The 288,358-nt window shown below is 43.9% G+C and overlaps 1 protein-coding gene across 1 annotated transcript; it reads left to right on the top strand.

Annotated features, from left to right (window-relative positions):
* Positions 1-151,447: 151,447 nt before the first annotated feature.
* On the top strand, positions 151,448-286,774 carry LOC137377861 (short transient receptor potential channel 5-like). Its single transcript, XM_068047932.1, has 11 exons — positions 151,448-151,511; positions 187,728-188,127; positions 216,812-217,333; positions 233,048-233,384; positions 237,176-237,315; positions 249,930-250,252; positions 263,419-263,614; positions 266,992-267,195; positions 274,696-274,737; positions 278,701-278,790; positions 286,015-286,774. The coding sequence occupies exons 2-11, from the start codon at positions 187,750-187,752 to the stop codon at positions 286,762-286,764; spliced, it is 2,982 nt and encodes a 993-aa protein (XP_067904033.1). The 5' UTR covers positions 151,448-151,511; positions 187,728-187,749; the 3' UTR covers positions 286,765-286,774.
* Positions 286,775-288,358: the final 1,584 nt, after the last annotated feature.

Genomic DNA, 288,358 nt, shown 5'->3' with positions numbered 1-288,358 from the left:
TATCAAAAATAGGGGTCTGCTGGATGAAAACACACACTCCAAGTTAGTAATAATTTCTCCTCAAATCATATTGGAAACTAGAAAGCTTGGAAAGCAAGAGACCAATAATCATATTGAATAAAAGCAAAATACTGCGGATGCTGGAAATCTGAAATAAAAACAAGAAATGCTGGAACCACTCAGCAGGTCTGGCAGCATCTGTGGAAAGAGAAGCAGAGTTAACGTTTCGGGTCAGTGACCCTTCATCGGAACATATTGAATATGTGTCCCAGGAACTATAAAAATGGGAAAACGTGATACAAAGAGCTTATTTAATGTGCAATAAAAATGTTACATTATTAAATCCTTCTCGACTTTGTATTACAAATTAAGGCCCTAACAAATTTCCAAAATAGTGGAATGGTTTTTCACAACATTTCAGCGATTATCCTCAGGAAAAAGGAGAGTAAATTTAGATTTAATCAGTTACGTTGTTTAATGTGTTAAGAACTCCAGCTCTCCAAACATAAACATTTTCCCTTTCATATGTCATCTAACTTGACGTATGATCAGAATTGTGCAGTACAATTAGGTGAATGTACAGGGCCACAGGACATTTTGCAAATTGATAACATTATATAAATAAACTATAAAATTGCAACCTTGTTGTATGTTGGTAATTTCGATGTAGAAATGTCACAGCAATGATGAGAGAAAAGTTGAATTGCTTTACAGTGTTTCAAAATTAAATTCATTAACGCTTTGTTGTTCCCCATTTGAAATAATGTTCTTCCCTTTCAGGTTCTTCTGCACTATGTTGACAAAGGGCAACCAAAGAACCTGCTCCTTGGCCCCATCAATGCAATTCTGAAACTAAGTGCTAAGAGGTGCAAAACATTGTTGCAACCTGACTTACTTTCAGATTTTTACATTAATCTGTTCTTAATCCCAATTTAGTGCTATCCTGTAGATAGCCAGTCGAAAGGTGACAGAGGGAAACCAGGGAATTATAGCCCCGTTAGCCCAACATCTGTTATCAGGAAATTGCTAGAGTCGATAATTAAGGATAGGTGACTGAACACCTCAAAACTTTTCAGCTATCAGAGAGAGCCAGCATGGATTTGTAAAGCCTGACGAATTTGATTGAATTTTTTGAAAAGATGACAGGGGATTGCCTATGGTTGTTATTTATATGGACTTCAAGAAATCAGTTGATAAAGTCCCTCATAAGAGACTGTGAGCTAAAGTTGAAGCTCTTGGACTTTAAGGCAAATTATTGACTTAGTTAGGAAATTGGCTGAATGGAAGGAGACAGAGGACAGAGAGTAGGGATAATGGGCAGGTACTCTAATTGGCAGGATGTGATTCGTGGTGTCCGGCAAGAATCTGTATTGGGGCCTTATCTATTCACCGTATTCATTAACAACTTAGATGATGGGATTAAAAAGCTATGTATCCAAATTTGCTAATGACACAAAGATAGGTGGTATTATAAGCAATGTAAAATTACAAAGAGATATTGATATTTTAAGTGAATGGACAAAACTGTGGCAAATGGATTTCAATTTAGGTAGATATGCGGTCAGCCACATTGAATCAAAAAGGATAGAACAAGATACTGTCTAAATAGTGAAAAGCTAGAAACAGTGGCAATCCAAAGCGACCAAGTGGTCCAGGTGCACAGATCATAAAAATGTCATGAACAAGTACAGAAAATATTCATAAATGTTAGTGGATACTGGTCGTTATATCTACAGGACTAGAATACAAGGGGATAGAAATCATGCTGGACGGGAAAGTGAAGGTATGTGAGTGCCACTCGTCACGCAGAGGATTGGGAATTGATCGCTGTGGTTTATATTCTAATTCATGCAAATATGTTATTTAAATATGGTAACTCAGGTGCTGTCGCACAGCTCCCCCACCACCGCCGCTCCGATTTTCTGACCCGCACCCCACCCATCCCTCGCTCTCCACCACAGAATCTGACATCGGGCTTGAAACAAAATCCAGTCCAAGATTTAGCTGTGATACCCCAATGGTAGAAGTGCTTGCTGATAGTCACTGTCTAGAATTGAGCTTGGGGTTAGATACTAAAGTGCTGACACTGTCCAGGGAAGTGTAGCCCTGCATAGTTACCATCTTGAGGTAGAAATTGTGTGTGGAGGAAAATAAATTCCGTATTAAATTGGAATACTCTAGCCTTGCATGAGTTGCTATATTAGGGTTACAGCTGATTGCACCAGTGCTTCAATTGACAACTGCAATGCTCAGAGTGAGGTGGCAGAGGTGTGGGGGGGAGGGGGTGGGGGAGGGGGGCGATGTTGTTAGTAGGTAGGAGGTCATTCAGAATCAGTAACTAATAGCAAATCGCATTTGGACATGGAATATATCTCAAAGTGTAAACAAAGCAGCGTGCAACATTCAGTGATGAAAGGACTATAAAAATAATTTATATTTCATTAAACAGATCTAGGAATCTAGGTACTGAAAATGGAAAAGATGATTAACTCAAGATTGAAGATTTGATGCCTTGCCTCAATAATTTGCAGCACAAATTCAGTCTACTCTTATTAAGGGCAGTCAATAAGCTGTAATGGTAGCTAAACTGTCCTTTGTTTGTTGATCTTCAGCTGGCTTCTGTATATATTTTAGAAGCAGGCTTCTGCTCTGCTCTTCCTGAATAAATAGTAGTTGTTCATTTCTCCCAGCTGCACCATTACAGATTGTTCAACTTGATGAGGTATTCATGCAATTCGCTGCAACACAGTTACAACCTAAAGCAATGTATTCAACTTTATTCAAGGTGCAAATTATGGCAACCTTCCTTCTTCGTTATGGGGACAGGTCAATAAATTGTGAAACAAAAGACTTGAACAATAATAGCAAAATTATGCATTTGCGAATTCAGCTCATACGTTGTACCAAAGTGATTAAACAAAATAGTGCCCTAGTGGAAAGAATAGAAGCAGAATAGAGCTGTCAAAAGGGCTTTAAACTAGTATGATGGGGGGAGGGGGATCTGGTGAAAATAAACATAAGTCTGAGGACAAAAGAATAGGAGATGAGTGTAAAGGTAAGACCAAAATAAGGAACAAGGGTAACATAAAATGTCAGGGAACAAATGCAGTCATAAAACAGAAGCATAAAAGGATTGTTAAAAATAAAGTGAAAGGAACAACTATTACAGACAAATTAAACTTGTACAGCAATGTACACAGCATCCAACATAAAACTGGGGAATTGGAGCTAATAATCTATAGCAAGAAACCAGATATAGAAGGAATAATTGAAACATAGCTACATAGGACTGGCAACTAAATGTTGCAGGTTATAACATTGTCAGAAAGGCAGGGGGTGGGCAGTGACACTACTTAGGGACAACATAATGGCAGTAGAAAAGAAAGACGCTAATAATAAAAAGGTTAGAAACAGAATCCATATGGATTGAAATTAAAAGGTAAAAAGGATTGATCATGTTAATAGGAGTATACTACAGACCATGCAATAGTGGAAAGGAGGCAGAGGAAGAAATACATAGCATTACGGAGCTGGAGCTGCGGGTGGATTCATTGTGGAGCATCTGCAATGCTGAGATCGTCGTGGATAGCACGTTTAGCGAGGTGGTCACACCGCAGGCAAATGCTGCAAAGGCAGAAAGGGATTGGGTGACCACCAGGCAGAGTAGAGGAAGGCAGGTAGTGCAGGAGTCCCTGTGGCCATCCCCCTCTCTAACAGATATACCGCTTTGAATATTGTTGGGGGAGATGGCTCAGGGGAAAGCAGCAACAGCCAATTTCATGACACCATGGGTGACTCTGCTGCACAGGAGGGAAGAAAGAAGAGTGGCAGGGCTATAGTGATAGGGGATTCTGTTGTAAGGGGAACAGACAGGTGTTTCTGCGGCTGCAAAAGAGACTCGAGGATGGTATGTTGCCTCCCTGGTGCTAGGGTCAAGGATGTCTCTGAGCGGCTGCAGGGCATTCTGAGGGGGGAGGGTGAGCAGCCAGTTGTCGTGGTACATATTGGTACCAACAACATAGGTAAAAAAAGGGATGAGGTCCTACAAACTGAATATAGGGAGTTAGGACGTAAATTAAAAGGTAGGACCTCAAAGGTAGTAATCTCAGGATTACTACCAATTCCACGTGCTATCGAGAGCAGAAATAGCAGGATATATCAGATGAATATGTGGCTGGAGAAATGGTGTGGGGGGGAGGAATTCAGATTCCTGGGACATTGGGACTGGTTCTGGGGAAGGTGGGACCTGTACAAGCTGGACGGATTGCACCTGGGCAGGACTGGGACCAATTTCCTCGTGGGGGTGTTTGCTAGTGCTGCTGGGAAGGGTTTAATCTAGAATGGCAGGGGGATGGGAATCTGAGCAGGGCAACAGAGGAGGGGGAAACAAGGATAGAAATGAAAGACAGAAAGATAAGAAGTAAAAATGGAAGGCAGAGGGAACAAAGGCGAGAAACAAATGGGGCCATAGAGCAAAATAAAGCTATGATGACTAACAATGTTAAAAAGACAGGTCGAAAGGCATTGTGTCTTAATGCACGGAGAATTTACAATAAGGTAGATGAATTAACAGCGCAAATAGATATAAACGGTTATGATATAGTTGCGATTACAGAGACATGACTGCAGGGTGACCAAGGATGGGAACTGAACATCCAGGGCTATTCAATATTTAGGAAGGACAGGCAAAAAGGGAAAGGCGGTGGGGTAGTGTTGTTAGTAAAGGAGGAAATCAATGCAATAGTGAGGAAGGATATTGGCTCGGAAAATTATGATGTAGAATCTGTATGGGTGGAGCTAAGAAATACCAAGGGGCAGAAAACGTTGGTGGGGTTTGTCTGTAGGCCCCCAAACAGTAGTGGAGTTGTAAGGGAAGGTATTAAACAGGAAATTAGAGACACATTCAATAAGGTACAACTGTAATCATGGGTGACTTTAATCTACATATACATTGGTCAAACCAAATTAGCAATAATACTGTGGAGGAGGATTCCCTGGAGTGTGTACATGAAGGCTTTTGAGACCAATGCGTTGAGGAACCAACTAGAGAACAGGCTATTCTAGACTGGTTATTGTGCAATGAGAAAGGATTAATTAACAATCTTGTTGTGCGGGGTCCCTTGGAGAGGATCAACCATAACATGATAGAATTCTTCATTATGATGGAGAGTGAAGTAGTTGAATCTGAAACTAGGGTCCTGAATCTAAATAAAGGAAACTACGAAAGTATGAGGCGCGAATTGGCTATGTTAGATTGGGGAACTTTACTAAAAGGGTTGACAGTGGATAGGCAATGGATAATATTTAAAGAACGTGTGCATGAATTACAACAATTATTCATTCCTGTCTGGCGCAAAAATAAAACGGGAAAGGTGGCTCAACCGTGGCTTACAAAAGAAATTAGGGATAGTATTAGATCCAAAGAGGAGGCATATAAAATTGCCAGAAAAAGCAGCAAGTCTGAGGATTGGTAGCAGTTCAGAATTCAGCAAAGGAGGACAAAGAGGTTGATTAAGCAGGGGGAAATAGAGTATGAGAGTAAACTTGTGGGGAACATAAAAACTGACTGTAAAAGCTTCTATAAATATGTGAAGAGAAAAAGATTAGCGAAGACAAACGCAGGTCCCTTACAGTCAGAAACGGGGGATATTATAATGGGAAACAAAGAAATGGCAGAACAATTAAACACATACTTTGGTTCTGTCTTCACAAAGGACGACACAAATAATCTCCCAGAAATGTTAGGGAACCAAGGGCCTAATGAGAGGGAGGAACTGAAGGAAATCAGTATTAGTAAAAAATAGTGCTCAGGAAATTATTGGGGTTAAAGGCTGACAAATCCCCAGGGCCTGATAATCTACATCCCAGAGTACTAACGGAAGTGGCCCTAGAAATAGTGGTCATCTTCCAAAATTCGAGAGACTCTGGAGCAGTTCCTACAGATTGGAGGGTGGCAGATGTAACCCCGCTATTTAAAAAAGGAGGGAGGGAAAAATGGAATTACAGACCAGTTAGCCTTACATCAGTAGTGGGGAAAATGCGAGACTCTATTATAAAGGATGTGATAGCAGAACACCTGGAAAGCATAAACGGGATTGGACAAAGTCTGCATGGGTTTACGAAAGGGAAACCATGCTTAACAAATCTACTAGAGTTTTTAGAGGATGTAACTAGTAGAATAGATAAGGGAGAACCAGCGGATGTGGTGTATTTGGATTTTCAGAAGTCTTTTGACAAGGTCCCACATAAGAGGTTAGTGTGCAAAACTAAAGCACATGGGATTGGGGATAATATACTGACATGGATTGAGAATTGGTTGACAGACAAGAAACGGAGAGTAGGAATAAACGGGTCTTTTTCTGGGTGGCAGGCAGTGACCAGTGGGGTACTACAGGGATCAGCGCTTGGGCCCCAGCTATTCACAATATATATTAGTGACTTGGGTGAGGGAACTAAATGTAACATTTCCAAGTTTACAGACGACACAATGTTGGGGAGGAAAGTAAGCTGTGAGGATATTGCAAAGAGGCTCCAATGTGATTTGGACAAGTTGGGTGAGTGGGTAAATGCATGGCAGATGCAGTATAATGTGAATAAATGTGAGGTTATCCACTTTGGTTGAAAAAACAGAAAGGCAGATTATTATCTGAATGGTGATAGATTGGGAAAGGGGTAGGTGCAACGAGACCTGGGTGTCCTTGTACACCAGTCGCTGAAAGCAAGCATTTAGGTGCAGCAAGCAGTTAGGAAGGCAAATGGTATGTTGGCCTTCATTGAAAGAGGATTTGAGTACAGGAGCAAGGATGTCTGACTGCAGGTATACAGGGCCCTGGTAAGATCACATCTGGAATACTGTGTGCAGTTTGTTCTCCTTATCTGAGGAAGGATGTTCTTGCCATGGAGGGAGTGCAAGGAAGATTTACTAGGCTGATTCCTGGGATGGCAGAATTGGCGTATGAGGAGAGATTGGGTTGACTAGGCCCATATTCACTAGAATTTAGAAGAATGAGAGGGAATCTCCTAGAAATCTATAAAATTCTAACAGGACTAGACAGGCTAGATGCAGGATGTTCCCGGTGGCTGGGGAGTCCAGAACCAGGGATCATACTCTCAGGATACGGGATATGCCATTTAGAACCAAGATGAAGAGAAATTTCTTCACTCAGAAGGTGGTGGACCTGTGGAATTCTCTACCACAGAAGGCAGTGGAGGCCAAGTCATTAAATATATTCAAGAAGGAGATCGATATATTTTTTAATGCCAAAGGGATCAAGGGAACAGGGTACTGAATTAGACAATCAGCCATGATCTTTTTGGAATGGCGGAGCAGGCCTGAAGGGACGAATGGCCTACCCCTGCGCTTATTTTCTATGTTTCTATGTGAAATGGACATAGAATAATAATCATGTGAGATTTTAGCTACCCCCCAATAAACTGGCAAGAAAAGGTAACAAAAAGGGGTATATGGAATGGAGTTTTTACAATGTGTTCAAGAGGTCTTTGTCACACAGTATGTACAACGTTCAAAACAAAAGAGGGAGTACCATAGGATCTAGTAATGCAAAAATAAAACAAATCAAATAGGAGAAGCAAATGTTGGTGAACATCTAGTCAATAGTGATCACAACTTAATAAGGTTTAAGATAAAGACTAAAATAATAAATTGGAAAGAACCTGATTTGAAGTGGATAAGAATAGAACAAGGAAAATTTACTGACGAAGAAATAGAACAGGACTGGAAACATTTAAAGCAGTGATCAGTAGAGTCCTACAGAAATATATCCCACTAAAAAGCACCAACAAACTAGCCGGTAATGACACACCATAGATGAATAAGAAATAAAGGCAAAATTGAAATTAAAGAAAAAGGCATGCACTACGTGCATGGGCAATAATAGAGAGGATGACAAAAGGGAATATGGAAAGATCTAGAAAGAAGTAATAAAAACAGTGAGGAAGGCAAAGAGAAACTACAAAATTAAATTATCAAGGAATATAAAAAGAAATAGTAAAGCATTCTACAAATGCATAAATAACATAAGAAAACCCAAGATAGAAATTGGGCCACTAAGGAATACACATGATAAACTCAGATAATGAGAGGAAAATGGCAGAAATATTAAATCATTATCTTACTTCTGGATTTATCAGGGAGACTAACATAGTGAGCAAGAAACTAGAAGATATCAAAAAAGTTAATTTGATATTTAAGATAGAAAAGGGGGAAATAGTTGATAAACTAATCAAACTTAGACAGGATAAAACCCCTGGTCCAGATGGATTGCATCCATTCATATTAAAATAAGTTAGGTACGTGACAGCAAAGGCACTATTATAAATCCATAAGAATTCATTAGAAAAGGAGATAGTGCCACAGAACAGGTAAGGTGAATCCTTTATATAAAAGTAAAGATAGAATACGTCTAGGAAGCTATAAACCAATTAGCTTAATGTCGGTGGTAGGAAAGGTAATGGAATCCTTACTCAAATATATAATAGAAAAACATCTAGAAGCTAAAAATATAATAAAGAATAGCCAGCATGGATTCCAAAAGGGTAGGTCATAATTGTCAAAATTTACTGCATTCTTTGAAAAATTAACTGAAAAGGTAGATAAGAGAAATGCAGTAGACATAATGGGCCAGATTTTATTCTGACGATGGGGGCCCTGGTGGCGGGAGACTCCGCCTTAGACCTCCATTTGACTTCTGCTACTATTTAATGGCTGGCAGCCAATTAATGGCCCACCGTCAGGTCACTGTCCCTTTAAGGGACAAGATCCCGCCTCCAGAGCTGCAAGCCAATCAGAAGGCTGGTAGCTCTGCAGTACCAGCCGCGCAACAAGGAGCGGTGGCCACTGCCGGTGCTTCAGGAGGCTCTGCAGAGCCGAACACTGGAGGAGACCCCAGGAGAGGTGAGTGGGATTGGGGTCCCTGGGGCCATTCAAGCAGGCTCCAGCGGTGCGGTGGGGGGTTGCGGGTTGGTGAGGGTAGGTCTTTCCGGGGGGCCCTCCAGGGGCCGTAGTTTGCCCCCAAAAGGAGGAAACCCCTCCCCCCACCCCAGGAGGCTACCAGTTTCTACCTAGCAGCGCCTGTTTGTGGCGGTGGGAAGTGGAGGCGGGAAGAGGTCCTTAAGTGGCAATTAATTGGCCTGGGGTGGGAAGACCTTCCTCAGCCTTCCACGCCCGGGACAAAATGGAAGGGGGCCCAGGCAACTTCTGGTACGATGCCGCCTGCCATTTTGTTTGCCTGCCACCCCTGCCCCCCCACCCACTCCTCAGCCTCTGTGGCTGTCTCCAAGGACAGAATAAAATCCTGCCTAATATATTTGGATTTCCAAGATGCTTTCAGTAAGGTTCCATTATGCTTTCATAATGGACTCATTACTAAGATCAGAATATGTGGAGTAAGCAGGCGAGTAGCAGAATGGATAGAAAGCTGGCTACAAAACAGAAAACAGAGAGTAGGGATTAAAGGTAGTAACTCACATTGGCAGAAGATGGGAAATGGTGTTCTACAAACATCCAGACTTGGAACAAGTGTCGTTCACCATTTACATGATTTAGTTTTTTGTAATGATACATAATTTGGACTCAGAAATTAGAAGTACAATTTCAAAATTTGTGGATGACACCAAATTGAGGGGTATAGCTTGCATAGAGGAAGACTGCAACAAAATAAAGGAAGATATTAATAAATTTGCAGAATGGACATGTAATTGGCAAATGAACTTCAATATGGGTAATTATAAGGTAATACATTTTAGTAGGAGAATAGGGGGACTACATACCCATTGGAAAATAAGTGTCTAAATGGAGCAGAGGAATAAAAGGATCTGCAGGTACAGAGACACAATCACTAAACGTAGCAACAGAGGCCATAAAAATGGAAACAAAGCCTGAGGGTTCACTTATAGAGAGAGAGCATTGAAAAGCAGAGAAGTCTTGTTAAACTTGTGTAGGACCTTGGTTAGATCACATTTATAGCACGAACAGTTCTGGTTTCCATATTATAAAAATGATATAAAGGCACTGGAGAAGGTGAAAAAAATTACTAAAATGATACCAGAATGGAGAGATTATAGGTATCAGGCAAGATTGAACAGGATGGGGCTCTTTTCTCCAGAAAAAGAGAACACTGTGGGGTGGCCTGATAGAGGTCTTTAAGATTATGAAAGGGTTTCATACGGTAGATGTAGCAAAGATTTTTCGACTTGCAGGTGAGACCAGAACGAAGGGCCATAAATATAAGATAATCAGTAATAAATCAAAAAGGGAAATTAGGAGTAACTTCTTTATACAGAGTGGTTAGAATGTGGAATTTGCTACCATAAAGAATTTTCTTTCTTCTGGGTCTCCTTATCTCGAGAGACAATGGATACGCGCCTGGAGGTGGTCAGTGGTTTGTGAAGAATAGCTGAGGCAAATAGCATAGGTGCATTTAAGGGCAAGCTAGATAATCACAACAGAGAGATAGGAATATGTTGATGGGGATGAAGGATAGAAGGAGGCTCATGTGGAGCATAAACATCATCATGGATCTGTTGGGCCAAAGGTCTATTTTAATGCTGTAAATGTTATGTAATTTGTAAAAATGCTTTTTATATATGAGCAGTGGCTTGTATTAATTTCTGCTGTTTTCAGTGACAATTAAATAGTAAAATTGTGACTTGTGTCATGGTTTTTGATACTTGCAGCAGGCTTGCATTAGAAAAGTGCAAGAGTTCCTGATGAGGACTATTAAGTTTACTCCTTGCAAAGTACCCTATATTAGCAGTATTGTCAGTGTGGAGGTAAGTAACAGGGGTAAAGATGTTTGTCGCTCTTCCCTGACCTCAATAAATCACCATAACACTCTCGGACACCAACCTAGAATCACAATGGGTCTGTAATCTCACTTACATCTATACCTTGTTTTGTTTTTGCAGCTGTCAAGTAATGCACTGGGAGAACATCCAAATTCAAACTTCTTCCTACTCTGGATCTTGCATTTGTTGGAAGCAACACAGACCTGAGCAGCCAAGAATACACAGCTGCTATTAGGCATTTAATCCCTGAACAAGCATCTAGTCTAACAGTTTATGTCAGCACTGTAAATATGTGAAGAAAGCTGTGCTACAAAGGGAAATTGTCAAGCATGGAAAGAGGGAAGAAATTCAAAAAAAGCTGTGCTTTGAAGACAATGCCCTCTAGACATTAATTCATGAAGTATAACAATGCTGAGATGTAATATTGGATTGACGATAAACTTTAAGGAGTAGCCCTTGTTCCACCATCCACTGACTTAGCAGTTGAGAAACATCCTGTGTCTGGCACCAAATGCAGTTGAGAGGATGTATGGAAGTGTTTTTAGAGTCATGGCGTCATTTACGGCACAGAAGGAGGCCATTTGGCCCATCGGGTCCATGCCTTTTCTCCATGGAGCTATTCAGTCTGTCCCACTCCCCACTGATCCCCATAGCCCTGCAAGTCTATTTCCTTCAAGTGGCCATCCAATTTTCTTTTGAAGTCATTTATTGTATCCGCTTCCACCACTCCTGTGGGCAGCAAGTTCCAGGTCATTACCACCCACTGCGTAAGAAAGTTATTCCTCATATTCCCCCTGCACCTCTTGCCCAAAATCTTCAATCTGTGTCCTCTAGTCCTTGTACTATTAGTTAATGGGAACTGTAATGAGAAGCTTTTTATGTTGTCTGAAGCAACATCAATGAGATGTGTGGAGTTCAGGTTGTTTGAAGATCTCAAACAGGTTTACTAACAGCTAACAAGTATACACAGTGCCGAGTTAACTATTTCAAGGACTTCCCTCTAGGTGTAACAGTTACAGAGTGAGTCTGGCAAGTAGTCACATGACTGCGTCCTGGCACTTAGCTCATAAGCATACTAAGCTCTTTAAGGGGCATCACTCTTAAAGGCAGTCACATAACAGGATCAGTTTTTCTCTATCTTATCTAAGCCTGTAATAATCTTGTACAGTTCTATTAAATCTCCCCTCAATCTCCTTTGCTCTAAGGAGAACAAACCCAGCTTTTCCAACCTAACCTTGTAAATAACATCCTCCATTCCTGGAACCATTCTAGTAAATCTCCTCTGCACCTTCTCAAGGACCCTCACATCTTTCCTAAAGTGTGGTGACCAGAATGGGATGCAATACTCCAGTTGGGGCCTAACCAGAGCTTTATAAAGGTTCTACATACCTTCCCTCCTTTTGTACTCAATGCCTCTTTTTATGAAGCCCCCAGATCCTACATGCTTTGCTGACCACTCTCTCAATATGTCCTGCCACCTTCAAAGATCGCTACACATGCATCCTCAGGTCCCTCTGTTCCTGCACACTTTTTAAAACTGTGCTATTACGTATATATTCCCTCTTCCTATTCCTTCTGCCAAAATGCATCACCTCACACTTGTCAGTATTAAATTCCACCTGCCACCTGTCTGCCCATTCTGCTAGTCTATGTCCTCTTGTAGGTGGTTGTCATGCAGGCCCCACCTGCCAAGAATGAGGCATATTAATTTTGCCACATGGACATTAAATTTTAAATTGCTGCTGGGAAGAAGAGAAGACATGTGACAAGGGGTTGCCAGGCCCCTGGCTGGAAAGACATTTTTGCATATTAACAGACAGTGTTTGGAACAAATGAGCTATCTCCTGCTCCAATACAATCCACAAACAGAGGTGGTCAAACCAGTTAGTCACATGACTAACCTGCCTGGCAGTCTGGGTCTTTTTCAGAATTGTACAGTTTGAACTGAGAGCCTGCAGAAACCTACTTGCTCCTGGACTGAAGCAGACCTCCTCTCCTCTCCTGTCTCCTCCCATCTCTTTCTCATGGAACTCCAAAACCCACAAAAGACACATGAATCCCAAGAGAGAAAAATCTTCTACAGTGAACAAGGTTTAAGAAGAATACGAGGCCCCAATGAAAATCAAGATCTACCTACAATTAAGGACTCTACAGTAAGCTCGAAGAACCATAACAACAACTCTTCAGATATTGCCTCAGACCTTTCCACTTTATTTTTCTTCTACTCTTTTCTGTCTCTATTTGCATGTGTGTATCGCATACACATGCTAGCATGGGCACGTTGTGTATCCGTAGGCGTCAACTTAATTAGAGTTTAAGTTTAAGAAATTTCAACTTTTCTTCTTTAAACCTAAGAAAACCTGTTTGTGCTGGTTTCTTTGCCTTATAATCGGAAAGCAGTGAACAAGGACTCACCAAGGGGGAGCTAAAAACACAGTGTGCTTGAAATTAAACTCTGCTCCAGTAAGACCAGGTGAAGGCTGAAAGGGAACCCTACACCTCTTTCTCACCTGGTCGTAACAGTGGTTCATATCATCCTCACTGTTTGCCACACATCCAAGTTTGGTGTCATCGGCAAATTTTAAGATTCTACTTAGTATTTTGAGATCCAAGTCATTTATATAGAGCAAAAAAAAAACGCAGTGGTCCCAGCACTGACTCTTGGGGACCACCACTGTCTACCATCTTCAAGTCTGAAAAACAACCATTTACTACAACTTGCTGTTTTTTTGTCCTTAAGCCAATTTTTTTATCCAATTGGACACTGACCCTCCTATTCCATGAGCCTCAGTTTTGTTAACCAGCCTTTTATGTGGCACCTTATCAAACGCTTTCCTAAAATCCATATAAATAACATCCACTGCATTCCCTTCATCAAACTTCTCTGTTACTTCGTCGAAATTCAATTAGATTAGTCAAGCATGATCTGCCTTTTACAAATCCATGCTGGTTATCCTTAATTAACTCGAACCTCTCCAAGTTTGTGTTGATTTTTTGAATGAAGGAAAGGATTAAGATAAGGAATCACAACAATGGCATCTTGATAATTCAATCAGAAATGGGCAAAAAGGCAGTTCAAATTTCTCAGACATTTAGTAATGGAGTAAAATAAATTATTGCAAATGATTTTAAAGCTACTGGATCACAGCACATATACAATAATTACATCTTTACATGATATGTTATAGAAAATACATACTTATGAAATATTTGTTGATGTGTCTGCTGACAGCTAGAAGCTGCTATTATATAACAAATTGTAAGAAATAGCTAAAAGCGTAGGATCGTAAAAGTTATGAGTGAATAGGTGATTGGGTTAGAGCTTGACTGTGTGTCACAGTGTAAAATGGGTGTGAGAGAGTCAATAGCCCGTGTTATATCTCTGTTGTGAAAATAAAAATCAGGAAAGATGCTCAACAGGCTGCTGACTCAGTATGCACTATTGCACAAAGTTAAGATCTACTCCATTGTGTCGGAAGCTGCACACTTGCCAAGTTAATGAAGGGAAACATGAAGAGTTGAGCATAGCTGGTTCTAACTGAGGTGCAGGGTGGTCCAGAAAACTTGACAAAAACTAAGCCACACACATGAAAACTGAATATTTCATGCCTGGTTTATTGTGCTGCCCAGGTTACACATTTAAAAATAAACAGGCATCCCAAGGGAAAAGGAGACTGTCCACCGGCAGGTGGCAACTGTGGAAGCAGTTTGTGTGATATTCTGTAACAACATATATACAAATACGGTGACCAAGTTAACATGGTGACCAAGACTGCTTCAGTATGAGCTGTCTCCACCCATCTCCTATCAATTTAAAGTATTTATCAGATACAAGTTAGTGCCTATGATTATGTGAGTCTTTCTGTTTCTATGGAAACTAGCCATAGCAACCGGCCTACAAAATCCCAGATATTAAACAGGCCTTGTACCTCACGTACTGTAGAAAAACATTATTTAGTTGGTCAGGTTCCAATGATCTAAATCTTGCTTTTGTTTCAGCTGAGGTCGACAAAATAACCATAACCACAATATTGGAGTTGTCAAGACCTTTCGATGCTCCACGTGAAAATTGAAACATTACTCCAGGATTCTCAGTTAAAGCCAACAATTTCTCAACAATTCCACAGCAACCATATAGCAAAGTGGGGTGGTAGGAAAAATAAAAATTGGAAAATAAATCGCCCTGCCCAGTTTCTGTCCAAGATCCGTCCTGGGTGGCCTGTGCTTCCGGCCAGAAAATAGGCAAAAGCCTTCTTGAAATATTTAAATTGGGGTACCAAGCCCATTGTAGGATCCCAACATATTTTTTGGGTACCAATGTGGGATGGGGTGTGCTTGATTTCAGCATATGTTTGCAAAACAGTCTCCGGCATAAAGCAGAGCAACATAACCAGCGCTTCTCTTGGCCCCATAGAATTAGACTGACCCACTATTGGTCCTTGTATGACAGTGGTTCTCCCGAGGGTCCTCCAGGTGGTCCATGGGCTGGCTCAAAATGCAAGTCACTGATGCATAATGCCAAGACCATATGAGAGAACAGGTCCGAACCCTCATCCCCATTATTCGCATGACGTCACACAACCAGACTGGCTTCCACGTGCACGGCACGAGTTGTCACAAGTGTGAGCAAAAACAATGTAGTTTTATAAGCAACATTTATTTTACTGTTGATTCAAAGGAGGAGGTAATGGAAATCATTGAGCAGATTGACAGCTGTAGAAATATGTTTGGGTGTTTGGGAGTCCAAAGGATAGTCAGTTGGCAGTTAGAAAGCACAGCTGTAAGTGACTTGGAGAAGCATTTTTTCCAAGCACCAACGCAAATGGATGTGGGCTCGGAAGGAGGTCAGGAGATATGGGTGGTGAGGAGTACAGGGAAGTGGTTGGAGATGGCCTTGTCTGTCCTGAGACCATGGGGGTAGAGAGTTCACATGAGATGACAAGGTCAGGAGATGACGTGAATACGGATAGATGGGTTTATATGGAGGGAGAGCTTTAGGCAGGACAGGCAGGCAGCTTTAGACAACAGTGAAACCAGAGAAGGGAGGGAAAGGGGAGCTGAGATGGAGATTGAAATTACCTGGAGTTGCTAAGTGCAAAGACTGAGGGAGAAAAGGAGGTAGAATAGTTTCTCAGTGAGAAACTCAAGGCTTGGGGATTGGTAGCCAACAAGGATTTTTAAAGGAGGGCTGAGGGGTAGTATAAGGCGAGGGGCTAAAGGAGGAGATGGTACCATAAGAGTAGGGGTAGAGACCAAGTTGATACTTGGTGATAAAGGCAGGGCAGGTGGTGGAAAGTATAGCCAGCCAGAGTAGCTTCTGTAAAGAGCAAGATGTCACCACCAAGGAAACAAGTTTTAAGAAAAGCCAGGATGTCAATGCAATTATCCACAATAAGATCATGGATGGTCAGGGTATTGTTCAAGAGCAAACAGACATTCTGGAGCAAAATGCAGAGAAGACTGTTTATCCCGCTAGCAGAGTCAAATTAGTATTTAAATCCTACTTTACAGATTCAATTGATAAATTTTAGTGAGAAAGGATTGGCCATATATGTAGGCTCAATAGTTTAAAAACATTTTGGCAATTGAAAGCTTTTTTGTAGTAAAATAACTGGACTAAGTTAGCCCATGTAAATAGTACCCAAAGATGCAGAGAAACATATAAGCAGGAAGAATTTTTAATTTTTCACATGATAGATTGTTGCAAATTCCCCAAAAAGCTATAATTGCATTGCAGTTAATGGTTATGAATTCCTAAACTATAAGTTAACACAGATTTAGATCTGTCTGACAAATAGTATGGGCATGAAATTTGGACAAATAGCACTTATTTTTTTGGGTACTATGAGTGACCTTAGAGGTCCAAGATGGCATCTACAGAGTGCTTGTAAACATCTGGTAAGAGTCACGCTGGACCCCATATTGCTTAGGGAATTAGCGTGCGCCAAAAATATGCCCAGCAGACAGACATGCAAGGCTGATTTGATGTCAACAATGCCATTTTGGAGTTCAATGTTCCATTTAATCACGCATGGCTGAAGACACATTCAGTTTTAGTTTTTAGTTTAGTTTTAGAGATTCAGCAGCAGAAAGGAACCCCCTCCCCCAAACCCCCACCAGAACTATTTAAAGGATTCATCAAACACGTTCAGATTGGTGGCTGATTTCTATTGGCTGTTGCTACAATTGTCCAAGTGTTTGGTGCTTTCTAGAGTTCTTTAAAGTTGCTGAAGTCTACAGGGAGAGGTGTGACACATGCTGAATGATTTTGTCCTGACTTCAAGGAACCTGCACAAACCAGTTGCTTCCAGACATGGGTGGAGTGCCCACCTAGGAATACAGCATACGAACATACATACAAACATATGAATTAGGAGCAGGAGTAGGCCACTCGGCCCCTCGAACCTGCTCCGCCATTCAATATGTTCATGGCTGAACTGATTACTCCACATTCTTGCCTACCCTCAATAACCTTTCACCCCTTGCTTATCAAGAATCTATCTACCTCTGCCTTAAAAATATTCAAAGACTCTGCTTCCACCACCTTTTGAGGAAGAGAATTCCAAAGACTCATGACCCCCTGTGAGAAAAAAATTTCTCCTCATCTCTGTGATCTCAGGATTACTACCAGTGCCACGTGCTAGTCAGAGTAGAAATAGCAGGATATATCGGATGAATATGTGGCTGAAGAGATGGTGTGAGGGGGAGGGTTTTAGATTCCTGGGACATTGGGACCGGTTCTGGGGGAGGTGGGACCAGTACAAATTGGACGGGTTACACATGGGCAGGACCGGGACTGATGTCCTAGGGGGAGTATTTGCTAGAGTGGTTGGGGAGGATTTAAACTAAAATGGCAGGGGGATGGGAACCTTTGCAAGGAGTCAGAGGAGGGGGGATCAAAGACAAGAACAAAAGACAGTAAGGGGAATATGAAAAGTGATAGGCAGAGAAATCAAGGGCCAGAATCAAACAGGGACACAGTGAAATATTGTGGGAAGAGGACAAGTAATGTTAAAAAGACAAGCCTTAAGGCTTTGTGCTTTAACACGTGGAGCATTCACAATAAAGTGGATGAATTAATCGTGCAAATAGATGTAAACAGGTAAGATATAATCGGGATTATGGAGACATGGCTGCAAGGTGACCAAGAATGGTAAATGAATATCCAGGGGTATTCAGTATTTAGGAAGGACAGACAAAAAGCAAAAGGCAGTGGAGTTGCATTGCTGGTTAAAGAGGAAATTAACGCAATAATGAGGAAAGATATTAGCTCTGATGATGTGGAATTTGTATGGGTAGAGCTGAGAAACACTAAGGGGCAAAAAACGTTAGTGGTGTTGTATATAGACCCCCAAACTGTAGTGATGATGTTGGGAATGGCATTAAACAGGAAATTAGAGATGCATGCGATAAAGGAAGATCTGTAATTATGGGTGATTTTAATTTGCATATAGATCGGGCAAATCAAATTAGTCACAATACTGTAGAGGAGGACTTCTTGAAGTGTATATGGGATGGTTTTCTGGACCAATACGTTGAGGAACCAACCAGAGAACAGGCCATCATAGACTGGGTATTGTGTAATGAGAGAGGAATAATTGATAATCCAGTGGTGCGAGACCCCTTGGGGATGAGCGACCATAATATGATAGAATTCTTCATCAAGATGGAGACTGATGTAGTTGATTCTGGGACAAGTGTCCTGAATCTTAGTAAAGGAAACTACGAAGGTATGAGGCGTGAGTTGGCCATGACGGATTGGGAAACGTTACTTAAAGGGATGATGGTGGATAGGCAATGGCAAACATTTAAAGAGCACATGGATGAACTGCAACAATTGTTTATCCCTGTCTGGTGCAAAGGTAAAACCGGAAAGGTAGCCAAACCATGGCTTACAAGGGAAATTAGAGATAGCATTAGATCCAAGGAAGAGGCATATAAATTTGCCAGAAAAAACAACAGACCTGAGGATTGGAGGCAGTTTAGAATTCAGCAAAGGAGGACCAAGGGATTGATTAAGAAGGGGAAAATAGAGTACAAGAGCAAGCTTGCAGGGAACATAAAAACTGACTGTAAAAGTTTCTATAGGTATGTGAAGAGAAAAAGATTGGTGAAGACAAATGTAGGTCCCTTACAGTCAGAAACAGGGGAATTTATTATGGGGAACAAAGAAATGGCTGACCAACTAAATGCATACTTTGGTTCTGTCTTCACAAAGGAGGACACAAATATCATACCAGAAATGCTGGGGAACACAGGGTTTAGTGAGAGAGAGGAACTGAAAGAAATCAGTATTAGTAAAGAAATGGTGTTGGGGAAATTGATGGGATTGAAGGCCGATAAACCCCCAGGGCCTGATGGTCTGCATCCCAGAGTACTTAAGGAAGTGGCCCTAGAAATAGTGGAAGCATTGGTGTTCATCTTCCAAGATTCTATAAACTCTAGAGTCTATAGACTCAAGATTCTAGAGTCCATTATCAAAGATTTTATAGCAGAGCACTTAGAGAACAGTGGTAGAATCTTGCAGAGTCAGCATAGATTTACGAAAGGGAAATCATGCCTGACAAATCTACTAGAATTCTTCGAGGATGTAACTAGTAGAGTTGATGAGCGGATACGGAGCCAGTGGATGTGGTTTATTTGGATTTTCAGAAGGCTTTCGATAAAGTCCCACGTAAGAGATTAGCATGTAAAATTAAAGCGCATGGGATTGGGGGTAGTGTATTGCGATGGATAGAAAATTGGTTGGTGGCCAGGAAACAAAGAGTAGGGATAAATGGGTCTTTCTCCGAATGGCAGGCAGTGAGTAATGGAGTACCTCAGGGATCGGTGCTAGGACCCTAGCTATTCACAATATACATTAATGATTTAGATGAGGGAACTAAATGTAATATCTCCAAATTTGCAGATGACACAAAACTGGGTGGGAGGGTAAGTTGTGAGGAGGATGCAGGGAGGCTTCAGGGTGATTTGGACAAGTTGAGTGAATGGGCTAATGCATGGCAGATGCAGTATAATGTGGATAAGTGTGAGGTTATTCACACTTAAACAGGAAGGCAGATTATTATCTGAACGGCTATAAACTGAGAGAGGGGAATATGCAGCGAGACCTGGGTGTTCTTGTACACCAGTCGCTGAAGGTAAGCATGCAGGTGCAACAGGCAGTAAAAAAGGCAAATGGTATGTTGGCCTTCATAGCAAGAGATGCAGGGATGTCTTGCTGCAATTATACAGGGCCTTGGTGAGGCCACACCTGGAATATTGTGTGCAGTTTTGGTCTCCTTATCTGAGGAAGGATGTTCTTGCTTGAGGGAGTGCAGCGAAGGTTTACCAGACTGATTCCTGGGATGGCGGGACTGACGTATGAGGAGAGATTGATTCAGTTAGGATTATATTCGCTGGAGTTCAGAAGAGTGAGGGGGGATCTCATAGAAACCTATAACATTCTAACAGGACTTGACAGGGTAGATGCAGGAAGGATGTTCCCGATGGTGGGGGAGTCCAGAACCAGGGGTCATAGTCTAAGGATACGGGGTAAACCTTTCAGGACTGAGATGAGGAGAAATGTCTTCACCCAGAGTGGTGAGCCTGTGGAATTCGCTACCACAGAAAGCAGTTGAGGCCAAAACATTGTATGTTTTCAAAAAGGAGTTAGATATAGCTCTTGGGTCTAAAGGGATCAAAGGGTATGGGGAGAAAGCGGGAACAGGTTACTGAGTTGGATGATCAGCCATGATCATAATGAATGGCGGAGCAGGCTCGAAGGGCTGAATGGCTCCTGCTCCTATTTTCTATGTTTCTATGTTCCTATGTCTTAAATGGGTGACCCCTTATTTTTAAATAGTGACCCCTAGCTCTTAAATAGTTTCCCCCACAAGGGGAAACATCCTTTCTACATCTACCCTGCCAAGACCCCTTAGGATTTTATGTTTCTATCAAGTAGCCTCTTACTTTTCTGAACTCCAGCTGCCACCTGACGGCACAACGGCAACCTCAGAGCACAGTGAGGATAGCATTGCCAGTAGCTGCGAAGGTGACTGTGCTAATGACCTTTTATGCATTGGACTCCTTACAGGCTGGAGCTTGAGATATTTACATCTTGCAGTTGTTGTTGACTGCTGTGTAAGGGAAGTCACTAAGGCTCTCTATTCAAAGAGAGCTGACTACATTTCATTTTCTCTTGCCAGAGAGCAGCAGGAGGAATGAGCATGTGGCTTCACCAGGATTGCAAGCCTTCCCATGGTGATAGGTGCCATTGCAGACACCAAATGTCAACTCTGAGTTGTACCACAACCAAAGGGAATTCCATTCCCTCAACATCCAACTGCTATCCAACCTTACACAGCAAACTATACAGGTCAATTCCCAGTATCCTGGCAGCAGTCAGGATGCCTTCATTCTGCTGCAGTCGGCTGTGCCATCTGCATTTGAGCCACCGTGACAAACAAAAGGGTGGCTGCTGGGCGACAAGGGCTCTCCGCTGATGACATGGCTGATGGCTCCAGCACGCAACCCATGCACATGTGGCCATCATGCATACAATGGAATGCCACACAAACTGTGATAGAGCAGACCACTGGTGTGCTGAAACAACACTTCCACTGCCTGGACCGCTCCAGAGGAGCCCTGCAGTACTCAACAGAGCAGGTGTCATGATTTCTGGTAGTCTGCTGCATGCTGCGCAAACTCACCAACATGAGGGCACAGTCCTTATCGCCAGCTATACTGTGAGCAGTTGAAGAGCTGCAGACAGAGCGGTAGGAGGAGAAGGAAACAGTGGAGGAGGAAGAGGAAGAAGAGAATGGGAGGAGGCAACCTAGATGGCCCCTCCCTGGCAGGGCTGTCCATGAATAACTCATCTGACTGCGATACCAGTAAACATAACCTAAAGTCCTCATACATTAACAGTCCCACATCCTACTACCTTCCATCTGTCACTGATCATCACAGTATATCGTTTGGCCACAGTGCATCAATAAAAGCCACTATAAAATAAACATTCCAAACCACATTTGTAAATTAAATCATGCCATATTGCATACAAAAGTCAACTCAGTCTGTGCATTCTCTTAGTGCCTGTCTTCCGTGTGTCTTTGTCTGCCCTCGGCAGTGCTAATTTTTGCAACATGGCTAATGGAAAGCTGTTGACTTTCAGTGAAGGAGACTACAGATGATCTTGGAGAATGACATCGAGCAGCTCAGAGCCTTTTGCAAACTGTACCGTCTCGGCATGGGCAGAGGTAGTCTGTGCTGGCTGTTGACAGGCAACAGCAAGGGCACTGGCGTGTGGCAGAGGTGGGCAGACAAATGTTATCTTCATGTGAGAGGACAGAAGGCTCATGCTCCATGGAGCCACTGCCACCCCCCACCCCCCAACCCTCCAGGGTGGTGCCTCAGCAATCCTCATAATCTGTTGGAGGACAGATTGCGAGACAGCTGTGACATCTTGCAAGCTGCTTTAAACACTGGCACCTACAGCAATGATGGCAGAAGTCTGAGCTTCCTCTGCAGCACCCAGACATTGGTAATGGAAGCTGAGGCATTGGCCATCAGATGCTACATCACTGTTGGGCCAACAAGGGTGCTAATGGAGTTGGCCACCAATTCCACTTTGGAAAGAATGGGCTTCAAGCTCTGTGCAAAGCCCTTATCAAAGCTGGAACCAAACTCCTCCATCCACCTTGATATTCCACATCTTCTTGTTCTTCTACCTGTTGCTTTTGCACTACTGCCTGGCCTGGTATCTGAAAGGAGAAAGGCACAAAGGTTGGATTGTGATGAAGAAAGGGAGGGGAAAAGCAAGAGGTGCACGCTTACACCATCTGAATATTCTAAAGCAGAAGAGATTGTGGGAGGAGAGGGATGTGGGATGTGCGAAGGAGGATTAGGTATGAGTGTACCATCATCTTCAATGGTTTCAGCCCCGCTGCTGGCACAGCCTCAGCAATGGCTGCTCCAATGATGGCGAGCATCATCTCCTCCATGGGGGTAAGGACATGCAGGGACGTCTGTCCCCTTCCTGTTAGCACCTGCTGCCTGCAGTTGTGCGCCACCTTCCCCTGCAAGTGAGAGGGAAGTGTGTCTGTGAGTGTGATGCAATCTGTTTGGGTGATGTGACTGTCATGGTTGAATAGCTGGCAGTGTGTACAAGCTGTGAGACGTGGGTGTGAGGCTTGAAGCAGTGCTAAATGTGTAAGGGTGAGGTGAAGCTATGAATGTCAGGTAGGAGCCCTAATTGTTAGAGATTATTGGTAGGTGAATGATGGGGGTATGACACATTGAGCAGTGTGTGAAGCTAGTGGTACAGTTGGTGGGATATGGCATTTGAGGACGCACTCATTGACCTTGGTCACTGTGTGAGCTCATTGAACTCTTTATGGCACTGCATCCAGGTCCCTGGGATTTGACTCCAGGCATTCACCATCATGGCTATCTGCTCCTATTGCCTCCTCACAGTTTGTCTGGAGAACCTCCTGGCCCCTACAGATGGAACATATTGCTCGTCCTCTGCACCTCCTCAACCAATGTCTCCAGTGCAGCATCATAAAATCTTGCAGCTCTCTTTCTCCATTGGTATGCCAGCCTTGTGCCTTTCCCAGTTCAGACTTCCAGTGCCTGCTGCAGCCACAATACACACTTTCTGTAAGAGGTGAAGGCTGACTTTAACTGGTGCTAGCCTCTCATTATTTTGAGTCCCCTGATGAGGCATGCAGCTGCTCCAGAGCACAGTTAGTGTTGGCTGCAATCTTGGTAATGAGCTGGCAGCACAAAGTTGGCGTGTTACCCGCAATGGAAGCATCACGATCCTCATGCCCATTTTAGGGAATTATTGAATTTCACAACCAGATATCCAACTTTTCGATGAGCACTCTAAAATATTATTTGGCTGATTATAAATATTATGAATGTTATGGTTATCAGGATGAATGGGGTTACCAACCCTGGTATTCCTGGAGATTTGATCAGGTGACATTTGTTCAGATGGCATTGATCAGGTGACAGATAATTTGGTCAGGTGACTTTTGTCCACTGTTTGCAAATGTTATAGTATTTACCTTCATTAAGCGCTTTTCTTATACGTTTGTGGGATGTAGGCGTCATTGGCTAGGCCAGCATTTATTGCTCATCCCTAATTGCCCTTGAGAAGGTGGTGGTGAGCTGCCTGCTTGGACCACTGCAGTCCAAGTGGCGTAATCTCAGTATCATTAAGCCCCAAATAAAATATTTGACTTTTATAGCTGGATGAATATTATAATATATCATTTATAATTCATAAATCAAGGAATGAATACAAAGTCCATCCTTCATTTGTGTTACTCTCTCTCTCTCTCCCTGTTTGTATTCTCTTTCTCTCCTTCCCTCAGTTTGTGTTTCTCTCTCTGTGATGTCCTCGGGACTTGAGTGAGGTGTAGCCAAGTTTAGTATAAGGGATTTGGCAAAGAATGAGTGACAAAGACTACAGCAGCTGAACATATAGGCTTCTCCTTTTATTCTGTCTGTTTTAGTGTCACTTTCACTTTGCTGGCATGTGTATTCTGAAGCAGCCTCTAGAGTACACAGTGCAATTACAATTGCAAAACATTACAACACTACATGCTCTCCCTCCCTAGCTTGTGTTTCTCTCTCTCTGCCTCCCCCAGTTCGTGTTTTTCTCTCTCTGCCTCCTCCAGTTTGTGTTTCTCTCTCTCTCCCTCCCCCAGTTTGTGTTGCTCTCTCAGGACTCATGGAGTTTCCGAGTGAGTTTTATTGGCCCCAATGTCATCATCCCCACAACTGGAAATGAAACAATATGTTGCTGAACAGCAAGGAGACCAGTGTATTTGGTTGTAAGCCACAACAGTCTGGATGCTGTGCATGCATGAACCACGCAAACAAGGACCATTCCTCATGAGTTGCCAGCAGCAGCGCTTGGGAGACCAATCACCCAATCCTTACGAGTCCTGCCCAAAGCAGGAGAGTTGGGACCCTAAGGGTGAGGATCTGCTAACAAAAGAAAATTAAATATTTTCAATTTCAAACACTCAGATCGTGAAATTTATTTTAAACAGGTTAATTCCCTCACTAAAAATTTTGAGAGAGAAATTTGAAACCAGCACATTAAACATTAATACATTAATCCCATGGCATAATCTCGAGGGCTCAGTGTTAACTTCATGCACTTTCAGGTCAGATGTAGTATTGTTAGATATCAAGTAAAACTCTTCTAACCATCTTCCCCAGCTGCACAAGCATCCAATACTGCACCAGCATAACAGTTTTACAATTCAACCATCAGCCACTCTGTGGATTCTCTTAAGGAGAGTGGAATTTCTAAATTAACATGAAATTAGAGAGGCTTTTAACTGTAGGCCCAGGCCTGCATGGAACTGGATTGGGTTGCCCACACTCACTTCCCATTGGACCCTAGAACTAGCAGATTGATCGATTTGCATCAATTGTTTTAAAAACCCATCTGATTCACTAATGTCCTTTAGGGAGGGAAATCTGCCCTCCTTACCTGGTCTGGCCTACATTTGACTCCAGACCCACAGCAATGTGGTTGACTCTTAACTGGCCTCTGAAATGGCCTAGCAAGCCAAGTTCAAGGACAACCAGGGATGAGCAAGAAATGCTGGCCTGCCAGCAACACCCACATCCCATGAAAGAATAATAAAAAGATCATCGCATCTGACTCTACTGAATTTGCACCCAAGCCCCATAGATGCAAGATCTGTGCTCAACTCACTGCATACCCAATCTGGCTAATTCAAATTAAATTGACTTCTAATAACAATTGGCTTAATTTATGTTTTTAATTAAAACATCTTAATTTATCAGCCACTCATTATTCCTGTCCAGATAATGCTGTTAAGAGTAGCAATACTGTGAAAGTAACAGCTATCAGTAGTAAATAGAAATATTAACACGAATCTGAAAATTCCCTCCCATTTAGTTCTATTTAAGCAGTGCAGCAGTTGTCAAACCAAGATATATACTGCTCCCCTAAAGGCACATTGTCAATTTGGCACAGATTTCGCTCAGTGAATGATATCAGTATGATCATTTTGAACTAAAAGAAACAAGTTGACATTCTAAGCGCTTTAAGCCGTATCCATCAGAGAGGCAATGCTTGTTTTAATGTGGGGTTTCTTTATCTTGTGATGCAGGGAGTATGCCTGAAGCTTTTGGGCAGCACAGTCATTGATCTCTTTCAGACTGTACCTTGCTTCTTACACATAAATGATAGGGTTTGAAGTCTTCCTGATTGTACTGCAGTTTTCTTGCAATGAACAATATCTATTTTAACTTACAATTTAGATGGGTGCTGCAGGGAGGAAAAATAATCTTGAAGGATTTGAGTACAATTGGATTGCACTGGACTATATCCATCAGAAGTGTTCAGCTGCACAAATTGCAGTGGGAATAATACTAAGTACAAAATGAGTCATATGTCTCTATTTTCAGTGACATTCTTTTAGATTTTCTTATTTTTTTAATTTGTTCTCGGGATCTGGGCAAGGCTGGCAAAGCTGCACTTTTATCACCATCTTTAGTTGTCTTGAGAAGATGGTGGTGAGTTGCCAATTTGAACCACTGCAGATAGTTAAGGAACTGTATAATATTGACCCAATCATAATAAAGACTTGTTTTGATGCCTGGGTCGGTGCTGATAAATGCATTCAATGTTTATTTTGTCGAGGTTTTTACAACTGATTGGCTTTCCAGGACACTTCAGAGGATATTAAGAGACTAGAGTCACATGTAGGCTGGACCAGGTAGGTTCCCTTCCCTGAAAAACAATAATGAAATAATTGGGATTTTAAAAGATTCTGCCAGCTTTCTTAAATAAAAGCAAAATACTGCGGATGCTGGAAATCTGAGATAAAACCAGAAAGTGTTGGAAATATTCAGCAGGTCTGGCTGCTGTGGAGAAAGAAGCAGAGTTAATGTTTCAGGTCAGTGACGAAAGGTGATGAAAGGTCAGTGACCTGAAACGTTAACTCTGCTTCTCTCTCCACAGATGCTGCCAAACCTGCTGAGTATTTCCAGCACTTCCTGTTTTTATTTCTGCCAGTTTTCTTGGTTGGTTTATCTGGTACTAGCCTATAATTTACCAGAACTGTTGAGTTCACAAGTTGCCTCTAGCTCACCAATCAAATACTACAGCCTTTAGACTACCATACCCATACAAACTCTTTAGTTCCAAATATCTCATCCTACACCTTCTAAGGTCTTCAATATGTTGGAATCAAGACTTATCACATTGGTTTGTTGAAATATGCTCATTGAGTGATAGCTCAAAGCAGAGGTGAAACTATGTTTAAAGAGTTGGGGTACAGCAAGAAATTGAAGCCCACTCCAATACTCAAACTTACTAACAAAGTGGAAATGACGCAAAGCCTGTACCTGCAACTTGAGAAGGCATTATTATACCTAGTTATTCCTCCACTGGTATGAATTAGGTGGGAGGTTTAAGTACCCATAGTATCAGTTAGTTGTGAAAAACTCATGTAGTAGTAGGCAATTCTATCTAATCTTTGGCAGGAGAAATTTGACAAAAATATTATGGGCAATACACAGATGATGATAATATAGATTATCAGGCTGCAAAATTCAGTTCCGTAGAGCCCATGTTTTTGGTGCCTACAGATACCATTTGATGGCAAAATGGCATACACGCCATGTGCCATACACTTCTGGTGTTGGCCCCGCTGGGTGCCATTTTAGTGAGGTCGTTATCATGGCTGTAAGGAGCATGTGCTGGAGGAGTACAGAGTAGGTAGATCGTGATATCAGTCAGCGTGTAACACTAATTTGGCTCTAGGGGTGCCATTTTCAACCTCAAACCTCCAGCTAATGCTCTTTCTTAACTTCACATAGCCGAACCTGCATTCAGCAGCAGGAAGGATGCCCCACCTGCTTTATATAAAGGGATATCAACTACTTTCAGGTTAGTTGCTGATTGATTTCTACTGGCTGTTTCTGATGTAGCAGCAATGTTTGGTGGTTAGTACTGTCATTTAAAGTTGCTGAAGTCTACAGGGAGTGGTGTGACATGTGGTGAAGGCCTTGGTTCTCACTTCAAGGGTTCTGTTCAGACCACTTGCTCCCAGTCATGGGTGCTGTAGTTAACTCTTAACCTATATTCCTGGCCTGCAGCATGATAGGGAGATTGAGGAGTAGCAACACAGCAGGCGGACAAACTGCTTGAAGAGGGAGGGAGAGGAGGAGGGGGAGGAGGGGTCGCAGCAGGTGACCATATCCATACAGGGTCTTCAGGGAGCAATTCTTGTACCGCAAGCTCAGCCATGAACAGTTTTTGTGACTTCTCCATTTTACGAAGAAGGCTGCCACCTGTTGCAGGCAAAAGTGCAGGTCAGAGCAGGGTGAGGCTGGCACTGCCAATGGCTGTAAAGATGACCGTGGCCATGAACTTCTTTGTACTGGATCCTTCTAGGCTGGAGCTGGCTAACATCTCACAGTTTGCCATCTACTGTTGCATAGGGAAGGTCAATGATGCTTTTTATGCCAGGAGAGGGGAATTAATTGCATTCTCTCATTCCAGAGAGAAGCAGGTGGAGCATACATGTGACTTTGCCAGGATAATGGACTTCTCCATCGTACAGGGTGCCACTGACTGCCCACATGTTGCTTTGCGGGTGCTGCATCTAAATGCAGAGATGTAAAGCAACCGCAAAGGGTTACACTCCCTGAATGTGCATTTGGTGTGTGACCTTGCACAGCACATCATGCAGGTGAATGCCTGGTATCCTGGAAGCAGTCATGATGCCTTTATTCTGTGGCAGTCTGCAGTGCCATCGGTATTTGAGTTACCACATCAAACCAGAGGGTGGTTACTAGGCAACATGGCTTATTCACTGACCACCTGTCTCATGAATCCAGTGCGCAACCCAAGCACACATGGGCAGCATGCATATAATGACAGCCATGCTGCCACACAGAACGTCATCAAGCAGACCACTGGGGTGCTTAAGAAATGCTTCCGCTGCCTGGACAGCTCTGGAACAGCCCTGCACTACTCGCCAGAGTATGTGTCATGATTTGTCATGGTCTGCTGCATCCTGCACAACCTCACCATCATGAGGGCACAGCGCTTACCACCAGGTACATGGCAAGCAACTGAGGAGGAAGAGTAGGAGGAGGAAGAGAGAAAACAATCAACACATCCCGTATACGGCCAGGCTATCCATGATCTGCTCATCTGACTATGGTACCAGTGAACACAACCCCAATTCACCATCCAACAACAGTCCCACAGTTTACTATCCCTCTTTTGTTGATCATTACGGCATCCTCTTGGCCCACAATGCTGAAGTAAGAGCCACCACAAAACAAGCATTCCAAAGCAAATCAAACAAACCATTCAATATTACATACAAAAGTCAACTAATCACCCTTGCATATTCCCTTTAGTGCCTGTCTTCCATGAGCTGGGCCGGGTGTTCCTATGCTGTACCACACTAGTAGCTGGTGGAAGGTGTGAGTAGGTGAGACAGCAGATGGCATTGCAGGATGGCCTCAAGCAGCTCAGGCCCGGCTTCGGTCTGCATCACCTCAGAATGGGTGGCAGCAGTCTGGGCTGGTTGGCTGATGGGCAACAGCAAGGACACTGGCAGAGTGGCAGTTGTGGAAGCTTGAACAGTGTAATGGTGATGGTAGCATAGTGGCAATGTTACTAGATTGATAACCTAGAGGCCTATACTAATGTTCTGCAGACATGTGTTCAAATCCCACCACAGCAACTGGGGGAATTTTAATTCAATTAATAATTTTAGAATAAAATGCTAGTCTTATTGATAATGAAACTACTGGATTGTTGTTAAAATCCCATCTGGTTCACTAATGTCCTTCAGGGGAGAAAATCTGCAATCATTACCTGGGTTGACCTATAGTTGATTCCAGACCCACACTTCGTGGGTTGTGGCCTTAAGACTGGACTGCAAGTGAAGGTCAGCAGAGAAAGTGATTTTCAGTCACATGTGACCAGTCAGTTGTGGGTAGATGGTTAGATGTGTCTGTATAGTTACAATTTATATATGTTCCGTGTAGTCCTGTATCTCTTATGAACAGATCACACACCAAGGGACAAGTAATATATAGTGGATGCGCGGGATCTAATTATTTTTTCTGAAGACCACCAAGCATCACACTGTGGCAACTTTTGATTTTTCCTGAAGAGTACATCAAAAGAGAGAACAAGGTACAGCAAGCTGCCTACCTGAGAGGCCGAAGATCCAGCAGGAGAGCAGCTACGAAGAGAACACACAACACTGCAGCAAGCCATGAGTACATCCAGGACCTGGGGAGGTTGGAACTCTGTGAGTGTAGCAGGCACTGAGCTAAGAGATCAGAGCTCTCACCTATTTAGCAGTGGGCTGAAAAATGTTAAAAACAGTAGCTGAAGCCATTGATGTTTTGGCTTTCCTGGGTTTTTTGCTTCACGGACAGGGCTTAAGCCCAAAACAGCAGTAAGAGCTAGACAGCGCTATAAGACGATCAGCACAGTGAGAAAGGCTGACTGTGGAAGCTGCACATACTGCAAGTTCCCAGCCCTCTTAGAAAAAATCTCTGTTAAAAAAAAACGGTTGTTCACCAAGCTAATAAAAAAATGAATAGCTGTGTCAACGAACAGCCTGTCTGTGCAAACATTAAGAGCTATAGCCTTTCACTCTTAAAAGGGACAGGTACCAAATCTGTCTTAAAAGGAAAAATAAAAGAACTATTCCTGTGATAAATACAGCATATAAAAGGCATATATATTTACTTAAAAAATCAGGATTATTATGACAATGGCTTTCAGATATCCACTAATGGACTGGAAGGTGTCAGACATAGCTTCTGCATTTAAACTATTCCCACAGCAAATGCAGCTATGTTTCCTAGACTTGGAAATCACTGAACGAGTGAAACAAGTTACCAAAATTATGATTGAACTGGGCAACGAAGATCTGAAACGACTCAGTATCTCAGGATTGTCAGATGAGGATCTGAAGAACCCTAGAAAGTTCTGGACATTCCTGGAGCAGCAACTGAAAGTACAGCTACATTTCCGAGTACATAGGCTTGAGCTTATGACCTACCAGCAAAGGCAAGATGAGTCCATTGACCAGTTTGTTGCAAGGTGCTGAGACAAAGCTCAATATTGTGGTTTTGCAGATACCAAATTGTCAGAGCGAGTTATAGAGCTGGTAATTGCATCTGCCCCAACAGAGGCCTTTCAAAAATACCTACTGGAAAAGAAGAAAGTGCACACCATAGATGCACAACTCAATGATGGAAGGAAAGTTGAAGCCATTATGTCTGGGCACCAATGGTTACAAGTGTTGGGGGCGGTTACAACAAAGGGGTATGGTAACCAAGGCTCAGAAGTCTGCTAAGCCTTGTAGCATGACTCACACAATTCACAGTTGTCCAGCGTACCAGGACCAGTGCAAAGCTTGTGACATGCAAGGACATTGGACAAGGCAGTGCAGAAGGCCGAGCTCAGATGCTGCTCACAAGAATGGTGGCAGATCCCATGCAGAGGGAACGTCTGCAAGAAAGGATGGCAAATGCAACAAAAGGTATGCTAACACACAACAGAAGCCCAAACAGGTACCTCATGTCAACAGAGAAACAGATTGTCAGGAGGACACAGGAGAAGAATGCACTTGTTTAAATAGCGAGCAAGCATTCCACGTAGTCAATTTGGAACAACATGTCAACGCTATTACGCAAAATGAAGCATTCACAATGATTGGGATTATATGTCCACTGAAGAGTGGCAAGCATCAGCTCAGAATAAAAAGCAACACTGGAGCATGTGCAAATATTCTGCCCATTTGTTTCATGAAGGACATATACTCCAAGAAATGGGAAATTATGGTGCAATCCACCACAGCTAGACCGACTGCCTACAATGGTTTTCCAGTCACGTGCATTGGAATGATAACCTTACAGTGCAGCTATGGGAGCTCAGAATGGCTTCCACAAATGTTTTACATTGTAGTTACAACTGGACCAGCTGTCGCAGGACTTCCAGCATACCAAAGTCTACGAACTGTCACAATACATGAAGTCAGTAACGCAGCAAAGATGGCACAACGCATCCAGCTTGAGTATATTGGGTCGGTCCATGTAAAGGATGTCACAGAGCCTGGCAGTCATGGCACCAAGATGTGATACATCTGGGAGTACCCGGAGGCCAAAGGGATTGCCAATGCTTGGCCATGTTGCCAGTTATCATTTTTCAGAGCTTTCCATACAAGGGAATGGACCCAGAACAACCAGATACAGATGAATAAGCAAACTTCCTCTACTTTTTAGAGACTGTGAAATTTGCTTATCTGTAAATAACATTTTGTTCAATCATGTTTAGTTAGTCCAAACCACAACATCGTTGTTTATTGTACATATTTTTTTAACTTTGGAAAAAGGGGGATGTTGTGGAAATCCTTAAGACTGGACCACCTTAAGGACTGCAAGTGAAGACCATCAGAGGAAGTGATGTCGTGTCACATGTGACCAGTTAGTTGTGGGTGGAGCAAAGATAATAAGACGTGTTTAGATGCGCTTGTGCAGTTACTATCTATATACATGTTTCAGTTTAATTATAATAAAACCCAAGTTTATTTTGGATATTGCATGTAGTCCTGTGACTCTTAACAACAGATCACACATCAAGAGACAAATATTACAGTTGACTTTTAACTGACCTCTGAAATGGCCTAGCAAGGCACTCAGTTGTAGGTGGCTCACTGCCACCTGCTCAAGGGAAATTAGAGATGGGCAATAAATACTGGCCTTGCCAGTGACGCTCAGATCCCATGGTGCCACCACCACTCACCTGTAATCTGTTGGAGTACACATTGCTGGACTGCTGTGAGACCCTGCAAGTCCCTTTGAACACTGCTATCCATAGCCATGATGGCAGCAGTTCGAGCTTGCATGACTTCAGCTGAACTTTAATTGCATATCTCAAACATTCAATGGCTTCTGCTTGTGCTGCAGTGGAAGCTGAGCCATTGGCATCAAGCACTGCATCAAGGCTGGGGCCACAAGTGTTCTCATGGAATTGGCCATCTCTTCCATGATGGAAAGGATGAGCTCTAAGTTCTGCACAAATCCCTGTGTCGAGTTGGTGCTATACTCTTCTATCCTCCTTGACAGTGACTGCAGGCTTTCTGGCAGGCCTGTCAATGCACAAGCATCTCTATGTGCATCAGGCTTTTTGTGTATACAGCTCCATTGAAATCCTCATCTGTGTTCCCTGCAGTAAATGCGTGTGTGACCTCGCCCTCCGGGGAGCTGTCCCCTTGCCCTGGCTGCAGGCTACTTGTGTCTAGTGACTCACCACGTGCTGATCCCACTTCTAAGATACCCTCTAAAGTATGTGCAGTGCCAGTATCTGAGCATGTGGCTGTGAGTGTGAGATCAAGTGACAGTGTTTCTGCATCATCAGTCTCTTCTTCTTTCACTACATGCTCCTTCACCAAAGCCTGGCCAGGTTCTTGGGTATTTGAAAGGTGAAAGGCACAAGGCACAAAGATAGGGTTGCAGTGAGGGGAGAGAGGAAAGCAAGAGGAGCATTCTTACATCATCTGCAGCTTGTAAATTAGTAGGGATTTTGAGATGAGATTTTACTGTGATATGAGAAAGAGGATTAGGTAGAAGCATACTATCATCTTCGATCCTTTCAGTCCCACCATTTGCCATGGCCTCAGTCGTGGCTGCTGTAATGATGGCAAGCACCATCTCCTCCATCAGTGTGAGGACATGCAGCTGTGCCTGTCCGCTGCCAATTACATGTTGCCTTCAGTTATGCACCACTTTGCCCTGCAAAAGAGAGGGAAGTGTGTCAGTGAGTGTGATACAACATGTCTAGGTGATATAACTGTCATGGTTGAATATCTGGCAGTGTGTACAAACTGTGGGATGTGAATGTGAAGCTTGCAGCAGCATTAAGTGTGTGAGGGTGAGATGAAGCTATGAATGTTAGGTATGAATGGTGATTGTTGGAGACTCTTGGTGGGTGCTATGGACAAGTGGGTGATGGCGTGTCTGATTTCCACTTTTCACCTCCCAGCCACAGACAGTGTTTTTGTATTACTAGTGTTTCAGTCCCTGTTTTGTTTGCCAAATATGACAGGTTTTCTTGTAGGTTTAAACAGAAAATTAAATATTTATTGAACACTATTCATCACCTGAAATGTTCGCAACATCACCCACACATGTATTCACTCACACATGCTCACACAAGAGAAGTTAGATAAAAGGGAAGGGGACAGAGGTGTCAAGGTGTAAAAGTCTGCTGTTTCAGGAAAAACCTGTGGGATCCTCTTGGAAGGTGAGTTTTAAAGTTGCAAGCCTGCTTGCTGGTCATCTATTTGCTGGTGGTTTATTTCAGTTTGAAGATGGTACTGATTTCTTTGTTCAGTTTTCACAGGTGGAGGAATCATTTAAAAAGCACTCTATTTTCTCTGCTGCAGCTGGCTTTTAAGTTGTCTCAGCAGGATTCAACAGTGTCAGCTGGCACTGGTCTCTCTCTCTCTCTCTTTCTCTTTCTCAACCTTGTGCTGGAATTCGAGATGGCTTTCGATGTTGACCATATGGCTGGAGAGCCGAAACTAATGTTGATGACAGATGTTCTGAACTAGGAAGACCCCTTTGTTCTTCAAAATGATTACCTTTAAAGGTGAACTCATAAGTGTTAGTTTTGCCCATGTGACTTTAGGTTTCAGTTCTTGATGGACTGGTACAATAGCTTTTGATGGCCCCATTTTGATAATATGAGGATTGTTCACACACTATTGTGGTGAAGGGTAGCTGGAGACATAGAGTCTAGGGAGTGCCTTAGTATTAGTTCATTTTGTATATAACTCACATCCATATGTGATAAGCTGTCTCATTTCCATACAGATGGGGTTGATTGGTTTCAGTTCTAGTAGACATGGATGTGGATTTTAATGTGGGAGTTGGTATGGGTTATGTGACTTGTCCTCAATTTTGTTGACAGCAAACATACCAGTCTTTTAAAATTGTTTTAATTTTTTATAACTCCAGTTTGTTTCTCTATTTTCATCACTGCACTTCTTGTGAGCATGATAGTAGGTGAGAGATGGGGGGTGCGGTGTGGTGGTGGAAAGCATTGAACAGTTTGTGAGGCTAGTCTTGCAGTTGGTGGGATGTGGTAATTGAAGGTGTACTCACTGACCTTGACCACTTGTATGAGCTCATTGAACTGCTTTCAGCACAGCATCCAGGTCCTCAGGGCATTGAATACCATGACTTCTCTGTTCCCATTGACTTCTCAGAGTTTGTCTGTAGGGCCTCCTGGTTGCCTACGGATAGAGGACCTTTTTCCTCCTGTCAACCTCCTGCAGCAGGCCTCCATGTTGCTTTGGAGAACCTTGGAGCCCGTTCACTGCCATGCTGTGCCATTTCTTTGTCTTTCACAGGTCAAAGTCACTTTGACCTGCCAACCAGTTCCACATCTGTTCCAGCCAAAAGACACCTCCTCTTTAAGAGATGCAAGCTTTCTTTAGGTAGTGCAGGCTAGCTCAAACTCACGTTAGCCTCTCATGATTTTGTGTCCCCTTCCCAGATGTCCAGCCACTCAGCAGCATGCTTAGTGCTGGCTGGATGCTGCAATCATTATAATGAGCAATCATTATAATGAGCAGGCAGTATGAAGTTTGGGTGCTGCCTGCAACGGAAAGAATGGGTACAGGTTAATCATCCATCACAATCCCTGCGCCCACTTTCAGGCCTTATCCAATTTTTCCCTTTTAATCTTTTCATACAATTTTAAATAGAGTAAATCCGTATTAAAAATGATCATGATCTATGTGTCTGGGATGACTATATGAAATTGCCTTTGTCCTGTGGCTAAATTAATCATATGACTGCCAGATTGTAATTAGCCCTTGCCAACTTAATGAATATAATTGTCCTTAATGAGTTTTTGTTGCTTTGTATGCAAGTCTAGCTGGCCAAAATAAAGACTACTGTTTGTTTCCAAGGGATCAGAGGTTTAGGGAGGGAATTACAGAGTTTAGGGTCTAGGCAGCTGAAAGCAACTTCAGGTCTCTTCATATCAATTTTCATTGGTGAAATCTTTCTAAATATGTTATTTACAATTATATTGGATCTTAAATCCTGACTCATTGAGTGGAGACATGATTCCTAGGCAATTAACTCATTCTTACTGTGGTATTAGTCTTCTGAGATCTTGTTGAAGACAATCTTCAAACAGACTGTTTCTAGCAACATGAAAAGGATCCAAAATATAAATGTTAGGCCATGTAGTTATTCTTTTCTATTCATCATGCCTCCACCATGGATGAAGGGGTCTGATTACAGCAGTGGATTGGAGCTGATTAAACATGCAGGGCAGACTTATAGGTATCGCAAATCCAACTCGCAAATCTCTGCATCAGACTCTTCAATCTGTGCAAGAGTTCGTGCCAGGAAGAGAGCCTCACAGCATTTGCCCTTTAATTCTAGGAAGTATTCACATTCCATGCTAATGAGCAGTGACATGCAGTATCAACAATACCCAGGAAATGGTGGTGCTAACACAATATGCACCCGACCCTTATTGCAAACACAGCCTCCCCTTATCCGATTAATTTCTACATCAAACCATCTGGCTGCCATCTCACAAACAGCATGATTCTGTCCCTAGCTTGTCTTGAGAGGAAAGACAGCTTTCAGTTCAGAAAAATTGTTCAGCTCTTTCTATGTGTAATTCAGAAGAAAACAAAAATACATAATAGCAAAATCTGGTAAAACAAAACAGGACAGGTCTTATTCTATCACAATTGTACTGCATAGCATCTTGTCTGTGTTTCTGTTTCTTTGTATTATCTTAACGATAGATACATTCAACCAACGTCCTAGCCAGGTGGCTGAGGTCTTGCAGTGTGATATTTTCTGCCTTCTGAGGCAACAGGAGAATGTACTGGACACCTTATCAAATGTACAAAAAGCATCTTACTGCTTATTTGTTAGACCAACTAATTGCTACCCTATACACAACAGAAAATAAAGATGCAGGTTTTGGCCTTTATAGAATCAGTCTACTTATTTAAATGCATTAACACAATAAAAAGGTTTTTGGAACAACTCAAACTAAATTCGTGAGAGGTACAATCCCCTTCATCCCTCTCCCATGCACCAGAGCAATGAAGAGAAATCATAGAATCATAGAAAGTTTAAGGCACAGAAAGCGGCCACTCCATCTATTCTAATTCCACCTTCCAGCATTTCGTCCGCAGCCCTGTAGATTATGGGACTTGAGGTGCATATCCAGACTCCTGTTAAATGAGTTGAGGGTTTCTGCCTCAACCACACTTTCAGGCAGTGAGTTCCAGACCCCCACCACCCTCTGGGTGAAGAGGTTTTTCCTCATCTCCCCTCTAATCTTTTTACCAATCACTTTAAATCTATGCCCCCCAGTCCCTGACCTCTCTGCTAAGGTGAATAGACCTTTCACCTCCATTCTATCCAGGCCCCTCAAAATTTTTTACATTTCAATCAGATTTTCCCTCAGCCTTCTCTGTTCCAAGGAGAACCGCCCCAGCCTATCCAATCTTTCCTCATAGCTGCATTTTTCCAGTCCTGGCAACATTCTCGTAAATCTCCTCTGTACCCTCTCTAATGCAATTACATCCTTTCTGCAATGAGGTGACCAGAACTGCACACAGTACTCATGTTGTGGCCTAACCAATGATTTATACAGTTCCAGCAAAACCTCCCGGCTCTTATATTCTATACCTCAGCTAATAAAGGAAAGGATTTCATGTGCCTTCTTAACCACCTTATCGACATGTCCTGCTACCTTCAGGGATCTGTGGACATTTACTGCAAGGTCCCTCACTTCCTCTATACTTCTCAGTATTTTCCCATTAATCATTTATTCCTTTGCCGTGTTTGACCTCCCCAAATGCATCACCTCACACTTCTCCAGGTTGAATTCCATTTGCTACTTTTCTACTCATCTAACCAGACCGTCAATATCTTCCTGCAGCCTACAGCTATCCTCCTCGCTATCTACCACGTGGTCAATCTTTGTGTCATCTGCAAACTTCTTGGTCATGCCCCCTACATTTATGTTCAAATCGTTAATATATACCACAAAATGCAGGGAACCCAGTACAGTACTATGTCCAGCATTCCATCTTCCCTACATAAACTTCAACTCATCCAAAACTCTGCTACCCGTATCCTAACTCACATCAAGTTCCATTCACCCATCACCGCTGTGCTTGCTACACTGGCTCCCAGTACGGCACTGCCTTGACTTTAAAGTTTTCATCTTAGTTTTCAAAACCCTCCATGGCTTCACCCTTTCTCTATCACCTTCTTTGGGGCGACAAGCCTCCAAGATCTCTGCTTTCCTCCAATTCTGACCTCTTGCGTGTCCACTATTTTAATCGCTTCACCATGCTTTCAGCTGCCTAGACCCTAAACCCTGTAATTTCCTCCCTAAACCTCGCTGCCTTTCTACCTCTCTTTTTACCTTTAAGACACTCATTAAAACTTGCCTCACCTGTCCTAATATCTCCTTATGTGGCTCAGTGTCAAACTTGGCTAGATAACACTCCTGTGAAACATCCCGGGATGTTTCACTATGTTAAAGGTGCGATATAAATGCTTGTTGTTGTTGTTAAAGGCAGTATATAAATGCAAGTAGTTGTTAACTGCAGTACCTTGATATGAGTCGTCTCATGGAGAACTGTTTAAATACAGGGGCAAGCAAGATAAAATACAAAATGAGATGCACGATCCTCAGTATAAGTGGCCTGTACGTATGAGAATGCAATAGACTTTTTATTACATCATTGCAAGTCACACAAGAAGTGCCAAAATATTAAAGAAAATATTTGAACCAAACCTAATTAAACGATCAATTGTTAAACAGTGAATATTATACCAAGAGCAATAGCATATCAGAGTATTACAGAGAATTGGCTATTATAATGTATTCTGCATATGGTTTATTAATGAGAGACAAACCATAATCAGTGTTCAGTGGATGATACAATGCTAATTTATTCTGATGTAACCATGCTGATTTCGATAGAGTAGAGCACCCTGGAGCACAGCACTAACTCCTAGCTCCACTTCATGAATTTTTATCAAGATTTTCCAATTCTTATGTTCGGCTCTTTATTTCTAAGGAGAGCTTCACCTTCTTCAAATCCACTTTAACCATCGCCTGATTTCCTGAGAGCTGCAAGGCATACTCACAAAGAATACATTTTCCATTATTCATTGGAGGTTTAGCAAATGTTCCAGTCAACATGGGGAACAAATCTAGAATTTGCTTACTGCTGATACTCCATGGGATAAAAAGAAATGAAAATTAATTTTCCATTTTCAAAGTAGGCAGAACATGCTGTCCCACAGCTGCAATGATTTATTGATCCAGGGATTCAGGCAGAAAACCTTAGTACTTTGCTTGTGGTGGCTATTTATCCAATCTTCTTATTTCTTTGGAGTTGAGCATTTTTAAATGAAGTCTCAAAAAGCAGTTCTGTGATGTTAGCAGAGACATAATGAATAGCGTTGAATCAAATTAAATTTATTTGAATTCTCTATAGTAACATATTGTGGATAATCACAGTTTTGTTTATTTTTTGCAACATGTAAAATTAAAATTTACTAGAAAGCATTTCAATGGTGGAACTGGGTCGTGCAGATTACAAAAAAAAACCTTATGATATCATTACTGGTACAAAGAACAAAGAACAGTACCGCACAGGAACAGGCCATTCGGCCCTCCAAGCCTGCGCCGATCTTGGATGCCTGCCGAAACTAACACCTTCTGCATTTCCGGGGCCCATATCCCTCTATTCCCTTCCTATTCATATATTTGTCAAGATGTCTCTTAAACGTCGCTATCGTATCTGCTTCCACCACCTCCCCTGGCAGCAAGTTCCAGGCACTCACCACCCTCTGTGTAAAAAACGTGCCTGGCACATCCCCTCTAAACTTTGCCCCTCGCACCTTAAACCTATGTCCCCTAGTAACTGACTCTTCCACCCTGGGAAAAAGATTCTGACTATCCACTCTGTCCATGCCGCTCATAACTTTGTAAACCTCTATCATGTCGCCCCTCCACCTACCTTAGTTCAAATGCAGTCAAGACTGAAGGTTGGAAATCTCCACACTCTTATAGGGATCTGTTGCAAAATGAGTTTAAGCAGTCTCGGTTATTTCATTTAGTTCACAGTTCCTTTACAGTATCATTTCAATGCAGTCCTCACAGCATCTCACAATACAGATCCTCAGTAAACCAAATAAAAAAAAAATAACTGCATAACTGATCCCAATTCTGTTCTTGTCCAATGCTTACTTATGTGTATTTTCCAGCGGTGATCACGAGATAGTGATCAGCAGCAGGAATCACTACTAATTAACCTCTGGTCTGCAGCCTTGGCATGTTTAAGCCAATGATAGGAACCCTAATGCAGTCCCATCTGAGATGAGGGGGAATAATTTTAAACAGGTAGTTTTGGGTCGTGTGAGAAGCTAAAATGTTTTAAATTTCAAATCCGCCTCAAACCTGCCCTCTTCTAGCTTTAATGGAGGGGGTGAGGGGTTTGCCAACCTATCCGCTCTCAAAGGGCAAATCGCTCAGTCACATCTTTTAAGAAGGTTCATTACCACCTTTTCAAAGGTAGCGAGGGATGGACAATCAATGCTGACCTTGCTAACAACACCCATATCCTGCGAATATAAACAATATGATTAGTATATGTGACTTTTACCAGCTGAGCAAGCTGATGTGAAGTCAAGTGGGCTCTTCTCTGTAACATTAACACTATCAACTGCCAACCCTAGAGGTATTAAAAGTTCTATGTCATGTAATTATTGACTCTGGCAACAGGTGATCCCAGTTTATGGCCTCAAACTGCTTCAGATTATCATGAATAGTGTTTGGGTCATTGACCAGCAAAATAATGTACCATCGTGTCTAGTGACGATATTAAGTATTATTGCTGCAATAAAATATGGGGACTTCTTTCATTAAAATATATTAAACTGATATGTAACTCATCTTTAGAATTGGTCTATATTTCATTCATATACACGTGATTCGAAACAGTGATCAACATGGAAGCAGACTGTAATGGATAAATGGCTAGCAGTCTCAATGAAACTATTTTTCCCAAACTGGCAGGGCTACTAACTGCTTCACATTTGGTAGAAATATCACACAGGAGATCTCCTGAGGATTGCAATATATATTTTTTTTATTCATTCATGGGATGTGGGCGACGCTGGCTAAGCCAGCATTTATTGCCCATCCCTAATTGCCCTTGGGAAGGTGGTGGCGAGCTGCCTTCTTGAACCGCCGCTGTCCATTTGGTGTAGGTACACCCACAGTGCTGTTAGGAAGGGTGTTCCAGGATTTTGACCCAGCGACAGTGAAGGAACTGCGATTTTGCCGTTGTCATTTCCGGTGCCTAGGTCGATGCCGGGTGCTCCATCCGGTTTCATTCCTTTTTATTGGCTTCGTAGCGATTAGGTACAACTAAGTGGCTTGTTAGGCCATTTCAGAGGGCATGTAAGAGTTAACCACATTGCTGTGGGTCTGGAGTCACATGTTGGCCAGACCAGGTAAGGACAGCAGATTTCCTTCCCTAAAGGACATTAGTGAACCAGATGGGTTTTTACAACAATCGACAATGGTTTCATGGACATCATTACACTAGCTTTTTAATTCCAGATTTATTAATTAAATTCAAATTCCACCTTCTGCTGTGGTGGGATTCGAACCCATGTCCCCAGGGAAATACCCTGGGTCTCTGGGTTACTAGTCCAGTGATAATACCACTACGCCACCGCCACCTGGTTAATATTCCCCCTGTATGGACTGTGCTGGTAATGCCTGCCATTGTTTCTTCACTGGAGAAATTGCTTTGGAGGCAGGGCTAGCCCCGAATCCAAAGCATTCAGAGCAGCAGTGAAAGTGTGCTATGAAAACCATAGGCTTCTGCCATCATTATGAGTCATAGAGTCATTACGGCACAGAAGGAGGCCATTTGACCCATCGAGTCCATACCAGCTCTCTGTACAGCAATCCAGTCAGTCCCATTCCCCCTGTCTGTCCCCATAGCCTGCAAGTTTATTTCCCTCAAGTGCCCTTCCAATTTCCTTTTGAAATCGCCAATTGTCTCCACTTCCACCACCCTTGTAGGCAACAAGTCCCAGGTTATTACCAATAGCTGCATAAAAAAGTTCTTCCTCACTTTCCCTCTGTATCTCTTGCCCAAACCTTAAACCTATGTCCCCTAGTCCTGTATCATCAGCTAATGGGAACAGCTTATCTTTGTCTACCTTATCTAAACATGTCATAATCTTGAACACCTCTATCAGATCTCCCTTCAATCTCCTTTACTCCAAGGAGAACAAACCCATTTTCTCCAGCCTAATCTTGTAGCGAAAATCCCTCAACCCTGGAACCATTCCGGTAAATCTCCTCAGCACATTCTCAAGGATCCTCACATCCTTCCTAAAGTGTGGTGACCAAAACTGCAATACTCTAGTTATGGCCTAACCAGAGCTTTATAAAGTTCAGCTTTTGTATTCAATACCACTATTTATGAAGCCCAAGATCCCATATGCTCTTTCAATATGTCCTGCCACCTTCAAAGATCTATATACATGAACCCCCAGGTCCCTCTGTCCGGGCACACTCTTTAGAACAGAACTATTAAATCTATATTGCCTCTCCCTATCCCTTCCACCAAAATGCATCAACTCACACTTCTGTGTATTAAATTCCACCTGCTACTTGTCTGTCCATTCTGCTAGTCTATCTATGTCCTGTTGCAGTCAACTGGCATCATTCTCACTGTTTGTCACACCTCCAAGTTTGGAATCATCAGCAAATTTTGAATTTTTTCTCTGTATTCAAATCAAAGTCAGTTCTATATATCAGAAAAGGCAGTGATCCCAGCAGTGACCCTTGGGAAACACCACTGTTTACCATCCTCCAGTCTGAAAACAGCCATTTACCATGACTTGCTGTTTTCTGTCCTTGGGCTGGATTTTTGTTCTAGGGTCAGGAACCCGATGCCTGGAGCATTTCTGGGTCCCAACCCAGCTGATGTGACCCTAATTTCAAATGTAAAGGGCCTAATTATCCTGGGGGCATGACCGGCACCCAATTAGAGACGCCAGAAGCATCCTGGAGGTGGGACCAGGTTACAGAGGGCAATTTTAAAAGGCAAGCGGTAGCCATGACTGGGGGTGCTGTTGCTTCAGGGATGGAGCAGCAGGAAGATAAGAGGACAGTGCTGGCAAGTGCAAGCATCCTGGGGTGGCACCACGATTTTCTGATGCCTCCCTGGAAGCATTGACAGATTCAGTGGCGGAGAGGAGCGATGTGTTCTCCCCAGCATCCGGAAGGAGAAATCAACCCAGAGAGAGCAAGAGAGCTTGGATGGAGGTCAGCAGCCGGGACTCACCAGAAGAATGTGGGTCCAGTGTAGGAAGAGGTTCAATGACCACTTACGGTCTGGTAAAGTCAGTGGCCAGTGGCACCCAGATGATTGGTCACCAACTCTGTAAGCACCAGTATGCAAGTGAGCTGACCTTACAGGATGTCCGTAGTTCTCCCTAACATTGTCAGATCGTGTCCATTTGCAACACTGAGACGGCAGCTACCCTCACATTTGGGGCACCATTCTGATGGGGACATCACTGTTGTTCTGGAAGAGATGAGGAAGGGCAACTCACTAATGTTTCATTCTTCTCTCATTCCTGCAGAAAGAGAGCTCAGAACACTTGTGAAATGACCAAGACAGGTGGTGGTATGGCCCAACTGTACACTTTGACCCCGATGAAGAGGTGGCACTGGAAATCGCCAGGGTGACCCCGAGACAGTCAGTGACAGATGGCGAGATGGAAGGCCATGAACAGCAGGGTCATTGGATAACTCTATCTTGAGGTAAAAGGCATGGAGGAGAATCCTGCCCGATGCGCGCTGTGGAACTTTGGCAGCTGTCATCTGAGAGGTGGTTTAACTGGGGACTTGTTGAGAAGGACGAGTCCCCATTTCCACTTTCTTGTGTTTCCCACAGGGCCTGTTGCAGAGGGGGAGCTGAGTGCACCTGTCCAATCGGCGCTACCATCCTTGGTGTGGGGGAGACTTCACAGAACCAGTATGGTCACATCATACCTCAGCACCTTCCACCAGCACAGACGCACCTCACCTTGGTTAGGCCCCAGAGTAGAAAGGGGAGGATTTGAGTGAACCTCACATCGCACATGAGCAGGAGGAGGAGGGTAAGGCAGAATCAACTGTGGGCAGTCCGCCTCAGAGGACAGACACAGCAATGCTTATGTGGGCAAAGTTACTGCTCCTCGAGTGTCACAAACGAGGGTTTTCCTCGAGAACCAAAGGCAGGTAAGTTCCCGTTTGTCAGAGTTCCCTGAGGCCTTGATGAGTCATGGGCAGGTAATGGAGGAGTCCATGCAGCATATATGCTCTGACATGACCAGGGATTCAATCACATGAGCTCCTCCATTGAGAGACAGGGATCCCTCTTTGAGAGCCATATACAGCACCACTCTGAGTGGATGCAGGAGCAGTATGCTGATATGGACCGAAAGAGTGAGACTCTCTGTAGCATAGACTGCTCACTGGCGCTGATGGTGCAGAGATGCTCGGAGTGGATGCCAGCTGCATCCAGTGGCAGATGAAGTGGCCACCTCTTGGGGGGACATGGGCATCAGCCTGATCCCCTCGACTCATTAACCAACTATGTGCCAAGGCCCAGTGTCATACGAACATGCAAATTAGGAGCAGGAGTAGATCACTCGGCCCCTCAAGCCTGCTCCGCTATTCAATATGTTAATTGCTGAACTGATTACTGCACATACCCATTTACCCCCGATAACCTTCCACCCCCTTGCTTATCAAGAATCTATCTACCTCTGCCTTAAAAATATTCAAAGACTCTGCTTCCACCGCCTTTTGAGGAAAAGAATTCCAATGACTCATGACCTTCTGAGAGAAAAAAATTCTCCTCATCTCTGTCTTAAATGGGCGACCCCCTGTTAAACAGTGACCCCTAGTTCTAGATTCTCCCACAAGGGGAAACATCCTTTCCACATCCACCGAGTCAAGACCCCCCAGGATCTTATATGTTTCAATCAAGTCACCTCTTAGTCTTCTAAATTCCAGCGGTTACAAGCCTACAAACCTAGCCTGTCCAATCTTTCCCCGTAAGACAGCCCGCCCATTCCAGGTATTAGTCTAGTAAACCCTCTCTGTACTGCCTCCTTCCTTAAAATCAACAACGAAACTATATATTAGATCAATTAAAATAAGAGCTGATCGCTCAACACTTCTCTCCCCCTGCCAAAAAAATAAGAGACTTAAAAAATGCAATATACAAGTCTGCCTCCAAACAACAAAACTGTTCCAGCACCAAAGACAAAAGCTAGCGAGTCCAACTCAAAGTGTCGCTATGCCGCTTCTTTGGTTTAAGCGCCCCAGATGTGGTCTCATCAATGCCCTGTATAGCTGAAGCATAACCTCCCTACTTTTGTATTCAATTCCCCTTGAGATAAACACTAACATTCTATTAGCTTTCCTAATTACAGGTTGTACCTGCATATTAACCTTTTGCGATTCACGCACTAGGACACCCAGATACCTCTGCATGTCAGAGCTCTGCAATCTCTCACCATTTAGATAATATGCTTCTTTTTTATTCTTCCTGCCAAAGTGCACAATTTCACACCTTCCCACATTATACTCCATTTGCCAGGACTTTGCCTACTCACTTACCTATCTATATCCCTTTGTAGCCTCCTATGTCCTCTTCACAAGTTACTTTCCTACCTATCTTTGTGTCATCAGTAAATTTAGCAACCATACCTTCAGACCCTTCATCTCAGTCATTTATATAAATTGTAAAAAGTTGAGTCCCAGCACAGATCCCTGTGGCACACCACTTGTTACATCTTGCCAACCAGAAAATGACCCATTTATGCCTACTCTCTGATTCCTGTTAGCTAGCCAATCTTCTATCCATGCCAATATGTTACTGTCTACACCATGAGATTTTATTTTCTGCAATAACCTTTGATGTGGCACTTATCAAATGTAACTGTCTCAAAGAACTCCAATAAATTGGTTAAACATGACTTCCCTTTCACAAAACCATGTTGACTCCGCCTGATTACCTTCAATGTTTCTAAATGCCCTGCTATAACATCTTTAATAATAGCTTCTAACATTTTCCCTTAGACAGATATTAAGCTAACTGGCCTGTAGTTTCCTGCCTTCTGTCTCTCTCCCTTTTTGAATAAAGGAGTTACATTCACTTTTTTCCAATCTAACGGAACCTTCCTCGAATCTAGGGAATTTTGGAAAATTAAAACTAACGCATCAATTATCTCACTAGCCACTTCTTTTAACACCCTAGGATGAAGTCCATCAGGACCCGGGGATTTGTCAGCCGGCAGCTCCAACAATTTGTTCAGTACCTCTTCCACAGTGATTCTAATTTTCTTGAGTTCCTCCCTCCCTTCCATATCCTGACTTACAGCTAATACTGGGATGTTACTTGTATATTCAATAGTGAAGACCGATGCAAAATACCTGTTCAGTTCATCTGCCATCTCCTTATTATCCATTATTAATTCCCCAGACTTTTTATAGCACCAACACTCATTTTGTTAACTCTTTTCTTTTTTAATTATCGAGAGAAACTCTTACTATATATCCTCCACAGCAGCCTGTGGAGGAGCCCCTATGGGCACCCCCAAGATGAGGACAGAGGCCATGGGCATCTCAGTCAAAGGTAGAGACTCGGGAACAGGCTGCCTCCACCTCATCCTCTGCCACAGGGAAGTACCCCATAGAAGTGTTAGAGAAAGAACAGCGACATGCTGTTGATTTCTTAATGGGTCACATTTGTTTCTTCTTTTGTTATCCTCGCAATATAACTTGTTAATGTTATCAATCTGATATGCATGTTATTGATGTTTCATGTCAGTAGGAGGGATGCAAAAGGGGGGATGTGGCATTAATTGGAGGCATCCGTACTTCCCATTCCCTCCCTCCTGGCATCCCTTTAAAAATTGCTTCACGTTCCAGAGGCTGCGGGACCCAGTGACTACCTTCAAGAATGCAATCGTCAAATCATGTACGCATTGACTCCCGCTCCTACCGGGCATTCAAAATCCAGCCAATTTTTTTTATCCAAGCTGACACTGACCCTTCTATTCCAGGAGCCTCAATTTTGATAACCAGCCTTTTATGTGGTACTTTGTCAAACGCTTTCTTCAAACCCATTTAGACAATATCCACCACATTCCCTTCATCAATCTTTTCTGTTACTTCATCAAAAAATTAATTAAATTTGGCAAACACAATCTGCCTTTTACAAATCTGTGCTGACTCTCCTCAATTAACTCAAACCTCTCCAAGTGCCTGTTGATTTTTTCCCCTGATTATTGTTTTTAAAAAGTTTACCCACCACTGATGTTAAACTAACTCGCCTGCAGGTGCTAGGAATATCCTTAACCCTTTCTTAAATAAGGATGTCACATTTGCCACTCTCCAACCCTCCGGCACCTCCCCTGATCTAGGGAAAATTGGAAGATTATGGCCAGCCCTTCCGTTATCTCCACTCCCACCTCCCTTAGCAATCTGAGATGCAAGCTATCCGGACCAGGCGACTTATCCACTCTAAGCATAGCCAGTCTTTCCAGTGCATCCTGCCTATCAATTTTCACCCCAGCCATTACCTCTCCCATCACCTCTTTTACTGATATTTTGTCAGCATCCTCTTCCTTGGTAAACACTGATACAAAGCGCTCATTAATTATTCTCGCCTTGTCCTGCGCCTCTAAGCATTAGTCACCCACTTTGTCCCACCTCCCACCTCTTACTGCCCACTTTTTTTTTATTCATTCATGCGATGTGGGTGTCGCTGGCTAGGCTAGCATTTATTGCCCATCCCTAATTGCCCTTGAGAAGGTGGTGGTGAGCTGCCTTCTTGAACCACTGCAGTCCATGTGAGGTAGGTATACCCACAATGCTGTTAGGAAGCGAGTTCCAGGATTTTGACTGAATGATAGTGAAGGAATGGCGATATAGTTCCAAGTCAGGATGGTGTGTGACTTGGAGGGGAACTTGCAGGTGGTGGCGTTCCCATGCATCTGCTGCCCTCGTCCTTCTAGTTGGTAGAGGTCACGGGTTAGGAAGGTGCTGTCTAAGGAGCCTTGGTGCATTGCTGCTGTGCATCTTTTAGATGGTGCACACTGCTGCCACTGTGTATCAGTGGTGGAGGGAGTGAATGTTTGTGGATGGGGTGCCAATCAAGTGGGTTGCTTTGTCCTGGATGCTGTCGAGCTTTTTGAGTGTTGTTTGACCTGCACCCATCCAGGCAAGTGTAGAGTATTCCATCACACTCCTGACTTGTGCCTTATAGATGGTGGACAGGCTTTGGGGAGTCAGGAGGTGAGCTACTCGCCTCAGGATTCCTAGCCTCTGACCTGCTCTTGTAGCCATGGTATTTATATGGCTATTCCAGATTTGTTTCTTGTCAATGGTAACCCCCAGGATGTTGATAGTGGGGGATTCAGCAATCGTAATGCCATTGAATGTCAAGGGGACATGATTAGATTCTCTCTTGTTGGAGATGGTCATTGCCTGGCACTTATGTGGCACGAATGTTATTTGCCACTTATCAGCCCAAGCCTGGATATTGTCCAGGTCTTGCTGCATTTCTACACAGAATGCTTCAGTATCTGAGGAGTTGCGAATGGTGCTGAACATTGTGCAATCATCAATGAACATCCCCACTTCTGACCTTATGATTGAAGGAAGGTCATTGATGAAGCAGCTGAAGATGGTTGAGCCTAGAACACTACCCTGAGGAACTCCTGCAGTGATGTCCTGGAGCTGAGACGATTGACCTCCAAGAACCACAACCATCTTTCTTTGCACTAGGTATGACTCCAACCAGCGGAGAGTTTTCCCCGATTCCCATTGACTTCAGTTTTGCTAGGGCACTTTGATGCCATACTCATTCAAATGCTGCCTTGATGTCAAGGGCAGTCACTCTCATCTCACTTCTTGAGTTCAGTTCTTTTGTCCATGTTTGAACCAAGGCTGTAATGAGGTCAGGAGCTGAGTGCCCTAGCGGAACCCAAAGTGAGCTTCACTTAGCAGGTTATTGCTAAGCAAGTTTCGCTTGATAACACTGTCAATGACACCTTCCATCTCTTTACTGAAGATTGGGAGCAGACTGATGGTGCGGTAATTGGCCAGGTTGGACTTGTCCTGCTTTTTGTGTATGGGACATACCTGGCAATTTTCCAGATTGCCGGGTAGATGCCAGTATTGTAACTACACTGGAACAGCTTGGCTAAGGGCGTGGCAAGTTCTGGAGCACAGGTCTTCAGTACTATTGACGGAATATTGTCACGGCCCATAGCCTTTGCAGTATCCAGTGCCTTCAGTTGTTTCTTGATATCACACGGAGTGAATCGAATTGGCTATTTATATACCTGTAGAAGATTTTTGGGTTCCGTTTTATGTTAACTGCCATTTTATTCTTATGTTCTCCCTTTGCCAGTTTTATTTTCCTTTTTACTTCCCCTCTCAACATTTTGTATTTGGCCTGGTTCTCACTTGAAGAATTCACCTGACATGCATCATTCACCCTCTTTTATTCTTTCATCATATTCTCAATCTCCCTCATCATCCACAAAGCACTGACTTTGGTTCCCCTACCTTTCACTTTTGTTGGGATGTACCAAGCCTGATTTCCAACAAATGGAATAACCTAATTTTCCTAATTATCCCTTGCCTTCTTTCGCTCTCTAGCAGAAGAAAGCAACAAAAAATGCCTGGAAGTTCCACAGCCACTTATAGTCATATTTATGTTTTGGACATGTATGTGCTTCAGGTATACAGCTCATGACTGTATCCTGGGTGGTTGGCCAACAGAAATACAGATGGAGGTGTATTGGCAGGATTAATCCATTTTCACAACCAAGCCTCATTTAAATAGCACTGGAGAGCTGCCCACCCCAAACGTGTGTCCATAGACAGCTCACCTGCTACAGGTGGTGCTATATCGAGCAGCCACAGAAGCTGCCTGACCATCAGCAAGATAACGTTGTCAGGGGGTGCCGTGTGTGGGATGGTTTCAGAAACGTGCAAGTGGGGAGACGGAGCACCCTGAGGCGGCAGCTGCCCAAACTATTTTCATGGGGTTGAGAAGAGCACTCCTGCTCCCACAAAAGGTAGGCTGTTAAGGTGGCTTCAGGGTCCCATTTAAGTAAATTGACTCCAATATGCACAAATACATGAGGCTTCTGCCTGCATCAGGTGAATCTTCAAGACAGTTATAGGGTGGAAACAGAGCAATAAGTCTGGTGCTTGGATATGAACTCTCATTCATCTGATCTTGTACCTAGGTTGTGCGAAATATTTAGAGCTCTTCAAATGCATAGCAGACCATCAAAAAAGGGAAGTAGCACAATGTGACTTCAGATTCCTTCATACGGAGTCTTAAATATTCATGCTCACCTTTGTAAACTTGATTGTGAAATGCTTCATGAAAAGCCAAATGAGATCTGTTAATCAACTGTGACAGAGAACAATGGCATCTAAAGATCTGTAAGCATCTGCAAAGAGAACCATAGGATCCTAATGAGATTAAGAAGCTGCAAAATGACTAAAACTTTGCAGAAGAATTAATTGGTTGAAGATGCTGAACACATACTCCCAAATTGTGTACTGGAATCCAGGAGGTTGAACTCAGTCGTCTGTTGGGCACTGTGCTACTTCATAGAGATCTTTTATTACCAGCATGCTGCCTTACTTAAAATTGAAATATGGAACAAGAAAGGGGCATTTGGCTCATTATGGTCTACGACAATATTGATGGACTCTATAAATTTGGTTATTCCTTGAGGGTTCACTATACCACAGGATAAACAAGAAGTGGAAACTGTATTAATTTCTTGCTGACCTTAGAGATCTTAATCTACAAAAGGTAGATTAAGCAAAACTTCAAGTTGTCCATCAAGCATTGTAATCTTTTCAGTCCCGATCAGTTTAACTCCAAATTCCAATGACCCGAAAAAGGAGAGTATGAAATGAGCATATCAATTGCACTAAAACTTTAAGCTCATGTCGTTGTCATTTTCCACAGTGCACATGAACACAGGGAATGTCGTCTAATTAAAAAATTAATAGATGTGATTTTTCACAATATTTAATCTGCCACATTTGTCAGAGCAAATATGTTTGTTTTGTTCTGTCAGAAAATTACCACAATATCTTGGCACACGGGCGTTGACAAAATGTTTTAATGAGGATCTGTATTATGGCAGTGGATCTATTTAAATGGAATTAGTCTTGAAGTATTGAAGAATGTATTATAACGGAAGGTGGTGAAGGATGAAGCTAGCACCAAAAAAATGAGACTACTGAAGCAATCTGGTCAACTGTAATATGACCGAATGGGGTGTGACGATTTGGGAACATCTGTGAGTTGCACAGAAGGAAGTTACAGAGGTTAACGAGTTGTTGCGTGATTGGAACTTTGGACAGTGGAGTAGGAACAACTGGTAAAAAGTATCACACACATACTTCTACCTGGTGCATGAAAACCAGAGGTCAGAATTCAGCAATAAAAGCATAGTGGGGATGGTGGGGAATGCAGGGTAAGGGGGTGTAATACCGTGTAGAGTGCATGTTGGGCTGGAAGTGGGTGAGACTTCCGGTCTGCCTGCCCAATAACATTGGTGGGAAACCTGACCAACTTTCATGGTCAAGCCTCAAAATAAATACAACAGACAACCCACCAGCACTAATCGCGCTTCTTCTCGGGGCCTTGCAAATTGGGAACGAGGGGATTTAAGGTAGACTGCAGCCTTAAAAGAGATACATGCCTTTCAAAGGAGAGTGGAAAGAAAGCTATTGAAGCAATAGGCAATATGGCATCATCCACAGTCTCCTAATTCTTTAGTGCAACCATACAGTGCTTGTGGAGCAGGTGAGGAATAGGAAAAGGGTCTTCTTTCCATTCACAGGGCATCAGGTGTCATGTCAAATTAACCAGCCAGCCATAGAGTCATAGCGTTATACAGCACAGAAACAGGCTCTTTGGCCCATCGTGTCTGTGCCGGCCATCAAGCACCTAACTATTCTAATCCCATTTTCCAGCACTTGGACTGTAGTCTTGTATGCTAAGGTGTTTCAAGTGCTCATCTAAATACTTCTTAAATGCTGTGAGGGTTCCTGCCTCTACCACCTCTTCAGGCAGTGTGTTCCAGATTCCAACCACCCTCTGGATGAAATTTTTTTTCCTCAAATCCCATCTAATCTTCCTGGCCCTTACCTTAAATCTATGCCCCCTGGTTATTGACCCCTCCACTAAAGGAAAAAGTTTCTTCCTATCTAACCTATCAATGCCCCTCATAATGGCTACAGTGCAGAAGAAATTTATCAACCTCACCAGGACTGAAAGCTAAGATTCCCGTTCACTCTCTGACTCACTGCATAGCCCTGCACCATCCTAATTTAACCTTAGCATGTCCCTCCTCCACTTCCCATGCTTGTCCTCCAAACAGGGCACTTCATAACACTTCCTTCTGCTTGGGAGAACACACTGAATGCCTGCAACAGTTTGCACCCTTCTTAGCTTCTTCATCTTATCCTGCAGATTACTTGTAAAATGCCTCATACATCTTCAAAACCCTTCAAAAGGGCAAATGCTGACCAGTGTCATTCTTGCAGCACAATCTGGCCTACACCGCTGGAAGACTCCAAGTCATGTTAAACTACGAGAAGGCAGCCATTGACATAGTGACAGAATGAACACACACAACATTGGAGATGACAAGGCTGGAGGCCATGGCAAGAGGAGAGGCATTGCACAGCAGGGAGTTTGGGCATCTTCCCTTTCTTTTCCCTTTCTACTTAACTCCCTTGCTCATAGACACACATATACACACACACATCATTTCAACCTGGTGCTGCTATTGCTTATCCTTGCCATTACTGTAGTATGATGTAATATAGTTGACATTGGGTTGTTACTGGGCAGATTATATAAATAGACTATGCATCATCACAGGTAGTGATGTAATGTAATCTGTACAGACCTCGTGGAGAATTGTAGATGAAACCTTAGATGCAAGACGGACAGAATAAACTCCCATTATTTCTTTCGATACAAGTTCTTCAGTATACGGATGGGCAGAATATTTGCACTTGCTCCAGTGACAATTTGTACTCTGAGTTTATGCTTTCCACTCTTCTTCATATAATCCCGATCATGGTGAATGCCTCAGATAGCGTAATAGCATTGACACATTGATCCAAGTTAACTATGTGAAATGCTTGCTTGCTGTTCATATGAGTGCATTCTTCACCCGAGTCCTCCTGACAATCTGTCTCTCTGCAGACCTGATATACTTGCTTGGGCTTTTGTTGTGTGTTGCCTTACCTCTTGTTGCTTTTGCCATCTTTTCTTGCAGAAATTCTCTCTGCATGTGATCTGCCACTATTCCTGTGTGCAGTATCTAATCTCGGCCTACTGCACTACCTGGTCCAATGTCCTCACATGCCACAAGCTTTACACTGGTCCTGGTATGCTGGACAAATGTGAATTGGGTGAATCAGGCCACAGTTGCCACAAGGCCTAGCAGATTTTAGAACCTTGGTAACCATACCAATTGTTGTAGCTGCCCCTAACGCTCGTAACTGTTGGTGCCCGGCCATGATGGCTTCAAATTTCCTTCCACCATTGAGTAGTGCATCTATGGGATGCCTTTTCTTCTTTTCAAGCAGGTCTTTTTGAAAGGCCTCTTGAGTGGTAGATGCAATTACTAGCTCTAGAACCCGTTCTGACAGTTTGATATCTGTGAAGTCACAATATTGAGCTTTGTCATGGCACCTTGCAACAAACTGGTCAATGGACTCATCTTGCCTTGGCAGGTAGGTCATAAGCTCAAGCCTATTTACTCAGAAACTTATCTTCACTTTGAGTTGCTGCTCCAGGAATGCCCATATGTTGCGAGGGTCCTCAGCTGACAATCCTGACATATTGATCCATTTCAGGCCCTCTTTTCCCAGTGCAACCTTAATTTTGGTAGCTTGTTTCTCTGGTTCACCCACCTCTTGATCCAGGAAACACAGCTCCATTTGCTGTCAGAACAGTTTAAATTCAGACGCTATGTTCGACACCTTCCAATCTATAACCTAGTCTAATGGTGACCATGAAACGATTGTCAATTGTTGTAAAAACCCATCTGGTTCACGAATGTTCTTTAGGGAAGGAAATCTGCCGTCTTTACCTGGTTTGGCCTGCATGTGACTCCAGACCCACAGCAATGTGGTTGACTCTTAAATGCTCTCTGAAATGGCCTAGCAAGCCACTCAGTTCAAGGACAATTAGGGATGGGCAATAAAAGCTGGCCTAGTCAGCGACGCCCACATCCAACAAACAAATGAAAAAAAACTGGATATCTGAAAGTTTTTGTCTTACTGATCCTGACTTCTAATAAATACAGGCTTTTTTGCAGGTTTTTTTTTTCACAGGCATAGGTGCTTCTGTTTACCTTTTAAGACAGATCATTTTTTGCAGCCCTGCCCCTTTTAAGAGTGAGAGATCCCATCATTTATTTTTAACTGTGAGACAGCTTGTTTACACAGCTTGTCCATTTTTTTTTAAATTGAGAGAGATTAGCTTTTGGTTGACACAACTGTGTTTTTCTAAACTCAGAGCATTTTTTTTCAAACTGAGTAAGTTTGTTTTAGCGGACTGGAGCTTGCAGTACCAGCAGCTGCCACAAACAGCCTTTTGCACTGTGCTGGGCCTCCAGTGGTGCTGTTGGGTTTTTCCTGCTCTTTTTGACTTAGGCACTGCCCACGAAGCAAAACAAAATGGGGAAAGCTAAAACAGTAATGGCTTCAGCTACTGATTTTCAAATTTTGCAACCCACTGCCAGATAGGTGAAATCTCCAATCTTGTGGCAAATTGCCTGCCGTACTCACAGTTCCAACACCTCCCAGAGTTCTGCCTGTAGTCTAGCTCGCTGCAGTGTTGTGGGGTCTTCTGCTGACTGCTGTCCAGTCTCTTCAGCCACTCCAGATAGGCAGCCTGCTGTTATTTGTTTGCTCTTTGTTGGTGTGTTCTTCAGAAAAAAAAAATCAAACATTGCCACGGTGTAATCTTTGGTGGTCTTCAGGAAAAATATATCCCAAACATTGCCACCATATAATACTACTTGTTCCTTTGGTGTGCAATTTATTGCAAGATTCACAGAACTGCAAGTAATATCCAAAGTAAATGTGGGTTTTATTATACTTTAACTGGAACATATATATATATATATATAAAACCAGTTACTGCATGCACTACTCTTTAGGCTGCACCCACAACTCCCTGGTCATGTGTGACATGACATCACTTCCACTGGTGATCTTCGCTTACAGCTCCTTAAGGTGGTCCGCTCCTAATGTTGTCCCACAACACCTATGTCATAGGTTCGAATATGGACCATGACTTCTGCTTGTTCTGATTTCCCTCACAGAATATCCAGCATCCACATGATGGTATCCTTTACCCTGGCACCAGGGAGGCAACATACCATTTGGGAATCTTGTTTGTGGTGCAGAAACATCTAACTATCAAATCCCCTATGACCAACTCACCACCTAATTCTTTTTTTGGAGTGTGCAGGTGATTTGTTTATGTGCACAGTCCCTTTAATTTTTTTTTGCATGCGTGGTAACTTAAAGAGACCAACTTGTACATGGCATGCATGAGGACTTCAGGTTCCACATGGCTTAGGGGAAATCTTGCCTATGACTGCACCATTTCTATTCTTTCTTTTTCCCCTGCGTGCATTAAAATCTACCATGGTGCTGGGGGTTTGATTCTTCTTGCATTCCTCAAAGGAGTCATCATCCTCCCCTGAAAACTGGTTAAGGAGTGCCACTGGCTTGGGGGACACATACACTATCTGTGTCTTCCTCTTCCCTGTCTGGTGGTCACCCTTTTCCTCACCTCTGCATCTCCTGTAGCTGTGGTGTGACCACATCCTAGAATGTATCTTTGAGGAAACTCTCAGGGGCAGAACTGGATAGCCCCCGAAAACTGCACAGCGATCACGATGCGCAATTAACCCATGCCCATTCCTTCCGATGCAGGCAGCAAGCAAGCTTAGTGCTGCTTCCTTATTACCATGATTACAGCATGTAGCAACATCACGCTGTTGAATGACTGCACATCTCAGCAGGGGGCCCAAGTTTGTATGAGACTTAAAGCGGGTCTTCATTACATAAAGCCAGCCTTCACCTCTTCAATGGGAGTTGCATTCTGGCTGCAACAGATGCTGGAAGTGGCTGGCGAAGAGTGTCTGACCTGCACAACAGGTTCTGCGACATATCATGGAAGGCCTTGGTGCAAGAGGTGGACAGGGGGAGAGATGTCCTCTATCCACATGGGCCCAGGGGTCTACAGACTGACATTGCAAAGGCAGTGGGAGCAGATAACTGTCATGACCAATGATAGTAGTGTAGCTCGGAGGACCTGGCTGCAGTGCTGCAAGAAGTTCAATGACCTCACACAAGTGGTCAAGGTCAGTGAATGCATCTTCAGATTCCATATTCTTTCAAGTGAACCACTAGCTTGACACACTGCACAATTCAGCACACCCCCTTCATTCACCCACCAACAATCTCTGTCAACCATGACTAATATTTCACATTCATAGCTTCACCTCAACCTCATCCACTTAACACTGCTGTAAACCTCATATCTCACTGCTTGCACACATTGCCAAGTGTTCATGACAGGCACATCACCCAAATACATTGTACCATACTCACTGATACACTCGTCTCTCTCTTGCAGGACAAGGTGGCACATAACCAGAGGCAGTAGCACCTAACTGGCGGGGCACAGGCCTGGCTGCATGACCTGACCCCGATGGCGGCGACAGCACTCACCATCATTGGAGTGGCCACGACTGAGGTGGTGACCAGCAGCAGGATTGGAACCTTCTCACATCCCATTTCCCCCTCATCCCACAATCTGTTCTGATTTACAAGCTGCAGATGATTTAAAGATGCACCTCTTACTTTGCCCCCATCTCCTCATCACAACCCTACCCTTGTGCCTTTCTCTTCTCAGATACCCAAGAGCTACAATCTGGCAAGACAGTAGCGCAGAAACAAGAAATGGTAGGGGAAGAAAAGACTGCTGATGAAGAAACACTGTCACTCGCTCTGATACATACAGTCACCAGCTCAGTTACTGACACAATACTTAAGAGGGTAGATTAGAGATGGGATCTTCACATGGTGGGTGGAATCTTAATCAGCTCTGCAAAGGTGGAACTGGGAACTAAATTTGAAAATAGTGCGTTGATTCGGCTCCCTGATGTTTTCCCACCTCCCAGTGATCTTGCCAGTGGCGGGGTCAATGTAACAGCGGCGGGTAGCTAATTCGGCCCATTACGGGACCAGTTGACAGCATCTTCCCGATGTCGAAAGGGCATCCTGCTGAGGCCGGAGCCTGGCTGGTACCTGGAGGAAGCCTCACGGAGGCAGGCTGCGGAGGTGGGGGGTGGGGAGGGGCACCATTGATGCCTCCTCTCAATCACGCCATCACGGAGTCACTGGGATGAGAAGGCCCCTTCTGCGGCCACAAGCAATCCTGTGGAGGAAGTCACCCTCCACACTGATGGCCTGACAGCTGCGGCAATTTTTATATTTAAATTTTCACGGTCTCCTACCTGCCTCAGGTGGGGCTGCTAGACATCAAGTGCTTTGAGCCCTGTGATGGGACCTACCACCTCACACGCCCATCGTGCTTAATTGGACGGCGAATATGGAGGCGGCCTCCCGTAAGTTCACAACAATGTGCAGCCAGTTGACACCAGCAGAGCTGGAACCTGCATTTGGTCCCGATGGCAGAAACATTTCTAAGCTGGTAAGATTCCGCCTGGTGAGTCACCAGGCATGAGTGGCCTGCAGACTGGGCAGGGGGCAAGGATAATGCAGGTGCCAGCTTTCTGGAGGGTGAGATTGCATACAGGTTCTGCTGCAGAGAACTCAGATGAGGACTTCGATGGGGCAGCCTACAGAAAAAGGCTGATGGGTACACACACAGAAATGCTTGGTACATTAGCAGGCCTACATGGAGAAATCTGCCACGAGCTTTTGCATAGGAGTTTGCGAGAGCTTGTAGCCCAGCATTTCCAGCATGGAAGTTTCAGCCAGCTCTATTAGCACGCTTGTGGACCCAAACATCGTGCAACATCTGATAGCCGATGTCTCAGCTTCCATTGTAGAACAAGCAGAGGCCACCCAACATCTGAATGCTGCAGCGAAGCTCAGACTGAAGTCTTGCAAGGAGAGCTGGTTGCCATGCAAATGCAGCATGTTGCCATGCAGGCTCAGACTGCTGCCATCAAGGCTGCAGATACCAGTGTTCAAAGGGACTTGCAGGCTCCCACAGCATCCAGCAAATTGCCAGGATTGCTGAGGCACCACCCGCGGGAATGGCAGTGGCTCCCTGGACCACGAACCTGCTGTCCACCCTCAGGATGACAGCATTTGTCATCCTACCATTGCCAGTCTGACAGTGCCCTAGCTGTTGCCTGTCAGCCAGCCCGCCCAGACTGCTGCAGCCCATGCTGAGGTGGCACAGTCTGAAATCAGCCCTCCTAGTGCCAGAGCTACTCAAGGTCATCCTACAAGGCCATCTGCAGTTTCTCCCACTGACGGTTGGCAATCTTCCCCCAGCCATACTGCAACCACTGGGGTAACACAGCATAGGAGCAATAGGACAGGTAAAGGCCAATGGAAGACAGGCACTAAGGAAATGAACAGGGGTGATTAGTTGACTTTTGTATGCAATATGGCATGGTTTGATTTATAAATTTGGTCTGGAATGTTTGTTTTTTGGTGACTTTTATTGTAACATTGCGGCCAAGATGACAATGTGGTGGTCAGGAGCAGAGACAAGGTAAGGCGTGGGTCGGTTAGCGATGGGGAATTGACGGCCTCCTGGTTGCGGTACATCTCCGAATTTACATGCGGCGCCTGCAAAGCAAAGTCCATGCAGTCAATGGCATCCTGCACAATGGAGAAGCCTGGAATCCTGGTGATGCCACGTGCTCGCTTCGCCTTCTTCTTTCTGACGTACAGAGCCTCAGTGACCTTCCTCATGCAACAGTGGACGGTGAACTGGAAGAGGTTGGAAATATCGCCCGCTCCAGTCTGGTAAGAGCCCGAATCAAAAAAATTCAAGGCCATAGTCACCTTCACAGTCACTGACAATGCTATCCTCTGAGGCTGCAGTTCAGGCTGCAACAGGTGGCAGATTTCAGTGAGTACCTCCTTAGCAAAGAAGAGCACACACTGGGGGAAATTTTATGCTCTCCCCCATGGCATCTTTGGAGGTGGGGACAGCACATAATCGGGTGGGATGACCCCGCCATCTTCCTGCTGGGCCGCCTTTCTGCCCCGCCACCAACTAAGACCCTTAAGTGGGTAATTAATTCCCAATTAAGGGCCTCATCCCTCCACCACCTGTATTAGCCCAGCAGTAGGCGGGCCTGTCGCCACACGGGGAGCACACCAAGCAATCCCTTGCAGGTTGCTTGCTGGCTCCGGGTGGGTGTGGGGTGCCCCACGTTAAAAGGCACTTAGTGCCTGATCGAGGGACCCAGCAGCAGGAAGGGGTGGGCACACTAACAGCCAACCCCTGCCCTTGTTGCCAACCCCCCTACACCCACCACCACCATGACTCACATCCCAAGAAACCCATCCCGCCCTGACTCACCTGTGGCCTGGGTCTAGTGCCTCTGGTGAGTCGAGTAGCGGCTGCTCAGTTAAAGAGCTGCCAGTCTCTGATTGGCCCGCAGCTGTCAGCAGGCGGGACTTCCATCACCGGGGTCCTTCCTCCTGGGGAAGACCCCCCAGTTAATTGTCTAATTGGCATATGATGCGGTGGACCTTCCCAGAGGAGGCAACATGTGGCTCTCAGCCGGTGCTTTAGCCAGTGGCCAAGACCCTCGTCACCTACATAAAATCCCGGTCACTGTTCCTCATTGAGGTTGAGATAGGGGAAATGGTCCCTGGGAAATGGCTTCTTACTGAGAGCCCTTCCCCCTCTCCTCCTCCTCCCTCTTTGAGCAGCTTGTTCTCCTCTATGTCGTCTCTGTTCATTCTCCCTGTCATGCTGCAGGCCAAAGAGGTTAGACACTACAGTAACCCTGAGTAAGAGCAAGTGGTCTGAGCAGAATGCTTGGTGTCCAAACCAAGGCCTTCACCATATGCCACACAACTCATTGTAAGCTTCGCAAACTTTGTTATAATACAACCTACCAAACACTTCGACTAGCTCAACAACAGTCAATAGAAATCTGTCAGCAACTAACCTGAAAGTAGTTGATGATCCTTTTAAAAAAATCTGGTTGGTGGAGTGGAGGGGCTTTCCTGCTACTGAATGTATGTTTAGCTGTGTGAGGTTAAGAGAGGGCATGAGCTGGAGCGTTCAGGTTGAAAATGACACCGCTGACGTCAAATCAGCATTACATGCTGACTGACATCACAATCTACCTACTCTGCACTCTTCCAGTGCATGCTCCCAGCACCCACATTAATGACCTACCCAATATGGCATCCGGTGAGGCCCGAATCAAAACTGTGTGTGTATAGCATGGACGCCATTTTGGTACTGAATACAGGTGCTACACAATGAAAGTTTGTAGCATCAGACTCTCGGATGCACAGCAACGATTTCAGCCACTCTTCAAGCTTCAAACCTGGCAGCATTTCCTGCATACATGGTTACCTAGGATGCACAAGTTGTCCTGGAGTTCCCACATAGAACAGGATGTGCATGCAGCAGGTTCCGGCTGGCCTGCCATGGTAGTCAATTCACTGACCTCTAAAACACTGAGATGTTCAGTACTAGAACAATTGACACTGAACTCTAAAAATCTAAATGTAAACTAATATGACACCTGAGCAAAATATTACATAATTGTCTCAGCTTTTACATTTGGCTGTAATTACCAATTAATAAACAAATCAATTCCTGGGCCTTTGAACATACCAGTAGTAATTTAGTACTGAATATTATAAAGGCATTTTATTTTTTCTGGTATTAATAACCATGGAAATTCAATCATGCAAAAATAGATTAATGTGAATTTGAGTTTGGAGATTTATCAAGCGAGCTGTGTAAATCATGTTCTTCCTCTATGTAGTGTCATTGCATTAATGTTATTTTCTCAGCATGATCAATGAAATGAGGTTGAAGCTGTGTCAGCTCTCTTAAAAACAGGAACTGGAGACCTTTGGACAGAACTTCTCTCTCCTAACTCTCCTGCTTAGCAGAAAATACCAGCACTCGTGATGATGTAACAGTTAAAGTATAAATGGTAAAATAATTTGTTACTGCCGTGAAGGTGATTGGCATGGGGTGTTTGGGAAGATAGCCAATCAGGACAGGAGACAATTGGGAAGAAAGGTAATTCGGAGGTGGGCCGGTGCACAGTGGAATGACTGAGTGCCAGCAACAGTTTGTGCGACTGCAGTGGAGCTGGGAGAAGCACACCTTCAGCTCCAGGCACTACATTCAAGTAAATTTTTTTTAAAATCTTATCTTTTTGATGACGGCCTGCCGTGATCCCTTTAAGTTTAGGCCGCATGTAGATCTCGTTACTTTGAATGTAGCCAACCCAATTTTGCACAGCCCATTTCAGGAGTGGCCCTGGATGCCTTTTTTTGTCTATATCAATATGGCGGGAGGGCACTTGCAGCTTGTAATGAGTGCAACCTTCTGCCTATCATATTGGAGGCTCAGGTACCTACTTAGCTTCTGAAAATAAACACGGCATCAAAATCCTAGACTAGTGTCAAAAACTTACAAGGGATATTAATTGAGCCACTCCGATTGAACCACTAACTGTACACCACAGTCTCAATGACCCTCCATGCATCATGCGATTGTAGTTGATAGTAAATTGTAAATGCGACAGAGAGGGAGAAAGCTGCAATTAAACTTGGAATTCATAAGACATCCATGAATAACTTGAACTTTGCTCCATGATTTATGATGTTGTTTGAACTCCACCATTCATAACTCTCGATTTATTGATGTCTAGACACTTCTATCAGTGCAACTGTATGCATTCCAGTAATAAAATTCTACTGCTTATATTGATGTTGGGACCATGGGAATGCCATCTCTCAAATTAAACTGGTCAGTGTTGAATAATGCAGATTGTTACTCAATTCCATCATTTTATAAATAGACAAAAAGTAACTTCTAATAGGATGTTCATCATACATTAACTCTCAAAAACCATACTGTCATTTATATTTAAGAACGTACAGAGCAAAGAATTTTGACACTTTAATAATAAAGCATAGAAACAGTTTGTGACAGTGTTGTACGTGCACAGACTTTTGTGAACAGCACACTTAGCAGGCCAATTACTCTAAAGGCCCTTCCATACTTTACAGTTCTCTGCGTATGCAACAGTTTGGTAATAAAGCATCACAACACTGTAAATTGACATGGTACTTTACACAATACCAAGGGACGCACATTGAATAATTAAAATCTGCGAGGAAGAAGAGAAGTCAGCAGAACTTTCATTAAAAATGTAATAGACTTTTGAAGTAAGTCTACTATACGAGGCCATTCAGAAAAATAGAGCAACTGACTTGAAACGTTAACTCTGTTTCTCTCTCCACAGGTGCTGCCAGACCTGCTGAGTATTTCCCGCATTCTCTGTTTTCATTTCAGATTTCCAACATCCACAGTATTTTGCTTTTGGCTTAGAGTAAATATGTTCACGAGGCAACAAGATATCTTTCTGGAAAGACAAGGAATGGAGGGACATGTTGATAATATGGGTTAAGGCTGTTTGTAAAGATTGGTCGTCGCAGGCCAAAATGTGTATTTACTGTTCCTAAAATTTCTTGAGCGTGATTCTCATCTCGCTACTACCGAAACACAGGAACAAAATTGAATAGGGGATTGATTCCATGACTTACTGCTGGAGGTAAGATGGTCTTAATTTTGGGGTAGTCCTTGATTTAGGCAGCCTGAGCATGTGCCAGAAATGCGGTGCTGGGTGGGGGCTAATGAATATATGAAGATAAGAATCAAATGACATTTTCAAGATCCCAATGCCATTTTATTCCATCCGCATTGATACTTCTGCTGCTTCCAAACCATGTCAGTATAAGTCAGAAAGCAGCCATTTCCATGATGTTTAAAGAAATCCGTAACTACTTTTAGCTGAAACACCCTAAGTATTTAGAGGCATTTTGCTTCATCAGATAGTAACTTTTTGCTTTTTAGATAATTTCAAAGTGCTTGTCACGGACATGCAACCATCTGACTTTTAAAGGGCTTCTAGTAACATATTTTTCTTCATGGAAGTCTTTCTGCCAATTCTTGTGTGGCTAGAGGACGAGATGGAGGAGGAATAGTAGCAACAGGATGAAAGGAACAAGCAGTTCTACACCTGTTGGGAGTCTAGGAGTCCTTTCCCTCCCCACTGAGTGTATAGACCCAGGGCAACTTTCCAATAGTTCTCTGAGGGACAATGTATAGAAGGCTGTGCGTCTCTAGTGAGACATCACAAAGTTGAGTTGCCTCCTGTGCTAAGATTGGCACCCAAGTGCCATATTAAGCAAGTCATTGCCTGTTGCACTCAAGGTCACTGCAGCCCTGACCTTCTTAGCCTCCAGATGTTCCCAGGCTGCCATAGGGGAATTAGTAACATCAGTCAGTCTGCAGTTCATGCTTGCATTAAGCAAGTGACTGGTGCCAGGAGCAAACACTTACATTACTTTCTCACAGTAAACCAGAAGCAGCAAGATAGGCTTTGGTGTTTGCATAGATTGCAGGCTTTCTCCAAGTCCGGGATCTCATTTGCTGCACCCGTTTCACCTTATGGACTCCTTCAGAAATCCAACTGCTTTCATGAATCACAATGGCTCCCACTCCTTTAATATACAACTGTGGTGTGATCAGCAGCAACACATTATGCAGGACTCTGCCCTCTCCCTCTCCTCTGGAAAATGCTACAATCAGATCCAAGCCTTAACCAGAGTCCTCATCGAGCAGACCAGTGAGGCAACAGTTTTGATTCCTGGGCAGGTTTGGGAGCCTCCTGCAATATATCGCCCACTAACAGTGTTCCATAGGATAATGGTGTGCATTATTTTGTCTGGCAAATTGAGCCTTCAGTGTGATAAAAGAAACAGCACTGATGACATAGCAGGTGGTGAGAAAGCAGAAGGACTCTAACACCTACCTGCAACCAGAGCTGTTCAGCAGCAATTCATTAAAGAGCATCTCAATGGAGTAATCCCCACCCCGTGTATTAACAGTTTTGTTCAACACTTCTTCTACCTTTGAATAAACTGCAGGCACTCAAAAACTAACACTGATATCATGTCAAAAAAATTCATAATTTTTCTTAATTACACATATGCAAATTCATTAATTATTGCTTGTCTTAAGTGCTCTTTTACTTGCTCCCGTGGTGCTCCCTCAGCATAAGAGGAGGAAGGCAACATCGGTTTAGTTGCAGACTCTTAGAGTCTTAGAGTTATAGAGTTATTGATGGCACAGAAGGGGGCCATTCGGCCCATCGAGTCCATGCCGGTTCTTAACAGAGCTATGCAGTTAGTCCCAGTCCCTGGGGAAGTTAGACAAGTCCGCGAGGGATAAAAGAATATCAGGTTATGCCAATAAGGTTATATAAAGTAATATGGGAGGTGTCTTGTGTGGAGCATAAACACGCTTCTGTTCGGTGACCTTGAGGAGGACGGGTCTGAAAGGACTTGGCTGCAGACTGCAGCAGCTTCTGGGTCAGTCCAGCCAAGCTGGCCTCCTGGTACCATGGGAAGGCATTGGTTGAGAGATGTGAGGATCCAGACATGCTATCATCCTAAGAGAGGGCGACATGTTCTATTCCCATTACATGACTGCCATAATACCAGTCAGAATGTCAGTTCTGACACAAGATCCTGACCTGAAACATTGGTCAGAATTTTACAATGGGTGGGAGGCCCGTCCACAGACCGAAAAGTCAGTGGCGAGCCTGCCTCTGCCTGGCCTGGGGATCCAAACCAACAGGCCCTTAATTGGTCTTGGGCAGGATGTCCACCTTATTGAGGTAGGAAATCCCACCTAATGGAACCGCCAGCCAATCAGCGGGCCACTGCTGGACTACACTCAGCTTCAGGATGAAGATGAAGGACGGTCCCAGAAAAAAGGTAAATTTTTACAGCCTCGCCGGGAGCAATTGGTCGGGCCCCGGCGAGGCAAGGGGGGGTTGGTTAGGGGGACGGGGGGCACATTGTGCATTGCGGTCAGTTGGGGCTTCAGGGGCGGCCCTCCATGGGGCATGGGGTGCCTGATCAGGAGGGCCCCCCCAGCCCGCAAGAAAGCTGCCTAGTTTTATCAGGCAGGCTTTCTGAGGCCTCAGCCGCCTGTCTGCCAAGCGTAAAATACCTGTGGCAGTGGGCGGAGGCCCTTAAGTGACAGTTAATTAGACACCTAAGGGCCTTGATTGGCTTGGGGCGGGCAGGCCATTTATCAGTGCCACCGCCGCACGTAAATTAGCAGGGGGCAGGAGCAAGTCGGGAACAGCCCCCAGCCTCCCACTCCATTTTACGCACCCTTCACCCCCACCCCCCTCCCCTTCCCACCACCAGACCACTCTTTGGGGGGCATAAAACTCCAGCCATTAACTCTGTTTCTCTCTCCACAAATGCTGCCTGACCTGCTGAGTATTTCTAGCACTTTCTGCTTTTAGTCCATAAAAATTCACGACATGTTGTTTAATTTGGCATGTAAAATATCAAAGAGATCCCTGCCTGCGTGTGCATGTGGCTGTAGCACAAGGCAAAGCATCTGCCAGATGGCACTCGATGCTTCCTGTGGTCTGAATGTACATCAGGCCTCCGCTGGCCAGCAATAACAATTTGTATTTATAAAGCACCTTTAATGTAGTAAAACGCCCCAGGATAACACAGGAGTGTTATCAAACAAAACTTGATGCAGAGACACATTAGGAGACATTAGGGCCGATGCCCAAAAGCTTGGTTAAAGAGATAGGTTTTAAGGAATGGCTTAAAGGAGAGGTGGAAAGGTTAGGCAGGGAATTCTACAGCCCGGGGCCATGGCAACTGAAAGCATGGTTGCCAACGGTGGAGCGATTAAAATCGAGGATGTGCAAAAGGCCAGAATTGGATGAGCTCAGATATCTCAGAGGTTTGTTGAGCTGGAGGGGATTACAGAGGCAGGAAGGGATGAGGCCATGGAGGAATTTGACAACAAGGTTGAGAATTTTAAAATTGAGGTGTTACTTAACCTGGAGCCAATGTAGGTCAGCGAGTACAGGATTGATAGGTGAACAGGACCTGGTGTTTCAGGACATGAGCAGCAGAGTTTTGGATGACTCCAAGTTTATGGAGGATAGAAAATGGGAGGCCAACCTGGAGTGTGTTGGACTAGTTAAGGTAACCGTAATGAGTTCTTTATGTTGTCTGATGCAACATAAATGAGATGAGCGGAGTCCAGTTATGTTGAAGATCTCGAACAGGTTTATTAACAGCTAAACTAGTATGTACAACACAGAGCAAACTACTTACAGAATTTTCCTTTTGGTGTTACTATTGCAGAGTGACTCTGGCTTCGGGTCACATTTCTACATCTTGGTACTTATCTTATTAGCATACTGAGATCTAAAAGGGATATCAATCTTAAGGTGATCATACAACTGTAACAAAGGCCTGGATGAGTGTTTCAGCAGCAGATGAGCTGAGGCAGGGGTGGAGTTGGGTGATCTTATGAAGGTAGAAATAGGCAGTCTTGGTGATCATGCAGATATGCGGTCAGAAGCTCATCTCGGGATCAAATATGACACCAGGAGTACAAACCGTCTTTTTCAGCCTCATGCAATTCACTGGCAGAGTGATGGAGTAATTGGATAGGGAACAGAATTTGTGGCGGGGACCAAAGACCGCTCTGGAGATGCTGATATTGTTAATGATAAATTGTTAGTTTGTCACAACAACTTGTATTTATATAGTGCTTTTAAGATAATAAAATGTCCCAAAGCACTTCACAAGGGCATTATAAAACAAAATATGATGACATTTTGCATTTATTTAGTGCGCACATATTCTTCAACCGATTAATGTGGATCATAACATGGAATGAGCTAATAAAAAGGGCTCTGGCTTTTGGTAAACTAACAGATTATCCTTATGGGTGGGGGAGGGAGATTTGCTCTGGGCTGCAGATGTAATGAGGTTGTAAATGCATTGTAAAGGGCAGTTTTATGATCTTGTTACACCTGCCTGAGGGAAAATCTTCACCTATGGTGAGTCTGGTCTGGGTGCGGGAGTGGAGCTGAGGGGTTATGAGTGCTGATTTGCATCAAAATTGTTTTAAAATTGGTTAATTTATCAATGTAGAATTTCTTTCCATTATAATTTTTCTAATTCTCAGATAATGCTGCAATTAATTATGTAGCTTTCTTGATTATACTATGCATTTCATTTTCTACTGACAATCTAATTCCAAAAGCTTGCTTTGGAGTAACATTGAAAGGTTAAAATTCTATTTCAGGGCAGTGTCTATCAAAATCACTGCTTTTCACATCACCCGAGTCAAAATCCTCTTTGATGCACTGTGACAAAGTTGTCTTATTCAAAGGGTTGTTAACAGGATCAAGTGAAAGAAATTATGGTAACCCCAAAGCTTAATCACTTTTAGCAATTTCCTCAATCATGAACTCCTTCAGTACTTTTCAGACTCAACTCAACTAGAAGGGAAGGAAAATAAGACAAATCACCCTGGAGAGATATCCTGCACGTAATAATGCAGGACAGACCAACTTTCAAAGTTAAAGATCTGGAGACAGTCATCATATAAAAAAAAACAATTATAATGTGCACTGGTATGTTAACTATTAGACTTACTGGAAATATAGTGCAAGTAAACCACATGAGAAATTTTGAAACCTGTTATCAATGTGACTTTTCACAATCCTTTTTCTCTCTAGTTTCTTGAAATCTGGATTATACCATCTCATCTCCTTAATCCTCTCATATTCCCATTCTCTCACAAACCTTTCTTTCATTAACTCTGTTAGTTCCTATCTCTCTATCCTTCCTCTTCTCTTAAACTACTCTCTGCTGTTCTTGAATTCTTCTTTCCTTCTCTCCTTCTCCCTTTCCCCTCACTACCCCTTTCAATTCTCTCATTCCCTTTCTTTTCTGTTGTATCATCAGGACACCTTTATGAATGTAAAAGAGAGAGAAAAAATTAGGATCAAATGTGGTGAAAGGTTTGGAAGCAAAGCACATTGATGTGTGTAAGAGCAGATTGAAGATTCTTGGGTGGTTGGGGAACAGAAACTAATGCCAAGGTCATTACTGAACATTAAAGTCCTCACTTTCCACCCCACCAGCCTCCAGATCCAAAGGATCATCCTCCACCACTTCCGCCACATCCAATGTGATGCCACTACCAAATGCATCTTTCCCTCCCTTCCCGTCAGCATTCCAAAGGGATCCCTCCCTCTGTGACACCCTCGTCCACTCCTCCACTACCCCCACCACTTCGTCCCCTTCCGACAGTACCTTCCCCTGCAATCGCAGGAGGTGTAATACCTGCCCATTTACCTCCTCTCTCCTCACTATCTAAGGCCCCAAACACTCCTTTCAGGTGAATCAGTGATTTACTTGTACTTCTTTCAATTTAATATACTTAATTGCTGCTCACAACGTGGTCTCCTCTACATTGGAGAGACCAAAGGCAGACTGGGTGACCGCTTTGCGGAACACCTCTACTCAGTCTGTAAGCATGACCCTGAGCTTCCGGTTGCTGGCCATTTCATCACCCCCCCCCCCCCCCACCCACTGCTCTCATGCTCAAGTCTTAGTCCTGGGATTGCTGCAATGTTCCAGTGAACATCAACGCAAACTCGAGGAACAGCATCTCATTTACTGATTAGGCACACTACAGCCTGCCGGACTGAACATTGAATTCAATAATTTCAGAGCATGATGGGCCCCCTTTTTATGTTTAGTTATTTTTTCTTTTTTCTTTGGTTATTTTATTTTAGTTTTTTTTTAGTTTGGTTAGTTTGTTTCTACTGTGCCTGCTCACTGTTTCTGTTTTTTAAAAAAAAATTTTAATGTTTGTGCTTGGAGTGCTTTGTGCTTTACAGTCAATTCACACCCTCTCTGCACTAACGCTTTGTCTTTCAGCACAGCATTAACATACTGTTTGCCTTTGTTCCATTACCTTCTGGTCAGATATTCTCTGTGACCTTGTCCTATCAACACCTTCTCTCTTGTTATGTCTTGCCCCACCCACCGCTTTACTTGCTTAAAACCTTTTACATTTCTAATATTTGTCAGTTCTGAAGAAGGGTCACTGACCTGAAACGTTAACTCTGCTTCTCTCTCCACAGATGCTGCCAGACCTGCTGAGTATTTCCAGCATTTCTTGTTTTTATTAAAGAAGCAAGTTTGCTTGCTCTTGTGCAGAAAGAAGAAAATTGGCTGGGAGGGGCTCAGTGGTGAGGATGTGGAAGCAATCGTCCACCTGTGAGAAAGAATTTCTGATCTTCCTTCTTTTCATTTATATGAAAGGAATATCAGATGGATTGCTTTACAGACACTCAGACCCCGCCTCCACCTGATTTTCCACTATTCACTGTGTCCAGACATGAGAACAGGAAAATCTCTCCGAACATTCAATAATGGTAATTTGGATGCAATGGAAATATCATTCTCCCCCATGAAAAAAATCAATTTGAGAGAAATATTTGACAATGATTTTACTTTTCTACAGTTTACAAGCAGTTCACACACTTGCTCAGACTTGAGATAAAAATACTGGAATAAACCTCTTTAAAAAAAATCTTTTTAATCCACCTATGTGTAGGATGGGGTGAAACTTAGTTAAGAAGTGCAGAAAGTCTATTTCCTAAGAAATATATTCACTTGAAAAAGAAGAGTGGCTTTATTTTTCAGGTTGGTGAAGACCGGGTTTAGGATTCGCATGTTCATTTTTAAAATTCATTCATGGCAAGTGGGCATCGCTGGCAAGGACAGCATTTATTGCCCATCCCTAATTGCCCATGAGAAGGTGGTGCTGAGCTGCTTTCTTGGACCACTGCAGTCCATGTGTAGTAGGTACACCCACAGTGTTACTTGGAAGGGAGTTTCAGGGTTTTGACCCAGAGACAGTGAAGAAACGTTCCAATTCAGGATAGTTTGTGGCTCAGAGGGAAACTTGCAAGTGGTGGTGTTCCCATGTATTTGCTGCTCTTGTCTTTCCAGGTGGTAGAGGTCACGGGTTTGAAAGGTACTGTCTAAGGAGCCTAGGTGCGTTCATGAATGAACCCAATGTCACATTCATTAATGAAGGAATGTTTTGTGATTCCTGATAAAACTGTGCTAAAACTGAGCTGCTGGAGAAGATACTGAGGGATAGGATCTATTCCCATTTGGAAGAAAATGGGCTTATCAGTGATAGGCAACATGGTTTTGTGCAGGGAAGATCATGTCTTACCAACTTAATAGAATTCTTTGAGGAAGTAACAAAGTTGATTGATGAGGGAAGGGCTGTAGATATCGTATACATGGACTTCAGTAAGGCATTTGATAAGGTTCCCCATGGTAGGCTGATGGAGAAAGTGAAGGCGCATGGGGTCCAAGGTGTACTAGCTAGATGGATAAAGAACTGGCTGGGTAACAGGAGACAGAGAGTAGCAGTGGAAGGGAGTTTCTCAAAATGGAGACGTGTGACCAGTGGTGTTCCACAGGGATCCGTGCTGGGACCACTGTTGTTTGTGATATACATAAATGATTTGGAGGAAAGTATAGGGGGTCTGATTAGCAAGTTTGCAGACGACACTAAGATTGGTGGAGTAGCAGATAGTGAAGGGGACTTTCAGAGAATATAGCAGAATATAGATAGACTGGAGAGTTGGGCAGAGAAATGGCAGATGGAGTTCAATCAGGGCAAATGCGAGGTGATGCATTTTGGAAGATCCAATTCAAGAGTGAACTATACAGTAAATGGAAAAGTCCTGGGGAAAATTGATGTGCAGAGAGATTTGGGTGTTCAGGTCCATTGTTCCCTGAAGGTGGCAACGCAGGTCAATAGAGTGGTCAAGAAGGCATACGGCATGCTTTCCTTCATCGGACAGGGTATTGAGTACAAGAGTTGGCAGGTCATGTTACAGTTGTATAGGACTTTGGTTCGGCCACATTTAGAATACTGCGTGCAGTTCTGGTCGCCACATTACCAAAAGGATGTGGATGCTTTGGAGAGGGTGCAGAGGAGGTTCACCAGGATGTTGCCTGGGATGGAGGGTGCTAGCTATGAAGAGAGGTTGAGTAGATTAGGATTATTTTCATTAGAAAGACGGAGGTTGAGGGGGGACCTGACTGAGGTGTACAAAATCATGAGAGGTATAGACAGGGTGGATAGCAAGAAGCTTTTTCCCAGAGTGGGGGATTCAATTACAAGGGGACACAAGTTCAAAGTGAAAGGGGAAAAGTTTAGGGGGGATATGCGTGGAAAGTTCTTTACACAGAGGGTGGTGGGTGCCTGGAACGCATTGCCAGCGGAGGTGGTAGACGCGGGCACGATGGAGTCTTTTAAGATGTATCACGACAGATACATGAATGGGCAGGAAGTAAAGAGATACAGACCCTTAGAAAATAGGCGACAGGTTTAGATAGAGGATTTGGATCGGCGTAGGCTTGGAGGGCCGAAGGGCCTGTTCCTGTGCTGCAATTTTCTTTGTTCTTTGTTCTTTGTATTCTGCAGCCCTTACATAGGGACTCAGCACAGCTAAATAAAACATTCCAAGAGCCACATTTCAGTCACAGAAAAGTCACCTGTAGCTTGCAAGACACCCCTGAGCCCCCAGCCGTAATGAGTTCTTAGAGAGCAGTTTGGTCGGGTCTGAGGAGCAGAATCTCTGAATGGAGACCTGCTTGAAATAGCTGGAGGAAACTAACTAAAGCAACATGCCCTTCAAAACTATGTCAATTGACATTAGAGGTTGAATTATACATGTGTTCTTTTCCATATATTAATTTGTGTTCATTCAATTTATTTATGATACATTTCATTTAAAAATTAAATACAGTATTATCTCTATAATTTTTGGGTGAATTTTGGCTTATCAAGGTAAAGAATGTGAAGAATAACACTGGGAAATAGAACATTATCCTATTTTAGAAATTCAGAGTTAATTGGAAGCACTCCAATGTCAGGCATAGCAGGGTCAGCTGCAGATTAAAACTCTCTGTATATTATTCCAGTGGGTTGTCTTAGCCCCCACCAGAAAACAGTGTGATTTTTTCTATTTCAGCCATCTTATAACTTCTGTACTTTTGTCTATTTTAGTGTTAAAAATAATTAAGGACAATTTTGTGTTGTGGGTAATGATCACTTGGAACTGGGTAGGAGCCGATCAACCTCCTTTCACATAGGGCCCACACCCAATTCCGACCAATGAACATACAAAGGAATTTTTAATCCTGTCAGTAAAACATGAATCCACATCTTATTAGTATAAGACCAACGCAGTGACAGCACTCTCACCTCTGAGTTAGAAGACTGTGAGTTCAAGTGCCACTCCAGAGGCTTGAGCACGTAGGACGGAATTTTACGTTGGGTGGGAGGCCCCATACACTGGCCAAAAAGTTGGGGGCGAGCCCGCCTCCACCAGGTCTGGCGAGCCACACTGGGTTTTTTCGCTCCCCAGGGCCTTAATTGGCCTTGGGCAGGACTTCCACCTTCATGAGGTAAGAAGTCCCACCTAATGGAGCTGCCGGGCAATCAGCGGACGGGCAGTTCTTAGTCCCAGCAGCACCATTGGGAGTGTTAGCCACTGCTGGGACTACACCCAGCAATCGGAAGATAGAAGAAGGATGGCTCTGGGACTACAGTAAGCTATTCAGGTACAGCTACAACACTGGCATCTACCTGGAAATGTGGACAATTGCCCAAGTATGTTCTGTACACAAAAAGCAGGACAAATATAACCCGGCCAATTACACCCACCCACCCCTACACCCACCCCCATCAGTCTACTCATGATCATCAGCATAGTGATGGAAGGTGTCGTCGACAGTGCTATCAAGCGGCACTTGCATACCAATAACCTGCTCAGTGACATTAGGTTTGGGTTCCGTCAAAGCCACTCAGCTCCTGACCTTATTACAGCCTTGGTTCAAACATGGACAAAGGAGCTGAACTCAAGAGGTGAGGTGAGAGTGACTGCCGTTGACATCAAGATAACATTTGACCAAGTATGGCATTAAGAAGCCCGAGCAAAACTGGAGTCAATGGGAATCAGGGGGAAACCATTCCACTGGTTAGAGTCGTACCTAGCATTAAGGTAGTTGGTCGTGATTGTTGGAATTCAACCATCTCAGCTCCAGGACATCACTGCAGGAGTTCCTCAGGGTTGTGTGCTCGGCCTAACCATCTTCAGCTGCTTCACCAATGACCTTCTTTCAATCATACGGTTAGAAGTGGGGGTGTTCGCTGATGATTGCACAATGTTCCGCACCATTCGCAACTCCTCAGATACTGAAGCAGCCCGTGTAGAAATGCAGAAAGACCTGGACAATATCCCAGGCTTGGGCTGATAAGTGCCAAGTAACATTCGTGCCACACAAGTGCCAGGCAATGACCATCTCCAGCAAGAGAGAATCTAACCATCTCCCCTTGACAGTCAATGGCATCATGATTGCTGAATCACCCACTATCAACATCCTGGGGGTTACCATTGACCAGAAACTGAACTGGCATAGCCATATAAATACCATGGCTACGAGAGCAGGTCAGAGGCTTGGAATCCTGCGGTGAATAACTCACCTCCTGACTACCCAAAGCCTATCCATCATCTACAAGGCACAAGTCAGGAGTGTGATGGAATACTCTTCACTTGCCTGGATGGGTGCAGCTCCAACAACACTCAAGAAGCTCGACATCATCCAGGACAAAGCAGCCCACTTGATTGGCACCCTATCTACTAACATTCACTCCCTCCACCACCGACACACAGTGGCAGTTGTGTGTACCATCCACTAGATGCACTGCAGCAATGCATCAAGGCTTCTTAGACAGCACCTTCCAAACCCGCGGCCTCTACCAACTAGAAGGACAAGGGCAGCAAATGCATGTGAATGCCACAATCTGCAAGTTCCCCTCCAAGCCACACACCATCCTGACTTGGAACTATATCGCCGTTCCTTCACTGTCCCTGGGTCAAAATCCTGGAACTCCCTTCCTAACAGCACTGTTGGTTTACCTACCTCACATGGACTGCAGCGGTTCAAGAAGGCATTTCACCACCACCTTCTCATGGGCAATTAGGGATGGGTAATAAATGCTGGCCTGGCCAGCGATGCCCACATCCCCATAAAATGAATAATTAAAAAAATGTTTTGGGTCTTGGCTGGGGACAAATGGCTGGGCCAATTGTGAGAGGGGAGTGTTGTGCAGTGGGGGCAGTTGGGGCTTCAGTGTGGCCCTCTGTGGGGCACAGGGTGCCCAATCAGGAGGACTCCCCCCACAGCTCGCAAGAAGGCCACCAGGTTTTATCTGGCAGTATTCTCAGGGCCTTTGCCGTCTGCGCGCTGCGGGTAAAATGCCAGCAGCGGTGGGAGGAGGCCCTTAACTGGCAGTTAATTGGCCACTTAAGAGCCTTGATTGGCCTGGGGCAGGCGAGCCATTTCCTGCTGCTGTTGCCGGGTAAAATTGCAGCAGGGACGGGAAGGCCTCGGGAATGCCCACCCCCCACCCCACCCCCCTACTGCCTCCCACTCAATTTATTGCACAATGCCAACTCCTCCCCCCCCCACCCCCGCTACCAGCCCGCTCGTTAGGTTGCCATAAAAGTTCTGCCATAATCTCCACTGGCACCTTAGTGCAGTGCTAAGGGGGTGTCACAGTGTCAGAGATGCTGTTTTTCAGATGAGATGTTAAACTGAATCCCTGTCTTCCTTCCTGGGTAGACAAAAGATCCTCTGACACAATTCGAAGAAGAGCAGGGCAATTCTCCCCTGAATCCTGGCCAATATTTATCCCTTAACCAATATCACTAAAACAGATTATCTGGCCATTATCTCATTGCTGTTTGTGGGACTTAGATGTTATGTTTCCTGCATTATACTGTAGTGACTTCATTACACTGAGTAACTACAACTCAACAGTACTCCATTGTTGGAAAGCATCTTGGGATGTCCTGCCATCATGAAAGGCACTATATAAATATAGGTCTTCCTATTCCTCTAAACATCTGCAGGACCTAATCTCCTGTATTTTTCTTTATAAGCCTAAATTATTCTGAAAGTTTTGTGAAGCAAATAGATTGTGAAGTCCTCTGTCCTCTAACCTTTGTAGGCTGTAACCTAGACTGGACCACAGGAAAGAGAAACAACAGTGTCCCCCAGATGCAATGTTACAAATTAGAATTCAGAGAAATGCATTTGAGTAAAACTTTTTAATTTACTATTTCTTAGATGCCATTGAATCAGGAAACATCTGATTTTCTATACCAATTCCAAACTGAATCAAAATATCTTCTGAAATCTCTAATAGTTATTTGAACTATACACAATCTCATCAAAAATGAACTACATAAACATAATTATAGTCAGCAAATTTTCTATTTAATGACCAATAGGGTAAATCAATAATATTTAATCACATTCTTCATGGTATGGTTTAACCTGTGACGAGCAATGTAATTATGGTACAATAAGTAAGCCATTACTGCTTCCAATGATCGAACATTCTGCTAATGAATGTTTTCTAATGTGTTAATAAGGTTTGTAAAGAGGCATCACCATTTCTCTAGGGACTGTGAATATTCTGAAGTACAGCTGCCATCAACACAGGCACAGTGAAATCTTAGGTTCAATAAGATAGATGCCCTTGAAAATACTGCAAATGAACACACTAGTTAAAGAAAAATTCCCTTTGACCACTGCCCAAGCATATCTGCAGCAAAATAGTTAGCTAAATCCAACTGATAACACACCTGATATATGCACAAGTCTTTTGGTATATAATTTTCTTAAAACACAAGTCATAACCTTTATAAAATTAAGCTTATTTTAGGTGTAAAAGCATCAGTCGGCACATTTTAAACGTTTGAAAATATTAAATGTACTAAGAAACTGACTATTGTACACCAATGAAACTAGTAAATGGTTCAGTACAGTTTTTAAAAGTCATTTTCAATTATATAAAACCAGGCTGGTCACTTATAAACACTTATCAAAATGCTTTTATTGATGGGATAAACCCATTTTCAGTTCTATTAATAAAACTGTCACAGGTTACCACTCTTAAATATATCAAGGAATAATTTTAATGCAAGGAAAAAGAAAGAAATAATTATGTTCTATTACTCTGCCAGATTGCACTGGTTCATGGAAGATTTTATGTTTGTAATTATGCAAATGAGTTTGAGCAGAAATTTGAATCATAACTTCACTGCAGAAAACTCGTACAATTTGAGTCCAGATTGCTGATTGTGCCTAAAGCAGAAACTCCACCCCATGTTGTTTAAGGGGTGAGGGTTAACAATAGTACTGAGTGAACTGACTGGCAGGATTTACTAACAGTGCTATAAAACTGAAATAACAGTAGTAATAGAACAAAGAACAAAGAACAGTACAGCACAGGAACAGGCCATTCGGCCCTCCAAGCCTGCGCCGATCTTGATGCCTGCCTAAACTAACACCTTCTGCACTTCCGGGGTCTGTATCCCTCTATTCCCATCCTATTCATGTATTTGTCAAGTTGCCTCTTAAACGTCGCTATCCTACCTGCTTCCACCACCTCCCCCGGCAACAAGTTCCAGGCACTCACCACCCTCTGTGTAAAGAACTTGCCTCGCACATCCCCTCTAAACTTTGCCCCTCTCACCTTAAACCTATGTCCTCTAGTAACTGACTCTTCCACCCTGGGAAAAAGCTTCTGACTATCCACTCTGTCCATGCCGCTCATAACTTTGTAAACCTCTATCATGTCGCCCCTCCACCTCCGTCGTTCCAGTGAAAACAATCCGAGTTTATCCAACCTCTCCTCATAGCTAATGCCCTCCAGACCAGGCAACAACCTAGTAAACCTCTTCTGTACCCTCTCCAAAGCCTCCACGTCCTTCTGGTAGTGTGGCGACCAGAATTGCACGCAATATTCTAAGTGTGGCTTAACTAAAGTTCTGTACAGCTGCAGCATGACTTGCCTATTTTTATACTCTATGCCCCGACTGATGAAGGCAAGCATGACGTATGCCTTCTTGACTACCTTATCCACCTGCGTTGCCACTTTCAGTGACCTGTGGACCTGTACACCCAGATCTCTCTGCCTGTCAATACTCCAAAGGGTTCTGCCATTTACTGTATACTTCCCACCTGCATTAGACCTTCCAAAATGCATTACCTCACATTTGTCCGAATTAAACTCCATCTGCCATTTCTCCGCCCAAGTCTCCAACTGATTTATATCCTGTTGTATCCTCTGACAATCCTCAATGATACAAGATGAACAACCTGTCTGCCAGAAAGGCTTTACTATTAACAACCAACAACCAACAACAGAAACATACATTTATTTAGCACCATTAATGTAGGAAAATGTCCTCCAAGCACTTCACAGAAGCATAATCAAACTGAAATTGACATCGAGCCAAAGAAGGAGATATTAGAATTCACTAATGTGAACTATTACATCAAAACTACAAAGCCAAAGTACAAAATTGTTCCAGAAGGGAATCATAATGGCATCTGTACCTGGTTGGACATTAAAAAGATAAAAAGAGAATTAAGCAGTAAGATCCATCAGGTGCAAAGACAGTACCACTAACGGTAAAGCACGCTTTCAGTACTGCACTGGAGGGTCAGCCTAGGTTTTGTGGTTCAAGTTCCTGGATCAGAGCTTGAACCCACACCGACTGAGGTGAGAGCACTGCCAACCGAGCCTGAGCTGACACAGATTTAGACCAAGAATGTCAATGCATATGTAAGTGTAAAAAGATTGAAAGTATCTGGGTTCACAAGAAAAATTCAATACATATTAAACCAATGTTCAGAGAAATCCATGATTTTAAAATGATAACTCACTGACATCATTTCAGTAAATATGCGCACTTATATTCCAATCAATAAAACTATTGTTTTTTCTGTTACATCTTTATTCATTTTAATATATAATTTTAATACACTGTACATTTGGAAATTGTTTATAAATATGAAAAAACAGTTTTTGAAATGGGAAGACAAAATCCATATTTATTTCAGGTTGACTTCTGTTCAACATCTCTTTGGAACAGTGATACAATTAGAGCAATTGGCACTGGAATTAGATTAAAATTAGATTCATTAATATTTATTCAACAATACCAAGTGGCACTCTAATGCCATGCAATGAAATTTTTAAAAATGTGCTTTGGGTCATAGAATATCAGTGCACATGCTAATGTACAACCAAAATCAAGTGAATTTCTGATCACTTTATGAGGCTTACTGGATCATTTCAATTAAGAAAGAATACTGTATCAACCATAAAGAGATAATTGCCTTGAATGTGTTATTCTCTTTATTTCAAACTGTAAGTCATCATTCAAATGGGCAGTGAAAATATAGCTCACTGTGTTGAAATAAATTATTCTGATTTGACTTCCTCCCACTATCAATTGTAATTCCAGTGAGCAAGACTGACATGCATTTTCCATTGGTTCAAAATGAAGGAAACTAGCTATTAAAGTTATTATTCTAGTGTAACTCCCCCGACAACCATTAACCATCATTGGCAGTACAGTCACGTTACATGTGAAGACGTTACATGGTAGACTCAGAGCAAGTTGGATATCAGTAATTGACAAAGAGACGAACGTAGGTGAGGACCTGGGAACAATCATTATTACGGAAGAGGTAGTGTTGGGCAAGCTAATGGAGCTAAGGATTGATAAGTCTCCTGGCCCTGATGGAATGCATCCTAGGGTACTAAAAGAGATGGCGGGAGAAATAGCAGGTGCACTGACGGTAATTTTCCAAAATTCGCTGGACTCTGGGGTAGTCCCAGTTGATTGGAAAACAGCAGATGTGACGCCACTGTTTAAAAAGGGAGGTAGACAAAAGATGGGGAATTATAGACCGGTTAGCTTAACCTCTGTAGTGGGGAAGATGCTTGAGTCTATTATCAAGGAAGAAATAGCAGGGCATCTCGATAGAAATTGTCCCGTTGGGCAGACGCAGCATGGGTTCATGAAGGGCAGGTCATGCTTGGCAAATCTTTTAGAATTCTATGATGACATTACGAGCAAGGTGGACAATGGGGACCCAGTGGATGTGGTGTACCTAGATTTCCAAAAGGCCTTCGACAAGTTGCCACAAAAGAGGCTGCTGCATAAGATAAGGATGCATGGCATCAGGGGTAAAGTATTAGCATGGATGACTGACAGGAAGCAGAGAGTGGGGATAAATGAGTGCTATTCTGGTTGGCAATCAGTCACTAGTGGTGTGCCTCAGGGATCGGTGTTGGGGCCGCAATTATTTACAATTTATATAGATGATTTGGAGTTGGGGACCACGTGTAGTGTGTCAAAGTTTGCAGATGACACTAAGATGAGTGGCAGAGCAAAGTGTGCAGATGACTGTGAAACTTTGCAGAGGAACATAAATACATTGAGTGAGTGGGCAAAGGTCTGGCAGATGGAATACAATGTTAATAAATGTGAAGTCATTCATTTTGGTAGGAGTAACAATAAAAAGGATTATTACTTGAATGGTAAGAAGTTGCAGCATGCTGCTATGCAGAGGGACCTAGGTGTCCTTGTGCATGAATCGCAGAAGGTTGGTCTGCAGGTACAGCAAGTAATTAGGAAGGCAAATGAAATTTTGTCCTTCATTGCTAAAGGGATTGAGTTTAAAAGCAGAGAGGTTATGTTGCAGCTGTATAAGGTACTGGTGAGGCCGCACCTAGAGTACTGTGTGCAGTTTTGGTCTCCTTACTTGAGAAAGGATATACTGGCACTGGAGAGGGTGCAGAGGAGGTTCACTAGGTTGATTCCGGAGTTGAGGGGGTTGGTTTATGAGGAGAGACTGAGTAGATTGGGATTATATTCATTGGAGTTCAGAAGAATGAGGGGGGATCTTATAGAAACATATAAAATCATGAAGGGAATAGATAAGATACAAGTAGAGAGGATGTTTCCACTGGCAGGTGAAGCTAGGACAAGAGGGCATAGCCTCAAGATTAGAGGGAGCAGATTTAGGACTGAATTAAGAAGGAACTTCTTCACCCAGAGGGTTGTTAATCTATGGAATTCCTTGCCCAGTGAAGTAGTTGACGCTTCTTCAGTAAACGTCTTTAAAGCTAAGGTAGCTATCTTTTTGAACAATAAAGGAATTAAGGGATACGGTGGGAGCGCGGGTAAGTGGATCTGAGTCCACGAAAAGATCAGCCATGATCTTATTGAATGGCGGAGCAGGCTCGAGGGGCCGGACGGCCTACTCCTGCTCCTAGTTCTTATGATCTTATGATCTTATGATCAAAGTTCACTTTGTGCCATGGACTGGGGAGAAGCACAGATTACATGCCTTGATTTTTACACTTCATTAAATAGTACACTTGCAGTATATGGCATTGAGCATTATTAGTTGACTTTAACTTACGCCATCAATGAAACCTGAATAAGCCACATCTCCTTCCTCAGCGACTGTCTCCAGCTGACTTATTCCACTGAAGTTCTATCCTTCATGTTTTGAATCCAACCAGGATTACAGGTTATGAAACGTTAACTCTGCTTCTCTCTCCACAGATGCTGCCAGACCTGCTAAGTATTTCTAGCATTTCTTGTTTTTATACCCGAATAAGAAGTTTGACTTAAATGTGTTGCTTGACCACCTCTTTCCCATGTCTGTATCAGTGAGTACTGGATGCTAATGCCAAAACTGAGGAGAATATGACTTAGAGTGTCAAAAGCTCATAGTCGATCACCAGCCCTAACTCCCAGAGATCTCTAACTCTCCCTGATCTCCGACTCCCCCCACGCCTCCCCATCTCTAATTCGCTCTGATCTCCGACTCCCCCCACCCCTCCCCATCTCTAACTCTCCCTGATCTCCGACTCCCCCCACCCCTCCCCATTTCCAACTCTCACTGACTGCCGACTCCCCCCACCCCTCCCCATCTCTAACTCTCCCTGATCTCCGACTCCCCCCACCCCTCCCCATTTCCAACTCTCACTGACTGCCGACTCCCCCCACCCCTCCCCATCTCTAACTCGCCCTGATCTCTAACTTCCTCCCACCCCACCCCATCTCCGACTCTTCCTGATTTCCGACATCCCCCACCCCCCCATCTCTAACTCCTACCCCTGACTCTAACCAATCTCCAACTCCCACTAACAGTTGATTCTGACTCCCACCAATTCCCAATCCCTGACTCCCATCACAACCCCCTTTTCTGTCCACACCTCCACTCCTGACTCCCACACCCTTGCCCCTGATCTTCGATTCTTCCCACCCCATCTCCAATGCTCCCACCCTAACTCCCCCTGCATTCTACAAATTCCCCAACCCTGATCTTCACACCCCCGCCCCGATCTCTGACGTACCCACTCCATCTTCAACATGCCCGCACCCTGACTTCTCCCTTCAATCTTCGGCTTCACCCACTGTGCTTTCGCGATTGCCCTTACCCCAGGGACACCTATTTACCTGGCATCTGCTCCCCAGCTGCTTTCCTGCGTAACAGGCATTTAGCCTGTTAATTTGCCTGTCTGTCAGCTGGGAAACCTGATGACAATTTATTTTAAAGCGGTCCTGCAGTTAAATTTTGCAGAATATCCGGAAACTCTTACCTCCACCTGGACCCCTCCCTCTGGCCTCTTACCCACTCTTGATCTTTTCATTGAAAACTGTCGGTGAGACATCGGCCATCTCAATCTCTCTGACCCCCTCACTCACTCTAACCTGTCCCCCCTGAACTTGCTGCATTCCGTTCTCTCAGGTCTAACCCCGACATTGTCATCAAACCTGAAGACAAAGGTGGTGCTGTTGTTGTCTGGCATACTGACCTCTACTTTGCAGAGGCTCAGCGCCAACTCACAGACACTTCCATCTACCTCCCCCTGGACCATGACCCCACCACCGAACATCAAGCGACTGTCCACAGAACTGTGACTGACCTCATCTCCTATGGAGATCTTCCCTCTACAGCTTCCAATCTCATAGTCCCCCAACCCCGGACAGCCCGCATCTACCTCCTTCCCATAATTCACAAATAGAACTGTCCCGGCAGACCCATTGTTTCAGCCTGTTCCTGTCCCACTGAACTTATTTCTTCCTATCTTGATTCTATCTTTTCTCCCCTGGTCCAGTCTCTTCCCACCTACATCCGTGACTCTTCTGACACCCTGCGTCATTTTGACAATTTCCAGTTTTCTGGCCCTAACTGCCTCCTCTTCACTATGGACGTCCACCCCCACCAGGACGGTTTGAGGACTCTCCACTTCTTCCTTGAATAGAGGCCCAACCAGTCCCCATTCACCACCACTCTCCTCCGCCTGGCTGATCTTGTTCTTCTCCTTCAACTCCACTCACTTCCTTCAAGTAAAAGGTGTTTCTATGGGTACCCACATGGGTCCTAGTTATGCCTGTCTTTTTGTGGGATATGTCAAACATTCCTTGTTCCAGTCCTACTCAGGCCCCCTCCCCCAACTCTTTTTCCGGTACATTGATGACTGTATTGGTGCCGTTCCCTGCTCCCACCCGGAACTAGAAAACTTAATCAACTTTGCTTTTAATTTCCACCCTTGTCTCACCTTTACATGGTCCATCTCCGACACTTCCCTTCCCCTCCTTGACTTCTCTATCTCCATCTCTGGGGATAGGCTATCTACTAATATTCATTATAAGCCCACCAACTCCCACAGCTACCTCGACTACACTTTTTCACACCCTGCCTCCTGTAAGTATTCTATTCCATTCTCCCAGTTTCTCCGTCTCCAACGCATCTGCTCTGATGAATATCCCTTCCATGACAGCACTTCTGATATGTTTTCCTTTTTCCTCAACCGAGGATTCCCCCCACTGTGATTGACAGGGCCCTCAAACCTGTCCGACCCATTTCCCGCATCTCTACCCTCACCTCTTCCCCTCCTTCCCAGAACCGTGACAGGGTTCCCCTTGTCCTCACTTTCCACCCCACAAGCCTCCACATCCAAAGGATCATCCTCCGCCATTTTGGCCACATCCAGCGTGATGCCACTACCAAACGCATCTTCCCCTCCCTTCCCCTGTCAGCATTCTAAAGGGATCGCTCCCTCTGCGACACTCTTGTCCACTCCTCCATTACCCCCACCACCTCGTCCCCTTCCCACAGCACCTTCCCCTGCAATGGCAGGACGTGTAATACCTGCCCATTTACCTCCTCTCTCCTCACTATCCAAGGCCCCAAACATTCTTTTCAGGTGAAGCAGCGATTTACTTGTACTTCTTTCAATTTAGTATTCTGTATTCGCTGCTCACAATGTGGTCTCCTCTACACTGGGGAGACCAAACGCAGATTGGGTGACTGCTTTGCGGAACACCTCCGCTCAGTCCGTAAGCATGACCCCGAACTTCCGGTTGCTGGCCATTTCAACACGCCCCCCTGCTCTCATGCTCACATCTCTGTCCTGGGTTTGCTGCAGTGTTCCAACGAACATCAGTGCAAGCTCGAGGAACAGCACTTCATTTACCGATTAGGCACACTACAGCCTGCCAGACTGAACATTGAGTTCAATCATTTCAGAGTATGACGGACCCCCTTTTTATTTTTATTTTTAGTTTTTTTTTCTTTTTTCTTTTTTATGTTTATTTTATTTTAGTTCGTTTCGTTTGTTTCTATTGTGCCTACCCACTGTTTTTTTCATGTTTGTGCTTGGGGCCAGGCTGTTCAGTTTTCTGTCAATTAACACCCTCTCTGTACTAACGCTTTGTCTTTCACCGTTAACATACCATTTGCCTTTGTTCCATGACCTTCTGGTCAGTTATTCTCTGTGACCTTGTCTTATCAACACCTTATCTTTTGTTATCTCTTGCCCCACCCCCACTTTACTTGTTTAAAACCTATTACATTTCAGTGCAGCAGCTTTTTCGGGAGCAGCGTGTGAGCGAGTGAGCAGCTGGGAAAGTCAGTTTGAAAGTAAATTTAATTTCCTTTTGTTTTTCGGCGGAGGCCAGGGGGCTGCTGGGTAAGTAAAACACTATATATTTGGGCGGTTTAAAATAACTTTCCTTTCAGTGCAGCAGCTTTTTCGGGAGCAGAGTGTGAGCGAGTGAGCAGCTGGGAAGGTCAGTTTGAAAGTAAATTTAATTTCCTTTTGTTTTTCGGCGGAGGCCAGGGGGCTGCTGGGTGAGTAAAACACTATATATTTGGGCGGTTTAAAATAACTTTCCTTTCAGTGCAGCAGCTTTTTCGGGAGCAGAGTGTGAGCGAGTGAGCAGCTGGGAAGGTCAGTTTGAAAGTAAATTTAATTTCCTTTTGTTTTTCGGCGGAGGCCAGGGGGCTGCTGGGTAAGTAAAACACTATATATTTGGGCGGTTTCTGAACCCGAGACACCACACATGTAGTGTCTCCCACCCGCCCTCCTCCTCTAACCAAAAAAAAAAAGGACTCGGTGGGGTGTTTATAAGGTAAGGCATTTTCGATTTCTCTGGTTTTATTGTGATTGGTAAAAACTTTTCGTTCCTTTTTCATTTAACTAAGTTTAAACTTAAGATTAAAAATGACAGGAGATCTCAGACCCGTGTCATGCTCCTCTTGCTCAATGTGGGAGCTCAGGGACATGGCTGATGACCCTGACTCCTTCACGTGCAGGAAGTGTGTCCAGCTGCAGCTCTTGTTAGACCGCATGACGGCTCTCGAGCTGCGGATGGACTCACTTTGGAGCATGCGCGATGCTGAGGAGGTCGTGGATAGCACGTTTAGTGAATTGGTCACACCGCAGATTAGGATTGCTGAGGGAGAAAGGGAATGGGTGACCAAAAGGCAGAGAAAGAGCAGGAAGGCAGCGCAGGAGTCCCCTGCGGTCATCTCCCTCCAAAACAAGTATACCGTTTTGGATACTGTTGAGGGAGATGGCTCACCAGGGGAAGGCAGCAGTAGCCAGGTCCATGGCACCGTGGCTGGCTCTGCTGCTCAGAAGGGCGGGAAAAAGAGTGTAAGGGCTATAGTCATAGGGGATTCGATTGTAAGGGGAGTAGATAGGCGGTTCTGTGGTCGAAAACGAGGCTCCCGAATGGTATGTTGCCTCCCAGGTGCACGGGTCAGGGACGTCTCAGATCGGCTGCAGAACATTCTAAAGGGGGAGGGTGAACAGCCAGTTGTCATTGTGCACATAGGCACTAATGATATAGGTAAAAAACGGGATGAGGTCCTACATGCAGAGTTTAGGGAGTTAGGAGCCAAGTTAAAAAGTAGGACCTCAAAGGTAGTAATCTCAGGATTACTACCAGTGCCACGTGATAGTCAGAGTAAAAATGAAAGAATAGTCAGGATGAATGCGTGGCTTGAGAGATGGTGCAGGAAGGAGGGGTTCAGATTTTTGGGACATTGGGACCGGTTCTGGGGGAGGTGGGACTATTACAAATTGGACGGTCTACACCTGGGCCGGACTGGAACCAATGTCCTTGGAGGTGCTTTTGCTAACGCTGTTGGGGAGGGTTTAAACTAATGTGGCAGGGGGATGGGAACCAATTGAGGTCAGTTGACAGTAAGGAGGTAGTAACAAAAGCCTGTAAGGAACTAGATAATGAAGTCAGTGTGACTAAGGGGAAGAGCAGGCAGGGAGCAGATGATGAATATAAAGGGACTGGTGGTCTGAGGTGCATTTGTTTTAATGCAAGAAGTGTAGTAGGTAAGGCAGATGAACTTAGGGCTTGGATTAGTACCTGGGAGTATGATGTTATTGCTATTACTGAGACTTGGTTGAGGGAAGGGCATGATTGGCAACTAAATATCCCAGGATATCGATGCTTCAGGCGGGATAGAGAGGGAGGTAAAAGGGGTGGAGGAGTTGCATTACTGGTCAAAGAGGATATCACAGCTGTGCTGAAGGAGGGCACTATGGAGGACTCGAGCAGTGAGGCAATATGGACAGAACTCAGAAATAGGAAGGGTGCGGTAACAATGTTGGGGCTGTACTACAGGCCTCCCAACAGCGAGCGTGAGATAGAGGTACAAATATGTAAACAGATTATGGAAAGATGTAGGAGCAACAGGGTGGTGGTGATAGGAGATTTTAATTTTCCCAACATTGACTGGGATTCGCTTAATGTTAGAGGTCCAGATGGAGCAGAATTTGTAAGGAGCATCCAGGAGGGTTTTCTAGAGCAGTATGTAAATAGTCCAACTCGGGAAGGGGCCATACTGGACCTGGTGTTGGGGAATGAGCCCGGCAGGGTTGTTGAAGTTTCAGTAGGGGACTACTTTGGGAATAGTGATCACAATTCCGTAAGCTTTAAAATACTCATGGACAAAGACGAGAGTGGTCCTAAAGGAAGAGTGCTAAATTGGGGGAAGGCCAACTATACCAAAATTCGGCAGGAGCTGGGAAATGTAGATTGGGAGCAGCTGTTTGAAGGTAAATCCACATGTGATATGTGGGAGGCTTTTAAAGAGAGGTTGATTAGCGTGCAGGAGAGACATGTTCCTGTGAAAATGAGGGATAGAAATGGCAAGATTAGGGAACCATGGATGACAGGTGAAATTGTGAGACTAGCTAAGAGGAAAAAGGAAGCATACATAAGGTCTAGGCGGCTGATGAAAGACGAAGCTTTGAAAGAATATCGGGAATGTAGGACCAATCTGAAACGAGGAATTAAGAGGGCTAAAAGGGGTCATGAAATATCTTTAGCAAACAGGGTTAAGGAAAATCCCAAAGCCTTTTATTCATATATAAGGAGAAAGAGGGTAACTAGAGAAAGGATTGGCCCACTAAAGGACAAAGGAGGAATGTTATGCTTGGACTCAGAGAAAATGGGTGAGATTCTAAACGAGTACTTTGCATCGGTATTCACCGAGGAGAGGGACATGACGGATGTTGAGGTTAGGAACAGATGTTTGATTACTCTAGGTCAAGTCGGCATAAGGAGGGAGGAAGTGTTGGGTATTCTAAAGGGCATTAAGGTGGACAAGTCCCCAGGTCCGGATGGGATCTATCCCAGGTTACTGAGGGAAGCGAGAGAGGAAATAGCTGGGGCCTTAACAGATATCTTTGCAGCATCCTTAAACACGGGTGAGGTCCCGGAGGACTGGAGAATTGCTAATGTTGTCCCCTTGTTTAAGAAGGGTAGCAGGGATAATCCAGGAAATTATAGACCGGTGAGTCTGACGTCAGTGGTAGGGAAGCTGCTGGAGAAGATACTGAGGGATAGGATCTATTCCCATTTGGAAGAAAATGGGCTCATCAGTGATAGGCAACATGGTTTTGTGCAGGGAAGGTCATGTCTAACCAACTTAATAGAATTCTTTGAGGAAGTGACAAAGTTGATTGATGACGGAAGGGCTGTCGATGTCATATACATGGACTTCAGTAAGGCGTTTGATAAGGTTCCCCATGGCAGGCTGATGGAGAAAGTGAAGGCGCTTGGGGTCCAAGGTGTACTAGCTAGATGGATAAAGAACTGGCTGGGCAACAGGAGACAGAGAGTAGCAGTAGAAGGGAGTTTCTCAAAATGGAGACGTGTGACCAGTGGTGTTCCACAGGGATCCGTGCTGGGACCACTGTTGTTTGTGATATACATTAATGATTTGGAGGAAAGTATAGGTGGACTGATTAGCAAATTTGCAGACGACACTAAGATTGGTGGAGTAGCAGATAGTGAAGGGGACTGTCAGAGAATACAGCAGAATATAGATAGATTGGAGAGTTGGGCAGAGAAATGGCAGATGGAGTTCAATCAGGGCAAATGCGAGGTGATGCATTTTGGAAGATCCAATTCAAGAGTGAACTATACAGTAAATGGAAAAGTCCTGGGGAAAATTGATGTCCAGAGAGATTTGGGTGTTCAGGTCCACTGTTCCCTGAAGGTGGCAACGCAGGTAAATAGAGTGGTCAAGAAGGCATACGGCATGCTTTCCTTCATCGGACGGGGCATTGAGTACAAGAGTTGGCAGGTCATGTTACAGTTGTATAGGACTTTGGTTCGGCCACATTTGGAATACTGCGTACAGTTCTGGTCGCCACATTATCAAAAGGATGTGGATGCTTTGGAAAGGGTGCAGAGGAGGTTCACCAGGATGTTGCCTGGTATGGAGGGCGCTAGCTATGAAGAGAGGTTGAGTAGATTAGGATTATTTTCATTAGAAAGACGGAGGTTGAGGGGGGACCTGATTGAGGTGTACAAAATCATGAGAGGTATAGACAGGGTGGATAGCAAGAAGCTTTTTCCCAGAGTGGGGGTTTCAATTACTAGAGGACACAAGTTCAAAGTGAAAGGGGAAAAGTTTAGGGGGGATATGCGTGGAAAGTTCTTTACGCAGAGGGTGGTGGGCACCTGGAACGCATTGCCAGCGGAGGTGGTAGACGCGGGCACGGTAGAGTCTTTTAAGATGTATCTAGACAGATACATGAATGGGCAGGAAGAAAAGAGATACAGAAGCTTAGAAAATAGGCGACATGTTTAGAGAGAGGATCTGGATCGGCGCAGGCTTGGAGGGCCGAAGGGCCTGTTCCTGTGCTGTAATTATCTTTGTTCTTTGTCTTTGTATTTCTAGCCTCTGCCAGTTCTGATGAAGGGTCACTGACCTGAAACGTTAACTCTGCTTCTCTCTCCGCAGATGCTGCCGGACCTGCTGAGTATTGCCAGCATTTCTTGCTTTTATTTCTTACCTCAGATTTCCTGTCTGAAAATTCTCCCCCTCCCCCACTCTCTTGGTAGCCCTGAGTAAATATCAGGAACCAAATGTTTTTCACTTCAGACTGTTTAATGTAACATAAATGTCTGGTAGAATATATTTCTTTATGTCTCTTTTATCCAAAATCCTCTCTGATCTATGATCCTTATCTTATTTATTTATTTAGAGATACAGGACTGAAACATGCCCTTCGGCCCACCGAGGCTGTGCCGACCAGCAACCACCCATTTATACTAATCCTACACTAATCCCATATTCCTATCACATCCCCACCTGTCCCTATATTCTCCTACCACCTACCTATACTAGGGGCAATTTACCTATCAACCTGCAAGTCTTTTGGTGGTGGGAGGAAACCGGAGTACCCGGCAAAAACCCACGCAGACACAGGGCGAACTTTCAAACTCCGCACAGGCAGTACCCAGAACTGAACCCGGGTCGCTGGAGCTGTGAGGCTGCAGTGCTAACCACTGCGCCACTGTGCCGCCCATATCATATAGAACATATGAGTTCCGAAGAAGGGTCACTGACCCGAAACGTTAACTCTGCTTCTCTTTCCACAGATGCTGCCAGACCTGCTGAGTGAATCCAGCATTTCTTGTTTTTGTTTCATATAGAACATACATTTTTTGTGCTCTCTCCAATCATTAATTCAATCTCCATGTCTTGTAGCCCACAGTATGACACTGATTGATCTCTTTCAGAACTTCAGTGGTAGAATTTCTGCAGGCGTTCCCTGAACTCCTGCTTTTTCTGTTGAACATCCACCAAAGTTATGGTGGACAATCAGAAGAACTCCTTTTGGAAATTTTAGGCAACACTGTTTATAGTTCCCCATTAAAACTCCTTCTCTGTACTTCATTGTAACACTCACTGATGCACAACTGTCTCTGGCAGTATACCCAGGCCTAGCACGGCTATTAGGCCAACAAAAAATGAGCTGAGCTTGTCAATGGTCTCGAGAGGTATTTGCACCAGAATTTGCTGGGTCAGCAAATCTGCACATCCAATGGAGCAGTAATTGGCATAAGACCTGTGTAAAATGGGAGAATTAGAGTCATAGAATCATAGAGTTATACAGCACAGAAACAGGCCCTTTGGCCCATCATGTCTGTGCTGACCATCAAACACCTAACTATTCTAATCCCATTTTCCAGCACTTGGCCCGTAGCCTTGTATGCTATGGCATTTCAAGTGCTCTTCTAAATACTTCTTAAATGTTGTGAGGGTTCCTGCCTCTACCACCTCTTCAGGCAGTGCGTTCCAGATTCCAACCACCCTCTGGGTGAAAAAGTTTTTCCTCAACTCCCCTCTAAACCTCCTGCCCTTACCTTAAATCTATTCCCCCTGGTTATTGACCCCTCCGCTAAGGAAAAAAGTTTTTTCCTATCTAACCTATCAATGCCGCTCATAATTTTGTATACTAAAGTGTGTAAAGATCACTGCCCACCATGATGATGTAAGAGATCATGTGGGAGAGACTTGAGAACAGTTACAGTGTGGCTTTTGAAGGAGACACACAGGTTAGTGTGGAGTGTATATAGTTGTTATGAAATAAATATTAATGTTTAAAACTACAGTCTAAGAACCTCTCTGGTGGATGCAATAAAGTGGCAAAATACAGAACCAAACTTATAACAGTTGGTACCTCATTTTTAGGTATGCCCGGTGCTGCTCCTGGCATGCTCTCCTGCACTCCTCCTTGAACCACGGTTCTTCCCTGATTTGATGGTAATGGTAGATTGAGGGATATGCAGGGGCCATGAGGTTACAGATTGTGGTTGAATACAATTCTGCTCCTGCTGATGGCCCACAGTGCCTCATGGATGCCCAGTTTGGAGCTGCTAGATTTGTTCTGAATCTTGTGGGTGATGAGTGCCAACCCATGCACTTCAGGGTCAGAAATTCCTAACTTCCACCTGTATCAACTGATCCTGTCATGAACTTTATAATAACTTCATATACTTTATAATACTAATTTATCCTGAGTGCTTTTTGATTGTAAAAGTAGGAAACTCAGAGCTGCAGTACCACGAGACCTCATTGTAGTATATGTAAATCGGTTCACCGGAGACTCCACAAGCAGATCACAGAAAGCACGAGGGAATCCGACGGGGTCAATTTTGGTGTAGGAACCCAACATAAATAGCTTCTGTCCCATTTTACTGCCTAAAAAGTTACACACTGCACATGCTGTAATTATGCTGAAAACTGTTTGGTGTTGTATGCTGCCACCTTATTGAGCCTACCAGAGAGGTTTTTAGACTGTCTTATTTAAATATTGATATTTCATAACAACTATATACACTCCACACTAGCCTGTGCGTCTCTTCAAAGCTCACTGTATCTGTTCTCAAGTCTCTCCCACATGATTTCTTACATCATGGTGAGTGGTAATCTTTACACTCTCTCAAGATTAACCCTTTCATATCCTTATATTACATCTCCCCCCAAGTCTTTTTTAGTTACATATTACTCCATCTCCCCCAAGGTCTCTGACTCCATAGATTCAACCTATCAGGAAGCTTCCCAACTCTCCCTGGTCTTGTTGTCGTCAGATGTGGAAGATTGGTAATCTTTCCCCAATCTCCTGTGTCTTGACTTGGACGGCCTTCATTGAGGTTTGTAGTATTTGGTGCTTTCTGAATTTCCTGTTCAACATCTGAGTCGTCTAAACGTATGACCGGTTAACGTCTTTGCTGTAAAGGATTAAGATTCCTTCTATTTCTCTGTATAGTACCTTCTTGAGATCGTAGTATATAAGATTGCTGTTGATTCTTGTCTTTCTGGAGATTTACTCCTCTATTTTGGTCTCGTACCTATACCTTTTGCCCTTCAGACAACTGTGGTAGGTTTCTGGTACGGTATCTCCTGTTATAATGATGGGTTTGTTTCTTTCGACACGACTTTTCTTTGTCTTGTACTCTCTGATAATCCTTGCTTTGTAAGCCTGGAAGTAATTTCTTGGGTAGAATTGGAAGTTGTATTCAAAATTTTCTTCCCATTAAGAGTTCTGATGGTACTAATCTGCGTAATAATGGAGTAGTCTTGTAGGTCAGTAGTGCTGATTAGAAATCTTGATTTTTCTTTAACATAGCTTTAATGGTTCTGACTGCTCACTCTGCTTCTCCATTTCATTGTGAATACTTAGGAGAACTTGTTCAATGAACAAATCCCCATTTTTCCACAAAATGCATGAAGTAATTGTTTGCAAATTTTTTTATTCTTTCATGATATCTGGACGTCGCTGGCTAGGCCAGCACTTGTTGCCCATCCCTAATTGCCCTTGAACTGAGTGCCTTGCAAGGCCACTTCAAAGGGTAGTTAAGAGTCAACCACATTGCTTTGGGTCTGGAGTCACATATAGGCCAGACCAGGTAAGGACGGCAGATTTCCTTCCCTATCGGATATTGGTGAACCTGATGGGTTTTTACAACAATTGACAATGGTTTCATGGTCACCATTAGACGAGCTTTTAATTCCATATTTTTTTATTAATTGAATTCAAATTTCATCATCTGCTGTGGTGGGATTCGAACCCATGTCCCCAGAGTACTAGCCTGGGCCTTGGAATAAAGACCTGCAACCCAACCCGAACCTGACAGGACCCGACGGCATGCGCCGGGTTTGGGTCAGGTTGGGCCACTCTTCCAAGTCCGGCTTTCGGGCTCAGGTCAGGTCGGGCCGAGTCCGGGTCGTGTTTGGATCGGGTTGGACACACACGGTAAGTGCTCTGCCGGTAAGTATTGAAATTACAAAACTTACCTGAGCTGGGAGTCCGGGACAAAACTGAGTCTGCGCAATGAGTAAGTGACGTCACTATGACGACCTCATGTATGTGCTGCAGCTTCGTGGAGCTTCCCATTTGGAAGGTTAGTAAAGGGATGGTTGGGTCGGGCTCGGCTCGGGTCGGGCTCGGGGCGAAATTGGAGGGACTCGGGCTCGGCTCGGGTCCGCTGGGGATCGGTCGGGTTTGGGTCAGTTTCTTTTTCCCGACCTGAGCAGGCCTTTACCTTGGAATACTAGTCCACTACTGAGTCAGCGGCGCTTGAGATGGCTTGGCCATGTGAGCCGCATGGAAGATGGCAGGATCCCCAAAGACACATTGTACAGCGAGCTCGCCACTGGTATCAGACCCACCGGCCGTCCATGTCTCCGTTATAAAGACGTCTGCAAACGCGACATGAAATCATGTGACATTGATCACAAGTCGTGGGAGTCAGTTGCCAGCATTCGCCAGAGCTGGCGGGCAGCCATAAAGACAGGGCTAAATTGTGGCGAGTCGAAGAGACTTAGTAGTTGGCAGGAAAAAAGACAGAGGCGCAAGGGGAGAGCCAACTGTGCAACAGCCCCAACAAACAAATTTCTCTGCAGCACCTGTGGAAGAGCCTGTCACTCCAGAATTGGCCTTTATAGCCACTCCAGGCGCTGCTTCACAAACCACTGACCACCTCCAGGCGCGTATCCATTGTCTCTCGAGATAAGGAGGCCCAAAAGAAAGAAACTAGTCCAGTGACATTACCACTACGCCATCGCCTCCCCAGTGATCCAAGATTGGATACTATTCAGATCAGGTATACCATGTGTTGCAAAAACTTCTTGCAAAACTCAGATGACTGCTTCAGTTGTTGTTGTGTATATCCATTTAACTTCGATCCATCTTGAGAAGTAATCAACTACAATTAGATAGGATCTCCCCTCAAAGATGAATAAATCCATCGCCAACCCCGTTCCCATGGTCTAGTTGAGAATAGGCTCGAAATTAGAGGTTCTCTTTGATTTTGTCTGTGAACTGCACCTACGTCACAATTCAAAATCAGTTCTTCGAAATTGCTGGCCACCACACAGACGCCTGAGTCCGTGCTCGACATTTAGTTATGCCCATATGACCCTGGTGGATTTTATCCAAAATATCTAGTCTCGGTGACTCTGGAATCAACAGTCTCTTGTCATATACCAATAAATCATCCATTATGGTAAAGTACCTTCTGTTGTTCAAAGAAGATTTTCATCCTTGGGCCTCTGTTGTGGCCAACCTTGTTCACAATTTTGGTGGATATAGATGTATTCTTCCTCTCACCTCTATGCCTGATGAATTTGTTGGACTTGATTCCTCCCTCGTTCTCAGTCTGTGCAGAAGTCCTGCCGGAACTTGCTGCCTTTCTCTTTCACACTCTGGTAGACATTGAGTGGCATGGTGGGCTGTGTTGTCTTGTGAGGGTTCTCGCTCCGTTGTGGGGGCTCTCTGCTGGAGTCCGGACTCTCTGCAGTGCTCAGGCCAGGATGGGGGGCTTTAGGGGGGCTGCTGAAGATGGCCCCGAATGAGGCCATGGACTTCGATGCCGGCAGGGCCCAGCCCAATCCTCCAGGTGGCAGTGGGGCACCGTGACAGCCCCCCCGTCGCTTGGCGACAGGAGCACAATCACCAGATGCAGATAAAGGAAAAGGGTTTGCGTGTACTTACCATTAATCCTGATTTCCCGCTTCAATTTTCGGCCCGGCGTCAGGCACTTCAGCGCCTTCGGATCCCCATCGAGGGGAGGAGGTAAGTTTATCGGTGGGGGGGGTAGGGGAATGGGGTCAAATAAACGTCATGCTTGTAGGGGATGGTGGGAAGTGTTGAAGTTTAAAGTTTGTGCAGTTTGGGGGGAAGGTCTGATGGTAAAGGTAAGTGTTTTGTGGGGGGGGAAGGGAAAATAATTAATTTAATTGTTATTGTGGGGGTGGGGGAGGGGCAAAAGCGATGTACTTATTTAATTTCATTGCATCTTTCTTTAAATATTCGAAATTTACCAGTAGGGCTGACATCCCTTTATAAAGGGTGTCAGCGGCCTGTGCCGGGGACGGACAGCCCACCGTGATTGGTGTGGGGGGGGAGGGGGGCCAGTGCAGCCCGCTCCGGCTATTTAAATGAGTGGCCATGCTGCAGCCCGCATGGGCAGGCAGCCATTTTTGAAGATCGCCTGCTGCCGGAATCAGCGGCAGGCTTTTAAAATTCACCATTTTCTGATTTTGTTTCAAATTTGCAGCATCTGTGGTACTTTGCGTTTCATGGAAATTCTGACCCTCATTTCTGTCATTGAAACACTGACTCTGTAATGTTGTCTCACTGTAATACTGTCTGTTTCATTCACAGGGCTCAATTTTACCAAGCCCACAACGTCAAGCTCCGTGGCGGGGGTGTCTGGAAGATGATTGCAGCAGAGGCCCGCCATGGAGCTCGACACCGGGAGGGCCCGTCCCGATTCTCCCGGCAGTGGCAAGAATCCATGGTGGCATCCCCGCTGCTGGGTGACTGGACCTGCAGCTACATAATTAAATCAATGAAACGGATACATTTAAATGAATTTACCCACAATCCTCCAGGCCCGCTGCGATCCTCAGTGTGGCTGTCGGCACTCTTGCGCCTTCAATTCCCCGTCTGGGGAAAGCCAGCGTGACACTGGCGGGGAGGGGGGAGGATTTTCAGGGTGGGGGAGGGGCGGAGAAACGGGGTAAAATATACGTAATGAGTGTAGGGGATGGTGGGAAGGGATGAACTTTAAACTTTTTGAAGCCTTGGGGGGACAGGGGAAGGTCAGATTTAAAAGATAAGTGTTTTGTTGGGGGGGGAGGGCAAATAGTTAACGTAATTGTTATTGGGGGGTGGGAAAGAGTCGTTAGAATTTTATTTGATAAATTTTGGGGGGGTGTATCTTTAAAAATTTAAATATGCTGGCAGGGCCGGCTGCCCTTTAAAAATGGTGCCAGCCCCTGCGCACTGGTCACCATTTTCTGAGCTCACCATCGGGCCCGGCCCAAGCCTCATTCTCAAAACGTGAATGCATAATCTAAGATGGCACTACGGAATGAGTGCTGTGCTGTTTTTGAGATGAGACGTTAAACTGAGATCCTATTTGCCTGCTCAGGTGGATGTAAAATAACCTGTTGCACTATTCAAGAAGAGATATGGAATCCTCCTAGTCAACATCCCTCCTTCAATCAACAGCACCTAAAACAAACTATCTGGTCATTTATCTCATTGCTATTTGTGGGACTTTGACTACATTTCAAAAGAACTTCATTGGCTGCAAAATGCTCTTGAATGTCAACGCGCTCTGCCTATTTGTACTTGAAATTTGTGATCGGGACCTGTAACTGGTTTAGAGTCTTCACTTATAGAATTAAGCAACTGCCTGCTTTAGGCAAGTGGGCAGTTCTCCATTTACAGGCTAGCTTGAACATTGCATCATATGGGTCTCAGGCATCATTGGGCTGGCCATGGTGCCCCTCTGTTTTTCAATTAGCAACCAATTTTTTTTTTTGGTGCAAAATAGATGGCCTTGAGGTGAATTTCCCCTCCTAACCCTCTCACTATGTCATCTAATTATATTTTGCACAACCACAATGTTTTGGTTCTATTAGTTTGCTAGGTAAATTATCCCAAACTTCATCTCTTGGATAATGACATTTGTCCTGCTGCCCCAATTGTAATTTTCACTCTTTTCCATTTATGTCCTTTGATCTGTCTCGGCTTACTTTGAAGTAATAATCAAGCTTTACCATATATCCTATTTTATATTACATTATATATACCTATAAATAGAAAGAAGGAAAAAAGAAAGGCTTGTATTTATACCGCGATTTTCATGGCGTCAGGACGTCCCAAAGCACTTTACAGCTAATGAAGTACTGTTGAAGTGTAGTCACCTGAAATGTAATGAATGCTGCAGACAATTTATGCAAAACAAGGTCCCACAAGCAGCAATACAATAATGACCGGATAACCTGTATTCTATATATTGTATTTTAATATGTTCCTTGTTCAAATGCCTTCCTTCTAAACTGTAAGGCATAAATGTATCTAATCCTTCTGAATAGCTCATCCATATTATAATCTGAAGCAGTCCGATTGGTCTTTTCCATACCCCTTCCAATGCATGGCTTTTTTCTTGTCATGAGGGCCAAAAATAAACGTAGTATTCTCAGCCTGGCTTTCCTCAAGTAATGCTAAGGATCACTAAAGCCATTTTCTGTCAATTTATACATGTAAAGTTTTCAGATATTTGTCAACAGCAGCAGCTTGTATTTATATAGTGGCTTTGATACAGTTAAACGTCTCAAGGTGCTTTACAGGATCTTTATCAAACAAAATTTGATCCCAAGCCATTTAAGGAGAGATTAGTGTAGGTGAGCAAAAGCTTGTTCAACGATGTAAGTGTTAAAGAGTGTTTTAAACAACAAAAGCAACTTACATTTATAAAGCACATTTATGTAGCAAAAATGTCCCAAGGCACTTAACAGCGATACCAATAAAAACATTTTAAACATTTTTGACAGCACGACATAGAAGAAATCAGGAAAGATGGGCAAAAGCTTCATCAAAGAGATAGGATTTTAGTGTATCTTAAAAGAGGAGAGAGAGGTAGAGAGGAATTCCAGAGCTTAGGGCTAAGGCAGCTGAAAGAACAGCTGCCAATGATGGAACGATTAAAATCAAGAATGCTCTGGAAACCAGAATTGGAGGAACGCAGAGATCGCGAAGGCTTGTAGGGCTGGAGGAGGCACAGAAATAGAGAGTGGCGAGGCTATAGAGGGATTTGAAAATGCAGATTTTAAAATTGAGGCACTGTTGGACTGAGAGCCAGTGAAGGTCAGCAAACACATACAGGTGATGGGGGAATGAGATTTGGAGCGAGTTAAGATACCAGCAGCAGAGTTTTAGATGTGCACAAGTTTATGTATGATGAAAGATGGGAGGCCAGCCAGGAGAGCATTAAAGGAGGATAGATGGCATTGGACTAGTCAAGTCCAGAGGTAACAAAGGCATGGATGATGGTTTCAGCTGCAAATGAGCTGAGGCAGTGACAGAGTCGGACTATATTAGAGAGGTGAAAATAGGTGGTCTTAGTGAAGGCATGAATGAGTAGTTGGAAGTTTATCTCAGGATCAAGTACCACACCAATATTGTAAACAGTCTGGTTCAGCCTCAGACAGTTGTTAGGGAGCGGAATTGAGTTGGCGGCTAAAGAATGAAGTTTGTGGCGGGGCCTAAAGATAATGGCTTCTTCTTCCCAATATTTAATTGGAGGAAATTTCTTCTCTGGCGGTACTGGATGTTGGAGAAACAGTCTGACAATTTAGAGACAAAGGAGGAGTCAAGAGAGGAGGTGGTGAGTTAGAGCTGGGTGTCGTCAATGTACAAATGGAAACTAATGCTGTGCTTTTGGATGATGTCGCCAAGGGGCAGCATGTAGATGAAAAATAGGAGGCAGACATGGTTAGGTTAGACTCTATTTTAAGCATCAAAAACTGGAAGAAAGTGAGGAGGAAAACCTGAACCCCAAATAATGTTTAGAAAAAAATTGGTACAGATAGGCTTTTATTTGGAGCATAACTACAAGTCAGGAAAGAACTAAAAAAGGCAAAAGTAAGCTAAATAATGATCCACAGTTATTTACATAGTGCATGACATTTTGATAGGCTGCAGTGGAAGTTCTAAGAAGTAGATGCTGTAGCAGTGCACTAAATTATCTTTGTCAGAATACAAGTTTTGGAAAGAAAATCATGCTGGGGACCAATAGCTGTTTTTCTTTTACCTCTACAACTGCCATTGAGGCCCATAAAATGTTGAACTATGAAAATAACTGTGGATCATTATTTAGCTTTAAATACTTAGAAAGTATTAAAACATTAACTCCCAGCACATTTCAGAAACACAAAATGCTGACAAACTTTATTGGCAAATGAACCCTGGGCAATCAGCCAACTATATCCCCACACATGGGCAAAGACAACTTTACTGCCTCCTTAGAGTGGGTTTCCAAACCTTACTCAAATTAGGAATATTATCAGTGGTGAAAAAAATGTTTTAATAAATGGCAATGGGCCATTGAAAGCTCAATAGGCTCACATTGTCAAAACATTGGCTGAAATAATAGAACAACACATAATCTTGGCAGCTCAGTTCTTATATTGTACCAAATCATTCGGGATTAAAAAATTATATTTGTGTGATTTTAATTGTGATGTTATCCAGTTTTGGCAGTAGTATGATCAGTGAAATGTTTGAAATGTTCTCTTCTGGGCGTTAGATTGCCGGGGCATTGGGACTGGTTCTGGGAGAAGTGGGACCTGTACACCTGAACAGACCGGGACCAGTGTCCCTGCGGGGTGATTTGCTAGTGCTATTAGAGAAGGTTTAAACTAACTTGGTAGGGGTGTGGGGCCCAGGAGGTAATATTAGAAAGGAAAAATAAAGTGCATGTTGGATCCCATTAGTTACACATAGAGAGACGAAGTCCGACTGTAGCTTTAAGAAACTTTATTGCAGTACTTCTTGGTTACATCATCAGCAAAGCAAACAACAACAACACCTGGGCTCTTCTCTCCTCTCATGCCTGAGCAGGGAAATCAAGCCTTTCTTATAGTTCTTCATACAAATCAGTGACACCCCTTTATATTCCCAATTGGTTTACAAACTTTGCAGTTTCTTGGTGCCATGGCCTGATTGGGGTACTGCCTTGTCACCTTCTCCTCTAGCAGTTTCTCATCCCCCCCTATCTCCTTGGACCATTAGGCTGATTGCTATACAATAGGCTACTATTAAACAGCCTGCAGCTGTCCTGTTAGTTTCTGCTTGCTAGTCTACTTCTACTGATAAGCTGTCTGTGCAGCCCTGAAACTATGAAGTCAATTCTGATAAGCTGTCTCTGCAGTTCCGAGGTTAGTTTGTTAGTAGTACATGATTAATTAATTATTTCACCTTAAGTGTCCCCACATTATTCTGTCCCCACAGTGCACAAAGAATTGGGAGAGACAGATAACACAAGAGTAGGAAATAGTAAGGTATTAGGTGGGGTCAGAGTCAGAGGGAATGCGATGAGGTCTAAATTAGGTTTACTGTGCATGTATGTGAATGCGTAGAGTGTGCTAAATAAGTTTGGGGTGCTGCAGGCACAAATAGCCACATGGGAATATGATATTATTGTGATAATGGAAACCTGGGTCAAAAAGAGCAGGATTAGGTACTAAATATTCCTGGATAGAAGGTGTTCAGGAGAGATAGGGAAGGAAGGAAAGGAGGAGGGGTTGCAGTATTAATTAAGGAGAACATTAGGGGCTGGAGAGAGAGGATGTCCTAGAGGGGTCAAGGGCAGAATCTAATTGGTTCAAGCTACGAAACAATAGAGGTGCCATTATACTATTGGCTGTATTCTATAGGCCACCAACTAGTGGGAAAGATATATAGAGGAACAAATGGCCAGGAAATTACAGAGAGGTTCAAGAATTATACAGTAGTTATAATGGGGGACTTTAATTATCCTAATATAGACTGGGATAGTAATGGTGTGAAGGGCAGAGAGGGGGAAAACTTTATGAAGTGTGACCAGGAGAATTTTCTAGATCAGTATGTTTCTGGCTCAACAAGGAAGGAGGCATTGCTGGTTCTGGTTCTAGAGAATGAGGTGGGTCAAGTGGATCAAGTCTCAATAGGGGAACATTCAGGTGACAGTGATCATTGGTATCGTAAGGTTTAGGTCGGCCATGGAAAAGAACAAGGAGTAATCCAGCGGAAAAATAATTAATTGGGGGAGGGCCAACTTCAATGGGATCTGGCTCAGGTAAACTGGAGTCAAAGATTATCTGGCAAAACTAACAGAACAATGGGCTGCCTTTAAAGAGGAGAGAGTTCAGGTACAGTTGAGGTACATTCCCATGAGGGGGAAAAGTAGGACAAACAAAGCCAGAGCTCCATGGATGATGAAATAAATAAAGAGTAAGATGAAGCAGAAAAAGTGTGCATATGGCAGATGTCAGGTGGGTAGTACAATTGAGAACCAGGATGAATATACAAAGTTTGTCCGGGAAGTGAAAAAAGAAATAAGAGAAACAAAGAGAGAGTATGAGAAGAGACTGGCAGCTAAAATAAGAGAGAACCCTAAAGTCTTCTATTGACATATAAAAAGTAAAAGGGTTGTAAAAGCAGGAATAGGGGTGATTAGGGACCACAAAGGGGATTTACTCATGGAGACAGAGGACATGGTTGAGGTACTAACTGAGTACTTTGCATCTGCCTTTACCATGGAAGAAGGTGCTACCCAAATCATAGTGAAAGAGAAGGTAATTGAGACCCTGGATGGGCTACAATTTAATAAAGAGGAGGTAGATCTACATAAAGTTGATAGGTTGGATGAGATGCTGAGGGAGGTAAGAGTGGAAATTCCAGACGCACTGGCCATAATTTTCCAATCCTTCTTAGATACAGGTTGTTGCCAGTGGACTGGAGAATTGCAAATGTTACACCCTTGTTCAAAAAAAGAGTGTAAGGATAAGCCCAGAAAATACAAGCCAATCAGTTTAGCCTCGGTGGTGGGAAAGCATTTCGAAACAATGATTCGGGACAAAATTAACAGTCACTTGGACAAATGTGGATTAATTAAGGAAAGCCAGCATGGATTTGTTAAGGGAAAATCATGTTTAACTAACTTGATTGAGTTTTTTATGAAGTAACAGAGAGGGTTGATGAGGGTAATGCGGATGATGTGGTGTACACGGACTTCCAAAAAGCATTTGATGAAGTGCCACATGTCAGCAAAGTTAAAGCCCATGGAATAAAAGGGTCAGTGGAAGCATGGATACGAAGCTGACTGAGTGACAGGAAACATAAAGTAGTGGTGAGCGGTTAGAGTCATAGAGTCGTACAGCATAGAAACAGGCCCTTCGGCCCACCGCGTCCATGCCGACCATAATGCCTATCTATACTAATGCCAACTGCCTGCATTAATTCCATATCCCTCTATGCCTTGCTCATTCAAGTACCTATCCAGATGCCTCTTAAATGTCGCTACTGTTCCTGCCTCCACCACCTCCTCAGGCAGCTCATTCCAGATACCCACTATTCTTTGTGTGAAAAATTTACCCCTTTGATCCCCTTTAAACCTCCTCCCTCTCACCTTAAATTTAGGCACTCTAGGTTTAGTCACCCCTACCATGGGAAACAGACTCTGGCTATCTACCTATCTATGCCTCTCATAATTTTATATACCTCTATCATGTCCCCTCTCAGCCTCCTTCTCTCCAGGGAAAACAGACCCAGCCTATCCAAACTCTCTTTATAACTCAAGCCCTCCAAACCAAGCAACATCCTTGTGAATCTTGTCTGCACCCTCTCTATCTCAGTCACATCTTTCCTGTAGTGTGGCGACCAGAACTGCACACAATACTCCCAATGCGGCCTTACTAACGTTATGTACAACTGTAACATGACGTCCCAACTCTTGTACTCAATGCCTCGGCTGATGAAGGCAAGCATGCCATACGCCTTCTTCACCACCCTGTCTACCTGTGTTGCCACTTTCAGGGAACTATGTACTTGCACGCCAAGGTCTCTCTGCTCAAGAACACTCCCCAGGGCCCTGCCATTCACTGTATATGCCCTGCCCTGGTTTAACTTCCCAAAATGCATCACTTCACACTTGTCTGCATTAAATTCCATTTGCCAATCCCTTGCCCACTTCCCCAGTTGATCTATATCCTGTTGTAACCTTAGACAACCTTCTTCACTGTTCACCGTACCACCAATTTTGGTATCATCTGTAAACTTACTCATCATGCCCTGACATTCACATCCAAGTCATTAATATATATGACAAACAACAGAGGGCCCCGCACCGATCCTTGCAGCACACCACTGGTCACCGGCCTCCAATCTGAAAAACAACCCTCCACTACCACCCTCTGCCTCCTGTCACCAAGCCAATTTTGTATCCAATTGGCTAGCTCACCCTGGATCCCATGTGTTCGAACCTTCTGGACCAGCCTACCATGCAGGACCTTGTCAAAGGCCTTGCTAAAATCCATGTAGACAATGTCCATCGCCCTATCCTCGTCAATCCTCTTGGTCACCTCCTCAAAAAACTCAATCAAATTCGAGAGACATGATTTCCCACGCACAAAGCCATGCTGACTATCCCCAATCAGACCATGCCTTTCCAAATGCATATAAATCCTGTCTCTCAGAATCCCTTCCAATAACTTTCACACCACTGATGTAAGGGTCACCGGCCTGTAGTTCCCTGGTTTATCCCTGCTGCCCTTCTGAAATCCTCCAGTCTTCCCGTACTTCACCCGTGGCTAACGATGATGCAAAAATCACGGCCAGGGCTCCAGCAATCTCCTCCCTTGCTTCCCATAGCATCCTAGGATACACCTGGTCAGGCCCTGGGGATTTATCCACTTTAATGCACTTCAAAACCTCCAACACCTCCTCCTTTGTAATGTTGATATGCTCCAGGATATCGCTGTTTCCTCCCTTAAACTCACCAGCTTCCATGACCTTCTCCACGGTAAATACAGATGAGAAATATTCATTTAAGACCTCGCCATATCCCGTGGCTCTACACATAGATTACCACACTGATCCTTAAGGGGACCTACTCTCTCCCTAGCTACCCTTTTCTCTTAATATACTTATAGAATCTTTTAGGATTCTCCTTTATCTTATCTGCCAGGGAAATCTCATGGCCCATTTTCCCCCTCCTCATTTCCTTCTTAAGTGTACTCCTACATCCCCTACACTCCTCAAGGGGCTCGCTTGATCTCAGCTGCCTGTACCCGACATATGCCTCCTTCTTTGTCCTGACCAGACCTTCAATATCCTCGTCAACCAAGGTTCCCTAAACTTGCCAACCTTGCCCTTCCATCTAACAGGAACATGCCAGCCCTGAACTCTTCCTATCTCATTTTTAAAAGCCTCCCACTTGCCAGACGTCCCTTTACCTGTAAACAACCTCTCCCATTCAACTTTTGAAGAGTTCCTGTCTGATGCCATCAAAATTAGCCTTCCCCCAATTTAGGACTTCAACCTGAGGACTGGTCCTATCCTTTTCCATAACTATCTTGAAGCTAATAGAGTTATGGTCACTGGTCCCAAAGTGCTCCCCCACTGACACATCAACCACATGCCCATCCTCCTTTCCTAAGAGGAGGTCTAGTGTAGCCCCTTCTCTAGTAGGGCCATCCACATACCGCTTCAGAAAACTATCCTGGACACACTTAACAAATTCTTCCCCATCTGATCCCTTAGCACGAAGGCAGTCCCAGTCAATATTAGGGAATTTAAATCACCTACTATTACAACCTTATAATTCCTACACCTATCTGTGATTTCCCTACATAGGGCGGCACAGTGGCGCAGTGGTTAGCACCGCAGCCTCACAGCCCCAGGGACCCGGGTTCGATTCCGGGAACTGCCTGTGTGGAGTTTGCAAGTTCTCCCTGTGTCTGCGTGGATTTTCTCCGGGTGCTCCGGTTTCCTCCCACAAGCCAAAAGACTTGCAGGTTGATAGGTAAATTGGCCATTATAAATTGTCACTAGTATAGGTAGGTGGTAGGGAAATATAGGGACAGGTGGGGATGTTTGGTAGGAATATGGGATTAGTGTAGGATTAGTATAAGTGGGTGGTTGATGTTCGGCACAAACTCGGTGGACCGAAGGGCCTGTGTCAGTGCTGTATCTCTAATCAAAAAAAATATATATGTTCCTCCACTTCCCTCTGACTATTGGGGGGCCTATAGTATAATCCCATCAAAGTGATTTCTAAGTTCTACCCATATGGCCTCGCTGGACATTCCCCCCGGGATATCCTCTCTAAGTACTGCTGTGATTTCCTCCCTAATCAATAGTGCAACTCCCCCTCCTCTCTTACCTCCACCTCTGTCACACCAGAAGGAATCGTACCCCTGAACATTGAGTGGCCAGTCCTGCCCATCCCTCAACCACGTTTCCGTAATAGCTATAATATCACAATCCCATGTGCCAATCCATGCTCTGCGTTCATCTGCCTTACCTGTAAGGCTTCTTGCATTAAAGTAAATGCAGTTTAGCCTACCAGACCTCCCACGCTTTCTGTCCTGCCCCTGCAAGGCCTGCCTACTGGACTTGCTTGCTTTAACCTCTACATTTGCCTCAACTATCTCATCTGAGGTTGTTTTTCGGACTGGAGGAAGGTGTATAGTGGGGTTCCCCCAGGGGTCAGTGTTCGGACCATTGCATTTCTTGATCTATATTAATGACCTACATTTGGGTGTACAGGGCACAATTTCAAAATTTGCCAATGACACAAAAGTTGGAAGTATTGTGAACTGTGAGGAGGATAGTGACAGACTTCAGGAGGAAATCGACAGGCTGGTGGAATGGACAGACAAGTGGCAAATGAAATTTAACAAAGAGAAGTGTGAAGTGATTCATTTTGATAGGAAGAATGAGTAGAGGCAATATAAAATAAAGGTAAATTCTAAATGGGGTGAAGGAGCAGTGGGATGTGGGGGCATATGTGCACAATTCAGTGAAGGTGGCAGGGCAGGTTGAGAAAGTGGTTAATAAAGCATAAGGGAACCTGGGCTTTATAAATAGGGGCATAGAGTCTAAAAGCCAGGAAGTTATGATCAAGTTATGAACTTGTATAAAACACTGGTTCGGCCTCAACTGGATTATTGTGTCCGATTCTGGGCACCATTCTTTAGGGAGGATGTGAGGGCATTAGAGAAGGTGCAGAAAAGATTTACAAGAATGGTTCCATGTGGAACTTCAGTTATGTTGATCGACTGGAGAAGCTGGGGCTATTCTCACAAGAACACAAGAAATAGGAGCAGAAGTAGACCGTATGGCCCATCGAGCCTGCTCCGCCATTCAATACGATCATGGATGATCTTGGGCTTCAATTCCACTTCCCTGCCCGCTCCCCATATCCCTTGGTTCCCTGTGAGACCAAAAATCTATCTATCCCAGACTTAAATGTATGGAGCAATGATGCTCCAATGATGGAGCATCCACAACCCTCTGGGGTAGAGAATTCCAAAGATTCACAATCCTTTAAGTGTAGTAACTTCTCCTCATCTCAGTCCTGAATGATTGGACCCTTATCCTGAGACTGTGTCCCCATGTTCTAGATTCCCTGGCTAGCAGGAACAATATCTCAGCTTCTACCCTGTCAAGTCTTTTCAGAATCTTGTATGTCTCAATGAGATCGTCTCTCATTCTTCTAAACTCCAGAGAATATAGGCCCGATTTACTCAGCCTTTCATCATCGGACAACCCCCTCATGCCAAGGACCTGTTTAGTAAATCTTTGCTGCACTGCCTCCAGTGCAAGTATCTATTTTTTTAAATGTGGAGACCAAAACTGCACACAGTATTCCAGGTGCAGTCTCACCAAAGCCCTGTACAATTTTAGTAAGACTTCTTTTTTCCTGTACTCCAATCTCCTTGCAATAAAGGCCAACATGCATTTGCCTTCCTAATAGCCTGCTGCACCAGCATGTTAACTTTGTGCATTCCTTGTACGAGTACCCCCAAATGTCTCTGAACATCAACAACTACTAGTTTCACACATTTAAAAAAATATTCTGCTTTTCTATTTTTACAACCAAAGTGAACAACTTCACACTTCTCTACATTATACTCCATTTGCCATCTTGTTGCCCACTCACTTAACCTGTCTATATCTCTTTGCAGCCCCTCTACGTCCTCCCTGCAGCTTACCTTTCCACTGAGCTTTGTATCATCAGCAAACTTAGATACACTACTCTCTGTCTCTTCATCCAAGTCATTAATATAGAGTGTGAATAGCTGAGGCCCCAGCACTGATCCTTGCAGCACTCCACTATTCACTGCCTGCCAACTTGAAAATGCCCCATTTATGCTTCCTGTCTGTTAACCAACCCTCTATCCATGCTAATATATTACCCCCAACACCATGAGCCTTATCTTGCCTATTAATCTTTTATGTGCCACCTTATCGAATGCCTTTTGGAAATCCAGGTATACTACATCTACTGGTTCCCCTTTATCTACGCTACTAGTTACATCCTCAAAAAACTCTAATAAATTTGGCAAACAAGATCTCCCTTTAGTAAAACTATGTTGACATGTTCTAATCATTCTGTGCTTTTCCAAGTGCAATGTTAAGACTTCTTTAAGAATAGTTTCCAGCATCTTCCCAATGACTGATGTTAGGCTCACTGGCCTGTAGTTCCCTGTTTTCCCTCAACCTTCTTTCTTGAAATGCAGTGTAACTTTTGCCAACTTCCAATCTGATGAGACCGTATGAATCTAAGGAATTCTGGAAAATCATAGCCAGTGCATCCATTATTTCTGCAGCTATCTCTTTTAGAATCCTAGGATATAGGCCATCTGGTCCCAGGGACTTGTCAGATTTTAGTCCCTCAAGTTTCTCCAATACTTTTTCTTGACTGATATTAATATCCTTAATTTCCTCACTCTTTTTAGCCCCTAGGTTACTGCCTATTTCTAGTATGGAACTTGTGTCTTCTACTGTGTAGACAGACACAAAATATTTGTTCAATGCCTCTGCTATTTCTTCATTCTCCATGATGATTTCTCCTATCTCTGCCTTTAAGGGACCAACATCTACTTTAGCTACTCTCTTCCTTTTTATGTACTTATAAAAGCTCTTACAATCTGTTTTTATATTGCTGGCTAGTTTACTCTCATATTCTATTTTTTCCCTTTTTATCAACATTTTGGTGGCCCTTTGCTGGTTTCTAAAACACTCCCAATTCTCAGACTTGCTATTATTTCTTGCTACATTGTAAGCCTCTTCTTTTAGTCTAATACTCTCCTTAACTTCCTAAGTGAGCCACGGATGGGTCTTTCTTGACGAGTTTTTGTTTTTGAATGGAATGTACTTTTGTCGAAACCTTTGAATTGTTTCTTTAACTGTTTCCCACTATTCATTTACTGCCAAATCTTCCAGTCTATTTACCCAATTAACCTTCGCCAGTTTGCCCCTCATACCTTCGTAATTGGCTTTGTTTAAGTTTAAGATTCTTGTTTGCGATTGAAATGTGTCACTTTCAAACTTAACATGAAATTCAATGGTATTATGATCACTATTTCCCAGTGGATCTTTTACTATAACATTGCTTATTAACCCTGCTTCAATACACAATACAAGATCTAAGAAAGCTTTATTCCTAATCGGTTCTGCAACGTATTGCTCCAAGAAACTGTCACAAAAGCATTCTACAAATTTATCTTCTAGACCACTGTTGCCAATTTGATTGTCCCAGTCTATATGCAGATTAAAATCCCCCATAATTAATACATTACCTTTTTTACATGCTCCAATGAATTCCTGTTTAATGTTCTGTCCAATAATATAACTACTGTTCGGGGGCCTGTAAACTACTCTCACCAGTGTTTTCTGACTCCTGCTATTCCTAATTTCCATCCAATCTGATTCTACTTCATGATCTTCTGAAGCCATATCCCTTCTTATTAATATCCTTATGTCATCCTTTCTATCAGGACTACCCCTCCTCCTTTGCCATCGTGTCTGTCTCTCCAAAATATTGTGTATCCTGGAATATTCATTTCCCAACCTTGATCTCCTTGTAACCATGTCTCAGTAATTGTAATTAGATCTAGATCATTTACTTCTATTTGTGCCACTAGTTCATCTATATTATGACAAATGCTTTGTGCATTCAGATAAAGGAACTTTAATTTTATTTTTTTTCCCTCTGTTCCCTGCAATGATCTTATTTGCCAATGTACAAATTTTGTTAAACTCTCTGTGCCTTCCTGTCCCATTCTGTTGGGAGTTACCCACATTACTACCTCTCTCTTTGGATTTCTAAATTTCCCTTTACCTAAATCCTCTCCCAACCTCTGTTAGTTTAAAGCCCTGTCCACAGCCTTAGTTATGTGATTGGCCAGGACACTGGTTTCAGTTTGGTTCAAGTGAAGCCGATTCAACGGAATAGCTCCCTCTTCCCTAAGTACTGATACCAGTGCCCTAAGAATCAAAACCCCTTCTTCCCACACCACCCTTTGAGCCACACGTTTAGTTCTCTAATCTGCTTGACCCTGTGTGGAAAAGAAAAGATTTGATAGAGGTGTTCAAAATCATGAGAGGGCTGGACAGAGTAGATAGGGAGAACTGTTTCTGTTGACGGAATAGTCGAGAACCAGAGGAGACCAATTTAAGGTGATTGGAAAAAGGAGCAAGAGTGACATAAGGAAAACGTTTTCATGCAGCAAATGGTTAGGATCTGGAATGCACTGCTTGAGAGTGTGGTGGAGGCAGGTTCAATCAAGGCTTTCAAAAGAGAACTGGATAACTATCTGAAAAGAAAAAATTTGCAGGGCTACGGGAAAGGGCGGGAAAGTGGGACTAGGTGAGTTGCTCTTGGAGAGGGCTGGCACAAACGTGACAGGCCGAATGGCTTCTTTCCATGCTGTGACTGTTCTACGATTCAATGGGTTGAATTTTCCCAGCCTATTGGAGATGGGCTTGGAAGCGGAAGGGCTGGAAATTTGGCGGGGAAGGCATCAGGAGAGGAGCCCAATGTCTTCTTGCCACCATAGCATATTGACAGCAGCAGGAACTTTAGTGGCGTGGTCACTCACCGGGCAGCCAATTGAGCCACTTAATGGCCCAATTAAGGGCTACTTCCTGCCCCTGCGGTATTTTGTCCGCATCAGGAGGGCCTGCCACTCCGTGAGGAAACTGCCAGGTAAAGCCTAGCTGCATCCCAGCTGGTTCCCTGGGGTGGTGGGTGAGGGGGGTTAGGTCTCTTTAATGGTGCTCCATGGCTCATGGAGGCATCCCCGGTGGCAATGATCACCCCCACAACCAAGGCCCCGCCACCATAACTACCCATCACCCCGCTGCACCCCACCAATAACCGGGACCTGCCTGCATGGCTCTGTTTTCCCCAAAGACTCTTTGGAGGCATGCTTAAACATGCTCTTCGAGGGCACTTCGCCATTGATGCGCGCTCATCGCTAGCAGCAGCACTGCTGAGGCTGCTGAGCTGCCGGCCCTCTGGTTGGGAGCCTGTTAATTGGCTGCCACCGGCAAATTGCCACCCCAGAGTCCCACCACCTACTGGAGCAGGGTTGACTCCCACTTTCGCCCCGGGACTTCAGCTTCCCCAGAAAAATTCTGCCCTATGATTCTATAAATTTTTCAGTTCTCGGTCTTAGTTTTTTTGTTTTCTTCATTTAGGTCCCTCTAAAGCACCCATTTTTCCCCAAATGAGAGAGGGGGCAGGCAAGTAACCTGTCCTTTTGTCTCTGTCAATACTGCTCTAGATCCAAATGTTGGCAGGTCCTCGAGAGTGGTCTACCAAGAGTTATTATTCTCATTTCCCATCCTCTCTGTGGTGAAGTGGCTGCCTTTAATTTGGTGCCTCTCCCTGATATTGTGAAATCTACTGGAGACTAAATGTACATGGATATCTCAAGCATGGGTCTGTGTCCTTTGAGTCAGTGACACGCCAAATATTAGAACAGACCCACAAGTCACCTTATCATTGTCCAGCACACAAAGAAATTTAGTTAAAGAAGAATTTCACATGCTGAACAATGAACTACCACTCTTTGGATCATTTCTGGGATACTGAACTACACACAGTTGTTTGAAATGTAGAGGTGGTTGTTCCATTCTCACTCCCTACTGAATCTATTGGGAATGAATGAAACCATGTGAAGGAGTGCTTCGCCATAAAATGGACTCAAAGTGGGGAACATTTGTACCTGTATCAAACTAAAACAAGGATGTCCTGAGCTCTATATTTGGCTTTATTCTGGTCAATCATTTCAGGAGTGACCATCACATTTTCTGACAATTTCATAGTCCTCCAGAATTTCTTAAGATGAATGTATATTAGAATCTCCATGTTCTGTCTGTGGTCTGCGTATACCAGCGGGTTTCCATGGAAACAACTGCAATGAGTTTGACACTGCATGTAGATGTCATGACACCACACTGCTTGTCAAGGTTTATCTTCCTGCTTGCTAGCAAAAAACAAATATGAACGGAGTTTTAAAGCCAGTAAGACATGAGGTAATCAGATTGAGTCTGAGTTTGAATTTAATCTACTGCCCAATACAAATGATTTACAAGTGTTTGATTCTATTCAGCAAGGGCAGCCTGAACACTCCAACTCAAAGCTGAATAACGATCACGTCGTCAAGCTTGACAAAAGGGCAAATGCATCATGGCATAATGGCTTCCTTTAATCTGGACATTATAATTTCCTTTACTAGCATCCGTTTTACCAGTGGACATAGATCTGGAATCATTAGTGGTAAGGAATCTAAATTGATACCTAGCATGACAGTCCAAACATCTTCAAATAGATCCCAAAGCAATCCCAAATGTCATTGTGATCATTTGCAGGAGTCAGTTCAAAGTAAACATTTGTCTAGAAGCTAACACCAATCAATGTTACAACTTTGTGTAAATTTAAAACGATAAATGTTGGATATTCCATATACTGCAGTTAATAAATGTCTCCAATTTCATGTATCACTCATACTTCAGCTACATAATAATGAATATACTTCAAAAGTAATTCATTGATTGCAAACAATTTGGAACATGTTGAGGATTTGAAAGACGCTATATAAATACAAATTCCTTCTATGTGTGTGTGCTGAATACATGCAGAAACTGCAAGCTGGGTACTATATCCTCACTGTTACCTTTAGTGTTTTTTTGCCTTTTCCATCTGTAAGTTCACACAGGAAATTATCCCTCTAACATGTTAGAAGGTCTTTACTTTCCTTACAATGTTGTAGAAGATCTTCATTTCCCTCACTATCAGAAAAACGAAGTAATTTTTCTAAACTGTGTGAAAATATTTGCTATATAAAGGTCTCATGCTTGAATATTCTGAATACATTGAATGCAATAAAAATGTTACTTTGCAAGATGATATTAAGCACAGGTGGAACATATGAAATTAAAACGTCAGGATCAGATGTTTTCAGAAAATAAACCAAGGGTAGTGATTGCCGTATATTCTGTTACACTATTTGAAGTTTTTGTGAAGTATTTTAATTTTGTTTTGTTAGTTTAATGCTACTTTTAAGCTCTCTATTGGTAAGTGGCAATGTGTAACAGCCATTCACATCAATACTTCTGACATGTTTGTCATGTTAGTATATCAGAAAAATATTCTGGTAGTCAGTCATAGGAAGTACTAAACGCTGGCATAGTTCGATCGAAGAACAAGGATCCTACCTACAAGTGGTCCTGTTAGATCAGTTCACTATTCTTGGATAAATATAGTCAAGTTGCTCTTTCTGGCTTATTTCCCGTGGACTTGTGCTGGATGGGCCCACAGGTCAAGAAGAAACAAATTGTTTAAAGTTGTAACCTACATTATTTCCAGTGCAAGCACAGGAGTACAAAAAAACTTCAATGTAAAAATTTTGAGGGGCCTGGATAGAGTGGAGGTGAAGGGTCTATTCACCTTATCAGAGACGTCAGTGATGAGGGGGCATAGATTTAAAGTGATTGGTAGAAAAATTAGAGGGAAGATGAGGAAAAACGTGTTCACCCAGAGGGTGGTGGGGGTCTGGAACTCACTGCCTGAAAGGGTAGTTGAGGCAGAAACCCTCATCTCATTCAAAAGGAGTCTGGATACGTATCTCAAGTGCCGTAATCTACAGGGCTATGGACCAAATGCTGGAAGGTGGGATTAGAATAGGTGGATCATTTTTCGGCTGGCACAGACACAATGGGCCAAGTGGCCTCTTTCTGTGCCTTAAACTTTCTATGATTCTATGAATCACTCAGCAATTTGCCTACATTTCTGTTCTTCTATCTCCCTCTGACTGTTTGGGGTCTATAGTTCACAGCCAGCAGTGTGCTTGCCCCTTTTTTGTTCCTTAGCTCAATCCATACGGCCTCATTGGGTGAACATTCTAAAATATCATCCCTCCTCACAACTGTAATAGTTTTCTTGACCAAAATTGCCACTTTCCCTCTTTTCTTATCCCCCTTTCTATCACGTCGGAAAACCCTGTAACCAGGAACGCTGAGCTGTCATTCCTGTACCTCCTTCAGCCATGTTTCTGCAATAGCTATGATATCATACCGCCACATGTCTATCTGTGCCCTCAGCTCATCTGCTTTATTTGCTATACTCCTTGCATTGAAATAGATACCCTTGAGCACTGCCAAACTCTTTCTTTTATTTTCTAACCTCTGTTTTCTCTCTCTTCCAGTCTCATCCACTAATTTTCTGCCTTTCATTTTCATTTCCTATTTGGTCCCTGCTGAGTCTCCTCTCAGGTCCCCATCCACCTGCCAAACTAATTTAAACCCTCCCCAACAGCACTTGCAAAACGTCCCGCAAGGAGCTCTGTTCAGGTGCAACCCATCCAGCCTGTGCAGGTGCCATTTCCCCCAGAGCCAATCCCAATGTCCCAAGAATCTAAAGCCCTCCCTTCTGCACCTCTTTCCAGCCACACATTCATCTGTCTTATCCTTCTATTTCTATACTCACTTGCGCATAGCACTGGGAGTAATCTGGAGATTAGTACTTTTGAGGTCTTGCTTGCTAATTTCTTACCTAGCTCCCTAAATTCTGACTGCAGGACCACATCCCTCTTTCTACCTATGTCATTGGTTCTGGTTTAATCAAGACTGCTGGCTGTTCACCCTCCCCCTTCAGGATGCTCTGCAGTCGCTCAGTGACATCTTTGACCCTGGCACCCAGGAGGCAACACACCATCCTGGATTCACCTCTGCAGCCACAGAAATGCCTGTCTTTTTTCCTGACTATTGAATCACCTATCACTATGGCTCTTCCAGTCTTCCCTGTACCCCACTGTGCAGCTGAACCACCCGTGGTGCCATGGACTTGGCTCTGGCTGCACTCCCCAGGTGAAGCAACACTGTCCTCAATATTCAGAACTGAGTACCTGTTGGAGAGAGAGATGCACTCAGGGGTCCCCTGCACTAACTGCCTGATTCTTTTTGATTGCCTGGTGGTCACCCATTCCCTCTCTCCCTGCATACTCTTAAGCTATGGGGTGACCACACCTATAAACCTGCTATCCACGTAGCTCTCATCTTCATGAATGCACCACAGTGTCATCAGCTCCCATTCAAGTTCCAAAACCCAGAGCTCAAGCTGCCACAATTGACAACACTTCCTGCACAAATGGTTCTCCAGGATACGGGAAGTATCCTGGAGCTCCCACATAAGCACAGGAGGTGCACTGTCAAGGTTAAAGCACCCCTGCCATTCCTTTATTTATTAGTCAACCCTTTGTTACTGCTAAAAAAAACCCTTACCAATACTATAACACCATAGATTTATTAATAAAACCTTACTAGTATTGATAAATCCTACTAAAATCAATATAGTTCACTAGTTTAAATAAACCTTATTCAAAAAAAATACTCACCAGCTACTCACTTGTTCCTTATTATTAATACGTACCTTGGAAAGGATATTATTGCCATAGAGGGAGTGCAACGACAGTTCACCAGACTTGTTCTCGGGTTGGCGGGACAGTTCTATGAAGAGGGATTTGGGAAACTGGGCCTGTATTCTCTAGAGTTTCAAAGAATGAGAGGTGATCTCATTGAAACCTACAAAATACTAAAGAGATAGACAAGGTAGATGCAACTAAGATGTTTCCCCTGGTTGGGGAGTCTAGAACCAGGGGACACCATTCCAAAATAAGGGGGAAGCCACTTAGAACCAAGACGAGAAGAGATTTCTTTACTCAGAGGGCTGTGAATCTTTGGAGTTCTCTACCACAGAGGCTGTGGAAGCTCAGTCATTGAGTGTGTTCAAGACAGAGATTGACAGATTTCTAAATACCAATGACATTAACAGATATAGGGATAGTGTGGGAAAAAGGCATCGAAGTGGATGATCAGCCATGATCATATTGAATGACGGAGAAGGCTCGATGGGCTGAATGGCCTACTCCTGCTCCTATGTTCCTATGTCCTGTGATGTGTAACACTACACTGCTGTAAACAGTGCTTACCAGGCATTATAGCAGGTTATATGGAATAAACAAATAGCCCCAGCTTTTCCAAGTCTAAAATGTGATTATTTCCCACTTATGGTAACCAGAAGACAACCAGGAGACATAACAGTTGGAAACACAGACAGTGCTGCAGATCTCTTAAGCCTGCACAAGTGGTACTGACCCTCTAGTTGCTCTCTGCCTTCCTCTGGTCCTCTGATCTATGGTGAGCCAGGCACTACTTGATCTTGTGCCCTTCTACAAACTTAGAGGAAAATGAGGCACAGAGAACTGGAAATACTCCCTTGCACCACTTTACTATGTCTGCATTTTGTCTCTGCTTATTAGATACAAGGGGGGGGGGGGCATTTTATTCTGGCAGCGGGGGTCTTGACGTCCGGAAAAAGCAATGCTGAGATTCCTGTGCCCCCTCTTCTCCGGAAGGCCCGCTGAATCTAGTGGATTAGAGGGGATATGAGGAAAAGAAATTTCACCCAGAGGGTGGTGGATATCTGGAATTCACTGCCAGGAATGGTGGTGAAGGCAGAAACCCTCAACTCATTTAAAAGGAGTCTGGACATACACCTGAAGTGCTGTAACCTGCGAGGCTATGGACCAGGTGCTGGAAAGTGGCATTAGATTGGGCGGCTAGTTTTCTCGGCCAGCATGGACACGATGGGCTGAATGGCCTCCTTCTGTGCAGCAATTTTTCTATGGTTCTATGGTTCCAATCAGGCATTTAAGTGGACAGCAGTGGGCATTCCATAAGATCAAGGACTCCGTCGGCAGAAGTGTCGCCCTTGGAGAGCTGCCAGCCAATCAGAGGCCAGCAGCAGCAATGCCACCGCGGAGGCTGAAGGAGAACCTACCAGAAGCCGCGGAGCGTCGCTGGACCCAGGCCACAGGTATGTTAGGGTGGAGTGTTCTCGCCGTGAGGTCATGTGGGGGTGTGGAGTTGGCAGCAAGGGCAGGGGGGTGGCTCTCACCGGCCCCCCTTCCTGATGCCGAGTCCCTCATTCAGGCACCCCCCCTCCTCCCCCAGTGCCAGGAAGCAGCCCACACGGTTCTCCTAGTCATGCTTCCCAAGCGGCGACAGGACTGCCCGCCGCATTTCTAATTGCGGCTACAGCGGGAAGAGGCCCTTAATTGAGGGTTAATTGCCCATTCACAGGCCGTCCCGCCCCAGACTAAATTTCGGCGGAGTCGGAAAGGTGGCAGGAACCCACACCATCCCCCCCAATCTTATGCCCTCCCCTCCACCAAACCCGCCGCAGGGGAAAGCATAAAATTCCCCCCAAAGCACTCTATCAACCCTATCTTGGAAGAAGCCTCAGTAAGAGACCCAGAAAGTCTCCATCCCCTTTATCTTCCTTTTGAGCTTGGGAATAGTCACTCCACAGGCAATTTGGACTGAAGACTAGTTGTCATACCTGAATCTCCACAAGACAAAGAACATTTTATGGAAATGGATGTCATCACGTGTAAGAATAAACACTACCCTAGAGAGTTTAAATGCAGTTTTTAAATTTTATTCTCCATTAGCCTAAAGTGCAAATCTCTTAAAAGCGATTGCCTGACATTTATTACACATCTGGCGTTATTTTCCGCTCATGATAAATAAATCCAGTTACATTGTAAAAAGTAGCAGCAAATTTCACTTCACACTTTAAGGTTGTCTGCCCATTTTTCCAATAAATTTGCTGGATGACTGATCCCAAACTCAAACTAATTGCCAGGGGGCAAATACGAAACACTTTTAAAGATTTTGCTTATTATTAACTGGAAGGGATTTTTGATTAATTTCTATTATGTTGCTCTGTTTATCCACCTTCCAGAACATAGTTGAAATTCACATGGTATATATGAGATCACTGAATCCAGTTTGCACAGTGAACAATATTATTGTTATGTCCCTGGGTCACGATCATGTAACTAGTTATCGGGCAGTAAAAGTACTCTTCAGATTGTGAAAACTGCTTATGATAAAGATTGGTGATACAAACCTAAAATTTGTAACTGGAGTCTTTGAACTTCCTCCTTTTCCATTTTGCCATCTATGATTTGTTATAATTTGTAATAATTTGATTTGTCTCTGAAGACACCATCCTGTTTTGAGCAAGTAGTTCAGTCGGCTGGGTACTGAGCTCAAAGTCAAAAGGTTTTATAGTTGAATGTAAGCAGGATTTAGTCAGTCTTTCATCCTTCCAAACAGAACATTCAGTGAAATGAAACAGTTAATAGTAAATTTTGAGGACAGGACTTCACAAACAAAGGTGGTAAAATCAGACAAGCATCCCACATGTTTGATGCATTGTATGTCAAATTTTACAAGATGCAACTTAGGATAGATCAAGGACACTGGCTACTGAGATATGCTTGCCTGCTATGTATATTTAAGTACCAATTTCTCTCCCACTCTAAATTACATGAGTTCGTCAAGGCTCTTTTTATATTCCAATCCTTCTCTGTAAAAACTGGGCCTCAAGACTTCAACTTTTAAAAATTGTCTTACAGGGAGATGGCAAATTTATAAAAATAACTGAGCTGTTTGTTGCACTGTGGTGTACCGTTAGCCATCATTTTCTCCATCCATTAATTGATTTTGTTGTGTCGTCCTCTGTTTTTGCAAAGTTTTTCTTCATTTCTCTTTCTTACTGCTGGCTTTGATGTCACACCTTACAAAGAGATGAGGGTGTGTATTGCTTTATGGATTCTAAATGCACTGCATAATTGCGATGTGAAAGTGGAGTTTGTAGGGTGCTGACAAATGCAGGTGCAATGACACTGAAGTAACACATTAATACTCTGAGAGCTGCACATACCAGTGGAGACTTGACCTTGTTGTCTCTGTTTCACAAGACAGGCTTCCACAGAGTTGTGCCACTTGTTGCACAATGACCTGCAAAGAAGATCTGGGTCTGGGACAGTAGAAGTAAAGTTTACTACAGCATTAAGCTTTTATGCTACTGGATCCATTCAAACCACTTCAGAAGGTAATCTGCCAAATCAGGCAGTCTGCAACGCACAGATGTATCAAGGAAATGACAACCACCATGTTTCTAAGCGGCAACACTTCACTTTTCTTGTGGAAAGGAGACATCAATTGGATAAGATGCCCAGCTTTCATTAGGTGACAGGGTTCCCTCAAGTGCAATGTGCATGGTTCATGGTACACATATGGGCATCTGAGCTCTTTAGATCAACTCCATGTATTTAGAGTCATAGAGTCATTACAGCACAGGAGGAGGCTATTTGGCCCATCGAATCCATGCCTGCTCTTTGTAGAGAAATCTAGTCAGTCCCATTCCCCCGCTCTATCGCTGTAGCCCTGCAAATTTATTTCCTTCAAGTGCCCACCAATTTTCTTTTGAAATCATTGATCATCTCCACTTCCACCACCCTCATAGGCAATGTGATCCAGGTCATTACACCGACTGCATAAAAATGTTCTTCCTCACATTCCCCTGCATCTTTTGCCCAAATCCTTAAGTCTGTGTCCCCTGGTCCTTGTATGATCAGCTAATGGAAACAGCTTTTCTTTGTCTACCTTATATAAACCTGTCATAATCTTGAACGCCGCTATCAAATCTTCCCTCAACTTCCTTTGTTCCAAGGAGAACTGCCCCAGCTTCTCCAACCTAACATTGTAGCTAAAATCCCTCATTCCTGCAACCATTCTGGTAAATCTCCTCTGCACTCGCTCAGGGACCCTCACATCCTTCCTAAAGTGTGGTGACCAGAACTGAATACAATACTCTAGTTGTAGCCTAACCACAGCTTTATAAAGGTTCAGCATAACCTCCCTGCTTTTGTACTCTACCTCTAGTTATGAAGCCCAAGATCACATATGCTTTGCTCATTACTCTCTCAATATGTTCGGCCGCATTCACAGATCTAGGTCCCTGTCTCCTGGGTGGTGAATCTTTGGAATTCTCTACCCCAGAGAGCTGTGGAGGCTCAGTTATTGAATATATTCAAGACAGAGATTGATAAGATTTCTAGATATTAAAGATATCAAGAGATATAGGGATAGTGCAGGAAAATGGCACAGAGATAGCAGATTAGCCATGATCTGGTTGAATGGCAGAGCAGGCTCGATGGGCCAAATGATCTACTCCTGCTCCTATTTCCTATGTTCCTAAGTCACTGTCGAGGAGCATGGAGCAGTCCAGTTCCAAGTTGGCTCAAGGCTTTACACAGAGCTTGAATCCCATCCTCTCCAGCATGGAAGTGATGGCCAACTCCATGAGAACACTTGCGGACCAAAACATGATGCAGCATTTGATGGCCGATGTCTCAGATTCCATTGTTGCACAAGCAGAAGCTACCCAATATCTGAATACTGCAGTGGTAGCTCAGACTGAGACCATGAAATCTCAGCTTGCTGCCATGCATGCTCAGATTGCTGCCATCACAGCTGTGGATACTAGTGCTCAAAGAGACTTGCAAGCTCCCCACAGCAGTCCAGCAATCTGTGTTCCAAAGGTTATTAGGTTAACTGAGGCACTGTCCCGGGGGAATGACAGTGTTTCCATGGAGCACGAACCTGCAGTCCTCTCTCAGGTAGATAGCATTCATACTCCCACCACTGTCACTCTACCAGTGCCCTTGATATTGCCTCTCAGCCAGCCAGCCCAGACTGCTACTGACCATACTGAGATGGTATAACACCAGGAAGTGCTGCAAATACTCAGCAGGTCTGGCAGCATCTATGGAGAGAGAAACAGAGTAAATATTTCTGGTCTGTGACCTTTCATCAGAACTTTATGTTGAAATGGTGCTGTCCAAAGCTAGCCTTCAAGGCCTAGAGATGCTCGAGGTCATCCTGCAAGATGGCCGGATTCTGGCCCGCAGGCCGTATGGTGGACAACCATGCTATAGACTTTGAAAGAAGCTGGAAATTGAAAGCTTTGATTTCAGGCAATTGATGAATCCAAACACCCAAGTAACCCACAAAGTGACATTACCGAAAAGGTGGCCTCTGCTAAAGGCCTCTCCTATGAGGTGCTCCCCCTATGGCTGAGGATGATGTGGAGACAGAATGTTTGCTACTACCTGTCTGGGACTGAGGTGCCCTTGGCGGTTGGCTTCAGCACAGAGCTGGTGGGGCTGGGGACGCGTACCTCCAAAGCCTGCTGCACTGGCATTACTGCAGGGGCATCGTCTGTCACAGGGCATAACTCTACAGATACTTCATTCGCTGGAGGGACCATGGAGGTGGATGATGATGATGGAGCCCCATGAGGTGTGGCCCCCTCATCACCATCTGTCGCCACCTCAGTCCTTTCATTGCACCCTTGATTGCTGGAAGAAAGCACCAGCTGGAGTGACGCTGGCATCCACTTCATGCTTTGTGGTGCCATTTACACCACTGACCAGTCAATGCTCCACACTGCAGCATGCATTCCGTGCATGTCAGTGGCTTTCCTACATCCACTCACAGTGATGCTGCATATGGCTCTTCATAAGGTTGCCCACTGTCTCAATGGAGGAGCTCATGAGCTCAAGGCACTTGACATTGTGGATCACATGATATGAATGGACTCATCCATTCTCATCCCAATACTCTGCAATGCCTCTGGTAACTCCGACACGTGGGCACACATCTCACGCTGGTTCTCCAGATAGAGCCACCTGCTTCGTGACTGCCTAGACTCTGCATCTCTGCCCTGCTGTTCAGGGCTGCGCCTATCCTCCATTCTTCGAGGGGAACTGCCCACAGCTGACTCTGCCTCCACCAGATCCTCCTGCTCTGAGGTGATGTGCACATCATCCTGTGTCACCATCTCTAATAACGTGCAACCTGCGCTGCTGAAGGCTGTGCAAGAAAGATGTGATGGTGCAGGCTCCAAGGTGTCTCCCTCCTCTGATTCCTCCAAAACAGGTTGGCGGTGTCTTAACTCCTCCTCCACTGCAGCTAGCCCTGTGGTAGACAGAAGGTAGTCATGAGAAATCAGTACAATCAACAAATGCTTCTGTTGCTTGAAATAATGACATGTCAGCTTATGCATTGACAGCTGATGCATCTCCTGAACCTGGGGATGTTGAGATCTTTTCACCCTGTCTATGCTGGACTCCCATTTCACCTGCAACATCCTGATGGCTGCTTGTGGTCAAATCAAGGGCCAGCCCCTCGAAATGCATCAGTGATGCAAGCTGGGGGACCCTCCTGTCCAGGCATGCCCTCTTGCTCTCCCTGCCATTGTTCTCCCATTTGGCATGTGAGGTGAAGAAAGATGCCATTAGGACAATGCCTCTCTCCCTCACCACTTACAGCTTTTCATTCATATAGGATGTTGCAGACTTCTCCATAGCCAACTGTCCAACAGTGCACCAATAATGAACTAAGCTTATGGGTCATCAATGATTACATACACACCTCACTCCTATGGTCAGGAGAACCCTATGTGCCCTCAGGCTGCCCCTATCTTCTGCATTCTGGTGACTGCTGACTGGGAGGCATGCCATCTGAGTCTATTTTTGGACTTACCTTGCCTGACCTAAGCTGGTCATTGAAATGTTTCCTGCTCTGGACCCAGTTCCTCCTCAACACTTCTCTGCTGTTGACCTCATGAGCCACCTCCAGCCATATCTTCTTATTCAGCCTTGCAGACTTTCTTGTGCCGCTGGCAGGGAACAGGATGCTTCTCCATGCTGTCACCGCCTGCAGTTGCACCTCCAGTGAGGCTTCAGGAAAACAGGGGGCTGCCCTGGCACAGGGGCCCTCCCTACCCACTGCCCTCTGCTCAGCTTCACCTTCCATCGTGGAGACAAACAGTAACCACAGTAATAGTTGCTACTTGTCCTTTAAATCAGGCCTGCAGCTCCCTGTGTCTCGCCTCCTTCCAGTGTCCACCGCTGCTAATTGAGCAGTGACCGTGACTCTCGGCCAGTTAGCTGGTTTTCCAATTAAAATTGCAGTGACTATGCGTTGCTGCACAGTGCAGGGTCGGTAGCCGGAAATGAACATTAATGTCGGTGTCCCGACCCCAGAATTGAAATCCTGCCTTGTGTGTTTGAGGTCTGTGTTGCTAGTGAAAACATTTTTTTCTGGAAGACACAGTTCTGCTGAAGGGTCATGTTAATGTGTCTTTCCTCTCCCAGATGCTGACTGACTCAATGTGCATTTCCAGAATTTTATATTTTTATTTCACATTTTCAGTTTCCCAGTCGTTTTTTCAATCTATACAAAATATTACAGCTGTTTCATTTTTAAACTCTTTACCATAGTACACTACTTTAGTCTGATAAGAGAAGCCTATTATGCTTTTTTAACTAAATTGCAGAACTCCCATCTGCATTAATCTTCATTTTAGAAGTAAGTGGTATCCTTTGAGCTCTGTGCCAGCCATGATAGGCTGATGGTTTTTGTTCGGGTTATATGTGCTACAACCACAGACACAAGTCTTTCAAACCTCAACGGTTTCTTCCTCAAAGAGCAAAAGCAACATTAAAGACTTAACTTACAATTGTAAATCAACAAAAAAGCCTATAGTGTATTTGAGAAGCACACCAGTAAATCTAACAATGCCCTCAGTTATCAGTTTATGCTGAGAGTACAATTTTGCTACAACTCTGGAGGAATTAGACATGTAGTTTGGAAAAACTAAAAGCTACAAAAAGTTCAACCCTACACCCTCTTCCCCAATATTCTTTTCCTGAAGAGGCTGATGCAAGCGACCAGAGGAATTTGTAATCCAAATAGTTTTATAATATTTAAACAATACAATCAATAAAGATTATAATTATAATTAGGGCGGCACAGTGGCGCAGTGGTTAGCACCGCAGCCTCACAGCTCCAGGGACCCGGGTTCGATTCCGGGTACTGCCTGTGTGGAGTTTGCAAGTTCTCCCTGTGTCTGCGTGGGTTTTCTCCGGGTGCTCCGGTTTCCTCCCACAAGCCAAAAGACTTGCAAGTTGATAGGTAAATTGGCCATTATAAATTGTCACTAGTATAGGTAGGTGGTAGGGAAATATAGGGACAGGTGGGGATGTTTGGTAGGAATATGGGATTAGTGTAGGATTAGTATAAATGGGTGGTTGATGTTCGGCACAGACTCGGTGGGCCGAAGGGCCTGTTTCAGTGCTGTATCTCTAATCTAATCTAATCATATTGGGGGACACAGCTTCAAGCTGTGCGTAAATTAAGAAAGTGAGTTGCCAAGCTAATCTATCTGGAAGGCATCACCGCTGAATTCAGTGTTTACTGTCGTCACTCAATGTCCAAATACCTGGACTTCTCAGCAGGAATAGCCATCAAGTACAAGAACCCTGACTCATTATCCCCTCCGAGGGCTACTGAGACCAGTAATATTCCTCTTGCACTGACTGAGATCAGCTAACTGTTTAATAAGGTGGCACATCTGAAATGTGATAACTAAAGGGCTGAATTTTCTCAGCCTTTGGAGATGGGGTTGGAAGTGAGGAGTACCAGGAAAATATAGGGGAGCAGTGTCAGGATGGCTCCCTGATACATTCCCACCTCCGGGGGAACTTTCCCATGGCAGACTGGGAACTGGATCGGCTGCCCATTCCACAGACTTGGGCAGCCAATTAGGATAATTAAGGCCCCACTTAGGGACCATTTTGCAACAATGGTGGTATTTTTCTGCCATTGGAGCGGGCCCCCTCCCCAACGGTGTACGGAAGCTGCCAGCTCAATTGAGGTCACCTCCTAGCGGCAGTCCAGGGGCCATTGGAGCCAGAGGCTACATGCCCCAATGACAGGGCTGTGCAGATGAAAGGCCACAATGCTGTCCATCACTACTCCTGGGGAGGGTTTTTCCCCTCCACCCAATGGCCCAATCAGCTTTGGGCCTCTTTATTTTATTACTTCTATGCAGGCAACTGTTAATGGTGTGTTGGGGATTTTTTTTCATGTTTGCACTTGCTGCTGTTCATCTTCAGTCCGTTAATACCTTATCTGTACTAATGCTTTGTCTTTCAACACACCATTAACATATTGTTTGCCTTTGCTCCATGACCTTTTGGTCAGCTATGTGGCCTTGTCCAATCTATACCTCCTTTGTTATCACTTGCCCCACCCCCACCTCACTTGCTTATAACCTGTGACATTTCTTATATTTGTCAGTTCCGAAGAAGGGTCACTGACCCGAAACATTAACTCTGCTTCTCTTTCCACAGATGCTGCCAGACCTGCTGAGTGGTTCCAGCATTTCTTGTTTTTATTTCCAGATCATTAGTCCAGGCCTTGGGATTACTAGTCCAGTAACATAACCACAATGCGACCATACTGTACTCTGTCCTTATAAAATGACATATTATCCAATATGCTGTGAGAAATGTTATGGAGATCCAACAGTATTACAAATAATGTCAAATAGCTGACAGTGTGTGAAAGGAATTCATTTAATTTGTGAGTTCTGCTGTCATTTATAAACTGCTCAAGTTTGTCTTTCTCAGGTAATGTCATCTGAAGGCACCTCTGATTGACTCACTGGCTGCCATATTTTATCATATAATCATCCAACACTGATCTCAACTCCTACCTGTGTCCTTTCCTTCCAGATAGAATCTAAAGGATTTTAAAAGCCAAGTTCAATATAATTTATCTACAACTCCTTAATTCACTTCATCTTCAGTCCTTCACCATGGTCGTTGACATTTCTCCAGGGATTCATTAAATTAAGAAAGTTATTAAAATATGAGATCAACAAGTGAGGAAAAAATCTGGTTTGCCCATTTTGTTGAGCTTTCATTTTAGGTCCAAGCAAAGACCTGCTTGGATCATTTTTGTCACATGCCTGCTGTGAGAGCATGCTTATATCCCCATTTCCTTCTTTTTAAATATTCCAATTTAATACAAACTCTTTGTGCTTGGATTACTTCGTAATGATCCAACAAGTATCCTTATCACTTGCTATGTGCTTATCTCAGTTATCATTTATGTTATAAGATCACAGACCTTCCCTCTTGTTCTTTTTCCACCCTCTCTCTTTTCACTTGCTTAAAACCTATCACATTTCTAACATTTCCCAGCTCTGTTGCTCTCTCCACAGATGCTGTCTGACTTGTTGAGTATTTCCAGCATTTTCTGTTTTTAGGCAAAAGATACAGTTGGGTGGAGGATGGTTGGGGTTGGAAATAGAGGAACAAGTGAATCACAGTTAAAGGCCAGACGTAGGCTAGAGGGAAAGGAGGGCAAGGAGCCAGAGGCAGGAAGGGAACAGAACCAGAGATTGGTGGAAGACAGGTATAAAGGACATAACAGAGCCAGAAGCAGAGAGGGTTGAGAGTCATAGAGTCATAGAATTATACAGCACAGAAACAGGTCCTTCGGCCCATCGTGTCTGTGCCAGCCATCAAGCACCTATCTATTCTAATCCCGTTTTCCAGCACTTGGCCCGTAGCTTGTATTCTATGGCATTTCAAGTGCACATCTAAATACTTCTTAAATGTTGTGAGGGTTCCTGCCTCTACCACCCCTTCAGGTAGTGTGTTCCATATTCTAACCACCCTCTGAGTGAAAAAATGTTTCCTCACATCCCCTCTAAACCTCCTGCCCCTTACTTCAAATCTATGCCCCCTGGTTATTGATCTCTCCACTATGGGAAAAAATTTCTTCCTATCTATCCTATCAATTCCCTCATAATTTTGTATACCTTAATCAGGTCCCCCCTCAGCCTTCTCTGCTCTAAGGAAAACAACCCTAGCCTATCCAGTCTCTCTTCATAGCTGAAATGCTCCAGCCCAGGCAACATCCTGGTGAATCTCCTCTGCACCCTCTCCAGTGCAATCACATCCTTCCTACAGTGTGGTGACCAGAACTGTATACAATACTCCAGCTGTGTCCTAACTAGTGTTTTAGACAGCTCCATCATAACCTCCCTACTCTTACATTCTATGCCATGGCTAATAAAGGCAAGTATCCCATATGCCTTCCTAACCACCTTATTTACCTGTGCTGCTGCCTTCAGTGATCTATGGACAAGTACACCAAGGTCCCTCTGACCCTCTGTACTTCCTCGGGTCCTACCATCCATTGTATATTCCCTTGCCTTGTTAGTCCTCCCAAAATGCATCACCTCACACTTCTCAGGATTAAATTCCATTTGCCACTGCTCTGCCCATCTTACCAGCCCATCTACATTGTCCTGTAATCCAAAACTTTCCTCCTCACTATTTACGACACCACCAATTTTCATGTCATCTGCGAACTTACTGATAAAGGCATAGAGATAAAGGCAAAAAAGGCAAATGAAAACCAGTCGGGGGAGGGGGTGAGGGTGAAATCAGATCCAAGGGAATTTTAACAAGATGTTAGGAAGAAATAATGAAATATATAGTTTTAAAAAACAAAGAGGAACAAATAGAGAAGCAGTGGCAGAAATGGAGAGAGAAAGAGGAAACAAGATATAATGGGATCTCTGGAAGCTCCATTGTCTATTATAACGGAAGGATCCTGATGGCGGCTGACTTTGACAAAGAACTGAATTTAGCAGTTAACAAGAGGCCCCAAACCTTGATGTAGTACTACTCATGATATATATTAGTAAAAACTGATACAATACAAATACCATAACCTGGATTTAATATTTGCTGGACAATGAACTTGATGAAAGCCAGGAAGGAGAATATTGGCATTAGTGGCTCCTCATTCAAGCAATATCTTACACAAACATTTTGACAGATAATTGGGAAGGCAAATAATAGGAACCTGGATAGTGTAGGTTCTACGTAGTAGACCTGTAGTATTTTCCAACATAGGGTTGTGCCTGTCTAATAGCAGGATACAGCTGGGCAGTATATATATTTACATAGTCAAAAGCATTTACTTAACAGATCCATCGTCACTTTCAGACAGTTTTCAGCAATTGACTTTAGTTTCTGTCAAAATACAATTTGCATCATCATCCTTTATGACAGTAACAGAGTCCATCAATGGCTCTTTATATCATCTATTGGATCCAAACTACATTAGTCACAATGATGGAGTCACACATGCAATGTAACAATCAAATCAAGACTTTCCAGTACCAAATATTGGGAGTGATAATTGAACAATAATGATTTTAAAATGTGGCTTATTTTGATGGACATCACTCTGAAACTGGCTTGCAATCTGTGTAAAGCTTACTGATCAGGAATGTCACTCAACAGTTCCTTGATATAGACATCTCTGAATCACAGGTATAACTATCAGAATACAATCAAAGTTAAAGATTTAATAGGAAATAAATATTTTGTTGGCATCTATGTTGTGATAGTAGAATTAAGACTCCTATCTAAGGAGGACCATCAGCGAACATAAGAACTAAAATTTTGACTTGTTGACACTGAGGAAATGAGTCAGCCATTGGATCTTAGAAATCTATACAGAAGACACCAAGAGCATTATTTAGAGCTGTAGAAATTCAGGTCTACTTTTTAATGAGTTCTAAATAATTTGCATGGTAAGGTATGTATTAACCTTAAATTAGTTTGTTAGAATATAAATGCTTTTGAATGCTTGCAGTAGGCAACTCATCAATGGGAAAGAACTTAGAGGGGGCATCATCATTATAGTAAGAAGCTTTCAGACAAGCACAGTCCTCAAAATAATCAGGAACAACCTGCTACAAAAATGCTGCCTTATTGGTGGCCAGGGATAGTTTGCACTGCAACATCAACACTATCCATTTTCTGATCTTTAACATTTTTATTCAGAGCATTATAGAAAGATAAATAACTTCTTCCAGGTGAATTTGAAAAATAAGCTACAGTAGTAACCATTCAAAAAAATTTTTTTTATTTATTCATGGGGATGTGGGCATTGCAGGCTAGGCCAGCATCTATTGCCCATCCCTAATTGCCCTGAAGAAGGTAATGGTGAGCTGCCTTCTTGAACTGCTGCAGTCCATGTGGGTAGGTACACCCACAGTGCTGTTAGGAAGGGAGTTCCAGGATTTTGACCCAGCGACAGTGAAGGAACGGCGATATAGTTCCAAGTCAGGATGGTGTGTGGCTTGGAAGGGGAACTTGAAGGTGGTGGTGTTCCCATGCATTTGCTGCACTTGTCCTCCTACGTGGTAGAGGTCGCTGGTTTGGAAGCTGCTGTCTAAGGAGATTTGGTGCATTGCTGCAGTGCATCTTGTAGATGGTACACACTGTTGCCACTGTGCATTGGTGGTGAAGGGAGTGAATGTTTATGGATGGGGTGTCAATCAAGTGGGCTGCTTTGTCCTGGATGGCGTTGCGCTTCTTGATGTTGTTAGGGCTGCACCCATCCAGGCAAGTGGAAAGTGTTCCATCACACTCTGGACTTTTGTGCCTTGTAGATGGTGGACAGGTTTTGGGGAGTCAGGAGGTGAGTTACTCGCCGCAGGATTCCTAGCCTCTGACCTGCACTTGTAGCCACGGTATTTATATGACTACACCAGTTCAGTTTCTGATCAATGGTAACTCCCAGGATGTTGATAGTGGGGGATTCAGTGATCGTAATGCCATTGAATGTCAAGGGGAAATGGTTAGATTCTCTTTTGTTGGAGATGGTCATTGCCTGTCACTTGTGTGGCACGCATGTTACTTGCCACGTATCAGCACAAGCCTGGATATTGTCCAGGTCTTGCTACACAGAATGCTTCAGTATCTGAGGAGTTGCGAATGGTGCTGAACATTGTGCAATCGTCAGCGAACATCCCCACTTCTGACCTTATGATTGAAGGAAGGTCATTGATGAAGCAGCTGAAGATGGTTGGGCCTAGGACACTACCCTGAGGAACTCCTGCAGTGATGTCTTGGAGCTGAGATAATTGGTCTTCAACAACCGCAACCATCTTCCTTTGTGCTAGGTATGACTCCAACCAGCGGAGAGCTTCCCCCCTGATTCCCATTGACTCTAGTTTTTCTAGGGCGCCTTGATGCCATACTCGGTCAAATGCTGCCTTGATGTCAAGGGCAATCACTTTCACCTCACCTCTTGAGTTCAGCTATTTTGTCCATGTTTGAACCAAAGCTGTAATGAGGTCAGGAACTGAGTGGCCCTGGCGGAACCCAAACTGAGCATCACTGAGCAAGTTATTGCTGAGCAAGTGCCGCTTGATAGCACTGTCGACAACATCTTTCATCACTTTACTGATGATTGAGAGTAGACTGATGGGACGGTAATTGGCCGGGTTGGATTTGTCCTGTCTTTTGTGTACAGGACATACCTGGGCAATTTTCCACATTTTCAGGTAGATGCCAGTGTTGTAACTGTACTGGAACAGCTTAGCTAGGGGCGCGGCAAGTTCTGGAGCACAGGTCTTCAGTACTATTGCCGAAATGTTGACAGGGCCCATAGCCTTTGCAGTATCCTGTGCCTTCAGTCGTTTCTTGATATCACCCGGAGTGAATCGAATTGACTGAAGTCTGGCATCTCTGATGCTGGGGATTTCAGGAGGAGGCCGAATTGGATCATCATCCTGGCACTTCTGGCTGAAGATTGTTGCAAATGCTTCAGCCTTATCTTTTGCACTGATGTGCTGGACTCCCCCATCATTGAGGATGAGGATATTTGTGGACCAACCTCCTCCAGTTCATTGTTGCATTGTCCAGCACCATTGACGGGCCGGATGTGGCAGGACTGCAGAGCTTAGATCTGATCCGTTGGTTATGGGATCACTTAGCTCTGTATATTGCGTGCTGCTTACACAGTTTGGAATGCAAGTAGTCCTGGGTTGTAGCTTCACCAGGTTGACACCTCATTTTGAGGTATGTCTGGTGCTGCTCCTGGCATGCCATCCTGCACTCTTCATTGAACCAGGGCTGGTCTCCCAGCTTGATGGTAATGGTAGAGTGGGGGATATGCTGGGCCATGAGAGTACAGATACATTAGACATGTGTATCTTTTATAGGTTAGATTGGTAAAGAAACAACAAAGGAGTGCAAGTTGTTAATGTGAGATCTTTCACTCCCTTATTTGCGTTCAGAAAGAACTGGCTCTAACCTGCTCTCCCTGGTGTTGTTTTTAAGCAAAGCATGTAGAATGCCTGTGTGAAAACTATCCAGGAAATAATAACCCTCAAACCCTCTTAAATACAAAATTACCAAAGCAATGGATTTAACAATTAAAGATATCAATCATTACCGTCATCAAATTTGGCAGGAGGTATGTTTGATGCAGTAGATACTTTTGCAGTGCAATTTCTGTTTCTATTGAGCAAGACCTGTTTGCAGACCTTCAATTGTTCAACCCTGGCACTTTATGGTGTCAAACAGAGGTCACAGCAATTTGTGATCAGATCTGAGCACCTTTTTGTTGTTGTTCAACATCATTGAAACCATTTGCTGGGTACTTTCTTTCCACATTGGAATGAACTTTGATTGTCATGCAGCGCAAACAAAAGCCAGAAACTGAGGTTTTTGTTAATATCCAAGTGGCTAATGTAACCCTGCTGCCAGCCTCGGGCAATGTTACTGTATGCCCAGCCATTAGGAGATAGTGAAGGGTGGCCTCAGATCTTTCTCTTGTTTTCCTCTGTTCCTCTACCTCCCTTTGGCTGGCGATCAGCACTTCCGTACAATGATACAGACGAGACAATTAACTCACCTGACGAGAGATTTCTGCGTCCCACTATTTTATTGCTTTGAGAGATCTTGTCTGATGGTGACTATGAAACCATTGTCGATTGTTGCAAAAACCCATCTGGTTCACTAATGTTCTTTAGGGAAAGAAATCTGCCATCCTTACCTGATCTGGCCGACATGTGACCCCAGACCCACAGCAATGTGGTTGACTCTTGAATGCCCTCTGAAATGGCCTAGCAAGCCACTCAGTTGTATCAAACCGCTACAAAGTCTGCAAAGGCCAATTAACACCCCATCAGTCTACTCTCGATCATCAGTAAAATGATGGAAGGTGTCATTGACAGTGCTATCAAGCGGCACTTGCTTAACAATAACCTGCTCAGTGATGCTCAGTTTGGTTCTGTCAGGGCCACTCAGCTCTTGACCTCATTACAGCATTGGTACAAACATGGACAAAAGAGCTGAACTCAAGAGGTGAGGTGACGTCAAGGTAGCATTTGACCGAGTATGGCATCAAGGAGCTGCAGCAAAACTGGAGACAATGGGAATCAAGGGGAAAACTTTCTGCTAGTTGGAATTATACCAAGCTCAAAGAAAGTGGTTGTGGTTGTTGGAGGTCAATCATCTCAGCTCCAGGACATCACTGCAGGAGTTCCTCAGGGTAGTGTCCTAGGCCCAACCATCTTCAGCTGCTTCATCAATGACCTTCCTTCAATCATAAGGTCAGAAGTGGGGATGTTCGCTGATCATTGCACAATGTTCAGCACCATTTGCGACTCCTCAGATACTGAAACAGTCCGTGTCCATATGCAGCAAGACCTGGACAATATCCAGACTTGGGCTGATAAGTAACATTTACGTCACACAAGTGGCAGGCAATGACCATCTCCAACAAGAGAGAATCTAACCATCTCCCCTTGACATTCAATGGCATTATGATCGCTGAATTCCCCACTATCAACATCCTGGGGGTTACCATTGATCAGAAACTGGAGTAGCCATATAAACACTGTGGTTACAAGAGCAGGTCAGAGGCTAAGAATCCTGCAGTGAGTAACTCACCTCCTGACTTCCCAAAGTCTGTCCACCATCTACAAGGCACAAAAGTCCAGAGTGTGATGGAATATTCTCCACTTGCCTGGATGGGTGCAGATCCAACAACACTCAAGAGGCCCGACACCATCCAAGACAAAGCAACCCACTTGATTGGCACCCCGTTCACTCCCTCCACCACTGAGACACAGTGGCAGCAGTGTGTACCATCTGCAAGATCCACTGCAGCAATGCACCAAGGTTACTCGGCAGCACCTTCCAAACCGGCGACCTCTACCATCGAAAATGACAAGGGAAGCAAATGCATGGGAACACCACCACCTACAAGTTCCCCTCCAGGCCACACACCATCCTTATCTGGAACTATATTGCTGTTCCTTCACTGTCGCTGGGTCAAAATCCTGGAACTCCCTTCCTAGCAGCACTGTGGGTATACGTACAGCCCAAGGACTGCAGCGGTTCAAGAAGGTGGCTCACCACCAACTTCTCAAGGGTAATCAGGGATGGGCAATAAATGCTGGCCTAGTCAGCGACGCTCACATCCCGTGAATGAATAAAAAAAAATTTGCAATCACCTACCTCATGGTGGCAAAGCATTCTTATACCTAGTAATCCATATTTCCTAAATATTTAAACTAGTCCCATGTGTATCTACAGCCTCAAAATGGCCACATTACTTAATGATGCCTTGCACCTGATCTTCAAATCATGTTTGAATGACACTGTAGAATTGTACCAAAAATCCAGCCTGAGGGGATGGAGATCTCTTTCTCCCTAATTCTCTTTCTCTCCCTTTCTCCCCCAGCTGTAAGGATTTGAAGTGATTTGAGGTTAGGTAATCTCAATTATGTTCACAGCATACATTAATCCATAGCATTAATTGTCCTGAAATAAAAACATGAAATGCTGGAAATACTCAGCAGGTCTGGCAGCATCTGTGGAGAGAGAAGCAGAGTTAACGTTTCAGGTCAGTGACCCTTCTTCAGAACTGGAATTATTATTATTATTTGTCCTGAAATTGACCATTTCTCTCAGATAGCACGTAAGGATTACTGGTGTGAGAAATGGAAATATCACTACACAAGTTTCTGTTCTGGGACTGAAATATTGTTGGGAAAGCATACTCTGAATTTAACCCAAGACATAGTTGATTGGGTGGTGATTAATGGTAATATTGGGCTTGAAATGAGAAGCATTCTAGTTTCTAGAAATAATATCCTCACCTTGACAAATACATTAAAAAAAAACTGTACCAGACCCACTTTTATGTAAATTATGTTGCACTTAAATCATGCAGATAGAAATCTTGAACCTATTTTTTACAATTATGCTGCAGCTAGTGCACAAAGGAAAAGTCTGTCACCCGACAAAAAATATTCAAGAGGCTGGAGGTATTTTGTGAGGAAAAAGGATATGGGAATTGTAACATGATTGTAAACAAAAGAAACCACAAATAAAACCTAAAAGAGAAGGTAAGTGTATTTCTCTTTCAATCTGGTAAAGTAAAATAATTACTTTGCAGCAGATATTTAACTTTAAACTGAATTTCTCCTTTCCCCACAGAGACAAAAGAACAAGATAAATAGGGGCAGGAGTAACCCTATGATCCCTTGAGCCTGCTCTGCCATTCAATAACATTATTGCTGAACCTCTATTCTTTGATTCCCTTAGCGCCTAAGAATTTATCTTGAATATACTTAACAATTGAGCATCCACAAAGCTCTGGGGTAGAGAATTCCAAAAATTGTCACATGAACAAATGTGGGTATATTTAAGAAAGCCAGCATGGATTTCTTAAGGGAAAATCATGTTTAGCTAACCTGCTGGAGTTTTTTGAAGAGGTAACAGAGAGGGTTGGTGAGGGCAATGCTGTTGATGTGGTGTACCTGGACTTCCAAAAGGAGTTTGATACAGTGCCACACAACAGACTTGTGAGCAAACTTGTAGCTCATGGAATAAACGGGACAGTAGCAAAATGGATATGGAATTGGCTGAGTGACAGAAAACAAAGAGTAGTGATGAATGGATGGTTTTCAAGCTGGAGGAAGGTTTGTAGTGGAGTTCCCCAGGGGTCAGTGTTAGAACCCTTGCTTTTCCTGATATATATTAATGACCTAGACTTTGGTGTACAGGGCACAATTTCAACGTTTGCGGATGATATGAAACTTGGAAGCATTGTGAACTGTGAGGAAGATAGTGTAGAACTGCAAAAGGACATAGACAAGTCGGTGGAATGGGCAGACAGGTAATAGATGAAGTTCAATGTGGAGAAATGTTAAGTGATACATTTTGGTAGGAAGAACATAGAAAGACAATATAAAATAAAGGGTACAATTCTAAACAGGGTGCAGGAGCAGAGGGACCTGAGTGTAAATGTGCATAAGTCATTGAAGTGGCAGGACAGGTTGAGAGAGAGGTTAATAAAGCATACAGTATCCTGGCGTCGCACTTTAGGAAGGACGTGAAGGCGTTAGAGAGGGTGCAGAAAACATTCACAAGAATGATTCCAGGGATTAGGAACTACAGTTATGAAGATAGATTGGAGAAGTTGGGACTGTTTTCCTTGGAGAAGAGAAGGCTGAGAGGTGAATTAATAGACGTATTCAAAATCATGAGGGGTCTGAACGGAGTAGATAGGGAGACATTGTTCCCACACGTGAAAGAATCGAGAACAAGAGAGCACAGACTTAAAGTAATTGCTAAAAGAAGTAAAAGCAACATGAAGAAAAACTTTTTCACGCAGCGAGTGGTTAAGGTCTAGAATGCACTGCCTGAGAGTGTGGTGGAGGCAGGTTCAATTGAAGCATTCAAAAGGGAATTAGACAGTTATATGAAAAGGAAAAATGTGCAGGATTGCAGGGAGAAGGCGGAGTTTAGCACTAGGTGAATTGCCCATTCGGAGAGCCGGTGCAGACACGATGGGCCAAATGGCCACCTTCTGCACTGCAAAAATTCTGTGATTCATAACCCTCTGAGTGAAGAAATTTCTCTTTGTCCTAAATAACTGACCCCTTATCTTGAGGCTGTGACTCTTAGTTCTAAACTCTCCAGCCAGGAGAAACAACCTCTCAATGTCTATCCTGTCAAGCCCTCAAAGAATTTTATCTATTTCAATGAGATCACCTCTCATTTTTCTAAACTCCAAAGAATATAGGCGCATTCTGCTCAAAGGACAGTTCTCTCACCTCAGGAATCAATCTTGCAAACCTTCATTGCACCCTGCCATCTGCTTTTAACACATAATTACTTTATACTTAAGAATAGGTGAATTATGGCACAGACCAATACACAACACAAGGAGTGCTGAATTAGCTGAAGCATTCAACATTGAAATTGGATTCTTCATTCAGCAAAGAGCAGAAAAGCCCAATTCTGGCACGAAGGTGTTTGTGTTTGTCCTATATCCGTATTTTCTTGATTTACCTAAGTACAATCTGTCCTATTGTGCGCTCTATCCCACCTATTTAATTTCTTAATGGAAAGTTCTGTTTTATGACTCTCTTTTCTAGTTCCACTTCTCCATAGATCATAACATATATTTAAATGTTTACCCAGTTACCTATGCGATCAATCATATACTCTACTCTTTATCCCAGAATAAAATACACCAACCAGCTTTCTTTAATGACAACAAAATTATCAGTTTATTATAAAACAAGATTTAACCAGTAATAAAGCAAAGCTTCAATCACACAGATTGAAATAAGAAAGTTCTCTTTTACCTTACACACACACACACACACTAACCCAAAAATATGCCTCTTAAATGTTGCTACTGTTCCTGCCTCCACCACCTCCTCAAGCAGCTCATTCCAGATACCCACTATTTTTTGTGTGAAAATTTTACGCCTTTGATCCGCTTTAAACCTCCTCCCTCTCACCTTAAATCTATGCCCTACCATGGGAAACAGACTCTGGCTATCTAACCTATCTATGCCTCTCATAATTTTATATACCTCTATCATGTCCCCTCTCAGCCTCCTTCACTCCAGGGAAAACAGACCCAGCCTATCCAATCTCTCTTTATAACTCAAGCCCTCCAAACCAGGCAACATCCTTGTGAATCTTTTCTGCACCCTCTCTAGCTTAATCACATCTTTCCTGTAGTGCGGCGACCAGAACTGCACACAGTACTCCAAGTGTGGCCTAACCAACCTTATGTACAACAGTAACATGACGTCCCAACTCTTGTACTCAATGCCTCGGCCGATGAAGGCAAGCATGCCATACGCCTTCTTCCCACCCTGTCTACCTGTGTTGCTACTTTCAGGGAACTATGTACTTGCACCCCAAGGTCTCTGCTCAACAACACTCCCCAGAGCCCTGCCATTCACTGTATATGTCCTGCCCCGGTTTAACTTCCCAAAATGCACTTGTCTGCGTTAAATTCCATTTGCCAATCCCTTGCCCATTTTCCCAGTTTCTCTATATCCTGTTGTAACCTTAGACAACCTTCTTCACCGTCCACTATACCACCAATTTTGGTGTCAACTGCAAACTTACTAATCATGCCCCCTACATTCACATCCAAGTCATTAATATATATAACAAACAACAGAGGGCCCAGCACCGATCCCTGCGGCACACCACTGGTCACCGGCCTCCAATCTGAAAAACAACCCTCCACTACCACTCTCTGCCTCCTGTCACCAAGCCAATTTTATATCTAATTTGCTAGCTCACCCTGGATCCCATGTGCTCGAACCTTCTGGACCAACCTATCATGCGGGACCTTGTCAAAGGCTTTGCTAAAGTCCATGCAGACAACGTCCATCACCCTGCCCTCGTCAATCCTCTTGGTCACCTCCTCAAAAAACTCAATCAAATTTGTGAGACATGATTTCCCACGCACAAAGCCATGCTGACTATCCCTAATCAGACCTTGCCTTTCCAAATGCATATAAATCCTGTCTCTCAGAATCCCTTCCAAATACTTTCCCACCACTGATGTAAGGCTCACTGGCCTGTAGTTCCCTGGCTTATCCCTGCTGCCCTTTTTAAATAAAGGCACAACATTAGCTATCCTCCAGTCTTCCCGTACCTCACCCGTGGCTAACGATGATAGAAAAATCTCTGCCAGGGCCCCAGCAATCTCCTCCCTTGCTTCCCATAGCATCCTAGGATACACCTGGTCAGGCCCTGGGGATTTATCCCCCTTAATGCGCTTCAAAACTTCCAAAATCTCCTCCATTATAATGTTGATATGCTCCAGGATATCGCTGTTCCCTCCCTTGAACTCACTAGCTTCCATGACCTTCTCCACGGTAAATACGGACAAGAAATATTCATTTAAGATCTCGCCAATTTTCCATGGCACCACACATAGATTACCACACTGATCCTTAAGGGGACCTACTCTCTCCCTAGCTACCCTTTTACTCTTAATATACTTATAGAATCTTTTAGGATTCTCCTTTATCTTATCTGCCAGGGAAATATCATGGCCCCTTTTCGCCCTCCTAATTTCCTTCTTAAGTGTACTCCTGCATTCCCTATACTCCTCGAGGGACTCGCTTGATCCAGCTGCCTATACCTGACATATGCCTCCTTCTTTGTCCTGACCAGACCTTCAATATCCTCGTCAACCAAGGTTCCCTAAACTTGCCAACCTTGCCCTTCCATCGAACAGGAACATGCCGGCCCTGAACTCTTCCGATCTAACTTTTAAAAGCCTCCCACTTGCCAGACGTCCCTTTACCTATAAACAGCCTCTCCCATTCAACCTTTGAGAGTTCCTGTCTAATGCCATCGAAATTAGCCTTCCCCCAATTTAGGACTTCAACCTGAGGACTAGTCCTATCCTTTTCCATAACTATCTTGAAGCTAATAGAGTTATGGTCACTGGTCCCAAAGTGCTCCCCCACTGACACGTCCCTTTACCTGTCCAGCCTCATTTCCCAAGAGGAGGTCGCGTGTAGCCCCTTCTCTAGTAGGGCCATCCACATACTGCTTCAGAAAACTATCCTAGACACACTTAACAAATTCTTCCCCATCTGATCCCTTAGCACTAAGGCAGTCCCAGTCAATATTAGGGAAGTTAAAATCACCTACTATCACAACCGTATAATTCCTACACCTATCTGTGATTTCCCTACATATATGCTCCTCCACTTCCCTCTATTGGGGGGCCTATAGTATAATCCCATCAAAGTGATCACCCCTTTCTTATTTCTATGTTCTACCCATATGGCTTCGCTGGACGTTCCTCCCGGGATATCCTCTCTAAGTACTGCCGTGATGTCCTCCCTAATCAATAGTGCAAGTCCTCCTCCTCCCTTACTCCACCTCTGTCATGCCGGAAGCATCGGTACCCCGGAACATTGAGCTGCCAGTCCGGCCCATCCCTCAACCACGTTTCCGTAATAGCAATAATATCACAATCCCATGTACCGATCCATGCTCTGAGTTCATCTGCCTTACCTGTAAGGCTTCTTGCATTAAAGTAAATGTAGTTTAGCCTACCAGACCTTCCACGCTCCCTGTCCAGCCCCTGCCAGGCCTGCCTGCTGGACTTGCTTGCTTTAACCTCTGCATTTGCCTCAACTATCTCATCGGAGAGACTACTACTTTGGGTCCCACCCCTCTGCAAGACTAGTTTAAACCCTCCCAAGTATTACTAGCAAAGCTCCCTGCAAGGATATTGGTCCCCTGCCAGTTCAGATGCAACCCGTCCCTCTTGTACAGGTCACCTCTGCACCAAAAGAGATCCCAATGATTCAAGTAGCTGAAGCCCTCCTGCCTACACCAGCTCTTCAGTCACACGTTCATTTGCCTTATTCTCCTATTCCTACCCTCACTAGCACGTGGCACAGGGAGTAATCCTAGATTACAACCCTCGAGGTCCTGCTTTTTAACCTTCTGCCTAACTCCCTATATTCACTTTGCAGGACCTCATCTCTCTTCTTGCCTATGTTGTTAGTACTAATATGGACCACAGCCTCTGGTTGCTCACCCTCCCCTTTCAGAATGTCCTGCAGCCGCTCCGAGACATCCTTGTCCCTAGCACCAGGGAGGCAACATACCATCCTGGAGTCTCGTTTGTGGCCACAGAAACGCCTATCTGCACCCCTTACGATAGAATCCCCTATCACCTCTATTCCTCCCCTGCTGTGCAGCTGAGCCCTCTGTGGTGCCACGGACCTGGCTGTTGTTGCTTTCCCCTGGGAGGTCATCCCCCCAACAGTATCCAAAGCGGTATATCTGTTTGAGAGGGGGATGACCACAGGGGACTCCTGCACTACCTGCCTGCGCCTACGACTCCGTCTGGTGGTCACCCATCTCTTTTTTGCCGGTGCAGCCATTACCTGCAGTGTGACCACCTCACTAAATGTGCTATCCATGATGTCCTCAGCATTGCGGATGCTCCACAGTGAATCCACCCTCAGCTCCAGCTCCGTAATGCGGGTAGCCAGTAGCTGCAGATGGATACACTTCCTGCACACATGATTGTCAGGGACACTGGAAGCATCCCTGATTTCCCACATCACGCAGAAAGAGCATATCATGTCCCTTTTTGGTTTTGCATCCCAAATACAGGTAGACGACTATCATTGGGATCTTTCAAGAACAGTTATTTTCAGATGACGTTGAGAATCAGTTTGGCATTTTTTAACCAGTCTTCCATGTGGGATCTTGTCAAAAGCCTTGCTAAAATCCATGTAGACCACATCTACTGCACTACCCTCATCAATCTTCCTTGCTACTTCTTCAAAAAATTCGATCAAGATTTTGTTTGTTAGACTGACTGTCCTGTAATGTAATTATTTGGTTTATTCCTTTGCTCCCTTTTTAAACAGAGATACAACGTTAGCAGTCCTCCAATCCTTCAGCACCACACCTGTATCCAGTGAAGTCTGAAAAATCATGGTCAGACGTTCCGCTATTTCCTCTTTTGCTGCTTTTAACAGCCTGGGATACATTTCATCCTGCCCTGGTGATTTATCAACTTTCAAGGCTGCTAATCCCATTAATTCTTCCTTTCTCCCTATATTTATCACATCCAATACTTCACACTTCTCTTCCTTAACTACAATATCTGCATCGTCCCCCTCTTTTATGAAGACAGACGCAAGGTAGTCATTAAGAACAATACCAACAGCTTCCGCCCCTACACATAGGTTACCTTTTTGGTCTTTTATGGGCCCTATTCTTTCCTTTGTTATCTATCCTCCTACTCTTAATGTACTGATAAAACATCTCTGGGTTCACCTTGATTTTGCTTTCAAATATTCTTTCATGCCCTCATTTAGCTTTCCGAATTTCCTTTTTGATTTCACCTCTCCACTTTCTAAACTCCTCTCGGCTTTCTGTAGTATAGAGTTCTCGGTGTCAGACATAAGCTTTCATTTTCTGCCTTATCTTACCCTGTAAGCTCCTTGACATCCCTGGGGCTGTAGATTTGGACGTCCAATCCTTTTTCTTTGTGGGAACATGCTTATTCTGAACCCCTTGAATCTCCCCTTTGAATGCCTCTCACTGCTCTGACACTGATTTACCTTCAAGTAGCTGTTTCCAGTCCACTTTTCCTAAATCATTCCTTAGCTTAGTAAAATTGCCCTTGCCCCAATCCTGTTCTATCCTTGTCCTTTTCCATAATTATGTTAAAACTAATTGAATTATGATCACTACCACCAAAATGCTCTCTCACTGCCACTCCTTCCACCTGCCCATCTTAATTTCCTAAAACCTAAGTCTAAAACTGTGCTCTCACTTGTTGGACTTGCTACATACTGGCCAAAACTCTTCTCCTGAATGCACCTCAAGAATTCTGCTCCCTCAATTCCTTTCACACTAAAACTATCCCAGTTAATTTTGGGGAAGATAAAATCCCTATTGTTTTTGCACTTCTCAGAGATTCGCCTACATATCTGCTCTGCTATCTCCCTCTGACTGGTTGGGGGTCTATAGTACACTCCCAGCAGTGTGATTGCCCCTTTTTTGTTCCTTATCTCAATCCATATGGCCTCATTTGATGAATCTTCCAATATATGATCCCTCCTCACAGCTGTAATTGTTTCTTTGACCAAAATTGCCACCTCACCTCCTTTCTTATCCCATCTATCGTGTCTGAAAACCCTGTAACCAGGAACGTTGAGCTGCCATTCCTGTCCCTCCTTAAGCCATGTTTCTGCAATAGCTATGATATCATACTGCCACATGTCTATCTGTGCCCTCAGCTCATCTGCTTTATTTGTTATACTCCTTGCATTGAAGTAGATACCCTTTAGCACTGCCAAACTCTTCTTTTTTATTTTCCAGCCTTTGTTTCCTCTGTCTTCCAGACTCATCCATTAATTTTCTGCCTTCCATTTTCATTTCTGATTTGGTTCCAACTGAGCCTACCCTCAAGTCCCCATCCCCCGCCAAACTAGTTTAAACCCTCCCTAACAGCACTAACAAAATGTTCCGCAAGGAACTCAGACCCAGCTCTGTTCAGATGCAACGTATCCAGCCTGTACAGGTCCCATCTCCCCCAGAGCCAGTCCCAAAGTCCCAGGAATCTAAAGCTCTCCCTACAGCACCATCTTTCCAGCCACGCATTCATCTGTCTTATCCTCCTATTCCTGTACACACTTGCACGTGGCACTGGGAGTAATCCGGAGATTACTAATTTTGAGGTCCTGCTTGCTAATTCCTTACCTAGCTCCCTAAATTCTGACAGCAGGATCACATCCCTCTTTCTACCTATATCATTGGTTCCGATGTGGACCACAGCTACTGGTTGTTCACCCTCGCCCTTCAGGATGCTCTGCAGCTGCTCAGTGACATCCTTAACCCTGGCACCAGGGAGGCAGCACACCATCCTGGATTCACGCCTGTGGCCACAGAAAAGCCTGTCTGTTCCCCTGACTATTGAATCACCTATCTCTATGGCTCTTCCAGTCTTTCCTGTACTCCACTGTGCAGCTGAGCCACCTGTGGGGTGCCATGGACTTGGCTCTGGCTGCACTCCCCAGATGAACCATCACTCTCATCAGCATTCAGAACTGAATACCTGTTGAAGAGTGAGATGCACTCAGGGGTCTCCTGCACTACCTGCCTGTTTCCTTTTGACTGCCTGGCAGTCACCCATTCCATCTCTCCCTGCATACTCTTAAGGTGTGGGGTGATCACATCTATAAATGTGCTATCCACATAGCTCTCATCCTCACGAATCCTCTGTGTTGCCAGCTGCTGCTCAACTTATAAAAACCGGAGCTCAAGCTGCTGCAATTGATGACACTTACTGCACAAATAGTTCTCCAGGATACGGGAAGCATCCTGGAGCTCCCACATAGCACAGGAGATGCATTCTCAGGGTTGAAACAACCCTGCCATTCTTTTATTTATTAGCTGACCCTTTGCTACTGCTAAAAATAGAAATGTTACCAATACTAAAACACCTTGGAACTATTAAGAAAACCTTACTAATACTGATAAATCCTACTACTAATCAATATAGTTCACTAGTTAAAATAAGGCTACATTTGCTGACAACACAACCACTAGGTGGTGCAGTACTTGCACATACGCAAATACAGCTTCATGCACTGAAACGTCACTGTCTGCGACGTTTTTGTCGGCTGCCAGTAGCAAAGATGGCACTGCTCAATTTATCACAAAAATGAAAACAAATGAAACCAAAAAGGCTATCGGGGCCATGCCACTTCCTCCCCTCTGCTCTACCTCTGCTCCCCGCTCCCTCCCACTTCTGGTCTCTGCTCCTGTCTCTGCAACGGGTTATTTAATGAATTTTATTGATGATTATTTCTGGACACAAACCCGAATTTTAAACCAGTGAGCATTTTAAAAAGAGATTTCTAACATTTTGGAAGTTGGAACAGATAAATCCTGGGAGCTCATATTCAGCATGACTGTGTGCAATTCAACAGAATCCGTGGCGTCGCCACTTCTTCCCCCTCAGCTGCTCGCTCCCCAATCCCTCCCATTCACAGTCTCCCTTCCCTCCCCTGCCTATCTTGTCACTCTCTCACCTTTCCACTTCCCCCTTGCGGTGAAGAATGGCAGCGATCGCGAGGGAGCAGAGAATAGAAGTGGGAGGAAACGGGGAGCAGAAGTGGGACGGAGTGGGGAACAGAAGTGGGAGGGAGCGGGGATCACTGGTGGGAGGGAGTGGGGAGCAGAAGTGGGAGGGAGCGGGGAGCAGAAGTGGAAGGGAGTGGGGACCAGTAGCGGGAGGCAGCAGGGAGCAGAAGCGGGAAAGAGCAAGGATCAGAAGTGGGAAAGAGTGGGGATCAGTGGCGGGAGGGAGCAGGGAGCAGAAGCGGGTAAGAGCAAGGATCAGAAGCGGGAAAGAGTGGGGATTAGTGGCGGGAGGGAGCAGGGAGCAGCGGCAGAACATGGAGGAGGAATCGATGAGGCCACGAGTGAGTGATCCAAAGGTAGGTGGGGGGGTGGGGGTGGTGAAGCGGGGAGTAAGAAGCCGAGTGGGGAGAAGTGGCTAGACTGGGAGTGACAAGCGACGAATGACGTTTTCACACGCATGCACAAATTAGTCCTGGCGAGCCGGGTGCTGACATAGGCTGTGCATGTGCAGCACAATACTGGCAGCAAGAGTCTGTTCTGCACATGTGCGAATCTGGGAGCGCTCTGATGATGTCGGCACTGGGCTGCGTTGTCAGGAGTCACTTTGTTAAAATAAAACTTTCTCAAAAAACATGATACTCACCAGCTACTCACTTGTTCCTTATTATTAATACTTTTTTTTTACTCGTTTTTAGTCTGCCAGTTGTTGAGACGCTATAACCCAGCTATTTACCCAGCGTACTAACCCAGCTATTTACAGAGACTCACTAACAGCAGTTACTCACCAACCAATCACCTTTTCGTTTTCTTGTGATGTCACTGTTCACTTTTTTTCAAACTCAGGTCCGCCTGGACTCCTGTCCGCTGCTCTCCCGGAAGGTAAGTGCCGTCAGCCGTGATCCTCGGCCTTTATTTAACTGCTCCCCGCTCCATGTTTTTCCTGCAGGTGCGCTCCTGTCGCTGCTCTCCCGGAAGATCCAACATGGCTTCCCCATCATCATAGCTTTTCCAAAACTTTTTCATTCAAATCTAGTGAATCTTCATTTTTAGCACAAAGAAAAGCTTTCGAATAATAATAATAATTCCCCTCCATTTTTCTATCCTTAACCAATTCCACCATCTCAGCCATACCCACATGCCATTCCCTCCATCTCACGCCATCCCCATCCCATACCACTTCATCCTTCCCATGCCTTCCCTCTCATGTCATCCCCATCCCATTCCTTCCATGCCATCCTCATTCCATTCCTTCCATCCCTCTCATGCCACCCGTATCAGTCCCATCAATCCCATCCCATTCCATACGGAAACAATCTCTCCAGCCAGGGTACCTTTGTTGTTGTGCTCCCCTTACCTTCCACTGTTTTGTTCCCCCTAAACACCAGCCTGCTGTCACTGCAGCCACCAACAATTGGCAGCCTATGTGCATCTATGTGCAACAGGCACCACCCACCAACTGAAACCCCCCTTAAACTGACCAGTCAAAATAGTCCAGACATGTCAAGGAGAGGATCAGTTTTATGTTAAGAGAAGGAGGAGGTGGAGGAGGGGGTGGAGGTGGAGGAGGATCAGGGCCTGGGTCTCTTTATTCCAGTACTCAACAACAGCAGTTGATTGCGCAGTTCTTCCACCAGGTGGCCCATCGGCTAAGTCGGGAACACACTGGCTGCCTCAGGAGGACCATTGAAAAGGCCTTTGCCTGATCTCGGAACTGCTCCTGGTCATCGTTGAAAAATGATTCACTATCAATGGTGCAGTCATTCACCCTGTCGGGGAAATCTTGAACCAATTGGCGTGAGATGTGTCTGAGAAAATCGACATAACTCCAGTTGGGCTCTTCTAGGTATCTTTCAATTAAAGAGGAACCCTTCACCGATCCAATTAGTGGGAAGATCATCCATAGTGTTAAACTGCAAGATCGGATGATCTCCTCACTCTTTCCATCCAATTGCAACAGCAAGCACACCAGGTTGGAATGAACCTGCTGGGAGAGTAAAGACGTGAACCCTCCAATTCCGCACTTGGACAAGTTCCCCAACAGGTCGAATGCTTCCACTCATACTTTCTCAGACTCTGCCCTGAAGAGTGGTTGAATTCTGCTAAGGATTGAATCCACAAAGGGCTGAATGGTGTTTGCCATTGAATCTATTACGTTCTTATTCAGGCAGGACAGCACCACATACTATGTACATCATACCACATAGCAACTCCGAGTTTTAATCATACCCCAACAGGCTAATCATTGTGCCCATCACGCTGCAAGACCGTCTTTTAGCTCTGAAGTTGGGCCCTGCCACACAGCAACTGGGTAACAGGAGAGGCATCGAGCAAATACCTTATCAAACCATTTACCGTAGCGTCTGTGAGCTGCAGCCCTGAAAGCAGTGGAGCTTTTAGCAGTTCTCCAAAGAAGATGGTTACCGTCAGTTCCGAAGAAGGGTCACTGACCCGAAACGTTAACTCTGCTTCTCTTTCCACAGATGCTGCCAGACCTGCTGAGTGATTCCAGCATTTCTTGTTTTTGTTTCAGATTTCCAGCATCCGCAGTATTTTGCTTTTATTTAAGATGGTTACCGTAACTGCCTGACAGTCTTGGAGACTGATGATGTGAGAAGTAAGTTGGTTCATGATATGAGGCAGACTGCAGCCAGAATGTTCTGCCATTGCTCTGGCCAACAGAACAACCCCCTTCTCAAAATGGCTCAGCTTCATCATTTGGTGCTATTCTCCATTTCTATTCAAGTTTTCAATGATGTCCCCATTTGTTGCTCGGCCTAGAAGAACCTTTAGTGTCTGTACACACTTCTTACACAAATCCCTACTTGACAATGTTTCAAATTGCATTGTGAAATCTCTCTGCTGCGATTCAGTATCTGAACGATCGAGCAGAGAAGTATTAATGCAGTTGGTTAAGGAAATAGGTAGGGTACTGAAGATAAGTGGGAATAAGGTATTCACCACCTCTGCCAAATCAGGCTTATTGATAACCTCATACAGCCTGCAGATGGCAGCCAGTGATACCGCAGTCGAATACGGTTTTCTGTTCTCATTGATGGGGCAGGTTCTTCTCCCAGGTATGTATGGCAGCTGCTTGATAGTCCTGACTGCACATTTTGTGTCTTCGGCCACTGATTGCTACACATAGTTGAAAAATTTCTCCAAGGGATGGGGTAAGTGAGGACTCCTCCTGTAGTCCCCAGCATCACAGGTGCCAGTCTTCAACCAATTCGATTCACTCTGCGTGATATCAAGAAACAACTGAAGGCACTGGATACTGCAAAGGCTACGGGCCCTGACACTATTCCGGCAATAGTACTGAAGACCTGTGCTTTAGAACCTGTTGCACCCCTAGCCAAGCTGTTCCAGTACAGCTACAACACTGACACCTAACCAGCAAAGTGGAAAATTGGTATGTCTTGTATACAAAAAGCAGGACAAGTCCAACCCGGACTTGACACTAAAGTGATGGAAGGTGTCGTCGACAGTGCTATCAAGTGGCACTTGCTTAGTAATAACCTGCTCAGTGACGTTCAGTTTAGGTACCGCCAGGGTCACTCAGCTTGAGATCTCACTACAACCTTGGTTCAAACATGGACAAAGAGTTGAACTCAAGAGGTGAGGTGAGAGTGATTGCTCTTGACATCAAGGCAGCATTTGACCAAATATGGCATCAAGGAGCCCAAGCAAACTGGAGTCAATGGGAATCAGGAGGAAAACTTTCTGCTGTTTGGAGTCATACCTAGCGCAAAGATGGTTGTGGTTGTTGGAGGTCAATCATCTCAGCTCCAGGACATCACTGCAGGAGATCCTCAGGGTAGTGTCCTGGGCCCAACCATCTTCAGCTGCTTCATCAATGACCTTCCTTCAATCATAAGGTCAGAAGTGGGGATGTTCGCTGATGATTGCACAATGTTCAGCACCATTCGCAACTCCTCAGATACTGAAGCAGTCCGTATAGAAATGCAGCAAGACCTGGACAATATCCAGGCTTGGGCTGATAAGTGGCAAGTAACATTTGCGCCACACAAGTGCTAGGCAATGACCATCTCCAACAAGAGAGAATCTAACCATCTCCCCTTGACATTCAATGGCATTATGATCGCTGAATCACCCACTATCAACAGCCTGGGGGTTACCATTGACCAGAGACTGAACTGGAGTAGCCATATAAATACCATTGCAACAAGAACAGGTCAGAGGCTAGGAATCCTGCGGCGAGTAACTCACCTCCGGAGTCCCCAAAGCCTGTCCACCATCTACAAGGCACAAGTCAGGAGTGTGATGGAATACTCTCCACTTACCTGGATGGGTTCAGCTCTAACAACAGTCAAGAAGCTCGACACCATCCAGAACAAAGCAGCCCCCTTGATTGGCACCCCATCTACAAACATTCACTCCCTCTACCACAAGATGCACTGCAGCAACGTATCAAGGCTCCTTAGACAGCACATTCCAAACCCACAACCTCTACCACCTGGGACAAGGGCAGCAGATGCATGGGAACACCACCACCTGCAAGTTCCCCTCAAAAGTCACACATCATCCTGGAAGTCTATTGCCGTTCCTTCACTGTTGCTGGGTCAAATTCCTGGAACTCCCTTCCTGACAGCACTGTGGGTGTACCTACACCACATGTACTGCAGCAGTTCAAGAAGGCAGCTCACCACTACCTTCTCAAGGGCAATTAGGGATGGGCAATAAAAGCTGGCTTAGCCAGCGACACCCACATCCCAGGAATGAATAAGAAACAAAAAGGAAAAAAAAGATGGGACACAACTGCTGCTGTACTGTGCCAGACCAAAATGGTGACAGAATGTAGAAGTAAATGTTTTACATCTTCATAAGGAACTGACTCCAATTCAACCCTTAGCATTTCAAGTATTTCTGAGACCTGGTCCCGCAGTTCACTGCCTCGCCTCTTAATGATGGTTTTTCCAAGCACAGCGGCTGCAAAGGAACGTCTAGGGTATTGGTCAGACAGTCGTTTGAAGACCATGAGCAGCAAGTAGCACAGCTTGTCATGGAGCAAATTCTTGGAAATTACCTTTGCGATCTGATGGCATGTTTGCAAGAGGACTGAAACGTCATCATTGTCTAACTGTTCTCTGAGTGCGTTCAGATCATCTAGCTGCTCTTGTTGCTGATCCAGATTGGCACCTTCATATGATAACTGAATAGACAGCACGGTATACACAGTGTCCAGGGCCATCTGTCAAACAGGAAGCGAACCGTCTGCGCAGCGCGGCATCATTCGTCCAATTAGAGGCCCCACAATATTTCCAGATTCACCATTACTGATGTTGAGCTTCTGCAAGTAAACTTTCAGAAGCTCTAAGGTGATCTGCATGGCTCTCTGTCACTCAGCTCTTCAGTTGAAATGATCCCCTCCTCTACATGATGGATTGTAGTTGATATATTCTGCTGAGAATGATCACTTTTCTCAGCAATCTCTTCAAGGATAGCTGTGAATAAATCTACTTTGATGTCCATTTTAGTACTCATTTCACAGTCCACTAATTGAAATGAGATTTTGTCTGGTTGTTTCGGTCTTTTTTCAAATAGGTGATATTCAAAGGTGATGTTGTTAATGCACTTGGCTTAACCTATTTTCTCGTTGCTCTCGCAGACACAAGTGCACAGTTTGTATCACTTTGCTGTGTTTTATACAGCCCTGCAGTTTCTGTGTTGTCATGGTTCTCATTGTGAGGGCAGGTTACATAACACTTCAGCTGTGCTGTGGCCCTGGGTCTTATTTCCATATAACACCAGCCACCTGCGTGTGGCCATTTAAGGTGGGTGGTGGGGATTTAAGGCCCATCCTGAGATGCAGACCATAAGGACAAGGCAAATTCACAACCCTTGGCAACCATATTTGGACTGAGCAGTTTGTTTCTAATAAAGTATCCTCTGCACCACAGTCACTCAAAGTATTTGTGACAAGAGATGTAGAAATGGGAGACTTTTCTAGCAGAATTTACCCCAAATTAAGATGTTCAAGTGTTAGATCATGGGAAAATGCTAGAATCTATTATTAGGGACGTGGAAGCAGAACACTTAAGGAATCATAAAAGCAAAATACTGCAGATGCTGGAAATCTGAAATAAAAACAGAAAATGCTGGAAACACTCAGCAGGTCGGGCAGCATCTACAGAGAGAGAAGCAGAGTCAATGCCACCTGAAACGTCAACCCTGCCCCTCCCTCCACGGATGCCACCCAGCCCGCTGAGCATCCCCAGCAATACTCTACTTAAAAAAATCATAATGTGATTAGGCACAGTCAGCATGGATTTAGGGAAGGGGAATCTTATTTGACAAATCTGTTGGAATTTTTTGAGGTTGTACTTCTTTCAATTTAGCATACTATTCGGTGCTCACGATGAGGTTTCCTTTACATTGGGGAAACCAAACGCAGAATAAGTGACCACTTTGTGGAACACCTCCGCTCGGTCCTCAAGCATGACCCTGAGCTTCTGGTTGTTTGCCATTTCAATTCAGCACCCTGCTCTCACATCCGCATTTCTGTCCTTGGTCTGTTGCAGTGTTCCAGTGAAGCTCAATACAAGCTCGTGGAACAGCCCCTCATTTTCCGATCAGGCACTCTACAGCCTTCCGGACTCAACATTGAGTTCAGTAATTTCAGAGCATTACTGTCCTTTTTTATTATTTTATTTTATTTTTTAACCATGTGCCTGCCTTAAACTTTGTTTTTCATGTTTCTGCTGTTGGACAGAGCTGTCTATTATTCTGTCATTAACACTCTGTCTGGACTAATCTATTCCTGCGGCAGGGTGGAGGCCTCTCCAGCATCGGCAGTGGCCACCACTCCTGATGGTGCTGCCGACACTGCTGAGCTGCTGACCCTCTGATTGGTCGACAGCTCATGGAGGCAACAACCCTGTCTTTAAAGGGGATCCCATCTCCTGAAACTTTGATTTAAAAAGACCAGAGGATCGCTTTAGGCGGGCGCGAAAAGGCAGAGGTGGGGTCCCCCCTGCCTTTTGGGCCCGGTGCCAGGAGCCCCACCACTAGCACAAAATCTGGCCCTTGGCGTGTCGATACCGAGGGTCTACACACAGCTTGATCCAGCCACATACAAAGATGGTATCAGGATGAGGGCAACATTGGGTATGGGTCAGACTTGCGCCACATACAGCAACACTGAGAACACATCGTACCAAATGACCAGGTTCTTACCCGCAATGGAGAGGGAGCATTGCTCCCACATGCACAGTTTCAGTTTGGCCTTGGCTATATGCTCCTCCCAGTTTTTGGCGCATGCCCCGGCCCCTCTGAACCATATCCCCAGCACCTACAAATAGATTGACCTGATGGCGAAGGGGACAAAGGATCAGTCGGCCCAGTTCCCAATGAACATGGCCTCACTCTGCTGCAATTTACTTTGACTCCCGAGGCCAGTTCAAACTGGTTGCCGATGCTCATCAGCCTGTGAACTGACAGCGGATCCAAGCAGAAGACGGTGACGACATCCATGTACAGGAAGGCTTCGACCTGAGTGCCTCTGCTGCCTGAGATTTTCACCCCTCTTATGCCCCCATCCTTCCTGATGGACTCAGCAAAAGGTTTGATACAGCATGCGAACAAGACGGAAGAGAGAGGACAGCCTTGCCTGACTCCAGATTTGATCAGAATGCTTTCCAATTCCCACCCATTGATTGAAACTGAGCTACTGATGTTGGTGGAAAGCAAATGGATCCAATTGCGGATTTCTTCCCCAGACTCCTTTTGGAGAGCACGTCCATCATGTAGGTGTGCGATATCCTGTCAAATGCCTTCTCCTGGTCCAAGCTCATGAGGCAAGTGTCCACGTTCCGTTTCACACATAGGTGATCATATCCCTGAGTAGCACAAGGCCAACAGAGATCTCCCTGCCAGGTGCCGTGCAGGTCTGAACTTGACCCGATTGGTGATGACCTTGCACAGAATTTTATAGTCCACATTAAGCAGTGAAATGGGCTGCCAATTTCTAATTTCTTCCCTTTCCCCCTTCCGCTTGTAGATGGGATGATGCTGCCTTTCCTTTTGCATGAAATGTTAAATCTAGGCCCCCATGTGTGTGTAAAAAATCCCATGGCACTATTCAAAATAGAGCAGGAAAGTTCTCCTCGTGGCCTGGCCAGCAATTATCAAACACCCAACACCTAACAACAGAGAATCTCGTTACTTCTTTCATTGCTGTTTGCGGAACCTCATTGAGCACAAATTGGCTGCTGTGTTTCCTACATTATAAGAGTGGCTAGACTTCAAAAGCACTACATTAGTTATAAAGTGCTTTTGAATGTCCTGGAGTGGAGAAAAATGCTATGTAAATCCAAGTTGCTTCTTTATTTGGAGATTGTGGGGTCAACCCAAATCTTCCCAATCTCAGGCTTGTGTCCAGTACTATATTGGTTAAGAACTGGCCCAAAGCATGTCCTGAATCTTTTCTATTCTGAGCTGTGAGAACATTGGGAATGTCTAACACAGTCCATCCTCCTCAGCTGCACCCTGTAAATGCCCTGCCAGTCATATCACAGCACCACATGGGCATTGGAGCCTGCAGTACTGTCTCCCATTGCCCAACGACTGGATACAATCATCTTTGAAAGAACAAGGATGGACCAAAAGGCGCAAAGAAAGAGATGAGGAAATGAAAGTGAAATAAAGGAGTAAGGCAAAGGAGAATTGAAGGAAAGAACCTTGTAACTTACCTGTCACTGTTCGAGTGTGTTAAGCAGGCAGCCCCCGCTTCTGTTTCAATACATTATGTGTCAGACGGACGCGTTCCTATCGAAGAGTGATTGACTGGTAGTTCTGTCACACCAATGCAGAACTGTATCTACGTTATTGACCGATCGAAAATCCTGCTCAGCCAAATAATTCTGCCGGGTTTTCAGTCGGCGCATTGTGCTGGGTTTTGTTAAATGGTCGGAGTGAAAACCCAGCTTCTGGCATTTGCTATCTTGATGGAGAATAACGCGACCAGTTTCCCAAGGAGGATCTGAGAGAGGGAGAGTGACTGAGAACAACAAGCCTCCTTTCCTCTTGCACTTTTATAATGAAACCGAACCTGTCGGATATAATAATGCTTTCGACACGTTAAAAAAAAACAGTGTTTTACGATGGCTGTCAGCGCTGGAAAAGTTGATATTCACAATCGTTATGTGAAGATGTAAATATTAGACGATTTGGGATCCTACGATGATCGCCGTTTTACATTTGGTGTTGCGAAGTCTTCCAGAATGACAACGTTAGTACAATTGCTGCGTTTTGTATCAAAAGAAAACTACAAAGCACCGATTTATGGGGGGAAAATAACGGGGAACCTAGCGTACAGGTAAATATAAGGGTCTTATCCTATTCCAGTATGTTTGGTTGCATATCTATAAAACAGAAAACCCCTTATTTTTTTTAAATAGACCATGTTTAGGGTTTAGGATGATCCCAATGCGGCGCGAGCAATTGGAGGTTATTTTTCAGCGTTGTTATTTGAAACGCATAAGAATTGGATGGAGTTGAAAAACGTTCTATTAAAAAACCCCATCAAAATGGATCCAGAAGACACAGAATTCGAACCCGTACATCCAACAGCAGCGGGTGCTGGGGGGATGTAAGTCTGGATAGATGGACCTGCGGGCAGAGGCTGGAGTGAGAAACCACAGGGAGTCTTGTTTCATTTGCAATTACTAAGAACTCTTTAACAGGCATGTTTGACCCACCGATTCTTTTTGCAAGTCGACTGAGTCAATTAGAGGGGAAATAATCAACTCGGTTAAGCTTTCATTAAACCCGTCTGGGAGCATGAACTTTAAAAAATGTAAGGCAGTAAGTCTGTAAGGCAGATCTGGTGTTTGATGGCCGAATCGGAATTAATTTGTAGAATCCAGGCGTGTAAAGTCCTATTGATTTCTGCCTGGTTTATTTGGGGCGGGCTTTCCCAATAATCTCACTGAAAGGAAATTTCAGCCTCACATTCCTACAGCACTTGTAAAATTGTTTATTGCTTTTGAATGTTCGTCCTTGTGTCCTTTTCCGGTGGTGTGTATATATGTTACTGCATCCTAAAGCAGCGAGACAACTGTTTTAGCATCCAACATTCCAGTAATTTATTAACCTTTTATGGAGTTGATAAGGTGTCCAGCTTGTTGAACACTCACTAAAGCCATTTGTGGGAATACTCTTCTCTCCTTATTAAAAGGTACAGTGTAGCTTCCTGCTGAATATCACATGCAGTGCGAAAACTAATGAGGGCTGATTTTTAAAACCCTGTGAAGAAAAACAGCCTGAATATTTACATAGCCTTTGACGGAACACGCAATCGTGACTATTATATTCCTGAAAATTTCCATTTGCCTTTAGGTAATTACACAAGTAAATATGCACAGCTGCAATTGTAGCCAGGGGTTGTGATCTGTAATAAAAGCAAAATACTGCGGATGCTGGAAATCTGAAACAAAAACAAGAAATGCTGGATTCACTCAGCAGGTCTGGCAGCATCTGTGGAAAGAGAAGCAGAGTTAACGTTTCGGGTTAGTGACCCTTCTTCGGAACCCTTGTTCCGAAGAAGGGTCACTGACCCGAAACGTTAACTCTGCTTCTCTTTCCACAGATGCTGCCAGACCTGCTGAGTGAATCCAGCATTTCTTGTTTTTGTTGTGATCTGTATGTTGTCTAGATTTCGGTTGCTGCAGTAAATGGTACGGAGTATGAAGGTTGAGGAGCGGACTGGCATTAGTCTTAATGATGAATTATTTGCTTAAGTGTTAAACATTGAATATCTAACCGGTGTCAGCAAACATACATCCTGAGAATTTGACATTAGTGAAGCAGAGTTTCTGTATATAAGCGAAGGAACTGAAAACTAATGAATAACCCGGAATGAATGAACTATACACCAAGATGCTCAACGACTGAGGAGGAGATTTGTGAAGCTCTATCTGTCATATTGAGCGAACCGATGAACATTGGGGAGGTTCTGACAGATGTGGTTCCCAAATTCAACCGAGTCACACCTGCCAACAACAGGCCCGTCAACCTTAATATTCAAAAAGGCAGACAAATCAATTATCAAAAAAGCAAAATGGAAAATGTCCCGCATGATAACAATAAAGGGACAGATCTTGCCTGATCAGCTTCATATCTAATATCCCAAGATAGTGGGAGAAATCCATATCACGTAATGGGGATGATTTTCCATGGGGTTACGGTTGTAACTTAACGGAAATCCCAGGGAAAAAACGGCATCAATGTTTTCCCCGAAATAACGGCAGGGGAGCAGGAAAACGCACACGGAAATTCACCCCATATGCCTGGACTTGCAAAAACTATTTGATAATGTAATGCATGAGAAACTCCTTTCTAAACTAAGTTCAGCGGCTATCAATGGATGTAGATTAATAATTGATTAAAGGGAATTAAAAGAATGGAGAATAAATCAGAAGAGATGCAAGATCACAATGGAGGAGATAAAAGGCAGTGTGCCCCGTGGCTCCTTGCTGGGACTCCACGAGTTTTCTTGTTGACCTGAAATTACAGTCTCAATGCAAGATAATTAAATTCACCGATAACATGAAGCTTGGGAGGAGAGGTCAAGTACAGAGAGAGCTCAACAAGATACCCCACTTGATCAGTGGTAAATGAAATTCAATATGGACAATTAAAAATGTGTATTGGAAATTAGAAGGAGACACGTGTACTCCACAGGTGGGATAGAACGTGATCAAGGAGGTATAAAGGAGACGTAGGGGAATTAGCTCATTGTTCAAATTTCATGAATGTTGAGTGTGTGTTACATTGCGAAATCAAATCAATTCAGTTCAAGTTGGCAGAAGTCATGGTGAAGCTGTACATTATCCTTCTCAAACCAGACTTAAAAGACTGCATACTCCTCTGCTGACTGTAATATCACCTCAGCTGACCCCCAGAGATAGCTTACCCATGTATTATGGGCTGATCGCTAATATCAGAGGGAAGTGTTTTGAAGAATAGTTTTCTAAGATAAAAGCAAAATACTGCAGATGCTGGAAATCTGAAATTAAAAACAAGAAATGCTGGAAATACTCAGCAGGTCTGGCAGTATCTGTGGAGAGAGAAACAGAGTTAACGTTTCAGGTCAGTGACCCTTCATCAGAGCTCTAAGGTAGTTCATTTCAGCCTCAGAAAGAGATATCTCAGAGAAGACTTGACAGAAGTATTTCATATACTTAACAAAAGAGAAAGTACCAAAACATTCTTTTCTGATAAGAAAGGACAATGAAATGAGAGGTTTTTGGTTCAGATAGGGCAAATTTAGGGCAGAGAATCAGAATTTGTTCTGAGAGTGTCAGCACCTGGATTGGCAGGAAGGTTTGTAGACTTCAAAACACTGAATTCATGTAAGAAGTAATTGGATGCTGTCATGGAAAGTCAGTAGGGTTGGTTTTCTGGAAGGATGAAATAAAAAAAAAAGCCATTGTCATATGAACCTAACTTGTGAACTAATAAACTATGAGTTGACAAGTGCAAGAACAGCCCAGCACACAAAAAGAAACTTTCTTGTAGTACCATATTTTGGTTCTTACCTGTAGAGCTACCAAAGAAAGTGGGCACAGCAGATCATGCTGGACAAGGAGAGGAAAAAATACTATTGGCAAGCACTTTCTTCCCTTTTCTTTTTTCTTTTGGGCCTCCTTATCTCGAGAGACAATGGATACGTGCCTGGAGGTGGTCAGTGGTTTGTGAAGCAGCGCCTGGAGTGGCTATAAAGGCCAATTCTGGAGTGACAGGCTCTTCCACAGGTGCTGCAGAGAAATTTGTTTGTCGGGGCTGTTGCACAGTTGGCTCTCCCCTTGCGCCTCTGTCTTTTTTCCTGCCAACTACTAAGTCTCTTCGACTCGCCACAATTTAGCCCTGTCTTTATGGCTGCCCGCCAGCTCTGGCGAATGCTGGCAACTGACTCCCACGACTTGTGATCAATGTCACACGATTTCATGTCGCGTTTGCATAGTCTTTATAGCGGAGACATGGACGGCCGGTGGGTCTGATACCAGTGGCGAGCTCGCTGTACAATGTGTCTTTGGGGATCCTGCCATCTTCCATGCAGCTCACATGGCCAAGCCATCTCAAGCGCCGCTGACTCAGTAGTGTGTATAAGCTGGGGGTGTTGGCCGCTTCAAGGACTTCTGTGTTGGAGATATAGTCCTGCCACCTGATGCCAAGTATTCTCCGAAGGCAGCAAAGATGGAATGAATTGAGACGTCGCTCTTGGCTGGCATACGTTGTCCAGGCCTCGCTGCCGTAGAGCAAGGTACTGAGGACACAGGCCTGATACACTCGGACTTTTGTGTTCCGTGTCAGTGCGCCATTTTCCCACACAAGCACTATAACCACTATAAGTTAGGGATAATACCACCTAAACAATACTACTAAGACTGGAATACAGCTTTCTCACTAGGCATATTGATGATTGAGATGCTGCTGGAAGATTATCATCTAGAGCAAGATAGAAGACAAAAGAAGGATAACACCACAACTTAGCTAGAACTCTCTCCTGGCCTATTGACTGAAGTACTGGAAAGTTTCCAGGATTTCCCAGAAGAAAGAAAATGTGGAAGCTGTCCAAAGAGTGAGTGACAGTTGGGATTAGGGAACTACAATGAATGACAATTGAGAATATAAAGAATGATGATTTCCCCAAAGCAATTAAAGGAAATCGTTAGTCATATAGTTCATAAATCCATAGTGAACTATATGTTCATTATAAAAACAGAAAATTATGGAGATATGGCAAAAAGATCAGCATCTGAAAGGTGAAGGATGTAATACTTCATCAGAAGTCAAGAAGGAAATGAAAATCAGGAAAAGGGAAACAGAACTTTATCTGTGCTGATATAGCAGAAAGCTAGGTGGAAGGAATTCAAATATTAGAAAGAAAAACTACAGACTCTCGTAATCTGAAAAACAGGGGTAATATTTCCACTGGAAATTGTCCCGATCTGTCACCACGACTGCAGTGGAACCCCTGGGGAAACAGATCTTCCACTGAAATTGCTGCAGGAGATTGGAAGAACCACTGTGGAAATCTTACCCCCAAATATCAGAACTACACAACAGTTGTACGATTTGCAGTATTTCCATTTACATCCCATATGGCCTGTTACAATTCAAGCTTTCTCCCAACACTTTATTTGCATTCATAGCAAAGGCAGTTTCAATAAGCAGAACAGCATCCTCCAAGACCTGAAACTAAGTACCTTTTGGATGCCTTATAATGGATAGGGAATGCAGAACTAACAATTATTCTCTGATCAACATGTTAAGTTTCAGAGTTCCACATGGTTTACTAACCATGTAGTCCTCCACTCCAAAAGGCATAAAATAAGACACCATCCAGATGTTATTGTTCAGACTAAATCTGCAATCATAGTCTGATTTATTTATAAGAAATATGAGGGAGATTTTCCATTTGTGATAGTGTTTGCAAGTTTGCATGCACTGGGCATTTCAAAGGCAAGATACACTCTGATGTTAAAAACAAGAAATGCTGGAAATACTCAGCAGGTCTGGCAGCATCTGTGGAGAGAGAAGCAGAGTTAACATTTCAGGTCAGTGACCCTTCAGAACTGACAAATATTAGAAATGTAAGAGATTTTAAGCAAGTAAAGAAGGGGGTGGGGCAAGAAATATCAAAAGAGAAGGTGTTGATAGGACAAGGTCACAGAGAATAACTGACCAGAAGGTCATGGAACAAAGGCAAATGGTATGTTAATGGTGTGCTGAAAGACAAAGCATTAGTACAGAGCGGGTGTGAACAGACTGTAAAGCACAAACATTAGTTTTTTTTTAGTTTTTAGAGATACAGCACTGAAACAGGCCCTTCGGCCCACCGAGTCTGTGCCGACCATCAACCACCCATTTATACTAATCCTACACTAATTCCATATTCCTACCACATCCCCACATTTCCCTACCACCTACCTATACTAGGGGCAATTTATAATGGCCAATTTACCTATCAACCTGCAAGTCTTTGGCATGTGGGAGGAAACCGGAGCACCCGGAGAAAACCCACGCAAACACAGGGAGAACTTGCAAACTCCACACAGGCAGTACACAGAATTGAACCCGGGTCGCTGGAGCTGTGAGGCTGCGGTGCTAACCACTGCGCCACTGTGCCGCCCTAAAATTTTTTTAAAAACTGAAACAGTGGGTAGGCACAGTAGAAACAAACTAAACACACTAAAAAACCTAAAATAAATTAACCAAATAAAAAAGAAAAAAGAAAAAAAGAAAAAATAACTAAACATAAAAAGGGGGGCCCGTCATGCTCTGAAATGATTGAATTCCGTGTTCAATCCGGCAGGCTGTAGCATGCCTAATCGGTAAATGAGATGCTGTTCCTTGAGCTTGCGTTGATGTTCGCTGGAACACTGCATCAATCCCAGTACAGAGATGTGAGCATCAGAGCAGGGGGGTGGGGGGTGTTGAAATGGCCAGCAACCGGAAGCTCGGGGTCCTGCTTAAGGACTGAGCAGAGGTGTTCCACAAAGCGGTCACCCAATCTGTGTTTGGTCTCCCCAATGTAGAGGAGACCACATTGTGAGCAGCGAATACAGTATACTAAATTGAAAGAAGTACAAGTAAATCACTGCTTCACCTGAAACGAGTGTTTGGGGCCTTGGATAGTGAGGGGAGAGGAGGTAAATGGGCAGGTATTACACCTCCTGCGATTGCAGGGGAAGATGCCGTGGGAAGGGGACGAGGTGGTGGGGGTACTGGAGGAGTGGACAAGGGTGTCATGGAGGGAACAATGCCTTCGGAATGCTGATGGGAAGGGAGGGGAAGATGCGTTTGGTAGTGGCATCACGCTGGATGTGGCGGAAGTGGCGGAGGATGATCCGTTGGATCTGGAGGCTGGTGGAGTGGAAAGTGAAGACAAGGGGAACTCTGTCGCGGTTCTGGGAGGGAGGGGAAGGGGTGAGGGTAGAGGTGCAGGAAAACGGCCGGACACGGTTGAGGGCCCTGTCAACCACAGTGGGGGGGAATCCTCGGTTGAGGAAAAAGGAAGACATATCAGAAGCACTGTCGTGGAAGGTAGCATCATCAGAGCAGATGCGTCAGAGATGGAGAGACTGGAAGAATGGAATGGAGTCCTTACAGGAGGCAGGGTGTGAAGAAGTGTAGTCGTGGTAGCTGTGGGAGTCGGTGGGCTTATAATGAATATTATTAGACAGCCTATCCCCAGAGATGGAGACAGAGAAATCAAGGAAAGGAAGGGAAGTGTGAGAGATGGACCATGTGAAGTTGAGAGAAGGGTGGAAATTAGAAACAAAGCTGATAAAGTTTTCTAGTTCTGGGCAGTAGCAGGAAACGGCACCAATACAGTCATCAATGTACCGGAAAAAGAGTTGAGGGAGGGGGCCTTAGTAGGACTGGAAAAAGAAATGTTCGACATATCCCACAAAAAGCCAGGCATAACTAGGACCCGTGCAGGTACCTTTAGCAACACCTTTTACTTGAAGGAAGTGAGTGGAGTTGAAGGAGAAGTTGTAAAATGTGAGAACAAGTTCAGCCAGGCAGAAGAGGGTGGTGGTGGATGGGGACTGGTTCAGCTTCTGCTCAAGTAAGAAGCAGAGAGCCCTCAGACCATCCTGGTGGGGGATGGAGGTGTAGAGAGATTGGACATCCATAGTGAAGAGGAGGCGGTTAGGGCTAGGAAACTGGAAATTGTCAAAATGACGTAGGGCATAAGAAGAGTCACAGATGTAAGTGGGAAGAGACTGGACCAGGGGAGAAAAGATAGGAAGAAATAAGTTCAGTGGGGCAGAAACAGGCTGAAACAACGGGTCTGCTGGGACAGTCCTGTTTGTGGATATTGGGAAGGAGGTAGAAGAGGGCTGTCTGGGGTTGCGGGACTATGAGGTTGGAAGCTGTAGAGGGAAGATCTCCAGAGCAGATGAGATTAGTGACAGTTCTGTGGACAGTAGCTTGATGTTCGATGGTGGGGTCATGGTCCAGGGGGAAGTAGGAAGAAGTGTCTGAGAGTTGGCACAGCCTCTGCAAGGTAGAATAAAATCAAGAAATGCTGAAACCACTCAGCAGGTCTGGCAGCATCTGTGGAAAGAGAAGCAGAGTTACCGTTTCGGGTCAGTGACCCTTCTTCGGAACTAGCAAATATTAGAAATGTCAAAGGTTATAAGCAAGTGAGGCGGGGGTGAGGCAAGAGATAACAAAGGAGAAGGTGTAGATTGGACAAGGCCACATAGCTGACCAAAAGGTCATGAAGCAAAGGCAAACAATATGTTAATGGTGTGTTGAAAGACAAAGCATTAGTACAGATAGGGTGTTAACGGACCGAAGATTGAACAGCAGCAAGTGCAAACATGAAAAAAAAAGTGGGTAAGCAAACTGAACAAACTAAGATGAAATGAAATAAACAAAAAAAAATTGTTAAAAAATGTAAAAAAGAAAAAAAGAAAAAATAACTAAAAATAAAAGTAAAATATGGAGGGCCCGTCATGCTCTGAAATTATTGAACTCAATGTTCAGTCCGGCAGGCTGTAGTGTGCCTAATCAGTAAATGAGATGCTGTTCCTCGAGCTTGTGTTGATGTTCACTGGAACACTGCAGCAAGCCCAGGATAGAGATGTGAGCATGAGAGCAGGGGGGAGTGTTGAAATGGCCAGCAACCGGAAGCTCAGGGTCCTGCTTGCGGACTGAGCGGAGGTGTTCCGCAAAGCAGTCACCCAGTCTTTTAACACACCATTAACATATTGTTTGCCTTTGCTCCATGACCTTTTGGTCAGCTATGTGGCCTTGTCCAATCTACATCTTCTCCTTTGTTATCTCTTGCCCCACCCCCGCCTCACTTGCTTATAGCCTTTGACCATTCTAATATTTGCTAGTTCCAAAGAAGGGTCACTGACCCGAAACGTTAACTCTGCTTCTCTTTCCACAGATGCTGCCAGACCTGCTGAGTGGTTTCAGCATTTCTTGTTTTTATTTCAGATTTCCAGCATCCGCAGTATTTTGCTTTTATACTCTGCAAGGTAGAGGTTGGTACGCCAGACAACAACAGCAGCACCCTTATTTGCAGGTTTGATGACAATGTCGTGGTTAGACCTGAGAGACCGGAGTGCGGCAAGTTCAGAGGGGGGCAGGTTAAAGTGAGTGAGGGGGTCAGAGAAATTGAGATGGCCAATGTAAAGATCAAGAGTGGGTAAGAGGCCAGAGGGAGAGGTCCAGGTAGAGGGAGAATGCTGGAGGCGGGTAAATGGGTCTGCTGGTCAGGGGGAGGACTCCTGGTCAAAGAAGTGTGCCCGGAGGCGAAGGCGATGGAAGAAGAGCTCAACGTCATGCCGAGCATGAAATTCATTGAGGTGGTGGTGTAAGGGGATAAAACGGAGTCCTTTGCTGAGTACAGAACGTTCAGCGTCAGAGAGGAGAAGGTCAGAGGGGATGGTGAATACATGGCAAGGGGTCAGATCAGAAGGGGCGGGGTCAGAGTGAAGTGAATGGGAAGAAGGATCTGGAGGGGCATTTGTCCCCATCAGCTGCTGGAGCTTGTGTTCTTTAACACCTGAAAGGAAGAAAAATCGTTTTTTGATCATGTGTCGGATAAGATGAAGGATGAAATGAAACTGCGGAGTAGAAAAGCTATGAGATAAGGTGAGGCGGTGCTTCTGGAGAGAGAGGTCCAGTGTGTACATGTGGCGGTGCAAGGCACTGAGTGTGGATTTCAGGATGCGGTGAGAACAGCAGTCCGAGGAACCTTGTATTTTGCGGAGAGACCTATAATCCTGGGTGGATTCAAAACACGAAGGATGAAACTTCAGTTGGAATCCACGTGGAATAAGTTGGAGCCAGAGACAGTCACTGAGGAAGGAGATGTGGCTGTGAAAATGAGTTTTGATAGACACTTTATCAAGCACCAGGAGGGAAATAGAAAGCAATGAAGGTGAACAAGGTAAAAGAGACAAACAAAAATCCTGTTGGACAGAAGAGCAGAACTTCTTCAAGGTAGGCATTCCTGGAAGAGAAGTGGCAGTAAATTAAACACTAAAATAAAAGCAAAATATTGCAGATGCTGGAAATCTGAAATAAAAACAAGAAATGCTGGAAATACTCAGCAGGTCTGGCAGCATCTGTGGAGAGAGAAGCAGAGTTAATGTTTCAGGTCAGTGATCCTTCTTCAGAACTGACAAATATTAGTAATGTAAAAGATTTTAAGTAAGTAAATCAGGGGGTGGGGCAAGAGATAACAAAAGAGAAGGTGTTGATAGGACAAGGTCACAGAGAATAACTGACCAGAAGGTCCTGGAACAAAGGCAAACGGTATGTTAATGGTGTGCTGAAAGACAAAGCATTAGTACAGAGAGGGTGGGAATAGACTGTAAAGCACAAAGCACTCCAAGCACAAATGTTAAAATTAAAAAAAACACAGAAACAGTGGGTAGGCACAGTAGAAACAAACTAAACACATTAAAAAACCCACAATAAAATAACCAAAGAAAAAAGAAAAAAATAACTAACCATAAAAAGAGGGGCCCGTCATGCTCTGAAATTATTGACTGTCTGATGTCTTTATCTTCTGAATACAGGCATATGATATCATTGGCAAACTGGCTGGTTTTGTGGGGCACTCTGCAGATGTGAATGCCTTTAGTGTATTACTAACAATAATGTGAGTAGCTGATTATTCAGTCATTCACTCACTCCCTCTTAGCCTCTCCCCTTATTTAGACCCAGTCATTCCACCCCTAAACTGCCCCAACACCAAACAGTGGTTTCAACAGGGAGGTTCACAACTGTTTAAACTGTCTGTTCAGGTTCTACTGTCCCACAAACTAACCCAGGGCCCAATACAAGTTAATCAGAACAATAAAGGTGTATTTAGTAGAAAAACCCACTGTCATGCTAGGCCCCCACCTGCCAAGAATGAGGCACATCAATTTTGTCATGAACATTGATTTTGAACTGTTGTTGGAGTAAGGAAATGACTTGTTAAACAGATCAGTCTTAGCTGGAAAAAAACATTGACTCTCTAACAGATATCGAAGGTGAGAGAGCACATTCCAGGTCCAGCTAAGGAGGGTACATTCCACAAGGGCCAGGACTGATTAGACCAGCTGGTCACATGACTACCTGGCTGTTCCAGGTTTTCTTTTGAACTAGCCACAGAGAGTTTGAACTCAGAGTGTCTGTTTGCTCCTGGACTGAGAAGATCTCTCCTGTCTGCTCCCATCTCTTTCTCACAGTCCTCTGAATTCACTGAAGACACATGAACCCCAAGAGAGAAAAGTCTCCTACAGTGAAAAAGGTTTAAAAAGCATACTGGGCCCCAACAAAAAGCAAGATCTACCTACAATCAAGGACTCTACAGTGAGCTCGAAAAACCGTAACAAAAACTCTTCAGATATTGCCTCAGACTTTTCCACTTTATTTTTCTTCTGCTCTTGTCTGTCTCTGTTTGTATGTGTGTGTCACGTATGCATGCTAGTGTGGGTGCGTCATGTATCCGTAGGCGTTAACTGATTTGGAATTTAAGTTTAATAAATTTAAACTTTTTTTTAAACCTAAGAAAACCTGTTTGTGCTGGTTTCTTTGCCTTATAATTGGAAAGCGGTGAACAAGGATTCACCAAGTGAAAGCTAAAAATACGGTGTGTTTAAAATTAAACACTGTTATGGTAAGACCAGGTGAAGGCTGAAAAAGGAACCCTAGACCTCTTTCTCACCTGTTCGTAAGACCCACACATTTTACACAGTCTGGTTTTAATTTTCAGAATTTGAACAATAATATCCGTACAGTCACTAAGGCAAAGGACTTCTTGGAAAAAAAACAGGTAACTAAAAAGCATTTTAGCGCATGAAAACACAGAAATTATTGAAGGCACACTGGAATTCTACTTTTACCACATGTCCATGTTTTCCTGACTTAGCTGTTGGCACTATCACCTCTGAGCCACTTTAATACTTGAGCACATAATCGAGGCTGACATTAAATTTCAGTACTGAAGGAGTGCTGCACTGTCAATGACACTGTGTTTCAAATGAGATGTTCACCTGAGAAGTGCCTCAGTTTGATGTCAAAACTTTCTATCGCACTATTTGAAGAAGAGCAGGGGAGTTTCTGGAGTCCTGGCAAATAATTATCCCTCAACCAACATGGTTAAAAAAAAAACAGGTTAACTGGTTATTTCTTTCATTGCTTTCTTTGTGGGACCTTGCTGAATGCCGTGTTTCTCTACACAATAGCTGTGACTACACTTCAAAGTAAATCATTGGCTGTGAAGTCCTTTGGGACATGCTGAAGTCATGAAAGGCGCTGTAGAAATTCAAGTTATTTCTTCTTTCTCACCTAAATACTACCGACCAGAAGAATATCTCGAGGCCTTCCAAAAACGCTTTTTAGCATCAGCTTTCTCCTGTGCCCTTTCAATAAACTCATGAATTACTTGTTCCAGTGGCCGTTCCTTATGTGTGAGTCCAGCAGTGGCTGTTGGCAGACTATTTCTGGAACCTACTTGATGTGCACAGCTATTAGCTGCCATGGCCAACCAAGGAGCTTCCAGTGAAACATCTGCATACAGCTGGAACATCAAGCAGCTGCAGGAGTGATATTGAGCTATATTCTCAATTATGTAGACTTGGTAACTGTAGCAACTCTGACAGAATGGGCTGGAATATCAGAATATTCACTATATTTATCCTAGTAATATGTTATTCAAATAGATTAGGAGATGTTCACCATAATGGTAGAGTGCAAAGGGCTGTAAACAAGGCAGAGACTATTAATGCCCTTTCGTAAATGTTAACCTATCAAAATGAAACCAAAATCACTTGTTAAATTCTGAGCAGGTAAACATCAGGAGGAAATGTAAATCCAGTGTTTCAGGGTTCAAATCTTGGACCCCTATTTGTAATTTTATTGATATGTATCTGAACCAGTACAGTTGTGTGTGTGCACATATACAAATGTATTGTAAACTAGAATATTTGACATTTTCTAACTGGGAGGATCATTCCTGCTGGTGTAAGTTGGGCGTGTAAAGACCACTGGAATACCCTAACATGCAATTTTCCATTCACACTTAACATCTGATTGATTGTCCTTGCATATTTTGTTCAAGAGCTTTTGTGTACTATTCAAATAAGATGATAATATATGTAAATCAGATTGTGTGCAATTTCCTGTCATTCATGATGGAATCATACTGTGTGTTGAACCCATCTGGAATGCATATAAAGAGAAGTTCCATGGTCAAAAGAATTCTTAAAGGGACAAAAATTATTTTAATAAATATTGTTTTTTTTTCCAACAGCCTTTTACCATTTTTAATGTTATTTTTCTGCATTTATTTAGAGATACAGCACTGAAACAGGCCCTTCGGCCCACTGAGTCTGTGCTAACCATCAACCACCCATTTATACTAATCCTACATTAATCCCATATTCCTACCACATCCCCACAATTCCCCTACCTATACTAGGGGCAATTTATAATGGCCAATTTACCTATCAACCTGCAAGTCTTTGGCTGTGGGAGGAAACCGGAGCGCCCGGCAAAAACCCACGTGGTCACAGGGAGAACTTGCAAACTCCACACAGGTAGTACCCAGAATTGAACCTGGGTCGCTGCAGCTGTGAGGCTGCGGTGCTAACCACTGCGGCACTGTGTTCCTCTTCTTTCAGTTTGTTTTTTTTTGGGACTGTTTTCTTCCTATTTTTGGGAATTAGATCATATGGAACCATTTAAAGGGTAACAGAAACAGTTGAATATTGACTGCAGAATCACTAAGAAGCTGACTACAATTAAATATTTACAAATGTTGAGCAGAGCAGGCAAATATGGTGAAAGCAGTGTGGGCATGATAATTTTCACCCCAGCTCTGGAAGCAACAAGTCATCGAGTTACAAGCAACAGAATCCCATGCTAGTTGACCTAAAACATTAAGATATGATAGGAATTGCTGTTGATACCCGAATGGTAGTATTTCATGGTAGAAGTGGTACAAAATAAAATAAACCATGTCCGGGAGACCATTCGGCACCAGAACTGGATTACTGGAGTTGCCATTATACACCAACTGTATGTGCAGGCCCTGTCACAACTATTGTTCAGTAAAGAAGGACAAGAGCTTCCACATACTCCGGGTCAGCATAGAACCAATTCCACAGTAGTACCATCTATTATAAAGACATTTTCATCCAATCTGCAACACTGGATCTTTCAGTGGCGGTCAAGGTTATCACTGTCCTCAAATGTCTGAATTCACTTCCTTCCAGATTAGTGTAGAGATCATCTGTGACATCAACCAATGTGCTGCCCATGTACATATCAGACAGGTCAAAGAACAAAGAACAGTACAGCACAGGAACAGGCCATTCGGCCCTCCAGGCCTGCGCCAATCTTGATGCCTGCCTAAACTAACACCTTCTGCACTTCCGGGGCCCATATCCCTCTATTCCCTTCCTATTCATATATTTGTCAAGATGTCTCTTAAACGTCGCTATCGTATCTGCTTCCACCACCTCCCCTGGCAGCAAGTTCCAGGCACTCACCACCCTCTGTGTAAAAAACTTGCCTCGCACATCCCCTCTAAACTTTGCCCCTCGCACCTTAAACCTATGTCCTCTAGTAACTGACTCTTCCACCCTGGGAAAAAGGAGGACTAGGCCACTGATGTATTGATCAGCATAGCCAGTATTTTCGCGTCTTTTTCCACTGAATGAAAACAGGAGCATTACATAGCCACCCAGTTTCACTCTTCTACTTTATTTTTCAAATATTTTCTGGATAGCAGGTTCCTAGTCCCCTCTGCCACCCTTTCTTATTCTTTCATGGGGTTTGGGCATCGTTGGCAAGGTCAGCATTTTTTGTCCATTCTTAATAGCCCTTGAGAAGGTGATGGTGAGCTGCCTTCTTGAACCACTGCTGTCCATCTGGTGCGGGTACACCCACAATGCTGTAAGGGAGGAAATTCCTGGATTTTGATCCAGTGACAGTGAAGGAATGGCAATATATTTCCAAACCAGGATAATGTGTGACTTGGAGGGGAAATTGCAGGTGGTGGTGCTCCCATATGTCTGATGTCCTTGACCTTCTAGGTGGAAGAGGTCATAGGTTTGGAAGGTTCTGTCCAAGGAGACATGTTGGTGCAGTGTATCTTGTATATGGTACACACTGCTGCCACTTTGTATTAATGGTGGAGGGAGTGAATGTTTAAGGTAGTGTATGGAGTGCTAATCAAGCCGGCTGCTTTTTCCTGGATGATGTTGAGCTTCCTGAGTGTTGTTGGAGCTGCAGTCATCCAGGCAAGTGTAGAGTATACCATCACATTCCTGACTTGTGCCTTGTAGGTGGTGGACAGGCTTTGGTGAGTCAGCAGGTGGGTCACTCACCACAGAATTCCCAGTCTCTGACATGCTCTTGTAGCCACAGTATTTATGTGGCTGCTCCAGTTCAGTTTCTGGTCATTGGTAAACCCCAGGATATTGATAGTGGGGGATTCAGCAATGGTAATACTGTTGACTGTCAAGGAGAGATGGTTAGATTCTCTCTTATTGGAGATCGTCATTACCTGGCGCTTGTGTGACGCGAATATCACTTGCCACTTATCAGCCCAAGGCTGAATGTTGTCCAGGTCTTGCTGCATATGGACATGGGCTGCTTCAATATCTGAGGAGTTGCGAATGGTACTGAACATTTATCAGCAAGCATCCCCACTTCTGATGAAGCAGCCGAAGCTGGTTGGGCCTAGGACGCTTGCCTGAGGAATGTCCTGGAGCAATAATATCCTGGGGGTGAGATGTTTGGCCTCCAACAACCACAACCATCTTCCTTTGTGCTAGGTATGATTCCAACCAGTGGAGAGTTTTCCCCCTGATTCCCATTGATTCCAATTTTGCTAGGGCTCTTTGATGACATACTCAGTCAAATGTTTCCTTGAAAGCAAGGGCAATCACTCTCGCCTCACCTCTTGAGTTCAGCTCTTTTGTCATGTTTGGACCAAGGCTGTAATGAGGCCAGGAGCTCAGTGGCCCTGGCGGTACCCAAACTGAGCATCAGTGAGCAAGTTATTTTTAATGCCATTTAAGTGGTGCTTGAGAGCAGTGTCGATAACACCTTCCATCACTATGCTGATAATCGAGAGTAGACTGATGCGGCATAAGTGGCCATGTTGGATTTGACCTACTTTTTGTGGCTAGGACATACCTGGGCAATTTTCCACATTGTCGGGTAGATGCCAGTGTTGTAACTGTACTGGAATAGCTTGGCTAGAGGGGGATGCAGGTGGGGTGCGGCTAGTTCTGCAGCACAGGTCTTCAGTACTACAGCCGGGAAGTAATCAGGGCCTTTGCTGTATCCAGTGGCTTCAGCAGTTTCTTGATATCACTTGGAGTGAATCAGATTGGCTGAAGACTGGCATCTGTGATGCTGGGGACCTCAGGAAGAGGCCGAGATGGATCATCCACTCAGCACTTCTAGCTGAAGATGGTTGCGAATGCTTCAGCCTTGTCTTTTGTGCTGTGCTGGGCTCCCCCATCATTGAGGATGGGGATATTTGTGGAGCCTCAAAGAACAAAGAACAGTACAGCACAGGAACAGGCCATTCGGCCCTCCAAGCCTGTGCCGACCTTGATGCCTGCCTAAACTAAAACCTTCTGCACTTCCGGGGACCGTATCCCTCTATTCCCATCCTATTCATGTATTTGTCAAGATGCCTCTTAAACGTCATTATCATACCTGCTTCCACCACCTCCCCTGGCAGCAAGTTCCAGGCACTCACCACCCTCTGTGTAAAGAACTTGCCTCGCACATCCCCTCTAAACTTTGCCCCTCACACCTTAAACCTATGTCCCATAGTAACTGACTCTTCCACCCTGGGAAAAAGCTTCTGACTATCCACTCTGTCCATGCCGCTCATAACTTTGTAAACCTCTATCATGTCGCCCCTCCACCTCCGTCGTTCCAGTGAAAACAATCCAAGTTTTTCCAACCTCTCCTCATAGCTAATGCCCTCCAGACCAGGCAACATCCTGGTAAACCTCTTCTGTACCCTCTCCAAAGCCTCCACGTCCTTCTGGTAGTGTGGCAACCAGAATTGCACGCAATATTCTAAGTGTGGCCTAACTAAGGTTCTGTACAGCTGCAACATGACTTGCCAATTTTTATACTCCATGCCCCGACCGATGAAGGCAAGCATGCCTTCTTGATTACCTTATCCACCTGCGTTGCCACTTTCAGTGACCTGTGGACCTGTACGCCCAGATCTCTCTGCCTGTCAATACTTTCAAGGGTTCTGCCATTTACTGTATACTTCCCACCTGCTTTAGACCTTCCAAAATGCATTACCTCACATTTGTCCAGATTAAACTCCATCTGCCATTTCTCCGCCCAAGTCTCCAACCGATCTATATCCTGCTGTATCCTCTGACAATCCTTATCACTATCCGCAACTCCACCAACCTTTGTGTCATCTGCAAACTTACTAATCAGACCAGCTACATTTTCCTCCAAATCATTTATATATACTACAAAGAGCAAAGGTCCCAGCACTGATCCCTGCGGAACACCACTAGTCACATCCTCCATTCAGAAAAGCACCCTTCCACTGCTACCCTCTGTCTTCTTTGACCGAGCCAGTTCTGTATCCATCTTGCCAGCTCACCTCTGATCCCGTGTGACTTCACCTTTTGTACCAGTCTGCCATGAGGGACCTTGTCAAAGGCTTTACTGAAGTCCATATAGACAACTTCCACTGCCCTTCCTTCATCAATCATCTTCGTCACTTCCTCAAAAAACTCAATCAAGTTTGTGAGACACGACCTCCCCTTCACAAAACCATGCTGCCTCTCGCTAATAAGTTCATTTGTTTCCAAATGGGAGTAAATCCTGTCCCGAAGAATCCTCTCTAATAATTTCCCTACCACTGACGTAAGGCTCACCGGCCTATAATTTCCTGGATTATCCTTGCTACCCTTCTTAAACAAAGGAACAACATTGGCTATTCTCCAGTCCTCTGGGACCTCACCTGTAGCCAATGAGGATACAAAGATTTCTGTCAAGGCCCCAGCAATTTATTCCCTTGCCTCCCTCAGTATATCTGGGGTAGATCCCATCAGGCCCTGGGGACTTATCTACCTTAATGCTTTGCAAGACGCCCAACACCTCCTCCTTTTTGATAACGACATGACCGAGACTATCTACACTCCCTTCCCTCGACTCTTCATCCACCAAGTCCTTCTCTTTGGTGAATACTGATGCAAAGTACTCATTTAGTACCTCGCCCATTTCCTCTGGCTCCACACATAGATTCCCTCCTCTGTCCTTGAGTGGGCCAACCCTTTCCCTGGTTACCCTCTTGCTCTTTATATACGTATAAAAAGCCTTGGGATTTTCCTTAATCCTGTTTGCCAATGACTTTTCATGACCCCTTTGAGCCCTCCTGACTCCTTGCTTAAGTTCCTTTCTACTGTTTTTATATTCCTCAAGGGCTTCGTCTGTTCCCAGTCTTCCAGCCCTTACGAATGCTTTCTTTTTCTTTTTGACTGGGCTCACAATATCCTGCGTTATCCAAGGTTCCAGAAACTTGCCAAACTTGTCTTTCTTCCTCACAGGAACATCCTGGTCCTGGATAGTAATCAACTGACGTTTGAAAGACTCCCACATGTCAGATGTTGATTTACCCTCAAACAGCCGCCCCCAATCTAAATTCTTCAGTTCCTGCCTAATATTGTTATAATTAGCCTTCCCCCAATTTAGCACCTTCACCCGAGGAGTACTCTAATCCTTATCCACAAGTACCTTAAAACTTATGGAATTATGGTCACTGTTCCTGAAATGCTCCCCTACTGAAACTTCGACCACCTGCCCGGGCTCATTCCCCAATACCAGGTCCAGTATGGCCCCATCCCTAGTTGGACTATCTACATATTGTTTCAAGAAGCCCTCCTGGATGTTCTTTAGAAATTCTGCCCCATCCAAGCCCCTAGCACTGAGTCTCAGTCAATATAGGGGAAATTAAAATCACCCACCACTACAACCCTGTTATCTTTACATCTTTCCAAAATCTGTCTACATATCTGCTCCTCTACATCCCGCTGGCTGTTGGGAGCCCTGTAGTAAACCCCCAACATCGTGACTGCACCATTCCTATTCCTAAGCTCCACCCATATTGCCTCACTGCATGACCCCTCCGAGGTGTCCTCCCGCAGTCCAGCTGTGATATTCTCCTTAACCAGTAATGCAACTCCCCCACCCCTTTTACATCCCCCTCTATCCCGCCTGAAGCTTCTAAATCCCGGAACATTTAGCTGCCAATCCTGTCCTTCTCTCAACCAAATCTCTGTGATAGCAACAACATCATAGTTCCAAGTACTAATCCAAGCTTTACGTTCATCTGCCTTACCTGTTATACTTCTCGCATTGAAACAAATGCACTTCAGACCACCAGTCCCGCTGTGCTCAGCAACAGCTCCCTGCCTGCTCTTCCTCTTAGTCTTACTGGCCTTATTTACTAGTTCTCCCTCAGTTATTTCACCTGCTGACCTACTGCTCTAGTTCCCACCCCCCTGCCACACTAGTTTAAACCATCCCGAGTGACGCTAGCAAAACTCGCAGCCAGGATATTTGTGCCCCTCCAGTTTAGATGCAACCCGTCCTTCTTGTACAGGTCCCACCTGTCCCTGAAGAGATCCCAATGATCCAGATATCTGAAACCCTCCCTTCTACACCAGCTTTTCAGCCACGTGTTTAGCTGCACTATCTTCCTATTTCTAGCCTTACTGGCACGCGGCACAGGGACTAATCCCAAGATTACAACCCTAGACGTCCTGTCTTTTAACTTTCTACCTAACTCCCTAAACTCCCCCTGCAGGACCTCCTCCTGTTAGTTGTTTAATTGTCCATCATCAATAGTGACTTGATATGGCAGGACTGCAGAGCTTTCATCTGATCTGTTGGTTGTGGGCTTGCTTAGCTCTGTCTATTGCATGCTGCTCCACTGTTTGTCATACAAATAGTCCTGTGTTGTGGCTTCACCGCGTTGACACCTCATTTTGAGGTATGCTTGGTGCTGCTCCTGGCACGCTCTCCTGCACTCCTCATTGAACCAAGGTTGATCCCCTGGCTTGATAGTACATACAAACATATGAATTAGGAGCAGGAGTAGGCCAATCAGTTGCTTGAGCCTGCTCCGCCATTCAATAAGTTCATGGCTGAACTGAATACTCCATATTTCCACCTACCCCAGATAACCATTCACCCCCTTGCTTATCAAGAATCTATCTACCACTGCCTTAAAAATATTCAAAGAGTCTGCTTCCACTGCCATTTGAGGAAGAGAATTCCAAAGACTCACGACCCTCTGAGAAAAATAATTTCTCATCAACTGTCTTAAATGGGTGACTCCTTATTTTTAAACCGTGACCCCTAGTTCTAGATTTTCCCACAAGGGAAAACATCCTTTCCACATCCACCCTGTCAAGACCCCTCAGGGGTCCCCTCAATCATGTCGCCTCTTACTCTTCTAAATTCCAGCGGATACAAGCCTAGCCTGTCCAATCTTTCCTTGTAAGACAGCCCGTCCATTCCAGGTATTAGTCTAGTAAACCTTCTCTGTACTGCCTCCAATGCATTTTCATCCTTCCTTAAATAAGGAGACCAATACTGTCCACAGTACTCCAGATGTGGTTTCACCAATGCCCTGTATAGCTGAAGCATAACCTCCCTACTTTTGTATTCAATTCCCCTCGCAATAAACAATAACATTCTATTAGCTTTCCTAATTATGTGCTGTACCTGCATACCAACCTTTTGCGATTCATGCACTAGGACACCCAGATCGCTTTGCATCTCAGAACTCTGCAAACTCTCACCATTTATATAATATGCTTCTTTTTTATTCTTCCTGTCAAAGTGGACAATTTCACACTTTCCTGCATTATACTCCATTTGCCAGGTCTTTGCCCACTCACTTAACCTATGTATATCCCTTTGTAGCCCCCTTATGTCCTCTTCACAAAGTTACTTTCCTACCTATCTTTGTGTCATCAGCAAATTTAGCAATCATACCTTCGGTCCCTTCTTCTAAGTCATATATATAAATTGTAAAAAGTTGAGGCCGTAGCACAGATCCCTGTGGCACAGCACTCATTACATTTTGCCAACCTGAAAATGATCCATTTATGCCTACTCTCCGTTTCCTGTTAGCTCGCCAATCTTCTATCCAAGCCAATATGTTACCACCCCCCCCACCCCACACCATGAGCTTTTATTTTCTGCAATATCCTTTGATGTGGCACCTTATCAAATGCCTTCTGGAAATCTAAGTACAATACATCCACCAGTTCCCCTTCATCCACAGCACATGTAACTCCCTCAAAGAACTCCGATAGAATTAGAATTAGAATTAGAATATTACAGCGCAGTACAGGCCCTTCGGCCCTCGATGTTGCGCCGATCATCTGACCTACACTATTCCATTTACATCCATATGTCTATCCAATGACCACTTAAATGCCCTTAAAGTTGGCGAGTCTACTACTGTTGCAGGCAGGGCGTTCCACGCCCCTACTACTCTCTGCGTAAAGAAACTACCTCTGACATCTGTCCTATATCTTTCACCCCTCAACTTAAAGCTATGTCCCCTCGTGTTTGCCATCCTCATCCGAGGAAAAAGACTCTCACTATCCACCCTATCTAACCCTCTGATTATCTTGTATGTCTCTATTAAGTCACCTCTCCTCCTCCTTCTCTCTAACGAAAACAATCCCAAGTCCTTCAGCCTTTCCTCGTAAGACCTTCCTTCCATACCAGGCAACATCCTAGTAAATCTCCTCTGCACCCTTTCCAAAGCTTCCACATCCTTCCTATAATGCGGTGACCAGAACTGCACGCAATACTCAAGGTGCGGCCTCACCAGAGTTTTGTACAGCTGCATCATGACCTCGTGGCTCCGAACCTCGATCCCCCTACTAATAAAGGCTAACACACCATATGCCTTCTTAACAGCCCTATTAACCTGGGTAGCAACTTTCAGGGATTTATGTACCTGGATACCAAGATCTCTCTGCTCATCTACACTACCAAGAATCTTCCCATTAGCCCAGTACTCTGCATTGCTGTTACTCCTTCCAAAGTGAATCACCTCACACTTCTCTGCATTAAACTCCATTTGCCATCTCTCAGCCCAGCTCTGCAGCCTATCTATGTCCCTCTGTACCCTACAACACCCTTCGACACTATCCACAACTCCACCGACCTTCGTGTCATCCGCAAATTTACTAACCCACCCTTCTACACCCTCATCCAGGTCGTTTATAAAAATGACAAACAGCAGTGGCCCCAAAACAGAACCTTGCGGTACACCACTAGTAACTAAACTCCAGGATGAACATTTGCCATCAACCACCACCCTCTGTCTTCTTTCAGCTAGCCAATTTCTGATCCAAAGCTCTAAATCACCTTCAACCCCATACTTCCGTATTTTCTGCAATAGCCTACCGTGGGGAACCTTATCTGAAATCCATATACACCACATCCACGGCTTTACCCTCATCCACCTGTTTGGTCACCTTCTCGAAAAACTCAATAAGGTTTGTGAGGCACGACCTACCTTTCACAAAACCGTGCTGACTATCGCAAATGAACTTATTCTTTTCAAGATGATTATAAATCCTGTCTCTTATAACCTTTTCCAACATTTTACCCACAACCGAAGTAAGGCTCACAGGTCTATAATTACCAGGGCTGTCTCTACTCCCCTTCTTGAACAAGGGGACAACATTTGCTATCCTCCAGTCCTCCGGCACTACTCCTGTCGACAATGACGACATAAAGATCAACAACAACGGCTCTGCAATCTCCTCCCTGGCTTCCCAGAGAATCCTAGGATAAATCCCATCTGGCCCAGGGGACTTATCTATCTTCACTCTTTCCAAAATTGCTAACACCTCCTCCTTGTGAATCTCAATCCCATCTAGCCTAGTAGGCTGTATCTCAGTAATCTCCTCGGCAACATTTTCTTTTTCTACTGTAAATACTGACGAAAAATATTCATTTAACGCTTCCCCTATCTCCTCTGATTCCGCACACAACTTCCCACTACTATCCTTGATTGGCCCTGTTCTAACTCTTATCAACCGTTTATTCCTGATATACCTATAGAAAGCCTTAGGGTTTTCTTTGATCCTATCCGCCAATGACTTCTCGTGTCCTCTCCTTGCTCTTCTTAGCCCTCCCTTTAGATCCTTCCTGGCTAGCTTGTAACTCTCAAGCGCCCTAACTGAGCCTTCACGTCTCATTGGTTAGACATGATTTGGTTGGACATGATTTCACTTTCACAGAACCATGTTGACTCTGCCTGATTACCTTGAAATTTTCTAAATGCCCTGCGATAACATCTTTAATAATAGCTTCTAACATTTTCCCTAAGACAGATGTTAAGCCAACTGGCCTGTAGTTTCCTGTTTTCTGTCTCCCTCCCTTTTTGAATAAAGGAGTTACATTCGCTATTTTCCAATCTAATGGAACCTTCCCGAATCTAGGGAAGTTTGGAAAATTGAAACTAACGCATCAACTTTCTCACTAGCCATTTCTTTTAACACCCTAGGATGAAGTCCACCAGGACCCGCAGACTTGTCAGCCCACAGCTCCAACAATTTGTTCAGTACCACTTTCCTGGTGATTGTAAATTTCTTGAGTTCCTCCCTCCCTTCCATTTCCTGACTTACAGCAAATACTGGGATGTTAGTTGTATCCTCAATAGTGAAGACCAATTCCAAATAACTGATCAAATCACCTGCCATCTCCTTATTATCCATTATTAATTCCCCAGACTCACTTTCTATAGGACCAACACTCACTTTGTTAATGGTAGAGTGAGGGATATGCCGGGTCTTGAGATTACAGATTGTGTTTTGAATACAATTCTGTTCCTACTGATGGTCCACTGTGCCTCATTAGATTAGATTAGAGATACAGCACTGAAACAGGCCCTTCAGCCCACCGAGTCTGTGCCGAACATCAACCACCCATTTATACTAATCCTACACTAATCCCATATTCCTACCAAACTTCCCCACCTGTCCCTATATTTCCCTACCACCTACCTATACTAGTGACAATTTATAATGGCCAATTTACCTATCAACCTGCAAGTCTTTTGGCTTGTGGGAGGAAACCGGAGCACCCGGAGAAAACCCACGCAGACACAGGGAGAACTTGCAAACTCCACACAGGCAGTACCCGGAATCGAACCCGGGTCCCTGGAGCTGTGAGGCTGCGGTGCTAACCACTGCGCCACTGTGCCGCCCTCATGGATGCCCAGTTTTGAGCTGCCAAATCTGTTCTGAATCTATCCCTTTTAGCACAGTGGTAGTGCCACACAACACGATGGAGGGTAACCTCAGTGAGAAGATGGGACTTCGTCTCCACAAGGAATGTGCAGTGGTCACTCCTATCGATACTGTCATGGACAGATGTATCTGCAACAGATAGATTGGTGAGAACGAGGTCAAGTAAGATTTCCCTCATGTTGGTTCCCTCACCACCTGCTGCAGGCCCAGCCTGGCAGCTATGTCCTTCAGAACCCAGCCCACTTGGTCAGTAATGGTGCTACCGAGCCACTCATGGAGATGGACATTGAAGTCCCCCATCCGGTATACATTCTGTGCCCTTGCCACCCTAAGTGATTTTTCCAAATGGTGTTCAACACGGAGGAGTACTGATTCATCAGCTGAGAGAGGACAGTAGGTGGTAATCAGCAGGAGGCTTCCTTGCCTATGGTTGACCTGATGCCATGAGACTTCATGGGGTCCAGAGTCAATGTTGAGAATTCCCAGGGCAACTCCTCCTCAACTGTATACTACTGTGCCGCCACCTCTGGTGGGTCTGGCCTGCTGGTGGGACAACATACCCAGGAATGGTGATGGCCGTGTCTGGTATGTTTCTGTGAGTGTGACTATGTCAGGCTGTCGCTTAACCAGTGTCTGGGGTAACTCTCCCAATTTTGGCACAAGACCCCAGATGATAGTACGGAGGACTTCGCAGGGTCAACAGGGCTGGGTTTTCCATTGTCGTTTCTGGTGCCTAGGCTGATGCTGGGTGTTCAGTCCAGTTTTATTCCTTTTCAACTTTTGTGTAGCAGTTTTGTACAACTGAATGACTTGCTAGGTCATTTCAGAGGGCAGTTAAGAGTCAACCACATGTACTGGTGTTTGAAAATATTACTAAGAGGGATGCAGGGTACTGGTTTCTTGGGTGGCATATGAATATGTAGCTGTTCCTTGAAGAATACCGAGAAGAATTGAAGAATAGAAAAATAAAAGGAAGAAATATGGGAAAGTTCCCCTTGAAGTATTGATTAAATAGTAATATACTCTGTGGTATGGGACTGTGCTCAAGTGTTTACAGACTTAAAATGAGTGAGTGTGTGGAAAAGAAAGAGCATGAGATAAACGGTACTAGTTCTCAAATTGGACGAAGCCTCCACCTTCACAGTCCATCACTGTCTTATCTCTTAATCACAAGGATTTATAAACTGGTCTCTTCAAAGTTGTTCAGTAAGAAATAATTTCCTGGTTTGTTCCTTACCATTATCGGTAAGTGCCCTACAAGTAGACAAGTAGTTTTGAGATGTTGGGAGTGTTGGGAACATATAAAGTGACACCCAGGTGCCCCATGTCAGATCCAATTCTGCGTGAGTACATGAGCTGCATCACACAGACAGATTTTGTTCGAAAAATTTGTTGTATGAATTTGTTGTCATTTTAAGTTGTCAATGTGCCAAGAGTACCAGTGATAAGTTGCAGCAAGAATTGGTACTCTACTTCCATTGGAATGCATAATGAGCATTCAAAGCAATGTAAGTGCTTTATGTGAGGCTGTAGTCAATGTGTGGGAACACTTTGTGACATGCGTGCTTTGTCCGTCTATTTGGTGTAAGGTACAAATGGGTAACTTAAACTTGGCTATTCAGGTCTGCAAACATTTCCTATTTGGTGCCAACCCCTCTGTGTAGTGCAAATTGCATTGATCCTTTGCATTACATTTTGTCAGGTGCTATCTACCACTCTTTTCCTTTCCTCCTTTCTGATGCTGCTATAAAGCTGTTGCTGCCTTTTTACTTGCATCTGTCAGGAAATCTGAGTGCTCTGCCATGCCAGTACTTGATTATAAGTCTGTGGACTGCAAACAAGTAATTGAATCTTCCTTCTAAAGGTTTGCTTGAAGAACTACCTTGCCCTTTAAATGACAATTACAGCCGATTTAAATAGACACAGCAACCTACAATATCCCACTCCAAATCTATGAGCTCCATGTAATAGGTGAATTACATGCCAGGGGCTTGCAGGAAATATATAGAGTTGACCCTGGAAAATTAATTGGGACCAAACATATGCTACTCATCAGGTATACACCTCGCTACAAAATCTTCCCACCATCCAAGAATGTCACAGAAAATTGGGCCTGATATGTCATTGACTACTGCACGAGAGGAGCCAATTTTGTGAGCACAACATGATTTCATACTAGAAAATCTTTGAAAATAATCATGTGGCTAACAAATAATAAAAGTTTTAGCAATTCAACAAGTATAAGAATAATCAAGAAAAGAATTCACACTCCATATAAAAGAATATCTCTTTTTTTCTTAATTAATGCCCAGTTCTCCACAATGCTTTTAACATTTCTGGGCTCTACAAAACTAAAGCATAATTTAAATATCGACACAATATGAAATGCTTTGCAAAATCTTCTCAAATTTGAAAGTGCACATGAAATTAGACACAGTAAATTCCAATTGTCTGTGAGTTCCAGATAAATTTAGAGAATTTGCTCAATAATGTGATGGCAGGCTGATGATTCATATAATAGAAGAATGCCAGTTGCACGGAGTGTATTATGTGGATGTTAGACAAATACAGCATTGATTTAAAGCTATAAACCACCCAAATTGAAGCACTACAGTATGAATCATACAAATTCAGTAACACTACAGTTTTTTGAGTCATGTAATAATGTCTATGGCCATAGTATTTTCAATTCAATCCTGCAATTGATTTTTGTCAAATAGTACATCTACATATATAATACAGAACAGTACCCATAAATCTGTGTTACATAGCAGTTACAGCTCATGGAATTTAGATGACATTGATAGAGCACTTCAAAGTCCATTTGAACTCCTTAATGTGTTACTGGATTATAACACAATCCCAAATACAGACAGTCTTGTAATGCTTTCTCAGCTATCTTTTATTCTTCATACAAATGAGGGGTGGTAACACATTCCATCTGGTACATATCATTGGTTTAAGCAGCATTTCAGCTTTTTTGCAGCTATTAGATGAAATATAAGACAAATGGTCTCTAATTTTCTGTTAATTTCAACTAGTTATCAAATAATAACATTTACTTAAAACATTGGCATCCAGTTTTTGCAGGTTGCTTGAGTGCAAATGTAGTGGGGCTGAATGATAAGACATTTCTGACAGTATTCATCTGGGAGCCTTATGTTCAAGAAGAAATAACGTGAGATGAAACTGAAAATGATAAGTAAAATTCCATTTCAATGTGTTGAGCTGAAGGAGAGACAAAGAAGTGTGGTGGAAGCTCACAGCATCACAACCTTCATTTTGACATTTTCTCACCCTGTATTTTCCATTGATACAGCTTATACAAAATAATTTTTTCGGTAATGACTTTGTCACACAATTAGCAAATAGTCTTATCAGTACCATCAAGTCATAGTCTTTGTAATGACTTTTAAATACTCTCAACTTAACCAACCTGCACATTAACCACACCAGTCAGCCTGATGTCGGTAGTGGGGAAAATTCTAGAGTCCATTATCAAAGAATTTATTGCACAGCATTTAGAGAACTGTGGTAGAATCGGGCAGAGTCAGCATGGATTTACGAAAGGGAAATCATGCTTGACAAATCTACTAGAATTCTTCAAGGATGTAACTAGTAGAGTTGATGAGGGGGAGCCAGTGGATGTGGTTTATTTGGACTTTCAGAAGGCTTTCGACAAAGTGCAACATAAGAGATGAGCATGTAAAATTAAAGCGCATGGGATTGGGGGTAGTGTATTGCGATGTATAGAAAATTGGTTGGCGGACAGGAAACAAAGAGTAGGGATAAATGGGTCTTTTTCTGAATGGCAGGCAGTGACTAGTGGGGTACCGCAGGGATCGGTGCTAGGACCCTAGCTATTCACAATATACATTAATGATTTAGATGAGGGAACTAAATGTTAATATCTCCAAATTTGCAGATGACACAAAACTGGGTGGGAGGGTGAGTTGTGAGGAGGATGCAGAGAGGCTTCAGGGTGATTTGGACAAGTTGAGTGAGTGGGCAAATGCATGGCAGTTGCAGTATAATGTGGATAAATGTGAGTTATCCACTTTGGTAGCAAAAACAGGAAGGCAGATTATTATCTGAACGGCTATAAACTGAGAGAGGGGAATATGCAGCGAGACCTGGGTGTTCTCGTACACCAGTCGCTGAAGGTAAGCATGCAGGTGCAACAGGTGGTAAAAATGGCAAATGGTATGTTGGACTTCATAGCGAGAGGATTCAAGTACAGAAGCAGGGATGGCTTGCTGCAATTATACAGGGCCTTGGTGAGGCCACACCTGGAATATTGTGTGCAGTTTTGGTCTCCTTATCTGAGGAAGGATGGTCTTGCTATAGAGGGAGTGCAGCGAAGGTTTACCAGACTGATTCCTGGGATGGCGGGACTGACGTATGAGGTGAGATTGAGTTGGTTAGGATTATATTTGCTGGAGTTCAGAAGAGTGAGGGGGATCTCATAGAAACCTATAAAATTCTAACAGGACTTGACAAGGTAGATGCAGGAATGATGTTCCCGATGGTGGAGGAGTCCAGAACCAGGGGTCATAGTGTAAGGATACGGGGTAAACCTTTCAGGACTGAGATGAGGAGAAATTTCTTCACCCAGAGAGTGGTGAGCCTGTGGAATTTGCTACCACAGAAAGCAGTTGAGGCCAAAACATTGTATGTTTTCAAAAAGGAGTTAGATATAGCTCTTGGGATCAAAGGGTATGGGGCGAAAGCGGGAACAGGTTACTGAGTTGGATGATCAGCCATGATCATAATGAATGGCAGAGCAGTTTCGAAGGGCCGAATGTCCTACTCCTGCTCTATGTTTCTATTTGAGAACAAATCTGACATGGCTCAAAGTCCCTTTCCTCTTATGGTAAGCCAAAAAATTGTCCATAGTCGTGAATTAATGCAGTAGTTTGCTGTAGCACAAGTCACTTTCTTAGCAGCAATTCCGTATACCAGTTGTTCCAAAACTTCAGCTAAATTCATATAGTTAACTAATGAGCAGAGCCAAGGAGGTTCGCTTCATGAAAGGTGGAACAATGAAAGGTGAGTGTATTGTTTTGAAAATTGCATTGTGCATTTTGTTTCCTTGAGGCTACTATACATGCACATGCCAACAGAGGGGCAGGAAAGTGAAAGTAAAAGAATAAAGAAGAATCTATTGTTTTCAACAACATGCAGTCTCATATCTTTTACTAAACTCGGCTAAATCTTACTTCTGTCCCGAGAACACCGCAATGACAACAAGGTAAATAGAAAATGGGTGGTGAAAAACAGGGAACATTGCTTTCGGGTATGAAATTTTTGAAAGGTTTTAGTCTGCTTTTTGAAGACAGCATTTTAAGTTGGAGACTGGACATACACAGGAAGCTTGTATAGTGTGCACACACACTGATCTCTCCAAAATAACCATCCAATCAAAAGAAAATGTTAATCTCGGATTGTTGCAGAGAAGTTTCCTCTGAAAGGAACGCAATCCCAGATCCTTGGTCACACATTATCACTGCACTGCTGATCAATATAGCGTTGTCTATGCCCAAACTACCACCTTTTGATTTACATTCAGAACCATCATTTGTAGTCCCATGTTGGCAAAAGTGATTGTGATGTTTCAATGGCGTGATGGCAGTTTTTGCAATCACAGATGACAAAAAGAATAAGACCTTGCTTCTTCACTATGGAGGTGAAGAATTCGAAGATATCTTTGAGACACTTACATCTGAGGAAAATGACTACGACTCAGCAAAAATTGTGCTGACAACCTTCTTTGCACCCAAGAAAAATACCATATACAAAACTATTATCTTCCGATATACTAAGCAAGAATTAAATGAGATAATTGACCAATATTGCGCATGATTGAGGCAACTAGCAAGCAAATGTGCCTTTAGTGATGTTGAACATGTCAAACAGGAAATCAAAGCACAAATAAATGAGGGCTGTCTCTCTAGTCAACTATGCCAAAAAGAACTCGAGGGAGACAGAAAGCTATCAGAGTTGTTGGAGTTAGTCACATCACTATTGCTGTCAGAGTCCAGAGCTACTGAAGTTGAGGCTGCCAACTGTAATGACCACACTCTAAATTCAACTCCTGTGAACAATGTTCATCACTCACGTGCCAGGAAACCACCGGCAAAGCAACAACAGTGATCTCACAAACAGAGTTGTGACTTATCCATATTTCCACTGTGACGTTACTTACCCACACCGAAAAGAGTGTCTGGCAACTGGTGAGCTTGTGGAAAACCCGACCACTTTGCTTGTGTTTGTCGCTCATCAGTAAAATTAATGACTAATACCAATATCAACAGAAGGGTGCCACGCATGTATACCACAGCAAAAAGGCAACAGGATGTAGCCAATGTAGCAGTGGATGACGCTGAACATACTTTTGAGCTGTCTTTCAGACACAGCAAACAGCTATGCGTTTCAGTGACTATTGGCTGCTTGGATGTAGATGCTCTCATAAATACAGGAGCATCTGCCAATGTCATGAGAGACAAAACATTCAACAAACTGCAGGATTGCCTCATTCTCTGCATGCCGGGGAACACAGATACTCCCTGTCAATACCATTCACTAAAACCTTGGCATTCAGTACGCTGTCTGGTGGAAAAGCTATGCCTTTCCCAGCAAAAGAGTTTGAGTGGCTCCTGTAGCCCTAAGTATAACTATAGGTTTACCTACCTCACTTGAGGGATAAGGAGTTAGTTTTCCTTTTGACTAGAATTCCCTATAATTCTCAGGTATCTTGATCACGTCCTCCGCACCCATAGCGGTTTTTGTATTTGGCCTTACAGCTACAGTCAGGGCTACAGCCTGATCTGTCGTACTCTCAATCAGGGCCCCTTTCTTTGCATTGACCTTGTGTACCCCAATAAGTTCCATGGGTTTACCCTGCAAATTCCAGCATTCTGCATGAAGGTGTCTCACCTTGTGGCAATGGAAACACTTAGGCTTTCAGATCTCACTTCCACCCTCAGTATCTTCTTTTCTGGCCTGAGGAGGAGATCCCGGGGCATTCCCAGCAATCCCTTTTTGGCCTCGGCTACTTGTCTTCCTTTCACCCTTCCACCTTCTATCCTTCTTGGGTTGGTGGGGTTGACGGAAAAAGGGTTTGGGCTTATAAACTAGCTCGTAATCATCAGGGATTTCCGCTGCCTGTCAGGCTGTTGAAACTTACGGTTCTCTACATGGGTTCTTACTAATGGAAGGAGTGAATTTTTAAATTCTTCCAGAAGAATTATTTCCCTAAGGATCTCATATGTGGCCTCTATCTATAGTTCCCACATCCAACAATCAAAATTAATCTCCTTTACCCTCAAAAATGCTATTTAAGTCTGCCCAGGTTGTTTCCAGGATGCTAGCTCTCAAATTTCTGTTATGACCAGGTGAGAAGAGGTCTAAGGGTTCCCTCTCAGCCTTTGCCTGGTTTAACCGTAACAGTGTTTAATTTTAGAAACACTGCGTTTTTAGCTCCCCCTTAGTGAATCCTTGTTCACTGCTCCAATTATAAGGCAAAAAAGTCATACAGATTTCCATAGATTTAAACAAGAAAGGTAGAAGTTTATTAATCTCAAACTCTAATCCGATTAACAACTATGAATATGCGACGTGACCATGCTAGCATGCATACATGATAAATACACATGCAGATAGAGACAGATGAAGCAGAAAAGAATAAAGGGGAAATGTTTGAGGCAATATCGGGTAGCTACAGTCCTTTATGTTCACTGTGGAGTCTTTGGTTGCCGGTAAGTCTTGCAATTCGTTGGGCCCAGTTCAAGCTTCAACTTGTTCTGATGTAAGAGTCTTTTCTCTCTTGAGGTTTACATGTCTTCTGTAAGTCCAGTGGCTTGGGAGAATGCGAGAGAGAGAGAGAGGCGTCCTTGTTCCATCTTCAGTTGCACACTGCCTTCTCAATTCAAACTGTCCTGTGGCTAGTTCAAAAATACCTGGCCCAGCCAGTTAGTCATGTGACCAGTTGGTTTAACCAGTCCTGGCTCTGTGGATTGTATCATATGAACAGGGCCTGGAATGCGCTTCCTTACACCTTCAATGTCTGGTGATCAGAATCCATTTGAAGTTGATTAGAGCAGGGAATAGTCCTTTGTCTCCACAAGCAGGGTCTCTTAGTATGCAAATGTCCTTCCAGCCCAGTGTCTGGTGATCTTCAAATAAGTCATTTCTTCACTCCAGCAACAGTTTAAAATCAATGTTCATATGAAAAAATTAATATGCCTCATTCTTGGCAGGTGGGGGTCTGCATGACAGTATTATTTATAAACAGTTTCTGAATCTCTTTCAGTAGTGTGACGTCACATCCACAGTAATGATATGCACATTGGTTTTGCATATGTAGTGTATATATGCTGCTTTTAAAATATAAGCTGCTAAAAACATTTGCCTCACTATACTGGGCAACCTACATTTCCTGTCCTGGCAACTTTGTATATCCCTAGGTTTAGAAAATTATGTCACCCTATTTTACACTCTTAGTCTCAATGTAAAAATCCTTGAAAAAGGTACACCTTGTTGAATGAGGTGTAACTGGATTTTTAACAGTGTACTAATTCCATAATTACTGATAAACACCCTCTCTGATCCTGAAAGAATAATTTTATAATTGTTGAATATCACATGCTTTCATTCTGATAAAACATCCTACATCCCATTTTTCAAGTGCCACGTGGCCTAAGGCACCAAAATGGCAGGAAGGATGTGTGTGCACATCCCCAACCAAATGTATACTGGCCACCTTATTGGGTAAGGACAAACAAGAGGTGTCTTTTGCCTACACCTGAAACAGGTGTTGGGTGCTTAGCATATGCAAATAAAGGGCCTAACACCTGTTTTTGTTTCCTGTTCCACTGATGATTTGAGCCGTTACACTCGGAAACCAGAACTACTGAATGTCTGCCAACCAAGAAGGTAAATAATCTACCTGATTCTGGAGCCAAAAAGGGCAGGAAAGCTTCTCTGGACCCCACAATAAAGGACCTGATCACCGCTCACAATCTCCCTGAATTTCCATTGCTTACCACCAGTCCCATTTCTGCCACTCCCGACCCCTCTCCCATTACCACTGTCCTGACCCTCAACCCTATCACTGCCATGCTCGACCTGTGATTGTGGACTCCGGGCCCCAATTCCTTATCATGAATTCCAGGCCCTGATTTCCCAACCCTCCTAGCCCTGAAATCCAATCACAATCCCAGACTCTAGGCACTGAACCCTGATTGCCCTCTGGAACGCACTGCCTGAGAGTGTGGTGGAGGCAGGTTCAATCGAGTCATTCAAGAGGGAATTGGATTATCTGAAAAGGAAGAATGTGCAGGGCTACGGGGAGAAGGCAGTAGAGTGGCACTAGATGAATTGCTCCTTCGGGCAGCCAGCACAGACACGATGGGCTGAATGGCCTCATTCTGTGCTGTAGCTATTCTATGATTCTATTCTATATTTTTAAAATAATATTTTTAATAGTTTGTTTATGATATTTTAGCTTCCAGCTTATGCATTTAATTCGCTAACTGTAAAATTTTAAATATTAAACATGAAGGGATTCACTGGTTTTACTTCCTGGTATGCTGACTGTAAGAATACTTCAATATAATTGGCTACTTACCCTGCTTGATGACTCCATTGTTGCTGAACACCTGGAGATCCCCTTGACGTGGCGCCAGATTCAAACCGACGTTGGGAAAGGTGAAATCCATGCCATAGAGTTCACTAGACCCTTGCAGCAGCTTTCTTCAAGATCAGCGGCAAGTACAGACACTTTGCCAATGACTGCAAATTCCAGTCCATGATGTTCCACACAGCATTTGATTTCTTACCTGCATTTATCCTTATAATCCTGCTCCCAAACAGATTGTCAGCCAACAATTTCTTTCAAGTGAATTCATTAATATGGTGTAACTACTTTCCCTGGAGTCTGTTCTACATCTCCACACTTCAGTGGGAAAAGAAACATAAATTAATCTGAAGCTCACTACAGGTGGGGATCTGAAATGCCAAATCCCAACCTTGAAAGGGAATTCCCAGTCAGGATCATGGCTGTTGCATTTCAGAGCTTCAACGTCTAGGCACTTGGATGAAGTAACAGGGCTACAGAACTGTACTACAGCAAAAATGAGGTGCGGGGAATTAGAGGGAAGAAAAGAAAATGCCATTGCTTTGTTTCTTAGTTGGAACACCAAGTGTAATGCTGAATCATGTATTTCCGTTCATCCTCCACTAGCTGAGGTCAGTTTGAGTTCTTGTTTCATGTATTTCTGAGCAGCTTGAAATAATGTGAACTGTCCCAGCATAAGAAAACATCCCAAGGTAATTCACAAAGGAGTAATCAGAAAAAAATGGATGCTGAGCCAAAGAGGGAGATATTAGGAAGAGTGACCAAAAGTTTGATCAAAGAGGTGTCTTCCAAAGAGGAGAGAATGGCAGAGAGGCTGAAGGGTTTCAGGATGGAAATCCAGTGGGGCCTTGGTAGCAAATGGAGAGGTCAGGGTCAGAGTCAGAGGAACAGAGGTCGGGTGGAGGGCAGTTGGGGGGGGATGGGGGGGCAATATCAGGCTGGAAGAGGTTACAGAGATACAGTGCAGCGAGCCAAGAAAGATATTTAAACACATGGATGAGAATTTTAAATAGGAGGCATTGGGGAGTGGGAACCAATGCAGGTTAGCAAGAAAAGGGGTGATGGACGAGTTGGACTTCATACGGGATAAGATAGAGGCAGCAAAGCTTTAGGTGGGTTGAAGTTTATGGAGGGTGGAAGATGGTAGGTTGGCCAGGAGAAAGTTGAAATAGTCAAGTCTGGAGATGACAAAGGAATAGAGGAGCATTTCAGCAGCAGAATGGCCAAGGTAGGGGTGGAAGCAGGCAATATTACAGAGGTGGATGTAGGTGGAATTGCTGATCTAGAGGATATGAGGTTGGGAGCACAGCACAGAGTCAAATAGGATACTGAGGTTGTAAACAATTTGATTCAGCCTGAGATAATAACTTAGCAGCCAGGTTGGTGGGGGGTGTGGGGGAGGAGGAGGATGGAATAGGTGGAATGTATACAGAATGTATGGTGGTCATCCCAACGTTTAACTGGAGTAAATTGTGACATAGCCAAGACTGGACACAGAGGCAATGGAGAGTTCGAGAGAGGTGCTGGAGAGGTAGAGCAGGGTACAGTCAGTGTACATGTGGAAGATGATCCTATGTCAGTTAATGATCTCACCAAGGGGTAGTGTGTAGATGAGGAAGAGGAGGACGCAAAGGATGAATCCTTAGGGAACTTAGTTGTAACAGTACAGGGGAAGGAAGAGAAGCCATTGCTGTCGATGCTCTGGCTACAATCGGGATAAGTAAATCACCTCATTGTTTGCCGCTTTCCTTGCAACGGTAATAAATATTCTTCTCCTCCCTCCATCCCAGGAAATTATTTAAGAGGATGAGAAGCTCCCACAGTGTCTACAGATGAACAGAAGGAAGCTGATTACACTGGCCCACTCAGAAAGAAAAGAACCATCATCTAGATAGTGCAATAAAAGCAAAATACTGTGGATGCTGGAAATCTGAAATAAAAACAAGAAATGCTGGAACCACTCAGCAGGTCTGGCAGCATCTGTGGAAAGAGAAGCAGAGTTAACGTTTCCCCAAAAAGTTAACTCTGCTTCTCTTTCCACAGATGCTGCCAGACCTGCTGAGTGGTTCCAGCATTTCTTGTTTTTATTATGTATATAGTGCATTTCATAGTGTTAGGACATCCCAAAGCACTTTACAGCTAATAAAGTACTTTTGAAGTGTAGTTACACAGCAAGGACCCACAAAGAACAATCAATTAATGATAGGATAATCTGTTTTAGTGACCATGTTTGCACCACATCTTCCTCAACAGCAAACATTCCTATAGCACTCCTCATTTAAGGAGCAGAGCAATTTACAAAGCAGCGTTAAAAAAGTAAACATAAGAGTGAAAGGGGAATATTTTGTGATTAGCAGATGGTGTATCCAAAGAGATAAAGTGATAAAGAGTAAGAATCCTGGCTGCTTTGTTTCCTCCCTAAGTATATCCCTGCCTACGCCAACACCCCAAATGAGATCAGCTATTTCAGCTCTTTAATAGAAATGCTTCATAGTGCTCAAAGAGTCAATTTTGAATCAGTTCTACTCTAAAAGCTAAGCTAAGCTCCCAGAATTTTCTTTTTCTTATTTTAAAACAGAGTCCATGCGGCACAATGAACAATGGCCCAGCTGTACTACAAAAAGGTCAACTATTCTCCATACATAGACCGGATTCCATTGCAGATAGTGCGTGCAGAGAATGAGCTCTCGCTGGAGGAAAAAGCATATCTGAATGCAGTGGAAAAGGGGGACTATGCCAGTGTGAAGCAGGCTCTGGAGGAAGCTGAAATCTACTTCAATATTAATATCAACTGCACAGATCCTCTGGGACGGAGCGCACTCCTCATAGCAATTGAAAATGAAAACTTGGAGATCATGGAGCTGCTCCTGAGTTTCAGTATCTATGTGGGGGATGCGTTGCTGTATGCAATACGAAAAGAGGTTGTTGGAGCCGTCGAGCTTCTGCTGCATTATAGAAAACCAAGCGGAGAAAAACAGGTAATTAATCTACTTACAAATTGTGTCAGCACATTTGAATATGTGATCCTGAAGAGTGGCATGGTGATTTACCAGATTGGATGGCAAACCCAGTGCTATAGTGACAGGGCTCATGTTCACATGCATAATGTTTCCTCATGATGTGTTTCTGCATTGTTCCTCATGCAGTCACTTTTCCATATAAGCTGGTCACATACAGAACAGCCTGGAACCTGGCCCCTTGACCACCCTATTTCCAGAATGCACTGCATGATAATGGGCACTTGAGTAGAGAACTGGAAAGGGAGCTTCAAATATGAACATTAATAAAAACAATGGGATAGAAATTGGTTGCAGCCAGTTTTTGGGCACAAAACCAATGGCGGGCAGACAACACATACTTGAACTGGGAGGCCCAAGATTCATCATAAATTGACCTTGGGCCTCGTTTTAATAATCTGACCAGACTGCCAGCACCAGTCACGCCTCCTGCAGCAGCTCACCCATTTCAAGGGGAACAGTTTCGGGCTTATAGCCTCATTGACAGTGGTCCTAAGGAACGTCTGGAGGTTGAAGGAAACACGGAAGAGGGACAACAGGATAGGGGCTGTTTGCAGGCCAGTAGCAGCTCTCAGAGTGCTGTGGGGCTAAGAGGAGCACGAACTATAGAGCTGAGAGGAGCAATCCTGCTCGGCTTGGCTCCACATCAAACCTGAAATAAAATGCACTTATTTTCCCGAAAGGGACTGGCCTGGCACTATCCAATTTAGGAGAGGGATCCTAAAACAGGTGTAAGACCCCTCATTTACATATAAAAGGGGCCTAGCTCCTGTTTCAGCTGGGGCACCAGGGGTGCCTGAAAAATCATCCAGACCTATTTGGGATCACCATGAAATTGATGCTTTTTGACCCCCTTCTGCCCGTTTCCAAAAAAAACAGGTGTGGCAAGGCCCAATTTCTCTGCCAAATATACCTGAAATTTTCTGAGGGACTGTAATCATCAGATTCAGACTAAACAAGCATGACCCTAAGTGAATTAATGAATAAATTAAAAGCACAACAAAGAGACAAAAGCACTTCTACAAATATGGCAGGAAAATAGGGGGAAAGGCTTTGGTGGGACAAATACAGGATCATGCAGAAACGCTTCAAAAGATTGATCAGAGAGACCAATGATAACAGTAAATAATATTTTGGTACAACAATAGTATGAGGACTGCCAAAGAGGGCAGAACATGAAAAGATAAAAATGGGCTCGAAACAAAATGAGTTCTAAGTCCTATAGAAGCTAAAAGGGCTTAAAACAATAGAAGCCCCAAGGTTACATTGTATTTATCTGAGTGTAGAAAGAGACTAGTAAGGGGATTTGTTAGGTATTGATAGTCATCAGGAAAGAGATAATTAATGAACACTGGGGAGGTACCCACGTTCAAAGTGGGTGACAAAACAGACACAGGCAACTGCAGATCTACTAGTCTTATCTCATTCCATGTAAACAACAACTTATATTTACATAGTACCTTTCTTTTGGGCCTCCTTATCTCGAGAGACAATGGATACGCGCCTGGAGGTGGTCAGTGGGTTGTGAAGCAGCGCCTGGAGTGGCTATAAAGGCCAATTCTGGAGTAACAGGCTCTTCCACAGATAGTACCTTTAACATAGTAAAATGTCCCAAGGCACTTCACAGGAGCATTATAATAACAAAATATGACACCGAACCGCACAAGGAAATATTAGGTCAGATGACCAAAAAGCTAGGTCAGAGAGGTAGGTTTTAAGGAGTGTCTTAAAGGAGGAAAACAAGGTAGAGAAGTGGAGAGGTGTAAGGAGGGTATTCCAGAGTTTAAGGCCCTGACAGCCAAAGGCACAGCCATCAATGTCGAAGCAATTAAAATCGGGGATGCTGAAGAGGCTGGAATTGGATGAGCACAGATATCTCGGAGGGTTGTGGGGCTGGAGGAGATTACAGAGATAGGGAGGGGCGAGACTATGGAGAAATACATATGAACATACGAATTAGGAGCAGCAGCAGGCCACTCAGCCCTTCAAGCCTGCTCTGCTATTCAGTTCATGGCTGAACTAATTACTCCACATTTCCACGTACCCCTGATAACCTTTCACCCCCTTGCTTATCAAGAATCTATCTACATCTTCCCTAAAAATGTTCGAAGACCCTGCCTCCACTGCCCCTTGAGGAAGAGAATTCCAAAGACCCACAACTCCCTGAGAGAAAAAACCTCCCCCCATTTCCGTCCCAAATGGGCAACTCCCCATTTTTAAACAGTGACCCCCAGTTCCAGACTTTCCCACAAGGGGAAGCATCCTTTCCACATCCACCCCATCAAGACCCCCCCAGGATCCTATATGTTTCAATCAAGTCGCCTCTTACTCTTCTAAATTCCAGCGGATACAAGCCTCGCCTGTTCAATCTTTCCTCATAAGACAGCCCGCCCATTCCAGGTATTAGTCTAGTAAACCTTCTCTGTAATGTCTCCAATGCATTTACGCCCTTCCTTAAATAAGAGAACCAGTACTGTACACAGTAGTCCAGATGTGGTCTCACCAATGCCCTGTATAGCTGAAGCATAACGTCCCTACTTTTGTATTCAGTTTCCCTTGTGATAAATGATAACATTTAATAACATTAGCTTTCCTAATTACTTGCTGTACCTGCATACTAGCCTTTTGCGATTCATGCATTAGGACACCCAGAGCCCTCTGCATCTCAGAGCTCTGCAATCTTTCACCATTTAGATAATATGCTTCTTTTTTATTCTTCTTGCCAAAGTGGACAATTTCCCACTTTCCCACATTATACTCCATTTGCCAGGTCTTTGCCCACTCACTTAACCTATCTATATCCCTTTGTAGCCTCCTTATGTCCTCTTCACAAGTTACTTTCCTACCTATCTTTGTGTCATCAGCAAGTTTAGCAACCATACCTTCGGTCCCTTCATCTAAGTCATTTATATAAATTGTAAACAGGAATAGGGATTTGAAAACAAGGATGAGAATTTTAAAATCAAGACGTTGCTTGACTGGGAGCCAATGAATGTCAGCAAGCATAGGGGTGATAGGTGAAAGGCAGTAGGTGCAAGTTAGGACATGGGCAACAGAGTTTTGAATGACCTCAAGTTGGAGGCAGTACAGAGAAGGTTTACTAGACTAATACCTGGAATAGGCAGGCTGTCTTATGAGGAAAGATTGGACAGGCTAGGCTTGTATCCGCTGGAATTTAGAAGAGTAACAGGCAACTTGATTGAAACATACAAGATCCTGAGGGGTCTTGACAGGGTGGATGTGGAAATAATGTTTCCCCTTGTGGGAGAATCTAGAACTAGGGGTCACTGTTTAAAAATAAGGGGTCGTCCATTTAAGACAGCGATGAGGAGAAATTTTTTCTCTTAGAGGGTGGTGAGTCTTTGGAATTCTCATTCTCAAAAGGCGGTGGAAGCAGAGTCTTTGAATATTTTTAAGGCAGAGGTAGATAGATTCTTGATAAGCAAGGGGGTGAAAGGTTATCGGAGGTAGGTGGAAATGTGGCATAATCAATTCAGCCATGAACTTATTGAATGGCGGAGCAGGCTCAAGGGGCTGAGTGGCCTACTTCTGCTCCTAATTCGTATGTTCGTATGTATAAAGGGTAGAATTGAGGATGCCAGACTGGAGTGCATTGGAGTAGTCAAGTCTAGAGGTAATGAAGGCATGAAAGAGGATTTCAACAGCAGATGAGCTGAGGTAAGGGTAAACTTGGGCGATGTGATGAATGTGGAAACAGTGATGGCACAAATATGTAGTCGGAAGCTCATCTCATGGTCAAATATGACAACAAGGTTCCAAAAAGCCTTGTTTAGTCTCAGGCATTTGCCAGGTAGAGGGATGGAATTGGTAGCTAGGGAATGGAGTGAGGACTGAAAACAATGGCTTCAGTTTTCCCGATATTTAATTGGGAGAAAATTCCTGCTCATTCAGTACTGGATGTTAGATAAGCAGTCTGATAATTTAGTGACAGTGTAGGAGTCGAGAGAGACAATGGTGAGGTAGAGCTGGGTGTCGTCAGCGTGCATGTGAAAACTAACACTGTGTTTTTGGAATGATGTCTCCAAGGGGCAGCATGTAAATGAGAAATAGGAGGGGGCCAAGGATAGATCCTTGGGGGACACAAAAGGTAACGGTGCAGTAGCAGGAGGAGAGGACATTGCATGTGATACTCTGGCTGTGATTTGATAGATAAGGATGGAAGCAGGTGAGAGCAGTCCCACCCAGCTGGATATCATTGGAGAGGTGTTGGAGGAGGATGGTGTGATCAACCATGTTAAAAGCTGCAGACTGGTTGAGAAAGGTGAGGAGGGATTGTTACCTTTGTCACAGTTACAAAGGACGTAATTTGTGACTTTGATAAGAGCTGTTTTGGTTCTGTGACAAGGATGGAAATCTGATTGGAAGGATTCAAACATGGAATTCTGGGAAAGTTGGGCACAGATTTGTGAGGTGTCAACACATTGTAGAGGAAAGGGAGGTCAGAGATGGTGCAGTAGTTTGTAAGGATGGTGGGGTCAAGAGTTGTTTTTTTGAGGAGAGGGGTGTTAATGGCAGTTTTAAAGGAGAGAGGGACAACACCTGAAGCAAGAGAATTGTGAACTATATTGGCTAACATGGGAATCAGGAAGGGAATTGGGTGGTCAGCAGTTTAGTGGGAATAGGGTCGAGGGAGCAGGAGGTGGGTCTCATGGACAAGATGACCTCGGAGAGGGCATGAGGGGAGATAGGAGAGAAACTAGAGAAAAATGAGTTCAGGGGTAGGGGTTGGGGGAGATTTAGAGGTAGTTTCACCCAATGGGCTAGTGGAAGGCAGGGATGTGGCAGAGGCAGCTGCTCTCGATCTTAGTGACAAAGAAGTCCATGAGCTCCTTGCGCTTACTGCTGGAAGTGAGGGTGGAGGAGACACGGGAGAGGGATTTAAGAAGATGGTTTGCAGTAGAGAAAAGATACTGGGGGTTATCTATGCATTCCAAAAGTACTTTATGGGGTCCTACAAGGCCTGTAAAATAATGAAGTCGATTGTCAGGAATACATTTGAGTATAACCCATACCTTAGTACCATAGACGAGGAGGATTCTGTCTGACTACTTAAAGCCCAAATCAACTGTGGTAAACACTACATCACTTCCAAAAGGCATTTAATATTGTTCCACATGAAAGATTACTTGTTATGCTCAAAGCTGTGGAAATTCAGGGCAAAACTTGTGAATGAAGCGAGAAAAGTTACCTCAAGGGGAAAAAAATAGGTTTTGGTTAGAGGATTAATGTCAGGCAGGAGGTGAATGAGAGTTGGGTGCCCAGGGCTCCATATTAGGACATCATTGTTTCTAATTTACAACATTAGTTTCAGAAAGTTAATACAGATTGGTCAAATTTGCAGACAGTAGCAAATTGGAATTGAAAGAGACAGGCCAGAAATTACAGAATAAGTTAAATAAAATATGTGTGGACCAAACAGTGACAGATGAAACTTAATGCAGGCAAGTGTAACATATTGTATGAAGGAAGGGAAAAAGCAACATATATACTCTGTGAATAGTGTTGAAATAGATAAGAATGAAATTGAAAGAGGCCCAAGAGTCTGAGTAGAGTCAATGGGCCGAATTTTATCAGCCACACGGAGCTGGCTTTGAAGTGGGGAGAGGGGAGTTTTAGAAAGGTGCACGTCAGATCATCTACCTGTGTGATTCTGCCTCCAAACAAACTTGCCCGAGGTGGGGTCAGACTGGCTCAGGCTACCCGCCCGGCAGCGGTGGTTAGCCAATTAGTAGCAATTAGGTGTCCACTTGGGGGCAAAGTGGTGACACCACCAGGATTGTCCTGATGGCGACGGGTGCACCCAACGAGGCATAAGGCCGACAGATGGCTGGAGGCCACCTCTTTGTGGCAGACAAGGGGTAGAGGAGGTGTGTCAGAAAGGCTTCCTTTAATTCCTGGCCTGGCAGCTGTGGCCACATTTTATTTTTAAACATTCAAAAGTGTTCTTGAGGTGCCCTGGCGGTCCTCCACCTACAGCAGCAGCGTCCACCTCTTCCAGTCCGATTGGCCCTCCTGCCTGTGCAGCCCGCCCACCGTCCTTAATTCGGTACGGCTCCTGGAGGCGTCCTGTTAATTAGCCACCTCTGGGAAGATTGCACAGGCAAGTGGACCTCAAAAGCTATTGGGGTCGGAACCTGGAAATGTTCCCGTCCCTCATTTAAAAGCAAAGTCCGTAAAATTCCACCCAATATGTCCAACCAGCAGACATCAACAAAGCCAATAGAATGTTGAACTACATTATCAAACTAGTAGGGTACAAGTCAGAGGAAGTTGTGATCAAGTGGTGCAGTGCTTTGGCCAGACCTTGAGTGTTGTGTATAAGACACCAGTTCAGCCTCAGCTAGAGTATTGCATCCAGTTCTGGGCACCGCACTTTAGGAAAGACGTGAGGGAATTGGAGACAGTACAGAAAAGATTCACGAGAATGGTTCCAGGGATGAGGAATTTCAGTTATGAAGATAGATTGGAGACATTAGGACTGGTTTCCTTGGAGAAGAGAAGCTGAGAGGTGATTTGATAGAGGTATTCAAAATCATGAGGGGTCGGGACAGAGTAGATAGAGAGAAACTGTTCCCACTAGTGAAAGGATCAAGAACGAGAGGGTGCAGATTTAAAGTATTTGGTAAGAGAAGCAAAAGTGACATGAGAAAAACTTTTTCACACAGCGAGTGGTTAAGGTCTGGAATGCACTGCCTGAGAACGTGGTGGAGGCAGGTTCAATTGAAGCATTCAAAAGGGAATTAGACAGTTATATGAAAAGGAAAAATGTGCAGGGTTACGGAGAGAAGGCAGGGGAATGGAACTGAGGGAGTTGCTATTTCAGAGAGCCAGTGCAGACACAATGAGCCTAATGGCATCCTTCTGCACTGTAACAATTCTGTGATTCTGATTCTGTGTCCAGTTCTTGTTGAGAAATAAGGGAGGCATTCAAGCTCTGGAAGCAGTGCAGGGTAGAGTCATGAGGCTGATTGCTAATCTCACAGGTCTGAGTCATGACAAAAACAGGAGAGATTTTTTTTAGCCTGGAAGGGAGGCATCAAAGAGATGACATTATAGAGGTACATAAAATAGTAAATTATATGGAAAAGCTTAATCTAAAATGCTACCACAAATTAGACTGGGTGGGAAGGATAAGGGAATACAGGTTTGAAATAGTAAAAGAAAGCTTTAGGACTAATATCAGGAGGTTCTTTATAAAGGGAGTAATCAACACTTGGAATGGCGTTTGGGGCAAAGTAGGGGAGGTGAGACCCTAATATCATTAAGAAATGAGGGGAGTGTAGGGCTATTGTGAATGGATGAATTAAGAATGGGCAAATACCTCCCTCATCTATAAGTATTTTATAACCTTATGATCTCGTGACTTTTAGCTAAATTTCCTGATCGATCAGGGCTGCCAATTGTGAGTGAGTTGTGGTCACCCTTACAGGTGGAAATTAAGGAAAGGAGGGAGAATGTTTTCTTCAGTCTCACTTACTGCACGCTCCCAACCTCAGTGAGGCCAGTAGGAGAACCACCAAGTACCTGTAAGATACATCCTCATGGGGGTAAAATTCAACTTTGGTAGGTGTCCAATACAGGCATTATCAAATCGTCTGCCCATAATATACTATTTGATGAGAATTATGATGGCAGCTGATCCATTACTGTCTGTTTTGTGCTCCTGCCAAAGTTGAATTTGACCCACTATAAGAGGGTGAGTGAGCCCAAATCAAGTTGCTGCATGTTATGAAATGATATGTAACCTGAAGAAGAAATAGGGAAAAAGACATTTTGTCACTGATACATTTCTTGTGAGACTCATTAAATTTTCTAACATTCATATGGTTGCTATGGTTGCAAACATTAATGACTATATCTATAACGCTTCAGGCCACACAGTCAGAGTTAATTATCTGATAATGTCACTGAGCCACTGTGATATCACTTGTGTGGGAATATGAAGCTCACTTAAAAAAAGGGTTTTTTTCCTCAAATTTTTTGTTTCAAAGGTCAGTTAGTTCAGTTGGCTACAGTATAATGCAGAATAACACAAGAGCGCAGGTTCAATCCCCATACCAGCTGAGGTAGTTCTTGGGGGCTGCTTCTTCACCTTGCCCCATTGTGATAGCATGGCATAAGCCATGATTAGCAACCCTTATATAGAGAGAGAATTTTTGTTTCTCCCTTTCCTGAAGGAATTCGTTCCATTATGGGGTACAGTTCCAAAGTACCAGAAGGCCTTTGGCACTTCCACCAGGTGGTCATTAGTCATGTGTGAACCTTGACAGGTAGTGTTGGTGGACTATTTCACTGTGAGGGGTATTGCAGTGGAACCCAAATTCCTTATTTTGACATAAGCAGATGTGTGCTCTCCAAATTCTTCTTCAACAGGAGTAATTGGATAGCAATCAGTAGGAGCAACCAAGCCTGATTTTTTTCCCCTCAATTGTCCAGGGTGGGGGTCCGAGAACCAATTTTAGCACCCTTCCTTCTTCCCTACCACCCCATCACTGCCCCTTGTTGAAATCAGTTAACTCCACTTAAGCAAAGATTGGCTCTGAGACCCCCTGATCTGTCTGTCTCAGCTGCTTACTGGAAAAATTCACTGAACTGTCAGGAGATCCTACAAAAGCTTTATTTAAACTTCTATAAAATGATCCAAGGCTCCCTAGCACATAGAACAATGTCACTAATAGAACAGAAATCCTTTCAATCTTACGTTTACACCCTGAGGTAATAAAAGATTTTGTTTGCAATGCCTGTATGATATATTGAGGCCTAACTTGGGTCCACATTAGATTATGAACTTCAACAGTTTATCTTAATTTCTTCAGGGTTTAGGTATGACATCAGTAGACTTCTAACTATTTCTTAACAAAAATGTCACATCACTGCTTTGCTTGATAAATCTTAAACAAATCACTGTGTCATGGCTGCAAGAAATCAAAGGGTCTAAAATTCCTCAAGAGTTTTTACATAGGATTACATAGGACGTAAGGTAATGTTACAGGCCATTTGGCCCAACCAGTACATGCTGGCATTTATGCACCACTTGAACCTCCCTCTGTCTTTCCTCATATAAATCTATCAGCATAACCCTCTATCCCCTTCTCCCTCATAGGCTTGACTAGCCTTCCCTTAAATGCATCTATATTATTCACTTCAACCACTCCCTGTGGTAGTGATTCCCACATTCTCACCACTCTGTGGGTAAAGAAGCTTTTCTGAATTATCTATTGTATTTCTTGGTGACTATCTTGTATTGATGATCTCTAGTTATGCTCTTCCCCACAACTGGAAACTTCTCTCTGTATCCACTCTATCAAAATCTTTCATAATCTTAAAGACCTCTATTAGGTTACCCCTCAGTCTTCTTTTTTCAAGAAAAATGAGACCCAGCCTGTTCATCCTTTCCTGAAATGTATATCCTTGCATTTCTGGTTTCATCCTTGTAAATCTTCTCCAATGCTTCTGTATCCTTTTTATAATATGGTGACCATAACTGCCCACAGTACACTAAGTATCGTCTAACCAAGGTTCGATACAGGTTTAGCATAACTTCCCTATTTTTCAATTCTATTCCTCTAGAAATAAAGCCTAGTGCTTGGTTTGCTTTTATTATGGCCTTGCTAACCTGTGGTACAACTTTTAGTGATTGGTTTATTTGTACTCTGAAATCCATTTGTTCCTCTACCCCACCTAGACTCACACCTTCCAAGTAAAAAGTGACCTCCCTATTTTTCCTACTCAAATGTGCTGCCTCACATTTATCTATGTTAAACATTATTTGCTAATTATTTGCCTGTTTTGCAAGTTTATTAATGTCCTCCTGTAAGTTGTTGCAGTCCTCCTCAGTATTGACTACACCCCCACAATTCGGTGTCATCTGCAAATTTAGAAATTGTGTTTTTGATTCCAAAGTCCAAATCGTTAATGTAAATTGTGAACAGCAGTGGTTCCAGCACTGTTCCTTGTGGAACACCACTACCCGCCCTCCACCACTTTGAATAACTACCCTTAACTCCCACTCTTTGCTTTCTGTCTTGAAACCAGCTAGCAATCCATTCTGCCACTTGTCTGCATTCTCTGATCTTATTCATTAGTCTATTATGGGGTACCTTATCGAAGGCCTTTTGAAAATCCAGATAAGTTACATCTACTGCATTACCATTTTCTACTCTCTCTGTTGCCTCCTCAAAAAATTCAGTAAGGTTGGTCAAGCAAGATTTTCCTTTTTGAAATCTATGCCAACTATTCATTATTGTATTTTTCATTTATAGATGATCTTCTATTCTCTTCTTTAGTAGAGATCCCATCATTTTTTCTACCACCGATGTTAAGCTGACTGGTCTATAATTCCCTGGAAATGTTCTATTCCCCTTTTTAAATCTTGGTATTACATTAGCTATCCACCAGTCCTCTGGCACTACACCTTTTTTCATAAATTATTCAGTATGTGTAGTAATGCCTCTGGTATCTCTTTCCTAGATTGTTTTAAAATATGTGGATGCAATCCATCTGGGCCAGGGGTTTCATTATTTTTAAGTTTGAGTAGTTTATTTAATACATCCATATTTATTTTCAATGCATTTATATCATTACTCATCTCATCATCCAACGTCATGTTCACCTATTCTATCTTCCTGGTAAATATCAAAGTGAAATAATTATTTAACATTTCTGCCATCTCTCTATCTTTTCCTGTGATATTATCCTGACTATCCCTTAATGGCTCTATTCCCATCCCAGCATTCTTTTTTTCTAATTGATGTCACTGTAAAATATTTTGCTTTTTTTTTATGTTCCTTGACAGTTTCATTTTCCACTTTGCCTTCCTAATTGTTTTTTTTGACTTCTCTCCTAATCTCTTCGTATTCTCTCTTATGCTGTCTATGTACTCCTCTTTACTAACCCTTAATTGTTCCCTTATGTCTTTATTCATCCATGGAGTCTTATTTGTGTTTAGTTTGTTGTTTCCTTTCAGTGGAATATATTTTTCTTGCACTCTGTTGAACTTCATTTTTAATGTTTCCCATTGTTGTTCTGCATCGTTGTTTGCCAATATTGTTGCGCATTTCATTTTCCCAAGACCTTTTCTCAGCCCCTCAAAATCAGCTTTTCTCCAATCTATTAACTTAGTTTTCATCATACTTATGTCTTTCTCTATTATCATCTTAAAGCATATTATATTATGGTCACTGTTGCCTAGATAGTCCCCTACTTTTACTTCTCTTATCTGCTCTGGTTCATTCCCCATTATTAGATCCAATAGTGAATCTTCCCTTGTCGGGCTTTTTACATCTTGGGTTAGAAAGGAGTCCTGTACACATTGTAGGAAATCTATTCTCTTCTCCCCTTGACCTACCTCTTCTGTCCAATTAATCTTGGGATAGTTGAAATCCTCCATGATGATTATTCTATGTTTTTTGCTCAATTCCCTAATGTGTCTGTATATTTCTTCCTCCACTTCCCTTCCTCTATTACGTGGTCTGTAGACCACACCTATTCATGTGATTGATCTTTTATTATCTTTTATCTCTATCTATATGAATTTTATTTTTGTCTTGCTGATAGCAGTGTCCATTTTTTCTACTGCCATTACATTATCTCTAATAACTACACCTCCCCTTTTTCCCTCCCTATCTTTTCTAATGATGTTAAAGCCTGCAATAGTAAATTCCTAGTCCTGATTTTTCTGTACCCATTTTTCAGTAATCTCTACTATGTCTGGTTCCTCCCAACAAATGATTGCCTCCAGCTCCCCTGCTTTATTACAGACACTGGGTGCATTGCTGTACAGACAGTTTAAATTATTTTTAATAGAATTTCCTTTCATTTTATGTTTAACCATCCTTTTAAACATTTACTCTTTAACTCTATTTATTCCCTTACCATCAATATCCTCCCTTACTATATTCTTTCCTATGCTCTCTTTTCCTGTTTTGTTTACATTTAGGATGCTTACGATCCCTCCCTGCATCTTACTAATTTAAAGCCTTTGTCACCTCCCTATTTACCATTTCCGCTAGGACACGGGTCCCATCCTGGTTCAAGTGGAGCCCGTCCCATCGGTACTGCTCCTTCCTGTGCCAGAACTGGTGCCAGTGTCCCATGAAAAGAAACCCCTCTTTCCCACACTAGCCTTTTAGCCACGTGTTAATCCTCTTGATCTGTTTGCTCCTATGCCAATTTGCACATGGCTTAGGCAATAATCCAGTGATTATTACTAGGCCTTGAGGTCCTGCTTTTTAATTTAGAGCCTAACCCCTGCTATTCCTTCAGCAGGACCTCTATTCTGTTCATACCTATGTTGTTTTTTATAACATGGACCACAACAACTGGATTTACACCTTCCCTTTTCACGTTCCTCTCCAGCCACCGTGAGATATCCCTTACCCTGGTATTGGGTAGACAACGCGCCTTTCAGGTTTCACGTTCTTGGCTGCAGAGCATGCTATCTGTCCCTCTAATTATAGAGACCCAGTTTTTTTTATTCGTTCGTGGGATCAGAGCGTCGCTGGCTAGGCCAGCATTTATTGCCCATCCCTAATTGCTCTTGTGAAGGTGGTGGTGGACTGCCCTCTTGAATCGCTGCAGACCTTGGGGTGCAGGTACACTCACAATGCTGTTAGGAAGGGAGTTCTAGGATTTTGACCCAGTGACAGTGAAGGAATGGCGCTATAGTTCAAGTCAGAATGGTGTGTGGCTTGAAGGGGAACCTACAGGTGGTGGTGTACCCATGCATCTACTGCCCTTGTCCTTCTAGGTGGTAGAGATCGTGGGCTTGGAAGGTGCTGTCGAAGGAGCCTTGGTGAGTTGCTGCAGTGCATTTGCAGATGGTACACACTGCTGCCACTGTGTGCCGGTGGATGAGGGAGTGAATGTTTCTGAATGGTGTGACAATCAAGTGTACTGCCTTGTCCTGGATAGTGTTGAGCTTCTTGAGTGCTTTGGAGGTGCACCCATCCAGGCAAGTGGAGAATATTCCATCACACTCCTGACTTGTGCCTTGTAGATGGTGGACAGGTATTGGGGAGTCAGGAGGTGAGTTACTCGCCGCAGAATTCCTAGCTTCTGACCTGCTCTTGTAGCCACAGTATTTATGTGGCCAGTCCAGTTCAGTTTCTCGTCAATGGTAGCCCCCAGGATGTTGATAGTGGGGGATTCAGTGACGGTAATACCATTGAATGTCAAGGGGAAATGGTTAGATTCTCTCTTGTTTGAGATGGTCATTGCCTGGCACTTTTGTGGTGCGAATGTTACTTGTCACTTATCAGCCCAAGCCTGGATGTTGTGCAGGTCTTGCTGCATCTGGACATGGGCTGCTTCAGTATCTCAGGAGTTGCGAATGGTGCTGAACATTGTGCAATCATCAGCGAACATCCCCACCTCTGACCTTATGATGGGGGAAGGTCATTGATGAAGCAGCTGAAGATGGTTGGGCCTAGGGCACTACCCTGAGCAACTCCTGCAGTGATGTCATGGGACTGAGATGATTGATCTCCAACAACCACAACCATCTTCTTTTGCACTGGATATGACTCCAAACAGCGGAGAGTGTTCCCCCTGATTCCCATTGACTCCAGTTTGCTAGGGCTCCTTGACGCCACACTTGGTCACATACTGCCGAGATGTCAAGGGCAGTCACTCTCACCGCAGCTCATGAGTTCAGCTTTTTTGTCCATGTTTGGACCAAGCCTGTAATGAGGTCAGGAGCTGAGTGGCCCTGACGGAAACCAACTACCACATTTCTATTCTGCTCTTCCCTCACTTCGACAGCCTTCTGAGCCATAGTGCCTTGTCCTTCATTGCAGTTGTGCTCCCTGCAGTCTTTCTCCTTGTCCTCACAGTTAGTGAGTACATCATAACTGTTGGACAGGACTGATGTCTGCAGGACCTCCTTCTCACCCTCTCCTAAATCCCCACTACCTGGCTCCCTGACAGTCACATCCTCCCTTTCCTAAACCTGTATTTTCCTCTGGGGTGTGACTGTATTCTGGATTAAATTGTCCAGAAATTTCTTCCCCTCTATTCTATGTCACCATGTTTCCAACTTGCACTCCAGCTCAATTTCTCTGAGCCAGAGAGATTTGAGATGGAGACATCTCCTATAGATGTGTTTGCTTGGGACAGTCTCGCTGTCCACTAACTCACACATTCTGCAGTCCAGGCATACAACTTCCTCTGCCATATCTTAGACTAGCCTTACTGTATTTAAGTAGTTAAGGTCTTTATTCAATGATTATTTGTAGTTATATTAAATAGTTTAACTAGTTAGGCTATAAATTTAAGACAGTACCTTTCATTTCCTGGTCCTAGTTTAAACCACTGCCCTAGTTTAGAGGAAATAAAACATAATACTCACCAAACAATCACCTACCAACTATCCTGTGACATCACTGCTTACTTTTATTTTGGAATTACACAGTGGAAGGCACACTGCCGCTGGTGGTACCTCCAATCAGAGTTCTGCTGGTCTCCCACCATAATTTTGGCAGGACATCAATGGAATCCCTGGAGAGGTGGCCCAAACAGCCATTTTACGTTTTGATCAAATCTAATCAATGTAAGCTTCTGCACTTTCTCCTCCAAGACTAAGCCATTCACAGCTGATTGATTTCACTAGAAACATTGAACAGGATGTGTTATTGAGTGAGAAGTAGTTTTTGGAAACACAAGGAAATTGAAGAGTGCATTATACTTTGCTTGCAGTCTGCTCTTATTTCTAAAATGGCAACTAAGAAAATAATCTATACTCCATTTTATAAGTACCAAAGCCTTTTGGGGATAGTAATTTAATTGGTATAATATTGGTATAATAATGAGACTCCCATTCAAAGAATTGATTATCACTCGCTATAATGTTTCAGAGTATCAGAGGATTTTGGTAGACCATGGGATTGTCCTTCATGGTTGGACACATCTAATTTTGTTAACACAAAATCGTTAAGCTCCAGGTAAAATATTGCATTTTTATACTTATAAGCTCGACTTGTGGCTTGCACATACAACCTGTCTATCTTTATAATGAATATCAGCTTTGAACTATTCGAGCTTAACAAAGGCCGTGGATAATTACAAGTGAAATGCTTCCTTGCAATTGCAAACTTGGTGAGAAACTTTCCCTCAAAGGATCAAACAACAGTACTAAGGGGGAAAGAAAGCTCAGGTACAACATCCACAGTGCATCTGAAGCATTGTACTTGAGGGTATAAAACACAGCTTGGTGATTTTGTTTTCCATCATGTGTTGTCTGTTCAGAGAACCAAATGGAATTTCCAAAGAAGGTGCAAATTTCCTACAGGATGCCCCCTTCCACACAGAAAAAAGGTTACAGAGTTGGACTTTGCTTCAGCAGAACTAGGATCTCCAGTAGTAGAAAATTGGACTCTCATTAAGTGAGATCAATATTAATAACAATAGAGAAGTGAATTCCAATTCAAACAACTAATATTACTAGAAGCAGGAAATTGATTTTTTTCAGAAGGTTCAATTGAGTTGATTTCTCTATCGGTCACTCCCAGTGAGAAGTGACACTCACAGGGAGTCATGGTGAAAAATTATTGGCCCACAGCCCTGATTTTCCTTATATTTCTTGAAATGGTTGGAAACTCAAGGTCAGCGGACAAGTAAATCAGCCCTAATATTTTCAATATATTTGTTAAAAGAGTAGTAGACTTCTATCCAGGAGCCAGTAGGTGTTCCTTTTTGTCTTACGAAGGTGAGGAATGTCACTGCCAGAGAATGGATCACTTTTTCACTCCTGCTTCAAGTGTTGATGGGGGAGAAAATCATTTGGGTCTAAACTGGTCAGTGTGCTAAAGTGGACAACCTCACATTTTCCCACATTATACTCCATTTGCCAAATTTTTGCCCACTCACTTAACCAAACTATATCCCTATGCAGACTCTTTGTATCCTCCTCAAAACTTGCTTTTCTACCTATCTTTGTATCATCAGCAAATTTGGTTACGATACAATCAGTCCCTTCATCTAAGTCATTAGTATAGATCATAAATAGTTGAGGCCCCAGCACTGATCCTTGTGGCACTCCATTAGTTGCAGTTTGCCATCCTGAAAATGACCCATTTATCCCAACTCTCTGTTTCCTGTTAGTTAGCCAGTCCTCTATCCATGCTAATATATACCCAATACCATGAGCTCTTAACGTGTGTAACAAGCTTTTATGTGGCATCTTATCGAATGCCTTTGGAAATCCAAATACACTACATCTACTGGTTCCCTTTTATCCACCCTGCTTGTTACATCCTCAAAGAACTCTAATAAATTTGTCAAACACAATTTCCCTTTCACAAAGCCGTGTTGACTCTTACTGATTGTATTGTGATTTTTCTAGATGGCCTGCTACTACCTCTTTAATAATGGATTATAGCCTTTTCCCAATACAGAGTTATGCTAAATGGCCTATAGTTTCCAGCTTTCTGTGTCCCTCCTCTCTTGAACAGAGATGTTACATTTGCAGTTTTCCAATCCACTGGAACCTTTCCAGAATCTAGGAAATTTTGGAAGATTACAACCAATGCATCCACTATCTCTGCAGCCACTTCCTTTAAGACCCTCAGATGCAGGCCATCAGGTCCAGGGGACTGGTCAGCCTCTAGTCCCATTAATATTCCCATTATTTGTTCTCTAAAAGCACAAATTGGTTCAATTTTATAATAAAAGCAAAATAATGCAGATGATGGAAATCTGAAATAAAAACAAGAAATGCTGGAAATACTCAGCAAGTCTGGCAGCATCTGTGGAGAGAGAAGCAGAGTTAACGTTTCATGTCAGTGACCCTTCATCAGAACTGGCAACGGTTAGAAATGTAATAAGTTGCTTCTCTCTCCACAGATTTTGCCAGACTTGCTGAGTATTTCCAGAATTTCTTGTTTCAATTTTATCATACACTGGGCCAGAGTCCCATTTTACTTACTTTATTCATTATAATCTTTATTGATTGTATTGTTTAAATATTATAAAACTATTTGGATTACAAATTCCTCTGGTCGCTTTGTAAAGTAACATTATAAATGCATTTGTTAAGATTTCCTCTGTTTGGCATTTGTAGAAAAGATAAATGACTTCCTTCAGAATGTGCGTGTGTAATTTTGCAAGAAAGGGAGGAACTCTTTGGAAACATATTTCTGGACAGAATGACCAGAGGAACTCCTACACTGATGATTTTGAAATTTTGTATGAGCAATTTAAGTGTTTGTCCATTAATATCATCAACATAATTTCTAGTTACTCGCGACTACTATTTCCTGCTAATACAATGTGGCAGTGATCTTACATCCTTTACTGTGAATATAAGCGTGCATCAGATCTACAGATGCACCTCTATTGTGAGCCCTTCTGTCAGCATTGAAAAAAATGCATATATTATACAAAGATAATTGGCACATGGGAGTGATTTCAAGACTGTAATCTTATTTTTGCTTATATAATTTAATATAATTGAAACCCTTTGAATCACAACTTTACTATGAACTGTTCATTCTGTTCTATTTAATACATAAGCAATAAAGAACAGTCATTATTTTTTATTTTAACCTCCTAAAGTCAGGGACTTCTACTGTTACAATAAATGTTTGAAGCCTCAATCATTCCTTGATAAAATGGCTTCTGTGTATGCTGAGAAAACACCCCAGGTTGCACAGGGGAACCGTTTACTGGCCTGCATATTCCAGGTTTACAACATTTATTGCTCATCATTCAAACAAATCTTCTTCAATGTGTATGTAATCCAATAAAAAAGATTTATTCTGCAGGAGACAGCATAACACCAACAAAGGGTGCTTCACAAATGAACAATAAAAATATGTACACAAGTGAATTAAAGCTTAGCTGACGATGACTACCTGCAATATTTCAGAATGAGTGTAGAAATACATTTCCTCCTTATAAGCAGAAATGAATCCTGAGGAGGAGGATCACGGAAACTCACCCAAGCTTCATGAACTTGCTACACTTGTGCATATTACTTTGCCATTGATTAATATCCGTAACAAAGTTATTTAACTTACTTTATGGTGAACGTTCTACTTACCAAGGGCGGGGATGTCACTATTGAGGAATGGGAAAACTTTCACCTTTCAAACCCTTCTGTTAACATCAAGCAAATTGAGCTCGGGAAGAACATGGACTAAAATTATAAGAATGGATTGAGAAAAAGACATTTAGTTTGTACATGGTCTACGAGCTTGATAATCTACCCTATCATGGATTCTAACTCACTTGTTAATCGCCTATGGAAAAGTTCTTCAAAATTTACCCCTCATCCAAAAAGAGATATTCATATTCAGTAAAACACCACACTAGCTATGTTCAGATCTCTGTTACCCAATATTGGGCAGTTGATTTCACAGAAGACATTTCCATACTCCTAGCACAGGAACCATCATGTTCCATCAGCATTTAATGATCTCTTATCTGTACTTATCCATATAACCTTAAATTACTGTTATAAACAGACATTTGTCCAGCTATTTTTGAAGGAGTTATCCAACTAGGTGTTCCGATGAAGGGTCACTGACCCGAAACGTTAACTCTGCTTCTCTTTCCACAGATGCTGCCAGACCTGCTGAGTGAATCCAGCATTTCTTGTTTTTGTTTCAGATTTCCAGCATCCGCAGTATTTTGCTTTTATATCAGTAAGTCACTTGGGATCCAGAGTAAACATGTCCCCCTACTGTGCCACATCAGAATATCATTGCTCTAGCCTAGACAGACACCCATAATATGACCACAAAAGAAATGACAGCAGTCTTTCTTAAGAAGGGTTCCAATTAAATGCCACTTAATGATGGATTATGGTCAGTTTTGGTGTGGTAGACTCATTGGGCTGAATTTTACCGGCCCCTCGTCACCGGGGGTCATGGCGTGGGGACCAATAAAATTCCACGGGTAGAGGCCCACCTCGACCCGGGACGTTGACAAGGGCCTGCCGCAAATTACCGCCAGCGGGGGAACTTGGTGCGACATCCCTGACGCATGGCAGCAGCACTCCAATTAGAATATGTTAAATGGTACTTAAGATCTGCAGATTATGCAGCCCGCCGCCTCTCCATGGACACATCCTGATTTTACTTTGAACGGGCGGCCATCGGAGGCAGAAGGTTTCGCAACATAAGATAAGTTCCGTTTTCAGTGGTCCCGCTCTGCATTCTTAAAGGGAGGAAAAAGGGGGGGATCCTCAGGGGTCTCACTCAGCATACGTAAAGGGAGGAGGGAGGGGTCTGGGATTACTGGTGGGAAAGCTCTGCAGGTATGAAGGGAGGGACTGTGTACACTCCATGCTCTGAGTTTGTTTGTGTGTGCGAAGGAGCAATGGCACTCTAGTCACCCTGTGTGTGGGGAGGGAGCCAGAAAGGGCAGGAGCGTTAAGGTTATATGAATGGTGAGGGCAATTGATTCAGCTAGTAGGATCTTGATGTGGTCATGCTGTGCCCATCTGGCCAAGATGGGCAATGCCATGGCACGTCACATAGTTGATCCAGGAAAGCAGCTGATGTACCCGTCAAAACCAATCTCTGCCCTGATAGGAACCTTCGAATACATGAAAGGTTCGATTTTATTTACCACACGGAAATAGGTAAGGCTCAACCTACATTGTGTGATCCTCTGCTCCTGAGGATCCGCATACGCCAGAGGCAAAATCAACAGGCAGGTGCGATCCACGTAGAGGCCCCCGGTCATGAACAGCAGCCCCCAAGGGGAGCCCACCATTACGATTGCCGTGCATCTACAGGGCCCACATGACATACCATCGGATGTCAGAGCACCAGTGTCAGAGGCAATAGCGCATGTAGAGAGGGTGACGACACATCTCTGTGCCCTGCTCAAAGATGACCTGCAACCCATGGGCTCCGGTGGACATCCTCTGCCTTTGTTCCTCATAGTGACAGCGGTTCTCAAGCTTGATGCCTCTGCAGTCTTTCAGGGGCCCACCAGAGACCTTTGTGGGGTCATACAGTCAGCAGTGCACTGCTGCATCAGGGAGGTCACCAATTCCCTGCACCGGAGGGCCAATGAGTATGTCCGCTTCAGGACAGACTCTCACAGCCAGGCCCAGAGGGCCATCGGTTTCGGCACCATTGCCGGTGAACCATAGGTTGTAATGTTCATAGACTGCACTCATGTGGCCGTCAGGCCTCCCGCCAGGCTACCACCTGCAGACGTCACCATTAAAGGAGTCCCCTCAATCTAGGTGAAGCTGGTATGTGATCACCACAGATGCTTCCTGCAAATGTGTGACATCTGCAAATCTTACGCCAGTCCCAACTGCCAACGCTGTTCACTGAACTGGTTCAGATGGAGGGGTGGCTTCTTGGAGATAACGGCTATCCTTTGCAGACATGGCTCCCGACACCAGTGAGACACTCCACCACTGCTGCAGAGGAGAGATACAATGCCAGCCACTGAGCTACAGGAGCCACCATTGAGCACGAGATCAGCATGCTGAAAGTGCGCTTCCATTGCCTGGATGGATAGGGTGATGCCCTGTACAACGGGCCGAAAAGGCCAGCTCCTTTCTTTGCTGCTCTGCACAACTACGCACCCAATAGGGGCCAGGCCTGGCATGATAAGGAGAGACATCAACAGGATTCCTCCTCGGACTATGAGGATGCTGAGGACCTACAACATGAAAGACGTATGGGAGGGCAGATGGCACCCAGACTCTGCACGCAGGTCTAGCGGTGAGCAGTGAGCTAGGGATGTACGGCAGTGGCTTATCAGACAAAGGCTGTCTGCTCCATAGGAACCGACACGAACTCTGCAAGCCACACATCACCCTCGCTCACCTGCTGTGCACCAGTCCCCATCTGCAGCATCCCTGTGTAAACCATTAGAGGCAGAAGCTGACTGAGCCAATGTCCATGTCACTGCATCCGTGGAGACGCTCATGAGTAATGGTGGCATGATGTTATTGCATACGTTGACTCTCCTGAATGGCCAACGGTGCAAAGTGATGTGACATTGGCGCTACATGCTGGCACACATCAATCACACAGAGAAAAGGTCACACATGGTGGTGAGGAACATTTAGCGAAAGACGTATTTACATTGCTGTAACACCCGTGCATTCCCATTTGTGTCAGTGTGTTCTCTGTAAACACTTTTGGGTGTCCCTTCTTGGTGCAACCTCTGTGCTAGCAGCCTGACTGGAGGAAGGCTGCTGATCTGATTGCCCTTTGGCTGTGGATGACTTCGGCGGTCGTCCTCTGCGCGCACTAGGCCTGGAGGGCTCTGGCTGGCTGGGAAGATCCTGCATCATCTGGGTCACCAAGAGGGCCGCCACCACCTCAATGGATAACGCCAGGTGCTCATATGCCTGCGACATGGCAGTAGTCATGGCATGGATAGACTCCCTATCATCCATTCAAGACTGCGCATGGCCTGTGGTATCTCCGCCTGCAGTTGCCATAACTTTTCCAACAGCACTGGCCTGCCCTGATCTGTCAACAGCAGAGGATCATCAGTAGCCTGGGGCTCAGAATGGACCTGGCCACTCACAGCCCTTTGACTGTCAGGAGCCATGGCTGTCTCAGCCTCAGTCAGCTGCTCGGGCGCATGTGCGGTGCTCTCACCAGATTGTGACCCACACTCTAAGGCCGGACGAATAAACAGTATCTGCGCTGGTGGAAGGTGTATTAGTATTATGGGACGGTGCTTCCTCGGAGTCTGGCTCTTCCTCCGAGGTGGCGGATGACACGCACCCAGCTCGGTTCGACTCTCTTCTTTCACCTGCAAGACACAATGGGAAAAGGACGTTGTTAGTTCTGCTGTAATACACTTTACAATGTCAGCAGCATTGCATTACCGAACCAACAGTACACAGTGCCCATCTTTAATATCAATTGGACGTCTGCTTACGTTGGAGCCCGATGTCAATCTGCTTGAATGAGCGCGCCTGCTGCCTCGGTGCCAGCTGCAGGGCATCCTCCTCGGCATCCGTCAGTGTCAGCAGGTTGGCAGGACCTCCTCCAGTGTGGGAGGATTCCCTCGAATTGTGGGCCGTCTTCGCCTGGAGGGGAAAGGGGGCAAATATTAACAACGGCATGTCAACAGGGTGACACATGTCAAAAGACAGTTGCTGGCCACAAAGGTGGGGGGTTCTTGGTGTGCACCTCTGAGTGAATTGCTTATGTCGGTGCCATTCCCTGAGCATCGGACAAGGGTAAGTTGTGCCGTACATTGCACCATTCATGTCGCTTATTCCCATTCCACCCAACCTCCCATTCTTCGGCACAGTAGTGGCACACACATGCCACTCTGTGGGTGCACCCAGTTTCAAAGGAGCCCTGATAGACATTGGTACTCGTTCTCGCACTTCTTAGCAGGTCATTCATCTGTTTTCGGCACAGCACCCAGTCTTGCCGGATGGCACCACGGCTGCTCACCTCCTGAGCCACCTCCAACCAGGCTGCCTTAGTCAGGCGAGAGGACTTCTTCCTGCCATCGCTGAGGAAGAGGACCTCCTGCCTTGCGCGCACAGCCTGGAGGAGGGCGGTCAGGGAGGCATCACTGAACCATGGTGCCACCCTGTAATGCTGCTGTCTCTCCATAACGTTGTATCCCTTGAATTTGCCACACTGTGTCCAGAAATCTTCTTTGATGCAGGCACAGCTGCTGTACTGGCAGCCCTTTAAACATGACTCGTAGCTGTGCTGGCGTGCAGCACGGAGCTGGCAGTCCTGCCCTGCCCCCCACCAACTAATATTGCGGCAGCTCGGCGGCGGCCGGTGACTGCAGGCACGCCGCCGAGTTCAAAGGGTTCTGCCGCGGAGTGCGGCGCCCGAATAAAACTCAGCCCATTAACTAGGAATAGGAAGGATGTGAAACTCACTCCAATTAACATATTTATAGCCAACAGTGACAGAAGACATTCTGGGTTGAGATTTTCAGGCCAAGGTCCCAGAGGCAAAATGATAGTGTTTTAACTCCATCCAGTCTCCTAGTATAATATTTTAATAGCAATCGAAAACAAATTGCAACTGCTTCTTTTTTGTGAGAATGTGGATTTGGTTGCCTCTTCACTGAACGTATGTAATGAGTGGTTCAGCCTGACCATGAAGAGGATTAGTTAGGAACATGCCATATGGTCTTTGCACCCTGCTGCTAAAGCAGAGCTACATTCAAATCAATTTTGAAAATGTGAATGTGCATTTTACTGCTTGGAGCATTCTTTAGCTGTGAGTAAAATAAAAATAAAGCAACTTTTATGCAGTAGTAGACTGGTAGCTATTGTCAGAAGTTCAGTTTACTTGTTGATTTATCTGCAATGCACAAGCAGAATCCATGCTCTTCAGTGAGCTCAACATCAATTTTCTGATTGATAGCATATGTGTCTTGTCATGTGGCATCTCTCTGGAGTGGTCCACAGCTTAAGATCAGCCTAAGATGATCACACATGGTTTGTTACCTGACTCGGGTTGCCAACACTGGTTGGGTGTATTATTGAAAGATTCAACACACGACCTTTCACCTCTAACTAGCCCACCCCCCGCATTCATGTCATTGGTCCATCCTCCAGGTACTTTCCTTCCCACACCAATTTGGAAGGGAACAGTTACTGAATTGGATTAATCTTGACTGTTAATGAAACAGCCTTTTCTCTCCATCTCTAATACTTTAATAACTAATAAGTGAAGGTGTTCAATTTTGTTTAATGCCCCTATGGTTTTCCTCCTGAGTTGCTTGCAGCAGTGTCCTGGAGTTTAACCTTCAATTTCTAGAGACTGTAAGACTATCCTGGAGGGTTGGCAACCCTATATGTGACTGCCATTTCCCACTGAAGGGTGCACAGCTCAGTCAGAAGGGGAGACTGTGTTTGGTTGGATGAGAGATTCATTGTTAAACTGGTCTCAGCTGGCAGTTGTTCTACCAACAAGCAAGTAGTGGTGAGGGAGGGGGAAAGGTAGACTCAGCTCAGAGCTCGCTCATGCCTCAACAAGTCTGGAGAAATCTGCATCTTAGACCATCATATTCTTCCAACTGAAGGACAGCAGGACAGGCAATGAAATAGGGACAGAACCAGGGTAAAAATGATAAAACTGATAAAAACAAAGAAATAATTATGTTATCTTAAATGTTCCAATTGGTTTGCAAACTTGGTCCAGTAAAACCAGGCCATTGCTGACACCATTATTCAAAAAGTGTGTAAGGACAAACCTAGCAACTACAGGCCAGTTAGTTTGACATCAGTGATGGGTAAGGTTTTAGAAACTATGATCAGGGAAAATATCAATGGACACTTAGAGAGGTTCGAGTCAGTTAAGGATAGCCAGCATGGATTTGTAAAACGCTTGAAAAATCTAATTGCACTTTTTGATGAAGTAACAGAGAAGGCTGATGAAGGGAATGCAGTGGATGTTGTTTATCTGGATTTTAAAAAGCATTTGATAAGGTACCACATAAAATTGAAGCTCATGGAATTGGAGTGTCAGTGTCCAACTGGATAAAAAATTGGCTTATGGACAAAAAACAGCGAGTCGTAATAAATGATTGCTTTTCAGACTGGAGGATGGTAGACAGTGGTGTTCCCCGAGGGTCAGTGCTGGGACCACTGCTTTTTTTGATATACATAAATGACTTGGATCTTGGAATACAGAGTAGAATCTCAAAATTTGCTGACAACACCAAACTTGGAGGTGCAGCAAACAGCGAGGATGATATGAACCGTATACAAGAGGACATAGGCTAACAGAATGGGCAGAGAGGTGGCAGATGGAATTTAATACTGACAAGTGTGAGGTGATGCATTTTGGCTGAAGGAATACGGAGAGGCAATATATACTTAATAGCACAGTTCAAAAGAGTGTGCAGGAACAGAGGGACCTGGGGGTTCATGTGCAGCGATCTTTGAAGGTGGCAGGACATATTGAGAGAATGATTAGTAAAGCATATGGGATCTCAGGATTCATAAATAGAGGCATTGAGTACAAAAGCAGGGAAGTTATGTTGCACCTTTATAAAGCTCTGGTTAGGCCCCAACTGGAGTATTGCGTCCAGAACTGGTCACCACACCTCAGGAAGGCTGTGAGGGTCCTTGAGAGGGTGCAGAGGAGATTTATCAGAATGATTCCCGGGATGGAGGATTTTAGTTACAAGGAAAAGCTGGGTTTGTTCGCCTTAGAACAAAGGAGATTGAGAGATTTAATAGAAGTATACAAGATTATGACAGACTTAGATAAGTTAGACAAGGAAAAGCTGTTCCCATGGTACAAGGACTAGGGGGCACAGATTGAAGGTTATGGGGGAATATGAGGAAGAACTTTTTTATGCAGCGGGAGCAGGACTGACAGCATCGCTCCATGGAGAGCCGGCATGGACTCGATAGGCTGAATGGCCTCCTTCTGTGCCATAAATGACTCTGTGACTCTATTTGCAATGTGCACCTGTTTAACCTAGCCTGTGTTTCCATTATGATCTATACCAAAAGCAATTTTGAACATTGCCTATATGCATGCATCAATAGCACAGAAAGATACCATTTGGCCCACCTGGCCTATGCCAGTGGTTGTATTTCTGATCCTCCTCATACTGTAATTATTCCATATTCCTCTATTCTCCCACATGCATGCTTTAAGCCTCCTCTCAAGGCCATCAATGCTATCTGCTTCAACCACCCCATGTGGCAGAGAATTCCATGTTCTCATTGCTCTCTGTATAAAGACATCCCTCCTTAATTGTTTATTTGGTCTGTTAGTGGCTTTCTTCTATCCATGTGTCCATGTTTTGGACTCTCACAAATGGAAACAGGGTAAATGTTAAGAACTATCAAATCCCTTAATAATTTTAGACACCTCTATAAAGTCTCCTCTGAGTCTTCTGTTTTCTAGAGCAAAACATCCAGCCTGCTCACCCTTTCTGATTGCATCCCAATTTTATTAACTTGCAAAGCTTTCCTGCACTTTCTCCAGTACTTCACAGCTCTTTTTTATAGTGTAGAAACCAGAACTGCACGCAGTACTCCAGGGGTGGGCTAACCAAGGTTCTGTGCAAATTATTTTGCATTCTATTTCTCCAGAAATGAACCCTATTACTTTGTTTGCACACTTTATGGCCTTATCAACTTCTTTGCTACTTTTAGTAACTTATGAATCTGTATTCCAGACCATCTGAAAGTCCATGTGTATCACATCCAGTGTTTACTCTTTCTGTTATTTCTTCTAATAATTCAATAAGATTGGTTCAGCATGATCTTCCTTTTCAAAATCCATCGTGACTATTATTGGTAAATTCTCCCTTTCCAGCTGCTTTGCTCCCTGATCTTTTAGCAAATATTCTGGTATGTTTCCTACCCCTGACATTAAGCAATCTGGTCTACAGTACTATGTACCTTTCTGAAGATAGGGATTACATTTGCTGAAAGGTTAAGTGTGGTAAAAAGAGATGTCAAGTGAAGTATGGAAAGAAAGAAAGAGAAACAGTAAGAAAGAGAAATGAAATTAAGTAAAATAAAACGGAAACAAAGAGTGATAGCATTGTCTTTTAAAAATATAGATACAGCACAATATCTTAGTAATATTGGTAGTCTAGCATCACAAGACCGAAATTCTGTCGCTGGACCCCCTGAACACTTAGCCAAGTGTTGGAAATAGAATTTACACTCTTTGAAAAGGAGTCTGACACTCAGCTGCATCACAAATAGACTTTCCCTAGAAGAACTAATCCTCTCGCTTTCCGGAGTTTGTAGCTCATCCCCAAACCACTCCCCCCACCCCCCACCCAGATTCTCCAATAATGTTACCATTAATCATCTATCTTCCGATTTCATATCTGAAATTATGTGCAGAATTCAATGCAGCCATTTAAGGCAGGAATGGTGACATGGGGGGGATGAAGAATCGCATCGGAACTGTCCGCCTGGAAATGCAGCGTAGTGACGTCAGTTCAAGATTTTGCCAGCGAGGGAAAGCACCATGGCAGCATTGACATCCCAGTGCAATGGGAAGTTATTTTAAATTGCTGAGTAGCTGTTTTTAATGCATTTACATCTAATTATCCTTGATTTAATGGTTAGCGCTTGATTTAGTGGATGGCGGGCGGCACGTGCATGACTTCGGGCTCACAACTGTTAAAACCTGGTGGCACCAAGGTGAGAGACTTTAGTGCCATGAAAGACAGGCAACTCTGAACATTGCTGCATAGGGGAAGAGAGGGGGTTAGGAGGCCACTGTCAGACTGTGGTGTTGTGCACTCTATAAGGGGTTTCGGGGTCTTGGGAGCTGTGCAAGGGGATTCGGGGCCTTGGCGGCTCTGTAAGTGGGTTAGTGTGGGTTTGGGAAGGCTGTATTGGGTTACCAAACTGCTGTGTGATATGTTTGGTCACTCATATTGCTGGAAGAGAGGGTCAGCTATCAGCAAGGTTGGGCTCTGAGGACCATCAGGGACTCGGCCAAGACAATTGTCAAAAGCACAGTTGCCGAGGCAGTGTCATCTCTGCATATCACCCTGCTACATGATTGAGGTGGGGGCCAGCGCCTCCACTATGCAAAATGGACCCCACACATGATCACGTTGGGGAAGCTGCCTACGTGACGAACGAGAACAGCAGCTAGTTTGGAGCTCATTGCCGGTCCCGGTGGGCTCATTAAATTCTGCCCCATGTTTGCACAAACAAAACATAAATACATACAAGTACACTGTTGCTATAATTATGTCATTATCATATGCAGTGATTGTAAAAGCCTTGTATTAAAAGTATAGGCCCATAGATAAAACTATAGGCATCATTCTTGCAATGGATGCTGGAATTACCCCTGAAATCAGAGAGTGTAGGAGAATTGCTAACCATCAGCAGTGCAAGGCATGTGCACAAGATTGTGACTTGAGATGGAGTATCGGCGATTACATTCCCACATGAAGTTCCTGTTGAAAACAAGTGTGTTTGTCAGGCTGTAGTTAATCAGTTTAGATGATTATTCTTACAAACATTACAATCATTATAAAAATGATCATCTGATCTACCAATTTTGAAAATAAAGTGATTTTAAGTTGCCATTTTATTAAGAACTAGATACTTCAGTGAAAAAATTGCTCTTTGAGAAGAGAAAGAATTGAATATAATGTTTGAAGAATATGCAGTCCAAATCTTTATCTTATTAGGGTTGATTTTGAGTGCCCTCGTTAATGGGGCAGGACCAGCCACAAAATCTGGTCAGTAACCTTACTGCCCTGTTAACATTGATGATGTAATTGGTTCCATTTTAAAACCAGCTTACCACCAGGTATCCAAAGCACTGCCTATTTCGGATGATAGGCCCCTTTAAAATGGAAATTGGGCTCGTATGATGTAAATCGGACCCCAATTGCTACTTTAGATATGAACTGGGTGATGAAAAGGAAGAGGCCCTCTAAAGATAAGTGTTAATTATTTTTGTGTACCCTGGAGGAGTAGGACTATTCCTCTGGGACCCGTAAGAATAATCTGGGCAACTGTGGCCCCAGGACACCAACCATCTAAATCACAGGGAACATATCACTGGTGGAACCAGGCACTCGAACAAAAGGCCAAATCAATCCCATTCTTTCAGCTGACTACACTTCATGTTATGTAATCTACTTTTTGCTTTGCTTTGATCGTCTGAGAAAATAGTTATTGATTAATATATTTTTTTCTGCTTGGCAGGTCCCTCCTTTACTGATGGATGCTCAGTTTTCAGAATTCACTCCAGATATTACACCCATAATGCTTGCCGCACACACCAATAATTATGAAATTATAAAACTGCTGGTGCACGGAGGAGTCTCCATTCCTCGACCCCACCAAGTCAGGTGCAACTGCGTGGAGTGTGTTTCCAGTTCGGAAGTTGACAGCCTCCGTCACTCGAGGTCCCGGCTGAATATATACCGTGCTCTGGCCAGCCCTTCTTTAATAGCCTTGTCAAGTGAAGACCCAATCCTCACAGCCTTCCAGCTGGGTTGGGAACTGAAGGAGCTCAGCAAAGTGGAGAATGAGTTCAAAGCTGAATATGAAGAGCTATCGCAGCAGTGCAAGCACTTTGCCAAAGACCTGCTGGATCAGGCTCGAAGTTCCAGAGAGCTGGAGATTATATTGAACCACAGAGATGACCAGAGTGATGAGTTAGATCCACAGAAATGCCATGATCTAGCCAAACTAAAGGTAGCCATCAAGTACCATCAGAAAGAGGTAGGACTAAGATATGGTCATATCTACTTGCATGTAAATTGAAGTAAGCCAACTCCTTTCAGAAGCACAACTTTAAGTAATCATATAATTAGCTCCTGCCTTAAGCTTTTATTCATCGGCACCCATTCATTGGAAATAATTCCTAATCAGACAGGATTTGTAGCGGCACAGGATTTCTAAGCTTGACGCCAGGTGGTACAGGGAGCACAGTGTCCTACGTAGCCTGGTACATATATAATTAAAATATATAATAAGGGATCACCGATAGTGTTGTGCATTGTAAGTTTAAGACCAAGCGTAGTCCTGAGGTGAAGTGGGGTTAGAGGGTGGGCGATAATTGTACCAGCACACGTCGACATAATTCAGACTCCATTGTAATTCTTTAGCTGCCTGTTTCTTGTCTGAAATCCAGACATCTAGCAGTTGAAAATGAGAGGTTGGCAGGGGTGAGTGGTTGCGGGTAGGGACACATCTGCCACCTAATTGACACCGTATACAATTTTCAGGCCAGTCTGTAAATGTGGGAGCAGCCTGAAATGGATATAAAGCTGCTTATAGATATAAATTGGAGTCCTATGCAGGTTGTAAGATCCCAATTGCCAATTGCAAGTTCAAATGAGTGAAGCATGCACTGTGAATGCTTTGCCTATTTATAAAAGTGTTGAGTGACCATAAACTGCTCAGAAAATGTTTTTAATTTTGTGAGGCAGGTGTGCTTCTCCTGGGCCCCCAAAAAACCCCGACCTGCTGCTGGCCCTTTCCCATAGACTCTCTGATTTCCCATTCTTCCGAAGCCGAGGAATTTCAGCAGAACGTCTGTTTGGCTGCAGCTCACTGACATCATTTATGAAACCCGACAAGGGCCTGATTTCATGCCGGTTTCGGGCAATTACAACCTGGTGCCAGTGGTAGCCCTGCTGTGTTTCCATTGGCAAGTGAGTGTAGTTACAGCATGATGTGTTTACCTCGCAATTTCAACTGCAAATGTAGGCATAGGATTTTATAATAGATAATTGTGCCAGGAAGTATGCACAGAAGGGAAGTTTTTAATGTATTTAGATATTTTGATGAAAAGGGAAGGCCCATAGTGCAGGACACGACCAAACTTTAACAAGGGTAGAAAGGAAGACTGAATAAACAAAGTGAAAATGTTTAGTTACCAACAAGCTTGGCACTTACAACTTGTAGATTATAGACAAGAGAAAGATGACAGAGAAGAGCCAAGTTCCAGGGAATGAGACAGAATGATGTAGAGTAGGAGAGAGCAAGGGTGCAGAGAGGAAGAAAACCAATCATCTAAAGAAAGGCTAGAGCCATTTGTTCACACAAAATGCCTTCCTTAACAGAAAAAAAATCATCACAGGCCTGGGTATGAGGGATGATCACCTGGTGCAGGAAAGTTGATCTGAGATTTCATATAGTTATAATGTTCTCTGTAAATGTGAAGTATTAAATGGACATGTAAGTGTGAAGCTGTACTGCGTTGTGTAAAACACTCGAAAGAATCTGCTCAGATTTACCAGCAAATATGACTTCTTATTTTATTTTATATCACCAGCTATTGTTTCCAAAAGTTACGATGTATCCCACTGCATGTTGTGCCACTGATCTGAAGCTACTCACTGTGATTCAGTCACTTGCTGTTAGCAGAGCAGCACCCAACTTTTGTGTAGTTCGGAAGGAAAATGAATATCTCATTTCACATTGTGATTTAAACTAAAGAAAAGGGAGAAATTGACAGCATGTCAGGAAGCTGGTTCCAACCTGCTGATTTTCACATTTGACTTTAGTGCGTTAGGCTTCCCAGACACAACCCCTTCGGAAGAGGTGGGTTTTCAATTTTCATATACTAATCACTCAATTAGAACAGTATTGACACACAGGCTGGGATTTTATGTGGCCCTGAGGCGGGGTTGGAGGCTGGGGGGCACCTCCTCGTTGTCAAGCGATCTTCCCGGGGGTGGGATAGGCCGACAACGGCCTTCCCACACAGAGACCAATTAAGGGCCTCTTCCCACCACCGCTGGAATGTTACAATGGCGGGGGGTGCCCCCGATAAGTGGGGAGGGCGCCTTCTAACACGGGAGCTAGTTTACCCTCTGAGGACTCCCCTCCCCCTGGACTGCACGACCACCCCCCCAATCCCTCTCGCCCGGGACTTCCAGACTGGCCCCGACGACCCCAGCTGACCTACCTCTGGTCCAGCATTCCAGCATTGGACCTGGGTCCAAGGCCTCTGCAGTAGCAGCAGTGTCCACTGCTCCCGGTGGAGCTGCCAGTATTACTCTGATTGGCCAGCAGTTCTTGAAACTGGATCGCCGTCTTTAAAGGTTCTTTATCTGAATGTGCAAAGCATCTGCATTAAGATAGATGAACTAGTGGCACGAATAGAGGTACATGATTTCGATCTAATCGCTGTTACGGAAACATGGTTACATGGTGATCAAGGTTGGGAAATAAATATTAAATATTTCGGACAGACAGACAGAATAGCAAAGCAGGAGGGGTAGCACTGATGGTAAAGGATGACATAAGGATCTGGCCACAAAAGATCATGAAGTAGAATCAGAATGTGTGGAAATAATGAATAGCAAGAATCAGAAAACACTGGTGGGAGTAATTTATAGGCCCCCTAATACCATTGGACAGAGTATTAAACAAGAAATTATTGGAGCTTGTGACAAAAGCAATTTAATAATGTGAGGGCCTTGTCATGCTCGGCCCCCACCTGCCAAGAATGAGGCACATTAATTTTGTCATGAACATTGATTTTAAACTGTTACTGGAGTGAAAAAAGGACTTATTAAACAGATCAGCCGTGACTGGAAAAGACATTTGCATATTAACAGATGGTGATTGGAAGGACAAAGGACCATTCCCTGACACATTCAACCCACAATGGACCTTGATCACCAGGTATTGTGTGTAAGAGGAGTTTTCCAGAGACTGCTAAGGTGATACAATCCAAGACATGGTCAGACCGGTTAGTCACATGACTAATCTGCTTGGCAACCTGGATTTTTCTGAATTGTACAAACAGTTTGAACTCAGAATATCTGTTTGCTCCTGGACTAAGAAGATCTCTCCTGTCTGCTCCCATCTCTTTCTCACAAGCCTCTGAATCCACTGAAGACACATGAACCCCAAGGGAGAAAAGTCTCCTAAAACGATCAAGATTTAAGAAGAATACTGGGCCCCAATGAAAAGCAAGATCTACCTACAATCAAGGACTCTACAGTGAGCTTGAAGAACCGTTACAAAAACTCTTCAGATATTGCCTCAAACTTTTCCACTATATTTCTTCTGCTCTTTTCTGTCTCTATTTGTATGCGTGTATCGCGTATGCATGCTAGCGTGGGCGCATCATGTATCTATAGGCGTCAACCGAATTAAAGTTTAAGTTTAAAAAATTTCACTTTTCTTCTTTAAACCTAAGAAAGCCTGTTTGTGCTGGTTTCTTTGCCTTATAATTGGAAAGCGGTGAACAAGGATTCACCAAGGGGGATCTAAAAACACAGTGTGTTTAAAATTAAACCCTGTTATGGTAAGACCGGGCAAAGGCTGAGAGGGACCCCTAGGCACCTTTCTCACCTGGTCATAACAAACTTTAATCTTCATATAGACTGGGACAATGAAATTGGTAAGAGTGGTCTATAAAATTAGTTTGTAGAATGTTTTTGAGACAATTTCTTGGAGCAATACATTGTGGAGCCAACTAGGGATAAAACTATCTTATATCTAGTATTGCGTTTTAATGCATGGTTAATTAGCAATTGTCATAGTAAAAGATCCACTAGGAAACAGTGATCATAATACCATTGAATTCCATGTTAGGTTTGAAAGTGGCATGCTCCAATCACAAGTAAGAATCTTAAACTTAAACAAAACCAATTACGTACGGATGAGGGGAGAACTGACTAAGATAAATTAGGTAAATAGACTAAAAGGTTTGGCGGTAAATGAACAATGGGAAACCTTCAAAGAAACAATTCAAAATGTTCAACAAAAATACATTCCTTTGAAAAACAAAAACTCAGCAAAAAAGACCTATCCGTGGCTCACTCAGGAAGTTAAGGATAGTATTAGAATAAAAGAAAAGGTTTACAATGTTGCAAAAAAAGTAGCAAGTCTGAGGATTGGGAGTGTTTTAGAAACCAGCAAAGGGTCAACAAAAAATTGATAAAAAAGGAAAAAATAGAATATGACAGTAAACTAGCCAGTAATATAAAAACAGATTGTAAAAGCTGTTCTAGGTATATCAAGAGGAAGAGAGTAGCTAAAGTAAATGTTGGTCCCTTAGAAGCAGAGACAGGAGAAATTATCATGGGGAGTCATAGGGTCATAGAGTTATACAGCACAGAAACAGGCCTTTCAGCCCACCGTGTCTGTGTTGGCCATCAAGCACCTATCTATTCTAATCCCATTTTCCAACACTTGGCCCGTAGCATTGTACGCTATTCCATTTCAAGTGCTCGTCTAAATACTTCTTAAATGTTGTGAGGGTTCCTGCCTGTACCACCTTTTCAGGCAGAGTGTTCCAGATTCTAACCACCCTCTGGGTGAAAAAAATTTTCCTCTACTCCCCTCTAAACCTCATGCCCCTTACCTTAAATCTAATTCCCCGGTTATTGATTCCTCCATTAAGGGAAACAGTTTCTTCCTATCTAACCTATCTATGCCCCTCATAATTTTGTATACCTCAATCAGGTCCCCCCTCAGCCTTCTCTGCTCTAAGGAAAACAACTCTCTTCATAGCTGAAATGCTCCAGCCCAGGCAACATCCTGGTGAATCTCCTCTGCACCCTCTCCAGTGCAATCACATCCTTCCTATAGTGTGGTGACCCAGAACTGTACACAGTACTCCAGCTGTGGCCTAACTAGCATTTTATACAGTTCAGTTATATAACCTCCCCGCTCTTATATGAGGAATGAGGAAATGGCAGAGGCATTGAACAAATATTTTAGTGAGGAAACTAAGAAAATTGATATCAGCAGAGAAAAAGTATTGGAGACACTTAAGGGAGTAAAATCTAACAAAACTCCAGGACATGATGGCCTACACCCTAGGGTTCTAAAAGAGATAGCTGCAGAGACAATGGATGCACTAGCCATGATCTTCCAACATTCCTAAGATTCAGGAACGGTCCCATCAGATTGAAAGTTGGCAAATGTTACATCGCTTTTCAAGAAAGGAGGAAGAGAGAAAACAGGGAACTACAGGCCAGTTAGCCTAACATCAGCCATTGGAAAAATGCTGGAATCTATTATTAAGGAAGTCTTAACAATGCACTTAGAAAAGCACAATATGATTAGAACAAGTCAACGTGGTTTTATGAAAAGGAAAATCCTGTTTGACAAATTTATTAGATTTTTTCTGGGATGTGACTAGTAGGGTAGATAAAGGGGAACCAGTAGATGATGTAGACCTGAATTTCCAAAAGGCATTCAATAAGGTGCCTCACAAAAGGTTAATAAGCAAGATAAGGGCTCATGGAATTGGGGGTAATATATTAGCATGGATAGATGATTGGTCAACAGACAGAAAGCAACAAGTGGGCATAAACGGGGCATTTTCAAGTTGGCAGTAAATAGTGGAGAGCCACAAGGATCAGTGCTGGGCCTCAGATACTTACAATCTATATTAATGACTTAGATGAAGAGACAGAGACTAATGTATCTAAGTTTGCTGATGATACAAAGGTAGGTGGAAAGGTGAGCTGTGGGAAGGACACAGAGAGGCTGCAAAGAGATATAGACAGGTGAAGTGAGTGGGCAACAAGAAGGCAGATGGAGTATAATGCAGGGAAGTGTGAAGTTATGCACTTTGGTTTTAAGAATAGAAAAGCAGAATATTTTTTAAAAGGTGTGAAACTTGTGTCAATGTTCAAAGAGACTTGAGTGTGCTTGTACAATGAATGCAGAAAGTTAACATGCAGGTACAGTAAGCAGTTAGGCAGGCAAATGGAAAGTTGGCCTTTATTGCAAGGGTGTTAGAGTACAGGAATAAGGAAGTACTGCTACAGTTGTACAGGGTTTTGGTGAGACCACATCTGGATTACTGTGTGCAGTTTTGGTCTCCACATTTAAGAAAGGATATACTTGCATTGGAGGCAGTATAGCAAAGATTCACTAGATTGGGCCCGGGCATGAGAGAGTTGTCCTATGTTGAGAGGCTAAGTAAATTGGGCCTGTATTATATGGAGTTTAGAAGAATGAGAGGTGATCTCATTGAAACATATAAGATTCTAAATGAGCTGGATAGGGTAGACACTGAGAGATTATTTCCGCTGGTCGAGGAATCTAAAACACGGGGGCACAGTCTCTGGAAAAGGGGCTGATCATTTAGGACTGAGGTGAGGAGCAATTACTTCACTCAAAGGGTTGTGAATCTTTGGAATTCTCTACCCCAGAGGGTTGTGGATGCTCCATCGTTGAACACGTTTAAGGCTGGGATAGATAGATTTTTGGTCTCTCAGGGAATCAAGGGATATGGGGAACGGGTGGGAAAGTGGAGTTTAATCCTAAGATCATCCATGATCATTTTGAATAGCAGAGCAGGCTCGATGGGCCATATGGTCTACTCCTGCTCCTATTTCTTGTGTTCTTGTGTTTTTATGGATCCCGGCTCCTGAAACTTTGATTTAAACAGACCGGAGGATCGCTCAAGGGGGCACACTCTTTCGGATTTTCACCAAGGAGCCCCCTTAATTGGCATTGAGACATGTTCTCTGTCCAATTAAGGACTGAAAACAGGCTCTTGAAGCTGGAGTGCCAATCAGAGACCTTCCAATTGAGAGAAGGGGCTGAAATTTCCGCCACCCCACCGGGTCGGATGGTGGCATGAGGGCGGCGTAAAATTGAGCCACTTAACGGCCACTTAAAGGCCCTTGCCCATCTCCGCGGGTATTTTACCCATGGCAAGTGGGCGTGCTGGGGACGTGAAAGGCCGCCCAGCAATAGCTGCCAGCTTTTCCGCGCCCCGGGGGTGCCATGGCAATCACGCACAGGGTGCCCGTTTGAGGGCTGCCTCCACCTCCCAACCCACCCCCGGGACCCAAGACACCCCCCTCCCCCCAAACGACCACTCCAGCCTCATCAGGGAAGGACCGATCTCCTGGTGAGGCAACCTAACTTACTTTCCCTCCAGACTCCTTGGCATTGGCTGAGCTGCAGTCCCAGCAGTGGCCACTGCTCCCGGTGGCGCTGCTAGGACTAAGAGCTGCCAGCCCGCTGATTGGCCGGCAGTTCACAGAGGCGGGACCTCCTCCCTCAAGTGGGTGGAGGTCCTGCCTCAGGACAATTAAAGCCCGGGGATCCGTAAAATATGGGACGGATGCCCGGGCTAGGCGGAAGCGGGTTCGCCACCGACTTTCACATCGGTAGCGAATTCCCGTCCACCTAAGGTAAAATTCAGCCCAAGCAGCAGGTTGCAGTGAGGGGTAACTAACTGAGAGGGCATTTTGACAAGGAGGCGCCCTCCCACTGACTATTTTAAAAATGTAATTAACAGATTAAACAGTAAAAAACAGAAAAGCAGCCAGACCACCACTGTTGGGGCAGGGAGGGGCTGTGTGAGGAGGATCCCTCTACAGGGTGGCCTTTGGCTGCACCCCCATGCAGGCAGGCAGGCAGGGACTCTAGCCTGCCTGGAGTTCTGCTACCTCCTCCCTCCCCAGCTTGCTGCTGGGTACATGCCTCCAGGAAGCTAGAGTGCCCCCGTTGCATCGGGAAACTGAAGGCCAACTGGAAAATCCCAGTAGACTTCCTTTGACTGTTGTTAACAAGGCTCTAATTGGCTGCCCATATTGTGGGAGTAGGCCAGACCCGAACATGATTCGTCAGAAACGGCCGGTGCCAGGAACACCAACCAGCGGCGGTATTTTCGGGCCCCTTCCACCTCCATTCCCGACCTCAGTGAGGCCCGAAAATTCGTCCCAAAAAGTCATCAGGTCATAGAGTCATTACAGCACTGAAGGAGGCCATTCGGCCCATCGAATTCATGCCGGTTCTCTGTCGAGCAATCCAGTCAGTCCCATTCCCCTGCTCGTTCCCCATAGCTTTGTAAGTTTATTTCCCTCAAGAACCTATCCAATTTCCTTTTGAAATCATTGATCATCTCAGCTTCCACCACTCTTGTAGGCAGCGAGTTCCAGATCATTACCACTTACTGCGTAAAAATGCTCTTCCTCACATACTCCCTGCATCTCTTGCCCAAAACTTTAAATCTGTTTCCCCTAGTCCTTGTACCATCAGCTAATGGGAACAGCTTTTCTTTGCCTACCTTATCTAAGCCTATCATAATCTTGTACACCTCTATCAAATCTCTCCTCAATCTCCTTTACTCCAAGGGGAACAACTCCAGCTTCTCCAACCTAACCTTGTAACTAAAATCCCTCATCCCTAGAACCATCCTGGTAAATTCCTTCTGCACCCTCTTAAAGACCCTCACATCCTTCCTAAAGTGTGGTGACCAGAACAGCAATACTCTAGTTGTGGCCTTACCAGTGCTTCATAAAGGTTCAGCATAACTTCCTTGCTTTTATACTCAATACCTCCATGAAGCCCAAGATCCCATATGCTTTGCTAACTATTCTCTCAATATTTTCTGCCGCCTTCAAAGATCTCTGCACATGAACCCTCAGGTTCCTCTGTCCTGTACACTCTTTAGAATTGTGCCTATATTGTTTCTCCAAAATCCATTTCGCCAAAATGCATCACCTCACATTTCTCTATATTAAATTCCATCTGCCCTTTGTCTGCTCCCTCTGGTAGCCTAGAAAAAGTGTGCTTATGACAGATGCCAGGTAGAAAATACTATTGAGAACCAGACTGAATATAGAAGTTCCAGAGGGGAAGTGAAAAATCAAATAAGAGAAGCAAAGAGAGAGCATGAAAAGAGACTGGCAACTAGCATTAAAGGAAATCCCAAAGGTTTCTACAGGCATCTAAGTAGTAAAAGGGTGGTAAAGGGAGACTGGGGCTGATTAGGGACCATAAAGGGGATTTACACATGGAGGCAGAGAGCATAGCTGCGGTATTAAATGAATACTTTGCATCAGTCTTTACCAAAGAAGAAGATGCAACCCAGGTAATGTTTATTTATTTGGAGATACAGCACCGAAACAGGCCCTTCAGCCCACTGAGTCGGTGCCGACCAACAACTACCCATTTATACTAACCCTACAGTAATCCCATATTCCCTACCACCTACCTACACTAGGGGCAATTTATAATGGCCAATTTACCTATCAACCTGCAAGTCTTTGGCTGTGGGAGGAAACCGGAGCACCCGGCAAAAACCCACACAGTCACAGGGAGAACTTGCAAATTCCACACAGGCAGTACCCAGAATCGAACCCAGGTCCCTAGACCTGTGAGGCTGCAGTGCTAACCATTGCGCCACTGTGCCACCCTTAAGGGAGGCAAGTCAAACACTAGAGGGGTTTAAAATTGATAAAGAGGAAGTATTAAATAGGCTGTCTGCACTTAAAGTGGATAAAGTGCAGGACCAGATGAGATGCATCCGGATACAAAGGGAATTGAGGGTGGAAATCACAGAGGCCATAATTTTTCAGTCTTCCTTAGACTCGGCGGTGGTGCCAGATAACTAGAGAATTGCAAACGTTACACCCTTGTTCAAAAAAGAGCGTAAAGATAAGCCCAACAACTATAGGCCAGTCAGTTTAACATCGGTGGTGGGAAAACTTCTAGAAAAATAATTCGGGACAAAATCTGTAGTCACATGGATAAATGCGAGTTAATAGAGGAAAGCCAGTATGGATTTCTTAAGGGAAAATCATGTTTAACTAAGTTGCTGCAGTTTTTTGAGGAGGTAACAGAGAGGGTTGATGAGGGCAATGCTGTTAACCTGGTGTATATGGACTTTCAAAAGGCATTTGATACAATGCCACACAACAGACTTGTGAGCAAACTTGTAGCTCATGGAATAAAAGGGACAGTAGCAACATGGATACAAAATTGGCTGAGTGACAGAAAACAAAGAGTAGTGGTTAATGGATGTTTTTCAGGCTGGAGGAAGGTTTGTAATGGAGTTCGCCAGGGATCAGTGTTAGGACCCTAGTTTTTCCTGATATATATTAATGACCTAGACCTTGGTGTATACAGGGCACAATTTCAAAGTTTGCAGATGATATGAAACTTGGAAGCATTGTGAACTGTGAGGAGGATAGTGTAGAACTTCAACAAGACATAGACAAGTTGTTGGAATGGGCAGACAGGTGGCAGATGAAGTGATTCATTTTGGTAGAAAAAACATGGAGAGTCAATGTAAAATAAAGGGTACAATTCTAAAGGGGGTGTAGGAGCAGAGGGACCTAGATGTATATGTGCATAAGTCATTGAAGGTGGCAGAACAGGTTGAGAGAGCGGTTAATAAAGCCTACAGTATCCCGGGCTTTATTAATAGGTGTTTAGAATACAGCAGCAAGGAGGTTATGTTGAACTTGTATAAAACACTAGTTCGGCCTCAGCTGGAGTATTGCATCCGGTTCTGGGGGCCACACTTTATGAAAGACGTGAGGGCATTGGAGAGTGTCCAGAAAAGAATGGTTCCAGGGATGAGGAATTTCAGTTATGAAGATAGATTGGAGAAGTTAAGACTGTTTTCCTTGGAGAAGAGAAGGATGAGAGATGATTTGGTCGAGGTATTCAAAATTATGAGGGGTCTGGACAGAGTAGACCGAGAGACACTGTTCCCAATTATGAAAGGATCGAGAACGAGAGGGCACAGATTTGAAGTATTTGGTAAAAGAAGCAAAAGTGACATGAGGAAAATCTTTTTCACGCAGTGAGTGGTTAAGGTCTGGAATGTGCTGCCTGAGAACGTGGTGGAGGCAGGTTCAATTAAAGCATTAAAAAGGGAATTAGACAGTTATATGAAAAGGAAGAATGTGCAGGGTTATGGAGGGAAGCAGGGGAATGGAACTGAAGGAATTGCGTTTTCAGAGAGCCAGTGCGGACATGATGGGCCAAATGGCCTCCTTCTGCACTGTAACGATTCTGTTATTCTGCAATATGTCTTATTGCAGTCGATTTGTATCATTCTCACTGTTTGCCACACCTCCAAGTTTGGTACCATGGACAAAGTTTGAAATTTTACTCTGTATTCCATATATATCACAAAAAGCAGCAGTCCGAGCTCTGAACCTTGGAGACCACCATCATCTACTAATCTTCAAGTCTGAAAAACAACCATTTACCACAACTCACTATTTTCTGTCCTTAAGCCAATTTTTTCTGCAAACTGATACTGACCGTTCTATTCCATGAGCCTCAATTTTGTTAACCAGCCTTTTATGTGGTACTTTGTCAAACTGTTTCTTAAAATCTATGTAGACAACATCCAGTGCATTCCCTTTATCAACTTTTTCTGTTACTTCTCAAAAAATCAATTAGATTAGTCAAGCATGATCTGCCTTTTACAAATCTGTGCTGGCTCTCCTTAATTAACTCAAACCTCTCCAAGTGCCTATTGATTTTTTTTCTCCTTATTATTGTTTCCAAAACCTTACCCACCATTGATGTTAAACTGACTGGCCTATGGTTAGAAGAAATGCCCTTCCACTCTTTTTCTTGAATAAGGGCATCACATTTGCCACTCTCCAATCCTCTGGCACCTTCTCCATACCTAGGGAAGATCGGAAGATTATAGCAAACCCTTCCACTATCTCCACTCCCACTTCCTTTAGTAAACTGGGATGCAAGCAATCTGGACCAGGCGTTATCCATTCTAAGCATAGCCAGCCTTTTCGGTACATCCTTCCTGTCAATTTTCATCCCATCCATTATTTCTAATTTTTTTTTATTCATTCATGGGATGTGGGCATCACTGGCCAGGCCAGCATTTATTGCCCATCCCTAATTGCCCTTGAGAAGGTGGTGGTGAGCTGCCTTCTTGAACCACTGCAGTCCATTTGGTTAGGTATACCCATAGTGCTGTTCGGAAGGGAGTTCCAGGATTTTGACCCACTTCTGTTGATTTTCTGTCGGTATCATCTTCCTTCGTAAACACCAATACAAAGTACTCATTAAGTATTCTAGCTTTGCCCTGTGCCTGTAAGCATATATCACCCTCTTTGTCCCTAATAGGACCCTCTTACTATCTCCCCCCAACTGTTGTTGCACTCATGAATGCCCGGTGGGAGAAAAAAGACATGAATTAATTCTGGCAAGATCAGAATATGTTGCAAGTTATCATTATGAAGCTGATCATATTTCACTCGCTGTTGAAATCAAGTCAACATGACTGAGTATTGTATGACATGTGGGTGGCTTTTAGTTAATTGTGTCACCAGCTAGCCAAGAGCTCCCCAACTCCAATGGCCAGGGTCTGATCTCAAGTGCCTCCTCCTCTGCGCTTATCATCTGCGAGATGTTTGGAGGGCCCTCTCCGGTTCTCTCCCTCTCCCTAGTGTTCTGTGCTGTTATGGCCAGATGAGGATGGGGTCTCAGGCTCCCGTTTTGCCCCATCTCTGGTTTGACCACAACAGGGTTTATCCTTTTTTAACACAGTGATTGAACGTATCACCTCAGTGAGCGCTTGCTCCTGTTGCTGAAATATAATTGCAAATGAACCAATCAGGCAGTTTTTCTTGAGTTTAAACAAGAAAGATATAAATTTATTATCCTTAACACTCTAAACCAGTTAAAATTACTGAAATACACTACGCATCCTTGCCCACATTCACACAAGAGTCTCACACACACACAAATATATTACAGAGGGAAAAACAGACTTGTGTGGTTGAAGTAGAGACTGTAATAAATTGAATTTAAATACAATTTATCAGTCCCAGAGTCCTCAATTGAAATTGCAATCCTGAAGTCGTCGCTGGGCCACGTGCATGGTTTGGGCTTGCTTCTCAGGGATTTGGAAGGCAGAAGAGGGGGTTCTGACCCTTGTTCCCTAGTTGTTGGTTGTGGTGGTCTGTAGACTTGGCTTTATCAGTTGCAGCTGAGGCTTCTCTGGATGTGTACTAGAGAGAGAGAGAGCTGCCTCCTTGATGGCTTCTCAGTTACTCTCCTGCTTTTTGACTGACAAAGCTTTTCCTCTCCAGAGCTGCATAGCAGTCACATGACATTTCCAAAACCTCTTTGTTGGGTTAATGAGGCCCTTCTGAAAAATTGTCTGAGATTCAAGGTGCAACACCTTAAGCTGTTCAGTCAGACTTGGAGGGGGTTGGCTCTTTCAAAGTCAATAGGTGTCGATGGCTTTTGACAACCGTGTTGACAAAGCCATTTCAGGTAATTTAATCAGAGAGCACCCCACTGTTCTGGCTAGGTTGAGTCAGTCATGTTGTCTCAAGTCTAATCCTTTGGTATTTTAAATGTAAATTTCTGTGGCCATCTTGGCTGCCAAGTACTCTTTTTAAAAGAAGTTATTTGTAAGAATTTCCAGCAAAAGTGTAAGGCAAGGTTCCAACCAATGAAATTAATATTTTCCCATTTGGCATGTGGGTTTTCATGACAATGCTCTCTTCACCTGCAAGGAAGGAAAGAAGAGGCATATGAGTGAATGTGTTTATCTGATGGATATAGTGCATTTGGTGAGGGCAACTATGAGGGAGAGGTATGGCATTGAATAAGGATGATGGTAAGTGGCAGTGGTGGATGGACAGATAGGGATATGAGGAAGTGCATAGACAGAGAAGGATGGATGCACCTGCAAGTAAGTGGGTGTGAGAAGTGATGTCCTTGGCTTGAAAAGGCAGAATGAAGGGGTGGAGGATGCACATAACAGGATGTAGGTTAATGTGTCACTGTACTAACTTGCTTAGGTCGTTAAAGCACTTGCTGCATTTAATCCAGGAGTGTGATACCATGCTCTTGCTACTGACTTCATCCACTACCTCTAACCAGGCCATCTTGGTCTTTGCTGCAGGTTCTTTCTCCCATTGGTAGGAAAGCGCATGTCTCTCAACACTCCACAGCCCCATCAGCACATTAGGGAGGCATCACTGAAATGTGGTGCACCCTTTGCCCATCTGGACTCCATTCTGGCACTTCCTTCTCTTTGGTTCCCAACTCCTAACTCCTTCGAATAGCATGCTTGGATTGTCCTTTTATGTACTGGAGTAGAGATTGCACCATGCAGGTCCACATCACACCTGCTGCTGCTGATTGAATGGGAAACCCAGAAGTAAAATTATAATGAAGTGGTCGAGTTAAAAAGCCAGTGACAGACGTGCTGAACTTACTTCCGGCTTTCACTCATGCCACCGGGTGTCCCCCTCCCTACACATCACGGAATTAAAAACTCACGTGTTCGATTTAATTAAGCCAAATGAAGGATTATTAAATTCAGTTTTCATTGCCAATTTAAAATGAGAGGCTTTTTGAGTGATTTTTGTGTTCTATTTTTTGTGTGAAAAAGCAGGAGAAAATCAAGGGAAAAATTGGAAAATCCAGTAAGCTTGAAGAGGAATTTTGCAAAAAACCCAATAAAACAAGCTGAAAACTAAAGAACGAAACTGACATAATCCCAACACTATGTGATCATTCCTCATATCCAGGGCTGTGATGATTTATTTTTAAAGTATGACATTTTATATGGATGAATGACTACAGCCTCACTATCTCCTGCTCTACGTCATTGACAAACTTTGAACCTAAGGTGTTAAGGTAGAAACAAGGTTCTATCACAGAGATGAAAGGTCACTGTTAACTCACAGCACCACCTTTAATGTTCCTTTAAGTTTTCAGTGGTGATGGATGCCTTTTTTAATTGATCTGATGTCATTGAGGGTAAAAGTATTGCATGTTAGGATGGAACTGCTCAAAGCGTTTCATCTCTTTCCTGCCCAGAGCGGCAGTTGTTAAATGGGATTTTTTTTTTCTGGATGCAAACACTATTGGTGACTGAAGGACTAAGACTGGGGATCTTTGACACTGACACAAGTGCTCCAAAAACACACTCATGCACAAACATCTTTTGGCGCATTCTGGGGCCAGTCTTAGTCGAAGCTGTTGGAAGCAACAGAAACATGGATTTCGATGTCCAGGTGCGGACCTGCATATAAGGCTGTAAAAAATGTTCACTGTGCAAATAAAATGCGGATAGTGTGAATCTATGCCTGCTACATCTGCACAACACAACCATCTTCTGGCCTCTCTGAGTGAACATTAGGGTTGAATTCAGGAATAGTTTTGGGATGCGGCTCCCTGTTTACCAGAAGCTGGGTTTAGTTGGATTTATTTGTACCATATCCAGGATGGTACTGCTCTTCATTCTACTGACACAGGTCAGGTATTAACACAGAAACCATCTGCACCTATCTTTGGGTTGGTCATTGGAACAGGGTTTGCTTGGATTAACTTGAAACCAGCAGATCTTAATAGTGTGATGGTGCAGCTTGTTGGAACACCAAAATGCAGTAAGTAGAAACACTAACATGCTATGACATGGGGTGGTGAAGCCAGTATTGTGCCAATAATTCAATTAAATGCCAAATTACTGATCTCAGCTGTGCAGCCTAGGAAAGCAGTGAGCAGAGACCAGCTGCTTTCCCACAGGGACAGAGCCACTCTATATGCTCATGTGTACCGGCTGCCAGGTGATTCTCATGGTTTCAAACGCTTAAGGCCCGGAAGGGAATAAGGGAGAAAAATACTGTGAAATGTGGGCTCTTCAGCCTCAACTGGAAAAAATATTGTTCTGATTCTAATGATTTTTATGTACTTTTGTTTCCTTCACAGTTCGTCGCTCAGCCTAACTGCCAGCAGTTACTGGCTACGCTGTGGTATGATGGATTCCCAGGCTGGCGTCGCCGACACTGGGCAGTCAAGCTCCTAACCTGCATTACCATTGGGTTTCTATTTCCAATACTTTCTGTGGTATATCTAGTGGCGCCAAAGAGCAGGCTGGGACTGTTCATTAAGAACCCTTTTATCAAGTTTATCTGCCACACAGGCTCCTACCTAACATTCCTTTTCCTGCTGCTGTTGGCATCTCAGCACATTGTCAAGACTGATCTTCATATGCAGGGGCCACCACCAACTATCGTCGAATGGATGATATTACCATGGGTTTTAGGTAAAAAATCTCTCCATACACTTCTTTTTTTAGAAGAAATTAACACTTATTATTTCATATCATAGAATCATAGAATCTTACAGCACTGAAGCAGGCCATTCAACCCATCATGCATATGCTGCCTCTTTGAAAGAGCTATCCAATGAGTTACACCCCTCTGCTCTTTCCCTGTAGCCCAGCAAGTTTTTCCTTCTCAAGTATATATCCAGATCTCTTTTGAAAGTTACTATTGAATCTGCTTCCACCGCCCTTTCAGGTTGTGCACTCCAGATCATAACGCCACAGATTTTGGTATAGCAGGGCTTCTAATGGCATCTGCCATTAGTTAGACTTGCCTTGCACCCTTCAGCTTAAAACATTTTTGTCCACTAAGTTCTGAAAGTACAAATGGATAATGATGCTGCAAGGGAAACAGTATCTGGACCAGACTGAACTGGGTAATCAATAAAATATCCCATGGAACAATCTGATTGAAGGATTGAGAGATAAACAGAGGAGGGACTGAGAAGGAAGATGAATTAAAATAGATAAATCCAATGTCAAATCAGGTAAAGAAAGAAAGGAGAGGAAAAGAATATTGGATTAAGAGCGAAAGAAAAAAAGAGACACAAAGCACAAAGGAAAAAGAAAAAAAGCTTTAGATTTTAAATTTGACTTTTTTTAGATCTCCAACAACAGCCTGAAGGAATGAGACTCCACACATGTAAGAGATCATTTTCAGTGCCGGAGACCCATTAGTTAAGAAATTTCACATCGTTAAAAGGCTATTTAGCTTGAAATAACAAGACTTCACTTCCTATGACAAATTTAGTTTGGATCTACTTCACAAAAACAGCAACTGCATGGCATTCTGTGCATGCCAGTGGTGAGGTAGAGAGTGAAATGCTGTTTTCACAAAGCCAATGGTGGAGTGGCACATTTTGGACAGCAACGATTGGTATTGGCATTTCAACATGCATCTGCTCCTCACCTGAAGTTGCTGTACCATTTGCACTTAAATAATGGTGGGTGGCATTAGCTTCACCGTTAATTTAGCAGCAAAATCTGGCCCACTGTGTGAAGAAAACTCTCCTCATCCCCGTCCCCCACCGCCCCACCTCAAGTTCTTTTGTCAATTCTCTTAAATTTGTTTTGCCTGGTTATTGACCCTCCTACAGTGGGGGAATAGTTTCTTCCTATCTCCTCTATCAAACCCTTCATAATTTGAACCCCTCTATTAAATATTCTCTTAATATTCTTTGCTCTAAGGAGAACAATCTCAATTTCACTAGTCTCTCCACATAACTGAAGTCCCTCACCCTGTACCATTCTAATAAATTTCCTCTGCATCCTCTTCAAGGTCTTGACACTGTTATGAGGCAGGAGGAGTGCACTGTCTTTTTTAGTTCCACTTCTCCACAGGTCACAACATATATTTAAACGTTTACCCTGTTACCAATACAGTCAACCATAGACTCTACTCGTTATCCCAGAATAAAATACACTAACCAGGTTTCTTTAATAACAACAAAATTATCAGTTTATTATAAAACAAGACATAACCAGCAACGAAGCAAAGCATTAACACACAGATTGAAATATGAAAGTTCCCTTTTACCTTAGCCCCTCTCACAAATGCACACACACACACACACCGGTTAACAGGAAAAAATAGAAATTTATTTTTTAGAGCTCTGTTGCAAGAAAAAGACAAAAAAGAATACTTTGGCCAAATACTTGCTAATTCGTGAAGGAAAAAAAGAGAAGATATGGAAAGATGTCAGTTGTCCTGTTTTTGATTTGGTGTCCCAAATTCGCATAAACGGCTGTCATTGGGATCTTTCTCTGGAGCAATTCAGTCAGGCGGCGTTGAGGATTTATCCAGCAGGTTTTTCCAGCGTCTCAGGAGAAATGTGGCAGCCAGGGTTTCAGGCAGGCCTTTCAGGAGGAAAACATCATCAATTTCTCTATTTCTTATGCTCGCATCTAAGGGAGCATCTCAAAGAGATGGAAAAGCTGACAGGCTTTTCAAAGAGAAGGACAAGGCTGAGCTGGGTTAACTGCTTTCCTGGCTAGTTTGTAAAACTCCAACTCACTATCCAAAGTGAAACCAAAACAATATCTCAAGATTCTAGCCTCCTGACCCCTATAAATCTGGACTTGTCACTTCTCTGTAAACATCTTCCCCAAGTCAAAAAAGCCCCTGCTGGGTAATTATCTGAAGATAGGTAACTTCCAGTACATGTTGCTTGCTAACGAGACCTCTCAGTCCTTTCAATGACCCCAGTAAAAAAAAAATCCATGGAATCCTTTTCAGTTTTCCCAAATAAAACACAAGTCCTCAAAAGTTAACAAAAAATGGAAGTACTTTCATAATAACATCCTCCCTAAAGTGTGATGCCCAAAATTGGACACAATGGGCTGAATTGTACTAGCCCCTCGACATCAGGGGTCGTGGTGGGAGGCTCGTAAAATACTTGTGGGAGCAATCCGTCATAACCCCAGATGCCGAGAAGGCCCTGCTGAATTTTACCAGCTGCGGCGAGGCTTCGGTGCAGCCCCCCGCCGCTAAGCAATGGGGCCTTCATTTAAATATTAAAATTAATTAAGATAAGACGCCAATCAACTTACCTGGTCCCGGAAGCTGTCCCACACCAATTTTACAGCCGCCAGCCACAATTCGTGCGCCTTCGGAACTCCATATGGAGTTCCGAAGCGAGACACTGGTGGGGAGGGGGGAGGACTGAAATTATCAGGGCAGGCAAGGGGGGAGTGGGGAAAACCTTTTTTATTAGCTATGGGGATGGTGGAAAGGGGTTGAAGGGCAAATGTTAAGAGGTTGGGGGGGAAAGTGTGGGTTGCGAATAAAGTTCCTTTTGATGATAATGCCCTGTAAGCAAACATTGTGGAGGGGAGTGAGGTGCTGGGAGGGGAGTGAGGTCCGGTATTTATTTAATTTTTAATACGTAATGCTTCACAATATATCTTTAAATATTAAAATTTCTCTCTACGTCTTCGGGGGCGGCCGCTCCGCCCCCTCAATTTAAATGAGCCCCCGCGTGAAATATCGCCGGGGCTCAGTGCTGGCGTTTCCGTGTCGGAAGGCCGGCGAGTTCACAGCACGCCGCCGCGATGTGCGGCACGCAAATAAAATTCAGCTCAATATTCCAGGTGAGGCCTTACCAGTTATTTACAAATGTTTAGCACAACTTCCTTGCTTTTGTACTCTATGCCGCTATTTATAAAGCTCAGGATCCCCTATGCTTTTTAAGATCAACTTGTCCTGCCACCTTCAAAGACAGGCTTCGATATCCTGCACTCTCTTTAAAATTGTTCCATATAGTTTATATTGCCTCTCCTCATTCTTCCTTCCAAAATGCATTACCTCACTCATTAAGTTTCATCTGCATATGTCTGCCTATTTCACCAGTCTCTCTATGCCCTCCTGAAGTATTCTTTTCACTGTTTACTACACTTTCTACTCTTGTGTCATCTGCAAACTTTGAAGTTATGCTTCGTATGCCCAAGTCCAGGTCATGAATAAATATCAAAAGATAGTGGCCTTAATACCAATCCCTTTATCATCATCGTTATATTTTAAATGTTTATTAAAATACATTTTTGATTGACTGTTTTTAGCTTACAGTCTTACAGACCAAACAGAAGGAAAGAAAGTTTTCAAAAATAAAACATTAGGAACAGTTTAAAAAAAGTAGAAAAAGGAAAAATATCTAGAGATAATAATAATGAGAAAAGCAGATCAGAATGAAAAGTGCTAGATATATAGATATAAAAAAAATCTCTTTTTCCAGGTTTTATATGGGCTGAAATCAAAGAAATGTGGGATGGTGGGTTTACTGAATATGTACATGACTGGTGGAACCTGATGGACTTTGCAATGAACTCCTTGTATTTAGCCACTATCACATTGAAGATTGTTGCCTATGTGAAGGTGAGTAGTCAGTACATGTTTTGTCACAGGAATTCCAGTAAACTATAATAATAGCTGTTTGACATTTTAGTACTATGTTCCTTTGATCTGTTAAAACAAAATCCATAGTACAGCTATAAATTGTGTCCATCCGAACTTGGGTTGTGTGTGGAGAAAGAATTTTGAGTTCTATGTACAATAGGAGGGTGAGGTTCTGTGGTGGTCGTGATGGAAGCAATTTGAGGTGATAAATTCAGAGCATTGCATAACTAGAGCTTACACAGTATTTAAACATGTTGGTTTAACTGTTCTTTTCTATAGTGTTTTGATACCAATATGCTAATTAGCCCACATGAATTCTGCATTAATGTACATCAGTTTGACAGATGATCAGTGAACAAGAGCAGCCTGGGGAATGACTGCCCTTCATTAGTTGGCTATTCTTGGATGAATAATGTTAGGTTGATCCCAAGGTTTTTTGTGCTTGCTTACCATAGCTGTAAGCAGGCAATTACAATTTTATCTTGGAGGCATTAATTATATGAAGTTACTTAACTTCCTTAATAAGCTACAAAAGTTAGAAAACTCCTTAAATGTACAAATTGTATTAGGTTAATTTGAGGACAGGCTCAAAATGGATTTTCTTTTTTTCATATGTTCTTGGACATTTTTATACAGTAGGCTTGGTGGCCTGGCATTAATAATGTCCTAGTTTTACAAGCACTAGTTATGTTCCAACAAGGAAGCAGGGAGGGGGTTTAGGGTGCACAGGGTTAGGGGTTTAGGGTGCACAGGGTTGGGGGTTTAGGGTGCACAGGGTTGGGGAGGGGGGGGGGGGTGGTTGAAGTTCAGGGGATGTCTACCTTGTGTCCAGTGATGACATCAGTTAGTTTTTCAAGTCGGATTCTTTTTTCACCTTTGTTGCTTTTTATCCATGAACCCTTATATGACCTCTCCTTGCCGTACACCAGTCTCAGACTGAGAGCAGGCCTCTTCTATTGCTACTCAAGCCATATGACCAGAGCTATTTACCCACATGTTTTTATCTTTACTGATTACAAGTGTGGACATTCCCCTTGAAATACTGTTAATTAGCACACTTTTATAATTGGCTTTGTTTATGAAATGTCAATACATTTTTCATACACAAAGGTGTTCACATGCTTAGATTTTGTTGTAAGTTTTCTTTTTTTCTTTTTGCTTTCTTTCCTTGCTCATTTTCCCATCTGTAAGGCCAGAATTTTACATGAAGGAAACTGGGTGCCACTGCTAGGTCCGAAAATGGGTGGCGTGGTTGCACGGGTGAGGGGCAGAGTTCCATGCGCAGCATTGGCAAGGAAAGCCAATTAAGGGCCAGCATGTGGGGGAGGTGTCCAGTGAGACAGCACAAGTAGGGGGAGGTTCCATCCCTGAAACACTGGTACCATCTTTGAAAGCCAACCAGCAGCACAGGATAGTGCAGTATCCTCGGAGGGAGCAGTGAGTGAGCCCTGGCAGCAGTACAAAGTTAAGACAAGGCCGAAGGTCAATCAAAGGTTGCCCCAAGATTCAATGATACCTCCTGGGAGGTACTCCTCCAGACTGTAAGAGAATGGAGGGAAGTTCTGTTCCCTTGGCACGGCAGGAGGAGACCAGCTTGCCAAACCAAGTAGGCGTGGATGAAGATAGCAGAGGAGGTTGGCAGCTCTCTTATCTGGTTGCTGTGCTGAAAGAGGGTCAATGATCTGATGTGTTTTGGCAAGGTGAGTACATCGCACAATATTAAGCTTGCAGCCTTAAATGTAACTGAAGGTGAATGAGAGATACCCTGTCAGTGGAGATGCCCAGGCATCAGCATTGGCTGTCAGATGTTAGTCTCTCTGTGCAGGACAGAGGAGGTCAGACAGAGGTGACTCTTGCACAGTCAGTGCTGATTGGCTGCATGCCGGAGACATGCCTGTGGCAGCACATTGGACAGACAGGCTGCCACCAACATAGGAGTCGTGCGTCTCATTGATGGGTGACTAACAATGGGATTGTATGTGCTTGCAGGATAAGACAGCTCATAATGCCAGGGAAATATCAAGAACTGGAGGTGACATGCCCTACATGGCCATCGTCACTCCTATGGAGGAAGAGGTGCTGGAGCTGAGAGAAATGGAAGCAGGCAAGGCAATCACGGATGGTGAGATGGATATGGAGCCCCGAGAGATTGAGTGACCCAATGGATGCGTGCAAGGGACCCCAAGGCGAGCACAAAACATTATGCCCATCGGTGCACCACTGATCACGTAGAGCTCCAGATCATGAGTGATTAGAAGGAGGTGTTGTAAAGCACACAGCCCTCTCATCAGTCTTATCTCTCTTGCAGGTCATAGGCAAGAGCGGCCAGCCAGCAAGCCTGAACAAGAGCATCCCCACCTCTGAGGAGGAGGAGGAGACCTCAGAAGTGCACAGTCACATCATTCTCCCACACCCTCCACCAGTGCAGATATTTTCACATTGGTGGGTAGTTGCAAGCAGTTATTAGCAGGGTCACAATCTAGTAAGCACAGCACAGACACATCCGAGCAACTGATGGAGGCAGTACCAGCCAAGGTCACTCACATGTGGAGGTCTGTGGGAGGCCAGGGTGATGCTGAGCTTGAGGCTGATAACATGCCTCTGGAGTTATCAACAGGGCAGCAGTTGCTGGAGCTGCAGCGTGAGGTGCGGGAACATCTGGAGGAGTTTCTAGAGGCTATGTACACCTTGGCATGGATGATGGAGGAGTGCATCCAGGCCATGACTGCCGCTATGACTCTGGCGCATCGGCACATGGCTTCCTCCATTGAGAGATTGGTGACCCTCATAGATAGCGTTATCCAACATACCACCCAATGGATGCTGGAGCTGCACGCGAACCTATATGCCATCATCACCTCCATGAGCTCTGTGGAGCAATGGCTGGGTGAGAGGGGGTGGAGATGCCTGGAACCATCTCCAGGTCCTCAAAATCCTCAGGTGAGCAGGGAGGGCCAAGTGTCCCCGGAAAGGGTGGAGGAGTGGTTGTCTGCAGCATCTGGGGGCTCCTCTCAGGATGCTCCTGGCATGGACTGTGGCTCCTCAGCCCTTCTGGCAGTGACACCAATAACTGTCAAAGCCACAGAGACAGAGGTGGCTCCTGCACCTGAGGAGGAGGTCCTCAGTATGCTGGGACCTTCCAGGCCTCAGGCAACTAGAGGACGATCACCACAGTGATCAAAAGCCATAGAGCAGAAAGGTCAGCAGCCTGCACCTCAGCTGCCAGCGCAGGGGGGGTACAACGTAGGAGCACCCACAAGCACATGAAAAAGTCCACCTTGCTGCTGTTGGGTTTCATGGGGTTATATCCTGATGTTAGATGTCACCTTGATGTGTATTTATCTGAAATGTGAAATTCTGCACCACTGAAAGAATTCTTTACTTATTTAAACACTACTGAGCCATTAACAGTTCAGTATCTCCTACAAAGGATGTGATGGGATGAAGCACACAGAGTGAGGTCACAGCATTTCCCATGCTGTTGCCTCATGTGATGATGGGTCCAGGAATATGGTAAGGACATTCACGGAGATGACAGGTCTGCAGAAGGTGGAAGATTTATTGGATTGACTGGCTTTGTAAGTAATGCTCATGTTAAACATGTCTTTTTTGGTGAGTTGTGAGCCTCCCTTGTACGTATCTCATCAAGCCTTGCCTGCTGTCCCTTGGGATCTTCATCCTGCTGCGCCTGGTCACCATCCCCCTTCGTACCCTCACCCTTGGAGGAGGCATTGCGTCCAGGATGTTCTCATTGGTCGAAGCTTCATCCCTCTATAGCGCCAGGCTGTGCGGACCACAGCACATCATCATGATACGTGAGACCCATGCTGGGGCATATTGAAGGGCTCCACCAGATCTGGTCAGGCATGTGAACCTCATCCTCAGAAGGCCTATGACCTGCTTGATGGTCGCTCGAGTTGTCCCGTGGCAGCTGTTGTGGGTCGCCCTTGTCACCCGTATTCATCTTTGAAGTCATGCAGGAGGGCCTGAAAAGATCGGGCACCTGGGACTGCCTTCGTATGTAAGCGTCATGGCAGTTTCCCGGAAACCTTTCACAGACCTGAAGGATCCGTTTGCGGTGGTCGCAGGCCAGTTGTACATTGACCAAGCAGAAGCCATTTCCATTGATGAAGACCACTGGCTAGTTTGTGGGAACCTTGATGGCCACATGCATGTAGTTAATGACTCACTGCGCCTAGGAGAATCCAGCGATGGCCCCGAATCCTACTGCCCTCTCAACCTGGCTATGTAGATCGGTGCAAAACCACACATACATGGCTGGCCCTCTTGAACATGGCACTGGTGACCGGATGCATCGATGAGCCGCAGACTGGGAGATCCCACAGATACCCTCATAAGATCCCTGGTGTGATCCTGAGGAGTAGAAATGCAGCACCAAGGTGGCCTTCAACACAACAGGCATTTGGTGCCCGCCCGTCACCATATGGCTCAGCTCATCCATCATCATGGCACACAGTACGTGACCTCCTCCCTGAAGAGGCACAGTCTTCGACAACACTGATGATCCGACATTTGGAGAAAGTTGAGCCTCTGACGGTAGACCCTCTCTGGTGGGTATTGTCGTCAGCGCTCAAGAGGCTGGTTGCCTGCCCCTCTGCGCCCTCCTCCTCCCTGCCCTCTTCCAGGCCCATGATCCTGGTGTCCCTCTGGTTGCTGCTGCCCGACTGCCTGTGACTGCAGCTCTTTCCCTCTCTAATGCTCCTCCTCTTGAGGTCTCAAAGCCTGAATGAATGAGGCCCATGGCAAATAGCTACACTCAGTTCACTGGGCCTCCCACCCCATCCCTTGCTCTGTACATACAGGTGCCAGGTGCGAGAGGCCACTCAAGCGGAATGCCTCCACTGTGCTAGCCAAGTTAGCCCTTGCTCTGATGCTACTTCTGCTGTCCAATCAGCTCCACCCTCCCTGCCAATTCATGCCACTACTAGCAGTAACTAACGACTGCAGCCAACACTGACCTCCCGCTGAGCCTCTGCCTCATTATAGCTGGCGAGGCTCTGGAGTGTCCTGGATCCTATGCACCATTGAAAAATTAGAAAAACGTGGTAAAATTACTGTTAATTGCCTGTTCAACAGGCTTAAATACCTTCCTGCCATATTCCAGCACGACCTCCTCCTGTCAGCTGGCCACCTTTAGTATATCTGCTCGCAACATAAAGATGTCAGGCTTCCCTCCCGATGCCTTCTGCCTCAGTTTTATCACTTCTCCCACCTCCCAACACATCGGCAATGGGCTGGTAAAATTCACCTCTAAGTCTCCATGTGCAAAGCATCAGTCAACTTGCTCAGTCTCAGCTACAAGGGTAACCTGGGAATATCTGCTTCCAGTTTCCTACTTAAAAGTGACTGGTCTCTATTTAGTGCCTTGCAGAAACTAAGATCAGTGTTGGGAAATTGCAGCAGAAAGACTGTCCCTACCTTTCTGTGGTAAAGTACTTTGGAGTCCCAGTGTGATACACCCAACTGGACCTATATTTTCACAAGTCTGAATGCTTCCCACAGGGCTTGCTGGTGCAGCCTTTGCTGATGGCAAGGTTAAAAAACTGCAATGGCAAGGTGAAGGTTTGTACAATAGGCTGCTGCTTATCTATCCAGACAGTAAATTGTATTGCTGAGTAGAAGCCTTTCTCCTAAGGAGACATGGGGACGTGCAGAGAATGCATTCATGTTTAAGCAGTGTCAGGCAAATTTCAAGCTATAATACAAGCTCAGGTCAGTCAAAAAGATTACCATTTTTATGGAGCTAAATTGTGAATAAATGCAACAAAAGAAACTAAGACTGTCATTTCTGAAACTATTAACCTCTCGACCACAATGAGTGTGTTTTGAGTCTACTTGAACTTCAATACTGGGGGACAAGATATAAAACATTACATTAATAATCTATCTGCTTCTAACAGGTCTAATTATTCACACACACACATACACACGCACACATATATAGAGAGTGCATATATATATATATATATATACATGCCTAGAAATTTTTGTTGATGATATTATTGGACAGATGCTAAACACATTTATCCTCTATTTGAATAAATGTTTAAACCCATTTATTTTAACTGATAGTCATTTGGCAGTACAGAACATGAGTACTGCTGAAAATCGAGGCATGCTGTCAAAGCTTTTTGTCTTGCACTCATCAGGACAATCCGCAAGAATACCGATGTAAGGGAAAACAGCAACTTTATACTGTATGAGAAGAGAGTGCTGATTGGTTGGCAAGTGGACTGTGATTGGTAGAGGCGTTGCCATGGAGAATGCACCAGTTTATGGTGACTGACAGTTAACTGCCAAGGAACAAAGACGAAAAGCTTTGCCAACATGTTTCTATTTTCAGCAATATTTTAACTGAGTTAATACTTTAGTTAAAGTATTAGATAGAGAAATGATGTATGAAGGGACTGTTTGTGTACTAATTGCCAACAGTCATTTCTAAGCTATGATCATTGCTAAAAAACATCAGACAGTACATTAGGGAGGAACAAAGTTTTTTGCCTTTTAGTAACCATTTACATATCTAAAACCATCTGAAACATTAGCAAATTATGTGAGGTACTTCCGAGTTAAAAGGCTGGACTAGGATTGCAGAAATAATACGGGGCAGTGGTACAGCATGATACTGAATGCGAATTCTTGACATATATGCCTTAGTAATGCCAGCACAAGATGATGAGCAGGCTGGGGGAAGGGAAGATTTGTTTGCAAAGCGACACTTCAAGTGGTGCTATGCAGACTACGTTGATTCACCAGGGACAGACAGTGCCAGAGACTGCTACCAGCATGACCCACACAGGTTTCTTCACGATATTAATGAGGAAACGCACACAGGCCACATGGGTAACGGCACTGTCTGCTCCCAGGAATTTGATTTAGCTTGAAGTGGCGCTCCACGAACGAATTCTTCCTGTTGGTGTATGATTCCCGACAGATGAGGAGATAAAATCAGAGGGAGAGCAACCCTAGGTAGTTCTTCTGCACTTCCTCATGATCACCATAAGAGTGTCCTGCACAGAAACCTGCATAAAGTTCAACCTCAGCTGAGAAACAGTAACTCGTGAGAAAAACCAAGGATCGGGAACCATTTCATTTTTTTTTTATTTAGTATGGGGGAAGGAGAGGAAATAATTTTAGAAAAAAGAATAACCCAAATCCACAAAGACAGAGGGTAAAATTGGAGAGCCCCAGAAACAGGCATGAGGATCTCAATGCATGATTAACCCATGCCCATTCCTTCCAATGCAGGCAGCATACGTATGTCATGCAGCCTGCTCATTGTAGCCTGCAGTCAACACTAAACACGCTGGTGAGTGTCTACATGCCTCAATTTTGTGTAAGGCTATCACCACTAAAAGCCAGCCTGCATCTCTTAAAGGGGAGGTGGATTCTGGTTGTAGCAGGTGCTGGAAGTAGCTGGGGAAGAGTGGCCAAACAGGAAGATCATTGAATAACTTGCATTGACATAGCGCTTTAAACTTAATAAAAAGTCCCAAGGCACTTTACCAGATTATCATGGAACAAAATTTGATACTGAACCACAGAATAAATAATGGTGCAACATGACAGAGAGCGTGCTCCAAGGTTCTCCAATGCAGCACTGGAGGCTTTGGTTCAGGAGGTGGACTGGAGAAGAGAGGTCCACCAGCCACGGGGACCAGGAGGCCCTTCAGACACTGCAAAGCTAGTGGGCCAAGATAGCCGGCACGGTCAATGCTAGCAGTGTACCCAAGGACCTGGATGCACTGCTGCTAGAAATATAATGACCTCACACAAATGCTCAAGATCAATCATCTTCAAATGCTATATCCTTAGAACTGAACAACTCGCCTCACAGACTGCTCAATTCACCACTCCACTTCCCTTCACCTGCCAAAAATCTCCATCACCACAACCCATACTTTACATTCATGGCACCACCTCACCTTCACACACTTAGCACACCCACATCTCATAGCTTGCACACACTGCCAGCTATTCAACTATGACAGCCACATCACCCAAACTCATTGAACCACACAGATTGACACACTTCCCTCTCTCTTACAGGACAAGGTAATGCACAACTGCAGGCAGCCGCACCTGCCTGCCCTCACGCCAATGAAGGACATGACGCTCGCTATTATTGGAGCAGCCATTACTGAGGTCATAGCCAGCGGTGTGACAGAAGCCATAGAAGATTACAGTCTGCTCCTTCTCCCATCTCACTTCCTCCTCAACGCACAATTTATTCTAATTTACAAGCTGCAGATGATTTAAAGATGCACCTCTTGCTTTACCCTCCTTCCCTCACCACAACCCTATCCTTGTGCCTTTCTCCTTTCAGATACCGAAGAACTGCAAACTGGCTAGGTAGTGGTGCAAGAGCAAGAAGTGATTGACGATGATGAAGAAACACAGTCACTCAATCTCACACTTGCAGCTACCAGCTCTGATACTGGCAGTCTGCATAATTTATTGTATAGCATTGAGGTGGGATCTGCACATGGTTAGACACAGGGCATGAGTGGCGTGCAGCCAGGGTAGGAGGAAAGGGTAGCGGAGTTGCCAGCTTGCCAGAGGACGAGGTTGCACATGAGTTCTTCTGCAGGGAACTCAGGTGAGGCCTTTGATAGGGTGGTCAACAGAAAAAGGCTGTTGGATATGCACACAGAAAAGGTTGGTGCTTTAGTCAGCCCGACAGAAAGCCTGCAAGCAAGAAACATGGAGGAGTCCGGCACCAATCCTGGACAGGGGTTTGCACAGAGCTTGGAGCGCCCCCCCCACCCCCCCACCCAAACCCGATCCTTTCCAACATGGAACTCGTGAAACTCCATGAGAACACTTGCGGACTCAACCATGATGCAGTGCTTGATAGCTGATGTCTCAGCTTCCATTGCAGCACAAGCAGAAGCCACATAACATCTGAATGCTGCAGTGAAAGCTCAGACTGAAGTCATGCAAGCTCAGTCTGTTGCCATGGAAGTGCAGCTCGTTGTCACACAAGCTGAGACTGTTCCCATCATTGCTGCAGATTCCATTGTGAAAATGGGCTCGCAGGGTCCCAAAGCAATCTGTCCCTCAACACATCGCTAGGATTGCTGAGGCACAGTCCTGTGGAGTGGCAGTGGCTCCGAGGAGAACAAACCTGCTGTCTTCCCGCAGGATGACGACATTTGTACCTACACCATTGCTATTCAGCCAGGCCCCTCGCCATTGCCTGTCAGCCAGCCCAGACTGCTGCCACGCATGCAGACGAAAGCTGGGCCTTCTGGGGCTAGAGCTGCTCGAGGCTGTCCTGCAAGGATATCTGCAGTTTCCTCCATTGAAAGTCAGCAGCCTTCTGCCAGCCATGCTGCAGACACTGGGGTAGTACCGCATAGGAGCACTAGAACAGGCAAAGGCACACAGAAGGCAGGCACTAAGGGAATGCACAAGGGTGATTAGTTGACTTTTGTGTAGAATATTGGATGGTTTTATTTATAAAATTGGTTTGGAATGCTTGTCTTAGGCTGGCATTTATTTCAGCATTGTGGTCAAGAGGATGCAGCGATGGTCAGTAACAGAGAGAAGGGTAGATGTGGGACTGTTGCTGTATGTGGAATTGGGGTTGTTTTCACTGGTACTGGCAATCACTGACAGACCAGCTGGAAAGAGGATTTGTTGGTTGCATCCTCCCTTCCTCCTCCTTGTCTTCCACTTCCTCCTCCTCAGCTGCTCGTCGTAAACCTGGTGGCATAGGCTGTGCCCTCATGATGGCAAGATTGCACAGGATGCAGCGAACCACGATGAATCATGAGACACTCTCGCGAGTATTGCAAGGCTTCTCCAGGGTAATCCAGGCAGCAGAAGCGTGGCTTAAGCACCCCAAAGGTCTGCTCAATGACATTTCATGTGGCAACATGGCTCTCGTTATTTGCATGCTGCTTACGTGTTCATGGGTTGCGCACCAAAGTCATGAGCCAGGTGGTCAGCGGATAGCCCTCCCTCATGGAACAGTGCATGGCCCACTCAGAGATGTTGTACATATCACCTGCTCCAGTCTGGAAGGAGCCCAAAGCAAAAAAAAAAATCATGTGCTCAGTCACCTTCACAGCCACTGGCAATGCCATCCTCACCCTGCTCTGAGGCTATGGTTTTGCTGCAATAGGTGGCAGATTTCAGAGAGCACCTGCTTAGTGAAGAGACATCACACACACTGGCCAGGAATTTGTTGAGCTCCTGACGTCGGGTTGGTGGGAGGGGCCGGAAGATCGCAGCAGCAGCAGCCCGCCATGGAGCCCAATGCCAGGATTTCCGGGTCTGATCTTCCTGGTGGCAGCGAGGCTCTAAGGCGGCCCCCCGCCGCTTGGTGACAGGACACAACTTAAAATATTTAAATTTTAAAAATGAATACATTTAAATACTATTCACTGCGATCTTACTGGCTGTTCAGGATCTTCTGTACGACAGCCGGCACTCAGTGCCTTCACTTTCCTGTCCAGGGAAAGCTGCGACAGTGAGGTGGGGAATGGGGGCACTTAGGATTTTTAGTGAAGTGCCGGTGGGTTGGGGGTGAACTCTGCATTTCTAGTGTGGGGGAGGGGGGGGGTGGGTGAAGAGGTGACCTCTGCACTTTGTGCTGTTGGGTGGGGAGAGGTCAATTTTCAGTGTAAGTGTTTTGGGGGTGGGCAACGGGGCAGCCATTTATTTTCTTTGTTTTGGGGGCGGGAACAGGTCAGAAATTTATTTACAGTGTGGGCTGGTATGGGGTTCAACTGTGCAGGTCTGGCAGTCCTTTAAAAATTGTGCCAGTGCCTGCGCGGAGGCAGCTGACACCATTCATGGAATTGCAGAGCCCGCTCCCACCATGTGATGGGGTCAGAGTGTACCGCCCTGCGTATTTAAATGAGCTACCGCGTGTGCGGTCCGCCATTTTTTTGCCCGCTGCTGCTCCCAGAAATAAAAAATAAAATTCAGCCCACTGTTCCTTCCTGAGGTTGAAGTAGGAAAATGCTTCTTGAAGATCCTGGGTAGATATGGTCTCCTGCTGAGAGCCCTTCTCCCCCTCCTCCTCCTTTTGGTGCAGCTTATCTGTGTCACCTCTGCTCATTTTCCTTGTCATGTTGTGTGTCAAGAGGAATAGAAACTAGTGGACTCATGACTGGGAGCAAGTGGTCTGAGCAGAATGCTTGAAGTCAGAACCAAGGCCTTCAGCAGCTACCACACCACTCCCTGTAGACGTCAGCAACTTTAAATAATACTACAAATCACCAAACACGTCTACTAACTCAGCAGCAGCCACTAGAAATCAATCAGTAACTAACAAAAGTTATTCAAGATCCCTTTATATATAGCTGGTGGGGGTTCTTGCTGCTCCTGAATGCATGTTCAACTGTCTGAGGTTCAGAGGTCTGTTAGCTGGAGCGCTGAGGTCAAAAATGGCACTGCCAGTGTCAAATCGGCGCTGCACGTAATTGACGCCATGATCTGACTACTCTGCATACGTCCAGCACACATTCCTAGCACTCACGTTAACAACTTCACCAAAACATCGTCCGGCGTGGTCCAACCAGAGATGAGCATGTGCAGGGTGGTTGCCATTTTGGTACCCAAACGGCACCCACAGCACCAAAAATACAAGCACTACGCAACTGAATTTTGCAGCAAGAATCTCTTGTCAGTATAGTATTATCAATTTGCTGATGACACATGAGCAGTTTTGTTTTACCTCACTACATCAATGGGTTTTTTACACTCATGAAAGAAGACTGACTTTTTCAGGGGGGTTTTTGCAATATAATATATTTTGCTATTTTAGTCTTTTTCTTAGTATCTATGTTAGTCAGAAGTACAAAAAGAGTTTAGCAGGCTTGAGTTTATAACTGCTGGCTACAGAAGCAGTCTGATAGTTTTGGTGGAAGAGCACTAATGCTATTCTACAGCATGAGTTTTGATCCAGCTTTATTATTTATTTATTTTATTTATTTAACTGCTACTTGATCTTCTATGAGTGGGTTTTATCACCTTTCTGTTGAGCTGCTATGTGGAGTAGTTGGTAACAGAAATGTAGTTAATCTCAGGATGAAAATAAGTTAACAAGACTAGTATTTCTCTGTGAATGCTATTCCTTTTGGAATGGTGGTGATAGCAGAGTTGGTTTGGCACATGGATCAGTGAGTCCCATCCTCCAGGCTTGAGTACAAACATACCGGGTGACAGAATGGGGGATCTTGCTGGGGAGAATACATTGGACAAAACTATATTGCATGAAGGGGAGGCTCATGTTCCCCAGATGAAATTGCAGAAGACCTGGGCTATGTCCATTTCAGAGCCAATCACATTGGCTGTGAGATAATTTAGTTGTTTCGGGATGTACAAGTTGGTTTCTTATGTTGCTACAATTTGGTGATAAATTCAAAAGGAATGAAACATTTGGTCTTCCACCCTCAGCCTGGGAAGTGAGAGAAAGGTGTGAGGTGACTGCACGTTCCAAAACTTTTGGGGTCTCCAAGTCTTAGAATCAGGAGCAGCTTATTACTTGTCAAATGCTGTAAGTTCATCCAGACAGTTAATTAGATTTTCCAGTCCTAACCTGTTGCTTTGTTTTAAAGTACAATGGCTCACGCCCTCGTGAGGAGTGGGAGATGTGGCACCCAACGCTGATTGCAGAAGCCCTGTTTGCAATAGCCAATATCTTCAGCTCCCTTCGTTTGATCTCGCTTTTCACTGCGAACTCTCACCTGGGACCACTACAGATTTCGCTGGGCCGCATGCTCCTTGATATTCTCAAGTTCCTCTTCATTTATTGCCTGGTGCTGCTCGCTTTTGCAAATGGACTGAATCAGCTGTACTTTTACTATGAGACCAGCGCTTCTGAAGAGCCCAGTAATTGCAAGGGAATACGGTGTGAGAAGCAAAACAATGCATTCTCAACGTAAGTCCACTTATTAAAGATTTATAACAAGTCAAGCAAATGTCACCATCAAATCACCTTTAAAAAAAATTCTAAGTAGTCTAATGTTTTTTATATCTTTTTTCCTGTCCGTTCAGGTGACTTGCTTTTTTGAACATTTTTGTTTAAACTAATAAATCTCCTGCAGCACTGCTCTCAGGTCATCTGGGACTTGAATGTGTTTTCTGATGTTTAGCAGGGGTCCTGTCGCAACTCAAATATGATAGTAGTTCACTTTATGCTGTAATACAGCAAATTAACTGAAGCAATACATAACAATTGATGCCAGGTGAAAAAACTACAAAGCTTATATTTGTAAGATTGCTTACTTACCAGTCTGCAAGATCTTGCTTACAGTAAAATAACTTGGTTCTTTCCTTCACAAAATCTCTTCCAATTATTTACATTGTAAAATATTTGTTTAATGTTCGACCTCCCCATGGTCAATTGTAGTATTTTTTTAAATTCATTAATCAGATGTGGGCATCGCTGGCAAGGCCAGCATTTATTGCCCATCCCTAATTACCTTTGAAAAGGTGGTGATGAGTTGCCTTAGTGGCTTGCTAGGCCATTTCACAGAGCCAACCACATTGACTTAGATCTGAAGTATAGCTAGACCAGGCAAGAACAGCAGGTTTCCTTCCCTAAAGGACATTAGTGAATCTGTTGGGTTTTTACAACAATCCACTATCTTCATGGTCACCATTACTGATTCCAACTTTTTATTACAGATTTATTTAGTTAACTGAATTCAATTCACAATCTGCCATGGTGGGATTTGAACTCAGATTGCCAGGTTAGTAGTCTTGGCCTTTGAATAACCAGTCCAGTAACATAATCACAATGCTACCGTACCCAGTAGATGCTCTAGAGAAAGGATCCCCAAAACTTTTCCCTTTTTTCCCCACATTTTTACAATTATAAAAGTTACATTTTCACCCCATTAATTCTCACAGTGGATCTGAAGCAGTGCCCAGGGAGGTTCCTGCTACTGATGAGTGTCCTGCGCTTTAAAAGGTGGTCACTCCCAATGGTCTGGTCTTTGAGGATTGATGGGACTCTGGCCATGAGGTCCTATAAATCAGCATCAAGTCCCCTTCTGTCCTCATCATGAACACTAGTTCCCTTCACTGATGTTAAAAAATCTCATCTCAAATGATACCAATACCTCACAATTTTTACTTAATGACCGAAACTGTAACACATTGCAGTTTTTAAAAATGTTGATTTCTTTCTATAAATTTCCATGCTGGTATGCACTGTTCACTAAGGGGGTGGATTTCTCTGGGATTTTCTGCTCATCTGCTATACCTTTGATGGAAGATCCACAGAAACCCCACAACAGGGTAAAAACTGCAATTCCTAAGATGTATCTCCCACACTCACATACAATTGGTCTATCGGAGCTGTAATTCCCCATTCCTTTCCTACCTGTTTGTCATGTGGAATACGTTGTTGTAGCAGCATGGTGAAAACTATAACTCCCACAATACAGAATTTATCGACAACAGATAGAAATCCTCAGCACCCAAGGGTCAGGTTCAATATCAAACTCAAGCCTCAGGTTCCCGACGGTAGTGCAGACATAAATAGGGAGACTGCTTGCAGGCATTTCCGAAATTAAATAATCAATTTTATGGGCAGGTTTAGTGATCCCTTTCAGAATTCTATAATTTTTATGTGTTATGTTATAAAATGTATTTGTGATTGATACGCTCGTGTGAAGAAAAAAACGGTGTCCGAAAACATTGTGAAGAAATTATTTGACTGGTCGGCTTTTGCTACTTTCATGAATCGTAGCTTTGAGAAAATTGAAGGATTTAATTAGATTTTCAGTTTGGTTGCCCATTCCTCAATGATTTTTTTTTGATATTTTTGATCTATTCCCAATTAGTAATTGGGTTATCTGATAATTAACAGGCATGTGGATGTTCGAGCCACCCATGGATGCATGCTGCTTTGCGATATGACACTCCCTAAGGCCACACTATTAGGTGAAAGGATTTGATACTAGACAAAAGGCTTCTAATTTTAAAATGAGAAAATGAGAAATATTTGGGAGCACCCTTTTTTCATCAGATATTCTCCCTTCCTTAAAGCTAGCAACATTGCCAAACTTTGATTTCACAGGAGCCAGCTGCTCTCCATTTCTTAACCCAAAAAGCCATTTCATTCATTGAGCCCGGAGATGGAGTGTTGCTCAGCTTTTTTAACTGCTGGGGCATCAGTGAGCTTGATATGATCTTTACCCAATTCCATACATATGCATTATTCTAGCAAGGGTCACTGGATAGCAGTCAAGAACATTGGGAACACCAATCAATTTTATCTCCCTATCCCAAGAACACTGTGGCTGATTACAGTGCTTCTACCCCTGTCTGGTTGAGAACAGTTGGCTCAGTGCAAAGACATACAGTAGGTGTTCCTGTTCTGCATTACTCAGCTAATCACTGAATAAATTTGCTGAATCATTGAAGGGCATTGTATTTTACAGTTGTGCACTGTTGCTTAATTGCCAACCTGCATTTTGAGACTGAGAGAATTTGACAAAGAAAAGCAAATCATTGGGTCTGCCTCAAATTTTATTAGGAATGCTAGGATCCTTCTATACATCAAAATATGAATCAACTCAGAGTAACTTTTTTCATGAAATGTAACCCTGCTTTGACCAGCTGGACACCTGCAATAAAAACAGAAAATGCAAGTCAAGCAGCATCTGTGGAGAGAGAAACAGAGTTAACGTTTCGGGTCAATGAATGTTAGTTTCAAGAATCTTCACAACTTACATCAAAATGTGAATTTCAGAAGGTTATATTTTATATGAGGTTATTGCATGAAAGTTGATAAAAATTTCTTTTCGGGGAGACTCACCTGTTTAAAAACACTTTTTAAGTCAAAAATATTGTCATTTCGATTTTCCAGCAACTTACATATCCATAGCTGCTGTCATGTGAGTAGTCTGAGATTTGACATTTTTTGGATTTTCTTTCTAAAATATTTGTATTGTATATGTAATGATATAACAAAATTCCATACTTATGCATGGGCTTTTTCACATGCACTTTTCAACTAAGGCTTGCAAATATTAAAGTTAATTTACTTACATATGATTAAAATATTAATTATCATATCAACTGATACCTTAAGCCAGTTAGGCATAAGATGCATTAGAGTAAATTTTGTAATTAGGTATAATGTGTGTAAATTATACCCTTCTGTGCACAATACCTCCTAGCAGCCCAGCTTGGTTTCCCACCACCATATATTTCGTCAGTCTCTTAGTTTGACAGTCATTTTTGTGACCAGACAAGTTTTGCAAAATCTGAAATATACACTGAAGTAATGACAGCCTTTGTAGGTGGCTGCATCGCTTTAAATTTATCCATCACCACTAGTACGCTTTCCTTTAAGAGCTTCTTACCGATGACTCAATGCCCCACTCTGGCAAGGTCCCAAAGCCAAGTCCTATCTAAATAAACTGACTCTGCAAAATCAGCTGAGTTCTGTACATTAACATTTAGGCAGGTCCCAATCGTGTACTGCCTATCCAATGCCTAATTAAAGGTCCCAATGGACAATCCAAGCTACAGTGGGCCATTAAAAACAAACACAATTACTGAAATATTTACCTTATATTTTATTTTCTACATTGTTTTGAGGAATGTCTAAAAGCTTAGGTATATAATTGACCCCTGAAATCTGCTTCCTTTTTGATCCACTTTAGGGAGAACATCTGTGTGTTCCTCCCGCAATTATGTTTTTTTTTATGTCAGTTCCCATCTACCACTAAGGTTAAGGTTTTAGCTCCAGCTAGAATGTAAAAATAAATAATCACAATCTGGGTATGTTGAAGTGAATAATTAACACAGCAGTGACAAGGCTGAATGACTAAATGTATTTTGACAGTATGCAACTGGAATGTTAAGGGTTTTCTTTTCCTGCTGGTGCAGATCCAGATGCATGGAGTAGTCTTGTGAGGATTTATAGAATGCAATAAGAAATGTAATTATAATCAGTCAACCCACTGTCAAATTTCACTGACAGCACAATTTAATGACTGTGAAAAACACAGATTTTGGTCAGTGCTTTCTGTTGTGTTTAGGTTGAATTTTTGAATGATTAAATGAGATATGGGGCACAGATTTGCAATGTTTTGGTTGAAATGTATACAAATTTGTGATTCGAGCAGAATTTTGTTTTTGACAAAGCAGCTGTGTGTTTATCAGGATTCAGCAGTCCCAACTTCTTCACTAACCAAGCCTTCAGTTGTAGGGAGTTTTAGTGCTACATTGGAATGTTTTTGTTCCTTTACAGAGTTACACAGAAATTAACAATTCATAGCTAAAATTTGCAATTCTAAGCTGGAAGAATCAGAGCTGAAGAATGGAGTGAAAAATAAGACACCTTTTTTTTTAATGTTTCTGTAACAATGGCAGGAGGGTGACCTGCTTGAGAACATGTTTTAGATCTTTTTACCAGGCTGATATTTTTGACTGACCTGGACTGCTCAACTTGCTGAAAATGAAAAACAATATTGTTGTTGAGCTACGTGAGTTTGATTTTTTTTTACTGCTTTTCATGATTTTGGTGGTATCTCAAGGGATTTTTTTTCTCTTAGAAACAAGACTCTTTTCCAAAAAAAAAGCTGGTTAAAAATTACCAAAACTGCACAAAAATTATATTGAAGGGAACGATAGCAAAGTGGTAATGTTACTGGACTAGTAATTCAGTGGCCCAGACTAACCCTCTGGACACATGCATTCAAAACCTACCATAGCACCTCAGTAATTTAAATTCAATTAATAAGGCTAGCTTCATGAAACTGCCTCATTGTTGTAAAAATGTATCTGGTTCACCAATGTACTCCAGGGAAGGAAATCTGCTGTCCTTACCAGCTCTGGCTTATATGTGACTCCAGATCCACAGCAATATGGTCGACTCTTAACTGCCCTCTGAAATGGCCTAGCAAGCCACTCAGTTGTGTTAAATCACTACTGAAAAGTCAAATATGAATAAAACCAGATGGACCACCGGGCATCGACCTAGGTACTGGATAGAACAAAGGCACACCCTGCCCACTCTACCTTGCAAACTTCTTCTCACTAACATCTGGGGCCTTGTGCCAAAATTAGGAGAGCTGTCCCATGGACTAGTCAAGCCACAGCCTGACACAGTCATACTCACCAAATCATACCTTACAGGCAATGTTCCAGACACTGCCATCACCATCCCTGGGTATTTCCTTTCCTACTGGCAGGACAGACCCACAAGATGTGGTGGCACAGTCATATACAGTCCGGAGGGAGTGGCGTTTGGAGTCCTTAACATTGACTCTGGACCCCATGAAGTCTCATGGCATCAGGTCAAACATTGGCAAGGAAACCTCCTTCTGATTACCACCTACTGCCCTCCCTCAGTTGATGCATCAGTGCTCCTCCATCTGATTTGATAGAGGTATTCAAAATCATGAGGGGTCTGGACAGAATAAATAGAGAGAAACTGTTTCCACTCGTGAAAGGATCGAGAATGAGAGGGCACAGATTTAAAGTCTTTGGTAAGAGAAGCAAAAGTGACAGGAGGAAAAACTTTTTCATGCAGCGAGTGGTTAAGGTTTGAAATGTGCTGCCTGAGAACTTGGTGGAGGTAGGTTCAATTGAAGCATTCAAAAGGGAATTAGATAGTTATATGAAAAGGAAGAATGTGCAGGGTTATGGGGAGAAAGCAGGGGAATGGAATTGAGAGGGTTGCTCTTTCAGAGAGCCGGTGTGGACATGATGGGCCGAATGGCCTCCTTCTGCACTGTAACGATTCTGTGATTCCATGTTGAACACCACTTGGAAGAAGGACTGAGGGTAGCAAGAGCACAGAATGTCTTCTAGTTGGGGGACTTCAATGTCCACGCCAAGAGTGACATGGTAGCACGATTACTGACTAAACTGGCCGTATGATAAGGACATATCTGCCAGACTAGGCCTGCAGCCAGTGGTGAGAGAACCAACAAGAGGGAAAAAACTACTTGACCTCATCCTCACTAATCTACCTGTCACAGATGCATCTGTTCATAACAGCATTGTTAGGAGTGACAACCACATAATCCTTGTGGAGACAAAGTCCTCACACTGAAGATGACCGAGGACACTGCAATAAGGAACTCCTGCAACAATGTCCTGGAGCTGAGATGATCGGCCTCCAACAACCACAACCATCTTTCCTTGTTCTAGGGATGACTCCAACTAGTGGAGAGTTATCCCCCTAACTAGACACATCTTCACAGTGAGGACATCCTCCATCATGTTTGGTGGCACTACCACTGCGCTAAATGGGGTAGACTCAGAACGGACTTAGCAGCTCAAAACTGGGAATCCATGAGGCGCTGCGGACCATCAGCAGTATTTCATGGCCCAGCATATCCTTTGTTCTACTATTATCATTGAGCCAGGGGACCAACCCTTGTTCAATGAAGAGTGCAAGAGGGCAGGCCAGTAGCAGCACCAGGCATACCTAAAATGAGGTGCCAACCTGATGAAGCTACAACACAGGACTACATGCATGTTAAACAGCGAAAGCAGCATGTAATAGAGCTAAGTGATCCCACAACCAATGGATAAGGTCAAAACTCTGCTGTCAAGCCACATCCAGTCATGAATGGTGGTGGACAAATAAACAACTAACGGGTGGAGGAGGGTCCACAAACATCCCTATCCTCAATTATGGTGGAGCCCAGCATGTTAGTGCAAAAGAGAGGCTGAAGCATTTGCAACCAACTGCTGCCAGATGTATCGAGTGGATTATTCATCTTGGCCTCCTCCTGAGGTCCCCAGTATCACAGATGCCAGTCTTCAGACAATTCGATTCACTCTACAGGATATCAATAAATGGCTAAAGGTACTGGATAAAGCAAAGGCTATTGGCCTGACAACAACAAAGCAGGACAAGTCCAATCCAGTCAATTACCATCACATCAGCCTACTGTCAACCATAATAAAAGCGATGGAAGATGTTGTCAACAGTGCTATCAATGCTCAGTTAGGATTCCACCAGGGCCACTCGGCTCCAGACCTCATTACAGCCTTGGTCCAAATGTATACAAAAGAGCTGATTTCCAGTGGTGAGGTGAGAGCGACTGCCCTTGACTTCATGGCAGCATTTGACCGAGGGTGGCATCAAGGAGCCCTAGCAAAATTGAAGTTAGTGGTAATCAGGGGGAAAACTCTCTGCTGCTTGGAGTCATACTGAGCACAAAGGAAGATAGTTGTGGTTGTTGGAGGTCAATCATCTCAGTCCCAGGACATGACTGCAGTAGGTCCTCACGGTAGTGTCCTAGGCCCAACCATTTTCAGCTGCTTCATCAATCACCTTCCCTCCAACATCAGGTCAGAAGTGGGGATGTTCGCTGATGATTGCACAAAGTCTAATACCATTCGTAATTCCTCAGATACTGAAGCAGCCCATGTACAGATGCAGCAAGACCTGGATAACATTCAGCTTGGGCTGATAAGTGGCAAGTAACATTTGTGGCACACAAGTGCCAGGCAATGATGATCTCCAATAGGAGAGTATCTAACCATCTCCTCTTGACATTCAATGGCATTATCATCACTGAATTCCCCCACCATCAACATCCTTGGGGTTACCACTGACCAGGAACTTAACTGGACCAGCCATATAAATATAACTGGGTGCAGAGGCGATTCACCAGGATGTTGCCTGGGCTGGAGCATTTCAGCTATGAAGAGAGACTGGATAGGCTACGGTTGTTTTCCTTCGAGCAGAGAAGGCTGAGGGGGGACCTGATAGATGTATACAAAATTATGAGGGACATTGATAGGATAGATAGGAAGAAACTTTTTCCCTTAGTGGAGGGATCAATAACCAGGGGGCATAGATTTAAAGTGAGGGGTAGGAGGTTTAGAGGGGATTTGAGGAAACATTTTTTCACCCAGAGGGTGGTTGGACTCTGGAACACACTACCTGAAGGGGTGGTAGAGGCAGGAACCCTCACAACATTTAAGAAGTATTTAGATGAGCACTTGAAACGCCATAGCATACAAGGCTACGGGCCAAGTGCTGAAAAATGTAATTAGAATAGATAGGTGTTTGAAGGCCGGCACAGACATGATGGGCCAAAGGGCCTGCTTCTGTGCTGTATAATTCTATGATTCTATGACAAGAGCAACACAGAGGCTAGGAATTTTGCAATGAGTAACTCACCTCCTGACTCCCCAATGCCTGTCCACCATCTACAAGGCACAAGTCAGGAATGTGATGGAATGCTCTCCACTTTTCTAAATGAGTGCAGGTCCACAACACTCAAGAAGCTCGACACCATCCAGGACAAGGCAGCCCGCTTGATTGGCACCCCATCCACTACCTTAAACATTCACTCCCTCCGCCACTGGCACACAGTGGCAGCAGTGTGGACCATCAACAAGATGCACTGCAACAAATCACCAAGGCCCTTTCAGCACTTTCCTAACCCTTGAACTCTACCACCTAGAAAGACAAGGGCAGCAGACACATGGGAACACCACCACCTGCAAGTTCCCCTCCAAGCCACACACCTTCCTGACTTGGAACTATATCACCGTTCCTTCATTGTTGCTGGGTCAAAATCCTGGAACTCCCTTTCTAACAGCACTGTGGGTGTACCTACACCACAGGGACTGCAGCGGTTCAAGAAGGTAACTCACCAGCACCTTCTCAAGGGCAATTAAGGATGGGCAATAAATGCTGACCTTGCCAGTGATGCTCACATCCCATGAACGAATATTTAAAAAAAATTGAATCATAAAATTGTGTCGCACAGAAGGAGGCAGAATCCCAGGGTAACCACTGGAATTGCATACTGGACAAATTTCACAGCCTCCATATCTATAATGTAACATTTGCCTCATGAAAGATGCACTTACTTAACCAGTTCTCAAATAGAAACATCAAGTGATTCATTTGTTGTTGATAACTAGGTTTGCACAATTGCATCTTACATTCAAAAAGCAATTGTATAAATACTTGAAAAGAAAACATTTGCTGGGGAATGGGGGTTGGATAATACTTTCAAAGAAACAGAACAGGATGTTCCCATCCAGTTTTTTTTCTCCTCACGTTTTCTTGAGGGCACTGACTCTTACTAGGGTACAATTCCAGGAGTGCCAACTTCCTTCCAGAACCTCACCCACATAGTAATTTTTCATGCGTTAGCAGGCTATTTAACCATGGAATCATCACAGCACAGCCCAATCCTCAGGCAGAAACCCTCATCACATTTAAAAAACACTTGGATATGCACTTGAGGTGCCAGAACCTACAGGGCTACAGACCAAGAGCTGGAAGGCAGGATTAGACTGGATAGCTCTTTTTTGGCTGGCACGGACACGATGTGCCGAATGGCCTCCTTCTATGCCACTTTTCTTTCTACGTTTCCTTCTACATTGCTATGTAACATCTATGTACATGCACTTTTCAGCATGGGTCACTGGATGCCAATCAAGAGTGGGAAACCTGGCAGTTTCTTTCCTTGTGTAACCCAGGAATATTGAAACCCTACTGCCACTTTGGTTGCAATCAGTTAACTTAGCGCAGCGGAGGGATTGAATTTGAGATCCTCTCACTCTTAATAGTTCAGCTATCCACTGGATAAGATTGCTGAGCCAGCAGGCAAGTTCCCTAATATTGAATTATCATAGAAATGATCTTCTTTGCTATGCTGCTGATGGGAGCTGAAGTACATAGAATTGCATAGAATCTACAGCACAGAAACTCCACATGATCTTCTTCCCACTCTAGGAATTAACGGAGTGTGATGAAAAACAACTTTTTTTTTTGCCACTTATGTGATCCCATTAAATTGGTCACCCTACAAAAATTAAACAAACAGACTCACAGAAAATAGACATTTTCTCAGCAAACCTTAAATTGCAGGTATTGAATAACACAAGCCTTAAATCTTTTCCATGATTATTATTTGTTTGGAGGCACAAAATATTCTGAATAGAATTAATATGAATTACAATATGCCTCTCAAACAGGAACAAATCCAGGTTTATTTACAAAAATTGAGGAAATAGGCAAGAGGGTGGACTTTTACACTGAAACTCGCTAACCTAAAACTTAAGAAAATATTAAACTAATTGCAAGCATTTATTTTTCATCAGCATTTCTGCAATTCCTACCTTTGTACAATATCCTAATTCAGCATTATTTATACAGACTTTCATCCCATTTTGTTCTTGTTCCAAGATTTTTCTCTTTTAAGTTGACTCTCTGCTGCTTTTGGTTTTTGTGTTCTCTTCCAAATGCACACAAATAAAGATGAATGCGTTTTAACTGCCCCATCAATTAGAATACATTACAAAATAAACAAGCAATGCAAAATTTAAAATTCAAACTTTCATTGTCTTACAAATGGACAAATTAATAATTCTAATAATTTAAATAAATATTATGGAGGAGAAATTTGTTTGTGTAGCACTGCTCAACTTATGTCAATTCATCAGGGCAGACAGCACCACGAGCCACTAATTGCATTGGCTGTGCACCCTACTTCATTGCTAGAAACGGCACTATGTGAATGAATTTCTCCCCCTTTATGTTTTAGTCATAGAGAGATACAGCACTAAAACAGGCCCTTCAGCCCACCAAGTCTGTGCCAACCATCAACCACCCATTTATACTAATCCTACATTAATCCCATATTCCCTACCACATCCCCACCACCTACCTACACTAGGGGCAATTTACAATGGCCAATTTACCTATCAACCTGCAAGTCTTTGGCTGTGGGAGGAAACCAGAGCACTCGATGGAAACCCACACAGTCATAGGGAGAACTTGCAAACTCTGTACAGGCAGTACCCAGAACTGAACCCAGGTCACTGGAGCTGTGAGGCTGTGGTGCTAACCACTGCACCACCCCTTTGCATTAAGGTGAGGGATATTAGAACTGCTCATTTCGGGAAGCCAGTATCAGCATTCTAGGTCAGGTAGAGCATGGTTAGATTTTTAAAAAATGCTTCTGTTCCATCCTCAGAAGAGCAACCCTTCAACAGTTTGACATTTTTCCCTTTATCATATCAATAACCCTGTGACCTCTTTGTTAGGTTCCAAAGGTAAGCTAAATGGCCCTCCTTGTCTGATTGCCAGTTCAGTGATAAGTAATGCCAAGTTAGAGGTGGTTTGGGGCTGAGTTGATGGTCAGTGGGAAGTAGGTTGAGGCTGGCCAGATTAGTTTCACATAGAACACTTTCATCCATTACTCTGGTCTGGATTTGGATTCATGGTGAAAGCCATTCACTGTTAAGCTTTTTTTTATTGGAAATGTCACATCTTTTGACAAATTGCTGACCCTTTATTGCTGGTGATTAGCAATGCTAAGTTTCTGTTATGATTTAGTTCCTCACTTTACCAACAACTGAGACCCATACTCTTTACCCTGGAAGGAGGACCAAGCAGAATGATTACTTCAGCAATGAAGTGCCGTTGTAATAGATGTATTGGAAAAGAATTTGCAAGAGCAATGAATAAAATCATATGTATGAGAAATGGGACACAATAGGTGGTGAAATCAGATTATTGCTCCCCCCGCCCCTGCAAAACATGACCAGAATGTGTTTCTTTGTTGTAGGAGTTTTGTGTTTTTATTTATAGCCAAAAGAATTACCTGTTGATGTAGGTTGAAGGTGTTAATCATTTTATTACCAGTGGTAACAAGATCTGCAGAGTTTTTTTCCCTATTATCGACCAAAGGAGAACTCTTCTGGAATAGAGTCATTATGGCACTCACGGTACACATTCAGCCCACCGAGTCCATGCCGGCTCTCCACAGAGCCATCCAGTCAGTCCCAATCCCCCGCTCGATCTCCGTAGCCCTGCAAGTTTATTCCCTTCAAGCGCCCATCCAATTTCCTTTTGGAGTCATTCATTGTCTCCACTTCTACCACCCTTGTGGGCAGTGAGTTCCAGATCATTACCACCCAATGCATAAAAAGGTTCTTCCTCACATTCCCCCCTGCATCTCTTGCCCAAAACCTTCAATCTGTCTCCTCTTGTCCTTGTACCATTAGTTAATGGGAACAGTTTTTCCTTGTCTAACTTATCTAAGCTTGTCATAATCTTGTACACCTCTTATTAAATCTCCCCTCAATCTCCTTTTCTCTAAGGAGAACAACACCAGCTTTTCCAAACTAACCTTGTAACTAAAATCCTCTATCCCTGGAACCATTCTGGTAAATCTCCTCTGCACCCTCTCAAGGACCCTCACATCATTCCTAAAGTATGGTGACAAGAACTGGACGCAATACGCTGCAGCACCTATACTCGGGAAGTGTCCAAGCCATGTATGTAATTCAACATGTATCATCAGTTATATATCATGCAATGTAGAATGCAGCTTTATGACAATCTTTTGCAAATAATGTGACAACAATCTTGATTGACACAGTCACAGAGAGTTGACGTAGCCTTCCATGAATGACCTGCCCTCCCAAGTGTTTCACATGAGATATCACAACTCTGATCCAGTGAGATTAGCACAAAATCAATGTTGAACTTTTTTTAATGAGAACAGAAAGTGCCAGAAATACTCAGCAGGTCTGGCAGCATCTGTGTAGAGAGCAACAGAGTTAATGTTTCAGGACTGTGACCCTTTCATTAACTCTGTTTCTCTCTCCACAGATGCTGCCAGACCTGCTGAGTATTTCCAGCACTTTCTGTTCTCATTTCAGAGTTCCAGCATCTGCAGTATTTTCATCTTATTGAACTTATTTTGGTTTTTGTGTTTACTTTTTATGCTAGAGCTTTGGAAATGGAATTTTAAAAATACCTTATTAGTTCCGAGTGTCAGTGATAAGTCTATTTCCATTTTTTGCACCCAGAGTCAGTATCTTGCACAATTCATCAGTCAGATACAGAGTAAAGTCCTCAGTAATCTAACCAAATAATGTGCCTTAACTTTTCATGCTTTTCCAAGAAGTAGTTGAGTGTGTGAAATGCTTTGCCATTTTGGTATCAGAAGTGCGTCATAGACTAGAAGTCACTTCTGAATGTTATATGCTCGACCACTTACTAGAAGTCTGGATTTTGGTTCAACTGATGCTGCCATTTCTCTGTATACTGTTAGAAATGTTAACATTATGTATCTGTCTGTTATGCAGATTATTTGAGACGCTACAATCCCTATTCTGGTCAGTATTTGGTCTGTTGAATTTGTACGTCACTAATGTGAAAGCTCGGCATGAGTTCACAGAGTTCGTTGGAGCCACCATGTTTGGAACTTACAATGTCATCTCCTTGGTTGTCTTGCTCAACATGCTGATTGCCATGATGAATAACTCTTACCAGCTCATTGCAGTAAGTTAATTCTAATGCTTCATTACCACATAATAATTAGCCAAAACATTTGCAAAATCGAGATTGGGTGTACTGCTGTTCTGTGCCACAAAGTGTTAGAGAAAAAGACCTGCATTTATTTAGCACCTTTCACATCCTCACTAACAGTCACTGTTGTTTTAGAGGTGAATGCTAAACACAGCCAATTTGTAAACAACAAGTTCTCTCAAACATCAATAACATAAACAAGTACTTAATTTGTTTAAATGGTGTTGATTGAGGGATGAATGTTGGCCAGGAGATTTTTCCCACTCTTCTTTGAAAATGTGCCATGTGATCTTTTACAATTAGTCGTACATTGTGACTTCCCAATTTGCTGAGCTATTTGAAGGAATGGTGCCCAGTGAAGTCCAGATGCTGGACTGCAAGAGAAGGTGAAAATGTGAAAAGGGAATTAAATTAGGCCACACATTGCAGTGTCTAGCTCAAAAATGGCTTTAGTGGAGGCAACTGAAACAAATTAGCTGTCATCTGTCTGTTAGTTGGAGAATGATGACAAGAGGAATCAAATATGTAAGGAAGAGCCAAAATAATTTAAAAATTCGAAGGATATAAATTAGAAAAGGCCATGTATATTACCGGACTAAAACAAAATGTTTTAGGGAATTCAGCATGTGCCAGAATTTAAAAGAAATGTTTCTGATATGCGAAGGGTGAAACAATGCAACCCACAGCTGATCTCAGATAGGACCTCAGTAAAGACACTGAAATTGGCAGCAGTCCCTGCTCAGGGCAGGGAAAATTATCCAGGGCTTTCACTCCTATTTGCAACTCGTACAGTAAGTACATTTTCAGGTACCAAGTCAGGACGAGGTCAGGCTCACTGTGATGTCTTGCATAGTTCAATAGTCTACTGACAGTCACTGTCATGGGGACACCAGAGAGTATCCAGTGCCTGTGGAACTGCACCCCAATCGAGGCAGTCACTACCTTCAGGAGGAAATGAGAGGTGAGAAAAAAATCAAAACGATACGAGGATAGGGCTGGGGAACAGGACTACATGGAAAGCTCTGTCAGGGAGCTGGCACAGGCAAACGGAACCAAATAACTTCCTTCTGTGTCCCATAAAATGGTATAATTCTCCAACTGGAGAAAAAAGGGAAAGAAAAATAATGCAGCTGATATAGCGAAGTTCACAGCTAATATCTTGCAATGCAAGTACATAGCTGGTATCTCACACTACACAGGTAATATCATACAGTAAATGGCTGGTATCTGATGATTAAAAAAATCATAATTACTACCTTATCTTACACCCAGTTAATACATAATTCACATATGCTTTCTTACAAAACAAATTACATAGCTCACTCACATTTCTCATGCAGTTCATTTATAATGTGCAGCTAATCTCATACAATGATGCTGAGTTTCAGTCATGCATATAGCTAACTGCAGGCTTTCTGGTTTTTCATATTTGTGATTACACTGAGCTAATCAGTGATAAGAGAGAAAACAGAACATATGAGCCATTTGTGACACTGATAAAAAATATGGGAAAAATTTAGTTCCATTTGTCTATTTTCAAAACTTCAGCATTGATTCAGTATTTACAGAGTTGCAGCATGTGACATTATTTCACAGAACACACTGAGCCAGATATTATTCTGGCGATGGGGTCCCAGTGGCTGGCCGGAAGGTGGGTGGGTGGTGGGAGAAAGCTAATTAACTGCCCACCGTAGGGAATGCTGTCCCTTTAAGGGACAAGTTCCCACCTCCTGAACTGCAGGAGGCCCTGCCGTACCAAAGATTCCAGAGAACCTGGGACAGGTGACTGGGGTGAGGGTTGCTGGGGCCAGTCAGGCAGGCCTCAGTGACAGGGTGGGTTGTGGAAGGTTAGTGCGGGTGGGGGGAGGGCCTTGGTGGGGGTTGATCATCCATTGCCCCCAGAGGGCCCCCCCAACCCCACTAAGAGGTTGGCGGCATCTCCAGGCGGCGGTGGGCCTCTCCATCCTTCACATCCTCTATTATTTGGCCACTTAAGGGCCTCAATTGGCCTGGGGCGGGAAGACTGTCTCAGCCTTCCCCACTCCGGACAAATAGCTGGGAGCCCAGCAATGTCGGGAACAGCACCCCTTGCTATTTTGTTTGCCCCCATGCCTCAGTTCCTGTCTTCAAGGGCTGGATAAAATCTTGCCCACTATTTCTATAGTTCTCCTTGAAGGCTAATAACATTTTAAAGGAAAATGAAAAACTAGTTATTTAGGCAAAAAGTTTAATCATGCACTTCTGAATCACTGAAGATTGTATTTGCAGTTCAGAGCCCTAGAACTGTGTAGCTTAATGCCAGCATCTTGCACTGTAGGTTTCTGTGATATTTAAACAAAGAATAATCAGAATCAGGCCACCAACATATTAGGCTAGGTATTTGGATATTGATCTGATCTCGCAACAGATTTGATTTACATTGCAAAGTTTAAAATCCACGGAATAATATAATATTCTGAGACACTACTGTTGACAGAAAGCACACAATGCAGAGAGGCACACTCTCGGCACTGGGAATCACAGACAATAGAGGTAGAGGCCTGCTACCCGATCCGACCCCGACGGGACTCGACGATATGTGTTGGGTTCAGGTTGGGTAGGGTCGTTTCTCTGGGTCCGGCTTTCGGGCTTGGGTTGGGTCGGGCCGGACCCGTGTCGATCGGGTCTGGGTCAGACACACACAGGAAGTCTTGTATTTTGCTCTGCTGGATTGGAGAGTGTAAAAGTTGAAAAACTTACCTGAGCTGGAATCCAGGACGTCAAGGAGGGAAACCCTGAGTCTGCGCAGTGATCGAGTGAGTCATCATGCTCATGCTGCAGCTTCCTTAATCCAAAAGTGGTACAGTGAGTGAGTGCACTTTGGAATCAAGGTAGGTAACCATTCCAGTGGTCGGGTCAGGTCGGGCTCGGGTCGGGTCGGGTCGGGTCGGGTGCGGGAAAATGTGGAGGAACTCGGGCTCGGGTCCGATGTGGTTCTGTCAGGTTCAGGTCGGGTTTTATTTCCTGACCGGAGCGGGCCTTTAAATAGAGGCACTACAGTCACCAGGAGTCACAGGCAATAGATGGAGTCGATACAGTCACCAGCAACCACAGACAGCAGACAGAGATGCTAACGTGACCAGAAATCAGACAGCAGATGGAGATGCTGCTGTTACTGGAATCACAGACAGCAGACAGAGACTTTACAGTCACCAAGAGTTACAGATAGCAGACTGGAACACAACAGTCACCAGAATCACAGACAGAGACACTACAGTCACCAGGCAGCATTGGTTAACAGAAAGAGAGCTGCAGTTAAGAATGTTGACAAGATTTGTTCATCACCACCTCTGTCTTTGATCCTCTTGCAGGACCATGCTGACATTGAATGGAAATTTGCCAGGACGAAGCTTTGGATGAGTTATTTTGATGAAGGTGCAACCCTTCCACCGCCTTTCAACATCATCCCCAGCCCTAAGTCCGTCTGGTACCTCTGTAAATGGCTGCACTCTCACATCTGTCCAAGCAGAGATTCAGAGAATGAGCAAAAGCACGAGAATCTCAGAGAATTTACAGTATGAAATCTCTTTTTTTTTAATTTTCCATCAAATTCCGTATTATCCAACAATTTACTTTTCCCTTCCCTTTCACTTTTATGCAAATTTCACGGCACCATAGCTGACACATCAGTATGCAGGAAATGGGGAGGTAAAGTTTGTCATTAAGGTATGTTAAGTCCCAACTGTTGTCAATATAGAGCCTGAAATTGGAGAGTGCTGGCCTGATGAAAGGCCTGCATATCCCACTGGAAAATCTCACAGTTGGAGTAATAAACCAAGGCTTGGGCCTAATTAAGCCTATAGACTTGGTTCCATTTACCTACAGTTAGTCAGCTATCACAGGAGATTAAACAATTAGGGTAGCATCTATGACAGGCAAAGTCATATCATATATGTTCTGTGTAAGTAATAGGCTTAATTGGCCAAATAGCCCTTTCTTGTCCCATGTTTTCAGATGTAATGGATAGGCCAACTTTGCTTTAAGATGTTTATACAGCCTTGTTAATGTGTTAATGGGTAACCCGAGGCAATGACAAACACTCATCAACCAACACTTACCTGGTTCAAACAAAAAAGCAAGAAAGGCAGGTTTTCTGATTGCACATTCCTGTAACAGAGTCTTTTCCACTAGGAGAGGATAACAGGAAATCAGGCATGTGCAACTCATGATTTTTTCTTCCAAGTTTACCCTAGAGCTCTTGGTCAGGATTTTTGCCCCAATATGGGGGCGAGTACGGAGGCAGGTGGGTGTGAAGATTTGTGCCACCGGTTGGCGTGCCAATTTTCCATCACCATCCCACCCCCGTAGCCATTTTCCTGGAGGCAGGATCGGCGGCGGAAGTGTTACCCACCCACAAGCAGAAGGTAGCCAATTCAGGGCAATTAATAGAACAAAGAACAGTACAGCACAGGAACAGGCCATTCGGCCCTCCAAGCCTGCACCGATCTTGATGCCTGCCTAAACTAAAACCTTCAGCACTTCCGGGGACCGTATCTCTCTATTCCCTATTAATGGCCTATTAAGGCCTATTGTCAGAAGCCGACTGGAAGTAGGAGGTGGCCTCCTGGCAGCAGACCAAGGGCCAGTGCTTCAGGCAGGCTTTGAGGCCCTCCCCACGTGCCTGGCTCCATCTATGGCTGCAGGACCTGTGGAGGCGTTTTCTATCCACATTGGTGACCCAGATGCTGAGGCCATTTTTTAGTTTAAAACTTTTGCAAGTTGCAGAGAGGGTGCCTCAAGATGGAGGCGCCCCCTCTCTCACTCTTACCTGAACTGTAGGATGCTGCTTCAGGGCCTCTTACTGGCCCTTCAGCTTTGAGAGTTCAGCTGCCGTCCTTAATTGGGTGACAAGCCAACCTCTTGCCACTAATTAGCCAATTTGGGGAAAATCACTGCTGGGCAACTATTTCCCACAGAACGTGGGGTCATAACCCACATTTGACCCTGGCATGGGGGTTACGATCCAAAAGGCAAAATCCTGCCCTTTACTCCTCAAAATAGTTGTATTTTTTGAACTCTGTATTCTTGCATTTTGTTCTGACAATGGAGGGTGCAGTGGTATCCAGATAACATTTCTACTGCTGCCTTTGATATCAATCACTGCAGAAAATCCAATTTATTTCTCTCCATTTCTGCCGAGTATTTACCATCTTTTGTGAAATACTCGGCAGAGACTTCAAAGAAAATCCATAGCTTGTTCGATGGTTCAGTGGTTAATTGCACAGCCATTTCGGGTGCAGAACATACAGAGAAGGTGGCTCCAATTTCAACTTCCATCTGTGCTGAACCAGCTGATCTCAGCCAGGACAGCAATGTGGGACTGAAAGCTGGCCCCAGAGCTAGGTGACAAAACCAAAACACAACAGGGTTCCTGTTGCTGTTTGTTAGCTCGTGACCACCTATTGCAAAGGCATGTATGTGGACATTACGTGAGGACAAGATCATGCTTCACTCTTAATATGGACCTTTCCCCACCAATATGGTTAAATGGCCTGCTGGCATTCACTGACCGGGCTCACAAATGAAGAATGACCGTGTCAACAAGATTCCAAAGCTGACACTGCATTTGGAACCATAGCCCAGCATGGACCAGAAATGGAGGAGGGAAGATTAAAATAAACACAGCAAAATCTAGGTGAAGGCATCTGCTCAGCTAATTTTAGTCCAAAACGTCCACTCCGTCATTCTCAGCATAAAATAAATTAACACAAAGCTTCATGTTGGAGTGCAACAAGTGATTGTCAAAGTATATAAAAAATACCGTGCACATAATTCAGTTGTTAATCAAGGAAAGTATTACAGCGGCAGAAAGACCGTTTGAGGACTCGTCTACTGAGGTAGTCTGGGCCGAGGTTAGAAACAGGAGAGGAGAGGTCACCCTGTTGGGAGTTTTCTATAGACCTCCAAATAGTTCCAGAGATGTAGAGGAAAGGATAGCAAAGATGATTCTTGACAGGAGCGAGAGTAACAGGGTAGTGGTTATGGGGGACTTTAACTTTCCAAATATTGACTGGAAATACTATAGTTCGAGTACTTTAGATGGGTCTGTTTTTGTCCAGTGTGTGCAGGAGGGTTTTCTGACACAGTATGTAGACAGGCCAACCAGGGGCGATGCCACATTGGATTTGGTACTGGGTAATGAACCCGGCCAGGTGTTAGATTTAGAAGTTGGTGAGCACTTTGGTGATAGTGATCACAATTCGGTTAGGTTTACCTTAGCGATGGGCAGGGACAGGCATATACAGCAGGGCAAGAATTATAGCTGGGGGAAAGGAAATTATGATGCGATTAGGCAAGATTTAGGATGCGTAGGATGGGGAAGGAAACTGCAGGGGATGGGCACAATCGAAATGTGGAGCTTATTCAAAGCAGCTACTGCGTGTCCTTGATAAGTATGTACCTGTCAGGCAGGGAGGAAGTTGTCGAGCGAGGGAGCCGTGGTTTACTAAAGAAGTTGAAGAGCTTGTCAAGAGGAAGAAGAAGGCTTATGTTAGGATGAGACGTGAAGGCTCAGTTAGGGCGCTTGAGAGTTACAAGCTAGCCAGGAAGGATCTAAAGGGAGAGATAAGAAGAGCAAGGAGAGGACACGAGAAGTCATTGGCGGATAGGATCAAAGAAAACCCTAAGGCTTTCTATAGGTATATCAGGAATAAAAGAATGACTAGATATAGGTTAGGGCCAATCAAGGATAGTAGTGGGAAGTTGTGTGTGGAATCGGAGGAGATAGGGGAAGTGTTAAATGAATATTTTTCGTCAGTATTACAGTGGAGAAAGAAAATGTTGTCGAGGAGAATACTGAGATACAGACTACTAGGCTAGATGGGATTGAGGTTCACAAGGAGGAGGTGTTAGCAATTTTGGAAAGTGTGAAAATAGATAAGTCCCCTGGGCCAGATGGGATTTATCCTAGGATTCTCTGGGAAGCCAGGGAGGAGATTGCAGAGCCTTTGTCCTTGATTTTTATGTCGTCATTGTCGACAGGAATAGTGCCGGAAGACTGGAGGATAGCAAATGTTGTCCCCTTGTTCAAGAAGGGGAGTAGAGACAGCCCTGGTAATTATAGACCTGTGAGCTTTACTTCGGTTGTGGGTAAAATGTTGGAAAAGGTTATAAGAGATAGGATTTATAATCATCTTGAAAAGAATAAGTTCATTAGAGATAGTCAGCACGGTTTTGTGAAGGGTAGGTCGTGCCTCACAAACCTTATTGAGTTTTTTGACAAGGTGACCAAACAGGTGGATGAGGGTAAAGCCATGGATGTGGTCTATATGGATTTCAGTAAGGCGTTTGATAAAGTTCCCCACGGTAGGCTATTGCAGAAAATACAGAAGTATGGGATTGAAGGTGAATTAGTGCTTTGGATCAGAAATTGGCTAGCTGAAAGAAGACAGAGGGTGGTGGTTGATGGTAAATGTTCATCCTGGAGTATAGTTTCTAGTGGTGTACCGCAAGGATCTGTTTTGGGGCCACTGCTGTTTGTCATTTTTATAAATGACCTGGATGAGGGTGTAGAAGGGTGGGTTAGTAAATTTGCGGATGATACGAAGGTCGGTGGAGTTGTGGATAGTGCCGAAGGATGTTGTAGGTTACAGAGGGACATAGATAAGCTGCAGAGCTGGGCTGAGAGATGGCAAATGGAGTTTAATGCGGAAAAGTGTGAGGTGATTCACTTCGGAAGGAGTAACAGGATTGCAGAATACTGGGCTAATGGGAAGATTCTTGGTAGTGTAGATGAGCAGAGAGATCTTGGTGTCCAGGTACATAAATCCCTGAAAGTTGCCACCCAGGTTAATAGAGCTGTTAAGAAGGCATATGGTGTGTTAGCTTTTATTAGTAGGGGGATCGAGTTTAGGAGCCACGAGGTCATGCTGCAGCTGTACAGAACTCTGGTGCGGCCGCACCTGGAGTATTGCGTGCAGTTCTGGTCACCGCATTATAGGAAGGATGTGGAAGCTTTGGAAAAGGTGCAGAGGAGATTTACTAGGATGTTGCCTGGTATGGAGGGAAGGTCTTACGAGGAAAGGCTGAGGGACTTGAGGTTGTTTTCGTTAGAGAGAAGGAGGAGAAGAGGTGACTTAATAGAGACATATAAGATAATCAGAGGGTTGGACAGGGTGGATAGTGAGAGCCTTTTTCCTCGGATGGTGATGGCAAACACGAGGGGACATAGCTTTAAGTTGAGGGGTGATAGATATAGGACAGATGTCAGAGGTAGTTTCTTTACACAGAGAGTAGTAGGGGTTTGGAACGCCCTGCCTGCAACAGTAGTAGACTCGCCAACTTTAAGGGCATTTAAGTGGTCATTGGATAGACATATGGATGAAAATGGAATAGTGTAGGTCAGATGGTTTCACAGGTAGGCGCAACATCGAGGGCTGAAGGGCCTGTACTGCGCTGTAATGTTCTATGTTCTATGGTGAGAACCTGCCACTAACTGTACTATTGTGTAGACTTGCTGCCCTCTTAAGAGGCTGAAGGCCTGCTTGGCACAGGAGAGTCTGACAGGATAGGTATCTGATCTCCACTCTTGTTAACTCTTTGCTGGCCCGAATACTATACAACACTACTGAGCTCCAGTTACTGTGAAATTCTGTGTCATTTTAATGTGACTTTCTAAAAAATTGTTAGAAGATATTGACCAACATCATTTTTATTTGTTGATTCTTTTTGGGCCTCCTTATCTCGAGAGACAATGGATACGCGCCTGGAGGTGGTCAGTGGTTTGTGAAGCAGCGCCTGGAGTGGCTATAAAGGCCAATTCTGGAGTGACAGGCTCTTCCACAGGTGCTGCAGAGAAATTTGTTTGTTGGGGCTGTTGCACAGTTGGCTCTCCCCTTGCGCCTCTGTCTTTTTTCCTGCCAACTACTAAGTCTCTTCGACTCGCCACAATTTAGCCCTGTCTTTATGGCTGCCCGCCAGCTCTGGCGAATGCTGGCAACTGACTCCCACGACTTGTGATCAATGTCACACGATTTCATGTCGCGTTTGCAGACGTCTTTATAACGGAGACATGGACGGCCGGTGGGTCTGATACCAGTGGCGAGCTCGCTGTACAATGTGTCTTTGGGGATCCTGCCATCTTCCATGCGGCTCACATGGCCAAGCCATCTCAAGCGCCGCTGACTCAGTAGTGTGTATAAGCTGGGGATGTTGGCCGCTTCAAGGACTTCTGTGTTGGAGATATAGTCCTGCCACCTGATGCCAAGTATTCTCCGAAGGCAGCGAAGATGGAATGAATTGAGACGTCGCTCTTGGCTGGCATACGTTGTCCAGGCCTCGCTGCCGTAGAGCAAGGTACTGAGGACACAGGCCTGATACACTCGGACTTTTGTGTTCCGTGTCAGTGCGCCATTTTCCCACACTCTCTTGGCCAGTCTGAACATAGCAGTGGAAGCCTTACCCATGCGCTTGTTGATTTCTGCATCTAGAGACAGGTTACTGGTGATAGTTGAGCCTAGGTAGGTGAACTCTTGAACCACTTCCAGAGCGTGGTCGCCAATATTGTTGGATGGAGCATTTCTGACATCCTGCCCCATGATGTTCGTTTTCTTGAGGCTGATGGTTAGGCCAAATTCATTGCAGGCAGACGCAAACCTGTCGATGAGACTCTGCAGGCATTCTTCAGTGTGAGATGTTAAAGCAGCATCGTCAGCAAAGAGGAGTTCTCTGATGAGGACTTTCCGTACTTTGGACTTCGCTCTTAGACGGGCAAGGTTGAACAACCTGCCCCCTGATCTTGTGTGGAGGAAAATTCCTTCTTCAGAGGATTTGAACGCATGTGAAAGCAGCAGGGAGAAGAAAATCCCAAAAAGTGTGGGTGCGAGAACACAGCCCTGTTTCACACCACTCAGGATAGGAAAGGGCTCTGATGAGGAGCCACCATGTTGAATTGTGCCTTTCATATTGTCATGGAATGAGGTGATGATACTTAGTAGCTTTGGTGGACATCCGATCTTTTCTAGTAGTCTGAAGAGACCACGTCTGCTGACGAGGTCAAAGGCTTTGGTGAGATCAATGAAAGCAATGTAGAGGGGCATCTGTTGTTCACGGCATTTCTCCTGTATCTGACGAAGGGAGAACAGCATGTCAATAGTCGATCTCTCTGCACGAAAGCCACACTGTGCCTCAGGGTAGACGCGCTCGGCCAGCTTCTGGAGCCTGTTCAGAGCGACTCGAGCAAAGACTTTCCCCACTATGCTGAGCGAATATTATAGAAGTGACATTGCATTGATCACATATGAACAAAATAATAATGCCAATTGAAATAGTTGCTAATAAGGACCCAAGCAAGTTTTCGAAACAGAGGGTTATCCTTTCTTGATATCTCAACCCCAGTTATATGCCTTTTCACCAAAGGAGAGATTTTAACTCCCCCTGCTCAGCAACCTTGGGACAATAACAGAGTTAAAATCAGGATTGTCACCTTACCATCCCATTCCCATTCTGCCACAATTTCTCTTAGTGTGTTCTGCTGGTTGGCCCGGGGGCACCTGAACCAGGCAGGAGCTTCCATTAATCTATGCAAATCGGGGTCTTTTAACATATGTAGGATGCTGATCCAATTTTAATGGTCTACTGGATTCACTGTGTATAATCCATTCAGTTAAACTGGTTGGTGAAGAGGAAGAGGCCTCTTTACTAAGGCTGGAGACATGTTGACAATCATATTCTTAAATCTGCAGTTTCATAGCCTCTGAGCTTGTAATACCCTCCATAAAGAGCTGGAGTAAACAAAGATAAAAGAACCAAAGCATCTCCCTTCCTCTGCAGAATTGAGGCAAGTACACCTTGGCAGTTTTCCATCTTACTTTAGGACATCTCTGAGGCTTCTTAGATGACAGGAATTTTGTTGACATTCGTGATGGGTGTGAAAGTATTTAACCCTGTTAATTCCAATCTAATTATTTTTGAATTTTAGTTTTACTGCCAACAAAGCATGTGTGCACTCACAGCTGCAGTACCCATTGTTATTCTTTTTGATAAATGAAATTCTGAAAACTATTTTCTTCTTTCAGGAGCGTCACGCAGATGACTTGATCCAAAACCAACACTACCAGGTTTGCTGACCAGTCAGTATTACAGAGAAATCAGATAAAGTCAACTCACACATAATTGCAAATCCCACTAAGAATGAAAATTCGTCTACAAAACCATCCTGTTCACAGCATTCATTTTTAACCTCTCACCTCTAATCCTTTTCTCTGTCAGTCTTTATTCTCTCTCACTATTTTATGTCTATCATTACAGTCAATGTTTGTCTGAACTTTCTGTTCTTGTCCCTTCTGTGTTTTAAATACACTAATCTACATGCTTTTCCTTCACTGTGTCGAAATCAATGTTCAGTGCATCAACTCCTAGTGAGCTATGTCAATGCCCTCATCAGGAACAACCTGCTAAGGCACAATCCCAATGATCATATTTTGGGCTGAAATTTTAGATTATGGTCATGCGGAGCCCAGCAGTTACCCCTTACTACAAATCATTGCATCTGTGTCATTTTCATGGGTACAGATGAAGCCCACACATCCCTAAATATCTTGAATAAAAAAATGCTAGCTATATCTAGATAGGTGGAATTCTTAAAAAGGATGAGGCTCATTTTTCAAATATTTTGTTCTGTGAGCAAAACACGTACGTCATTATAGGAAGGCTAGTGTGGTGCTGTTTCTTCTAATATTTAAGATTTGTTCATGTGAACTCTTTGGGATTTGTCAGTGGAAGGATGGTAGTTGAGAAAATACCAAATAAGCTCAGTAGTTAAGAACTGTTATAAGTTCTATACTACCTAAAGGGAATGCATCCTTTGTATCAGTGAATAATTCAGTTAAATAAAAGTTACTAAAATTAATTTTGTGATTAAAAGCAAGGAAGTTATGCTTAACTTTTATAAAGGCTGGTAGGATTCTATATGAAATAAGTTATGGACACTGTGAACTTTGTTCTCTGCACTGACTTTACAACAAAAACACTGTTCAAAAAGTCAACATAAATTGCTACTGGATTATCATGTCTCATTCACAGCAGCCAAAAAGACAGCTAGTGAGGGAGATGTGAATGCCACACTACTGCAGTCGAGGATGTTTTTGTTGGGAAAAGCAGAAAGATACTTACTTTGCATCTGGATTATGTTGTATTTGATCTGATAATGCTTCTTGTGATGCTGGGCATCAAGAGTGGAGAAATGTTCTCCAAAAATATAAGTCTGAAAATTTGAAAATAAATGTAGGTTCCATGATGTTCAGGCAGGTTGGAATATGTGAATTAAAAATCTTAAAAGTACCATACAGGACATACCTAGGGGAAGGTATGAGTTATTTATAATCCATGGAATATCCTTCTTTAAACATCTTTCTGCAGCTAGGTCAGCACAAGGCAGTAGGAGACTATACTACAGCCCTGGTGTTGACAATGCATTATACTCTGAAGATGGCATCACTGGATCACAAAATACTTATAGATGAAGAAGGCTATTCAGCCCATCTTAAATTATATAGTATTACATGGTATTTACAGCACAGAAACAGGCCTTTCAGCCGAACAGGTCATGCCAATGTTTATATTCCACATGAGTCTTCTCCCACCTTTCTTCATCTAACCCTATCAACATATCCTGCACTTACTTTTTCCCTCATGCGTTTATCCAGCTTCTCTTAAATGTATCTATGTTTGACGCCTCAACCACTTGTGGTAGTGAGTTGCACATTCTAACCACTGTCTGGTTAAAGACACTTCTACTGATTTCCCTATTGGATTTATTAGCAATTATCTTATATTTATGGCCCTTGGTGCAGATCTCCTCTTTTCATATCTTAAAGACCTCTGATCAGGTCACTCCTCAGTCTTCTAAAGGAAAGATTCTGGATAGGCATAAGCCCTCATTTCTGGTATCATCCTAATAAATCATTTTTACACCTTCTCCAGTGTCTCTATATCCTTTTTATAACATGGAGACCCAAATTGTTCACAGTACTCCAAGCGTGGTCTAACCAAATTATCCATCCAGAAAGACTCTACTGTGTCCCATTACAGGATGTAATTGTTTCTTAGATATTTCTAGGCTATTCATCTCCACCATTCTAACTATTAAGTGTTGCCCTGCATGAAGAACTTCCTGATAAAGTCTTGAATTTATTCATTGCTAATTTGAACCTGTGTCACTTGTCCTATTCTCAGTTTAATTTAAATTAGTATTCTGGATTAACCTTTCCCACATTCTTTACTAACTTCTGTACCTGTATGATCACCTCCCCGATGCCTCCTTTCCAGGCTGAAAAGCCCAAGTTTCTTCAACTTAGAGACACTGGCACAAGAGATTCAGCCTTCTGGCTTTTCTTTGCACTGTCTCCAGCACTTGAATATCCATTTTGTTGCTCAGTGACCAAAACTGGACACAATACTTGAGGTGCAGCACTGTACAGTTTGACTTGGAGTTACACAATAATTTATTGAGAAGAAGTCAATTCTGTTACGATTAGTGCAGCGTGATAAATGGGCTACAGTCTTGTGTTAGGTATTTATTTGCTAACATTCTTTTGTTTCTTAAAATCAAGAAGTAAAAGATTTGCCAAATTTTGATGTTTTTCCAAAACTGGAGATATGTGGCCCAATTGAAGTGTGTTATTGTTGGTGAAGATGTTATCGGATTGCTTTCACAAAACTTTGTCATGAAAATGATTCTCATCTCCCTGTTGATGAAGATAAAGTATCAACAGTGTAACTATGCAACAAGTTTAGTGTCAGGCCAAGGCAGTTTTGGGGCCTTGCACCACTAAACTGGTGCAGTGGGAGTCAGGTGCTAAGGTCTCAACGTACTGCCTGTGCGGAGTTTGCAAGTTCTCCCTGTGACCGCGTGGGTTTCCGTCGGGTGCTCCGGTTTCCTCCCACAGCCAAAGACTTGCAGGTTGATAGGTAAATTGGTCATTGTAAATTGCCCCTAGTGTAGGTAGGTGGTAGGAGAATGGTGGGGATGTGGTAAGGAATATGGGATTAATGTAGGATTAGTATAAATGGCTGGTTGTTGGTCGGCACAGACTCGGTGGGCTGAATGGCCTGGTTCAGGGCTGTATCTCTCTATTCCAGAGTTAAGTGGAGTGAGACTGTCTCCTCCAGGGACTCTCCCTATCCTTCACTCCAGTGTCAGATCAGGCCCTAAATCTACTTTGAGTTAAAATTACCTTAACTGTAGTGTTGGTGCAAATTGAAATTGCTTTGCACTGACACAACAGTTGCAGTGCAAAAACACCCAAGGCACATAAGGATAGAAATGATTATCGGCAATACCAGACATGGGCAGTTGACATATTTGCATCAAATTTTTCTCTGCACTATTTTCACAGAAGAATTAACCCATTATAATAGTGATGGGAAGAATTTGACAAGAATGTGTTAAGCAATTGTAAAATAACATCATTGATAGGTTTTATCCTATACTTTTTATTTAAATGATTATGTTTAATTGATCGTGTCAGATAAAACCCAAAATATTCCTAGTTTGAAACACTACTTTTTAAAAGTTTTTAGCTGTAATACAATCTCCAAAAATGTATACTTAGATTGTTCTTGCAACATTAAATGTATTCCAATTTTTTCAATTTTCACCAATTATAAAAAAGCATAATTGAAATATTCTCAGTAAGCTAAAGCAAAAAATAAAAATTGTAAGACCTCTACAAGTAACACATGATAATTGAGGTGTCTGTATGTTGAATGTTATATTGAGGCTCAAGTTGAATTTAGAAAAAACTAATGGGGAATGACCATTATCCAGAGCCCCCAAAAAAATGCAATCTTTTTCATCACAAGGAAACATTTGCAAGTGATGATATTTTCACACGACGGTGGTACATTAAATATCAAGCGTAGTGTTTACATAACACTTCAGATTGAAGCCCTTTAAATGCAGAAAGTTTGTCTGCTTAATATTTTTAGCAATGCAACTAATGGTTTGAATTAGTTACAGTAACAACTAAAGTGAAATAATGGACACTAATTTTATTGCATTGTTCCTTTTCATTTGGCAGGAGGTTATTAAAAATTTAGTGAAAAGATATGTTGCAGCTATGATCAGAAGTGCCAAAACTGATGAAGGGCTTACAGAAGAGAACTTTAAGGTAAACATGGCACTTGCTTTAATGGGTCTGATTTTCTGGTATTATTTTGATTGTGATTTTCAAGCCTTCAAATTTTTATGCATTTGCTTATTGTCCTGTACACTTAGTTCTACTGGAAATTTGATGGAGACAACTCAAAGTAACTTGGATTCAGAAATTCATTCTCTTTTTCTCTTGCCATTATCTTGATTCGTTTACTTACAAATATGCGCCCAAGTCAATAAGTTCTGGCTCAAAGGCAGTTCTCATCCATGGGCTTCTTTGCTTCCACTTTACATTGCATGACTACCATTAATGCCAGCCAAGACTTCAACAGCACTGGAATGTAATTGAGGTGGTACTGCTGCCTTTGGAGGTGTGGCGACCCAGCTCAAGAGGTGTTTTTCCGCACTTTGTGAAGGACAGCAGTGGCAGATGCAATATCTTTTGCAGTTTTCTGATTGCTGGCTTGTATGGCGTTATTCCAACTCATGGATTATTCCAACTCTGTTGGGATGTTGGCCGCCTCGAGGACTTCGCAAGGAGAGAGCCAGCTGTGTAACAGCCCCAACAAACAATTTTTTCTGCAGCACCTGTGGAAGAGTCTGTCACTCTAATATTGGCCTTTATAGCCACTCCAGGCGCTGCTCCACAAACCACTGACCACCTCCAGGTGCTTACTCATTGTCTCTCGAGACAACGACGCCAAAGAAGAAGATGTCGCCATGTTCTAGATTCCCTGACCAGTGGGAACAATCGCTCAACTTCTACCCTATCAAGCCCTTTCAGAATCTTGTATTTCTCAATTAGATCACCTCTCATTCTTCTAAACCCCAGAGAATACAGGCCCAATTTACTCAGCCTCTCATCATAGGACAACTGCCTCATCCAATTTAGTACATCTTTGCTGCACTGCCTCCAGTGCAAGTATATCCTCTCTTAAATGTGGACACCAAAACTGCACACAGTATTCCAGGTGTGGTCTCATCAAAGCCCTATACAATTTTAGTAAGGCCTCTTTATTCCTGTACTCCAATCCCCTTGCAATAAAGGCCAACATACCATTTGCCTTGCTCATAGCCTGCTGCATCTGCATGTTAACTTTGTGCGTTCTTGTACGAGTACCCCCAAGTCTCTCTGAACATCAACACTTACCAGTTTAACACCTTTTAAGGGCCTCCTTCCGCGGCGGCGGGAATTTTACCCTCGGCGTCCGGATGGCAAAGGCCCCAAGAGCCCCGCCTGGTTTTACCAGGCGGCCTTCTTGCGAGCTTGGGGGTGTCAGGGACCTCCTGACCGGGCACCTTGTGCCCAATGGAGGGCCATCCCGAAGCCCCAACCATCCCCAAAGCACAACACTCCACCCCCCCCCCCCCCTCCCCCACCCTCCCACCACCGCTGCACCCCAGCAACCCACCCCCCTTGCTTTGCTTGGGCCCGGCTGATTTTTTATGGCTTCACCAGGGACACTTACCTGAGTTCCAGGTCCATCCTTCCTGTTGCCTCCGATGGCTGGGTGTAGTTCTAGCAGTGACCACTGCTCCAGGTGGTGCTGCTGGGACTAAGAGCTCCCGGCCCGTTGACTAGCCGGCAGCTCCATTAGCCAGGTTTTCCTGCCTCAAGGAGGTGGAAGTCCCGCTGAAGACCAATTAAGGGTCTGGGGAGTGAAAAATCCAGGCCTGGCTCCCCAGGCCCAGCAGAGACAGGCTCGCCACCAACTTTTTGACTACTGGGCGGAGCTTCCCGCCCAACATAAAATTCCAGCCTATATTTAGTTGGTTGGTGTTGAGTCAACTTTCTTCCTTCTATGATTTGCATTACATGTTTTCTCAATGAAATTGATCCGGATGAAACTGACGAGCACAGCTGCCGATACTTCAATCTCCGATCCTGCTGTCTTCACAGTCCAGAGTGTCTGCAGCCACGGCATGCGGTAAGTCCATTGAGGTGAAGAAGGAGCAGCGGGACCCGAGAGAAGTCCTGAGAAAAGGTGCCCCGAACACCCAAAAAATCCATGAACGGCCCCCCCGGCCGCAACTTCAAAGCGCCCGCGGGAGATGGCTCGGAGAGCATCTGCAGCGCACTGTTGGCACTGCTGCATGCCTTTATTTAAACCACTGCAAAAAAAAAAACACTTAGCAAATGTAATCACCTCTAAGTCTGCCAAATGATGCTTCACCTCCCGAAGGACGTGGATGAGCTTTCCGGACGTCGATGGTGGGCACTGAGGAAATGGCTTATTACCTGCACCAGCTTCCCCCCCCAACCCCTTTACCCCCCTTCCACCACCCCCCCCACCCCCGTCCCCTTCCCTGCTCCACCCTCTCAGCTCACCCCCTCACAACCCCATCCCAGCCCGCCCCCCCCCCGCACCATCTTCACCCCGCACCCCCTTCCCCTGCACCCCCCCCCCAACCCCTCCTTCTACCCCTCCCCCTTGCATCCCCTCCTCCCACCGACACCATCCTACACCTGTGTAGGGGCCCCAACAACCCCACTGCCTTGTGGGCGTCTCGGGAGAGACCAAGGCTAAGGGAGTAAACCCTAACAGAAAATCCGGAGCGGAACCCCGTAGGCGGTCATGTGTCACCTTTGGCATGTTTCCGGCAGTTCCTGCAGCCATACTGGTGCCAAACGTCGTGTCCTGCACTCCTTTGGACCCCACCAGAAAGGCCGAGAGGGGGGTTTTGACGACTGGGCAACTCTCAACCTCCATAAATTTGCCCAGGCATGTGCCATGGAGAGGTCACTCCATAGTTGCCTCACAGCGACTAAAACAACACGGAAGGCAGCAGTTACGGGTTATAAGTCCAGATAAATTGGCGTAGAAACTGGGCGCCACGGGTTGCCTTTGTCGGTGGGAGAGGTCATTGCACCTCACTGGACAGCTACCGCCCGCCTCAAACCGGGCAGCCCCCGGTCAATAAGGTTCTGTCCCGCCACAGTCTGCCTGCTTCAATGGGTGCTTGGAGCTCAGGGTCGTTGCCCGAAAGGTGGACTGATACACCGCACCAAACAACATGAAAAAAGGAAAGAAGGTACCAGCCCTTCGCTTTGCAAGCTGGAACGTCAGAACTATGTGTCCTGGCCTGTCGGAAGACCTTACACAAATCAACGATTCTCGGAAGACCGCCATCATTAACAACGAGCTCAGTAGATTAAATGTGGACATTGCAGCACTTCAGGAGACTCGCCTCCCCGCGAGTGGCTCTCTAGCAGAGCAAGACTACACCTTTTTCTGGCAGGGCAGGGATCCTGAAGAACCAAGACAGCATGGAGTGGGCTTCGCCATCAGAAACTCCTTGCTCAGCATGATAGAGCCTCCCTCAAATGGCTCGGAACGCATACTGTCCATCCGACTGCTCACCACCTCTGGTCCAGTACACCTACTCAGCATCTATGCTCCAACACTCTGCTCCCCACCTGAAGCTAAAGACCAGTTCTATGAACAACTCCATAACATCATTAGCAGCATCCCCAACACCAAACACCTATTCCTGCTGGGGGACATTAATGCCAGGGTTGGGGCCGACCATGACTCATGGCCCTCCTGCCTTGGGCGCTATGGCGTTGGAAGGATGAATGAGAACGGGCAGAGACTGCTTGAGTTGTGTACCTATCATAACCTCTGCATCACCAACTCGTTCTTTCACACTAAACCCTGTCACCAGGTTTCATGGAGGCACCCAAGATCACGTCGTTGGCACCAGCTAGACCTCATTGTCACAAGGCGAGCCGCCTTAAACAGTGTTCAAATCACACGCAGCTTCCACAGTGCGGACTGCGACACCGACCACTCCCTGGTGTGCAGCAAGGTTAGACTCAGACCAAAGAAGTTGCATCATTCCAAGCAGAAGGGCCACCCGCGCATCAACACGAGCAGAATTTCTCACCCACAGTTGTTACAAAAATTTCTAAATTTACCTGTAACAGCCCTTCAAAACACTCCCACAGGGGATGCTGAGACCAAGTGGGCCCACATCAGAGACGCCATCTATGAGTCAGCTTTGACCACCTACGGCAAAAGTGCGAAGAGAAATGCAGACTGGTTTCAATCTCATAATGAAGAGCTGGAACCTGTCATAGCCGCTAAGCGCATTGCACTGTTGAACTACAAGAAAGCCCCCAGCGATTTAACATCCACAGCACTTAAAGCAGCCAGAAGTACTGCACAAAGAACAGCTAGGCGTTGCGCAAACGACTACTGGCAACACCTATGCAGTCATATTCAGCTGGCCTCAGACACCGGAAACATCAGAGGAATGTATGATGGCATGAAGAGAGCTCTTGGGCCAACCATCAAGAAGATCGCCCCCCTCAAATCTAAATCGGGGGACATAATCACTGACCAACGCAAACAGATGGACCGCTGGGTTGAGCACTACCTAGAACTGTACTCCAGGGAGAATGCTGTCACTGAGACTGCCCTCAATGCAGCCCAGCCTCTACCAGTCATGGATGAGCTGGACATACAGCCAACCAAATCGGAACTCAGTGATGCCATTGATTCTCCAGCCAGCGGAAAAGCCCCTGGGAAGGACAGCATTACCCCTGAAATAATCAAGAGTGCCAAGCCTGCTATACTCTCAGCGCTACATGAACTGCTATGCCTGTGCTGGGACGAGGGAGCAGTACCCCAGGACATGCGCGATGCCAACATCATCACCCTCTATAAAAACAAAGGTGACCGCGGTGATTGCAACAACTACCGTGGAATCTCCCTGCTCAGCATAGTGGGGAAAGTCTTTGCTCGAGTCGCTCTGAACAGGCTCCAGAAGCTGGCCGAGCGCGTCTACCCTGAGGCAGTGTGGCTTTCGTGCAGAGAGATCGACCATTGACATGCTGTTCTCCCTTCAACATGGTGGCTCCTCATCAGAGCCCTTTCCTATCCTGAGTGGTGTGAAACAGGGCTGTGTTCTCGCACCCACACTTTTTGGGATTTTCTTCTCCCTGCTGCTTTCACATGCGTTCAAATCCTCTAAAGAAGGAATTTTCCTCCACACAAGATCAGGGGGCAGGTTGTTCAACCTTGCCCATCTAAGAGCGAAGTCCAAAGTACGGAAAGTCCTCATCAGAGAACTCCTCTTTGCTGACGATGCTGCTTTAACATCTCACACTGAAGAGTGCCTGCAGAGTCTCATCGACAGGTTTGCGTCCGCCTGCAATGAATTTGGCCTAACCATCAGCCTCAAGAAAACGAACATCATGGGGCAGGACGTCAGAAATGCTCCATCCATCAATATTGGCGACCACGCTCTGGAAGTGGTTCAAGAGTTCACCTACCTAGGCTCAACTATCACCAGTAACCTGTCTCTAGATGCAGAAATCAACAAGCGCATGGGTAAGGCTTCCACTGCTATGTCCAGACTGGCCAAGAGAGTGTGGGAAAATGGCGCACTGACACGGAACACAAAAGTCCGAGTGCATCAGGCCTGTGTCCTCAGTACCTTGCTCTACGGCAGCGAGGCCTGGACAACGTATGCCAGCCAAGAGCGACGTCTCAATTCATTCCATCTTCGCTGCCTTCGGAGAATACTTGGCATCAGGTGGCAGGACTATATCTCCAACACAGAAGTCCTTGAAGCGGCCAACACCCCCAGCTTATACACACTACTGAGTCAGCGGCGCTTGAGATGGCTTGGCCATGTGAGCCGCATGGAAGATGGCAGGATCCCCAAAGACACATTGTACAGCGAGCTCGCCACTGGTATCAGACCCACCGGCCGTCCATGTCTCCGCTATCAAGACGTCTGCAAACGCGACATGAAATCGTGTGACATTGATCACAAGTCGTGGGAGTCAGTTGCCAGCATTCGCCAGAGCTGGTGGGCAGCCATAAAGACAGGGCTAAATTGTGGCGAGTCGAAGAGACATTGTAGTTGGCAGGAAAAAAGACAGAGGCGCAAGGGGAGAGCCAACTGTGCAACAGCCCCGCCAAACAAATTTCTCTGCAGCACCTGTGGAAGAGTCTGTCACTCCAGAATTGGCCTTTATAGCCACTCCAGGCGCTGCTTCACAAACCACTGACCACCTCCAGGCGCATATCCATTGTCTCTCGAGATAAGGAGGCCCAAAGAAGAATCTTTGAGTAAGATGCTCACGACACAGTTTCTGTATACAAAACAGACTTTATTCATACAGCATAGGCCATCAGTCCATATGGTACAAAGGGTAGCTTTGGGTTTCTCTCATTTCAGCTCTCCAACTCACCCGAAAAAAACATCCTTATACATCGTGGTCGACTACTTCAAAGGTACATTTCCCAGATAAGTCTTCATGATTTATTTGTTCTTGAACCTTCCCAAAGACAGTTTGTTTACCTAAATTAAAACAGACATCTATTCTATACTATGGATAATTGATCCCTCTGCCCATATTTATTACACTAACCATTAAAATTATACATGAATCACTCATGGTCAATGCCATTACAGTCAAATATCTCCCTGCACAGGAATTTCTTGCAGATGATAATCAGATATCTGGAGTGGAACAGAACTTACCCTCTCACTCACAGGCACTCCACTGTTCTCCTGTTATCCTTAGAAAGCCTGTTGCTCCAGAACCAGTTATAGTTATACAATTTGGTTTGATTATGAACTCTTAACTCTCCAACATGCTGGTAACAGTTAGCAGTCGGGACTACAACTGGCTGTAGAGTTCTTGCCTACAGTATACACAGATCTAAATATGCTTCTTCTGCACAGGGAGCAGCCCTGAGAAGGGAGCATTATTCTTTCTGGCATGTTCGTTGCTGGACTTGGGTATAAGTATTGTTGGGAGTAAATACATAGCATTTAAACATTAAGCACTGAAGAGAAATGTGAGAAACCACAGTTGAAGAGCTGTGACAACAAAGTTGGGGACAAAATTTACAAAATCACAGTTCAGAGTTAGACTATGAATGACAATTTAGTTGTGTTAAGTTTAGTAATTAATCCCAGCCATCACCAAGTGCTGCTGACTATATTTCTACTGATGTTGAACCTTGTAGGGCGAGATAACTGAATATCTTCTCAACATTCTGATCGTGGCCACATCTTTACAACCCAACTGAGATCATATCTGGGTTCTTTCTGGTCTATATGACTTGTTCCCTCGATGGGCAGCGAATTTACCAGTTAAATTATCAGGTTTGGAGAGGAGAAGTAGCCTTTGATGTATTACAAGATAATATAGTTTAAATCTGAATTTGGCTTTTCCAGTCCATATAAAATACAGTAACAGGTTTTATTGTTACCATAGGAACTGAAACAGGATATCTCCAGTTTTCGCTATGAGGTTCTTGACCTTTTAGGAAACAGAAAATCATCTCGAAGGACATATTCTACCAGCAGCGATGGGATGCAAATAGGAGACTTGGAGGAAGATAGTGCAGAAGAAATGAAAAACAAAATTGTGTCATTCAATTTGGCAGGTGAAAGCAATGACAGAAAAAAGCTGAAAATGAACTCTTTCAGTGTTTCAGCTCTAATCAAATCAGTTTCTGGAATTGACCTGAATGAAGAGAAGTCTAAAAATAATAAGCTGAGTAAGCAATCTTCATCAGTCAGAAATGGCAATCGATTCCAGAGGTACCCAAACGCTAAGAAGGATTCTTTTAAAAGGCTTGGCCTCTTGTTTAGCAAGATGAATGGGCAACTCTCTGAACCAAGTCCCGAGCCTGTGTCGAGCATTTCTGATGGACTACTTCAAGCACACAATACGTGGCAGGACTTCAAGTATTCCCAAATTGCCAGTCCTAACAATATAACAAAGAGTGAGAGCAGTCTTAATGCTGTTGGTCTTAATGAAGTAAACAGAAGAAACAGTATTGATAGCCAATGTTCAGCTAACCATAATGACTCCTTCAACTGTTCTTCCAATATTAGTACCTCTAACAACAAACTCATTGACTCATCAAGCGATGTCTATGACTCCTGGGGGGAGGCCTGTGACTTGCTAATGACCAGGTGGAACAGTCATCAAGAGGACTATGTAACAACTCAATTATAATACAGTGTACTACATCTAGATACTACTTTACCACAAGGGGCTTCGGGTCATGTCTGAGGAATTATTTTTTAAACTATTAAATATATAGAATGTATGGCTGTGAGGGTGTTTTCTGAAGAGAAACCCTGCTTTCTGTAAATTATAGCAACAACTTGTATTTGTATAGCGCCATTGATGTAATAAAACGTCCCAAGGCGCTTCACGGGAGCATTATAAAACAAAATTTGACACCGAGCCACGTAAGACAATATTAGGGTAGATGGCCAAAAGCTTGGTCAAAGAGGTAGGCTTTAAAGGAGTGTCTTAAAGGAGGGAAGAGAGGTAGAGAGGCAGCAAGGTTTAAGGAGGGAATGGCCAAGCTTATGGCCTAGGCAGCTGAAGGCATGACCACCAAAGGTGGAGCAATTAAAACCAGGGGTGCTCAAGAGGTCAGAACTGGAGGAGTGCAGATATCTCAGCAGGTTGTGGGGTTGGAGGAGAATACAGAGATGGAAGGATATGAAAACAAGGATGAGAATGTTAAAAGCAAGGAATGCTTAACTGGAAACCGAGGTAGGTCATCAAGCACAGGGATGATGGGTGAATGGGACTTGGTGTATGGACACGGGCAAAAGAGTTTTAGATGACCTCCAGTTTACAGAGGATAGAATATGGGAGGCTGTCCGCTGTGCACTGGGATAGTCAAATCTAGAGGTAACAAAGGCATGGATAAGTGGAGCTGGGTGATATTGTGGTGGAAATAGGCAGGTGTAGTGATGGTGTGAATGTGTGGTCAGAAGCTCCTCTCAATATCACATATCAACATGAAATAATAGCCCAAAATGTGGTGTCAAAATACCTTTGAGGCTAGTGGCTGTCACTGTTTATGCACAAATGCTGGAGCAATTTCAGCTGTGGGCAGATGTGTTATTGAACCCAGAAGTCAAAAAGTTATTGTTGGAGATGTGCCATTTGCTTCATGACAACACATCTTACTCTCTGTCTCTCCATGAAGTTCCTGTACTTGCACAGTAGTTAAGATGCAAATATGCCATTGGAAGTTAAGTCATTTTAAGTTAAAGTACCCTTTTAAGAATATGACGTGTTAATTACTGCCAGTAAACCTCTCCAGTACTGAAAATCCTTCTACATGCACCAGCATAGAATGCATCTTTAGCTATTGTCAGTCTAGATTTTGGTGAAACAGGGTATTCGATGACATGTCCAGTCAGTTAGATTTGTTTGTACACATGTAGGTTTTTAAAAACTTTGGCTTGTAGAAGTTGCTGCAAGTGTGAACTAATAACAGCTCAGCGAGGATTAGAGGGAATTTGGGAACTTGAACAATGGAACCAATGAGAATAAAGGACTGAGAAATAAACAGAGGAAGGACTGAAGGACGATGAATTAGAGTGGATAAATCCAATGTCACATCAGCTACAGAAAGAGAAATAAGGAGAAGTAAAGAAATATTGAGTTTATTTCCCCCCTCCTCCTATCCCAGAGGTATCATGATCAAGGTTTTAGCCCCAACATAGACTGCAGTGGTTTATGAAAGCAGCCCACCACCTTCTCAGAGCAACTAGGGATGGGTAATAAATACCAGTAATGTCCA

The sequence above is a fragment of the Heterodontus francisci genome, chromosome 15 (assembly GCF_036365525.1).
Source record: "Heterodontus francisci isolate sHetFra1 chromosome 15, sHetFra1.hap1, whole genome shotgun sequence".
Classification (NCBI taxonomy): Eukaryota; Metazoa; Chordata; class Chondrichthyes; order Heterodontiformes; family Heterodontidae; genus Heterodontus; species Heterodontus francisci.
The sequence above is the reverse complement of the archived record's forward strand: the minus strand, read 5'-3'. Positions and strand labels throughout refer to the sequence as shown.

What these genes read in the sequence shown, in the direction of transcription:
- LOC137377861 (XM_068047932.1), top strand. Translation starts at nt 187,750, where the DNA reads ATGGCCCAGCTGTACTACAAAAAGGTCAACTATTCTCCATACATAGAC. An exon ending in TCAAGTACCATCAGAAAGAG is followed by an intron (nt 217,334 to 233,047) that starts GTAGGACTAAGA and finishes TTTCCTTCACAG; the next exon opens with TTCGTCGCTCAGCCTAACTG. An exon ending in TCCAAAACCAACACTACCAG is followed by an intron (nt 274,738 to 278,700) that starts GTTTGCTGACCA and finishes TTCATTTGGCAG; the next exon opens with GAGGTTATTAAAAATTTAGT.